This window comes from Chionomys nivalis, chromosome 1 (assembly GCF_950005125.1).
Source record: "Chionomys nivalis chromosome 1, mChiNiv1.1, whole genome shotgun sequence".
In the NCBI taxonomy this organism is placed as follows: domain Eukaryota; kingdom Metazoa; phylum Chordata; class Mammalia; order Rodentia; family Cricetidae; genus Chionomys; species Chionomys nivalis.
In genome coordinates this window covers 16,405,618-16,676,463 of record NC_080086.1, presented here as the reverse complement: position 1 = coordinate 16,676,463, position 270,846 = coordinate 16,405,618, and the positions used below count along the sequence as shown (strand labels likewise).

The following is a 270,846-nucleotide window of genomic DNA, read 5'->3' as shown; positions in this document are numbered from 1 at the left end:
AAAGGTCTTCCCGGGGCGCATTCCAATGGGATTCTTTCCCCGGGCGGCGGAGGGCGTGAGGCGACGTCGGCCGACACTGGGGCCGGCGTGGTCGGGACTACTTTCTGCGTCCCGGCCCGTCGCCGCCCGCGCCGCTCTTTGTGCGCCCGGCCGCGGAGCCAGGTGGAGCTGCGGAGCCCGGGCTGCGCGGTGCATAGGGACATAAAAAGTGCAAGTGCGGCTTGCACACGCTGGACTTGCACTCGCTGGGAGCGGTGAACCGAGTGGACGATGTGCAGAAGCCAACGCGAAGATTTCTAGTAGGCTGAATTGAGAATCGTCATATGAAGTGAAATAAGCCAGGTCAGATTTAAGAAAAAACAAGTATGTTTTCTCTCAGTGTGCAGTCTTCTTTACATACACACACACACACATATATATATAGTCACATATATGCGAGAAAGATCAAACTTGAAAAGACAAAGATTGTGAGTCTTCGGTTTTATACACTTAGACGAGTATCTCTCATATATGGATCTAGATTGTGTGTGTGTAACAAGATAGACGATGATAGATGGATGGATGGATAGATAGATAGGTTTACATATACATGATAAGAAACGTATGACTATCTGGGGAAAAGAAGGGAGCTAGTAAGGGGAGAGAAAGGGGTGCGCATAGGGGTTAATACATTAAAAGAAAATTACATGCTTGAATCGTATCCCTCGTTATGTATAATGAATATAAACCAAGAAAAAAATAAAGGAAAACATATTTCTTTTCCTTTCCATACCTTTTTCGTGCCTTTCCAGAAATACAGACTTTTTTGCAAACTAAGCTGACAAGGACTTAAAGAGAGGCATCGATACCTAACAGCAAAGAGGCAATAAGACTGGACTGGTCTGGAGCTTTACAAGTTACATTGAATGAGTGTTTCTCTGCTTCAGAAAGAACAAAACCCCCAAAACAACTTCTACCACTACGTGTGCAGTGGGTGTCCCTAATGGCCCAGGTGCCCCCTGCAACCACCTGGCCAGCTTCAACCTCAGCTGGGTGCTCCCAGAGTTAACCATAAAAGAATCAGCAGGTGTGTCCAACCATCACACGCCCTTATCTGCAGGCAAACCAAAAAAGGGCTCACCCAGGGCTTGCAAGCACCGTTATCAGATGGGACCTTGTTTTCCTTTGCACACAGGAGAAAAATGAGACTTTGAGAAATTCGGGGACTTATCTGAGGCCACTCAAGTCCCCGGAGCAGGACCTGAACCCACCCAGGTTGGAGGGTTGTACGCGAGTTCTGGCAAACATTCGCAGGGATGCTGGTGAGGTGGCCCAGTAGGGCAGGCACCTGGGCCAAGCCTGACAGCCTGAGCTCAATCCATAGGACCCATGTGTGATGGAAGGAGAGATCTAATTCCTTCAAACTGTCCTCTGAGCTCCACATATATGCCTTGGCCCTTACACTTTCCAGTATACACACACACACACACACACACACACTTTTATAAACAACAACAACAAAAGTTTACATATAGTTAAGTTTAAAATGGTTAAACTGGAGAAGGAAAAAGAGTATGGCTTAGTGGTAGACTTAGGCAGGTAGTGGTGGCACACACCTTTAATCCCAGCACTCGAGAGGCAGAGACAGGTGAATGTGTGTGAGTTCAAGGCCAGCCTGGTCTATAGAGAAAGTTCCAGGCTCCAAAGCTACAGAGAAACCCTGTCTCAAAAAAAAAAAAAATAAAATAAAAATAAAATAAAATAATTTTTTTTAAAAAGACCCTAGGCTTCGGTCTTATGTACTGGGGGAAGAAAGTAAAAACTTCAGTTACACTTATGTAAAATATAACTACGTATAGTCTATACATTTGTGCATATGTGTACATGCTCATACCACATATTTGAGAAAAGACCAGAAATGATAACACAAAGTAAATATTAGGCTAGAGATGCATGCATGTTTCTTCCCTTTCCTTTAATAGATTGTATTTTTACTACCAATTTTCTTAAGATACCCAAGTAAACTTCTGTAATGTAAGCTGTACCAAGGATGCTATTCTTATTATAGAACTAATCTGGCACTCAGTCATTTTCATGCACATTAGACACGGTCCCTGGCTTAAGTCTTGGTGATTTAACAATGAGAATAACCAACAGTCCCCACACTCAAGCTAGCAACCTGATTTGTAGACACAAATGAGTTAAAGTGGTATACTTGTTGAATGTGGAAACTTCTAAGTCTGCCTAGGTAGTTCAAAGAAGGAGAAAAAACCAGAACCCTGGCCTGAAATGTCACTCGAGTCTGCTCAGCTGACCAGGCTGGCCAAGGCATCCCACGCAGAAAGAGAACAGGTGCAAAGGCACAGACTAACCGGAGCACTTGCCATGCTGGGGATTTGAAAGTAGCTCCACCTTGCTAACGTATTGGGGCTTTTAAGGTATGTCAAGAAATGAGGCATAACCAGTACATAGGAATTGGGTTTATTAATAGAGAATGCTATATATTTATTTAGCAATGTGTTCATTCATTCATTCATTCATTCATTTGAGGGTTTGGGGGGATTTTTGTGGTTTTTGGTTTTTGAGGTTTTTTTTTTTTTTTTTTTTGGTTATGTTTGGTTTGGTATTTGGTTTCTGGAGACAGGGTTTCTCTGTGTAGTCCTGACTGTCCTAGAATTCACTCTTTAGACCAGCCTGGCCTCAAGCTCAGAGATTGACCTGCCTCTTCCTCCCAAGTGCTGGGACTACAAGAGCTAGTTCCAGGACAGGCACCAAAACTACAGAGAAACCTTGTCTCAAAAAAAAAAAAAAATTATTTGAGGTTTTTGAGACAGGGTTTTGTGTAACCAAGGATGGCCTCAAATTCCTCATATAGCTAATTATGACCTTGAACACCTGATGCTCCTGCCTCCGTCTTCGAACTGTTAGATTGACAGGGCTATGTCACTTTGTCTGGTTAGTGCAAACCTTTGTAAGCCAAGTTTGGCTTGCAACCTGTTGATAATGAGGATGTGTTGTGCGATAACTGTGGTACCTTTTACTAATGCTGAAATTTTCTCTTTATAGGCAGAAAAATGAACATTGGCAAAGAGCTTGCAGTAATTTTTTTGGGAGAGATTAGCAACAAATATCCCAAAGGCAAGAGAATTCAGTTTATAAAAGAGAACTAACTGGATCGTTCCTCATGTTGTATAGGGAACACCAATTTCTAGAGCCCCTACATTCTATACTAACACAAAGAAATCAGAAAAGGCAGGTTGTAAGTAAGGAAATTGAAATAAAGTGGCTTAAAGCCCTAAATAATCTGTTCAAAAGTCAGAATTATATTCTATTCTCATGGTATTATTAGATTTTCCAGAACCTCTTAATATAGTTACTTATACTCAATTTGAAGAAAGAGTTGTTTTACATATTGAAACTTCTAAATTTATTCATGATGATTCAGAATTGACTTTGTTTATTCATTTATAAGAAATAATCATAAATAGAAATGATCCCTTATATATAACACTTATCAGATCCCATTCAGGTCTACCAGGCCCTCCAGCACAAAGCAATGATTAAATAGATCAACTACTGGTAAGAAATGTACTAGAAGCCTCAGAGTTTCATAAGAAACACCATGTTAATTGCAAGGGTTTGAAAAAAGATTTTTCTATCACTTGGGCAACAAGGCAAGGAAATTAGAAGGAAATATCATACTTGTTCTTTGTGTAATCAAACTTCACTACCCGCAGGAAATAACCCAAAGAAATGAAATTTGGCAAATGGATGCATTTCATTTTGCAGAGTTTGGGAAATTAAAATATGTATACCATACTATAGATACATTTTCAGGATTTCAATGGGCAACTACTTTGAGTTCTGAAAAGACTGATATTGTAATTACATATCTATTAGAAGTTATGGCCATCATGTGGATACCTATACAAATTAAGACACACAGTGCTCCAGCATAAGTATCTAGTAAAATGAAAAATTTTTTTGCACATTACAACATAAAGCATATTACAAGTGTACAACAAAATCCTACAGAGCAAGAAGTTATAGGAAGATCTAACCAAACTCCAAAAGATATGATTAATAAACAGAAAGGGATAATAAAGAAAGATTGTACAACACTTTATTAGCTTTAAGTTTTCTAAATACTAATGAGAAAGAAATGACAGCTGTGGAGAGGCATTGGCTAGTAAAAAAAAAAAACTGCTGAAATAAATCAGCCTAAGTACTTTAAACGTGTTGACATCAGAATGCAAAACAGGACATGTGCTATGTTAGGGAAGAGGTTTTGCTTTTGTTTCCACAGGAGAAGAAAAGTTATGGATACCGTCAAGATTGATAAAGATTAGGTTCAAAGAAGAGAGACTTCTTGATTAGAGGAAGTGATAGTTTACCAAACAGCGTTACCGACATTTCAACCTACACTAACTTATAATATTAAAATATGTTTTTCATTTGATCAAATATAACTTACCATAATGGAAACTCTCCAAAATTAGGGTTAGGGAAGGGCTTTGTTTTTATCTTTCCAGGAGAATAAAGGCGTCCAGCTAAGGAATCTGAAGAGCACTGGATACATGAGACATCTGAAGGAAAATGAAGAATCGTCAAAAAAAAAAAAAAGTTCCAAGAAAAAAGTAAATTGGCCTATTGATATATCACATTTCCAACAGAATAAAATTTCATAAATCTTCCAATGCTTGTTTCTGCTGTTCTCTACAGTCATATAATATAAATGGTCTTTCTGTAGTCTCTTGTCCAATTAAAAATTAAACCTAGCTCTGGAGTTGGAGCATGCTTCTTTCCTTCTCTAAACCCAAGCATGCTTGTTAAAGCAAAATCCAAATCTCTGTCTCATGTCAGAAGAGCTACCTGATATGGGACAGAAGAAAAACCAAAATTAAGAGACTATTCTATTGCCACTAATCTCATAATTCTTTGGTTATATTTTGACTCTTTAAAACATTTCTTAAGGTATAAATATCTCAAAATGCATAAAAAACAATATGTATATTTTAAACTTTTTGTCATAATATTAGTGGTCATATAGAGTACTAGTTAATTCTAGAAAAAGGTTTCACCTATCTTCTTGTACATGATTTCAGTTTGAATCTCTATCAGGAAACTAAGAATTAAGTTTGTGTACTCTGGATATACATAGCAAATGATGGTCCTTTAATCTCTTCGATCTGCAAGATTAAAATGTTTAAGTTTCCTGCAGTGAACCACAACTATGCATAACAGTGACCTTAGAAGCCTCCAAAAGGAGAATGGAGCCCCACACCAATTCCACCAAGATTGTAATAATGCCAGTAAGCTGACAAACACCACCCAAAGATGGACTTAGAACTACGAAATGGCAAGCTGAGATGGTCCAGCCTCACAAACTACTCTAGCCAAGACTTGAGACCAAAGGGAAAAAACTGTACTTTCACATTTACACAGAGACTGAGCAGCAAATGATACAGCTAGCTCTCCTAGGAGTTGACAAACATCCCATTTTTTTCAGGGTCCTGTAAAGATGTTGTCACCCCCAGACAGCGAGAAGGGATTTTAAGAACATGACAGTCACATTCCCAAAAGGCGAGGTGGGTGGTTTTGGTCACCCAGTAGATTATGGGTGTTTGTCATCATTTAGAGGGGTTTGTTACAAATTGTTATTGGTAGTGGTCAGGAAAAAAAAAAACTGAATAAAGGATATTGGATTCAGGGATCTTGTTATGAAAACATAAAAGGGATATAGAAATGATAGGATAAAAATGCGGATTATTGAATCTACTTTTAAACCAAAAAACCAGCTACTAGTCTTAAATGTTTTACATTGGTATGGATTTTTGTATACTGATACAAATCTGAAGTTATTTTTGTTAGATAGTATATGTGTTTGCACACTTATTAAGATGTTTTTTATATTGATACAAAGTTAAGGTCATTTTTGTTAGAACCTACTCTTACTGTACATGCATTTCTAATTTTCTTCAAAGTACTATACCTGTACAGCTCATTTAACAATATATTGTAAATTCCTAGTCCTTGAAAGTTATTATTACAAACTATTTAGGATAACATAGAAATGCAGGTTAGTAGTCACCTATTACTATCAAACTTGTAGTTGTGTTAGGTATGTTTTCAAGGTCAAACAGAGATACATTTTAGATAGGTGGTCTTCAAACACTTAAGAGATCTACAGAATATAGCATTTAAGATGTTTTAATTAAAATAAGGTACTTTTTTTTATGACAATGAGATGTGTCTGCTCCTGGAAGCACCAATCTACTTCAGAGAAGATGATGGAAACTTGATATGACGTTTACTTTTCTTTGTGGCAAAAGTTAGCCACTGAGCAAGAAATTGCCCTTACCTTGACTGCTGACAGTATGTTGTCCAATTTGGACAGACAGGACACAAAAGAAAGTGACTGCCAAACTTTGCCAAGACAAGGTAGGAAAGTCCTTCAGAATTCCTGCTTTACAAAAAAAGCCTATCAGATATTCTAGACCTGTAAGCTGAGGATGGATGCCCCAATTTTACAGAGGAACCTTGCATGACTGTCCAGGTAGCTAGCTGTTTCTGTCATTTCTTAGTTTTGGAATTTATTTGCTCTGTTTACTCAAGTAATGTTATATCCTTCTCAAGTCTCTGATGGAATTGAAGAATAGATATAGTTTTCCTTGTTACCAGATTCCAAAGAGAAACTCAGAAAACAGGTGTAGAGGTGTAAAGTGTATAAGGTTGAGAGACATAAAAAGATAGTTTGGGATTGGTATTATAACTTACAAAAGAAAATGAATTAGGTACAACACTTTGAACTCACTAATATAGGACAGATAATGGGGTATTTTCTCTGAATTTGTTAAGTGAAAATAGACTGGACATTGTTAATATAATTCTTATTATATTAATATAATAATATTATATTATGACTGTATATATTTGTAGATAGTAATTGTACTAATTGTATACAGTTTTACTAAGTAGTTAAAACCTTTGATTTTTATTTAGACAAAAGGGAGGAAACGTTGTGATATTTTGTTTGTGTTTTGACAAATAAAGCTTGCTTGGAGTGAGAGGGTGAAGCTAGTCAGTAACTGGCCATAGAGGTTTGGAATACTGTAGACAGAGAGGAGACAGGAAGTAGTAAGGTAGACCTACAGAAGATCTCAGTCTTTGGGGTGGAGGAATGGAAGAGGCAGGAGATGACTAGCATCTGCTCCCTGCCTCTCTGATCTTTCAAGTTCTTACCCTGATATTTGGCTCCTGATTCTTTATTATTAAACACTAATTAGATTCATGCTTCAGGAATGCTGAGGAGTTTTGCAGATGGCAGAGAACCCTATGGAATTGTCAGTCAACAACAACACTGAGGAGTGAAGAGATGGTGATTTGGTGAAACAAGATGTCAAAACAGTAGGGCTTGTGAAGACAGAGGTGCTGAGAGGGACTTCAGACTCAACTAAAACAGATTTTTTATAATAAAAAAAGGAACAAAAACTCTTTCAGGCAGGTGTGTAACACAATCCAGAGATCTTAGCACTTGGAAGGTGAAGCATGATTAATAAAAACTCAGAGACTGAAATTGGGGTTCAGCCTGAAGACCCAAAAAGCAAAGCAGCCAGCCACTGGCTCTTACCTTGACCTCAGTCCGAAATGGCAATCCTGTCTCCAGGAATCTCAGAATGAGACTGTGTCTGAGAGCTGTCTCCTCCCATTTTATAATCCTCTCTAGGACTGGGATTAAAGACATGCACCATTACCACCCAGTTTCTATGGCAAACTACTGTGCCTACTGGGATTAAAGGTGTGTGTCACCACTGCCTGGTCTGTAAGACTGACCAGTGGGGCTGTTTTACTCTCAGATCTTCCAGCGAGCTGGCAAGCTTTATTTATTGAAATACAAATGAAATGCCACAAGAAGGTACTGGCAGGAAACTCAGGAGTTCAAGGCCACCCTCACCTACACAATACCCTGCCTCAAAACAAACAAAGGAAAAGGATTTCAAAAGCCAAGCTTGGCAGAGCAGCCTGTCAGTCATCTCACCAACTGTGTGGGAGGCTGAGGTGGGAAGATCATGAGTTAAGTCCAGCTTGGCGTTAGGAACTATGCCCAAGCAAACAAAACGCCATTTGAGACGGAGCAGTGATAAGTTACACAGTACAACAGGTCTCTTTTTTAAGATTCGGTATGACTTTTCTTTATGTATCTATGTCTGTGTGTGGGCACATGTGGGCAGGTGTCAAAGACAATATCACATCTCCTGGAGCTTAGCTGTACAGGTAACTGAACTGCCCAATGTGAGTTCTGAGAACCAAGTTCTTAACTGATGAACCAGGTCTTTCATGTTGAAAGTGTTTATAAATGTCCAATTGGAAATATATACTGGATGAACTTAATATAGAAGTTCAGGCTCAGGAAAGAATGAGAAGCAAGCAAGGGTAATGCTTGTGGAATTAGTCTGTCACACACCCCAGGGCATAGCTTATGGAAGACTGAAATGCTATACCACAACTTTCTCGACAATGACAATAAGACGTCTTTGTTTTGTTTTGTTTTTCAAGACGGTTTATCTGTGTAGCTTTGGAGTCTGTCTTGGAACTCACTCTATAAACCAAGGGTCCTCGAACTCACAGAGATCCACCTGTTTCTGCCTCCCGAATGCTGGGATTAAAGGCATGTGCCATCACCACCACCTGTTTACTTAACTTCATTTCATGTGCACTGGTGTGAAGGTATCACCTCAGATCCCCAGGAACTGGAGTTACAGACAGATGTAAGCTGCCATGTGGGTGCTCGGAATTGAACCCAGATCTTCTGGAAGAACAGCCAGTGCTCTTAACCACTGAGCCATCTCTCCAGCCCCGACAGTAAGATGACTTTAAGGAAAATCTTCTACTTTGGGTAAAGCTTCATAAGGACAGAGCTTAAGACTCATGTTACAAAGAGCAAAGGCTGTATCACAATAAGCCCTTGCCCAGCATGTACAGCATGGTGTTGTATGAATGGCGGGCTGCTTCCCACCACCTGGCTAGCTTTACCCAAAATAATTACACGGAAACTGTATTCTTTAAAACACTGCCTGACCCATTAGTTATAACCTCTTATTGGCTAGCTCTTACATATTGATCTAACCCATTTCTAATATTCTGTGTAGCACCACGAGCTGGCTTACCAGGAAAGATCTTAACCTGCATCTGTCTGGAGTGGGACTGACTGACTCGGCTTCTTTCTCCCAGCATTCTGTTCTGTTTACTCTGCCTACCTAATTTTCTGTCCTATCAAAGGCCAAGCAGTTTCTTTATTAATTAACCAATGAAAGCAACAGATAGACAAATGACCTTAACCAATAGACAGATGACCCTTTTCCATCAGCATGGCTCTAAGTTCTGGCCCTAGGACCACAAAAATAAATACATCTAGCTGGAACCTGTTGGGAGCTAGTGGGGACTGTGGACCCCAGACCCTGAATTCCCTGTGAGCTGCTTGTTTTTCCGATACCTGCAGCTGCTCTGAGCAAGATGACTTGTTTTCCTCTGCTCTGAGAAGTCTGTAGCTGCTCTGAGCACGAGACCTTGATGACCGAGACCTTGACAACCGGCTGGTGGGTCTGCAGCTGAAAGATCCCTATATAGGCTTCCCCTGAGCACAATAAACTTAGCGTTCTTGTATCAAGGATGGCCCGTGTCTCTCTCTCTCTCTCTCTCTCTCTCTCTCTCTCTCTCTCTCTGTCTGTCTGTATGTGTGTGATTTTAAGTCTCTGGCCTAGTTCCCGGCTTGTGCAACGGGTACTATAGTGACAGAGGAGCTACAGGAGGTCGGAAGCTACAGGCATAGCACTGTGTAGCACGTAGTACAGATGCTGGGTTCTAACAGGAACCATGAACTTAAAGCAGCCAGTGTAAGTAGAAAAAGTGAGCTGTGGTTGGATAGTGTGGTACAGAAAAGAGGCTAGGGAAGGAGAACAGAAGGAATTGAGGGGAAGCTGACTGAAGGTTGTATCATGAAAGTCAGGAAGGTTGTGAAGGGCAGACAGTGGAGGAAGGAGAGATGCTGAAAAGAGACATTGGGGCTTATAACTACCAAAGGGTCAGCAACAGGACTAGCCACTATTGATCATGCTGAATGGGCAGCGTATTGAAACTACCAATGGCTTTACTGCTATACCCATAGACCAGCGCATCTCTCAACCGTCTTTAGGGAAGGTTCTCCTTGCAAAACAGGTCAGTCAACACAGAGACCCACAGCTTGTCAATGTGAAGTGTTCAACCCAGAGTGGGACAAACTTATCCATCCCCACCCACGGAGATCTTCAAAGAAGAGGGGGCAGCAAGATTGTAAGAGCCAAAGGTGGTCAGCAGCATCAGGGAAACCTCCAGGTAAAGCAGGGCAGTTTCACATTTCAACTTGGTGATTGTGACTGAGTATACAAGACTCATATCAGGCAGAGACAACCCCTCAATAGAGGGGAGGAAGGAGGCATGAAATCCCATGCCTCACCAAGGAGCTATTGTCATTTGATAACTGACAGGAGAGTCAGTTTTCATTAATGCATTTAATTAATGTCAACCACACCCGTGGGCGGGCCCTACTCCTCCCAAAATTAACTGGGTAGTACAGGCTGAACTTGATGCATAAAAGAAAAAAAAAAAAAAAGAAAAGAAATCTCGAAGTTGAGTGGGAACAGATGGGAAGGTGGAGAGAGTGATGATGGACAGGGTTGGGGGAAGATGAACATGGTCAAAATGCATGGATTATATGAAATTCTCAAAGAATTAATAAAAATATTGCTTAAATTTTATTTATTTATTTATTTAGACAGAGGTAACGCTCGAACCTTTGGAGCCAGAGTTGCCCTTGAACTGCTTTCTCTTTCTACTTCCCGAGGACCGGCATCACAGGAGGGCACCACCGCTCTTGACCCGAGCCTATTCACAATGCCAACATTTTAGGAAAGCAACCTAGGGCTCAAATGTACACCTTTCAAACTACAGTTCTACCTCTGGGAATTTATCCACAGAAGCAAAAGAAACTATAGACATATTTATCCAGAAATAAAACCTTATAATAGATAATAGAAATAGCAGCTGGGGAAACGGCTCATCAGTTATCTTAGAGTTTCTACAACTAACATCATAACCACAAAGCAAGTTGGCGAGGAAAGGGTTTGTTGGACTTAGGCTTCCACATTGTAGTCCATCACTGGAAAAAGCCAGGACAGGAACTCAAACAGGGCAGGAACCTGGAGGCAGGAGCTGATGCAGAGGCCATGGAAGGGTGATGCTTAATGGGTTGCTGCTTCCCATGGCTTGCTCAGCCTGCTTGCTTATAGAATCTAGAATCAGCAGCTCAAGGGGTCACCCCACACATGATGGGTTGGGTCCTCTCCATCATCACTAGTTAAGAAAATGCTCTACAGACTGTACCACAGCCCAACATTATAGAAGCATTTTCTCATTTGATAGATTTCTCATCCTATTCTCAGATGACTGTAGCTTGTGTCAAATTGGCATAAATATAGCCAGCACGGCAAGTATAAGAGTGCTTGCTGCTCTTTCAGAGGACCAGAATTCAGATCCGAGCAGCCATATCAAGAAGCTCACAACTGCCTATAACTCTGGCTTCAGGGATCCCTATGGCCTCTTCTGGACTCCACAGTCACCAACGTTTACATGTGTCTGCCGACACAGACACACATACAATTACAAATAAAATAAATGTTAAAAAAGTATCAGTTCTTAAGATTTGGCCTAATCAAATGCCCTTCAATAGGGAACAGATGAGTTATCAGTAGTTGCCTCTGTGAGATATTATACATCTGCTAAAAAGAATTTAGTTGAGTTACATGTACTTATTAGGAAGTGTAGCTATACTGCGTTGTTAATTTTATGGGATCATCTGTACATCATGATGCAAGTTTTTATTTGGAAGAAAAGGAATAAAGGGAGTAAGAAAAAGAAAAACAGAAAGAGAAACACTGCGCAGCTATTACATGTCTGTTTGGATTTGAACAGATGAGGTAAAAGTGGGCAATAAACATAAAGATGTCCACATGAACAAAGAACATTACATGTAGCGAGGTAGGAGGACACTTCATTCTACTGTAGTTTTGATTTTTTTTGTAGTTTTGATTTTTATTTTGTTTTAAACATTCTAAAGTTCTCAACCTGTGAGTCAAGACCCGTTTGATATCCTGCGTATCAAATATTTACATTCCAGTTCATAAGAGTAGCAAAATTACAATTATAAAGTAGTAGCAAAATGATCTCATGATTGAGGGTGACCACAACATGAGGAACTGGATTGACGCATTAGGGAAGTAGAGGATCACAAACAACAGGATTTTTAGATTATAATAGTTTTTGGTTTTGGGTTTTGGGGTTTTTTTTTTTAGTTTTTGTTTTTGTTTTTCAAGACAGGATGTCTCTGTTTAATACTCCTAGTTGTACTCACTTTGTACACCAACTGGCCTCAGACTTACAGAGATCTGATGTGAGAGGCCCCTCTGTGTGCTATGATTACCATTAATAGATAAAGAAACCTCTTTGGACCTATAGCAAGGCAGAATTTAGGTAGGCAGGGAAAGCTAGGCTGAATGCTGGGAGAAAGAAGGGCAGAGTCAGAGAGAAGCAATGGAGCCACCGACGACAGATGCTGGGAACTTTACTCCGTAAGCCACAGCCACATGACAATATACAGATTAAGAAAAATGGGATAAATTAAAATGTAAAAATTAGCCAATAAGAAGCTAGAGCTAATGGGCCAAGCAGTGATTTAAATAATAGTTTCTGTGAGATTATTTAGGGTCTAAGCTAGCTGGACATCCAAGAACCAAGAAGTGGCTCTCCTCCTCCAACAGAGATCCACCTGTCTCATTCTGAGTGCAGGAATTAAAGGTGTGCACTGCCATGACAGGTTTAGGTTTGGTTTGGTTGTTTTTTTCGTTTGTTTTTTGGTTTGGTTTGGTTTTTGTTTTCGAGACAGGGTTTCTCTGTAGCTTTGGAGCCTGTCCTGGAACTAGCTCTTGTAGACCAGGCTGGCCTCGAATTTAGAGATCCACCTGCTCTGCTTCCTGAGTGCTAGGATTAATATGGTATTAGTAGCTTTGTTTTTAAAATGGTTAATAAACCTAAGATGATCCAAACTGTCCTTGGAGGTGTTAGCCAAGGCAGTTTCAGCAACTTTGTCAAAGTTAAAGCAAGGGGGTAGTGAACTGAGACGAGGGGAAGGGGTGGGTGCAGATGGCCTCTTGATTCTAAAACTTTGCTAAAGAAAAAAACACAACTGGCTGTCTGGAAGGGTATTAGAGGCTAAAGGAATGGGGAACTGATTTTTTGGGGGTTGATGTTTTTACTTCATTTTTTTCAATTCAAGAAAGAATTAATCATGTTTGCAACCTTGAAGTGAGAGACCAACAGAGGAAAGGAACCAGAGGCTCACATTCAGAGTTGTGAAGCCTAGAGGATGGATTCACTGTGGATGGGAGGGGCAGAGGAGGGGGAAAGAGAGGAGAGAGAGAGAGAGAGAGAGAGAGAGAGAGAGAGAGAGAGAGAGAGAGGCAAGGAGTGAGGAAAGGACGGAAGGAGGGGGAAAGACAGAGAGAGGGAGGCACGGAGGGAGAAGAAAGGGAAGGGGGGGACAGCAAAAGAGAAGGACAAAAACAGAAACAGAAGTTCATGGTAGTTTGTCCAATTTTAACATACCCCACCTCCCACCAAAATGTGGTAGAGCAACAGTCTAGAAGACACCACCCATTTTTCCATTGTGGATTCCTGGCTTGCTGATTAGGAAGAAGCTAGGGGACCCTCTTCCTGAGAAACTGTGCCTGCATGCTTTGGTCTGTTTGGAGGCCCCGAAAGGGCTAATATAAAGGACTTGCTCTGTTCTCATCTACCTCAGAACACTCAAGGTAGAGAGAGAGTAGCTATGTGGGAAGATCCCTTGAAACATTGGAAGGCAAACAAATAAGCCTCTGTTTCTCGGAGAAAAGGTAACCATTGATGCAAATAACAAAGATGTGAAAAATCGAGGAGGAAAACCTGCAAATTGACATGTTTGAAGAATGAGGGCTCTGAAAAGGTCCCACGTACGTTGAGGAATCATGGCAGGTTTGTGCATGGGCCAGCAAGATGGCTCAACTGGTCAAAAAGGTGCTTGTTACAAGGTCGGATGACACAAGTTCAATGCCCAGGAACTCGCATGGTAGAAAGACAACATCTACTCCTACGAGTTGTCCTCTGACCTCCACACGTGGACTGCGGCTGTACACACACAAACACTACACTATAGTATCAAAGTGGTTTTGTTTATTTGTTTGCTTGCTTGCTTGTTTTGCTGGTGGTGGGTTTTTTGGTTGTTGGTTTGTTTTGGTTTTAGTTTTTGATTTTTCAAGACAGGATTTTTCTGTGTAGCCTTGGCTGTCCTGGAACTCACTCTAGACCAGGCTGGCCTTGAACTCACAGAGATTCACCTGCTTCTGCCTTCCAGGGTACTGGGATTAAAGGTATGCACCACCACTGCCCAGCCTTGTTTTGTTTTGGGTTTTTTGTTTTATTTTGTTTTTGGCTTTTTTCTTTTTGTTTTTTGTTTTAGCAAGCTATGTGTACCTGTGTGCCTGTCCAGGGCAGATCATACCATCTAAAAAGATCTGAAAAGATGTAAACTTTCACTTCCAGTTTATCTTAAGGCTTATCACAAGTAGGAAATGAAGGCTAAGGCAGAGTTCTAAACACCCTTGGTGTTGGATCAAGCACAAAGATAATTTGCAAAGACCTAGAAGTTAGGTTTTGGTTTTGGTTGTTTTCTTTTTTTAACTATAGGAGCTTAAGGAAATTTCTGTTAAAACATTAGTTGGCCACTAATATAAAGTAGCACACTCCAGAGACCACACGGTACAAAGAAAGCAATCATTAGAGACGTAGTCTAGAAAGCTCACCCCACCAGCATCTACAAGCAAAGCCAGCAAACCCCAAGGAAAGGACACCTCACTTCTCCGAGTTATGAGATTGTGTTCAAAATGTCCCAATTTCAGTGACAGAAAAAAAAAGAGAGAGACACGCACACAAAGACCAGTGAAGCATCATTGTATTCGCAGAAGAAGGAGGAGAAAGAAGAAAAGAAGCATAGGAGTTAGGCAGACTCTGGCTAGCAAGGTGGTGGAGTACCTGTCATCCAGGCCCAGTAACCTGAGGCCAATCCCCCGAACCCACATAAATATCGAGAGAAACAACAAACAATTCTCAAGGATTCTCTGACCTCCAAGCCTCCATCACTCTCTCTCTCTCTCTCTCTCTCTCTCTCTCTCTCTCTCACACACACACACACACACACACACACACACACACACAAATTACATAGACTGACTGCACGTGTACTTTAGTATATCTTAAGTATACTTAAAAACAAACAAACAAAAACCATACCCAAACAAGGTGGGCAAATGCTATTGATCCCAACTTACTTTTAGGAGGTGGGGGGTGAGGAGCAGAAGGACCAGGAGAGACGTTCAAGGATAGGTTTGGTTTCAGAGCAAGTTTGAGATCAGCCTGAGCTACATGAGATTTGTCTCACAGAGACAGACAGAGAAAAAGGAAGGATGGAAAGAAGGAAGGGAGAGAAGGAAGGGAGGGAGGGAGGAGAAAAGAAATGAAAGGAAGTCAGGTAGAGAGATATAGACAGATACACTGATATAGATGTATGCATGTCCTGCCATCCTATAGAAAGGAAGTCAGGTAGAGATACAGACAGGTACACTGATGTAGATGATGCATGTCCTACCATCCTATAGAAAGATGCACCTATTGAAAAGCAGTCTCCAAGGCAAGATTTGATGAACAAGAGTTTTATCAAAGTGCAATTATCTCCCATGATTCTCATGTCTTGGTGACCACACCTCTGTGAACTCTGTCTCACACTGGATAAGGTTGTCCTACTGGAGTAATGACAGAGTGTGGCCTTAAGGCTAGACAATATAAAAGAACATTAGCAGGTCCAGAGTCATTGAGAAAGGCACCTGACATCAACCACTGGCCTCCACATGTTCTACCCACAAGCACACACACCCACATGAACATGCACTCACAAATACACCACACACAGACACTACACACAAAGAACAGTGGCTTCTGCCTTCTGCTCTTGGAACACACACTACCATGTCATAATACAACAATGAAATCCAAGGTTAGTTGAACTGTAATATGCTGGGTCTCCGCTCATCTCTTTGTTGGTGTCAGTGCAATCTCACCTCGGCTAGGTGCTGCCCCACCTGAATCCTAGAAGGAGCAGTTGCTGGACGAGCCCTCCCCCAGCCCCCACTGTGGATGAAGAAAGCTGAGCAGGCACCTGTGGGCACGGGGTGAGTAGGTGCATGGGCTGGCCTTCTGGTTCCTTCTCTTTCCTGGGGTGACTGCCAGTGAAAGCAAACAAACAAAAACCAGAAAATCAAGGACCGGTATGACTGCCAGGAGTTTTAGAAAGCTCACCATCCATTTTCTGCCCTCATTCCAACAGATGCTAGGGAGGAAACAGGGAAGAAAAAAAAAAAAAAACGGAATGGCGTTAGCACCTGTCTGTAAACCCAGCACTTAGAAGGCAAAAGCAAGATGAGTTTGCTGGCAGGTGAGCCTATCTAGAGCCTTCTGAGCTGTGCTGGACTAAAATGAGATGAACAGAGAGAGACAGAGAGACTCAGAGACAGGAGGCGATTCGAAGTTTCTCAAAAGTGGATGCCATAGAACTTTTGATACGGGTGATATGGGTGTGGTCAGACCTTTTATGACTGTGACAAAATACTCCAGGGAGATCACAGGACTAAAGGTTTGTTTTGGCTGATAGTTTCAGGGTCTGTGGTGAAACAGAGGATCATGGGAGAAGGACAAAAACCCAACAGAGATGCTCATCTTATGGTTGCCAGGCAGCAAAGAGCCAGAATCAAAACAAACCCTTCCAGGGCACACCTACTTCCTCCAACCACCCCACATTTTCTAATGACACCACTCCTGGGTAACACCATCAGTCTGTGAAAGTCAAGTGTTTGTCCACTGACTCAGGTAGCGACCTCACAACCCAGTGACTTCCTAACTGGATCCATCAGGCGGGACCAACTCTTCATCACATACAGAGGAAAGGTCCTTTTGGAAATAATTCCAAAAGGTATTGGGGTGATGGGAAATTCAGTTCTCAATCTCAAAATAGCTGAATACAAAAAATTATTTGTATATAGTTTATCTAAAAAAAAAACTTACGGCATGTTTTAAAATAAAAGTACTTAGGCTATTTGAAAGATAAACATGTAAGCATAAAGTTTTATTATTGAAATCCATAGAGCTCTTTCCCCCCATCCAGATAGCTGTAGTTCATTCACAAGACTGAGTGGAAGCTCAGCACTCAGTGCCTAATCTCTTTCTTCCATCTTTGGCACCAACGAACTGGATTTCCCCACATGAGTCATCTGATAACAAATTTCCCAGCTCAAATAGGTTTAAAGTTGTATTGTTAGTAAAGCAGCAGCAGGAACCCCGCCTCGGGGTTCAAGGTTCCATCCTTGACAATGTGTTTTAGCGTGTGTGCCTGTTCTCAATGCAAGCATTCTTCCCTGACCCGAATGGGTTTTGAGACATCATGGTAGGCAATGTTCACGTCATTCTACTTTTCTGCTTCTCATGAAATCTCACCACTTAGTGTGCTTTTAGCCTGAATATGAACTGTGAGGTGCCAGATTCTTTCAATTTTTCATACAAAATGAAAGCACATATCCAGAGCCTGGAGAGATGGCTCAGCAGCTAAGAGTACTGGCTGCTCTACCAGAGGACCCTGGTTTTAACCCCTGGCACCCACATGGCAGCTCACAACTGTCTATAACTCCAGTTTCAGGAATTCTGACATCCTCACACAGACATACATGTACGCAAATACCTATGCACATAAAAATAAATAAATTTTAAAAACTTTTTAAAGAAAGCACATGGCCATAAAACATGGCCTTAAAACCCACTCCCAGCTCCATTCCTAAACCCCTGTTGCAAGGAGGAGGGCGCTTGGCCACTTGTTCATTGCCCAGCTGCCCAGACCCCCAAAATAATCACACAGGAACTGTATTAATTAAACGACTGCTTGGCCCTTGAGCTCTAGCTTCTTATTGGCTAACTCTTACATCTTAATTTAACCCATAATCTGTATAACACCACGAGGTTTTGGCCTACCAGCAGAGTTTCAGCACGTCTATCTCCGGTGACCGGTCCATGACATTCCTCTGACTCTGCCCTTCTTTCTCCCAGCATTCAGTCCAGTCTTCCCCACCTACCTAAGTGTTACCCTATCAACAGGCCAAGGCAGTTTCTTTATTCATTAATGGTAATCATATCACACAGAGGGGACTCCCGCATCAAACCCCGAAGCCCTGATTATCCTTGCCATTTCTGACAGAGAGAATGAAGAGGAAGAATAATCAGTAAAGAAGAAATTACTTTTCTAATTTCAGAATCAAATCTATAAATCTGGTTTTGCCTTCAAAATACAGTGAAAACAATCAATCTTATTAAAATTCACTTTATGTGAGGCTGGAGAGATGGCTCAGAAGTTAAGAGCATAGGCTGTTTTTCCAGAGGTCCTGAGTTCAATTCCCAGCAACCACATGGTGGCTCACAACCCTGTAATGAGATATGGTGCCCTCTTCGGGCAAGCAGGCATATATGCAGGCAAAACGCTATACATAATAAGCAGATCTTTTTTAAAAATTCACTTTATGTGAAAACACTCTGACAGGTCTCTAGACAAGCTGACTCTCAGTGGTCAGCGAGTATTAGCAAAGGATGGATCTGTAATCCCAGCTAGTTGGGAAACTGAGGCAGGATTGCAAAGTTGAGGCCTTCCTGGGCTACAGAGTGAGTTCAATGCCAACCCAAGCAATTTGATGAGACTGTCTTAAAATAAAAATTGAGAAGACTGGTGAGATACAGGAAATTTGTCTAACATTGGCCTTGGGATCAATCCTTAGTCACATAAAAAGGAGAAGGGAGGGTTATTCACACATATATGCATACGTACACAGATATAATCATATATACACACTTATATTTTAAATTATTCTATGAAATATGCACTAATGCAAACATCTCCATTTTATATATGTGGGCACTGCAGGACCAAAGGCTCACACAGTCAAGCCATTTGGCTTCAGAATAGAGGCTCTTGATAATCTACAGTACTTCTCTTAAGCCTCATCCAAAGGGGAAAAAATGGCAGATTTGAGCTTAAAAGGTAGAGGCTACACTCTACCTTTTACTCTAATTCCACAATCACTGTAAAGTGCTGTCCTCATCAGAAAAGCTCAAATATAGGAGCCCTCATCATCATCAGAACAGCAAGACAACCTCAGTGATCAGGCCTGTTGGTTGTTGACTTTTCCTCAGAGAGGGAAGAGATGCAAAGGGTCATTAGATTGTCACCTGAGATTCTAGCCAACCCCACTCCCACATTGTACCTAGTTGTTTGTGATTCTGCCCTAATTATATATGGCTTCCGTTGATTTAAGAAATAAAGTATAGGGCTGGAGAGATGGCTCAGTGGTTAAGAGCATTGTCTGCTCTTCCAAAGGTCCTGAGTTCAATTCCCAGCAACCACATGGTGGCTCACAACCATCTGTAATAAGGTCTGGTGCCCTCTTCTGGCCCACAGGCATACACACAGATAGAATATTGTATACATAACAAATAAATAAATAAATATTTTTTTTAAAAAAAAGAAAAGAAATAAAGTATAGAGTGCTAGAGTATACAGTCAGTTGAGGGTTAACAGAACTCCTTATATAAAGCTATGAGTGAGTCCTCATGTTGGGTGGGACTTCCCGCCAGTATAGCTATCTGGAGCCACTTCCACTCCTATAAGGAACTTTTCACCATATTCTGTAAGTAAGCCCAATAAACACATTGGCTCTCCAAGCTGGACATTGGTGAGATCTGACTTATAAAGGGTGTTCTATGTGGATGGGTAGGCGCTTGTTTACACCTCCCAGGGTAAACCATTCTCACAACAGTAGTCCAGTACATAACACAACACACTCTCCCCTATACTAGAAAAATGCCCAAGATGCTCTGGCTCGGATATCTAACTTTCCCTGAGGAAGCCAAAGTAGACGTCATACTTTGGTGACAGAAACTGAGCTCATATTTGAAGTGTCAGGATTTGCCCAAGAAGAAACTCAAGACAAGGGGCAGCATGGACAAGAAGAGCAGGGAGAATCTAGGTGTGGTGGAGCACACCTGAAATCTCAGCCCTGGGGGATGGAGACAGGAGGATCAGGAGTTCAAAGTCACCCTCAGTCACATGTGCTCTAGGACTATCTCAAAAACACAGAATGAAAAGAAGATGGCTAAGGAGGTGTCTCAGTGAGTCAAAGCACTTGCCACTGAAGCCTGGCCACCTGAATTAGATCTCAGAACACAGGGTGAAGAGAGGACTGACTCCTGAAAGCTGTCCTCTGACCTACACACACACACACACTCACACACACACTCACATATACACACTTACACACATATACACACTCACACACAGTCACATATACACACTTACACACACATGCATGCGCACACACATTCATACACACATACTCACATACATGCACACTTACACACACTCACACATACACACTTACACACACTCACACACACATGCACACACTCATACACTCATGCACACACATACTCACACACATGCATTTATACACATATACACACTCACACACTCACACTTACACACACTCACACACATACACACTTACACAACATGCACACACAATCACACACATGCTCACACACTCACACACATGCACACTTACACACATATACACACTCACACACTCACACTTACACACACTCACACACAAAAACTTTTTAGATTTATAAAAAGTATGAGAGCTAGAAGAAAGGACAACATTCACCGTGGTAAGCTATGTGTTGGCCTGTAATCTAAATTGTAAAGAGAGGAAGAACCAATCACAACAGAGAAAGCAGAACCCTGATCAAGAAATGTGAACTTTGTCAATGTGTTTTCTTTGAGACAGGATCCCGTGTTGCCCAGGCTCTCCTTGAACTTCATATGTAGCTGAGGATGACACTGAATGACTGGTCCTCCTGCCTCTGCCTTTCAGTGCTGAGATGGCAGGTCTGAGTTTAGGTGGTGCTGGGAATCAAGCCCCGGGCTTCATACATGCCAGACACCCTTCCAGCTGAACTCTGTCTACTGTCTGAGCTTTGTCCTCCAGCAAAAGGATTATCAGGGTATGAGTAGACCACAACTTAACTTTATACCAAGCCTTAAAAGCGTACTTTGGGGTCTAGAACAAATCCCTTTTCTGTCCCTATGTCTCCTCTTTCTATTATTTGTGTACTGTTGACTGAAGTTTCTGTCCCACCCAGTCTTGCATCATTCAGCCCCAAAGAAACACACAGAGGTCTATATTAATTATAAACTAGTTGGCCTAGTAGCTCAGGCTTCTTATTACCTCTTTCTTATATCTTATATTAGCCCATTATTCTTGTCTGTGTTATCCACATGACTTGGTACCTTTCATCAGTGAGGCATTCTCGTCTTGCTTCCTCTGTGTCTGAGTGATGACTGCAGACTGACTCTTTCTCTTCCCAGAATTCTCTTGTTCTCATTGCCCTGCCTCTACTTCTTCCTGCCTGGCTACTGGCCAATCAGCATTTTATTAAACAAATACAAGAAACAAATCTTCACAGGGTAAAACCATTGTCCCACAGCAGTTTACTATTTTATCTACCTATTTACTCATTTATTGTTTGATGGGGGGGTCTTGCCCTATAACCAAGTCTAGACCCTAAACTCTTGGAGTCAAGCAATCTTACTATCTTAACCTCTTAGTACTGTAACTAGAGGCATATGTCACTTTCCCTGCTTTAATTATTTATATTTGTGTGTGTCTGTGTCTCTCTGTGTGTATTGTGTGTCTGTGTATGTGCCTGTCTGTGTCTCTGTGTGTCTCTCTCTCTGTGTGAAATATATTAATGTAGGGGGAAATGCATGTACCAGAAATAAACGTGAAAGTCAGAGGCCAGCATCAGGAAGTGAGTTCTTTCCTTCCGCTATGTGGGTGTTCAGGTAATTCAACTTTCATGACTGAGTCTTTTGGCAGATTCCCACTTTACCCAATTTAAATGTTTACAGTGTGTAGGGAAAGGGGAAGAGTCTAAACTGTCTCTTCCCTAGCAACTCCCAACCCCATTCGAGCTGACAGTCAGAGTTTATTAATGATGACACAATGCTATTGAGCAGCAGGAAGTAGTGCGGTGATAATCAAGTTTACCCTGTCCAGATTGATGTGGTTGAATGTGACAGAGGTGGGGGTGTGACAGTGGTCCTATTAGTAACCATCATGGAGTGCTTTATAGTCTACCACACTTTACAGACAGTGGGCTGTTTGATCATCAAAACAAACCAAGGAGGTAGGTATTATCCATTCCACAAACCAACCGGGCATTATCCCATTTCACAGATGTAGGAGACAAAGCACACAGAGCCGTGTGAGTGGCTGGGAAGAATGCATATGGGACTCCACGCTCCTCCCTCCCAGCCCTCCTGTCTATGCCATCCTCCTCTTTAATAGCATCATTTGATCTTAATTTCTCCACACGCATTGGCTAGCAGAAGCGTGGAGTCTTGAGTCTGCCTTCCCTTGCGAAGCATAGGCGTCGGCCTCTGGCTGCCATGCTTGGCGACACCGTCCTCTGACATGTTTTCGAAATACACTCTGATCCTTTAGTGGCTCCGTGGACCAACTGTGACTCTTGTCATGATGTGTACGACCTTCTGCCTCACAGCTTCTCTCTTGGTGTGACCAGCCATCCTGGTTTGTCCCCAACTGAAGACCTGAGGACTGTTACTGCTACCGCAGGAGAGTTCTGGGCAAGGCAGGGTGCTTGATTGTCTCCCAGTTCTCTCTTTAGCAGCAGTCCCTTTGGCTCTGACTTCTGGGCAGCTCTAGACCCCAGCAACTGCTGCTCTGCTTGGGCCTCCCTGTCCTTGCTGACACTGTTCCTTCAGCTGGAAGTCTACACCTCTACCTCCCCAAAGCCACCTTCTATGTTTTCCTCAAAACTCTGGTCTGAAGGGCAGATACTAATTTCTCTAGATCTTCGTTGACTTAAAGATGATCTCCTTTCTGTTTCCATCTCACTACATGTATAGAGACCACTTTCCTAACATTGAACTTTGGAGCTTTTTTTTTCTTTCAAGCGTGTTAGAGGGCTGAATGTGCCCTCTGAGACTCGTGCATTAACATACAGCTGAGAAATGTTTTTTGTTTTTCTTGTTAAAGATAGTTAGGTTTTCTCTATCAAGGTAGTTAGCCAGCAAGGACTCATATTTCCTGGACCTTCTCCTTCCCCTTTATATCAACTAGCCAATTCTAGAGAGATTGTGGCGTGGAGCTCTCGTCAATAGGATGAGACAAAGTCACGACCTATGTCCAGATAAAAGACAGAGCCATCTTGGCCAAGTGTACTGGCTAGCTCAGTTTGGGTCTTGGCAAATGCTTTTTTACAAAAAGAATTGTCTTGCCAAGTTCCTTTTGCTTTGTTCGTGTGTTGATTTGTGGAACACCGACATTATTTTTTGCTTGTTTGTAACCCTACTACTAAAGAGGACATGTAATCCTAGCACTTGGGAATTAAAGGCAGAAGAATTGATAGTTTGAAGTTATTTTTGGAGACATAGTGAGTTCAAGGCCAGCCTAACAAGCAAAGTTTTGGTATTAGGAGATGCAGTTTTAGGAAGAGGGCAATCCTTATTGCTAGGATGGGCACCTTATAAGAAGAGTCATGAGAGGTGATTTGTTTCCTCTCTACTAAGTAAGGATGCAATGAAAAGATCACTATCTACCAAGCAGAAAGCAGGCTTCAACCAGACAGAAGAGCTGCTAACTACCTGACTCTGACTTCCCAGCCTCCAGAGTCATGAGAAATGAATGTCAGTTGTTTAGGCCACCCAGAAGAACAACTCTTTAAGCTGTGGCTCACAATCCCAAATATGCTTGTGTAATTGAATATGGACGTTGTAAAAAAAAAAATCTGGCAACAGCAAACATGCAACAAGCAGAAGTTAATTAAAACCCAAGCACAATAAACCCAAGGTGTCTCTGGCAGTGTGCAGCCATGCTGCCATGCATGGCATCCTGAAGCCTGAGGCTCAAGCACACAACACGGCACCCCGTGCACTGTGCACACAGTCACGCTACACAACACGGAGCCACTGCTGCCTGAGACACCTCGGCTGAGGTTGAAACTACTGTATGTTGTGAATTGCAGTATGTTCACTGTGCATCTAGGTGTCTGTTCTGAGTAGAAACATAATGATTCACTTATAGAAAACAAAGACTTTTAACATTTTCCTACAATTATTGTTCAGTTGACAAGTATCAAATTTGCCTATCTTTGGATTTTGTTGTTTGACTATTTGATATTTAATACTGAATAAATGGTTTATATATGTCAAATAATTGTCTTAAGATAATTATTATTTATTATCAATGAACATTTGATTTGTATATCGAGTTTACATATCAAATATACCCATGGCCACAGTAAAATGGAGCAGGCAAACAGGAGTCATGAATTCTTCCTAAGAATTCTCACTGCAGAGAAGAGTTTGCATAAAGGACCTATGGTAGAAGACTCAAGAAATGACCAAGAAGGCTTAGTCTTCCGTGTCTAGGGGTACAGACTTACATGTTTAGGCAGTGCAGAGACAGTCCCAGAAAACAGGAAATAATCCCTGCCCTTTGTCTATAAACTCAAGACAAGGGGGAAAAGTGAAGGTAGAAAATAAATCGCCAGGACCTTTGAGATGGCCCATGGGGTGAAAATACTTGCTTTTCAAGCCTGAGTGTCCAAGATCAATCCCAACAGCCACCCTCTGACTTCCGCATGTGCACTGTGGCATGCATGCCTTGGCCTGAGAGCACATGCATGTTTACACATACATACAATAATAAAAGTTATAAATAAAATAGACCAGTGTCGTGGAACATGCCTACAGTCCCAACACTTTTGAGGCTGAAGCAAAGGATTGGTGGCTACCCTGAGCTATATAGTTAGGCTCAGTCTCAAAAAGCAAACAAAGCAAAAGCAATAAATAATAAAGTTGTATAGACAAATGTACGTCTTTTATTTGGGGGCGGTCCTGGAGATTGAATTGACAGATGCTGAGTAAGCTCCCTGTGGTGGCTTGAATGAGCATGGCCCGCATAGGCTAGCTGTGAATACTTGGTCACCAAGGAGTGTTGCTATTTGAAAGGATTATGAGGTGTGGCCTTGTTGGAGAAAGTGTGTTGTTGGGAATGGGCTTCGAAATTTCAAAAAGTCCATTCCAAGTACAGAGCCTTTCTCTACCTGTTGCCTGTGGATCTGGATGTAGAACTCTCAGCTACGTCTCCTGCCCCATGTCTGCCTGAGTGCCACCATGCTCTCCATCATGATGAAGATGGACTACATTTCTGTAACAATAAGCAAACCCCCAATCAAATGTCTTTTTTTTTTTTTTATAAGGGCTGCTTTGGTCATGGTACCTCTGCACAGAAATAGAAATCCTAACTAAGACACACACCAAACTGAGCTACATCCCCACCCCTGTGGAGGGGTTCTATGATGTATATACATATATATGTATTTGAAAAGTTTCTGCACCCCAACAAGCCTCTCCACCAATGCAACAAGCCAGATCAGACCAAATCAGACAGACTTAGAAAGATCCCAGATTTAGTGGATATAATGCTCCTGGATGATTTTCCAGCCCCCACAGAGGAGATGGGGAAGAGAGACCAAAATAACCGTGTGTCTGTTTTCGGGGGGGGGGAGCAGTTTAAATACCCTGTGGGAGTGGTCTTGAGCATCTCTGGGGGAGCAGTCATGTTGAGTGGGTTTTCTGAGATGAGGCAGAGTTTGGGGAGAGAAAGATCGGGGAGGGAGATTGAGGGGGGACTTCCACAAGAACAGTATCTATAGCTGGAGAGCCAGTTTTCATGATATGGCGTCTTCTTCAGTTCTTTGTACCTTATTTTTTTTTAGATTTAGTTTTACTATTATTACCATGTGTTTATATATGTATGTAGGCATGCCATGACATTCATGCATGAAGCATTTATCTAATTATTCTTTTTCATCAGTAAAAACTCAGGAGTCAGACATTGGGGTAAGAACCTGAATGATCAGAGAAGCAGTGGAGAAGCGACCAGTGACCTCTCTCTCTCCAATCCCCGCCCTACTGCTTTCTGTGTCTGTCTTTCTGTCCTCAGTCCTCCATGGCCTCTAAGGTGAATTTTGGTCTGCTAGTAGCCAGCCATGCCCTCTGATTCAAAGCAAATTTTATTGGCTGTTTCTGGAGCACATACATATGCAATCAAAATATCCCACAACACACGTGGAGGTCAAAGGACAACTTACATGGAGTTGGTTCTCACCCACCTCTACATGGATTCCAGGGAGGTCTCTGTTAGAGTTTCTATTTCTGTGAGCAAACACCATAACCAACGGCAACCTGGGAGGGAAAAGGTTTGTTTCATCTTATACTTCCAGGTAACAGTCCATCATTGAAAGAAGTAGGGGCAGGAACTCAGTGCAGGAATGTGGAGGCCAGAAGTAAGTCAGAAACCATGGAAGACTGCTGCTTACTGGCTTGCTTCTTACGGTGTGCTCCGCCTGATTTCTCATACATCTCAGGACCACCTGCAGAGGGGTGGCACCAACCCATAATGGGCTGGGCCTTCCCATATTAATCATCAACCAAGAAAATGTCATAGTCGGGTGGTGGTGGCGCACACCTTTAATCCCAGCACTCAAGAGGCAGAGGCAGGTGGATCTCTGTGAGTTAGAGGCCAGCCTGGTCTACCAGAGCTAGTTCCAGGACAGTCTACAAAGCTACAGAAAAACACTGTCTTGAAAAAGCAAAAGGGGAAAAAAAAGAATGTCATAAAGGTCAGTCTGGTGGGGGCTTTTTCTCAATTGAGTTTCCTTCTTTCCAAATGACTTTAGCTCATATCAAGTTGACATAAAACTAGCCAGCACAAGAAATCAAACTTGGGACATCAGGACAGTGTAGCCATGTACTGAGCCATCCCATCAGCCCCTCCACCTTATATTTTGAGATAGGGTCCTGATACAGTTACTTAGGATAGCGGTGATGGATGCTCAGCAGCTGCCGGAAGATCTGACATCTCTATTCCAGGTGAGAGCATGCACCTTTGGTCCCAAGGACATTATTATAGAATATCACACAAAAGTGGATTCTTGCCAGAGCTGGTTACATAATGAGTTACCTAACCGGCTTGGTTATTGTTTCTTCGTGGTTCCCGGGACATCAGGTAGCAACCATCTTAACTAAGCCATCCCTGATGTCCCCACAATGGTTGTCTACAACTTTACCTGGATCTTCTGGTTCCTCCCTGAACCTGGAACTTGCAGCCAACCTCAGGTATCCACCTGTCTCTGTTCCCAGTGCTGGGATTCTGTGATGTCAAACTTAAGTCCTCATGATTGTGTGATAAACACCTTACTAACTGTGCCACCTCCCCAGGCCCAGGTCCTGTGTGTGTGTGTGTGTGTGTGTGTGTGGTGTATTTGTGTGGGTGTGTGCATATGTTTGCGTGGGTGTGTGTTTACTCAGTTAACCAGGTTGTTTTTGGAATCTTGAATTCACCCTGTATCCCTGACAGACCTTGAGCTTGTGATCCTCCTGCCTAAGCCTCCTGAGTAGCTGGGATGATCCTCGCATACTATCAGGCCAGGCTAACTAAACAAAACATTTTCAGAAAACTGATGTGGTAGCTGGTCCAACAAGAAAAACACCAAATATGCAAAGACCTCTGTTCAGTGAGAGACAAAGCCAAGGGAGAAGAGCTTCACAAAGACGGAGACCCCAAATATGCCCATTTAAATATAGATCTGCATGTCTTCACTGAAGTCTCTGGGCCCCTCTGTGAGGCTTATGCACTTATGGCCCATGCCGTGGAGGAAGTCAAGTAATTTCTAGTACCAGATATAATGGATGATATCTTCCAGGAGCAGTTTCTAGAACTGTCCTACTTGAATGGAGTTCCTGAACCCTCTCGAGGTCGTGGGGTACCAGTGAGAGGACAAGGAGCTGCCCCGCCTCCTCCACCTCTTCCCAGAGGTCATGGTGTTGAACCACCTCGAGGGGCATTGGTTCGTGGGACCCCAGTGAAAGGCTCCATTACCAGAGGTACCACTGTGACTCAAGGAGTGCCACCCCCACCCACTATGAGAGGTGCCCAACAACAAGAGCTCAGACAGCAGGCATCCAGAGAATACCTTTACCTCCAACACCTGCACCAGAAACCTACGAAGACTGTGGAGATGATGATACAGACACAGAACAGAGTGATGAAGGATACGAAGGCTATTACAGCCAGAGCCAGGGGGAGTCAGAATAGTATGACTATGGACATGGGGAGCTTTAAGATTCTTATGAAGCTTATGGACAAGATGACTGGAATGGGACCAGGCCATCACTGAAGGACCCCCTGGTAAGCCAGTGCAGGGATCATACAGAGAGCACCCATATGGATGTTGTTAAAAACAAACAGGAGGGGAAAACATCAGTTATGAGCAAAGTTGTTACTGATTTCTTGTATCCCAGGATTCCTGTTGCTTTACCCACAACAGACAAGTAACTAAGTGTTTTTCTTCGTGGTCCCATTCTTTTTCCCACCTTCCTCCATTCTTAACTCTGCATTCTGGCTTCTGTATGTAGTATTTTAAAATGAGTTAAAATAGATTTATGATATCAAATTTAAAAAAAAAAGAAAGAAAAACAGCAAATAGTCTAAAGGCTTCCTACTCTAGGAATACCAGACATCTAGACACCCTCCTCCACTTGTCTGTCTGAACACACAGGTGTACCTGGCTGCAGTGGACACCGAAGAGCACAGTGAAAAACACTTCCTGAAATAAAATGCTCAAAATAGTCCCACGGCTGCAGAGTAACGCAGGCAGGTAGGTGCTGTATAAACAATTCCCTGGCAGGGTGAGTCTCAGACTTGATCTGGCTGCAGAACCACCTGCAGGGCTTAGCACAGAGATTGCTCAGTCCAAACCAGAGCTCGGGGTGTGGCCTGGAGATTTGCAGGTCTTACAGTCTCCCAGGTCTGTTGTCGTCTGGAGACAGAACTTGGAGCATCAACACTCTGGCACCCACGTCTCGATTTTCCCCACCTCCTAACTTTGCCTGTTTCTTTTTGAGACATTCGAGATCAAGGTCCCTACAATTTGAGACTTCCTCTTGATTTGCTCATAACATCCATTAATTTAATTTTATTTTATTTTTTGTGGTGGGGCAGGGTAGGCAGGTTCTCATGTAGCCCAGGCTAGGAAGTGAGAAGGAACTGTTGATCCTCATGCCTCAAATTCCCAAGGTCAGAAATTACAGACCTCTGTTAGCACACCTGTCTTCCTCCTTTGGAAAGACTCAGAATTGTGCTATGGTGTGTAAGAGAGAGATTGCAATATGGTGTGTAAGAGAGAGATTGTGCTATAGTGTGTAAGAGAGAGGTTACGCTATGGTGTGTAAGAGAGAGATTGTGCTATGGTGTGTAAGAGAGAGATTGTGCTATGGTGTGTAAGAGAGAGGTTGTGCTATGGTGTGTAAGAGAGAGGTTGTGCTATGGTGTGTAAGAGAGAGGTTGTGCTATGGTGTGTAAGAGAGAGGTTGTGCTATGGTGTGTAAGAGAGAGGTTGTGCTATGGTGTGTAAGAGAGAGGTTGTGCTATGGTGTGTAAGAGAGAGGTTGTGCTATGGTGTGTAAGAGAGAGGTTGTGCTATGGTGTGTAAGAGAGAGGTTGTGCTATGGTGTGTAAGAGAGAGGCAGGGGAAGGTAAAAAACAAAACAAAGCCCTCAACCTTCACTGTTCCTTCCTTTTCCCCTCCCTTCCTCCCTTCTTTCCCTCCCTTTCTTTTTTCTTTCCTTTTGAAAGTCTTTAACGCTGTCCCCATTGACTATTTTCTTTTCTGCAGCCTCCTGTTGTCCTTTACCACGCCATTACATTCTACTGTTCATACAGATGGTTTGTAACTGATCCGGTCTTGGTTGGTCCAGCTTCCTCCTGACCAATAAACTCATCCTCAGTAAGTGTAAGAAAAGATGAGGGCTTAGAACATGTCGTCTCTATTCAGTGGATTTGTTTTGCTTTGTATTGGCATTGCTTTTTCTTCTCTGACTCACCCAGCCTAAACTTGTTTGTTTGTGACAAGGTCTCCCTATATAGTCCTGGTTGGCCTAGAATTCACTCCATAGAACAGGCTGGCCTCAAATTCACAGAGATCTGCCTACCGCTGCCTCCCAAATTCTGGAATTAAAGGTGCGTGTCACCGTACCAAGCCTCTGCTTCCTCGTTGCTATGCTACAGGTATGTGCCACCTCAACTAATAAGTTCATCCCTCTCTGTCCCCTCCCCCCATTCCAGGAATTGAATCACGGCCTTGCCTATGCTAGATAAGCACTTTGTCTCTGAGTTATACTTCAGCCCTCTTAGGAAGTACTTTTTTCTCCTTTAGACAAAGTAAGTAGAAGAGGAACCCTTTTCTACAGCTTCTATAAGAATATGGTGCTTGGTGCCACGGCCGCCGTTTTATCTCAAAGAATAGTTATCTGTATGGACACAAGGCAATGCATTTAGGATGTCAAAGCAAAAAGCTGGAAACCACCTAGGTATATCTTTTGGCCTCTTACCAGAACTCCCTATCTTTAGATTTCTTGCTGTGTGAAATAACAAACCTTATTTATTTTCTTTGAGCTATTGTCTCGAAAATCTTTTTTCCCTATTTTAAGACAAGGTTGTAGGAATCAGTCCTCAAACTTTAGTGTTCATGTCAGCTCCACTTTGGAACAGGCATGGCGAGGTGCATCTGGAGGCCCAGTACTCTGGAGGCCCTTAGGCAGGAGTGGGGGTAGGATCTCACTTGAGTCCAGGAGTTTGAGACCAGCCTGGGCAGCAAACATGACCCCTCTGTGTTTGTTCCTATTGTTCTACCTGAAACGAAGAAACTTGAAAGAGAGAGGAGTTCTTTTGGGTCCCAATTTGAGGGGAGAGCGTCCATCGTGGAGGGGAAAGAACAGGAGCAGGAACGGAAGGCAGCTGGCTACGCTGAGTAGTAGACGAGAGCAGACAAGACGTGGAGTGGGGCTGTCCATCCTCAGGGCTCCGCCCCACCCATGCCACCATGGAAGAAGCATCTTCCATCAAGGCTCCACCTCCCAAAGGTTCCACAATTGTCCAAAACGGTGCCACCAGTTCAAACACACAAGCTTATGGGGGACACTTCATATTCACACAGCCACTCTGTCTCAGAAAAACGAAAGCAAAGCAAACCAAACAAGTGAACCTTTTGTCCTGGAGCCTGAGAGTCTACATGTCTTTCAGTGTCCGAAGCAATGCCCACATTGCTGAGCTAAAGACCACACCGTCAATGGTACGAGTCTATTCTGTGACGCATGCGTCCTGTCTGATAGCATCCCTCTAGCTTACACGGCCTTACTAAATATGAAATAAATAAATTATTAAATACATTCTTGTTTTTCCAGATTCATTTTTACTTTAAAAAAGGGGGGGGAGGGGGCAATGTGTGGGAGGAGGGGAGGGAAATGGGAAACGGGGAGCAGTTGGAAATTTTAATTAAAAAAGAATAAAAAAAAAAGATATAAAAAAAAAGGGGGGGGGCTAGAGCTGGTGGCATGATTCACTGGGTAAAGGTGCTTGCCAACAAGCCTGGGGATCTGATATTCAAATCCCTGGGGCTCACATGGCAGAAGGAGAAAATTGTCTCCTGCAATTGTCCTCTAACGGCCACGTGTTTGTTATTATACACACTCTAGCATACATACAAAGAAGTAAATGTAAAAAAAAAAGATTTTTTTTAAAGAATAAAGCTCAAAGTTTGATGTTAATAAAGAGAAAAGGTGAGATTCTTCGTTTTTTAATTTTGTGAGAATTTATTCTATGTGTATGAATGTTTGCCTACACATAAGTCTGTGTACAACACCATGCACTGCCTAAGAAGGAAGAGTATCTTCGTTCCCCTGAAACTGGAGTTACAGATGGTGAGCTGCCATGTGGGTGCTGGGAATTGAACCTGGGTCCTCTGAAAGGGCAGTTTATGTTCTTAACCTTAGAGCCATCTCTCCAGCCCCACCCTCTCCATTCTCTTAAGTCTCTGTAGAGATGGCTCAGTGGGTAAAGGTGCTTCCAGCCAAGCCTGCAGCCCGAGTTCTAACTCCAGAAAACCCACAAGGTGGAAAAGGAAAACCAGCCCTGCAAGTTGTCCTCTGATATCCACACATGTTCCCTCAAATGAGTAGAAAACATTAGAAAGAAAGAAAAAGGGTCCCAGAGAGATGGCTTAGCACTGAGTGTTTGTTGCTGGACTGTGATGACACACGCCTCTAATCCCAGCACTCAGGGGGCAGAGGCATGTGAATCACTGAATTTGAGACTAGCCAGGGCCACACAGAGAAACCCTGCCTCGAAAAACAAAGGCAAAATAAAATAAACTAGTGCTTGCTGCTGTTGCAGAGGGATCAACGTTCTGTTCCCACTAGCCAGGCCAGGTGGCTCACAACTGCCTGTAAGTCCAACTCCAGTGGATCAGACACCCCAGGCACCTGCACATCCCACACACAGCTGAAAACAAATACTCATAATTAAAAACAAAGTTGGATTAGAGTAATAGCTCAGCAGTTAAGAGCATTGTTCTGCTCTTTCAGAGAACCTGAGTGCAATTCCCAGCACCTACATGGTGACTCATTACAGACAGAATCCCAGCTCCTGGGGATCTGATGCCCTCTTCTGGCTTCTTTAGGCACCACACACACACACACACAGACACACAGTACACAGACATATGTGCAGGCAAACGCCCATGTATATAAAACAAAATAAAAGATAAAATAAACGAAACACTTCAAAAGAAACAGAAAAAGATGAAGGATGGTGGTGGCCCACAGTTTTAATCCTAGCACCCAGGAGGCAGAGGCAGGTGGATTTCTATGAGGTCAATGCCTGCCTGGTCTACAGAGTGAGTTCTAGGACAGCCATGGCAACACAGAGAAACCCCATCTTGAGGAAACACACACACACACACACACAGAAAAAAGAAAAGAGAGAGAACTTTTATCATTACGGCCTGATCGTAAGCTATACAGAGCTGGTGGTGCCTGTGAAAAACCTTATTTTTTTTCTTCTTGCTTAAGCAGACTTCTGAAAAGTATTTCTATTCCAAGTTTCATACAGAGAAACCTAATTTATCCTAGCTACCCCCACCCCTCCCCAAGAAATTAAAAATAGCATACATGGATGTACTCCGTGCCAGTTTCCCTTAGGACGTCTGCAGATGTTAACACACACTTCAAAGTCCAAAAAGGAACCTGATTTTCATGGAGGAGTGGGTGGAGAATAGAAGTCCCTTGATCCCAGTAACAATGCGGTTGGATATCACTGTGGTTTCCTCTACTGAGAATTTCTTTGCTAATGAAGAGTGTGAGTCTTTTATTTTAGTGAAAACTGGAAATTTCCAGTAAACTAAGAGGCCTTAATTCCTCTGCTATCAAAATGTATGCTTCCCCAAATTCAGGGCCTTTTAGCCAGATATGGTTGACACAAGAGAAAGACGACCAGTCTAGAGATGGCACAGTGATTAAGACAGATCCTAGTCTTTCGGAGGACTTGACTCAGGTCCCAAGATGCACAGCAGGGGTTCACAACTGCCTGTAACTCCAGCTCCAGGCAATATGACTACCTCTTCTGTTATCCCTGGGCACCCGCATCCTTATAACACACACACACACACACTACATACACATAAAAAATAGTACATCTTTTTTAAAAAAGTATGTAAGTAAGTAAATAAAATATTCATGGAAAGGGGAAATCCCATCCATTGAGAGCTGGGGTAAGGATTTCAGGCGGGACGTTCATTTATTACTTTGCTAAAAATGCTAATTGAAGCAAGTGTGCAAGCCGTAATCACAGTTACTCAGGAGGCTGAAGTAGAAAGACTGTGCTGCCACACTTGGTTCAATTTGCACTTGGGACATGGAGAGAGGAGAATCAGGAGCTCAAACTCATCCTTGGCTATATGGCAGCTTCTAAGCAAGCCTGGGCTACATGCAAGCCTGCTTCAAACAAAACAAAAACTTTTTTTTTTTTTAAGAGAGCTCAGGATATGGTTCAGTGCTTGCCTAGAATGTGTGAAGTCCTAGGTTCAATTGCTAATCTTGCCATTTAAACAATGCTAATGGAGCCAGGTGTGGAGAAACGCACCCGTAATCACAGTGTTGGGGAAGCAAACACAGGAAGAAGCCATGGTCATGGCCAGTGTCTACACAGGTAGATCCTGCCTAAAACAGTAACAAAAGAAATAGACCAACACCAAATCCAACACTGCTCTACGAATCCCAAAAGCATCAGGTGTGTGGGCTGATGAGATGGCTTCACCACTAAAGGTACTGTCCTTGTCACCAAGACTGACAACCTATATTTGATCTTGGGACCTACACAATGGGAGGAGAGACCCAACTCTGGTTTCCATCTCCATAAGGGTAAAAAGTAATAAAAAAAATATCATGAGTGAGTAAATAGGGGTGGTGGGAGTTTCACTGCTACTCATCGACCTGAAGGACTGAAGGGTTACTAAAACTTTACATCCCCAAGCAGAAGGGGTATAGGGTCAACCACTGGAGGAAGACTGCCAAGCCACAGAAGCCAAACCCACTAGAAGCCAGGAGCTCACATTCTCTCTCCTTTGCTCTCTTGCTGGCAAGTCCTGTGAGCTGAGCTGAACAAGAAGCCAGAGGGGAAAGGAAGTCATCTGTGCAGCCCGTAAAGGGCAGCTCACGGGGCACGGAATCCAGAGGAAAAGAAACTACACCCGAGGGGCAACGTGACAACCGTCTGGCACACTCGTGACCTGGCACACTCGTGACCTGGCACTCCTCCAGGTTACCTCGCTCTAGAAACACTTCCACCCGTGAACCCTAGGACAGGCACGGACTATCCTGCAGATAGCAGAGTTTTGTTTTAATCTGTCTCTGTCTTCTGGGGGTGGGAATCACGGATGTGAACCATCATGAGGTACTGAAGACCAAAACTAAGGATTTGTGTGTGTTACCTCCCCAATCCCTTGTTTTTGATTGATTGGTTGGTTGGTTAATTGATTGATTAAGACAAAGTCTTACTATGTAGCCCTGGCTGACCTAGAACTCATTACGTACACCAATCTGGCTTCAAACTCACAGAGAATGCCTTCCTCTGCCTCCCAAATACTGGGATTAGAGGTGCACCCCCACCACACCCAGCCTTTTAGCCTTACTTTTAACAATATTTCAAATGTATTCTTTTGCAATTTCATGATATATACAACGTATCTTGACCATATCTACCCCAAATCTCCCTTTCTGGTCTCCTCAGGCACACCCCAACATATCCACCTCCCATTCTACTGTTCTCTCCTTTTTTCTCAGTAACCACTGAGTTCAGTCCGAGTTGCCCACTGGAATGCTGACTTACCTTGTTGCGTTGGCCTTAGTGGGTGACCACAGCTGTTGTGAGCTCAGGGGTGTCGCAGTTGTGTCCGGAAGGCAACACCTCACAGCACTCCTCCCTGTCCTCTAGCTCTTACACGATGTTCCTCAAGTCATGGTGCAATTGGTGCACCTGCCACTTGAGGCTCAGCACTCCAGCTGAAGCTTCTCCCACAGAGGCTATGTGCTCCTAAGCCATGGGCTTTGAGTCGGGGCTATGATACCAGGTATTCCTCCTGTGAAATGGGCCTCAAACCCAATCAGAAGGCAGTTGTTAGCCCCACCAACAGCTACATCTGGATGATAAGTTAGTATGGTAGCATGCATGATCCAATGAGTAGGACCACTGAGGCTTTCTCTTCCCCCAGGACCTACATGGAACCCTTGGTCCTATGAAAGCTAGCCAGCCAGGAATAAGTTTCCCAGTCAGCTCCAACTTGATGCATCTATGTTCTATAAAGGAAGTGTGTGGTGCCATCAGCAATATGGTCCTACCATCTAGTTACGGTGGGCAACCAAAAATCATGACAACATGCTGTTTCCCTAAGCAATAACTCCTAGGAAGAGAGCCCATACCTGGAATCTATTTATTAAACCATGTCTTTTGGGGTAGCATTGTCTACCCATGTCAGGTACCTGTGTTCAAAGTCCTTTTTTTTAATTCTATTTTTTCTTAGCTTATAATGTAGTGTGCTTACGTAAGGCTTGTTCATGCATCCTTAGTTTTGGTTACCCCATCTCCCATCTTGCTTTCCCATCTTAGTTGCATTTCTGTTGCTGTGACAAGAGATCCTGACCAAGGCTACTTCTGAAAGAAAGCATCTAACGGTGCTCCAGAGGATCTCGTGTCCGTAGCTCTGCAGCCACTGTGCTCATGAGCACACACCTCCCCACACACAATTTTAAAAATTGATATCCTTAACTTTAAAACTGATGGCGATCAGAAGATGGTGTGAAGGCACTGTAGGCATAACATGGCATTCCGTTTAATAGGAAGGGTCTTAAAACATAGATAATAAATGTTAAAAATATATAAACAAATAAATTTGAATAAAGAATAAGAATGGTGAGGTGCGTGCCATTTATGTCCTCGAACTCAGAGACCCACCTGCCTCTGCTGGGATTAAAGTGTGGCCAGCACTGCCCAGCTTCTTTCTTTCTTTTTTGTGATACTGGGGATTGAACCTAGGACTTGTGTGTGCTTGACAATTACTCTACCACTGAACTGCGTCCTCGATCCTTTAATGTCGTCGCTGTTGTTTTGTTTTTCCAAGACAGGTTTCCCTGGATAGTCCTGACTGTCCTGAAACTCGCTCTGTAGACCAGGGTGGTCTCGAACTCAGAGATCCGCTGCCTCTGCCTCCCAAGTGCTAAGGATTAGAGCTGTGTGCCACCACCACCCAGGTAATATGTTCTATTTTGAGAAAGAGTCTCATTAAATATCCTAAGATGGTTTCAAACTTTCTCAGTATGTCACACAGGTCCCATTGTTCAATCACCCAAACTGCTGGGATTACAAACCAGTGCCCACCAGGTCTGGTTTACATTTCCTCCCTTTGGGAGTGTTTACATGGAGCTGAGAAGATGGTCCAGTCAGCAAAGTGCCTGCATCTGAGTATAAGGACCTAAGTTCAGGTCCTCAGCACCTATAAGGGCCAGGCTTAGGCTTTAATCAGTATCTTTAGTTCCAAGCATGTCTAACTCAGAGCTGGAGGGTTGCGCTGATAACAGATATATCCTTGAAGCTCACTGGCTGCCCAGCCTGGCCCAATCCATCAGGTACAGAATCAGTGAGAGACCCTGTTTCCTCGATGCATTTCCTGTGGCTATGATACAACACCCTGGCAAACGCAACTTAAGGGGGAAAAGGCTTATTTGGCTCACAATCCCACGTTACAGTTCATCATTTCAGTTAAGGAGGCAGGAACTTGAAACAGCTAGTCACATCTCACCGAGAGCAGAGGGAGAATAGATGCACTCAGCCTACTTTCTCCACTTTTACACAGTCCTGGATCGAAGCCTAGGGAATGGGGCCACTCCGATTCGTGTGGGCATTCCCAGCTCCCACACGGCTGGCCTCAAACTCACAGAGATCTGCCTGCTTTACCTTCTTGAGTACTAGGATTAAAAACGTGTGTACTACCACACCTGGGGAAAAAAGAAACAAACAAACACAAAAAATGGTTTATATGGTGTCAAAAGTACTAGTTACTCCTGGCTACCAGGCAAGTGTCTGCCCTTGTCCCTTGGAGGTAAGTGAAGCACTTCCTCTTTTAATTCTCCACAGGGAGACTGAAAACAATGGACAATGGCTAGACCAAGTGTGGCCAATGAACTCCAACCCACAACCTCTGCAGAGAGTAATTAACTTCTACCCAGAAACCTATTCTCTTTCCAACACAGGACCAGCCAGAGAAAATCAAATACAACTCCCAAGCCAATTGCTTAAGATACTGCATTTCTTGGTAGCCTGCCTCCACCGCCCCTGCTCCAATGACCTCAGATCTTCGTGGATCCAAAGCAGTCTCTTTTCACTCTAAATTTCCTTCTCACCCCCTCTGCCTTCCTTGAGTCTCTGCCAGGCGCAAGAGAGGGTGGCGGACACCTTCTGCAGCCAGCTCTGCATATAAATGTCTGCCATGCTCATCTACGTTGTCGTCATTTGCTTCAATGCCACTGGATGAATAATAAAAGATGTCATAAAGCCATGCTATGAAAAGAGCAACAGTTATTAAACATTTGTAAAGTGCTTTACAGTCACTTTGGTGTGGCTCATAAACACCTCCAAAGTACTGATACCCCCATTTCAGAGCTGAGAAAATTGAGAAGCAACTAGGAGATTAGGTGGCTTGCCCAGAGCTAGGCGTGGAACATAAATTTTAAGGTCTGTTGTTTATGCACTGAGTCCAGGCTGCCCTTTGGAATCATTACCATTTTAAAGTATTTGGCTCTGGGTTAAGTGAATATTAAGCAGTAGATCGCATTTCAGCCTGGCAGGCGTGAAAGTATTGTTTTTAATTTGTTTTTCTAACTCTTAGTAGGGGACATATGGGCTGCATTAACTCCACTGGGTAGCACAATTTCAAAGATAGTTTCTCTTCCAAAAAAATTTTCACCGTCATTTAGCATTTGAAAGTTCAACACATGCCATCAGCCCTCTTGTTTTTCTCAAAGTTTTGCCTCTTGCAGGAAAGTGGGTTGGAGGTCACAAATCCAGCCAGGAATATGCTTTGTGGCTGGGGATGATTTCCAATCATGAGGGGAGAGGGAAGGAGACAGCATGGACAAAGGTCCTCTTAGATGGGGCTCGCTCTTCCTTCCTTCTTTCCTTCCTTCCTTCCTTCCTTCCTTCCTTCCTTCCTTCCTTCCTTCCTTCCTTCTTTCTTCATTTCTTTTTTCAATCACCCCCTCATCCCCCTCCTCCACATCAACTAAAGCCTTCAGGTTGGAAACTGAGATTTACAGCACCTAATCAGGGTATGAGGATGCTTGTCTAGATGGCAAGGGAGGATGGAAAAGAACGTGTTTTGGTGGCTCCTTGCTGTCTGCACAAATGCATCTGTCCCTGTCCCCTCCACTCTTGGGTATTTAAGGAGGATACTTGGCAACAACATTTGATCTAGTAGCCACTGTCCCTGGTCATCCCGGCACAGAAGCCCCAGCAGGTTAGAGGACATCAGCCCAAGTTAATAAAGTAAGAATTATGTGTATAGTTTCATTAACTGCTAAATAATAGGACCAGTGGTAACTCAGCTGGTAGAGTTCTTGTCTAGCACACACAAACCCATCCCTGCATGCAAGGCTTTGGTGGACACGTTTCTAATCCCAGCACTCAGGAGGTGGATGCAGGATGATTAGGAGTTCAAGTTCATCCTTGACTATATAGGAAGTTTAGGCCAACCTGGGACATATGAGCCCCTGTCTCAAAACAAACAAATAATAATCTACCTCTGCCTGCTGCGGTTCATCCTCCTGGTCCCTGGACCATTGTGGACCTGTGCATCTTGACTTACCCACTTATAAACCCAAGCACTGCTCCAGGTTATAGTCCCCCCCCCCCCATTGTCACTTCTCATGTCTTCATTTTGTTCTTCTTTTCATCCCTGAGCGTATTCTATACAAAGCCTGTGGATGAACGTGCTCAGAAAGGTGATGTGGGAGCTGGTAAAGTTTGCTTTGATGCTGCAAATAAAATGGCTTCTGTATTGCTTTGCTTTTTGAGACAGAGTCTGTTACTTGCCTGAGCCCCCACCAAGTAGAACAGGGGTGGGGCTGGCCTGTAAGCCACAGGGATTTACCTACTTTTTGCCTCCCCAGCACTGGACTTAAAATTGTGAGGCTTTTTAAGAATCACATTTTGGGGGATTGAATTTAGAAGGCCACCACATCACTTACTGAACCATGTCTCCTTTTGTTGATGAGGTATTTATTTTGGCTCACAGTTAAAGAGGATACAGTCATCATGGCAGGAAAGGATGGCAGTGGGAGTATAAGGCTGCTGACAGCTGGGTAGATCCAAGAGCAGAGAAAGAAATGACTGCACTCCCTCACTCTTAAAAGTCTTGTCTGACCACACCTGTGTTTCCTTTTGTGCCATGGAAAGAAAAGCCAGAGGACTGGAGAGATGGCTCAGAGGTTAAGAGCACTGGCTGCTACCCCAAAGGTCCTGAGTTCAATTCCCAGCAAGCACGTGGTGGCTCACAGCCATCTATAATGAGATCTGGTGCCCTCTTCTGGCATGCAAGCATACATGCAGGTAGAACATTGTATATATAATAAATAAATCTTAAAAAGACAGACAGGAAGAGAAAAGTCAAAAGAAAAAGAAAAGCCAGTAGCCTTTAGAGCACTGGCAGTCTAGAAGGTGTCAAAACTAAACACTAGGTTCCTCCCTTTTTCCCGCTCTCCCTCTGTCCCTCCCTTTCTTTGTAATGCTGGAATAGAACTTAGAACCTCACACATGCTAGACAAACACTGAACTACATTCTAGTGCTCTCCCCCGACTTTGTGGTGCTGGTGGTGCAAACCCATAGCCTTGCCTAAAGCCAGGCAAAGGCTCTACCCCTGAGCTATAACTCCCAGACCTTCTAATCACTGTGTATTGATCATTAATTCAATGCAAAGGCCATCAGGGTTCAAAAGCAGATAAAGCAAGGGTGGAAGGAGGGTGGAGGCCCAGGTCGGACAAGTCCTGCAGCTCTCTGAACTGTGTTTTTCTCATCCCTTACAACATATAATTAGGATTAAATGGGGGTGGGGGATAGGTAGGCACTCTAGCCACAGATGGCAAATGATAAACGACTCTAGCAGATGAAAAGGAGTGTAAGATGAGTGTGAACCTTTCAGACAGTCTTCATATTGCCAGCTAGAAAAACTAGCCACATGAAAAGGCAAAACCAATCCAGGCTAGGTCGCGCCTGCCAGCAGTCGAAGGAACTACCCAGGAGGCTAAGGAAGGAGATCACTTGAGCCCACCAGTTCAAGGCCAGCCTGAGCAACGCAACGTGACAAAAAAAAAAAAAAAAGTCAGGTGGGCACCAAGATGCTGAGGTAATTCTTTATTGGTTGTTATAAAGACATCATGTACATAGTCATCAGAAGTATAGAAATTTAGTTTAAAAATCATATATACCTTCATTCGATGGTATTTCCTTTTATTTTGAGGTAAATGGATTTTTCCTACAAAGAACAGAGGAAAAAACAAATGGCAAATGTTTACCAAAGAAATTATTCAGGACATGGTGGCACTTTCCTATAATCCCAGCACTCGAGAATTCTTGTCGAGGCAGGAGGATCACTGTGAGTTTGAAGCCAGCCTGGGTTATGTGAGACCCTGCTGGCAAAAAGAAGGGGGAAAAAAAGGAGGAGGAAGAAACCCAGGAGAGATAGTACCCCCATTGGAAGAGTGTGGAGGTGGGGGCACTATTTGACCTTGGTTTTGAAGGATGAGAGGAATGCCCAGGTAAAGAAGGGAAGTTTACTTACAAGCACAGTGGGTAGCTTGACTCACCTGTGTATCTGGCCTGTTAAAGAAATGATGGGGAGAGGTGGATACTTACATCTCAGATTTTGTGGGAAGAAGGCAGATATTAACAGCTGTTTCCTAGGACTAGCATGTAGCAAGTGTAAGAGTGCTTGCCTAGTTCTGTCTCGTTTTATGCCAGCTTGACACAAGCTAGAGTCATCAGAGAGGAGGGAGCCTCAAGTGAGAAAACGCCTCCATAAAGGTGGGCTGTGTGCAAGGGCATTTTTTAATATTTCTTTATTTATTATGTATACAATGTATACAATATTCTGTCTGCATGTATGCCTGCAGGCCAGAAGAAGGCACCAGACCTCATTACAGATGGTTGTAAGCCACCATGTGGTTGCGGGGAATTGAACTCAGGACCTTTGGAAGAGCAGGCAATGCTCTTAACCACTGAGCCATCTCTCCAGCCCCCAGGGCATTTTCTTAATCAGTGATTAATGGGAGGAGGCCTAGCCCACTCTGGGTGGTGCCATTCTTGGACTGGTGGTCCTGGGCTCTATAAGAAAGCAGGCTAAGCAAGCCATGAGGAGCAAGCCAGCAAGCAGTACTCCTCCATGGCCTCTGCATCAATTCCTGCCCTCAACGCTTGATGAATTGTTGAATAGGGAACTGTGAATGAAACAAACAATTTCCTCCCCAACTTGCTTTTGGTCAGTGTTTCATCACCTCAATGGTAGCCCTAACCAAGACACCTAACATGTATCAGGATATGGATTTGATCCCCAGAACTAGGGGGTTAGATGGTGTGGAACATGTGGAGCCTTGCTATGCCACAGCTGGTAATCTCTGCTACTGTAGTGGGGCAGATAGTCTCACGTATGGTATTACATGCCTATGTTTGCGGGCTGAACAGTGACTACTGGAGTTGTATGGAGGGAATGAGTTGGTGATGGAGGAGAAGACTAAGGAGAAATGGCTAAGGACATTGTCTTTTGTGCTGCTGCACCAGAACACCTGAGACTTTAGGACGAACAGAAGTTTATCTCTTGCAACTTTGGAGGCTGGGAATTCTAAAGTCCCTAAGGCACTTTCCTATAATCCCAGCACTCAAGAAGCAGAGGCAGGAGGATCACTATAAGTAATGAAGGTCTTCCTCATTCTTTGGTGGAATGGAAAGTGAAAGGGAAGGAAGTTAGAAGGCGGGGGGGGGGGGAGAGACAGAGAAAGAGAGAGAGAGAGAGAGAGAGAGAGAGAGAGAGAGAGAGAGAGAGAGCAAGAGCAGAGGAACAGAAGATCCCACTTCTACAATAGGTCATTGATCTATTCATGAAAACAAAGTCTATCCACCTTTTTAAAAAGAATTTTGAAAAAAATTTATTTATTAATTATGTATATACAGTGTTCTGTCTGCATGTATCCCTGCAGGCCCAGAAGAGGGCACCAGATCGCATTACAGATGGTTGTGAGCCACCATATGGTTGCTGGGAATTGAACTCAGGACCTCTGGAAGAACTGTTAATGCTCTTAACCTCTGAGCCATCTCTCCAACTCATCTAGCCATGTTTTTTTTTAAAAAAATAATAATTCAAGGCATCAAACGCTGGGCATTGCACGTGCTAGGCGTGTGCCCTACAGCGCCAGCCTGCTTTATTCATCTGTCAGTACTCCACCTCCTAACCCTGCTGCATCAGAGAGGACATCATTGAAACATGACCTTTAAGAAACAGAGCAAACCAGAAGGAGGAGGTAGTGGCAATCGGGTGACTTTGAGAAACACTTCTAAAAGGAAATGGAATCAGGGCATGGCAGCTTGCTCCAGTAATCCCAGCACTTAAGAGGCGGAGATAGGAGGATTGAGATTAGGCAGTACATAGCAAATGTGGATGTAGTGGCCAAGGCAGTAGACAAAAGAAAACAGTCCTTTGCAGCTGCCCAGTCCAGGACAGACTGAGTAGCAGATGGCACTACTCACTAAAATGAGGGAACATCAGGACAGCAAGGTTCTCTAGTCCAGCGATCTCCTGATAAAAACATGACTCTTCGGTGCTGGAGATGCAGCTCAGTTGGTACAAGGCTTGCCTCGCATGCACAAAGCTCTCTGATCCATCCAACACCCCATAAACCTGACGCGGGGCCTATCATCCCAGTACTGGGAGGTTGGAGGACCAGGGATTTACAGTCATCACTAGCTACACAGAAAGTTCCAGGCCAGCCTGTGGTAACTCTCAGTGGCTGACCTATTCAAGCCCATATTCTTGTCTCCAAACGTCATTCTTTTAACAGCGTTTAACAGTTGTTCTCTAAGACTGGGGTGCAGCTCAGTGCAGAGTGCTTGCCTAGCATGTGCTGGGCCAGGGTTCAGTCCCCAACCCTGGAGAAGGAAAACAAAGAAGCAAGTTATTATCTCGAATGGAGCTGTTTACTGCAAACTTGCTCTGGTCACAGTGTGTACGAACACGAGGAGAGCGAACTCTGAAAATGCACACCCAGGGTAAGTGGCCTCAGGCGAGATATTGACACCCATCTGTGCCCCAGTTTCCTCATCTGCAAAACGAGGGGAGAAAACTCAAGAAATTATACTTTAGGAGTAAAACTGGCGTTTGATGCTGGGTCCTGTGAAGGCCATGGCGGAATGCTTCAAGGAGCAGTACGAGACTGCCCTGGACACCACATGGCTCGAACTGCCCATCTGTGTGACCATCTGGAGTGAGACAGGTGGGAAATCCTGGATGTTCGGCTCTACACAACACCTGCCCACACACACTCGTGTGTGTGTGTGGAGTGCTGGGCTCTGGCTCTTTCCACTCCAGTGTGCAGACGCTGTGGCAGCTGGTGAAGCTCAAGGGCATGACTACCAAGAAAGCCCTGGAGCGCTGAAGGCGTTTTTTGGGCAGCCAGAAAAACAAAAAGCAACCTTAGGAAGTAGGAAGTCTCAGGAGAGGCCTTGGTTGCCTCTGCCTGGAGCCAGTGATGTTTCAGTCCAGATGTGGGCCTACAAGACCGACCCAAGGAGCATGTTCTCTTCGAGACCAGCAAGCCAGGTACCTCTTGAGTTTACATGTAAGCCTATGCCCTGACAGAGGTGCCGGCCTTCTCTGGAGTAGAAAACCAAGACAGTCCACCTGTGTGTGCTATGAGCACTCCGCAAGCTGCAACTACAGACCCTTTGTTTCACAAGGTAGCCTTGTTTTTCAACTGATGTTTAGAAAATTAAAGTGTTCTGCATCGTGAAAAGAAACTCACGGGTTGTTGCAAGTGATGAGCCAGGTATGGTGGAACAGATCTGAAATCCCAGTGCTGAGCAGGTGGAGGTGAAAGAGTCAGGAGTTCAAGGCCAGCCTCAGCTACATAATACTTCAAAGCTAGCTTACTCTCCCTGAGACTTAGCCTCAAAAATGAAACAAACAAGAACATCTTAAATCCAATTGCTCCTTATAAGACATATTCCATGGCCACTGACAGAGAGAGTCTGGCCCCGCAGTGTCTGTTACCTGGACTATGTTTGGGTACAGCCTCCATAGAGAGGAAATATTAAGGAAACTTGTGCTGTGAAGGCCTATATCTCCAGCTTTTAAGGAGACTGAGGCAAGAGGATCACAAGTACAGTCTGCCTGGCTGTAGAGTTGCAATTAAAGTTAGCTGGGGCAACTTAGCAAGACCTTGTCTCAAAATAAAAAGAAAGGGCAGGCCAGGCGGCGGTGGTGCATGCCTTTAATCCCAGCACTTGGGAGGCAGAGGCAGGCAAATCTCTGTGAGTTCGAGGCCAGCCTGGTCTACAAGAGCTAGTTCCAGGACAGGTTCCAAAGCTACAGAGAAACCCTGTCTCAAAAAATCCAAAAAAAAAAAGAAAGGGCAGGGTAGCTCAGTGGCGGAAAAAGAAGGAAAGGAAGGAAGGAAGAAAGGAAGGAAGGAAGGAAGGAAGGAAGGAAGGAAGGAAGGAAGGAAGGAAGGAAGGAAGGAAGGACTGGGATATAGTTCAGTCAGTGGAATGCGTGTTCAGCATGAACAAAGCCCCAAAGTTTCCACCCTAGCTCTGCATAAAACCAAATCCCTTTTCTGAATATTTTCCCCAAAGATTCAACAGAGGCTAATGGTTCCCAAATCTCTTATCTGGAATTACTAAGTACAGCTCCCAACCCTGGGAGCTTTTCTGACTCAATAGAGACAGTTAGGTAGACATGAGAAAACACTTGGAACCTTAGCCGTGTCTCACAGTTCTGGAAAGGAGAGTAAGCACACACATGGGAGAGGGAAAGGTCTCAGGAATACACACAGTGCCAAGTGTTGAGAGTAAGCTACCTGGACACCAAGCATATAGACTCAATGGTAGGATCTGGTCTGCTCCAGTGGGAAAGATACAAACACGGCATGGAGAGCTCTCTCTTTACCATACACAGGAGCTTACATTGGTGGGAGAAGCGTGGTGTAGTGAGATGGGAAAAGAGCACCTTTTCAAAGTCTGCCTTCTGCAGAGAGAGTGAGGCAGGGCACCCTCTGTAGAAAAGGGAACTGTATAAAAATACATCTTGTAGACATGAAATAACTGTCTGGGTTTGAATATTGTTGTCCTTAAAGCATTGTGCCCGTGTCTATTACTTTTAACTTTGTAACCGCAAGGAGCTGCCAGCTGACATTAAGTGCTCCAAGAGCAGGATGTGTCTGGCTCGATAGTTAGTTAAGCCTGCAAAAATGCTGAGCTCTACGTCTAGAATAAGGTTGTGTGTGTGTGTGTGTGGGGGGGGGTTGTTTGGGGAAGCATAAAAGGGAACAATGGAGGCTTTCATAATGATTACAATGTCTTCCTTAAAATATGATATATTTCAAAAATAGGAGACAGTAATGAAGCTGTTCATGTAACCCTGGTAAGAAAAACTCTGTAGAAGCATAAATAAAGATGGTTCAAGGTATTGGGGCCACTTGAGTGCAATCCACTTAGTGGTCAGAAGTTTTCCTTGTACCGACACACCTTCTCCATCTCAGGACCTGAACCCCAGCGGAGGGTGGACCCTGGGAAAGGATATCCTTGGCTACATAGCTAGTTTGAAGCCAGCCTGGGCTCGATGAGACCCTATTTCAAAGAAAAAGAGAGAAAAAAAGCAAGCCTTTCCATCCCAGGAAAGGCTGCAGCTAGGTGGAACAGGGAGATAGGAGGAAGCTTCCACAAACACAGAGAAAGTCTTTCTCTGTACTCTCAAACTCCATTAACAAAGAGAAGAGCCATTTTCAAACCCCAAGGCACCTGGTTACCAATCTGATTCTGCTCTACAAGTGGATATTCAAAAAAGCATGCTTGTTAAATTATCTCCAGGCTTTATTTATTCAACCTACTTAGAGCTTATGTAAACTCCTTGGAGATTTGCGTCAAGCTGTTAAGTTGGAGACTACATGAAAAACAGGACTTTCAATGGGCCAGCTTTTCTCTTAAATGAGTTTTGCCTAGACCATGGTGGTGGTGGTGGGTGGTTATTGGGAGGATGGAGGGGAAGAAGATGGCGAGAGAGGGGGTGAGAAAGCCTGTGTCATTTTATCCTTTCGACTTTATGGCTACTCTTGTAAACCAGCTACTGCCCTCTAGTGGTTGCTATAAAGTTTGCGTATGAAGTCCAAAGTTTAGTGTCTGCATGCATGCCTCGGTGTGTGTGTGTGTGTGTGTTGTGTGCATGATTTTCTGTATATGCATGTGCATGTAGGTACATGCAGAGATCAGAAGGGGATGGGTGTTCAATCACCTGGACCTGGAGTTCCAAATGGTTGTGAGCTGCCATGTAAGTACTGGCAACTGAACCCCAGGCCTCTGAAAGAGCAGCAAGTGCTCTTAACTGTTGAGTCATCTCTCCAGCCTCCTGAAGCCCATTTTTATCTTTAAAAACCATGTTTAGGGACTGGGAAATATAGCTCAGTCAGGAAAGTGGTTCCGTGCAAGTCTGAGGACCTAAGTTCAGGTCCCAGCAGCCACTTAAAAAGCAAGGTGCGATGGTGAGTATCTGTAGTCCTAGCACTGGGGAGCTGAGACAGGAGGATTTCCGGAGCTCACCGGCCAGTTAAAAAATGGTAAACTCCATATTCAAAAAATAATAAAGTAGAGAATGCTGGAGGAAAATAACATGTGGTAGTTCATCTTGGTTGTCAACTTGACACACCTAGAAAGACCAAAGCTCAGCTGAACATCCTCCATCATTCTGGTCTCTGGACATGTGTAATTGACGTAGGAGGGCCCAGGCCACGGCGGGCAGTTCATCCCTAGACAGAGGGCCTGGGCTGGATAAGAAAGGCCAGTAAGTAGGGCTCCTTCACGGCTTCTGCTTCAGTTCCTGCTTCAGCTGCTGTCTGTTTTCCCTCACTGATGATTTCCATTCAGAAGTGTAAGCCAAATAAACTCTTTGCTAAGTTGCTTTGCTCATGGTGTTTACCACAGGAACGGGGATCAAACTAGATGACCGCCCAGCTCTGGCCTCTGAGTCCTACATACATGTACATGTGCATATACAAACATGTCCAGACCTGTCTAGATCCAGATGTGCCGACCATTCTTTTGTCGATAAGCAGATTGCCGCTCAGATGTGAAACATCCAACTGACCCAGACGGTCTTCTACACTTAGTTACCCTACACCCATTTGTCTGGAAAACTCTTCTCCTTATAAGCATTTCCCAGAAATTTCAGAACTTAACCAACAAAAAGTATAGTATATTAATCAAAATGCTATATAGAGCTTTTAATATTATCCCCAGTAAACCTGCAATTGACTGCTGCTCCAGTTTAGATAGTCATAAATAATATCAGTAATTTTTAAACTTGGTACAATCTTAGAAAACGTTAACACTTTAGAAGTTAGGCCGAATCCCAAATGAGTTGGCTTGGCTATGCATTAGAACAAATTTACTAGCTAAGCGTGGGGTACATTCTTGTAATCCCAGAACTTGGAACATGGAGGCAGGAGGATCAGGAATTCAAGATCATCCTTGGGTCCGTAGAGAGTTTGAGACTAGACTAGGCTCCATGAAACATTGTCTTAAACAAATAAATAACAAAAACAACATCACTGTCTCCATGGTGGATTAATATTCTGCTAAAATTCTCCCAAAGGAACTCCTTTGGTCATTGACGGGAAAAGAGAGGTTGTCATTTTTTAACATGGAACACATATTTTCATCATTCCATCATTCTGCTGGTGGAAAGAAATTGAAAGTTATCCAGCTGGCCATGTCGCTTAAAACAATACTGAGTAACAAGAGATTTATTCAAATATTTAATTGGAGGGAAATACATCTGGAATGAGTTTTATTGGAATTCATATAAAAAAAAAAGAAAAGAGAATCCATTAAAACTAGTATCAAACAGTCGCCATTATCTGGGATGAGAAATAGTAAGGAATTGCAACTCAGATGGCCTAGACTTATGCTCAGATACAGGTCTCTAGTTTATACTCAAGCACACTTACTATTGCAGCTAGGAATTCTTTTCAGCTGCTATTTTACAGATAAAGCCACTCAGATAACCTAGCTTTTTTTTTTTTTTTTTTTTTTTTTTTAAATCCTTTCTCTTCTTCTGAAAAACAAAACCCCAAAAAGGCAAACAAACAAAAAGAAAGTGCTTGGACTGGGATTTAGCTCAGAAGGAGCACGAGAAGGGCCTAGCGTGCAGAAGGCCCTGAATTTGACCTCTAGTGCTGCAAAAGAATTTTAATTTTTTAAATTAAAAATCCAGACATAGTAGTGAAAACCTGTGATCCCTGAACTGGGGGTGAGGGCAGGGTCAGGAAGAGCAGGAGTTCAAGACCAGTCTGAGCTACCTGAGCCTGTCTCAAATAGGAAAAGAAAACGAAGAAAAATAGTAGAGGCATCCTTCTAGATACAGTTCCTACTGAGCTGAACTGGGCAGAAGGAACACAGGTGCATTTGGCAACGAGTTATTACACAAACTAAGAGATGCCCAATTTATCTTTAAATGTCAACATAGATCCCATTGATCAAGTAGTCAAGTCTTGAATACCTTTTCCTACGGAGGGATTCAGCCAGCATCCTACCCAAGAGGACGAGGCCTATTAGCAGGAACAGAACACCAAAGAGGAGCGTCCCAATGAGAAGCCACTTCTCAAAGGAAAGGCCATGCTGGCTTTTTGAAACCTTGCTCAGTGATGAACTGCCTACACTGACCTTTCCAATCTCCCTGGAAGCAGTCTCGCTCGTAATGGAAGACCCTGGGGTTGACCGAGGAAGGACCGCAGAGCTTTTCCCATGCACCATGTCTGAGGTTAGCTCAGAGCCTCCTCGAAAGGGCGCTGTTTCTATGATGCCTTTTGAGTCGGTACGGGCCTGAAAGACGGCACTCAGGGATGCCTGGTACGTGACTGCTTGTGTAACACTTGTAGACATGGGGGCTGCAGGGCGCTTCCTGGTCATGGCGGTTAGAGGTGCAGCTGTGGTAGCCGCGGACTGCTGTGAAGTCACGGGTGTCACTGACGCGCTGGCCACGAGAAGCGCAGGCTCCCGAATGGCAGAGACGTTTTGGAGAGAAGCAACAGTCACGGTGGTAAAAGGGGGGCTTGCATTTGTAGGGAGCAGGTGAGCCATGTTCCGTTCTGAGGAAAGCTGTAAACTCGGAGAATGGCTTTTTTCTTTATAAACAGGGAGATGGGTACTCGCTTCGTCGATCTTGCTGAGGTTCTGTGAGTGAGCCGAGGAGGTGGACCTCTGAGAAGATACCTCTCTCCAAAACAGGCTGGTGGGCGCCGGGTAACCCGTGGGAGGATGGACCCGAGGAGAGACTGCTGGTGAGGTATGGCCAAATAAGGGAGATTTTTCTTGTGTTAACTTTTGGAGTGGGGAAGTAACTCTGGTCAATGGAAAATCTGAAGGTATAAAGAAAACGAAAAAGAGAGTTAAAATGTCCATGGAGAGAGAGAGAGAGAGAGAGAGAGAGAGAGAGAGAGAGAGGTTTGGGCCACAGTGATGGCTCAGTGGTTAAGAGCCCTAGTTGCTCTTCCAGAGGTCCTGAGTTCAAGTCTCAGCAACCACACATAATGGTTCACAGGCATCTTTAATAAGAACTGGTTGGTACCTTCTTCCGGCATGCAGACATACACGCAGGCAGAATACTGTATATATAATAAATAAATAAATCTTTAAAAATACAAATGTTTCCCATGTCCCCCCAAATGGTTGATACTTGATGCCTGTGCGCGTTTATTGTTTTTGTTGTTGTTGTTTTGCCAACTTACAGAAACCAGAGTCATGTGGGAAGAGGGAACCTCGAGTGAGAAAATGTCGCTGTCAGATTGGCCTGGAGGCTAGGCTGCCAAGGCATTGTTAATGACTGATGTGGGCAGGCCTGGCCCACTGTGCCATCCCTGGGCTGGTGGTCCTAGCTTGTGTGTGGAAGCAGGCTGAGCCAAGTGTGGACAGCAAGCCAGTAAGCAGCTGCTTTCCTCCATGATCTGTGCATCAGCTCCTGCTTCGGCTTCCCTCAATGCTAACAGTGATGAGGATGCAGAAGCTGAATCAACCCTTTCCTTCCCAAACTCACAGCACTAGAAAGCAAATTAATACTGACAACTTCTCTCTCCCCCCCCCCCCCCACTTGTGCATGCAAGCTGAAAATGAACACAGGGCATCCTGTACCCATCAATCATGCACTGCATCACTGAGCTACACTCCAGCCTCGGGTCCTGGATATTTCATCAAAGCATGTATAAAATAGAAAAACACCAATTATAAAATATCACAAGTGTCTCTCGACATCATGGTGTGGTTTATTTCTAGCTTAGTGGGACAGAAGAGAAGAGAAAAGCGGGGTGCATCAGGCTGACTGAGGAATAAGTAGGAGCAGCAATGAGGCCGGGAGAAGAACCATGTAGAGAACAGGAGGTTTGGGAAGCTAAAGATGCCTGAGGGCAGAGGCAGAGGACGGAGTAGCCAGGGTGGCCTGGGCAGGATCGGGGTTGGCAGGAAAAATGCCGGTGGAAGACAAGCATTCCTGCAGACATGCCAACTGCTCATGACAGCTAATCATGGGGACAGACGTTTCAGCCTGGACATGGGACAAGAGTAATAAAAGCTTGGAAAAACGAGGCATTGGGGAAGCAGAAGCCTAGTGACAGGCCTTTAACAGTGATGAGGGTTTGACTGAAAGGGGGAAGCTTGGAGGGTCTAGACTCCCTGAAGAACACTGAACCAAAGAAATAGCGCAAGGAGGATACCATTTTCCAAATAAAGTCAGGGGTGCCTGGCTCTCTAGAGTTATCAGAAGAGGGATCCTATCCAGGAGACTTGATTCGGTCTCTCGAAGTTTGGGATTGTAGAGGGAATGCCTTAGGTTGTGAGTATGATGTTTGAAATCTGCCCCCTACTGGATGGGCAGAGTAGGGCTGTTCCTACCAACTCCTAAGGTGGGTATTTGACTGCCAGAGACCGCTCAGGGTTTTGCTCTGAGCCACACAGCTTTTTATCACATTCAAACTGTTTCCAGTTTGTTGCTTGTTAAGGCAATCAAGGGCAGCGAGGGATAATTCGAATCGCTTAGTATTGACTCTGCTACTTAGCTGTTCGGATAGTATTAGAACTGCAATCGGGCCTGGGAAGGTAGCTTGGTTGATAAGGCTCAACGAACTGGGCACAAGGAAACACACCTCTAATCCCAGCACCCTGAAGGTGAAGGAAAGAGGATCAGATGTTCTAGGCCATTCTCAGCTGCTCCACAGAGAGGTCAGCTCCACCAGGGGGTGCATGAGACCTTGTCTCAGACGCTAAAGAGAGCCAGGGCAGAGGAAACACAGGAGGCTGCAGTCTCCTTTCTCTCTTTCGCCTTCACGGCTCCCCCATGTTGGTCTCCAGAGTAGACCTGCCATCTCCCCTACCAGACCCAGAAACAACTGAAGAGGGCTGACAGCCTGGGGGTGCTCACGAACCCTCACACTTTTTCATGGTTATTATTTATTTAATTTTTAAAAAATTATATTTCAAATATTTTATTTATGGGGTGGGGAAAGTGGCACAGGTGTGTGTGGAGGTAAGAGGACAACTTGTAGAAGCCTGTTCTCTCCTTCTATCATGTGGGTTCCTGTAACAGGAAGACTTCCTGTTTGTAGGAGGAGGGCCTGCTTGTTCATCCCGGCCGCCCAGAACCAAAATAATCACATAGAAATTGTATTAATTAAAACACTGCTTGGCCCATTAGCTTTATCTTCATATTGGCTAACTCTTATATTAATTTAACCCATTTCTATTATTCTGTATATCACCACATGACAGTGGCTTATCGGCAAAGATTTTAATGGGCGTCTGTCTCAGGCAGAAGATCCATGGCTTCTGACTCTGCCCATGTTCCTCCCAGCATTCATTTCCATCTTCCCCACCTACCTAAGTTCTGCCCTATCAATAGGCCAAGACAGTTTCTTTATTCATTAACCAATGAAAGCATCACATAGACAGAAGGACCTCCTACATCAGGTCCCGGGGAACAAATTCAGGTCATCATGTCTGGCATCAAATGCCTTTACCCACTGAGTCATCTTTCTTTCTTTCTTTCTTTCTTTCTTTCTTTCTTTCTTTCTTTCTTTCTTTCTTTCTTTCTTCTTTTCTTCCTTTCCATCCCCCCTTTCTCTTTTCTTTTCTTTTCTTTTTTTTTTTTTTTTTTTTGAGACCGTCTCATGTAGCTCAGGTATCCTTGAATCTGATACATAGTCAAGGCTCATCTTGAACTCCTGATCTCCCTGCCTCCACCCTGCTGGAATTACAGGCATGTATCACCCCACTAAACTACATGAGTCTTTAAAGCCGCCACTTGATTCATGTAGCCAATCCTGCCTGCCTCCTACCTTTCTGGGATTTGCAAACTAGGAATGAAGTTTACATTTTTAAATGGCTGGAAATAACCAATAGAATTTTTGATATGTGAAAAACCACACTCTATTTGAATTTTAGTGCTCTCCAATCAAGTTTGAGTGCTGTCCAGAATGTCCATTTATTTATATAGTCCCTGTGGCAGTGTTTATACCATAAGGTCAATGGTATACATTGATACCATTGTATCAGTACCATTGTACAACTGGTTGCATATGGCCAGAGGTCCTCAAACACAGGCCTCCAAAACCTAAATACTGTTTGACTCTAGACAGAAAAGTTGGCCAACACATGTTCTAGGCTACAGTACTCTACTCTAAAATAGAAGTAGGAGCTGGGTGTGGTGGTGATGCCATAACACTTCACCTCCAACTCACCCCCCACCAATCTGGGTGCATGAGTTTCCTATTTCCAACATCACAGGCAGGCAGATCTCTCTCTCTCTCTCTCTCTCTCTCTCTCTCTCTCTCTCTCCCCCCCCCACCTCTAAATTTCATCCTTTTTTGATATATATATTACTACAGATGACGTCATCACATTCATAGCCTCACCATCTGTATCATTAGGTATTTAATAAAATGATGTCTGGGAGTATAGCTTAGAGCATGCATGAGGTCCCAAGGTGACTCCTCAAGTCCACATATAAAACAAACAAAACACAGCTCAGCATGTTTCATTTGAAAGTTAAAGAAAGTCAGCTAGATGGCTCGGCTGGGCTGCCAAACCTAAAAAGCCCGAGTTCAGCCAGTCCCCTGGACCTACGTGGCAGGAGAGAACCACGTCTCACCAGCTATCCTCTGACCTCCACACTACCAAGATGGTGAGCACAGCTACACACACACACACACACACACACACATGACTAAATAAATGTTATATTAAAAACTTTAAATAATCTTTTAAGGTAAAAGGAGAGCAAGGGAGAGAGATAAAAACAAGCAAACAAACCAAGACTACTCAGCTAACTGACCTGCAGCCTGTGTGGTATGAGAAGTTAGATATGTCCATTGGCAAGAATGACCAAAGCAGCTGTGTGCTCTCTCAAGCATGTGCGCTCAGCTACAATGGAAAGCCAGCGCTAGTCCCACTTGATAAGATTCATGTGTTGGCAAGGAGCCTGGAACCACACAGAATCCTTCACACCTGCTCCTCTCACCTCACCCCTGCTGTTTGCACTGGGCGGTGGTTCTTTTTGTGGACACGAGTCACAGGAGCTGGGAAACAGCCCTGGGCCCTTCCGCTCCTCTTAGAGTTTCATTTTTCAAGGGATTTCACTGAGGTAAAAAATGAGGGACTTTCTTGGAAACCAGCTAAGCAAACAGATTTCCAATTTATTGGCTTTCTGAACCCACCCATTCTTACAAAGCTTGTTAGAAAAGATATATTGCTAAACTATTAAAGGCAGGTTGATGCTAAGCTGCAGTATTTTTGGAGACCGAGCAGAGTCCACTGCCATCGTTCAAAGTGTCAGTCTGTAAACATTAGCCAGTTGGTTACAGGAAATAAAAGTTACTTCAGAAACAAACCACCAAACAGATATTTACATTTCAGTTCAGTTCAAACAGGATAATTTATGATCAATGGAATAACTCAGCCCATAAACACGGGTGTATTTATAAATAGAATTAAAAACATAACTTGTATACATCCTGTAGGAATAAACAGTCCTCTGCATGTGTCCGGGATCTGGTGTCACTGCCAGGAACCGTCAGTCCACCTGCTCTGTGCTCATGATGCCCCCTGGTGGCTACCACCAGAACAGCTTGATTCCAGTTCCTCCCCGGTGTACTTACCCTTAAAAGGCTACATAGGCTCACTTCCCTGTCCTCTTGTCTCCATTGGCCAGCATCTTTATCTTGTACTTCTTTTACACATTAGAAAAGCAACAACTCTACAGAAGTATTATGAAAACTGGAAGACTTAAACTTCAATTGTAATCTATGACACCACAGCAGATCATTGAAACAAGCTATGCCTTTTACTACTGTTTAAGGAAATGTTTGGCACATTGGATTTCCCTGGTTCTGGAGCAAAATTCAGGCACCCCCTCCCACTCAGAAAACACAGCAGGTGTTAACACCCAGGTGCCCCAAGTAGTTCATTCCACAAAGCACCCTAACTAGAGGCAAGAGAAAACCCTTCATTCTGCTCTACCTCCTGACTCTAAAACTGCTCCTTCAAAATCCCCTAGTTCACAAATGGCAGCCCCAACCATCTTGATGTTCAATTCAAAACTAGGACTTAGCCTTCTTACCTTCCTTTCCCTGAGCACCAGCAAGTCCTACCAACCTTACCTCTCTCCATCTCCTTTACCGTCTCTCTGGACCATCTTCTGCCTACACCTCACCTTCCACCTCTCTCCATCTTTTCTTACCACCCCCCCCCGAATCATCTTCTGCCTACATTTTACCAGTCTTTCCAGTCCCCCCATCCTATGGCCTCAAGGAAGTTCCCCCAAAGAGTAGCCAGTGAGCTTTGTGAAGAGTCCTTAAAGACACCACAGTCCCAGCACTCTGGAGACAGAGGAAGGCAGACCTCTGTGAGTTCAAAACAAGGCTAGTCTACAAAGCAAGTGTCAGGCCAACCAACACTAAATTGAGAGGAGGCCCTGCCTTACAAAAAAACAAAAAACAAAAACAAAAGCAGGGACTGGAGAGATGGCTCGGCGGTTAGGAGCACTGGCTGTTCTTCCAGAGTTCAATTCCCTGGGTTCAATTCCCAACACCCACATGGCAGCTTACAACTGCATGTAACTCCAGTTCCAGGGGCTCTGATACCCTCACACAGACATACATGCAGGCAAAATACCAATGCACATAAAGTAAAAATAAATAAATCATTAAAAATACAAAATCAAAAGCAAAACAAATTATTTGGGCAAACAAGATGTCTCAGAGGGTGGAGGCACTTACTGCATAAGCCTGGTAACTTGAGACCTGAGGAAGATATGCAGAACACACACATAGGTGGAAAGAGAAAACTAAGTCTACAAGGCCTCGCTCTGACCTCCATGCATCGCATGACATGCACGCATGCACGTGCATACACACACGCGCACACACACACAATAATAGTAACTTTTTAAAATGACACCATAGAACATGCCTACTTAAAAACTTCCCATGGATCCCCGGTGTACACCTAGCATGAAACCTCCCTCCTCTGAATGACAAAGGCAGTGTGATCTGTCTCCTTGCCTCGCCCCTCCACACATTCTACACAGCTTACTCTGCCTCCAGGAATTCGGAATGAACGATTGGTCTTCATTCCAAATCCATTCTGCCTAAGGATCATTATCATTCCGGAAGATCTTTCCCATCTTCCCATATCTGGCCGCTGGCTTTTCAGATCTCAATCTAGGGGTTACCTCCTCACGGATCACCTAACTTAGGGGTTCCCTTGATGACCGTTCTGTTGGGTAATCTCAGCTCTGCACAGCACTGTGACTCCTCTACATTCTTCTCAAGCATGCATTATGGCTATTGTCTCTACCCCAAAAGTCACTTTCAGAAATAAGAACTGTGGGTTTCATGTTCAGCGCTTCACCCCTGGAGAATGAAAAGTGTGCCGATGCATAGGAAATGCTAAACAACATTTGCTATTTATTTAATAAATGAAAAAAGAGGAACTAGAGAGATGGCTCTGTGGTTAAGAGCACTGGCTGTTTTTCCAGAGGTCCTGAGTTCAATTCCCAGCAGCCACATGGTGGCTCACAACCATCTATAATGAGATCTGGTGCCCTCTTCTATAAATCTTTAAAAAAATGAAAAATAGAATATTAACAATCAACAGTTCTCTCATAGGTTATCCTGGGCTATATAGGTGACTTTGTCTTTTTTAAAAAGAAAAGGTTTTATCACAGACCTGTATATGTTTAATAATATGAAGGTAAAACAAACAAAATACTGCCAGATGCTATTATAGGAAAATGTATTTTTGTTTAATTAATTTCAAGTCATCAAATATTTTTGAACTCTTTTGGTCCTTAGACTCTTTCAGGAAATCTATCACAGAAACCGAAGCTTTAAATAATTCAGTCACGAAAGAAAGAAAACAGTGCCTTCGTTACCTCTGACGAGCCTGTAGCTCCTAAGTCCCTTTGCAGGCTTCAGCGGACAGGCTTCCTCACTGGGACAGAAGAACAGGTAGCAGTTGGGCTGTCCGGCTGTCTTCCGGGTGTCGAAGATCATGAGGTTACACATTTTGTCTCCTGCAATGAAAGACTTGCAAGAATGATTTCAAAATAGAATGTTCTAGAGTAGGACAAGCTGAACGTTCTGGAGTAGGACAAGCTGAACGTTCTAGAGTAGGACAAGCTGAACGTTCTAGAGTAGGACAAGCTGAACGTTCTGGAGTAGGACAAGCTGAACGTTCTAGAGTAGGACAAGCTGAACGTTCTAGAGTAGGACAAGCTGAACGTTCTGGAGTAGGACAAGCTGAACGTTCTAGAGTAGGACAAGCTGTAGGAGCTTTACTCGCTCCAGAGCGCTCTGCTCAATTTTCTGACCCCTCAGACCATTTCCTTCTTCTTAGATTAGTGACATAAAGCAACTTCAAAAGACACTGATTTGGTTTATAAACCCGAGTTAATCTTGGAAAAACCATTTTTTTCCATTTAAAAGTTTACTAGTATCTATTTTCTGTGCATGTGTGTCTTGCCCGCACATATGTCTGTGTGCTGTGGGCATGCAGTGCTTACAGAAGCCAGAAGAGAGCATCAGATCTTCCAGAACCGGAGTCAAAGACGCCTGTGAGCACTAACCATCTGGATGCTGGGATTCAAACCTGGATGATTTAGAAGAACAGCCAGTGCTCGGAAGCACTGAGCCATCTCTTTAACTTCCCACACCATTTTCTTTTAGCAGCACATTTTGTTCTCTAGAGACAAATCTTCCATTTGTTAAAACAGCTTTTAGGGGCTTGAGTGATGGTTTGAATCCCAGCACCTACATGACACAACCATCTGCAGCTCCAGTTCTAGGGGCGCTGAGGTTCTCTTCCGGCCTCTCAGATACCAAGCACACACATGATAAACATATATAGGCAAAACACACATACACATAAAATAAAAATAAATATGAAAAACAACCCCTTCTCCAGTAAAACCCCATGGTTTAGCTAGATGTACGGGCCTATAGTGTCAGCACTCAGAGGTAGAGGCTGGAGAAGCAGGAGTTCAAGGCCATCCTCCTGTAGCTACAGAGTGAGTTTGAGGCCAGTCTACAAAAGATCCTATCTCAAAATACCAAACCCTGTAGATAGGGAAAAAGAGTTAGCCCTCGCCAGGATTCTACTGCTTCTTCTTCCGTCACTCACTCGACCTGACGCAGCCCTGCTTTTCCTTCTCCAACAATGTGATGCCTGCCGTAGCATTTGTGAATGCATCTTTTTGGATGCTGGGATTCAAACCTGGACTGTTTGGAAGTGATAGGAACAGTCAGCTTGATAGGTCTGAGATGCACCTAGCACTTGGTGAAACATACTCCTGGGTGTGTTCTGAGCCTGTTTTCAGAAAGGATTAACTTAGCCAGGAAGACCAGCCTTGACTGGGGGTGCATTGTCCCTTTGACTGGGAACCTGGATAAGAAAGAATAAAAGGCGGGGGGTGGGGGAATGCTAACTGGGCAGGCAGCAAGGGCTGTAATCTGAGCACTTCGGAAGCCAAGGCAGGAGGGGCAGGAGTTCATGGCTACACAATGAGTTTGAGGCTAACCTGAGCTACATAATACCCCACCCCAAACAAAAGTTGGGCATAGCTGTACATCCTGTAATCAGGAGGCAGAGGCAGGAGGATCATCCCAAAGTCAAGGGTAGTCTAGTTTATACAGTGAAACACTGTTTAAAACAAAAACAACAAAACAATTTATGTGAAAAATAAATATTGTCTGTGAGGATTGAATGCTGGATGTGTGGGTGTTTCCTGACAGTACGGAAAACTAGACATTTGTCATCAATTTCAAGAACTGAGGGTTTCATACCTTATTTTACAGTGAAAGTGTTCATACAGATTTGCCACCCATGGATCTTAGTTCACAGATTTTGTTGTTGTTGTTGTTTTACATTTATTTACTTATTTATTTGTTGTTTTCATTCATCTACTTATTTTACAACATGGCTGTAGCCTCCTCCCACTCCCCTCCCACTCCCTCTACCCCATCCCCTCTCTGTTCCCACCCACCAATCCCATCCTCTTCCATCTCCTTCTAGGAAAGGGCAGGTCTCCTGCATCAATAAAACACAGCATATCAAGTTGCAGTAAGACTAAGCACCTCCCTATCTATTAAGGCTGGATGAGGCAACTCAATATGGGGAGTAGGTAGGGTCTCAAAAGCCAGTAAAAGATTCAGAGGCAGCCCCTGTTCCCACTGTTAGGGGTCCCATAAGAGGACCAAGCTACACAGCTGTAACATATATGCAGGCTCCCTGGTTCTAGGCTCAGTCTCCAATGCACTCTTATGAGCCCAAGCTAGCTGACTGTGTGAGCCTTCCCATGGTGTCCTTTCCCCCCGCTTTTATTCAGCAATTAAAGTAAAAACTACAGTTTTAAAGTAAATTATCAAAATAATTTGATGATAGTCATAGACTGTAGGAAAATGAACGTCATCGTGAAGTACAGAACATTCTGCCTGTGATTTGGAGTTTTTCTGGACCTACCACTTTATCCAGGAGCCCATAACTATGACAAAGTAGCTGATGTAAGCAAACAGAGGGAGAAAAGGTCTGTTTGAGCCCTCAGTGCCAGAGGCATCCGTCTAGGCACATCCAGGGTGGTATGGAAGTCGCGATTCTCTGAGGGCTGGGATTTCAGGTACGCATCACCATGCCCACCTATGTCAGATCAATGCTTATCTCAGCATTTGTAAGATCAGTGCTTTAACCCCTGTGCTACTGAAGCTGGTACATCAGCATTTATATGTTTTTAAAAGGTAGGAATTTAAGCTAAATCACTACAATTTCTATAAACCACAGCACCAGAAAGCATACTTCTCAATCTGAGGTCGTCAAAGGGCTGCTTCCTTTCCACGCCATCTCTTGCAAACCCCTGCTAATAACTGGATATCCTACAGTTCAGTTCGACCCATTTTTATCTAACGAGCTGGGGTTAGCACCAGACTCCATAGGCTTAAGGGTTCCTTCCTGCAAGTCCGCTGTCCTCTCAGAATCAGCGGCAAGTGCCAGGGCTCAGGTTACCGAACCCTGTGACTTGACTACAAATTCGGAGGTTGTCCACTGTATAGGCATAATCACTTAAAGTCACTGACCCTTTGGTTCAGAGTACCCCTCCCTGAAGACCAGGGCACATGTCTGAATGTCCCAAGCTTCCGACCAGAGTTTGTTCTTTCTGATGACCAGTGACATCTAGAACAGTCTATGGGCCTCAGCAGGAATGGGTTATAGTTGAAAGGCACTTACAATCATGACATTGTACATCTCAAAGGTTTAGGAGCTCTGTGCCTTATGTCATCCCAGCTACTCAGAAGGCTGAGGCAGGAGACTCACAAGTGCAAGGTCTGACTGGACTACAGAATGGGTTTAAGGGCAGCCTGAGAATTTACAAAACAAAGAGAGGGGGCTGGAGAGATGACTCCATGGTTCAGATCACTTGCTCTTTTTACAGAGGATCCAGAGTTGGTGCCCAGCACCCAAACAGAGCTCACCTGTAGCAGTTTCAGAGGGTCTGACACCCTCTTCTGGCCTCCCCTGGCACTGCACACACATAGTGCAAATACATGCACACATTCAGGCAAGCAGTGATATGCATAAGATAAAAACAAACCTTTCTTTTTTAAGTAGAAAGAGGACTGAGGAAAAGAGCTGAGTGGGAGAGCACTTACCTAGCTTACATGTTCACGAGGCTGTGGGTTTTGTTACAGTACGACCTTAGTTACAGTACCACCAAAAAATAAGGACCTGAGACAAAGACTCCATATACATTCCTTATGCCACAGCATCACAGAAAAAGAACTTCAAGGGCAGACACCTGTTTTAGCATCTTGCCCAGCTCTGTTTCATGCTCCTTGATGGGTGAGGTCTTCCCATCCTATAAGCCGACTCTAGCACTTAGCAAGGTGTGGCATACTCAACAAAATTAACATTGTTTCATGTAGAAAATGCAGCCAGAGTCATGAGCAAAACAGAATCACTACCAGCTCTAAACACACACTTCTCTTTTCAGCTTGCCAGTTTGAAGCCTGAAATATTTGGTTTGAACCTACAAGCCTACGTTTTCTTCTGAATTAATGTATCAGATTGACTCCCTTCCAGACCAGCAAGATGGCTCCTCTGGCAAAGAGGTTGCTGCATAAGTTTGGTGACCTGAGTTTTATCCCTGAACCCATCTAAGGGTTATATGGACACACTTATCAGCAACCACAGTACAGCTCTGGGGAGGGACGGTGGAATGTACTAAGGGACAATTCCCCAGTGAATCTGTCTTTCTGCTCCATTGAGAATTTCTGGTGCAAACTAACCAGCCACATCCTCCAACTATCTTGTCCCAAAACACACAAGCCACAGCTCACAAAACACACAAGCCATAGCTCACAAAACACACAGGCCACAGCTCACAAAACACACAAGCCACAGCTCACAAAGCACACAGGCCACAGCTCACAAAACACACAAGCTACAGCAGGCTGTGTTACTTACCCGCTATGTTTTGTGTTGAACAGCAGGTGCTGATGCAGTCTTCCTGGGTTACTGTATGGATGGGCTCATTGCCTCTGATTCCTTTTAAAAGAGAAGACTGGATATCAATGACAACATCCTCTAGACTCTCGGTGAGGCACTTCTGACCAGCAGACAGCCTTGGTGTCAGGAAGCAAATGACCACCAAAGTATAAGCCAAGCTCTGCTCTTCCTGGAAGAGCATTCTGAATGCTTGTTGATCTTGGTCTCGCTTCAGAGGTCAAGGATGACTCTTCTGGTCTCAGTTTACTTCAGGAAAATTGTACAGGTTACTCTTTCTGTAGAAAAATAGCAAAAATAGAAACAGATCAGTGACCCTTGCGGAGGGGCTGAAGCAGACGGATGACCATGAGTTCAAGGCCCGCTGGGGCTATGTAGTGTGAGTTATAGGGCAGCTTGGGCTACAGTGTGAGAAGGCTCAGTGGGTAATAGCATTTGCCAAGTCCTATTATGAGGACAGGGGTTTGGATCTTAGCATCCATGTTCAGTGGCTCCCAAGCTGCCTGTAACTCCAACTCTAAGGATCCAACACCCTCTTTTGACCTCTGCATAGGCACTGGCACAGAGACAGACAAACCGACAAACATATACACATAACAAACAAAACATATCTTTAAATAATAATAATAATATAAAACAAAAAAGAATAAAAAGCAAATAATAATAAGTAAAAGCTTAAAGTACCTATGAAGAAGTTTAAATGGAAATCTGCCTGTGCATTTGAGAATCCTTCATCTTCTGGTCCCTTGCCAACATGAGGAGAAAGGCCACAAAACTGCCAGTGCTGAAGCAAGGCTGAGAGCTCAGCACACCACTTTTCTCAGTGACAGCACTTAGCCCTTTAAAGACATCTACTGGAGGCAGACATTGACTGCGCTAAGATACTCAAACACACATTCCCCTCTTGAGTCCTTGTACCAGCCTGGCAGAAAGTTGCTTCTCTAAATACCAAATGAGAGGAAGAAAGTCTCATGATTGAATTCTAGGAACTGGTCAGTTATAATGGAGGGAGAACAGTCTGGCTCCAATAAGAGAAAGGCTATGGAGCACTTGAATGGGGTTTGTGGGCCCAGGTGCTTGTGTGCCCACTTGGGAAAGTAGCTGAGACCATGCCCGCAGCTCAGCGTCCACCCCTGGGCAGGTGGCAGGATCAGGACTTCTAGGATTGCATAGGCAGGAGAGCGTGGCGGATTCCTGCTGCCATACACAGAGATATTTCCCAGCTGTGCAATGCTCTGCATGGCATATTTAGCTATTACTCAGATAAAAAGGGTTTCTGTGCTGCAAGCTCATTCTCAGAGTTAAAGTGCTGAGCACGGCTCCTACCTGGTGGTCCCAGACCTGGCCATAATGGTACTTCCACCATTTTGAAAGTGGAGAGAGGCAGAGCCAGCATCCAGAGCTGCTGCAACCAAGCTGTTTACCATTTTAAAAGCTCTTCAAGACAGAAAAGAATTTCAGATACACAATAGGACAGATTCAGACATAAAAGACCTCTAAATGAGTCACAACGTTGGATAAATGTACATAGGCTTGGGAGAGAAAAGAAAAGGAATATAGACAGTTAAAAAAAGAAGTATTTTTTTAAAAAAAAGGAAAAGTCTTTAAAGAGACAAAGTACAGACACTCATAGATTAAAAAGAGTAAACAAAGAATAAGCCATGAAAAGATAAAAAATTCAGAGAGTCTGGACTATGTATATTATTATGTTTTCTTTGAATTTTTTGACTGTGAAGGAGCTAAGTACAGAGAGATATTTCATTATATTGGATGCTAAGCTAAACCAGCATGTATATTACAAAGGTATCTTGACTTCAGAATTTGGGTCTAAGGATACATTGCTTTGGCAAAGAGGTTCTTCTTTTGTTTCCACAGAGGATGGGAACCTGTGGATTGCTTCCAGACTAATATGGTTTGATGCACCAAGACCCTCCAAAAATACTTCACCCAATAAACAGCAGAAAGAAGTTTGGAAGAGAACTATGCCCATATTCCCAAATATTGTCTATAAGTGTTTTACATTTAAAGGAAATATGCTATAGAGATTTGCATTGGTAAGGATCTTGGTTTATTGATACAAAGTTAAGGTCAATTTTTTATACTGTATATATGTATTTCTGACCTTGATTAAGGTATTGTGCTTGTGTATCTCATTTAGAAATTTAATGTATAATTAAGAAATATAGGTTAATAGATAATAATCTATAATAGTCAATCTTGTTAGTTAGATTTTCTAGATGTACAGAGATGTATTTAAGATGGATAGGCATTCTTCAAACCTTTCAAAGGCTACAGAATTTGGCATTTAAAATGTTTAAGAACATTTGACAGTGAGACACATCTGCTCCTGGCAGCACCAAGCTACTTTAAGAGGAAGATGGGCATAAAAGAGGCTTCTCATGGAGTCTGTTAGCCATTTGGGCAAGAAACTGCTCTTGCCTGGACTGCTTCATGAACTGGACATGAAGAAATGACTACTGAACTTGCCTAAAGGTGAGATGATCCTTTGGGGTTCCTGCTTCATGAAAGGGTCGGCTTGACATTCTGCAGGACACAGAAGAAAGTGACTGACAAACTGCCAATATAGGTGGAACTGTCTTTGAAATTTCCTGCTTCATGGAAAAGTCTGCTGAATACTATGGGCCTGAAGATTGGATGCCCCAATGGTACAGAAGAACTTTGGGTGACTGTCCAGGCAGTGAGATGTCTCTGTCAATTCTAGAGTTTTGCACTTCCTGTTTACTTAGGTAATATTATATCCTTCTGGAGTCTTTGATGGAGTTGAAGAATTTATAGTTATAATTTTCCTTAGTTATGATAAAAGATAAAGTAAATATAAAATTGTAACTGTAATTCTTGCTTGATAAATGTTTTGTTATATTTAATTTTACTATGTTAAAGTTAAAACCTTTTTATTTAAACAGAAAAGGGGAGGTGATGTGGAATTTCCCTTCATATGTTGTGATTACCATTGGTCAATAAAGGAACTGCTTTGGGTCTATAACAGAGCTATAGGGGAACAGAGCTAGGTGGGGGAAAACTAAAATGAATGCTGGGAAAAAGAAGGGCAGAGTCAGAGAGAAGCCATATAGATCAGACACCAGAACTTTAGCTGGTAAGCCACAGTCAAGTGGCAATACACAGATTAATAGAGATGGGTTAATTTAGAATATGAGTTAGCCAGAAATATGCTTAGGCTATTGGCCAAACAGTATTTCAAATAATATGGTTTCTGTGTGATTATTTCAGGACTGAGCAGTTGGGAAACAAACAAGCAGCCTTATTGCAACAATAAATGGAGAAATAAACCTTTAACCTTTCACAACAATGAGCTCAAAATGGATCCCAGCCATAAGTGTAAATCACAAATCCATATGATTTCAGGCAATAGAGAGAAGAAATGTCTTCATGTTCTTTGATTAATTAAATGATGTGGTTTTAGATACAACGGCAAAAGTAAGATCCATAAAAAAAAAGATTGGGATTTTTTACATTTATTTTATGTGTATGAGTATTTAGTCTGCATGTATGTAAGTGAACCACATGCATACCTGGAGCTCATGATGTCAGAGAAAAACACTGACACTCTCTGAAACTGGAGTTATAGATGGTTGTAAACCACCATGAGGGTGATAGATCTGAACCCAGGTCCTCTGTAGGAACAGTGAATACTCTTAAGCACTGAGTCATGTCTCCTGTTCCGATGTGATTTTTAATTAAAACCAAAATCTGCTCTTCCACAAAAGCCACTGTTCTTCCCTTGTGTGTGTGTGGGAGGGGGGCCGTGCATGTGCCTGTAGGGGTTCAGGATCTTCCTCAATGACTCTCCCATCTTCATTGAGGCATGGGCTTTTAATCAAACTCTGAGCTTGATGACAAAGCTAGTCTCTCTAGGCAGCTTGCTCCAGGATCCTGTCTCTGCCTTTCAAAGGCTGCCCAGCCCACCCAGCATCTGTGAGGGTTGGGAATCCAAACGCCAGCCCTCATGTTTGCCCGGCAGCTGCTTTACCCACAGAGCTTTCCACCACCCTAGCTGCAAAGAAGATATTTGTAAAATACCTATCCACTAAAGGCCTGGCTTCCAAATATACCAAGGACTCTCAACAATAAAGGAAACACTAAAAAGCAAGCCAGGCATGGCGGTGTATACCCTTAACCTCAGCACACGGGTGGCAGAGGTAAGCAGATGTCTGGTAATGTGAGGCCAGCTAATCTATACATTGAGCTCCAGGCCAGCCAGGACTGCATAGTGGGACCCTGTCCAAAGGAAAAGGAAAACAAAAACAAGATCCTAGAAAAAAACAGACATAAAACCAAAACCAAAATCAAACCTCAAAAATGGGAAAAAATATCTGAGTAGATGTCACACACACATACACACACACACACACACACAATGACAAATAAGCATCCTAAAATGCTCAACATTGTATTGTCAAGGAACTGTAATTTCAATCAACTCTGAGATACCACTGCACACCTATTAGAATGGGGAAAAAAAAAACAAGAAACAGACAGCACTAAAAGCTAAGATAAGATTGGACCAATAGGAACTCCATTCCTCGCTGGTAAGAATACGAATGGTAGAGCCACTCTGAAAGAAATGTGGTGGTGTCTTTCAAAACTTAAAGGTCATCTCACCATAGAGTTCAGCAACTGTCCTACATGTATTTATCCAAATGCATTGAAAACTGTGTCTAGGGACTGGAGGGGTGGCTTAGCTACTAAGAACAGATACTGCCTTTCTGGAGGTGCCAAACCCCAGCTCCAAGAGGATCTGATACCCTCTTCTGACCTCTTCAGGCCCAAAAGCTCATGCACAAACCAGTATGCACACATGTACACACACACCCATCCATCCACACACATATACACATAATTACAATTAAAAGTTTTGAAAAGTTTGCTTCTAAACAAAAAAAATATTCATGGGAATGTTATAGCAGCATTTTTCATAATTTCTCAGAGCTAGGAACAACTAAGATGCTATTCCACAGGCAAATGGATAAATAAGACACAATCATGTATTTAAATGTTATTCAGCAATAAAAGGAAATGAATTCTCAAGCAACAGAAAGATAGGAAAAATCTTCAATTGTATACTGCTAAGTGAAAGAAGCCACTCTGAACAGACTTGACTCTGACTTTGTCTCAGAATATATCCTGATAGTCTAGAAAAACCAAATCAAAAATACCAGAACTGGGGCTGGAGAGATGGCTTTGAGGTTAAGTACATGGGCTTTTCTTCTAGAGGACCCAGGTTCTAGTACCAGCCTATGCAGGGTGGTTTTCAACTATCTGTAACTCAAGGCCCAGGGGCTTTGGTGCCCTCTTCTGGCTTCCTTGGGGAGTGCACACAGGTGAGGAACAGACATACATGCAGGCAAAACACCCATACACATAAAAGGAAAAAGAGAATTTTATTCTTTCTTTCATATATATATATATATATATATATATATATATATATATATATGAGACATATATATATTTAAGACATGGTCTCTCTACAGAGCCCTGGCTATCCTAGAACTCAAAATGTAGACCAGACTGATCTCAAACTCACAGAGATCTGCCCGTCTCTGCCTTCCAAGTCCTGGAATTAAAGGTTTGCCCCACCATACCTGGTAAAAAAGAAGAACTTAAAGCCCTAAAAGTAAATCAGAGCTTACTAAAAGGGGAAAAGGTTGGAGTACAGAGGCTTCTTACAGCTGTGAATTGATTTTGCATGATACTGTAATGGACACATCATTGTATAACTACTAAGACCCATAGAACTGTAAAACACTTCACGTGAACCCTATGTGAATAATAAACTTCAGTTGGTTAACCAACAAAGCCGGTCTATGATAATAGAACACAAGTATGCTATTTCCCTTGTTATTACATCCAGCTTCTGTGTACAGTAAAATGGAAACATGTATCATTTTCACACGCCAGTCTCTTTGTACTTTATACAGATCATGCCCTCAAATCCTCACAAGAAACCCAGTGTAGGCCAGCATGATGATTCACACCTGAAATCCCAGCACTTGGCTACGAAAGCTGCTTTTCAGTGAGAGGCTAGGAAATAACGCATTTCCCCAAAGTTCACAGACTTCCTGAATTCTCGCCATGGAAAGGGGGGGAGGAAGGGAGGAGTGGAAGAGTCTGAGATAGTCTGTCCTCGTGTGCTTGCATAGATACCTGAACTGTGCAAGGAGACCGAGCAGGGGCTGTGCTCTCGGGGTGCAGAAGGTAACATCCCTTAGAGATGGCTCAGTGGGTAAGGGCACTTGCTGCCAAGTCTAATGACACAAGCTCGATCCCTGGGACTCTCACGGTAGGAGAGAACTAATTTCCACAGGTTGTCTTCTGATGTACACTATGCACCAGGGTATAAACATGTTCATGTGCGCAATAGTGTAATTTTTTTTAAAATCTTAAAAACAAAGATACTGGCATTGTGGCACGTACCTTTAACCATGGCACTGGGTGTTGCAGAATGTTTGTCTCTGCCTAAGTGCCTTTGGATTGGTTTAATAAAGAGCTACATGGCCAATTGCTGGACAGGAAAGGCTAGGCAGGAGAGAATAGGCAGAGAGAAGTTGAGAGGAGGAATCTAGCACCAGCGGACTCAAGCAAGTCAGATTTGCTGTACTAAGACGAGGTAACTGAGCCACGTGGCAGAACGTAGATTTAAATATAAATATATATATGTATGTATATATGTATTTATATATGGGTTAATTAAGTTATAAGAGCTAGTTGGAAAAAAGCCTAAGCTAAGGCCAAGCTTTCATAGTTAATAATAAGTCTCTGGGTCATTATTTGTGGGCTGGCGGTCCAAAGACAGTCCGGCAAAAAAGCTTGCTATAACTCAGGAGGCAGAGGAAGAGATCTTGTGAGTCTGAGGCCAACCTGGTCCACATAATGAGTTCCAGACCAGTCAGGGCTACACAGTGAAAATATAATTAATTAAAGTTAAAAAATATTTTCATTAAAGATACCCAGCAACTGGTTACTTAGGTCTTCGGCTTTCTTTTTCTTTTCTTTTTCTTTTTTTTTTTTGGTCCCCAATTAAGGCTTACATATCAGCACAGTCCTAGGGCAGGAACCCAGAGTCCTGAGCTACACAGCAGCCCGTAAGTTATCTAGTCAGTTATTTGGGGTTTAATCCTGCTCAAAAGGAGGACAGACACAGATGGAAGAGAGAAACTCCAGTCTCCTAGAGTCACTTAAACTTAACTTGTACGGAGTTATTTCAATTGTTGGGAATCATTTACAGCATGCTATCAAGAAGTCAATAATTCTCTCTCTCTCTCTCTCTCTCTCTCTCTCTCTCTCTCTCTCTCTCTCTCACACACACACACACACACACACACACACACACACACACCTTTACAGAGTATCACACAGCAGGATGAAAAAGGAAAACACAAACCATACGAGAAAACATGGGAACTTTTCCCTTTGAACAAACCTCATGCTACTTCCTGAGCGCTTTGGCGTCCCTCTGCAGACAACTTGGAGCTTGTGCCATTTATAGCAGGTGCTTTCAAGCTCGCCTGGCCATCTGCTTTGGGATATTGCAGCGACACACTCTCCAGATCACCCCCTTTTTACCCTAACCTGGTCCCTGGGATCGCCTTGGTGTGTGGGTGCCTGAGCAGGACCTGGAAAAGGAACGGAGTTGCCCTCGGCAGGAGTCGACTCTGTCCGAGGCCAGCCATGGGAGGGAAGAGACGCCTTTACCTTGTGGTCCCCGTGGCACTTAAGGACGGCTAGGTCGCCTTTTCAAAGGACCGCCTAGGCGCGCAAGGGTCTGGAGAGGATCGCGGAGGATGCTCCGCAGCTCCCGCACGGGCCCCGCAGATTTTTGTCGTGATCAAGTTCCTGCTTCCGTCGCAGCAACTGAAAGTTTGCACGGGGGAAGGGCGCGTTCCTGCCCTGCAACCCGGAGCTGCTTCCCAGGAACATCCAGCCTGACCGCCCCAGTCAGGACGCGCGAGAGCCCACGCTCCAGGTCCCCACTGCACCCAGCACAGAGTGAGCCACTACAATGAGAAGTACGGACCCTCCGGGTCACCAAGGGTCTGCAGCTGTGCTGCTGCGCCCTGAAGAACAAACTCACGGGTGTTAATTGGGTCATACACCCAGGTGTACTCCACCCCACGTTAGAGTCGCAATCTTTTTGTCCCTCGCTTCTCAAGCAACCACTGTAAGCGGCAGTCACCTTTAGTTTTCAAATGGTGTCTTGAAGGCCTGACTGGCTTGGAATTCTTTGAGTTGGCAAATTCATGGTTGGCAAGCATGACCTTGAACTCCTGATCCTCAAGTGCAGGTGTAACAGGGGTGCCACCACCATAGCTGGTTCAAGAATACCTTCTTGGTTAAAGTTCACAGTGCATCCTATATTGGGCATAATTATGAAAATCCTATTTCCATAATTGGAGAGCAGAAAGGGGCCTCAGTCACAGCTGGCAGCTCCCTAGCTAACTCTGTAAGGCAACCCTAAGGGAAAGCATTTGGCTTTGGGGGAATTTACTGGTTTGTTGTGTGTTGTGGCAGTGTGTTGTTTGTTTGTTTTGCTTCTTTGAGACAGGTTCCCCCCAGTCTGGCTTCCAACTCCATATGTAACTGAGGCTGAACCTTTACGTCCTGATCTTCCTCCTCTACCTCCCAAGTGCAGTGATCACAGGAGCGCAAGTCCAGCTGTGATTTGCCGATGGGCGTGGGTAATAATGATGAAGGCGATGATGTCCTTTGCCGTTGTTAAAATGGCATCCCTCAACAGTTAGCACAGGACTTTGCATGTTAGAGTTGTTAAATGTATTTAATTAAAATGTCCTTGCTGCCGAATGAATGGTAAATGGACATAGCGGGTTAAAGTAGCTCTCACCCACTGCTCCCCTTCCCACTGCTGGGCATATAACCCCAGACAAATGAAACCTCACTAAAACACTGGTGCAATTGAGTCTAACTTCCAGCAATATCTTTCCTTCGGCTGGTGTGAAAGTTTTCATACTGCAGTAATAGATAATTATTCTAGCCTGTACGGCCAACATAGAAGCCCAGCTTTAACCAATCGCTGCAGGAGGTATATGTTACCAGAGAAAGCTTGTGAACAATGGCCCATTGTGTGAAGCCAGCTCCTGGTAGGTAGAGGGTGACCTACTTTCCGGCTCTCGTAATGTTGCCACTGCTTGGTACCAAAGAGTTGCCAAGGAAAACTAGACTCCGGAGTGGATTAATTATTGCACCGGAATAAGTTTCCTGCTGCGACAAGATTCTGTGTATGCATATCCATCGCTGTAGATGATATGGTTGGGGGATGAGGGGAACTGAGCTGTTCTCCACCATTAGAAATTTCAGGTTGCAGGGGGTCTCCACACCTGCCTGTAACCCCCAAATTCACCCTCGGTTGCATGGCCGGGAATTCAAGGGGTCCTGTTTCAAATGACAAAGAAATGTCAGCTTTAATGTTCTGCTGCAGTGCACTTGTTGGACGTCTCAGTTACAGCAGTGAACAAGGTCACTGACGGAAATAATGACTAAACCAAACTTCCCGGAGCTGGGCCTTGAGGCACAGGCTTGTAATCACAACTAAAGGTTAAGATAGCAGAATCACAAACTGAATGCCCGTCTGGGCTGCAGAGCGATTTTAAAGCAAGCAGGCAACTTAGTGAGGCCCTGTTTCAAAATAAAAAACAAATTATTAAGAGCTTGAAAAATGGTTGAGTGGCTAAGAGCTCTTCCAGAGGTTCCAGATTTGGTTTCCAACACCCACATCAGCCAGCTAACAACTGCCTATTAATTTTTTTTTAAAGATTTATATTTTCAGGGCATGCACCTCTGATCCTATCATCCAGAGAGCAGAGGCAGGTGGATCTCTGGGAGTTTAAGGACAGCCTCCTCTACAGAGTGAGCTCCAGGACAGCCAGAGATAATGAGGAAGTCTCAGAAAAAAAAAAGATTTAGTTTTATGTATATGAATGTTTGCCTGAATATGTGTATATTGTATACATATATGTATGAGCATGCCCAGTACCCTGGAAAGACAGAGAAAGGCATTGAATCCCCTGGAACTAGAATTACAGTGGTTATGAGCCACCTTGTAGGTGCTGGAAAACAGACCTGGGTCCTCTACAAGAATAGCAAGTGCTCTTAACCACTGAATAATCTCTCCATCAAATAGAGCATTAAGGACTATATATCTCAGTGGTAGAGCACTTTCTTGGCATGTACAAGGTCCTACTTTGAATTCGTAGAATAGTAAAACCTATAAAATAAACATTTCACAATTCTGTTGATATGAAACAGATTTTTTTTAAAAAAACAAAACAAAACAAACAAACAAAAAAAACCCAAACCCATCGCTATTTCATTGCACGGTGAGGTTTTGTCATGCTTTTGAAATGGGGTCTTATTATGAAGCCCAGTCTAGCCTTGAACTCAAGACCTTCCCTCCTTAGCTTCCTGAGTGCTGGGATAATGTTACTGGGGTGATGTAGCACGCAACCATACAGTTCATGAATCGAGCAAGGGGCTGGAGACTGAGACACACAAAGACTCACAGACAGAGACACAGGTCATCCTTGATGCCAAAATCCTTGAAACAGGAATGCCCCAAGAATGTTCCCCTTATTGTGCACCAGAGCCACTTATATAGGGATCCTTAACTGATAGCCATGCCCCAGCCAGATGCACCAGAAACCACTCCCCTGCCATCAGGAACTCTTGAGGGTCTCGTGCTCAGAGCAGCTACAGGCTGTCTCAGAGCAGAGGAAAACAAGTTGTTTACAAGAAATTCAGGATCTGGGGGTTCACTGCTCCCAACAGTGTGATGAGAAAATGAAGGTAGGACAGACACAGAGACATTTGTACAGAAAAGCTGGGATCCAGTGGGATGAGCTTGCTCTGATGGAGGACACCAACCACAACCGTAACAGCAACCCAGGAAGCAAATGCTCCTGTTGAGGAGGCTGGTTTGTGCCTCACAGCTGAATAAGGGGGCAGAATTAGTAAATCTTGATAGAAAGGCTCTGCAGGGAGCAGCCCCAGGTTGCAGCCATCCTGGAGGAGGAAGCTATAGTTGATAGATAGTTCCTACATACACTGCATCCGAACTATAACTCTGAGCCCCATCTGGGAAGGCTTTGCTACTCCATGGGTCTTGCACCGGGAAAAATTTTTGATCCTCTTCCCTGAGAGTGAGAACTCCCATCTACGTGGAGGCACTTTTCTTTTTTAAGTGTTTTATTAGGAAAATATCTGTTATGTTCTTCAGGAGGAAATCAAAGAATAAGACACGGGGTCTCACTTCAAAATGCTTCTAGTTTGATAAGTGGGACAGGTAAGTTGATAGCTACGGAAGAACAATGTAATGATAGAAGTGGCTAACTAAGGAATCACAGAGGATGGTCTTCCAAGAAGAGGTATATGTGTTAGATCTAAAAATGAGAAGCTCAGCTAGCTAGATAAGGAGGAAGAGGAGCAACAAGGATGAGTTATCCAGAGAGAGGAAGCAAACCGCTCAGGAATCAGCCCATCTGGCAGGAAAGTTGCCTGTACATAAAAAAAAAAAAAAAAAAAGCATTAGTCAGAATATACTAGTATTCTGGAAAATTCTTTCTGCTTGCTACATGGAGAATGGGTTGAAGGAAGTGAGGTCAGAGGACTTCTGACTTCCAAGAAACGAAAGAAATGATGAGGCCTTGAACTGGACACGGAGATACGGAGAAATTAAAGAGACAATCTCTCCGGGACTTAGCGGCTGCTTGGATACACTGGTGAGGCCAAGTAAGCCTTCGGATGGGAGACAGCTGGATGGATGTGCTGGGTGACATGAGGAGGTAGAGCCAGGCTGGAGGATGCACAAAGAAGACAAGAAAACCTCTGTCTTGAGTATATCACACCTCTGCTGTACGATCAAGAATAAACACTTCACTGGAAAATCAAGAGAGCTGTTTCTCAGACAGGCATGATGGCACAGCTCATAGTCTCAGGACTTGACAGGCTGGGGTAAGAGAATCGCTGTGACTTTAAAGTGAGGTTGGGCTACAAAGCAAGACCCTGTCTCAAACAATAACAATACGAACTACAGAAAAGAGAAAGCTTTTCTATAAAGATATAAGACTCATATATATGTAAGGGATATAAACGTTCAAAGGCTGTTCATACATGGAACACAGATGTAATCACATTTCAGTGAGCCTAAGAGGCATCGATCACAAAGCGAGAAAACTTATAACACAATCGCACATTCTTCTTTCTTGTCACTGGACTTCAGGTTTCTTGAGGGTAAGGGCTACGTCTTCTGAATCTTTTCTTCTTACCTCTAACATGTGCCTAACACTTGACAGGTTCCCAGTAAATGCTGAGCAAACGAGGACATACTAAATTCCGCGTTACCTTAAACCCACACATTTACAGTGTGTGCGTCAAAGACTGGAGAGACAGGTGGCTCAGCAGCTACGGTTGTGCACTGCTCTTGTAGAGGCCTGAATTCAGCTCTCAGAACTCACATCAGGGAGCTCACAACTGGCTGTAATTCCAGTCCCCAGAGATGGATGCTCTCTTCTGGTCTCCACTGGTGCTCCAACCCACTTGTCCCATCTCCTGCTCCAAATAAAATAAAATCTAGAAGGAGGAGGAGGAAGAGGAGGATGTGGAAGACACTGAAACATCTCCCTTACCTTTCTAGACCTGGGCAAGATAGCACATACCTGTAATCCCAACATTCAGGAGACTGAGGCAGGAGGATCATCTGACCTGGACTCATGTAGCAAATACTAGACCTGCTAAGGAGGACAGGAGGAAGGGAGGGAGAGAGGGAGGGAGATTGGGAGGGAGGGAGGAAGGGAGGAAGGGAGAGAGAAAGAGAGAGAGAGAGAGAGAGAGAGAGAGAGAGAGAGAGAGAGAGAGAGAGATCCTGTTTCAAAAAACACACAGCACACCAAACCCCAAACAAGGCAAAACAACCTCTCATAGTTTAGGAGCCTATGAGTATCTCTAGGTAGATTTTATGTCTATCTTCATCTTCCTACAAAATCCTGAGCTTGCAAATCTATTTGCGCTCAGCTCATCACATTGTAAAGGGAACTGAAGCAAGAGCCAGTTCTGAAGCCATAGTCCCAAATCATCCGACTTCTTACCTTTGGAAATTACGTACTTGTTGACCTTAGAGTTGGGAAAGTTAAATGACACGAAATAGGGAGCACAAGAAAGTTAAAAATCAGTCCGTCAATTTGTCTCCTTGGGATTCTATTTATACACAAAATCTTAGGACATCTTCTGTTTTTTCTTTTTTCAATTTTTAGATAGGGTCTCATGTAGACCAGACTGGCCTTGAGCTTCATAAGTACCCAAGTGCAACTTTGATCCCCTGATTCTCTCGCTTCCAACACTCCAATTTCTGAGTGCTGGATAATAGGACCTTGACCCAAAGTACTGCCATCTTCAGGATTCCAGCAGCTCACCAAAGATAGTCACAGCTGGACTTGCTGACTATGACCTTTCCTGTTGGAAGCAAAGAGGGGCTGAGGAGGATGGGGAACCATCACTTGAGTTTGGATCCACTCATCCCAACCACTTATACACAATTCTGCCTTAATTGCAGGTGGCCTTGGGGGTAGAGGTCTAGAGTGTAAAGGTGGGGACTCTACACCCTAAGGGGTGGGGGAGCGATCCTGTATATCAGGTGCTGAACTTCCAGTATATCAGCTGCTTTTACGTCTAATAAACTCATTGGTTCCTCAGAATGAACGTTGTTGGTAGTCAGAACTGTAGAAGGGTGTAGACGTATTTATATTTTCCATAGGGAAGGCATTTTAGCAACATGGGGACACACCACAGAGACTAGGGGCTTGTAATTTCTTGAAGCAGTTGAGAGAAAGAACCCCTGAAGGCGTCGGGTTACTGCCTGCATACCCGATTTGCTCACATAAGCATTTTCCTTTTTGTACCATCTGTACATCTTCCTGGTCATAGGTAGTTCCATAATGACCTGTCAATAGCGGTCAATCTTCAGGAAGTGCCTAGATTCACTTCCTGTTCAAGAGTCGTAAAGCAGCATACCCTAACAGTTTTTCTCTCAATTTTAGCTCCCCCCCCCAGTATCTTTGCATTTTCCGTTTTCCGTATGGTTGCCCACTGCTAAACTCCCTGCTTCCAAAGTTTTAAAAAAGAGCTTTGCTTCTGTACAAGTGTGGTTTGAAATTGGAGGTCTATAGACCGCCTTTATTCTCCATTGGTAAAACGGCTTAAAAATACTTGTTTTGCCGGGCGTGGTGGTTCACGTCTATAATCCCTGGTTGAGTCAGGGGGATCGCCCAGAGTTCCAGGCCACCAGAGGGCTACAGTGTGAAGCCCCTATCTCAAAAAAAAAAAAAACCCAGTTCATTTTGCAAAGTTGTTCGAAGATCATCAGGATTACAATGCTTAACCTGTGGTTCTCAAAGGTAACACGTCATCGGCAGGAAAAGGCTTCACACCTCGGGACACCTTTGGCTTTGAGGAGGCCTGGCCCTTTAAGGCAGAGCCGCCCCAACCTCCAGCCCGCGTCTCCGCGCCCCGCCCCTCGGATTTGGGGGCGGGAACCTCCGAACCCGGAACTGACGGCTACGCGTAGCCGGCGCGGCCAATCGGCGTCCCGGAAGGAGCGCGTTTCGGCGTCTGAGCCCGTGAATGACAGCAGCGCCGCCCGCCGGTCGCGGCCGCGGCCCCGCCGGTGTCCCGAGCCTCCAGTCAAAGCGCCCCTCAGCTAGGCGAGCGGCGTGCGTCCTCGCGTGTCCGTGGCCCGGCGGGCTCTCCCCGGCCCCTGCCCCGCTGTCCCTCCGCTGCCGGCGCCATGGGCAGCGAGCAGAGCGCGGAGGCCGAGAGCCGCCCCGGCGATCTGAACGCCTCAGGTCGGTGCCTCACCTCCCGTCCGGGCGCTGCTGGCGGAGCCGGCGGGCCCACCGTGTGCCCGAACACAGAGAAGGCGTGGCCTCCCGCCCCAGCCCGGTCCCCTGAACCGGCACGCTCGCCTTCGCGCTAGTCTTTAAAAGACGACCTCGTGGATGGTCGGTTCCAGGTCTCGGCGCTGACGCCGAGATTTGGCTCCATGCGGATGGATAATTCCCAGGTCCTTTAAGATCAGGCTTTCTGAAAAAAACGAGGTGTCGAGCGAGGTTCCTTCTCAGAAGGGACCAGTGAGCGCTGGGCGGTCACTTTCAATGTTTGGGTGCAAATATTACCAGATCTGCTTTTTCCATTCAGGTGTCGGGTCTGTCTTTTTAAAATTAAGTTGACCAGATGGCAGGCAGGGTCTGGTGTATCTCCAGTTGTCATCATTTTTTAGATTTCTCTAAGAGTTTGAGGTAGGAATTGGAAAGGAATTTTGCAAAACCTATAGTGAGCGCTCAATAAAACAGCTTGTGATCGAAAACCATTTGGTCTTTTTTTTTTTTCCTACCCACTTAGGTAACCTCTGAGATTGCATGAGGTAAGCTCAGGGGTTGCTAAGCCTTTTAAATTAAGACCCCGGACCTAAAAAGAGTTTTCAGAATGGCTCGCTGCTTGGTACCATTTGCCACTCAGAAATGTGGAAGCTAACAGGTGTGTGGGGCGGGGGGGGGGGGGGGGGGGCGGTGATTCATGCCGAAGGGCAATTCCTTGAGGCCTGCTGTCTGGGAACTTGAGTCTACTGGCTTTGCTGTGTTTTGTTTCCTTGGAAGACCCGGAGTGTCGTATCTGTTTATAACAAAACCGCATTAATGGCCATCTCTTGCTTTCTTGCCTCTATGCCCAGCCAGAAGCATAGTTTAGAGAAAGGAGCATGGTGCCCTGTTGCTCACCGGGGAACCAACAGCATAGGCTTACTTCTGAGGGAATTTGCATACTCTCCTGTGCCTAGTGCCTTGCACATGTTTGTGTGCAGTATTTATAGTGTCCCCATTTTTACACACATCTTTACCCATTTTATATATGAAATAACAGAGATGGATTAGAATGTTTTGACATCCCTTTTGGAGTCTGGGGAAAGGAGAATCATGGAATTTGTATCAGGAAAGATGTTTTGGTACTACTTCTGTAAAATGTTAGATAAATTACCAAGCTGGGATAAACTGTTCCTGAAAAGCAATAAAAGTAGCAGAGATTTCCCCCCACCCACTCCTGGAATGCAGCCCCCAGGACGACCGCCAAGCATCAGGAGAGGCTAGCTTCCAGAAAGCAGAGTAGTTCTGTGGTATCTATCCTCAGATCAGACTGATGAGCCCGAGTATACAAGCCAGTGAATACTAGAACCTTCAAGTTCTACGGATTCATTCTTATTCCAACCAGGAAAATATTTGGATGAGATGTCTTGTTCAGGGAATCCTTGGAGGATTGAACCCCTTCCCTCCCAAGGAACCTGGAATCGACATGCCTCTGAAGCGCCCTCTAATGTTCTGAAGGTTGCCACAGCCTGAAACAGCCCTGTTGATTGCTTCTGTTCTTTTTGCACTAATACTGCACTAAGACTCACTGGAGCTTTAGGAATAGACTTTGTACTAAGGACCCAGAGACCTTCAGTGCCTTTCCTAATTCTATTTCTAGGGTTGTTGATCTTGGGCAAGTCCCAGACAGTTTTGTTCTTTCATTTGTAAACTATGGACATATATCAGGAGATCAGGACAATCAAGAAAGGAGACATTCAAAAAAAAAAAATCTGTGTGTTGAATAACAAAATCCTTGGCTATGCAAGAATTTCATACATGTTATATGTTTCTATATGTTTGAAAGTTTTGGTTTTTTAATTGATATACATGTATATATATATATATGTGTATATATCCATACACATGCATATGTATTTCTTAGGCTAGGGCCTTAGCTCAGTGGTAGGGCACTTGCCTAGTATTTGAGAGGCTTTGGTTACAATCCCTAACACCACAAAAAAAGAAATTAGAAGTTCCCTATAATCTACCTATACCAGCTCCCGCTACAAAGTAATAGCATTTTGCTATGTAAAATATTCATTTTTTTCTTCTTTTGAGACAGTGCTTTATGTAGTCTAGGCTGATCTATGCTCCCAATGCTGTAAGTTATTTTATTATTATATATTTAGGTGTTTTGCCTGCATGCTTGTCTGTGCACCACATATATGTAGTGTCTGAGGAGCCATAAGAGGGTACTGGATCCACCAGACCTAGAGTTACAAATGGTTGTGAACCAACATGTGGGTGCTGGGACTTGAACCAGGGTCTTCTGGAAGAGCAGACAGTGTTCTTAACCAGTGAGTCATATCTCCAGACCCTGTTGTTGAATTTTTATCTTCCTATCTCTGCCTTGAGTGTGGAGAAGTGAGCCACCATGTCCAGTTTATGTCCAGCTGAATTACCTCTCCTCGTAGTCTTTTGTCATTTAGTTTTATTATTTATTTATTTATTTACAGACAGGGTCTTACTACGTAGCTCTGACTGTCCTGGGATTCACTATGTAGACAGACATCTGCCTGCTTCTTCCTCCCAAGTGCTAGGATTAAAGGTGTGCACTACCATACCAGCATTTCCTTTTGTTGTTGTTCTTGTTTTGTTATTAAACTTCAATCCGCTTCAACATTTCAAAGACAAAAAGCAGCCAGTACTACTCTCAGAAGAAATAGTTTATCATTTTAAATAAGGATGGCTTTGACAAGAAGCACGTATGTTAAGATCAGAAAATCTGTATGTCGTGTGAACTACTCTTTCTGGTGGCTGTGTTGGTGGTCGGCAGTGGTGGCTCTCCATCATGCAATTCCTGATCTGTGTCACTTGTTTTGCAGTGACCCCATCTCCGGCTAAACATCGGGCCAAGATGGATGATATCGTGGTTGTAGCTCAGGGTTCTCAGGCCTCCAGGAATGTCAGCAATGATCCTGATGTCATCAAGCTGCAAGAGATCCCAACCTTCCAGCCCCTTTTAAAAGGTGAGAGGTTATACTTTGTGTTATCTGGACTTGCCGGGGAGGTTTATATACGGCCCCATGACTCTTTCCCCACATATCTGTATGCCTTGGCATCTTCTCTGAAAAGTCTTCCTTGACTGCTCTGTCTGAAAGTGGAGTCTCTTTCCCTGACTTTTTTCTGTAGCACCTAATCACCCCTGACCTACTATAAAATAGAAAACATTTTTACGTGTCTGTTTGTTGTGTATGTGTGTGTATGTCACAGCTTGCATATAGAGGTCAAAGGACAACTTTTGGGAGTGTGTTCTTTCTTGCCATCATGTGGGTATTGGGGTTCAGGTCAGGTTATCAGGCTTGGCACCTTTACCTACTGAGCTATCTTGCCAGCCCACTAGGTTTACTGTCTATTTTTCTGTTAGTATGTGAGCTCCACGATGACAGGAACTTCCTGTTGCTTCCACTATTGAAGTCCAGCCCCCAAGATAGAACTGATATAAAACAAGGATCAAGTAAATTAATGAATGAACTGGTGTTACTAGAGGTGGTCCTTCAGTTGACTGCTTTAATTCCATGAAAAGGTTTTAGTTGTTTGTGATCTAGACTGTGGTATGGATTGACTAGTTTAGACTCCTAGAAAGGTTCTGTCACCACTGATGCACTGGTGATTAATTCTGGCAACTGCTTTACACGAGAGAAAAGTATGCTTACGAGAGGAGAGGTTTCCTACCCGATCGCATACTTCAAGGTGCTTGTATGAAGACCATAACTTTGTTGTTTTTGTATCTCCATTAAGTGGAGTTTATTTTCTTTATCTTTTATGTGTGAGAGTGTTGTGTGTGTACATGTTTGGAAGCCGTAGGTCAACTTCCAGTGTTGTTCTCAGGAGCCATCCACCTTGTTTTCTGAAACAGGGTCTCCCTATTCCTGGGAATGATTTTCTGTTAACTGAATGGTGCTTCTGCTATATGAGTTCCTCAGATTCCCTGCCTCTACTCCCACAAAAACACCCAAAACAAAACCTAAGCAATAATGAGCATAATAAGGTTGTGGTTTACGTTACCTGCATCTTTCTTCATTTTTTATAACAGTACCACAGACTGAGAAATTTATAAAGAAAAGAGGTTAATTTACCTTACACTTCACGATGAAGACCATAGCTCTGGTATCCTCTTGGCATCTGCTGAGAGTCTCCCTGCTGGGTCATGTCGTGAAGGGGTATATCACTTCACATGGCTGAGCAAGCTGCTTAACTTGATATCTCTTTCTCATCAAATAAAGCCATTCATGCAATCTTAAGGCTCCACCTTCATGACCACATCCCATCCTGATTACCTTCCAAAGGTCCCGCCTGCAAACCCCATTAGCCTGTGATTTGTGGGGAGTAAGTTTCAATATGAACTTTAGAGGTGACAAACACCCAGACAAGAGCAAGCTGACTCTAACAAAGCATCTTACATAGTTATCTGTATTAAATGTACCCTGGCCCCCCCATCTGTACACACACCATTCTTTCATTCTTGTGTCGCTGAGTTTGTTTTAATGATGTGTACAAGATTAGACATCTAGCAGATAGAGGCTGCACTTGAAGTGTCTTCTCCACTGTCGAGTCCTACCCGAGTTACACCGTTCCATGCTGTGTTCTTCCCAGCGATTATCTGCTGCACACTGGAGAGCATTCACACTTTCACTCTCCCCTGTTCTGGCCACCAGGCTAGACTTTGATAACCCCTCTACTCTTATGAAAGAGTGGATTACATTCTGCTGCTTCCCCATCTGCTCATGCATTTCCCTTATTCTGAGAAGTAGCGTGATTCTCCAAAGAAATCAGCCTTCCAAATGAAATTCCACCTTCTTGTAAATTTGCCCAACCTTGAGAAACAACAGATACTGATATCCCGCACTCTGCCCTCCCTGGATCTGCTGGAGTACTGTCCACCGTCAGTTTCCACATGCCTTCTTCCTGTCAACTCCTTCTTCTCAGTCCCCAAAGTCTTCTAGTCCTTCACTGGTCTTCTGTGACTTATTCTTGACTTCTCGCCCTAGGGAAATACTAAAAGCAAACCAGAATTTGAGATATACGTACTAATTTTCTGGGACTAGGTATTTAATCATTTGACATGATTCACGTGGGAATAAACGACCAGTATGGAAAGCACCTAGGAGACAACTTGGGATGAAGGGAAGCTGCCGGGAGTGACGGTCATCCACCGGGAGCATGAGTGGTAATTGTGATACAAGTGAGTGCCCACCTGGACTTGGTTACCTTAGTAACCAGGCTGTACTACATCGAGAGCTGGTACAGCAGAGAGGAAAGCTGGGGAGGGCTAGGTGACTCTGAGTACTTACCTGGGTTTGGCTAAGGAAGATAGAGAGCTCACGTGATTGGAAATGGCGGTGTGAAGCTGTGCTCAGACCACAGGCACAACCACAAGGCAGTGAGTGTTTGCAGACGCTGTGTGTCGTCTGTGAGCAAGAAACCCCTTGGACAGCGATCGGGAAAGACGGGCAACAGGAAAACTGAGTAGACAATGATGTGTCCAGTTCCCCTCAGTACTTCCCTACGAGAGATTTAAACATCGGGATTCACATTAAATTCCCGGCCTAATATCACTGGCTGTATCAGTATCCCATCTTCAGAAGGTATCGGGACATGCCAGCCATGGAGAAGGACCTGTTCCCATTGTAGCACAATCTGTTCTATAAATCACAGCTATCCTAGGGAGGTGTGTGTGTGCTTGTTTGGATTTTAGGTGCCAAATTTCTTGCAGAGCCTCCTGCTTTGACATTGTTCTGCCTGGTAATTTAAATCTCTGGCCCCTGCTGTTGTAGGAATTGCTGGCAACTCAGTACTGTTGCCTTTATACTGCCCCCTCTCTTCCCCCCTTGCTTGCTTTCAGGGTGAGACAGTTTCTTAAAGTAGTTAAAAAAAAAAAGGCCACCCAGTGAAAGCTATACCCGCCAGGTTTAATTTCAGAAAGCTTTTATTCAAGTTAATGACAGTTTATTCTTTCAAAACAATATATTCAACTCTTACAGAGTTCACTATTGTTCCATAATGTCATATGAGGTAAGCTGTTGCTGGTGGGTGATCTGCAGAGGCAGAGACTGGGCGAGTTTGGGGCTATTTGTATGACTGAGGTAATGTTTGCATTTTAATAAGCAAGCATAGTCTTTGGTTTTAACTCTTTTGTGTAAATATACCAGGGTATCATTTATAGTTTATAATACAAATATCTTCCTAGCATTTTTTAAAGTCAAAGAATTTCTATTTTTTCATAACAACATCTGAGTTAGCAATTTATTTTCATATGTGAAACACTTACTAGAAAAGGGAAGAAAACGTGAAAGTAGCAATGTGGCCGTGACAGAACACAGTAGCAAACTGTTGATTTCATGTACGTTACTAAGATTCCACTGAATTAAATAAGCCCTACACATTCTTACTTAAAATTCAACCACTTATTTTTTTAAATGAAGCTGACTCTATTTTATATCATTCTATAGGAATGAAACATTCGCAAGAGAAATGCAATATTGTTTTTATGTCAAAGTTACAAAAATATACTATTCATTTTTGGTGGATGAATAGATGCATACACACACACAACATTGTTTGTGGCTGACCTGCCATTTTTGTTCATGACCTTATGTATAACATAAGGGGTTGTCCTAGAGCCTAAGAAAGGACTGTCCTTGTTACCAGCCAGGAAGGTCTCGGTTATACAACACAGATGCTACGTGACACTAAGCAGCTTTGTTGGTGTTTTGAGAGTGGGTGTTAAGAACAGAAGGCATGTGAAGTGGATTCTGATTATTAAAGAGCTTGGAGCTGGGTGAGGGGGTGCATGCCTGTAGTCCTAACACCAGGAAGCAGAGGCAGAGAGATAGCTGTGGCAAGCCTGGGCAGATAATACAAAGAAAAGGAAAACAAAAACAAACAAAGCCAGCTTTTTGGTCTTTCTCCTGGTGGAGCTAAATGACATAGAGCAGCAGTAAAGGGTCTCAGACCCTTGGAACTCTCGGAACACTGAGAACTCTGCTTAGCTGGGGGGAAGGATGAGGAAGAGGAAGAGGAAGTGGAATTTCTTAGCATCAGTTCCTCTACCATGTACTACCACTCCTGTCACTCAAAGATAGACAGCTATCTCCACCAGCTGCCAGACATCCCTGAACCGGAAAATGGTGTTGGGTTAAGCTTTCCAACATGAATTATTCGCCAAAAAGACCCAGCCTAAGTGAGTGAGAGGAAACACAAGGAGAAGCGTTGCTTTCATCAAGGGAAGGTGAAGCTGTCTTCAGAGCAGTGGCAGTGTTGCTCTTCCAGCAAGCCCGAGGGCGTGCGTTCTTGCTTGTTTCTTCCATCACATCTCAGAGATGCCTGTCTTCTAGTGCAACACTCCACACACATTTCCTTTGCTTCTGTCTTTCCACTGCCATCTGACTTGGTGTACCTCTTTTCTCTTGTTCAGATATATACAGAAAGGATCTTTAAAATTTCCTTTGTTTAGGTTCCATTGTCCCTCCTAGCTACCATGCTTTGATCTTTTGTTTAAATCTCTGCTGCTGAACCTACTTACCGTCCCCTTCTTCTTCTGCTTTTGCATTTTGAAATGTAGACACCAGCTTTAGCTTTTTGCTCTAGCTCTCTAGCTATGAACCAGTCTTTTAGCCCTGTACTATTCCTTTGTTTACTTTTTTGTTTTTTGTTTTTGTTTTTGAGATAGAGTTTCTCTGTGTAGCCCTGGCTGTCCTGGAACTCACTCTGTAGACCAGGCTGGCCTCAAACTCACAGAGATCTGCCTGCCTCTGCCTCTCAAATATTGGGATTAAAGGTGTGTGCCACCACTACCCAGCCTCCCTTTTCTTTTTTCTTTTTTTCCCCAGAGATAAGGTTCCACTGGCTAGCACTGGCTGTCTTGGAACTTACTCTGTAGACCAGGCTCACCTCCTTTTTTTTTAATTTAAATTTTTTTTTTATTTTACTTTATGTGTATGGATGTTTTGCTTGTGAATTGGTTAGATTTGTTTGTTTGTTTGGTTAACTTGACACCAGCTCATGTCTGGAAAGAGGGAATCAAATTGGCTTTTAGGCAAGTTTCTGGGGCATTTTCTTGATCATCGGTGATGTGAGAGGGTGATGCCATCCCTGGGCAGGTAGTCCTGGGCCATTGTATGAGAAGTCGAGTTGGCTGGTTGTGGTGGCACATGCAAGTAGGATTTGCTAAAAGAGGCACAGGCAAAAGGATCATGCGGTCTCTTATACATTAAAAAAAAAAAAAGCCAGGTAGTGATGGCACACGCCTTTAATCCCAGCACTCGGGAGACAGAGACAGGCGGATCTCTGTGAGTTCAAGGTCTATAGAGCGAATTCCAGGACAGGCTCCAAAGCTACAGAGAAACCCTATCTCAAAAAATGAACAAACAAACAAAAACAAAAAAAAACGAAAGCAGAGTGGGGGCTGGGGAGTGCTGGCTGTTCTTCCAGAGGACATGGATTCCCAGCACCAACGCAGCAGCTCACGAATGCCTGTATCTCTAGTCCCAGGGGATTCAACACCCTCCTCTGGTCTATGTGGACACACAGGGAAAACATACATAAAAATAAAATTTAAAAATCTTAAAAATGAAGAAAGAAAGCAAACTGAGCAAGCCATAGGAACAAGCCAGTAAATAACAATTTTCCCTGGTTTCCTTCAGTTCCTGCCCTGATTTCCCTCAGTGATGGACTGTGAGCTGTTAGCTGAAATATATACTTTCCTCCCAAGTTTGGTCATGGTGTTTATCATAGCAATAAAAAGCAAACATGTAGGTCTGTACACCAAGGGACTCATCTCTCCAGGACTATGTACTGATCCTTTAAATTCAGTATGTCCATCTCTGCCTGTGTGGCTGGGAATTGTTCACTTTACTCAATAAACATAGAAAGCCCCCATCATCCTCTGGTGCTAAGGGTAGAACTCGAGGCTTTGCACATTCTAGGTAAGCAAGCTCTCTATCACTGAGCTACACTTCCAGCCAGACTAACTAACACCATTTTTTTCCTTAAATTTGTGTATTTAGGCAGGTGTTTGTACATTTATGCGTTTGTGTATGTAGAGGTTAGAGGGCAACTGTGGTGTCATTCCTATGGTGCCGCTCACTTTTTTTAAAAAAGTCATTTCTATTTGTGTGTGTGTTGTATATTGCCATATGTATTAGTGCTCGCAGAGGTCATAAGCAGACGTTGGTACCCAGGATCTCGAGTTACAGAGGTTTGTGAGCTACCATTATAGGTGCTGGGAACTGAACTTGGGTCCTCTGTAGGAGCAGCAGGCACTCTTAACTGCCGAGCCATCTCTCTAGTGCCTGTCCTCCTCCTTTTGAGACAAAGTCTCTGACTAGTCTGGAATTCCCCGTGTATCAGCTGGCTGGTGAGTTTTTTCCAGGAACTAACTGCCTCTCTCTACTGTATCAGTGCTTGCCATCACTCTTGCTTGGTTTCCTTTTTGTTTGTTTTTGTTTTTAGTATGTGTTCTGGATGTGCAATTCAGGTCCTCGTGCTTACAAAACAAGACCTTTACTGACTGACCCATCTCTCCAGTCCCATGAGACTATTTTTTATTTGGTGTTTTTTGTTTGTTTGTTTGTTTGTTTGTTTGTTTTGAGACAGGGTCTCACTATGTAGCTCTGGCTGTCCTGGAATTCTTTGTAGACCAGGCTGTACTTGAACTCACAAAGATCCACCTGCCTTGGCCTCCTGAGTGCTGGAATTAAAGGCTCATGCCACTGTATCTGGCCTGAGACTTTTTTTTTTAATCAGGTGATAATGTACACTTGAATATCTTCTTGAAGAGAAAGGGTTCTTTAAGTGTTGGGTGTCAAGTTCTTTAAGTGCCAATTAGGTCAAAGCATGCTTAATAGTGTTCACATTGTATATGTATTTTCTGATTTATTAAATGTTATCATTTATTAAAAGAGAAGTATAAAGTACCCAGATACGATTGCCAATTTGCCTTTTTTTTCCCCATATTTTGCTTTGTGTAGTTTGGGAGTCTGTCATTAGGTTTAGAAGTGGTTACATACTGATCTTTTTCATCATTATGAAATTTCTCTCTGTGCTGTTGCCCTATCGTGTAGTCTGTTTTACCCAGGTCTCTTTCCTTAATTCTTATACGTGTGTAGTCTCTTTCCATTCTTTTACTGTTAATCTGTTTATACCTTCATGTTGAAAGTGTATGTTTTATAGACAGACAACTTAGTAGTAGGTTGCTGCTTTTGTGTTAGGTCTGCTTTTAAATCATGTAGAACATGATCTGACTATGGAAATTTAAATTTACCATTTAGTTTATTTTTTATTTGTGCCTTGTGCTTTTGTTCTTTCATATGTTTTCTCTGCCCTTTTTAGATCAATTGAATATTTTAGCATTCTGTTTAGTTTTCCCCTATTTTTGTTTGTTTGTTTTTAACAGCATCTTGTTCTGTAGTTCAAGCTGGTTTTACTTGAGACAGTTCTCTTGCCTCAGGCATGGCTTACCATGCCAAGCTGATTTTATTTTCTTGTTAGTCTAAAAATTCTAGTGTATCTTGCAGTGTAGATCAGCTGAAAAATGTCATTTTTTAAATCCAGGCTTTTATAAAATCCTTGAAAAATGAGTAAAAAAAAGTATTCACTGTTTTTGAACAGCTCCAGCAAGACTGTGACTCTCATCTTCCAACCCATTCTCTTTTACTGCTTATAAAATCCATCGATTTTCTTTCTTTCTTTCTTTCTTTTTATTGTTGTAGTGGGAGGCTCCTTGTTGGTTCCCAGACACCCAGCTACTTTAGACCCAAAATAATCACACAGAAACTGTATTAATTAAAACACTGCTTGTCCCATCAGTTCTAACTTCTATTTGGCTAACTCTTACATGTTAATTTAACCCATTTCTACTAATCTGTGTATCATCATGTGATAGTGGCTTACCGGCAAAGTTTTGGCATGTGTGACTCTGGTGGCTGCTCCATGGCATCTCTCTGACTCCGCCCTTCTTTCTCCCAGCATTCAGTCCGGCCCTCTCCTTCTAGCTCTCTGCTCTGCCCTGCTCTGCTATAAGCTCAAAGCAGTTATTTATGCATTAATGGTAATCACAGCACACAGAGGGGACTCCCACATCACCGTTTAAACAGAAAAGGGGAAATGGTGTGGGAGGTCCTTCTGCTTCTGTGTTGCTTTTATTGGTTAATGAATAAAGAACTGCTTTGACCCTATGGAAGGGCAGAACAGAACTAGGTGGGGAAAGCTAGGCTATATGCTGGATAAAAGAAAGGTGGAGTTGGAGAGAAGCCATGGAGCCACCAGAGACAGATGCTGGGAATTTTAGCTGGTAAGCCACAGCTAAATCAGAGTGATTCGTGAATCAGAGCAAATTAAAGATGCCCATGTTTAATGGAGTGCTCCTGGGTGACCCCAGGAAAACATGGAGGGGGAAGAGAGAGAGAAGGGGAGACCATGCAAAACCCGGAGACTATGTGTTCATTCTCTAGGGGCAGTTTAAATAGCCTGTGGGAATGGTCTTGCTCTTCCCTGGGGAGGGGTCACCATTTGGTGGGCTTTCTCAGATGGAGTTTGGACTGAGGCAACTCCCAGGGGAGAGAGCTTATGCCAGGAGCTGAAGTGAAGCCCCCAGACAAACAATCCAGAGTTTTTATATAAAGGGATGTTAGGGAGCTGAGGTGATGCTTCCGACCAAACATTCCTGTCTCCACCTCCCAAGTGCCTAGTATTAGCATGGGGGCATGTGCCACCACGCCCAGCTTGGGGTTTTTCTTTGGAAGTAATTATACTGTCATGGTTGCCCAATGCCTTCCTTATGCCATCATCCCTTCTACAGTGACCAGCTTACAGTATATTATAAGGAAGAGCTTTCTTTTTCCATTTGTTTATTTTTTCATTATTTAAATAAGTGTAGAACAGTGGGCTCCTGTTTTTGTTTTTGCTAGTAAAGCCATTATTTTCATTTTCAGGTGTTCCAAGTGTGTTCAGCTGCACACTTTTAGTCTAATTTTTCATGTCCCTTTCATGAAATCCTGCTTTTCCTTGAATGCATTCTTAGTTTCTGGAGCAGTATCATGCTGTCCTGCCTGACCCTAATCCTAGAGTCAGGCACTTCTCAAAGTACGTCCTGGATCTTCTAGTAGACGGTAACATCAAGGAACCGTCCTCACATCTCCCCAGTAGATTTAACTAGGAAATACGTGTATGTGTATCTACCGGAATATACATGCTTACACCAGTATGTGCTTGTTTTGTTTTTACCTATATTTTAAAAATAATGAGTTCATACTGATATTGTCATATATTGCCTGATAGTTTTTTAATTAAATTGTGTGTGTATGTGTGTGCCACTCTGTGTGTATAGGTCAGAGGATAACTTTGTGGAGTATGTTCTCTCCTTCTTTCTCTACATAGGTTCTGGGGGATAAACTCAGGTCACGAAATTGCAGAGCAAGCACCTTTATCTTCTGAGCCATCTCACTGGCCTGGCTCATGCGTGTTTGTTTTCTTTAATTAAATATCACTGGCTATTATTTATTTTAATATTTTGCTCCCACGTTTTCCTTTCTGTGAGACTCAGTAGGTCTGTTAGAATAATGAATAAAGAACTGCTTTGAGCCTTGATATTGCCTTCCAGGCTTTTATTGACCCTTTCCCTTCTTGCCTTCCCCTTTTTCCTTCCGCTGTTTTTCTTTTAAATGGAGTCTTTGAGTCTTGCTATATAGCCCATCCCAGGTTGGCCTACAATGTATTATGTAGGGCAAGCGGCTTTCAGGTGCTGGGGTTACAGGCTGCTGCTAACATATAGCCTTCCTATTTGCTTTCTTTCTGTAGTGCTTGGGCTCAGACCCTAGGGCTTTAACAAACAGGCACACTGCCACAGGTCTCCATCTCCACCTCTGGTACATTTTCATTGCTATGTTTCAAAGTGTAATAGTCTATTTCTCTTTTGTTAATACTGTTCTAAATCCAATCCATCCAAAGTATTTTTTAAAAAATATTTTTACTGATTCTTTGTAGATTTCACATCATGTGTTTTGATCCTACTTCTTTCCCAGTCCCCCCACATCCACCCTCTGCCCTTGTAACCTCCTCCAAAACAAAACAACCAAAGAAAGAGAGACAGAGAGAGTCTTGAACTTGTTGAGGCAGCTATAGTGTGTCCCCCTTGAGTCACAGTTTGTCCTTTAGTCCATTCATCTTTACTTACAAGTGTTCATTGCCAGAGCCACTGGTCTGGCTCCAGGCTTCCAGCTTCTGCTGTGCTCTCCCTGGGCTCCTCTCGGATATCCTGTTGTCCTGTGTGGTGGAGATCCTGTTGTTCTGGGTCTGTGGGTTTGCCCTCACCTACTCCAATAGTCCACAGATGAGGCAGATACTGGGGTGCGACAACCCATAGCCCTGGTTCTGGACCTGGATGGTGGCTCACCCACAGTATTTTTAAATCAAATTCTGTGTTGTTTAGCTTTGGATAACCACCCTGAAACTCTTTCATTTGTCTGCTTATTGTACTATCTTTCTCTGTTTTGAAAATCTGAGTGCATTTATATGCACTTTTTCTCGTTTTTTTCTGTATTGTGGGTTTTTTTTTTTTTTTTTTTTTAATTGGTCAGACAGTCTCTTGGTTACAAGTCCTCTTTCATAGCTTCTTTGCATGACTGGAAGTTTCTTTTTTTTAAAAAAAGTTATAATTTATTTATTTATTCTTCTCTCACATTCCAACCACAGTTTCCCCTTCCTCTCTCCTCCTAGCACCCCTACCCCTAGATCCACTCTTCCATTTCCATTCAGAAAAGAGCAGGCCTCTCAGGGATATCAACCAAACATGGCATAACAAGTTACAATAAGACTAGGCATAAACCCTCATATCAAGGCTGGATGAGGCCACTCAGTAGGAGGGGAAAAAAAGAGATGGTCCCAAAAGTGACAAAAGAGTCATAGATAGTCCTTGCTCCCACTGTTAGGAGTCCCTCAAGAACAAGCCATGCAGCCATAACATATTTAGGTCAGACCCATACAGGCTTCTTGCTTGTCACTTCAGATTCTGTGCACCTTTATGAACCCTGATTAGATGATTTTGTGGGTTGTGTTCTTTGTGATATCTTTGACCCCTATAGCTTCTGCAGTCCTTCTTTCTCCTCTGAGGGGTTCTCCAAGTTCCATGTAATGTTTGGCTGTGGGTCTCTGCATCTGTTCCTATCAGTTGCTGGATGAAGTCTCTCTGATGACGATTATGTTAGGCTCTGGTCTACAAGTATAGCAGAATATCATTAGGAATAATTTAATTGACACCACCCCCTGAGTTGTGTTTGGTTCTATCCTAGGTCTCTATGGCCTGTCTAGTTTCTGGTTCCTGACTCTCCAGGCGGTGTCAGGCATGGGCTCCCTTTCGTGGCACAGTGTGGGTCCTAAGTTGGACAGTTATTGGTTGGCCACTCCCACAAGTTCTGTGCCACCTTTACCCCAGCACATCTTGTAGGCAGGACAAATTGTAGGTCGAAGGTTTTGTGGCTGCGTTGGTGTCCCAGCCCTTCCACTGGAGGCCTTGCCTGGTTACAGAAGATGGCCAGTTCAGGCTCAGTATCCCCCATTACTAGGAATCTTTGCTAGAGTTACACTTGTAGATTCCAGGGCTCAAAATTCCCCCAGTTTCACTTGTCTCGTGCAGTGCTCTCTACCTCCACTCCCACCACTTGATCCCTCCTGTTCCCATCCCCACCCACCTCCAGTCCACCAGAGAAATCTATTCTATTTCTTCTTCCCAGGGATATCCATGCATCTCTCCTTGAGACCTCCTTGCTACTTAGCCTGTATGGGTCTGTGGCTTATAGTATGATTATCTTTTACTTTACAACTAATTATAAGTATGTAAATACCATGTTTGTCTTTCTAGGTCTGGGTTACCTCACTCAAAATGATTTTTTTTTTTGCCTGCATTATGATGTCATTTTTTAAACAGCTGAGTAAATGTAAATGTACATTGTGTAAATGTATCATATTTTCTTTATCAGTTCTTCAGTTTAGAAACACTTAGGTTGTTTCCAGTTTCTGGCTATTATGAGTCAAGCTGCTGTGAACATAGTTGAGTGTCCTTGTGGTAGGATGGAGCGTTCTTGGGTATATACCGAGTAGTGGTATGGCTGGGTCTTGAGGTAGATCAATTCCCAGTTTTCTGAGAAACTACCATATTGATTTCCAAAGTGACTGTACCAGTTTGAAGTGTACCAGTATTCCACCCACCAGTGGAGTGTTCCCGTGCTCCACATCAGGGTCAGCAGGAGTTTGTCATTGTGTTTGTGATATTAGCCATTCTGACAGGTGTAAGATGGAAGCTCAGAGTCATTTGCATTTCCCTGATGGCTAAAAATGTTGAACATTTCTTAGTGTTTCTTGGCCATTACATTCCTCTGTTAGAATTCTCTGATTAGATTTGTACCCCATTTTAAAATTGGATTATTTGGTTTATTGATGTCTAGTTTCTTGAGTTCTTTATATATTTTAGAGATCAGCTCTCTGTCAGATGTGGAGTTGGTGAAAATATTTTTTCCATTCTGTAGGCAGCTGTTTTGTCCTATTGATGGTGTCCTTTGCTGTACAGAAGCTTTTTAGTTTTATGAGGTCCTTTTATTAATCGTCGAATTTAGTCCCTGAGCTATTGGTGTTCTGTTCAGGAAGTTGTCTCCTGTGCCAGTGTGTCCAAGGCTATTCTCCATTTTCTCTTCTGTCAGGTTCATTGCCTCTGGCTTTATGTTGAGGTCTTTGATCCACTAGGATATGAGTTTTGTACAGGGTGATAGATATGGATCTGTTTGCATTCTTCTACATTCTGACATCCAGTTAGACCAGCATCATTTTTGAAGATACTTTATTTTTTCCATTGTATATTTCTGGCTTCTTTATAAAAAATCAGGTGTCCATAGGTATATAGATTTACATTTGGGTTTTTGATTTGATTCCGTTGATCAACCTGTCTGTTTTTATGCCAATACCGTGTGGTTTTTATTACTATAGCTCTGTAGTACATTTTGAAATTAGGGATGGTGATACCTCGGGAAGTTCTTTTATTGTACAGGATTGTTTTAACTATCCTGGGTTTTTTGTTTGTTTGTTTGTTTTTCCCATATGAACTTGTGTATTGTTCTTTCAAGGTCTGTAAAGAATTGTTTTGAAATTTTTATGGGAATTTCATTGAATCTGTAGATTGCTTTTGGTAAGATGGTCATTTTTACTATGTTAAGCCTATTGATCCATGAGCATGGGAAGATCTTTCAATTTATTTCTTCAAAGATTTGAAGTTATTGTCATACAAGTCTTTCATGTGCTTGGTTAGAGTTACTCCAACATGCTTTATATTATTTGTGGTATTGTGAAGGATGTTGATTCTCTGATTTCTTTCTTAGCCCTTTTATTGTTTATATATAAGAAGGATACTGACTTTTTTTGTTTTGTTTTGTTTTGTTTTGTTTTTTTTTTTTTTTTTTTTTTTTTGGTTTTTCGAGACAGGGTTTCTCTGTAGCTTTGGAACCTGTCCTGGAACTCCCTTTGTAGACCAGGCTGGCCTCGAACTCACAGAGATCCACCTGCCTCTGCCTCCCGAGTGCTGGGATTAAAGGCGTGCGCCACCAACGCCCGGCTAGGATACTGACTTTTTAAAGTTAATCTTGTATTCTGCCACTTCACTGAAGGTGTTTATCAACTGTAGGAGTTCCCTGGTAAAACTTTTGGGGTCACTTATGTATACTATTTATCATCTGGAAGTAGCAATACTTTGGCTTCTTCCTTTCTAATTTGTATCCCCTTGGACACCTTTAGTTTTCTTACTGCTGTAACTAGAACTTCAAGTACTGTATTGAATAAATATGGAAAGAGTGGACAGCCTTGTCCTGTTCCTGATTTTAGTGGAATTTGAGTTTCTCTCCATTTAATTTGATGTTGGCTATAGGCTTGTTGTAAATTTCTTTTGTTATGTTTAACTGTCTCTTGTATCCCTGATTTCCCCAAGACTTTTATTATGAAGGGGTGTTGGATTTTGTCAATTGGAAGTTTCTTATAGGCTAAACATTACATATTTTATGGTTTTAGTCTCTGTGTTCCTTTGAAGGAAGCTAGACTTTGCTCTGTCATATATGTTGCAGGTTAATTTTTAAACTTACTTTTTTTTTTTCCTTTTGAGACAGTCTCTCTACATAACCCTGGCTGTCCTGGAACTCACCGTATAGAACAGTCTGGCCTTGCCTCTGACTCCCACGTCCTGGGATTAAAGGCATGGACCATGCCAAGATCTGTTGTGGGTTCCTTATAACCAATGTGACTGTTTCTAGACTTTTCTGTTCCCCAGTTCTGTTCTCCAGAGCAGTCTTTTTAATTGTGGTTTTTGTTTTTGAGATAAGGGTCTGCAAGCCTTCAGCTTGCCAGGTAGTGCGTAGACAAGGGTGACCTTGAACTCCTGACCCTCCTGTTTCTACCTTCCAGGTGCTGGGATTACAGGTATGGACCACCCCAGCTAGTGCGGTCTCAGGGTTTTGTGTCCTTGCTACCCTGCAGATACAGTCTGAGCACTCTCCCTGAGAAAACTCCACCTGTGGCCCCAGGTTCTCTGAACTTCTCTGCCGTGTGACTCATGGGAATATGAACTGTCCTTGGTTTGTATGAGATCCAGAAATTGTTTGGTTTTCCACTTTCCTGTGGTTGTTTCTTCAACTTCATGGAATTCTATTTACTCTGCACATTTATGTATTTGTGTTAGTTGGAGATTCCTGGGCATCCTGCTGCAGAGTTACTAAGGTCTTGCCTCTCCCACATTCTCTTGTGTCAGTTTGAGACTCTAGTTTTTCCAAGACTGTTCCCTTTCTCCAGCTCTGTACGGAAACTGGGCTTTTCTCAGAGATCCCTTTTTGCTGTGACCTGGATGTCTTTATCAGTTTCAGACTGGAGCTTACTATGGAATCCCTATGATGGTATAAGGAGCTGGGCCCTTGGGCCACTATGTGATGTAATTATAAGAGTGGCACCCTAGAGGTGACAGCCACACCCTTACAAGAGAAGATGGCAAGAAGAACATACTTGTCTTTGCCAGGTAACGAGATAATAATCAAACTGCCATCTTCAAACTAGAACCAAGTCTCTGAGCTCTCAGGCCGTGGATGTCAGGCTTCAGAACTAGGAGAAAGAAAGATGTGTTGTTTAAGCCACCCATCCATGTTGTTCTGGTTATGCTGCATGGCTGAGTCACCTCCCAGGTCTACATCCTGGAAACTGCCTTTAGGCCGTGAGCTAGGGAAACAGTGGGCTTTGTTTTCCTTCTATCAGGGACCAAAGGCTGGCCCTGCCCCTTGTATTGCGTCTGAAGAGAAGCTCCTGCATTTCATCTGCTTTCTATTTATTTATGACTGGAAGGCATAATAGTAGTTAATTCATTGTAGAAATTAGCAATTTCTACAAAAGTAGAAATAAACTTTTTAATCCAAGTTTTTTTCTATTTTTTTTAACCTCTTCTTTTATTTTCAAGTTCATGCCTGTAGCCTTTAAATCATTTCTGCACCACACTTCCAAGTGTCTGAGAGTGTTCAGACAGCACACATGCAAGTGATACAACATGGTCGCTAGCCTTTAGGAGTTGGGTAGTTCTGTGAACAATTTAGGCAGCTAAATAGCTCATAGTCATAGAATATGAGTGATACTGCCAATATACTCAAAAGAATAGGCATGCATGGGGGAGGATTATTAATTTAGCCTGTGAATTTGGAGTGTGCTTCGCAAAAGGAGTGGACTCCAAGGACTCGCAATGAGTGAGAAGTTACCATATAAAGACAGAATCAGGGAAGACATTCTTAGTCTTAAAATTTTTGATATAAGTAAAAAGAAGCTATATAAAGTCAAAATAACTCTTTGATAAAATTATATATGGGATATACTGTAATTTAGATAGTCATAGGTAAGGAGGTAAAATTCTGATTTCAGCTTAGGCCTTTTTCTTTCCCCAGGTTTCAGGTAAGTTCTTCCCGTATTGCCTAGACAATGATAGAAAAACATTTTAGCATTGAGCCATCCATCCATGTCAACAGTAAACTTTGATTTTAGCCTCAGTTACTCTTATGGTTAGCTCAGCTTGGTTATGGTGGGTTGCTCCTGTAAATCCTAAGCCTTGGAGGCAGAGGCATAAGTTAGAGGCCAGCCTGGGCCGCATAGCAAGTTCCAGGTCTACTTGGATGTCATAGTGAAACCCTTTCTTAAACGAGAGAAGCACAGTAGACCAATTGCAAGGCATATATGCTCATTATCCATTCTTTTTATTTACATTTGTAGTTTGGGTTATATTTTGAATTTAAACAAAGCTAAGTACCTGGAGATAAGTTATAGTAAACAATATAATTTCCTGTCTGAGCTGGTTAAAGAACTGTGACAATAAGATGCTGTTTATTTATTTTCTTTGAAGCTCCAGTTTGTCTGATTCTCACAGCCTGAATACGTAAGAGTGGACAGTTCTGTCAGTCATTTTAAGTTTCTCTACTTTTCAAAAACCCTCATGTAAGCTATTTTTATACATACTAACATTTAGGAGTGAAATGTTGACCTAGGGAAAGTGAGACTTTGTAAGTATTTCCCTAATTGAAAAAAAGAAATTCTGTTCCTTCTACTTCCCAAATTTTAACTGATGGTTGGAAAGCTTGTTTTGATAGCAGTCTTAACAGTATTCAGAGTTGATTAATGATAAGGTTCTTAACTCCTGAACAGAAGGGAAGTCACATCCTAGATTTAGAATGGTGCTAAATATTTATTTAATATTTATTTATTCATCTTTCTGTTCATCAGATGTTTTTAGGCTAGAGATACAAAGCCAGAAACCATTCCTGTGCTCCATGAAGAGTCGCTGGTCTGTTTGGGGGAATTGTCATGGTAGCAATGGTAAAGGCTCAGTGTCAGCCTGTGGTTGGTGAGAATCAGAGCGATGTGGAAGGACTTCTAATAGTGATCTTGCTAGTGTGGATTAAGCATGCCGTACTCTAAATGCTTCCAATATCAGCATTTCAGGTTTTGGAGTTTTCGTATTTGGGAGAATTTTCATAGGCTTAAAATACTTTGAAATCTGAAACTTCTGAGCACTGACATCATGTTCAAAAAGTTTCATATTTTGGGGCATTTCTAGTTTTTTAATTAAGAATGCTCAACCTATAATTCCCTGCTTCTGCCCCCAAAGCAGGGTTTCATAGTGTAGCCCTGACTGTTCTGGAACTTGTCCTGCAGACCAGGCTGGCCTCAAGCTCAGAGATTGTCTCCTCAGCCTCCTGTGTGCTGGTATTAAAGGTGTGTGTGTGACTACTGCCTGGTGCAACTTGTAATTATGTCCACACTATTACTATTCATAAGAAGCTACCGGGTATGGTGGCAAGCCTTTAATTCCAGTACTCAGGAGTCAGAGACAGGTGGACTCTGAGTTTGAGGTCCCTTGGTCTATAGACAGGACAACCAGGGCTACACAGAGAAAACCTGTTTCAAATCCCTGTCCTCCCACCACCAGAAAAAAAAGCTACCAGGTAAACTTTTTTTTTAATCAGGCCCTGGCTTCAGATTCATTTCCAGTAATCGAGATATAAGCCATCTGTTTATTACACTAGTATTACACTAGTGTCCCCGAATGGGCGTGTGGGTGACACATTGGAAAACTAATGTTTGAAGATGATGAACTTGAACTCTACTGATTGTCACAAGACTGTTAGATTTTTCAGTTTTTCAGCTAATGATTTCAGTGGGTTTTCTTCCGAGAATTGAAGCTAGGGTCTCAGCCATCCTAGCAGGTGCTGTACCATACATAGGGCTTTGTTCCTCTGCCCCTAGACTTTTTTTTTTTTTTTTTTTTTTTAAGATGTGATTTTGGAAACTTGTTACTGGACTTTGGGTTCTGAAGTCTTCAGGTTTGAAGGTCGGTACCCTAACCCTCTGAGCCATCCAACCAATCCAGCAGTTCTGTTTTTGACAGCACTTTTGCCACTAGATGTCACTAGACTAAAGCAGTTGGCCACAGAAGTGTCTGCTCCCTGTGCTCAGTATTTCCAAAGACTCTTGTTAAGAACACAGCCTCCAAAGCATCTGGATTTCTTTTAGAACCAGGTCATAGCTCCTTTCAAGTGCAAGTTAGTTGGAAAAATACACATGTTCTGTGACATACTAGCAGCCTATAATTGCTTCTTTAGTGTTTATCAAGACAGACAAGGAAAAAAATTGATTACAGGAAATTCTGTAGTGACCTGCATTTTGTGTAGAAAACTCCTTTCAGTCTCTCACTGTGCTCAAAGAAATAATTGAGTTTACTGGAGACAGTTTAAATATCTATCTGCAGTGAGTGGATCAACAAAATATCACATGTCCACATATGTCCAAGAACTAGAATAGGATATTGTTCAACACTAAAAAGAGGCTAATGGATGAACTTCAAAAACCTGATGCATGGATTCAGGAGAGCCATCCTAAATCAGAGAAGACCCCTCAGCAGGGTGGAAGGAAAAATAGATGGGAAGAATGTATCCAAGTAGAAATCAAGAGATAAGGCTTTAGTGAAATAAGTTTTCAGGTTATCCTCGGCTCTCCCTTGCGGGTTAGGCAGTTTTGGACCTGAGTTTCTGGATATTGGGTGTAGGTGGAGTCTTGTCATTTATTTTGTTTACTGTTAGTTGTTTTGACAGTTTCATACATGTATATAATGTATTCTGTTTACTCACTTTCTATACCCTCTCTTATCTTCTCTCATTCCCATGAACTCTCAAATACCCTGTCTCTTTTCAGAGTTAACTTTTGGTTTGGTTTTGTAAGGAATTTGCTTTAACTGGGGCCATCCGTGTGACCATCAGATTGAAACTATCCTTGGAGTCTGGTAGGGTCACAAGCAGTGAGTTCCTTTCTCCAAATCTATTAGGATCAACTATTTCTTGAGTCTAACATCTAAGGTTATTTTGGTTTGGTTTGGTTTGGGTTGGGTTTTCAAGACAGGGTTTCTCTATAGCTTTGAAACCCGTCCTGGAACTAGATCTTGTAGACCAGGCTGACCTCGAACTCACAGAGATCCACCTGCCTCTGCCTCCCAAGTGCTGGGATTAAAGGTGTGTGCCACCACTGCCTGGCTTGTTTCTGTTTTCTTAAGAAAGGGTCTTATGTAACCCGGGCTAGCCTTGAACTCACTGTGGAGCCAAGAACGACCTTGAAGCCCTGGCCCTCCTACATTTACCTCCAAAGTGCTGGGATTTCAGGCGTGCACCTTCACGTCCAGTTTTATGTGCTGCTAAGGGTCAGTCTCAGGACTTCATGCATGCTTGGCAAATGCTCTACCAATTGAGCCTCATCCCTGCTCCTGTGCTGAGGTTTTTACCATTAAGCAAGTGCTGCTCTCGGTCTTTGTGTACGTGTGCTTATATGAGTGTTTTCAGTTGCTTAGGGTTAGTTCCTAGCAGTGGATTTGCTAGGTCGTATATGGTAAACTTTTGTTTAATTTTACCAAATTGCGGACTGTCTCCAGATTGACTGTACTATTTTGCATTCTTTGAGCAGTGTTTAAGTACTCCATTTCCTCTGTCTTTCTGAATACAGCCATTGGAGTAGATAATGTAATGGTATGCCACTGTTGTTTTCATTTATATTTCTTTAATGATAAGATTCTTTTCATTTTCATTAACTATTAATGATTCTTTATAAATTAATAGTTATTTAAATCTTATGCCCATTTAAAAATTGTTTTAGCTAATACAAGAATTTCTTTATACGTTCTGCCAACATCACATTTATCAGGTTATACATACTTTCATTCTAAGTTGTGACTTCTCTTTGCATTTTCAAAAAATTTAAAGATTATTATTATTTTGTATGTATATGTTTTGCTTGCATGTATGTTTCTGTACTACATGTATGTGTGGTGCTTATGAAGTCTAGAAGGGTGTCAGGTCCACTGGAACTGGAGTTACACATGGTTGTGAGCCATCGTGTTCATGATGGGAATCAAACCTTGGTCTTGATTACTGAGTCATCTCTCACCCCCTTATTTTGCTAGATATATAATGCTCAGTTGACAGAATCTTCCCCAGACCTTTGTCCATGTCACTCCAGGCTCCTGTCGCTTTAGATAATTGTCTTTCTCTGATGCTCAGGATGTTTATGACTTTGGTCCTCAGCAGTTTGTGCTGTGGATAGTTGTTGGCTCTGTCTTTGTCCCATGGGGGACTCCTTTGAACATCTTGATTTTGTGTATTAACGTTTTCATCAGCTTTCGTAAGCTTCTCTTCTGGAATTCTCATTGTGTGTGTTGGCATGTATCACATTGCATGGACCTCTGAGGTGCTCCTAATTTTTCTGAACTCTGCTTTCTTCCTGGGCTTTAGGATAAAGGGTGTCTGTTTCCAGGCTCTGACTCTTCTCCTGCCATCCCATGCTCGTGCTCTGAGTGGTTCAGCTCAATTATTGTGTTTTTCACCACCACAGTTTCCATTTGATGTGTGTGTGTGTGTGTGTGAGTGCACGCGCGTGCTCACATGCACTTTTTATTGAGAATCTCCTTTTGTGGATTCATTATGTTCATATGTTTATTCAACTATTTCCTTATGATTTCCTTTGGTTATCTACCATAATAGCGGCTTTAGAAATTTTGTCTGGCATATCTCACAGCTAGGACCAGCAGCTATTTCCATTACTGTCTCCTCCACTGAGTGTGACTCACGTGTTCTTTCCTTTGAAGTACTCCTTTAAGGTTTGGTAAGAGCTGGACATTTGGGGGCCTGGAGAGATGGCTCAATGGTTAAAAGCCATCTTAACTTGCTGCTTTTCCATAGGACTTGGCACCCATTTTGGACAGCTCACAACCACCTGTTACTCCAGCTCTAGGGGTCTCATGCCTCTGGGCTTTGTGACACCTATACTCACATGTGTATACCCACCACAATATACACATAATTGAAAATGTATTTAATAATAAAAAAGAGAACTGGGCATTTAAGATTTGGATCTTTCCTACCAAGACTTTCCTACGCAAGTGAAGAAAATTATTCCCTCTCCTCCAGTGGCCATTAACTGCTGCTAATAGCTCCTTAACAAGGGGTGGGGCCTATGAGCTGGAATGCTGAGGGGCTCTCCTTTGTGTAAGTCTTCTGCAGATGACCACAGCTGCTGTGAGTTTGTGCATATAGCAGCACTATGATGTCTGGTGTCTCACAACACTCCTCCTGGCCCTTACATTCTTTCTGCCCCCTCTTCCAGGGTGTTCCTTGAGCCTTGGTGGAAGTGATAGAGATGTCCAGCTTAGAGTCGAGCATTTAACAGTTACCTGTTCCCAGTACTTTAACCAGTTATGGATCTTTGTATTAACTGCAATCCATTGCAGAAAGAAATTTCCCTCACTATTATTTCAAATAGTGTTTGTGCCTGTGGGGTGTGTGTGTGTGTGTGTGTGTGTGTGTGTGCATGCCTATGTACTCACATGTTCCTGTCTGTGCAGGTGGAGGCCATAAGAAGATGTAATCCTCGTTGATCTCATCCTTCTCTTTTGAGACAGTCTTTCGTTGACCTGGAGCTCATCAATTAGACTGGCCATTGGGCCTGAGATGGCCTATCTTAGCCTTCCTAGTGCTGGATCATAAGTGCCTGCCCACACTTGGATTTTTTTTTAAACGGGGGTGCTAGTAAACACTTTACTCTCTTTTAAGTGCTGGGATTAAAGGCATGTACCAAGTGTGGCCAAGTCTGTTTTTTGAACATATTGAAAATATGTCCTGGCTGGGCACTTGGGAGGCTGAAGCAAGAGGATCACAGGTTCAAGGCCTGACTACAATAAAGAGGAAGACCTTGTCTTACTCTGCCTCCAAATCTGTGTCTTCAAATGCTTTCTTTAGTACTGTTTAATTTCACTTTGATTGGATAAATTTTGCTTTTTGTTTCCTTTATCCCTTTCTCCTTCTTTTCTGTGTGCTTTAGGGTTATGTTTTTTTATGGTCTGGCTTTTAATCTTCATTGGAGGCTTTAAAAATGTATATTCAGATTTAAAAACAGATATGTAAATGGATGTTTCTTGTCCTGACCAATTGTTCCCAAATACTGAGCAGCCACTTCCCAAATTACCACACACAGGCTTATATTCATTATAAATGCTCAGCCAATAATGCAGGCTTGTTACTTACTAGCTCCTACAACTTAAATGAACCCATTTCGATTAATCTTTGTATTGCCACATGGCTCGTGACTTTACCTGTCCTCTGTTTTGCTTCCTGGCTGACTGACTGACTGGTGTCTCTCCTGATTGCTTTTCCCATCATTCTCAGTTTGGCTTTCCTTCCTAACTTCCTGCCCAGCTACCTGCCTGCCAACGTTTTATTAACCAATAAGAATAATACATATTCATACTGTAGAAAAGGGTTGGCCCATAGCACATGGTTGTTCTAGAATCTCAATACTTGTCTTTGTCTTTTATTATTTGAGATAGAATCTTAGTTAGGTCATGCTGCCTCACTTCAGCACCCATCTTCAATTAACCACCACCTTGTATGTTTTACTGTAGCACACTCTAGTTCCTTCTTTATCTGCTGTGCTCTGTTGTCATATAGTTTTTTTCCATGTACGCTATAAACACACATGTGACTGCTACTTTTGCTTTAGATAGGTATTGGCAAACATCGTCTTCAGAGGTCTGATGGTCTTTAGTCTTTGTAGGCTACCTGATTTTTGTTCTAAGACAGCAACTGTAGATGACGGATGAAAGAGGGAGTGTACCTGTGTTCCTATGTAACTTGACTTATAAAAACCCCAAATGCACGAGGCTCAGTCCTTGGATCATGCTTTATTGACTCCCACTTCAGAATTCAGTGATTCAGAGTGATTAAAAATAAGAAAATGGTGTTGAATATTTACTTTCATTTCAGCCATTTCTGGAGACTCCCGTTTCCTTGGGTAGATCCAGGTTTCTGTCTGTCATCATGGTCCTGCTGAAAGAACTTCCTTTAGTGTTTCCTGTAGGGTAGGTCTGCTGGTAATAAGACTGGCCTTTGTCTTTTGTCTTCTTATAGTCCATTTTCTCTTTAGTTTTTGTTTATAACTTTACTCTTTAAAAAAAAATACTAGTTTTTATTTTATGTGCATGTATGTCTTTGCATCACAATCACACAGTGCCCAAAAAGTCTACAAGAGGGCATCATATTCCCTGGAGCTGGCGTTACAAATGATTGTGAGTTGCCATGTGGGGTTGCATGGTGACTTGAAAGAAAATGACCCCCAAAGGGAGTGGTACTGTTAGGAGCTGTGGCCTTGTTGGTTAAAGTGTGTTACTGTGGGAGTGGGCTTTAAGGTCTCTTTTGCTCAAGCTTCCCTCAGTGTGACAGTTGACTTCCTGCTGCCTGCAAGATGTAGCACTCTCAGCTCCAGCACCACTTCTGCCTGCACACCACCATGCTCCCTATCATGATGATAATGGACTGAACCTCTGAAACTGTAAGCAAGCCACCCCAATTAAATGTTTTACTTCATAAGAGTTGTTGTGGTCATGGCGTCTCTTCACAGAAATAAAAACACTAAGATGGGTGGGAACAGAATCTGGGCCCTCTCAACAGCCAGTGTTCTAACCACAGAGCCCACTCCTCAGTTTTCAAAAATAATTCTTGTTTTTATTTTTGTGGTATCTGTTTTCTGTGTCTTAACTTCAATAACTTTCTGGCGGACAATGAGAGCTGACAAGAGGCCAAGGACAATGGCACGGGGTGTTGATCCTACTTCAGGTTCTGGCTTTGTGGGAGCCTAGACAGTTTGGATGTTCAACTTCCTAGATCTGGATGGAGGGGGAGGACCTTGGACTTTCCACAGGGCAGGGAACCCTGACTGCTCCTGGGACTGGAGAGGGAGGAGAAGAGGAGTGGGGGGAGGGGGAGAGGGGCGGGAGGAGGGGAAGGGAAATGGGAGGCGGGGAGGAGGCGGAAAATTTTTTTTTTCAATAAAAAAAAAATTAAGATATAATTTAAATGCAGCAAAATGCACCTATTTCAATACTTTGATGATGATGAGCCACAGTTTGTGCATTTCTAGTTGGAGAAAATTTGGAATGTTTAAAATATTTGATGATTATAAACTAAGCCACTATTTATTAATATCAGTTATATTGAAGCTGCAATGTATGCCAGGATTGCTTTTAAAAATACTTACTGAAATCAAGTGTGGAGGTACACACCTTTAGTCCTAGCAATAAGGAGGCAGAGGCAGGTGGATCTCTGAGTTTGAAGCCACTCTGGTTTATAGAGTGAGTTCCAGTACAGATTGGACTACACAGAAAAACTATTTTTAAGAAACAAATTTAGCCGGGCGGTGGTGGTGCACGCCTTTAATCCCAGCACTTGGGAGGCAGAGGCAGGCGGATCTCTGTGAGTTCGAGACCAGCCTGGTCTACAAGAGCTAGTTCCAGGACAGGCTCCAAAACCACAGAGAAACCCTGTCTCAAAAAAAAAAAAAAAGAAAAGAAAAAAAAAGAAACAAATTTAATGAACCAATGTACAGTTAAACAAAGACTATCTAAACATTCAATTTCATAATATTCTCTTCAACACCAGCATTATTAAGAGTTTTTTCTTTCAAAATGGAAATTTTTCTATTCTCATCATAAGATACTATGTACTTATTTAGAAATTATAAAACATTTTTTTCCCTAAGCTGATCTGGTTCCTTGTGTAACATGATTTTGTGTTACCCAGCCCTCTGGTTTGAGATCTACATGCACTCCATGTTGGTCCTTCTAGAGTTTAGACTATGCAACTGAGCACAGCATTCCAAGTGCAGGCTAGGTCCTCTGTCTTCTTCTGCATGCTGTATTCCTTTTAGTATACAGCTCAAGTTTAGTATTTAGCTCAAGTTTCATAAGGTTTCTTGGCAGCACATTCACTTGAGTCATCTAAAACCCTACAACTTTTTTTACATGTCCTGATGTTAAGCCAAACCTCCCCATCATCTGTTTTTGCAGCTCGTTTTTAGATCATTAGTGTAAAGTAAATAGTCATTCAACTCTGTTGGGCAGTATGTTTTTATATTGTCTAAACTTGTTTCTTTTTTTATGATTTCTACAACTAACATTCTAAATGGGTTTATTTTAATGATCTTAAAATGCTTAACAGGGCAGAACCCAGGTGAGAGAGCCATTGGAGCTCGCACAATACCTTTGTCTGCAGAGTGAGAACTTTCTGTCTGGTAAGAATTTTTTAAAGAACTTACCTAAGTTTGACTTAGAATTTTGGGAAGATACTGCTACATTATGTACAACCAGTAGGAGGTGATGTTGGTTATTTATTGAGGCTCTCTTTTATCTTAGTTTTCAGACAGAATCTGAAAGGCTGGCTTCAGACTCACTGTATAGCTGAGGGTGACCTCTAGCATTCCACCGTCCTGCCTTTACCTCTCAGTGTGGGACTACAGGCCTGAGCCACTATGCCCTGTTCACGAGGTGCTGGGGACCGAACTCAGGGCCTTGAGTACAAGGCAAGCAGTCTACCAATTGAGGTTTATCTTTTAGACCCTCTTCTTTTTTCTTTTCTTTTGAGAACAGTCTTATGTAGTCTAGTCTTAAACTGACTAGGTAGCTGAGATTCACCTTGAACTCCTGGGATTACAGGCATGTGCCACTGTGCCTTGTAAAACTGAAGATGAAGATTATTTGTTTCCTACAGCGTTTGGATTGAACTCAGGACCTTGTGCATGCTAAGCAAGTGCTCTATCTATGAACTCCATCCCCGGCTCATGTGAGACTCCATTTAGTATTTTATTATCAACACTGTGCTTATTCTGCTTATCATCAATGCAGGATTTATTATGATAGCCTATTCCTTACCATTCTGTATATTTATTACTAGGACAATGCTTACTTAAAACACAGGTGTTTTTCCCCTGAGACTTTAAGCCATTGTACGTGCCCTACTTCTTAAACACAGTGACAGTAACCAGAGAGATGAAAATCACACTGTTGAAAAGAGTAAAAAGTTGCTTTTAAGACCTGCTCCAAACATCAAATAGGAAAAATAATTTGAGCAATTGGTATCAACAAAAAGGAACGGTTGATGATGGATCATCTAACAACAAAAGAAATGTATCTGTAAACGAAGTAAATCTAATAATGGCATCTACTGTTGTTTTTGGTTTGTAGTCATAGATCAGTGGTAGATAAGTCTATCAATAACACCACCTGGTCAGACAGCAGCCCACAATTATACAGTAAGGGGAGACAGAACGAAGGATCAATGATTAATGAAAGGAAACCAGATGTACAGGGAAGACACACATAAGAACAGGTAAGAGCCATTTGAGACTGCTCTGAGCACCAGGGAGGGCCAATATTAACACCATGGCCAGATAGGTGTCAGCGCCCTGCAGTGCTCCCCGACAGTGTCTAGAAGACGCCGAAACACAGGCAGCTCCACACAGGAAGGGCGTCATATGGAAATGGGAAAAAATGTTCTTAGATTGGAGCACAACTTTCTTTGATTAGCAGTGATTGAAGTCAGTCCTCTTGCAATGTGCAGTAAGTTTTGGCAAGGAGCTATACTTCTGAGGCTTATTTATTTTAGCCTTGATTTATTCCTATTTTGACTTTGGTGACACTTAATTGAGCCTCAGTCATTTCAGCTTAGGGATAAAACACAGGTTGATGAGGCAAATGCTGTGAGTTCAGTTAGAAAGCGTGCAGAAAGAGAACATCTCTGGCCAAAGTACTTTCCTAGGCTCAGGCATATGTACACACACACACACACACACACACATACACACACGTGGTATGTGAATGCACTTATGTGTATGTGGGTATGCTCACCCATGCAACTTTGTATGGAAAACAGAGTCTAACTTTGGGATGCCTTTCCTCAATCACTTCTCCTTATTTTTAATTTGTATTTATTTATGTATGGAGTATGTGTGTGTGCAGGTAAGTATAGAGGCCAGGGGAGGACATCTGGTATCCTGGTCTATTACTGTCTTCATTATTCCCCAAGACAAGGGTCTCTCATTGATCCTGGAGTTCAGCTGGCAGCCAGCAAGTCCTAGTGATTCTCCATCCAACAATGTTGGGTCCTGGGCACAGGCACATTCATGTCCAGCTCCTTTTTGATTGATTGTTTTTTAACAAGAGTTCTAAACTCAAGATCCTTATGCTTGTACAGCAACGCTTCTTATCCACTAGCCCATATCCTAGACCTCTACCTTATTTATTTTATTGGAGGTAAGGTCTCTTACTGAACCTGAAGCTTGCCCTTTTAGCCAGCTCCTGGGATCCTCCTGTCTCCACCCACTGTGCTGGGTTACAGGCTTGTGCTGCTGTACCCAAGCGGCTTTTGTTTTTTAATGTGGGTCCTGGTCTTCACATGTATGCAGAAAGTACTTTACCCCTGATCCAGTTACCCAGCCCTCACAAATAAATATATTTTATTATGCATTTATAGAGTTTTTCCCTTTTGTGCAGGTGAACTCAGCACAGGACTTTCCACATGCTAACCATATACATTCACCACTGGGCTTCACCACAATTTTTAGTTAGTTGATTTTGTTGTTGTTTTGCTAGTTGTTTGGTTGGCTGGTGTTTTTGAAACAGGGTGTGGTGGTTTGAAAGAAAATAGCTCCCAAAAGGAATGGTCCTATTAGGAGGTATTGCCTTGTTGGAGGAAGTGTGTCACTGTGGAGGTGGGCTTTGAGGTCTCATATATGCTCAAGCCTTACCCTCCTCCTCCTCCTCCTCCTCCTCCTCCTCCTCCTCCTCCTCCTCCTCCTCCTCCGAATCCCCCTTCTCCTCCTCCTCCTCTTCTTCCTCTTCTTTTTCCCTGTTTTTCAAGACAAAATTGTTACTGTATCACTTTGGCTGTCATGGAACTCACTCTGTAGACCAGGCTGGCCTCGAACTCACAGAGATCCACCTACCTCTGTCTTCTGAGTGCTGGGATTAAAGGTGTGCTCAACTACCAACTGGCTGAAACTAGGTCTTTCTATATACCTCTGGCTGAACTTGAACTCATAGGTAGCCCACTTGCCTTGAACTTGCAGTGATTTTGCCTGCACTTCCCAGATACTGAGCTTAAAGGCATGTAACACCATACCTAGTCTGCAATTTTGCATGTCTTTCCTGGAATCTTCATTAGGCTTAACTCTAACAGTATGACTCCTTAGAGTGTTGAGTTGCTGCTGTGCTTGTGCACAAGCTCCTTAGCTGGATATGAAAATCTCAAATGATCATCTCCGTTCTCCCCATTGCTTGCTTCTGTCTTGAGCTCCAGAGCAAAGTAGCAGCTACCTCTTATCTTTGTCTTGCAAGCCTTTTACTCCTGCACCCTGATAGAAGCTGTCTTCTTACCATTCCTTTAAGATGGAGATCTGTACACACATGGGGGCTACTGTGTGTCCTACCTGATGTGTCTGTAGCAAAATAGCTCATCTCTGTTCTCTTAGAACTTTCTTTCTTTCTTTCTTTCTTTCTTTCTTTCTTTCTTTCTTTCTTTCTTTTTATTTTTTTTTTCTCTCTTTGAAACAGGTTCTCACTATGTGGCTCTGGCTGTCCTGGAACTTACTATGTAGAACAGACTGGCCTTGAACTCACAGAGAACTGTCTGCCTCTGTCTCCCAGGTGCTATGATCAAAGGTGTGTACCACTACTTCCAGTGCTAGAACTTACATTTTAATGGTTCAGCCCAGAATGGAAGTTTTTCTTAACCTGCCTCCCTCTTCACCCTTTTTAATTTTTTTTTTTTGCCTTCTCCAGATCGATAATGACATATTTAAGTAAATCACAAAAGGGAAAGGGGAAGATATTTGAGATGGCTGCTTTGGCTGTGCAAAGAGCATGTTAAAACTCTGATTTTAAAGTATGTGTCCTAAGTGTAAAGGGAAGAAAAATGTAACAAAGGCAACTAGAAAATTGTGATATGAGTGAATAGAGTCAGGATCTATCAGAGCTGGGGTCGGCAGACACTGCTGGGGTGATGGGCATGGAGGGTGATTAGGAAGGAGAATATATGGTCAGAGCGAAAGCTGTGATGAGGGGCCTAGTCAGCCTCATGGGCTTGCTGAGGTCATTCCAAGGTGACAGAGCAGAGCTGTGTAACACCTCCTTTTCTTCCATATTTTCTGTCATAAAGCAATGTAATTAATTGAAAACAGTAGGACACAAGTCACTAAAACCCCAGACAGAACCTGGGAAGTATAGGGAGCTGATGGAGGGTTTTTGCCTCCTCACTTCTTCTGCACTCTCCCTCTCTGGTTGCTCTCCTCTCCTCATCCCTGCTGTCCAGTGTATTGAAAGAATTTGTGAATGGAATTATTAAACTATGGTTTTTAGTGACTTGTGGAAAACTGGAGAGATGCCAAAAGCTTAGACAAAGGAAAGAGGAAGTTAGAGCAGGGAGATGACTCCAGAGGGACCCTGGGCAACCTCTATACATCAGATCCTCCTCTCTTTACCTTTGGAGCCTGCTCCCTTGTCAAGACAGTGTCTTCAGTCTCTTTTGTCTTTTACAAACTAACAAATTTCAAAGTAAGCCCATGTCTTAGTTAGGGTTTTATTGCTGTGAAGAGATACCATGAACACAGCAACTTTTATAAAGGAAAACATTTAATTGGCCCTGGATTACACTTTCAGAGATTTAGCCCATTGCCTTTCTGCCAGGAAACATGGCAGCACACAGGCAGACATGGTGCTGGAGAAGGAGCTGAGAGTTTTACATGCTGATCCACAGACAGTGGCTCTGATCTCTGGTCTCATGATAAAACAGTAAGCACTTTTAACACCTAGTCATCTTTCCAGCACCCCCCCCCAAAAAAAATCCTACAGCTTTGAATGTCAGTGTCAAGTTTCCTGTTGAACTGACTTCAGCTTCTGAGTCCTCAAAGTCGGCCCCCATAGTGACACACTTCCTCCAACAAGGTTGTACCTCCTAATCCGTATGGGCCAAGCATTCAAATACACGAATCTATGGGACCATCCCTGTAAGGGATTAGGTAAAATGCTGCCGATCCCTGGCAGCTGCAGTGGCAGAAACACTGCAGGACCCCGAGAGGCAACTGGTCCTGGGCAGGGAGCCACGAGGCAGGAGGGCGAGAGACAGAGACATGGATAGGCACGCCATGCAGAGTGAGGTTGAATATTTATTTAGTGGATTGTGGAAGGGAAGGGGAGAAGGGAGAAGAGGAGGGAGAGAGAGAAGGGGGAAGGGGAGAAGTGGGGAGAATGGAGCAAGGCAGAAGTTGCCTCTTGGGGGAGAGACAGAAAGGGAAAGGACTCAGGCTGCAAGCAGGAAGGAAGATCTGTCTGCCTCAGTGGAGGGAGAGTGGGTGGGGCTTGTCTCTTAAAGGGACAGGTCAGATCATTACAATATCTATTCAAACTACCACAGTATAAGAAAATCAAAAGATATAAGAGGGTTTCCACCTTGACATTATTCAATGTCATGTCAGTTAATTTAGCTGTTACCTAAAGAAGCTGGATGTATTATGCCCTTACTGGAGCTTTGTTGGTTAACTTTCAGTAAAGAGGTAGAGACACATGAATCACATTTGTAGATGATAATGAATAGATTATCTAACATGGATGGTTGTCAGAACTGAGGGTCAAAATGGTCTCATTAGACTCAAAAGACAGCTGACATCACAATAACATTTAAAATCAGTATGTCGGGGCTGGAGAGATGGCTCAGTGGTTAAGAGCATTGCCTGCTCTTCCAAAGGTCCTGAGTTCAATTCCCAGCGGCCACATGGTGGCTCACAACCATCTACAATGAGATCTGGTGCCCTCTTCTGGCCTGCAGGCATACACGCAGACAGGATATTGTATACGTAATAAATAAATAAATAAATATTTAAAAAAAAAAGTAAAATCAGTATGTCAACTTATACATTTAAATTAAAAATAACCAGTCATACAAGGATGTGGTACAAATGACAATGACAATTCAGTGTAAACTTTTATTGGTCTCAAGTTTAGAAAGTGGTCATAGGCAGAGTACTTGACCCCAATGACTGCTGGAGGCTCTTCAGGCTAAAGAAAGGAATTTGGAAGTAATACCATGAGATAAACAGCTACTCTTATGGTTTTGTTTGTTACAACAGGAAACATGACACTGACACATTCAATCATGTGGGATTTGTGGGGAGGGGTGTTGCTCAGAGGTTAAAAGTGCTTACTGCTCAATCATGAGGACCAGAGATCAGATCCTAGCACCCCTACAGCTGGGCAACTTACAACTGCCTGTAACTCCAGCTCCTAGGGATCTGATGGATCTTCTAAGCCTCCATGGGCATTTGCACACAGTTGCACACACTCTCACATTATTTTGGGGTGATTGGTGTGGCAGTGGTCTGATATGGCCAATGCTGTCGTAGCCACTGTAGTTTTCTAGGGATAAACTGATCAGAGTCCTGGCTGAGTTAGGGATAGCAGAAGGAGTAACTCTGAAATATCTCGAAGAAGAGATGAAAGACCGGGTAGATGGAGGATGAGAACTGAAAGCAAGAGAAAACATACCTGATTGGGGAAGCAGAATAATGGCAGGAATTAGAGGAGAGATTAGTTTGTTAAATTGGCTCATCTGAACCACAGCTAGTAGAGTAATCCCAGTGACGTAGTGTAGGCTGAACAGCAAGGCCTAGCATCTTGAAGTGCTTCTCTGGTCATGAATGAGGTCTCAATGAGGTGAGGGTGTTTTGGGAAAGGAAGGGCAGCAGAAAACTTGATGGTTTTCTGAGTTGATTTTGCCCTGGTGGCAGTCTCCCAGTGATGACAAACACTCGACAAAATGTGCTTAGCACACCTGTACTGTTACATGAAAGGCTCTTGGGAAGGGGGTTGGATCATGAGATCACTGTACTATTACTTTAGTGTTTGTGCCAGGGGACACCCATCCGTGTAGTTCTGCACCTTTAAACCCAGGGTGACTACTAATAGGAATTTACAGCACCCTTGTTGGAAATTGCTACCCTCGTTTAGAAGCCATTAACAATTGTGTTGATAAAATAATGTTTTAAACGGAGCATATGGAACCCATGCTTAGCAGCTGTACCCTTCTAGAATACTAGCCTATACTCATCAGAGCCTGTGGGTGGGATGAAGTCACCTGAGCAATTTTCTGTAATTATAACCTTCAGAGCTGCTTCCTTTGTCTTTTTCAGGTTAACTTAAAACAAACTCAGCAGCCACAGCAGTGCAGCAACCTATGATTTTCTTTTTCTCTATAAATGTGTTTGTCTGTGTGTGTGTGTTGCCAGGGATGGAGCCCAAGACCTCCTGCATGCTAGTCAAGTGCTGTACTGCTAAGCTATAACACATCCTGGGAGTTTGTCAGTAGTCACAGTTACAGGGGAAGAGAGATTGTCTATTCTTGTTCCTTCTTTAGTTTACTCCAATTTGTATTTCTGAGAATGTTGGGATCCACAAACAGTGAGCTCTCAGCAGAAAGATTACTGGGCTCAGAATGGCGGCTCCAATCATTCTAAATTAACTCCTCTAGCATGCCCCCGAGAACCCCCCAAAAATGCTAGTGTCATGTCCTGTCAGAGCTCTGTGGGCTGGGTTCCTTGTGTACACCCCGACATGTGACAGAATTGGCCAGCACTGGAGTCAGTTTCTGCTCTAATATGGAAGGACCTGTACTGCAGGGGTGCAGGGGAGTTGAGTCTGAGGGGACTTCGCAAGGCAGGATCCGAACCTGACATAGTTAGCTAGTTCCATCACTTCTGGCTACATTTAAACACCAGAACCTTATTTTCTAGTAAGCACTTTGAATTTTAGATTGCTTCATGTGTAGAATAAAATTGTTAGCTTTCAAAAGCACTTAAATGGTGCCTTGCCAAAGTGTATAGTTGAAAGGAGTGTAATGCATCCTTCATTGCTATTTTCATCTCTTCTGTTTTCCATTCCACAAGTAACAAGAGTGATCTAGAATAGATCTAGTCTGGGCTTGCATTTTGTGTAGGATCTATTAGCTCTTTCTTACAGTACTCAAACAGAAATATCTTTTCAGGAGTTAAAATTGGTCAGGTCATCTAGTGATGTTATCCTTTTTTAGTAACTCAAGGGCAGTGTTCTGTCTTGCTGTGACTGCCTGGAAAGTTATTTTGTGCACACGTATAGGGCCTTAGGTCATAGAAATGTTTCAGAAGATCTGCGGATACATCAAGAACATGGGAAGAGCAAACAGAAGGAAGTTAATCATCTTTGTTGCTTCAGAACTGAGCAAACGTTTGGGGAGAGCGAGGTTCATGCTGGACATCACTGAATAAGAATGAGTTGATGTCACAGTTGGCCAGAAGCAGCTTTTTTTTTTTTTTTTTTTTTTTTTTTTTATACAAATAGAACAACATGGTGGGGAGGGAGAGTGAAAGCAAAGGGGAAAATAAGCTCGAGAAGGAACATGAAGAATGGTTTACTTGTGAGTACAGTTACTGTGGTATAAAAGCCATGCTTTTCTACAGGAGGAGTCTGCCCTTGGGCAGAAGCTGAGGAAGGAGGGATGTGTACTGGTCCTCTCCTGGTTCAGGGCTGCTGTGTGCTGATCCCGGAAGAGGGCTATGAAATTGTCTTGACTCATTGTCTAGGATGAATGGCCTCTGTTGCTCTTTTGGTTCAAAATAGTCCTGCAATAATGACAAATGAAGAAGCCTCTGAACCATGGTAATGTGGAACTCAGAGCAGTCTTTTGAGCAGTGTTTTCAAACCCTGGAGGAAGTGCCGCTACCTCTACTCCCTCCCAGTTCTAGGTTATTAGAAATTTGGACAGCCAGATTCAGGTGCCTCATTGTCCATATTTCTAAAACTCAGCAGTGTCAGTGTTGACCAAATATAGGGTAAAGTTACCTGTATGATCTGACTCAATACATGGCCATGGCCCATTTTTAGAGTGGAGGAGTGGGTTGCAGTTGAACATACCACTGGCATCTTGGGTGGACTAGTTTTCATTGTGTGTGCACTGTACTGTGTTTTGGAACTAGTGAGTTTCTCTGCTCACTAAATACCAGTAGTGTCCTCAGTCTGTGACAGGAGAGGCTCTCATTTTTTGGGATTTTCTTGAGAGGCAGGGGAAACTGAAGACAGGATATCATACCAAACAGTACAGTTTGCTTTTTTGTTTGTTTATATAAAGATCTTGGGAAGTTTTAGGAAATTGCACACTTGAAATGTAACATAGCCTTCATTTGGAATGGATTTTATTTCTGGAAAAAAAAACTGGATAAAATAGTTTGAAAAAATGGATGGCAGGAAAGACATTGTCAGGAAAGAGAGAAAAAGGTACATAGCTTCTTAAGTAGCCTGTTGTCTCCCAGCCTGCACCAGCTGTCTAGTCCTGTGGGTGCTTCCTCTATGGTGGAGACAAAGGGTTGGAGGAGACAAGAGATCCAGGACTTGGGGAAGAGGCAGGCATGATGAAGCAATTGGGATTGGAATGACAGAGACAGAAAAATAGTGAAAGATGGGGGCAAAGAAACTGGAGATTTCCTGTGATGTTGTCAAGCTTATAACAGTGGTATTTCTGGAACAATTTGAAATGCCACAGATCTAGAGTTTCTAAGAGAAAACCCTCTGAGGGTTTTCTAATGATACCTGCACGTCAGAATGAATACAGTATTCCATGTCCCTTTGCAGGCTTCAGCTTGTGAGCATAACCATCAAAAGACATGTGTCTTCCTGGATGTTAAACCACCATTTAGTACACTGTGTCTTTGCTTTCATTGTGGTTTCTAGGTCTCAGCAGCCGTTTACCCTGAGATTTTACCAAGTCTGACCCAGAGAGTCATAGTTTCCCACCGATCTAGACTTTCTGAAAGTCATGTAATGCATTATTGGAAAAGCTATGTACAAACACTAGCCAAACATTAGCTTCAAATTTGCCAGATGAAATGCTATTAAATAAGATGCACAAATAAAGGAAAAAATTGTGAAATATGAGCAAGTCTCCCTAATCTTTGTTATCAGCTACAACTTATAACCTTGGTTTTGCACCAGGGCCTAATTGAACTAAGAACATTTTTTGGACCGCTTCCCAGCATTCATTTGGTTCTGCAGACAAACCTTCACTTGCATGCTTAGTGCTGGGTTTTAAGACTTTGGCTGGTTGTCACTGTAGCAGTCTTTCTTCAAGTGAAAGTCTTGTTTGTGTCACAGGCTATTACTCTGAGCACCCAGTGTGTCACCAACTCATTAACTGTTCAAGATTGCTAACTCTTACCACAAATAGAAATTACCTGGTCGACCACATGGCTAAAGAGAGTTCATAGTTATCCCCAAATGTTGCCTAGAGCTGAGGGCAAGTGTATCAAACCCTCCTTGGGAAGTGGCACCATGGCATACATATAAACTCTTATATCCCAGAGTTTAAAAATTCCTGCTGCAGACAGGGAGCCTTGCCCTCAACAGAGATTGCCTTGATAGGGATCACTAATACTTATCATAGTATTATTTAAAACTTCTCTTTCATTTGTAGTATCTTGACATATAGAAGAGGTACAGATGCTCTCTGTTAATTCATTTTATCAGATTTTAATAATTTTGCCATATTTATTTTAGATCCTTTGTCCTTTCAAGGGAAAAAATAAACAAATTTAAATGTCCCATCTCACGAGTAATGGCTAATTTTGATTGTCAGCTTGATTAGATTAAGAGACCCTTAGAGGCCAGGTGGCTTATGTCTGTAATCTTAATCTTCAGGAGGTAGAGACAGGATCAGGAGTTCAAGACTAGCTTCAGCAAAAGCAAGTTTAAGGCCAACTTGTGGTACATGAGATACTGTCTCAAAAACAAACTGCAACAGTAGAGAATTAATTAATTTGCTCTATGGCTTTATTTTGTCCCAACATTTTCACTTTGCTTCACTTAATTTACCCTTCAAAGTGGTTATGCTGATTCATACCCTTGCTTCCTGTGTTGAGTTCCTGTTGTCCCATGCCCTCATTAAAAGCCGATATTGTCCAGCTGTTCCATGCTTACCAATTAATTTAAAGGTAGCAGTGTGCTTAGCAACCACCACAAACACAGTCTGATATAAACCTGACTTTGTAATTCCATCCATCTCCTGTGAAAGGATTTATTTTACTTCCTGTGTCACAAATCCAAGGTAACTATTACGTAGCTTTTCGTGCTCATGTTTCTATAACAAAAGATTATGATTACTTTAAAGAAATGGAGAAAGAATTACAAAAAATAAAATTAAAAAATTCTACCATATAGGAATAATCATTAACGTTTTGTTATGTTTCCTACTTGTCATATTGACAGACACTAGGACATGCATTTGCTTATAGTTCGAATTATACTGAATGTGTATTTTACGTCACAGTTTTGATTAAAATTGCATTCTGGCTTTCTCCATAGCATTTATATATTATATGAAAACACCAGCTTAATAGCAAACTTTGGGCAAATATATTAGTTTAAATATTCTCTTGTTTGAGGACATTCAAGTAACACTGGAGCCTAAAAAAAAAAAAATCTGGCTGTGTAAATCCTATATGTTTGTTTCTCTGGGATAGCTCAGTAGGAGAGGCCAGGGAATGTTGGCAGATTTGGATTCAATAGGTTGTGAGCACAGCATCCAAGAAGGAAAACACGCTGAAAGTGGAAAAAACATGCTTCAGAATCAGGGCATCCATTCACCTCTCCTGTTTGAGTTGAGTGGTAAATCTGTATCTGACTTCAGTCTGGAGATCCTTTTGTTACTAGGGGCAGTACTAGAGCGAAACTCCACCCTTCTATTAGCTTTAGTTGTAGCAAACAAGGCTCATAGGATCTCAGCCTGAAGGGACTTTGTTTCTGACCTGAGTGATATGCTAATTACTCCTTCCTTCCTTCCTTCCTTCCTTCCTTCCTTCCTTCCTTCCTTCCTTCCTTCCTTCCTTCCTTCCTTCCTTCCTTCCTTCCCTCCCTCCCTCCCTCCCTCCCTCCCTCCCTCCCTCCCTCCCTCCCTCCCTTTCTAAAAAAGATTTGCTTTTATTAATGTGTGTTTGTGTGTATGTATGTATGTTTTTCTGTGAGCGAGTGTAGAGGAAGCCAGAAGATCTCTTACAGCTGCAGCTACAGGAGATTGTGAGGCACCCAGTGTAAGTGCTGGGAACTGCATTCAGGTCCCCTAGAAGAGCAGGAAGCACTCTTAGTCCCTGAGCCTCTGAGAGAAGGCTTTTTCCTCAATGCTCTAACAAAAGCAAGTTAAATAAATGTTAGTTTACCTAACACTGGCTCACAGTTTGAAGATACAATTCATTAAAGCAGGGAAGACAAGGCAGAAGCTGGGCCCATTGTATCCAGCCAGGAAGTGCTTTTTCCAGCTTGCGTCTTCCTTTTTATTCAGTCCTGAAATGTTGGTGTCTGAATTTAGGGTAGGTTTTTCCACCTCATTCATTACTCAATTTAGAAACTCCCTTATAGCCTTGCCCAGAGGTTTGTCTCCTATTTGGTTCTAAGACCTGTCAAGTTAACAGTATTAGCCATCACAGATGTCTGTTTTGGAATTCCTTATTGAAGTGGGCTGTTGGCCTTGTGTGGCCAGAGAGCTCATTGAAATACAGGGCAGTTGTTTCCTTATTGGACAACTTTGAATCTTTTCCTTCAGATGAACCTAAAACTGATTTTATATAGCCTTCACTGAGTCTTATTTTATAATGAAAGACTACCTGGGACTGAAGGTGTGGTTTAGATGTAGAGTACACATTTATGCACAAGACTTTGGGGTCAATGCAGATTCTCCTCGAGGCTCCCTAAAATAATTTTGGAAATATTTTTACTTTATGTATTTTTTGTATTGGTTTCTACTGTTATTAGCATAAAACATACATGTGTTTGCATGGCTTGCTTTTAAATTCATAAAAATTTTAGATTTATTTTTTATTATTTTCTGTAATAGTACATGCCTGCATGTGTACATGCATGAGTGTATGCCCACTTACATATGTTTCTGTGGTCAGAAGAGAGCACATCCCCTGGGACTAGAGCTATAGATACTTGTGAGCTGCCTTGTGTGTGCTGGGAATAGAACCCAAGTCCCCTGGAAGAGCAACCAGTGCTCTTAACTGCTGAACCAACTCCCCAGCCTGCTTCCATGAAATTCTTTATTTTCTTCCAATGTATTTTGTTTTATCTTGTCTCTAGAGGAAATTTAATACACAAATATTGGTAGGATAGGAAAACTTCCCATGTATTTTCATACTCAGTGAGTAAACAGGTCCCAAAGTGTGTTTTAGAAGTCATCTGTAAGAAGTGGTTTGAGTGCACACACTTCTCCTTTTCCATTGACAATAGAAACTACTCTTTCCTGTCTTCCCTTTCATTTCTTGGTTGAAGATGTTACATACATGATCTCATCTAATGGCTTCGTAAGTATCTGGGTCAGCATTTCCTCATTTGCTAACGAGAGTTGCCGAGACTGAAAGAGTAGTCAGAGCTGAAATTTAAACACGTTTAGTTCTAATGCCTGTTGATGTAATCAGTTTGCAAACCTGTTTCCCTAACCTTAATTGCTTTAACTTCAGCGTGAATTTTATACACGTGCCTGTTCAAAATACCTGTTTTAGATTGCTTAGTCACTTTGTCACACTGGCAGCATGACTGTGATTTCTGGAGATAACTGGCTTCTGCTTGCTTCCCCTTGTCACTCTCACCTGCTCTGGAGACATCAAAATATAACCTCTATAGTGGCCCACCTCTCCCTGTCTCTTTGTAATGCCTTTCTACTTCTGGAGAAACTGAAGCACAAAAGGAAAGAAGGGTTAGTTACAGAGCATCACGTGATGTTTCTTCTTAATGTTATTGACCCACATTTTCTACAAAGAAGCATGTTTTCACAGCTGTGTGCCGTAGGGACAGTGGGGGGCATGTCTGAATCTTTTTAGCTCAAGTGTTTTTTACAGATAGAGTACTGATGCATGTGTTCAGGGACTTAGAATGTGGAATCCAGTTCTTCCAGCGCGACGGTGGGAATCTTTGTGTTTATGGTTTCATAGAGATTTAGATATGTTATCACAGTGAACTTGGGGTCAGGGTCAGAGAACTAGCTAAAGGACCTGCTAGATGTGATGTTTATTGCTGTAGATCACTCAGGCGCTGACTGGATGATGACGGGATGTATTTGTGTGTTTCCATGGAGTTGCTAGGGGAAGGAGCAAAGTTTAATATGTGGTCCTGTTGATCTTCAGAATCATTTTATCTTGTGGTTCCATATAACCGCTTTTCTGCATCTTCAAAGGCTGCAGTCAAACAATTTATAGATAAGGTCTCACTTAGAAACTACACATATCTTCAAGTAAGGGTGACATAAGCTTACTTCAGAGACAGGAATGAATTCATTTTTTTACTATATAATAGGAGTAAAATGTGTGTCATACACTCTGGGTGTGGTGGGGCACACCTATAATCCCAGCACTTAGAAAGCTGAAGCGGGAGGATTGCAGCAGACTCATAGGATTGCCTGGGTCACATAGTGAGCTCCAGGCCAGCCTGGGCTGGGCTACAGAGTGAGACCCTGTCTAAATCTTACTCTCTCTCTCTCTCTCTCTCTCTCTCTCTCTCTCTCTCTCTCTCTCTCACACACACACACACACACACACACACATGCAGCTGCTCAAACAATAAGTAAACTTAAACCCAGAGCTTTGCTTGTGCAAATGGAGTGGGATGGTAGGTATTTAAGCTTCTTAGATGTTGGTAGTTTGAGCCCTGGTAGTCTGTCTGTGGTGCTCTAGTGAAATACCTAAGAATGCATACTTTATAAGGAACAGACATTTAGTTTTTACAATTTTAAAAGCTGGGCTACCCAAGATCCGGTGCTCACAGCTGTTTAGTGAGGGCTCAGGGCTCAGGGCTGAGGCTTTGCTCTGACCCTATACCACAGAAGCTGAAAGACGGTAAGAGACTTCCTCTGTTGAGCCCTTTAAGAAAGGAACCTCATAAAGGCTCTACTTCCGTATACTGTTACAAGTTTGGAGGGGACGTATTCAAACTTATACTAAGCACCTAGTGTGTAGATAACCCTGCCTTTAGAAATCTGTGGGGCTGGAGAGATGAATTAGCAGTTAAGAGCACTCACTGGCTGTTCTTCCAGAAGACCCAGGCTCAGTTCTCAACCCCAACATGGCAGCTCAAAGCCATCTGTAAATCCAGTTCCAGGGGATGTGATACCCTCACACCAATGCACATAAAAAAGTAAAATAAATTATATTTAAAAATGAAAATTTGATGAGACTAGAGAGATCTCAGTGGTTGAGAACACTTGCTGCTCTTTCATAAAACTGGGATTTGGTTCCCAGACTTAGAAACACCTGTAACTCTACTTCTGGGGGTTCTAATACCCTTTGGCTTTTTTTTTTTTTTTTTTTTTTTTTTGATTTTTTGATATAGGGTTTCTCCATAGCTTTTTGGTTCCTGTCCTGGAACTAGCTCTTGTAGACCAAGCTGGCCTCGAATTCACAGAGATCCGCCTGCCTCTGCCTCCCGAGTGCTGGGATTAAAGGCGTGCGCCACCACCGCCCGGCTTACTCTTTGGCTTTTGAAGGCACCAGATACATACATGGTGCAATGCATTTATTCAGGCAAACATTATTATGCATAAAAACAGCAAAAATAACCAGGCATGGTGGTGTATCCCTTTAATCCCAGCACTGGGGAGGCAGGGGCTGGTGGATCTCTGTGAATTAGAGATCTATATAGCAAGTTTCAGGTCCACTATGAATATACAGTGAAATACTGTGTCATATACATATATATGTATATATGTGTGTACATATATGATAGTCATGAATATATACCATATATATGTATATATGACTAGTGTGTGTGTGTGTGTGTGTGCGTATATATATATATATATACGCACACACAGAGAAAAAGAAAATGAATTTTTGCGGGCCAATGGATAAAGGCACTTGCTGCAAGGCTAAAGGCTTGAGTTAAGTCCCTGGAACCCACATGGTGAAAGGAGAGAACAAATTCCCCAAGTTGTTCCCTGACTTTAAACATGAGCCTGGGTTATTTGTGCTCCTCCCCACAGAAAATAAATAAAATGTAAAAAAAAAAATTAAAGAAAGTGAAAATTATAGAAGTTGAAAATTGGAAGAAAGCTTGGTTCAAGAGCTCTGTTTCCAGGCAAGGAAATGCAATTTTCATTTTGTTTCCTGTTGATCACCTTTCCTATCTTGGCCTTCTTATTACAGGAGTATTGTAGAACGTGTTTACTTAGTGAAATCTAAAATTGTTTAGACTTTCCTTTGGGCTGCCTGCTCACAAAAAAACGACACAGACTGATATTAATTCTGAAAGCTCAGCCTCAGCTTAGGCCTATTTCGTATTAGTTCTTACAGCTTAACCCATTTCTGTTCATTTACTTTCTGCCTTGTGGTATTATTACCTCATCTCTGCACTGCCCATCCTGCTTGCTCTTGGTCTCTCCTGGCATATCCCCCTTCTTCTTCCCAATGTCCTCTGTGTCTGGAAATCCTACCTAGTTACTGGCTGTTCAGCTTTTAATTAAACCAATCAGAGCGACACATCTTCACAATGTATAAAAAGATTTTTGCACAACAATCAACCTGACTTAGCGTTAGCTACACATAACCTAACATGTATCTTGTCACCCTTTCTGAGGCTGGCTTCGATGGCTTCAGCCCATTCCCAGTGTTACGCAGTGTCGTGACTGCCACGCTCCACTTTTCCATAATCTCATACTGAACCCTGAAGCCATTACCTCCAAAGTCCATCTACTGTGAACCGTTATGCTCTTTCCTTTCTCTAGGAGTTTCACTGTTCTGTGAACTTCATGAAAATGGGATTATTCTTTTCTAGTTTAATTCAACTGATGAAATGTTTTGAAGGTTCACTAAGTTTGAGTAATGTTCTGAGACAGACCTCAGGAGTCAGGTCTCTCCTTCCACCCTGTCCCTCATCAGCCTTATGCTCATTAGAAAAGGCCTTTGCTTTCTCCTGAGTTAACTCCTAAGTACTTTAGGCTTTCGATGTGATTGTCATTGACCCTGCTTTCTTGAGTTCTGTGCTTTGTGGGTTTTGCATTATTAGTACAGAATGCAACTGTTTTTCACGTTGAATTTGTATCATCTTACTTTACTGCATTTTGTTTATTAATTCCTACAATATTTAGGGATTTCTCCATATAAAATCATCATCCCCATGATCAGACACCACTTTATTCCAGTTTGAACACCTGCTTTTTCTTTCCTTGCCTAATGGTTCTGGTTGGAACTCTAGTATCATGCTGGGTAGAAGGGCCAAAAAAAATGGGGTTACTACTTTGTTTCTGATCTCGTGTCTGGTCTCTTTCCTCGGGATCATCATTTTTTTGTCCTTCGGAGTTCTTACTCTTGGAGGCATCATACTATCATACTACTACTTTGCCTTTTTTTTTGCTCTTGTGCCCCTTTGTTGCCATTTTGCACCTGGCTATCCAGTTGTCCTTACTTCTGCCCTGTTTTGTGTGATTTTTTTTTTTCTAACAGGATCTCATGCAGACTTGGCTGATCTTGAAGTTGCTATGTAGCCAAGGCTGGCCTTGATCTGATCGTCTTTCCCCATCTCCCAAGTACAGGGCTTCCGTCATATTTTGTTGGATTAGTTACATCTGGCATCTTTTATAGATTATATGTTTTCTGTATTATTGACTGGCCCTTTTAAGATTTATTTTGAGAAATTCCTCTTTAAGTTGGATTTTTAAAATTATTTTTATTTTAGCTCCTGTTCTAATTTACCTTCTTTACTTTTTTTTTTTTGGTTTATTGTTTGTTCATTTGCATTTTGGTTTTTTAACACAAGGTTTCTCTCTGTAGCCCTGATTGTCCTGGAATTTACTCTGTAGACCAGCCTGACCTCGAACTCAGAGATCTGCCTGCCTCTGCCTGCCAAGTGCTGGGATTAAAGGTATGCGCCACCATTGCTGCCCGACAATTTTTTTTTTTTTTTTTTTTGCCTTCTTGTATTTAGTGTCTGCTTCTTCTAGTGGTCACCTTGGAAAGTGGAATTGTATTTTTGGTATTTCCTACAAGGCTAGTACACAGTGATATGTGCTTAGCAAATGCGTGCGTGCACGCGCACGTGCGCGCGCGCACACACACACACACACACACACACACATTCAGTATGTAGCTCAGCCCTCCAGACAGATTTTTGTAACCCTGCTTTTTTGACTCCTGCAGTAGTTGGGAGCTGGAGACTTTGGAGGAGAGAGTAAAAATGTATAAATGGCATATGTAATGTGTCAGATGTAGCACCATGTACATGTCACAGGCCATACAGGGCTCAAGTGTGGAGAAGTGTGATGACTCCACCACCATTACATAGCACTCAGTGCAATCTCTGGATTATCCCGAGTCTACCTGACCGCAGAGCTCACACCTTTACCATATCCCTCAGTGTCTCTGTTTCCTACCAGATGAATTCAAATAGAGAACAAGCCTGTGAGCCTGGAGATTGTTCAAGAAACGAGAGGACTTGAATATTTGGCTTAGTTATTTGGATGAAAAGGGAGATGGTGAAATGCTAAGTTCTTAAATGGAGGGGACATTTCTTGATGACACCAAGGTATATGATTTGTGCCTACTGGTCACCTGTGGAACAGCTGTATGTACTTTGTTTCTCTGGTCCCTATGCCATGTCCAGATAAGCACTGAGACTTGGCTGAAGGAAGACTTCCCATGCCCTGCCCTGCCACAGATTCTCTTAAGGACTGAGTGCCACTTCAAAGTTCTTGATTTTTTTTTTTTGATTGGATTTCTTTTCTTCTTTTCTTTTTTTTTTTTCTTCTGGTTTTCCAAGACAATGTTCCCCTATATAACAGTCCTGTGTGTCCTAGAACTCTATAGACCAGGCTGTCCTCAAACTCACAGAGATCCACTTGCCTCTGCCTACCTAGTACTGAGATTAAAGGCGTGCACTACTTTTGTCTGGCCCTTACAGGAATTCATACAGCCCAGGCTGCAACTTGCTATGTAGAAAGGATGACTTTGAACTCCTGGTCTTCTTGCTTCTACCTACAAAATGATGCTGGGATTCTAGTCCTGCCCACCATGTCTTGATGTGGGGAAGTCCTTCTGTATATATATTGCTTTTATTGGCTAACGAATAAAACTGTTTCAGCCAGTGGCTTAGCAGAGTAAAGCCAGGTGGGAAATCCATACAGAGATGTAGAGAGAGAGAGAGAGTAGGCGGAGTCAAAGAGACATCATGTAGCTGCCGAAGAACATCGCAGCCTGAACACCAGAGCCTGACCAGTAGGCTACAGCCTTGTGGTGATACACAGATTAATAGAAATTGGTTAATTTAAGATATAAGAATTAGGCAGGAATATGCCTAAGCTATTGGCCAAGCAATGTTGTAATTAATATAGTTTCTGTGTGATTATTTGGGTCTGGGCTACCAGGAACCAACGAGCAGTCTCTTTTTACAATGCCTAGTCTATGCATAAACCTGGGCTTTGCGGATACTCATCAAGCACTGGACCAGCTGAGCCACCTCTCAGCCCCACCACCAGCCCTACCATTCTAATTCTTAGAAAGGGAAGGGTAGGACTGATGAGGTGGGAAAATAGGGTAAGGCACTTAGTCTACTTACAAACACACACACACACACACACACACACACACACACACACACACACCTGACAATAAAGGCAAGAAAACAGCTCTGGTTAGAAAAGGCAAGAGCAGGGGCTGGGGAGTTGACTCCTGGATAAAGTGCATGCTGTGTGACCATGAGGGCCTGAGTTGGGCTCCTAGAACTTAAAGAAAACGACAGGCATGGCATTAGCAAGATGATCCAGCAGGTAAAGGTGCTTGCTGAGAGCTGTACGCGGCTTGTGTTTGGTTCCTAGGACCCATTTAGTGCTGGGTGAGACAGACTCTAGAGCTATTGACAGTTGATGGCTACTAGAGGAGGGAGTCAGTTTTCATTCAGGGTGTGGTTCCTGGTTGGTTGACCAGGTTCCAGTGGATGATCCCACACTCAGAGGTACATAAGCAGAACTAACTGGACTCAATGGTTACTTATAAAAAGGACAAGAAGTTAGGAGGGACATGAGAAGAAGGTCTGAAAGCAATGAATATTATCAAAATTCATTTTATGCATGAATGAAATTCTCGAAAGATTAATAAAAACATTAAAAGCTAAAGAAGTTTTAAAGGTTTATATCAAACAAGTTGTCCTCTGATCTTCATAGTAGTACTGAGCTATGCACGCACATGTAGTAGGATGTGCACACACACAGTAGGATGTACACACACAGCGCCAGATGTGGTGCTCACCTGTAATCCTAGTGCTGGGATGTGGAAACAGGTACTGTGGGATTTCAAATGGCAATTTGGTGAGGACACTAGCATTTAGCTCACACAGAGGGGGTTCTTTTCATTTTTTTATAGCATGTTACTTAATTATACCTTTCCAGTAACTTTTGCCAAAGTATTAGAGTCTACTTTCTAGATTCTGTCATTTAAAAAATATGTGACCAACATTATACTGTTAATTTCTAATTTTACAACTAAGCTCTCAGGGTTGAGACATTCAGTTTGGCAATGGCCTAATTTAATAAGCACATGGCTCTGTACTATATTTTATGTTTTAACTGTTACGATGTTTAACTTAAAATAACTCAGAAAAATGGAAACTGAATTTCTAGCCCCCATGATTTTTCCCCTTAACACTTTACATTAAGAGATGGGTATAGTTGGCAATTTGTTGGCTCTATTTAATGTCTCTCTGGATCCCTACCTCACCCAGTCCTTGGAGCCCACTCCTCACTTCTGTATAAAGAGAGTGGCTTCAGCATGTTCTTAAGAACTATGACCAGTGTTTGCCGTTCGCAAGCACCACATAATAAATGGAGTCCATTAGCCCAGGTCTGAGCTCAGTAAACATGGACAGATGTCTTTTATGTAGTGAGGAATCATGATGTCTGCTTTTTTATTATTATTATTTTGCTTTCTGGCTTTTTGGTTTTTCCGAGACAGGGTTTCTCTATATAGCCATGGCTGTCCTGAACTCACTCTGTAGACCAGGCTGTCCTCAAATTCAGAGATCCACCTGCCTCTGCTTCAGAGTTCCGAGATCAAAGGTGTGTACTACCACTGCCTGGCTAATGTCTGCCTTTTTTTCCTTTAATAACTCAGAAAAGGTCTGGGTATTATAAAATGTGACTTGTGGAACATAGATGTGTTTGGGTATTCTTTTACTTCCTGGTTTCCTATAGTTTGAAATTATATTGCAATAAAACATAAAAACGAAAAATTCCACTTGCAAATTAATTATTAAAACATAAATTCTACCCTGGAATATAATTCATTTTTTATTTTGTTTAACATGGTCTCGTGTATCACAGGTTGACCTTGGATTCATTATAGATCCTCATGCTTGCACCTCCAAGGGCTGAGTCCCATGAGGATGTGAGCACTGTGTAGCATGCCTGAGGATTCTTGACACAGCACAGCTGCATGGCCCACTGCACATCATCCCGTGAGGGAAAAACTTTGGGTCGAATTCCCATGTATGAGAACAGCAAGGGCCCGATGGTGGAAGGGCAGGCTGAGTTTTGGCTTGGGAGGCCCAGCACATGCCCAGGGTCATGTATGTTTGATATTCCTTGTGCTCTAGTGTTAAGAGCAGCACAATATGGCAGAATGAATGATTCTCAGAATGTGCCAGCTGGAGGACGGGTGTCACAAGGGAGTCTCTGAGGTCAAACTGTTTTTGTGATAATACTCGAACATAATTTGCACACCAGTGCCAGTCTTAGACGTGTATAGTGGATGATAGTGGAGTTCCTCAGACTCTGTGAGGAGAGACACTGACTTACAAGCAGGGGAGCTAAGAGGATCCAGCACTTTCTGTTAAGCAAACCACTAAAAAGACCTGTGAAAATAGAAACCAGTATCACCCTTCTGACTTTTATGCTTTGGAAAATAAAAATATTTTCCTCAAAATCGGTTATATGTTAACCTGTGACGTGTTAACTATTATTTCAAATATTTGTGAGAAGCATGCATTTATTTAACACTAAAGAATTTCATCAGTCTTAACTTTTAATAGGTTAACAACAGTAAATACAATGTCAGTAATTCTTGAGAATATGTAGGAGGGGCTTGCTTCATATCACACTTGCATTGCCTTAGTAACCAAATGTCCATGGGCTTAAGTTCTAGTCAGGACTTCTGATCATAGGCAAGTGTAGTAGCCTCTGTAATTGAATTGATTTCTTCTGAAGCAGATTTTACCTGACATGTGCCCCTATAGGAAAGCATGGTGGTTCAGTGTGAAAGTTTTGAGAACATAGTCCCCTGTGCTTACTGGTGTACTACAGCTAAGCCAACCAATGTTAGGAAAAGACACAGCCTTTCAGGCCCATTAGCTGGCAGTCTGGCTTTTGTTTTAATTTTGGTATCATATTCTAGTAATTTCCTTATACATTTTCCCAGGTAGCCATATTAGTAACCAATAGTAATTAAAATTAAGTAAATGCATCTTTCATCCTTTTCAGTCAAGAAGAGGCATGTCTTCCTAATACCTTGAAGTAGTGCGCTAAGGCCAGGAGCTCTGTCTGAGGGAAGCCACTGTTCATTTAGTGATGATCAGAAAGTTGCTCAGCCTCTCTGTGTCCTGGCTCCGTCATGTGGAAAACAGGGCTAAGAAAGTAATGCAGAGGAAGCACACAGTAAAAGTGGCTGGGGAGTGGTTGCTGCCTTGCCAGGGGTAGTTGCAGTGACTTTCATTTGAATAGAGCAAAAGATGCAAAGTTAAGTGTCTCTTTCTCTGCCTCCATGAACTTCAGCTAGGTAATCCCAAGTTTATCAGCAGTAATTCTCATTCCATTTTCACCTCTCTCCTTTGAAGGGCTCTTGAGTGGACAGACGTCCCCAACAAATGCCAAACTGGAGAAACTGGACTCTCAGCAGGTGTTGCAGCTCTGCCTACGGTACCAAGATCACCTGCACCAGTGTGCAGAAGCAGTTGCTTTTGATCAGAATGCTCTAGTCAAGCGAATCAAAGAGGTAACGTCCCTGTGGGGGATGCTATCCCAGACTCATGACCATAGTAAGTCATCTGGTAAAGAATAGTGCCGGGGTTTGACTCCGGGTTCACTGCTGTTTATTAAACAAGGTTAGGCTTGTTTAATTCCTCTGAGCACGGGAAATGGACCTAACAGTGGTAGCATGGCTGAGTGTGATGGGCTGCTCAGTGGCTGGTAGCTGTGTTAGCATGTACAAAGTCTTGCCATCGTAAATTAGCTCTAGTTATATCTGTGCTTAGCTTTTTCTTGTGTATAATTTTTATATTTTTCAAAGTAGATAATTATTTACTTTTAATGTAGGAGACTTGGTGTATTCTTTACTCTTTTCACAGTGTCCAGTGGTCTTTGTTGGCTATAAGTAAGTGATTATGTCTTTTTAACCCTAAATGCTTTTGTGACTACAGACACAGTATCATTCATGTGAAATTGCCTACAAGCAAAGAGCATGGCACAGGCCTGGGCTGCAGATTTGTTGGGAGACTGCTTGCTGGGTTCCATCCCCAGACCATGTAAACTGAATATGGTTGATACATAGATGTGATCCCAATATGCAGGAGGTTACGACAGGATCAGAAGTTCAAGGTCATTTCCAGCTACCCAGCATGTTGGAAGCTAGCCTTGATACATGAGGCCCTATCAATAAATAAAGAAATTTTAAAACACAGTACAAATATGTTTACCAATAACCATAGTAGGTTCATGGTTTGAGCACTGAAATAATGTATTGACCACACACATTTTTGAGAGAACTGAGTAATAAGCAAATATACATTCTAAATTTTTCAGTCAAGGAAGAACTAATATTCCTGCTATGAGGTAGTATCATATGAAGGAAATTTTGCGAGCTTTATCTAGGAGAAATTACTCAAAAGGATGGTACCTCTGGGTTTGTTCAGTTGGCCATGGGCCATCAACTCTGATAAGAGAAGTTGAACATGAAGAAACAAACAGGTGAAGGGTTGCCGGTCACTATACATTGCTTTCCAATTAGTAATAAAGATAAACAACCAAGTCTGTTCTTAGAGATTCTGAAGTAGTTATTTGCTATAGTAGCACTTTTCAACATTTGGCATTATTTTTCATAAAAGATATGAAAATACGTATTTTTATTTCATGAGTAAAAAACTTGGTTAACTTACATCACAGTGGCAAAATACCTGAGACAAATTGATTCTAGTTTCAGTACATGGCTACTTGGCTCCACTGTTTCTGGGTCATGGTGAGGCACAGTAGCCTGAAGGAAGCATGTGGTGGAGCAGAGGTGTTCAGCTTGTGACAGCTGAGAGACAGGGGCCAAGGATAAAGCATCCTTCAAAGGCATGCCTCCAGTGGCATACATCCTACAGCCAGGCCCCCATCTTCCTGTACATGACATCAAGCTATCAATCTGTCAAGGGGTTAATCCACTGATTATGTTAGAGCCTTCACGATCCAGTTACCTTCCAGTGATTGGATCCATATGCTGGAGACAAGTCTCCAAAACAGGAACATTTTGAGGAGGATTTCATGTCCAAATCACAGCAAGTGCTATTATCTGGCTCTATTCAATATGACCTTCCTTGCTGCTTGGCATTGATGTAGCCCTAAATGTATTTATTGAGACATGGTCTCATGTAGTACAGGTTGATACATAAGTGAGGATAACTTTAAACTTCTGGTCCTTCTGCTTCTACTTTCTAAGTGCTGGAATTAGGTGTGCACCACCACTCCCAGTTTATGCAGTGCTGGAACCTATGGGATTGGAACCTATGGCCTTGGGCAGCCTAGGCAAGTACTCTACCAGTTTAACTATATTCCCAGCCCTGGCCTTTCAAGTATTATTTGCTTTTCTATAGTATGATCCATAGAGCTCTTATCCCCAAACGTGGGTATGCATAAGCATCACTTCAGTTTGTTCATTTGAATGATGCATTCTCCCTCCCCTAGGGTGTGGCCCATGAATCATTGTTTTAATAAGCTTGCCAAATGATACCTAATGCTGTCCTTCATTAGCTAGGATGTGGGAACCACTGTTATAAAGGGCTATTTCCAAAACAAGTCCTAAAAACTCATCCCATGTAGGTTAAGCTTCTTGCATATTCATCACCACACCTTGGAAACTCATATCACAGACACTTAAAGTTCTTAGGAGTCTCACAGTAAATATAACCCATACATTCCAAACTAATTTCACCTCAAAACATTTGTCTTAAATAACATCTGTTTACATCCCATAAAAGTAAAGATTCTTATTAGCACGTATTCACTTTATAAAATAACCAGTTTCATTATATTTTCATAAATGTGTACCCTATAATTTGATCATGTTCACCTCTCAATTACCCTTGTTTATTTGTCCTTCTTCATGCCTCTGTTGAGCCTTTTCAAGTAGCTTCCTTCTATTTTCTTGTCTTAATGTATTTTCAATAGTATTTTTATTTATTTTCTAATTTTGGAGATGTATACAATGTATTTTGGATCATACCCATCCCATTTCCCCTTCTCTCAATGCCCTCAGCATACTTCTAACTTCATGTCTTCCTTTTCTTTCTATGGCCCACTGAGTCGCAGTTAGTGCTGCCCATGTGTGCATGGGTGTGGGCATCTGCTGGAGCATGAGCAGCCCCTTCCAGAGCTACACTCCTGAAGAACAGTGATTTGTCCTCTTCCAGGAGGCATCAGCTACAGTATTTCCTCAGCCAGAGATGGGCTTTATGGGACCTTCTCCCATCCATGCCGAAATGTTGACTGCCTTGTTCTTATTTAGATAATCACAGCTGGTGTGAGTTCATGAATGCAAGGGCCCTGTTTTACAGCAGTCCTACCCAACCTCTGGCTCTTAGAATCTTTCTGCCACCTCTTTTGTATTGTTCCATGAGCCTTGTGGGAGTAGGAATGATACCTATGTCCATTTAGAACCAAGAACTCCACAGTCACTTACTGTCTGCTGGGGCTGATCTAGAAGTTTCTTTCTTTCTAGCTGGCTTTCAAAGTACCAGAAGGGCTGTATAGGCTGTTGGGGGATGGGAGTGGGGGTTAGTCATCAAATCTTACCTAGCTGTGAGCTCTGTGAGCTACAGTACCAACCAGCCAGCAATGCTATGCCTATTAGTACAATAGTGGCCTGTATGTGATGGGAGTAGCCAACTATTTTCTGATTGGAAAGTGCTGATGCCCAATCCCTTTCTAAGTTAATTAGATCAAACTCTTTTAAGGGCATTGGCCATAGGGAGAGGAAGCTAGGGGCTAATATTTATGAAACCACTCTACATGATTTTCATATGGAGCCAGGGTTGAGAACCAGTGCTTTGGAGCACTCACATAAACACATTAAACTGAGTTTAAAATTCTCTTTGAGGAACTTTGAAATTCAGTTTGAGTAGCCAGGATATATTGAGCATCTCCAATGCAAAATCCATAATCTGAAATGCTCTAAAATTTGAAAGGTTTCCATAAATGTAAAATCCTACATCTGAATTAATGTGATGATTACATTCAATGCACAGGCAGAGGGCTGGGGATGTAGCTCAATGGATGAGTGCTTGTCTAGTATGGTCAAGGCTCTGAGCTCTATCCCCAGTATTATAAACAAGCAAACAAACACTGCATAGACATGCTAAAATACTATATATAATTATCTTGAAGCTGTGTGTGTAAGATACATATGAAGTATAAATAAATTTCATTTTTAGGATTAGGTCCCATCCACAGGATATCTCATTATGTTTATGTAGCTATCCTCAAATCAACACTAAAACCTCCTGAAACACTTCTGGCTCCAAGCATCTCCGAGATGGAATAGTCAATCTCTCATCACTCAGGATTATTACGAAATAAGGAGCAGTTCTTACAGTGCTGAGCAGTACCTCAGCAGCTCTTAGGGCAGTGGGAGGGACAGTTTCAGGATTTCATTGGTGATGTCATATGTCCTCTGTGTCTCAGCAAGTGAGTGTTAGCAAACCCCTGAAACATGCGTCTCTCTCTGCTCCCTGCAAACCCAAGGGTTGGGATTAGTCACTTCCAGATGAATAAGACAGAACACGTAATTTTGAGCAAGCACAGACTCTCTGCTCTTACCCCAGATGCTTCCTAAAGATTTGGTTGGAAGTGTGAAGAAGTGACATAATGCTGTGTGTGTTGAAAAGTAAAGACTTAGTGAACACCAAGAATATGCAGCAGATAAGCAAACACCTACAAAGCTACAGCCCCTGTGATCTCTTTGTTCATATCAAAAGGAAACCAACCTTAACCATTTTTGATTCACATAAAAGAATATCAAATTTAGATAAGCCTTTAATATGAAAATTGGGTGGTTCTCTTGAATGATAAATTTATGTTTACAAATACATATATCTAAGAAGGGAGAACAAGAATGGAGAGGCTGCCTCCCTAGCCTGTTGGGGGATATTTGATTACACTGTGAATTCTGAGTTTGCATTTGTATTAATTAAATAAAATTAACCTTGGGTCAGGAGGATGTGTTAGCAGCTAGTTGACAGGAAGTAATCATAGAGTATCAGAGGGCATCTGGAAGAGATAGAGACATGCACAGGAAGTAGTGGCGTGTGGTTTGGAGTTGCATCACATTTTCTGGTTTGGTGAAGCAGAATCGCAGGTTTTCCATGGGTGCCAGCAAAGAGAGAGGGTTAGCTAGTTGCTACTCAACCTCTTTGAGCTCACATATTTTTACCCCAGCCTTTGAATCTTGAGTCTTATTCATAATTAAAATGATAGAGATTTAGTTAAATCTACTTTTAGTGGCAGTGACAGGGCCTGTGCCTGTGGGAGCAGAATTCTCGCCAGACTAGAGGAGAAGGCCAGTAACTGTGGAGTTGTAATTGCTGGATGAGATAGCAGTAGATTAAGGTGCAGCCACGGTGCCAAAATTAAAACACTTGGTGCCCCGTGTGGGGCACCATTTATAACTGACATTTTCTTTGGGCCACCAACCAGCTTCCAAAAGAGACACAGACTTACTATTAATTATGAATGCTCGACCTTAACTTAGGCTTTCTCTTCATCTACATTTTGCCTTGGGGATTTTTACCTCCCTTTCTTTCTGTAAGTCCTACTTTTCTGCTTCCTCCATGAAGTGACTGGTTGGCCCCTGTCATCTCCTTGTAATCTCTTTTTCTTTCTCCTTGAGCCTAAATTCCTCCCACTTACTCTCTCTGCCTGGAAGTTCTACGTATACCTTCTCCCTTGCTATTGGCCATTCAGCTTTTTATTAGACCAGTCAGGTGCCTTAGGCAGGTAAGGCAAAACAACAACACATCTTTACATAGTTAAACAAATGGAACACATCTTTGCATAGTTAAACAAATGTTCTGCAACATAAACAAATGCAATACATCTTTACATAGTTAAACAAATGCAACACATCTTTGCATAGTTAAACAAAAGTTCCACAACAGCCTTATGGTAGATCTTGACCACCTGCTGGCTGTATGGTGACTCCCTATCCATCACTCAACCAATATTGCTGAGCAACTATGACATACCCACTTAGAGGAAGGTCCCTTGGGGATTAAAGGGAAATGTGACCTAGTCCCTATTCTCTGAAAGATTAGTCTGGTTGAGGATATGAAAATACACAGGACAAAAATATGAAAGTTACATCACTATCAATGAAACACTGTCAGTGGAGTGCTGTCAATGGGGAACATTCAGTTGCAACGTATAATGGAATGTCTTTGTGAGAGATCAAGATATCCTGGAGCAATTGAGGCTTAGTGAAATATTAGAGAAAATGGGTCTTAGGATAGATGTCTGTATAGACAGGTGGGAGACAGCTTGACAGTCTTAGAGGAAAATTAACTTTGGGACTTCAGGGACAGTGAAGAAATAGATTTGGGCTTTGGTGAAACTGTCATATTTCTGCAATAAGGACCACAACATATTGGCATTTGGAGGACATCAGAGATCCCCTGGTTGAGTCTCTCATTATTTAGATACATCAATTGAAGTCAGTTAAAGCAGCCTACCCATAGTCATAGTGACCAAATTAAAATACAAGTGAAAAAACATTGAAGGGAATTTTTAAGTTTTTTAACTGTGCGTGTGTGTGTGTGTGTGTGTGTGTGTGAGAGAGAGAGAGAGAGAGAGAGAGAGAGAGAGAGAGAGAGGGAGGGAGAGAGAGAGAGAGAGAGAAAGAGAGAATATATGGAGCGGGAAACTTCACATGAGATGCATTTAAGAGAACTACAGCAGTCACTTCTCTTTTGGGGTTTGCCGTGTTGGAACTCTGGTGTTTGTGTTTGCGAGTCATTTCACATAATAGTTCTGTGAACACTAGAGCCACACAGCAAGGTTCTGATCATCACACTGTCTCTAACCAGTTGTGTAGCCTCAGACTGGTTTAGACTGGTTTACTCAATCCTTAAAGGCCTCAGTCTCCTGGGCTGTTCAGAGATATAAGAACAGTACCTGCCTCAGACAGGTTGGAGGAGGTTAGCTGAGTTACCCGAGGTACCATGCTTAGAATTGGACCTGCAGTACAGTCAGTACTACAGTGTTAGCCATTGTCTTCAGTACGTGTGGTGACAGAGAAAGCCTGACCTTGTATGAATTGGTTCATGTGAAGTTTCTTGATTCTAGTAGCAGACTAAGTACTGGCCCATTTAGAACCCTGCCCTCAACCGCCCATGTGATAGAAACAAAGCAGATATTTTCTGAGAACTGTGGGTTTTTTTCCCCACAAACCCTGAGTGATTTATTTAAGCCAGAAATGTGTGACTTTTGTAATCTTGGTAGTTAATTTATCTGTTTAGTCTGATTCTAGTAATGCTTAGGAATAGAAAACTAATTCACTCCCTAGGAAGCTTGGGTCTTCTGGAGATGTAGAAATAGATGCTGGTAAAATAGTGGTCTTTGGCTTCTAAGCGATGGACACATCACTTCTGATCACCTTTGGAGGTTTGCTTGGTATCTTGTCATTTCGTTAAAGATTGAAGGTGACAGACACTTTACATTTTAAGCTACATCTATCTTTGAAATTCAGGTTTACTGAAAGGCAAAAGAGAAGGAGATTGCTTACCAACTAGTGTGTTTTTCTTTGGGCTTGGGATTGAACAAGACTATTCCTTCCAGCCAAAGCTGCCACATCTTTGGGCATTCTGGTGGGCCTGCTTGCAAAAGACCATCACAGCTGTGCCTGTTGACTGTATTTTTCTGCCCTCATAAAAGGAGGGAGTGGAGAGAGTCATGGGCCCTCACCTGAGTATCCTGCCACTTCTCTCAACCCTGCGCTCACAATTCTGCATTAACTGTACGTGGCCTTGAGGGTGGGGCTAAAGGATATAGGTGGGGAATGACAAGGACAGCGGGATCCACCTATGCAACCTTGGGGAAGCCATGCCTTAAGGCCACTTACGGTTCTGCCTATAACCCTTCACCTGTGCTCACCTGGTGAGCTCATTGGTTCCCTAGGGTGAACTTAGTGGAATCATATCCAGATTTGTCCTTAGGATGTTAGGAGGAGGGGTAGATGCTTTTTTACGTCGTTTCTGTCTCTCCCAGGGGAGGAATGTTTAACAACAATGAGGAACTAGGGAGGAGGCAAGTGGCAGAAGATGCCACTGAGATAATGGAGCTTCTCCTGTCACACTGATTTGGGTTGTGATTTGGTCACATTTCTACTTTAGCTGCTGTCCCTGGACAATTTTCATAGCTTTTTACCCAGGATAAAGCTACTAGGCATATTTTGTTGCAGTTAAGATGCTATTATGTTCTTGTTTAAAGACTTAAGAATAAACCCCGGTCTGATTCTGATAGTGCCTGTGTTTTTAGTTCTTAGGTGTGTTGGCATTAATATGTCCCATTAACATAAAATGCTAAGAAGCATTGGAAGGGGTTTTGGTGAAGAAAGAGTTGCAATCCCTGCTCAAGCCACATGATTATATAGATTGGAAACAGACTCTGAAGTTTCTAACTCACTGCACAGATCAAGAAACCTCAGTCCTTAAAGTTAGGACTTGCCCAAGACTTTTCTATTAATTAATGAGTAAAGTGATATTAAAAGCTTAACTGTGTGTTTATGTGTGTACATGTATGCATGCAAGTGTGCAGAAGCCGGAAGCCAACCTCAGGTGTTTAACTTGTTTTTTGAGACAGGATCTGGACCTCCCTGGTTAGGCTAGGGTGTTTGGCCAGCAAACCCCAGGGATCACTAGTGCTGCAGGACAAGCATACATCACCACTCCCAGCTTTTTTAGAATGTGGGTTGGGGGTCAGACTTGGGCCTCTTGTCTGTATGACAAGCTCATTACTGACTGATGGATCTTCTGATTGCTGTTATTCTTTCCCACCCTTTCTCCTATGAGGTGAGCATCCCCAATCCACTATCTCAATCCAAGATGCTCCAAAATATGGAACTTCTTGAGCATTGACCTGAGAAGCAAACAGTATTAGGTTTGGGAACATTTACAATTTCAGATTGCTAGTTTGGGGGTGAGCAAATATTCCAAATAAAAAAACCAAAAACTTCCAAAATCTGAAGTACTTTGAGTACAAATACCATAAGAGAAACACATACTTATATTCTCCTTGTTTGGAACCTGTCATTTCACTTTTAGTTGCTCTTTTCTTTCTCAACACCATGAACAATTGAAGTGTGAAGAAATCTGTACTAATCAGAGCTACTGTTTCTGAGTCTACACATAGGATATAGGGTGTGGGAGCAGGGTAAGGGGAGCCTGCAGGGGTGTCCTCCTGTAATATAGACCTGGATGTAGCTACTTGCAGTGTGAGCTCTGTACTATGTGCTGCTCTGTGTGTCCTTGCTGGTAAAGACTGATCACAAGTAAGAGTGGTTCCCATGGTGCAGAGAGCCCTCGTCTACGCTGGCATTAGTGTTCACTCGCTGTGCCTTCTTCATTTTACAGTCTGAGTAGTATGAACTACTGGCTGGCCGGGCAGCTCTGCCTGCCACTGCAAACTGAACCTTCTGCAGATAACATTCTGATTCCTGTCCCTGCTTTGAACATGTTCTGGCATCTGTTTCTGCTTTCTTGACCTGAACTTATAAAATAGGCTGAAAGGGCTAGATGGCTGACTTCCTTTTGTCTAAATACTGAGACAAAGAATTTCCAGAAAAGTCCACAATTTTTTTCTGTCTCACATATTATTCTGATATAAATTCCAGGTTGAGACTATGCAGTGTAGTTATTACTCCCCCCCCCCCCCCCCCGTCTCCTCTGAACAGCCTTTCTTTGCAGTAGGAATTACAGCTGGTTCCTTGGGCAGCAGGAAATGTGGATGGGAGATTGGGCGCATTCCAGTTCTGGCGGTAAGGCATGCTGCACAGTGCTTCCTCAGGCCTGGCTCCATGCTCCTTTCTACCATCCCTGCCCTGCCAAGACACAGAAATCCTGGAAGAGGGCCAAGTCGAATTTATTACTTGCCTGTTGGAAATGTAGGCTTGTGTTTTTTGGCTAGGCATGAGCACAACCTGGTTATTTGACTGCTCCTGCTCTGAGATTTAACTCCCTTTACATTCCGGACACTGACTTTTGAGCTTGTGTGAGCAGCCCTACTTACTGTCAGCTCTCCTGGTGCTAGCCACATATACCAGGCTCCAGAGTCTCTGTCTCCTTCTTTCACAGACTGGCAGTATTAGAGGCTTTGGTGGTAGCCTTCCCCTGTAAGGAACCCCAGAGAATGCCTATAGTCTGTAAGTTAGTGCATAGGTAGTATTAAGGACACATAGTTTATAGAAACAGAACTGGAGCTTTAAAAAGATCTTCCCAAACTGGGTGGTGGTGGCACATGCCTTTAATTCCATCACTTGGGAGACAGGGGCAGGTGGATCTCTGTGAGTTCGAGGTCAGCCTGGTCTACAGAAGGAGTTCTAGGACAGCCAGGGCTATTACACAGAGAAACCCTGTCTTGAAAAACAAAACAAAAGAAAATCTTCCATGTCCTACATTTAAAATAATAAGGAATGTTAGTCAATTTGAACATTAGTGCTACGATAGTTTAGATCTAATATGTCAACCAAGGCCCAAATGGGTTCCCAGGGACACTGTTGGGAGGTGGCAGAGACACCCAGAAAAAAATTCCCAGATTGTTCATGGATGCCAAACCCTCCAAAGAAACCCTACCCTGTGTAGTGTTAATCTCTTCCTTTATGGCCAGAGTGAGGAGTTGTCCTCTCCTGCAAGCTCCAATATGCCAGCCTTGCTGCAGGAAACACAGCATTTCCAGAAAATTCTATACTTCCTGTCTGTCTTTCAAGTTACTGTGGCACAAATTTAAAGACTAGTATAAACATCTAATCTGGTTATATCAGGGTTTGTTTTTTATAGTAATGGAAAGCTGACTCACTGCTGCAGGGCCTAAAATAATGCCTGGCTTGTAGTAAACAATGAGTGCTTGTTAAATGAACAGCTTCCTAGAGTCTTCGGTTACTTCATCCTATCAATTGATAGGCTTTTTCATTCTGTCATGGAAAAATAACAGTTGTGAGAGTTGGGTTAGGGCTGGTGGACCAGGCTGCAGCTGTACTCTTGGCCTGTGTAACCTTCAGATGGTACAGAAGTGTTATAGCTTGTGCTACTGTTCTGAGTAAAGCCGTCTTGTTAGCAGATGGCTCTCTGTTGAGTTCAGGTTATTGGGTTCCTTACATTTGTGACGTTGTGATCTCCACAGCATCTAACTGGGAAAGATTGGGAGTCTTATGGGCTGAGCCTACCAGTTTCACAGAACTCTGGCTCGAACTCAATTATGTGGCCAGATCCACAGGAGTTTGGGAATGGGTGTGTGCTCATGGTTAGACTCAGCTTCCATCCATAGGCAGAGTATCTGTGTCATCTTTGGGCTTCTACTCCTACAGCATATGTGTGGCAAAGCTTGAGCCTCAGAGTGTCAGGTCTCATGGTAAATGCCACAGGGTTTAAGTCCTACTGGGAGTGAGACAGTTGTTTGGGGAACCATTATGTTCTTAAAGATCACTGAACAAAACCAAGACATAGAACTGTACATTCAACATGACTTCAACTGTGTTCAGTACTCTTAAAGATCAGAAAGGGCACATGACAGCTAATTGATTACATTGCATGTTAGCGGTGGGATTCTTAATGATTCTTCCTCCCCTATCTGTATTTTCTGTTTTACAAAGTTGTCATCTTAAACATGTGTCACTCACCTCTCCTATCTCAGAACACTTTTTTTTCTTTCAAGTGTATCGGCCATCTGAGTTCTGACTGCCTATGTACAGATTTCTTTTCTTCCTTACCAATGTGCTGTTTTAGTTTTTGCTAAATTGATATGAACTAGAGTCACTTGAGAAGAGGGAGCCTTAACTGGAGATTTACCTCCACCAAACTGGCTAGCCTTTGGGGGGCATTTCCTTGATTAATGATCCATGTGGAAGGACGTAGCTCTGTGAGTGACACCACCCCTGGCAGTGATCCTGGGATATATGAGAAAGGCTGCGCAAGCCATGGAGAGCAAGGGCCTAATTAATATTCCTCCGTGGTTTCTGCTTCAGCTGCCTCCAGGTCCTTGCTTGAATTTCTGCCATAGCATCACTCAGTGGTGGGCTGTGACATGGAAAGTAAGTTAAATAAACCCTTGCCTTTCTGAGTTGGTTTCTGTCGGTGTTTTAATCACCGCAGCAGAAAGCAAACTAGGACACGAAGAGTGTGCTCGGAACTCTGTACACGTCCCGTTCTCCACGCCCCGGGTGAATGAACTGGAAGCTCTTCACCGGGGCTCTGTTGTAGATATCAAGGAATTAGGACTAAACACACAGGAAAAACCCTTCCTAGATCTTCTACTCCTGAAGGCGCAACATACTCCAGTGGAGAAACAGACGATAAGGAAAGTAGAAAAGGGGGAGGGGAGCAAAATAGATGGCATGTAAAGAGATGAAGGTTACCAATTACTAAATAGTAAAGAGATGAAGGTTACCAATTACTAAATAGTAAAGAGATGAAGGTTACCAATTACTAAATAGTAAAGAGATGAAGGTTACCAATTACTAAATAGTAAAGAGATGAAGGTTACCAGTTACTAAATAGTAAAGAGATGAAGGTTACCAGTTACTAAATAGTAAAGAGATGAAGGTTACCAATTACTAAATAGTAAAGAGATGAAGGTTACCAGTTACTAAATAGTAAAGAGATGAAGGTTACCAGTTACTAAATAGTAAAGAGATGAAGGTTACCAGTTACTAAATAGTAAAGAGATGAAGGTTACCAGTTACTAAATAGTAAAGAGATGAAGGTTACCAATTACTAAATAGTAAAGAGATGAAGGTTACCAGTTACTAAATAGTAAAGAGATGAAGGTTACCAGTTACTAAATAGTAAAGAGATGAAGGTTACCAGTTACTAAATAGTAAAGAGATGAAGGTTACCAGTTACTAAATAGTAAAGAGATGAAGGTTACCAATTACTAAATAGTAAAGAGATGAAGGTTACCAATTACTAAATAGTAAAGAGATGAAGGTTACCAATTACTAAATAGTAAAGAGATGAAGGTTACCAATTACTAAATAGTAAAGAGATGAAGGTTACCAATTACTAAATAGTAAAGAGATGAAGGTTACCAATTACTAAATAGTAAAGAGATGAAGGTTACCAATTACTAAATAGTAAAGAGATGAAGGTTACCAATTACTAAATAGTAAAGAGATGAAGGTTACCAATTACTAAATAGTAAAGAGATGAAGGTTACCAGTTACTAAATAGTAAAGAGATGAAGGTTACCAGTTACTAAATAGTAAAGAGATGAAGGTTACCAATTACTAAATAGTAAAGAGATGAAGGTTACCAATTACTAAATAGTAAAGAGATGAAGGTTACCAATTACTAAATAGTAAAGAGATGAAGGTTACCAGTTACTAAATAGTAAAGAGATGAAGGTTACCAGTTACTAAATAGTAAAGAGATGAAGGTTACCAGTTACTAAATAGTAAAGAGATGAAGGTTACCAGTTACTAAATAGTAAAGACATGAAGGTTACCAGTTACTAAATAGTAAAGACATGAAGGTTACCAGTTACTAAATAAGGTAAAGGGGAGCCGTGCCCTGTCAGTGGGCTACAAGTTATAGACACAGGGGCCTGGGCAGGCCTTCCTGGAAGGAAACCTCTTTTAGACCTCCTAGCTAATACAGAGAGCATCAGAAGACCTGGAACTATCGAAAGTCACCAGATTTGTTGACCAATGTCAATCAATGTCTAGGGGTCTTCTCCTTGCTGGTCTTTTCACTGCGGCACCGACCTGTACATTTTGAAGTCTCCTTTATTGCTGAAGGACCCTCGCAGACCTATCCCTGCCCCCAAGAAGGCATCGCCTACTTCTTCCCGACCTCGAAGATTCCTAAAGAATTTCTTCAGGGCTTGGCTCCAAAGCTTGGGGCAGCAGTTGATTTGCTTCTGCCCGTGCTAGCAGACTGCACGCTGATACCGTAAGGCTTGGTTGACGTTTTGGTGGGGCTCTACAGTTCCCACTTTGCACACAAGCTTTTTGCTTGTCTAAGGGCGGACTAAATCACTGCTGGGAATTGCCCATTTGGTATGCTGACAGCCAGACTGTAGATCAGAGCAAAGGACCCTAAAAGAGCTCTGAAAACAAAAATATCATTTCTGGAATAAAGCTTATTTACCTCAAATGCAGTGGAGCACATGGAGATGGAGTGCAGAATGGTATTCCATAGAAATTAGAGTGTGGCTTCCAAGAGGGCTTCTTCCCATAGTGCAGAATACCACAGCCGTGCACTTCTTTCCCTTTTATTTCGCTAAGACTTGGATTCTCTGTAGTCAGATACTTGCCTGCCTTCCATCTCATGTGTAATGGTCATAATCGAGGTCTCCAAAGTCTTCCAAATTCAGTTCTGTGGCTTCTGCTACATCCATTCTGCTTGAATAACCCATGTCCCACCTCTCTGCGGCACCTGCCCTCCATCAGGACACCAGCCTGACCATAGGAAGCCATCCTAGTTTCCCTTGTTAGAAGGAGCCCTTATCTCTTCCTTAGTGTGGGGAAAATGTTCCTGGGTCAATTTTCTCAGTAACGTAGCATAGTTACCTACATTGAGTAGGGAATGATATGGGCCTCTGGACTCATCAGGCTCCCAGGTCATGAGCAGCCATCTGGTTTACTATAAGATGCTCTTTGCTGCTGGGAAGCATATGAAATCCTTAGTCTGTGACCACCATCCCATGTTGAACACTCAAGTTCATTCTTCAGGTTGATGGTGGAGGAGTTTAGTGAGGTTCTTATCTCTAGCACAACTGCAGTCTACTGTAGTCACAGGGCAGTGCTCAGACTGTGAGAGCCTTAGAAAGGAACCACAGAGCACGTAGCTAATCCAGTTTTTCACCGGATAGACGTCAGCACAGGTGTCAACATACCAGAGTGTTGCTTAACTCATACAGACTTCTACTTTCCTTTCATCTGAGACATTGGAGCAAGGAGTTCTAAAATGACAGCTCTGCATGTGTGGGGCTGTCTGACGGCCTTCACCAATTCCCTCTCTGGCCTTTGACTCCCGGGATTTAGCAACAGCCCTCCACCCCCAGGGTCTCAGACCTCGGCCTCAAGCTGAGAATCGTAGTATGGTGTGAGACTGAGACTTGCTCTGAGCCCACAGCTTCTGCTGGTCGCTGTCTGTCTGACCTGTCTTGTCCCCACTTTTTCCTTTATTGCTGCTGTTTATACCTTTTAAAGCCCAGGCTGGGGGCACGATCTGCCTGATTTTTAACATGTTTTGTTTGGGGGAACTGACTGATTAAGGTTTTGAGATTTCTTTCTTAGCTAGACATAATGCAGAAGAGAAGCCAGCATAAGGAGAAGCATAAAATAATGATCAGAACAGAATGATGACGCCATTTGGATTCCCCAGCTGCTGGTATCTCTTCATTCTCTGAAAGACATGAGTAAAATGTATTCATTACTGAAACACTTGGGTAGAGTGTTTGAACAAAGGAAATGGGGTCATTTCAAAATGTCCAGTATGCGGTAATCAATGCCACCCTGCCTGTGGTGTAATTAATGGAAACATTGGCAACAGTCTGCCCATTGTTTGTCCTTGCGCAACAGGAAGTGGCAGGGCAATGGGGAGCCCAAGGAGAAGGTTTACGTAATGCAGAAGGAAGTGGCCAGAGCTCTGCTCAGCCAGCAGCTTTCTAACTTCAGACTTTGGCTCACCTGAGTGCCTTCCTTTTCTTAACAAATGCGGAGATGTTCAATTGTTGAGAGTGTTGTTTGGATTTTGACCTTATTTAACAATAGATTTTGTTTCCCTTATGGCTAAAAATGGTGTCCTGAGAAACTTAGTTTTAGATCCTGTACAATTATATTTCAGTGGCAAGGCAGAATGAATTATGGAAAAGAAAATGTAGCCAGCAGGCTGCCTATGTGCACTTAACTCAGACTATGCCGTGGTGGCTTTTGAAGTCAGGAGATCTGGAGTTGGGTGTTGGTTGTCCATACCAACTGTGGACATAAGACAAGGGGCTGCTGCCCTAGAGCAGGCTTCTTCTTTAAGAGGAAGGGCAGGGTTGTGACATCTTGCAGGACTCTCAGCTCTCCTATGCTTTGCCATGAGGCCCCTGAGGTCTAGGAGGTGGAATGGCTGTCAGTGTGCAGTGTGTAAAGAGAGGCTAGTCACGTGTGCAGTGTGTAAAGAGAGGCTAGTCACGTGTGCAGTGTGTAAAGAGAGGCTAGTCACGTGTGCAGTGTATAAAGAGAGGCTAGTCACGTGTGCAGTGTGTAAAGAGAGGCTAGTCACGTGTGCAGTGTGTGAAGAGAGGCTAGTCACGTGTGCAGTGTATAAAGAGAGGCTAGTCACGTGTGCAGTGTGTAAAGAGAGGCTAGTCACGTGTGCAGTGTATAAAGAGAGGCTAGCCACGTCTGCACTGTCCACTCAGATTTACTTTGTCAATATCCACCTCAGATCTGGTAATGTATTGCTTGTGTTTGTTAAAAAGTTAATGCTGGTATTTATATTAGAAGCCCAGTGTTTTCTTGTTCTACTGGAAAAATCCACCCATTATGGGTTTTAAAGAGGCATCACAAACCTCACTCAGTGTGGTATTGATTTAATCAAAATCAGCTTACATTTGAATTAATGGTTTCTGTAGAAAAGAGGAGCAAAAGTTAAGTGGAAGTATCTTATTTGTGAAGTCTCTGCTGATGGAGCTGGGTGACCTTGGGTACATTTTTGTCTTCCCAGAATCCCCAGTTTACCATCTTTAGCAGAAAAATTATAGTTCCCTTGAGGATTGTCATGGGACATGAAAGTAAGGCATCTAGAGTGTTTAGCAGACACTAAGGGGCCAGTAGCTATGACTTGCGGAGGACCTTATCACGGTTGTTAGAAAAATGTGTGAACCAGTGAGACTGTATACTGGACTCCACCTTCCAAGTCAGTTTGAGGATTACCAAAAGACACAGTTCCAACTGTGTGTTTTGTTTTCTCTATATCAAGTCAACTGCGGTTTACTGGGATGGGGTTTTGTTGTCTTATTTCCAGAGTAAAAGGATACACATGAGCACAAATGGCTGGAGTTTATTCTGAAAGCTGTTGTTTTAGCCTATTCAGAACTGTTTTCTTCAGAACTCTCCTACTGGGGAAACAGGATCACTTCAGAATACCAGTATGTGGTAACTGGTGCCATTCAGCCTGTGGTATAATTAATGAAAACATCTATCCATTGTCAATTGTGCAAGAGAGAGTCATCCAGAAAAGACTCCTGCGGAGAATGTTGAGTCTTCTGTGGGAACGGAAGAGGCCAGAGAACACTTAGGTGGCCCTGAAAGGTTCTGGGTTGAGCCTGACCTACTCCAGCCTTTTGATTGTCCGTATCCCCACTAGACGTCATGAAGTGGAAGTGTGACAGGAGTGAAGAATGGTGACAGGCCAGAGTGCGCTAGCTCTGACTGACAGCAGGCTTGCCTGTTCCCTGAAGTGCAGACAGGCAATGGATGAACGCTGGCTAAGGAACCTAATCACCCAGGGTGTAGAATGGAGACATTGACGGTGTCTCCAGTCAGGAGCGTAAGAGAAATAGCCTGCCTGCCAGAATCCTCTCACTGTATTGTATAGTCAGGATGTTATGCTGTACTTGTTTGATATTTGGTTTTTATTAAAAAAATAAAACAAGAATGTGGCCAGTATGAGTCACTTTCAGAACAAGAAGGAAGGGATGCTGAGGGGTGGGTGCTTCAGGTTCTTCATTGTGGCTTGGTGCTGTCACAGTAAAGCATGGGGCTGGACATGCAACTTTTACCTTGGATGGTTGCTCTTGTGGCCTGAGTGTCCACCTTGGGTTTGTAATCTTTTTCTTGTCTGCAGCGGTTTGTTTGAGGGCCACTGGACAGTGTTAGTTTAGGATTGTCAAACAGGTTTCGTCATTGTGGACTCTGATCCTTTGCAAGTGGCCACGTAGAGTCTAGTGTTAGCACAGGCTCCCAGTCTGAGTCAGACTCCAGAACAGCCTCGAGGGATGCCTAGTACTATTACAGGGTGGAAGGAAGTTCAGGTGTTGGGTTCATTTCTTTCTTTTCTTTCTTTTTTCTTTTCGTTTTTGCTTTTCTTGAGATAGGGTATCTCTGTAGCTTTGGGGACTGTCCCGGAACTAACTCTTGTAGACCAGGCTGGCCTCAAACTCACATACATCCGCCTGCCTCAGCCTCCCAAGTGCTGGGATTAAAGGTGTGCACCACCACCACCCGGCGGGTTTGTTTATTTCTTAAGACTCACATCTGAGTCTATTACTTGTTTACAGGGCACACTTCCGTGGTCTTTAGTGTGAGTGGAAGATTACATAACGAACATAGCCAATTCCAGAACACTTGCCCTACCCCAGAAAGGGGCACACACTGTCACTGCTGCTCGCGCTGCCCTGCCACCTGGCAACTCGCCTACTGCCCTTCTCTATGGATGCCCATTTGGGGCCTTACATGTGAAAGGAATACCATATAGGGCCATGTGTGTCATGTTCTTTCACTTAATGTGACACTTCTGAAGTTTAGCCAAGTCACAGTTTTACACTTCATTTGACTCCATGTCCAAATGGTACTCTGCTCTATGGATATAATCTCTTTTTTTGACTCTCCCTTCCTACACTGATGAACACAGGTTATTTCTGTGTCTGCCTTCTGTGATGAACGCAGCTGTGAGCACTGATGTATAAACTTACGCATTTATACTTATTTTGGTCTCCTCATCTCTTTTCCTGGGAATTAAACTGTTGGCTACGGATAGCTCTCTACTTAACATTTTAACCCATAATTCTTGTCTGTATTAGCCACATGGCTTGGTACCTTTTATCAGTGAGGCATTCTCATCTTGTGTCCTCTGTGTTGGGGTGATGACTGCAGTCTGAGCCTTTCCTCTTCCCAGAATTCCTATTCTCATTGTCCCGCCTATACTTCCTGCCTGGCTACTGGCCAAACAGCATTTTATTAAACCAATACAAGTGACAAATCTTTACAGGGTACAAGACCATTGTCCCACAGCAACTTAGAATTTTTTGTTACCTTTAACTATAAAAATTTCAGGAGAAGACGGCCGCAGTAGAACACTGTTCTCAGGCCACAATCACTCATATTGGCTCCAGAACAAACTCTGAGGTAAAAGCTGTTTTGTGTTGACAGTGCCCAGGGCCAAATAGACAAATCTGGTCACAGTCAGGTCCCAATAGACTGTTAATGACCTCAGAATTTGTTAAGGGAGTGATTGTCATTTTCCTACTTAGCTCTTCAGGAAGCGAGCAGAGTCATATATTCCTGAATGTTCTTGCATTAGCCATCTGGAGAGGGATAAAGCTGGGATAGAGGTGAGACTGGAAAGATGACAGGAAGCTGTGGGTCTTGTCCACCATGGCCTGTTGCTCCCTAAAGCCATATTCCTAATGTGTTCTCCTTGGGAAATAGGATTTATGTGCAGAGAAGGTGAGCTATCTATTGAGATCAAGTCACAACTGACCTTGAAGCTTAAGTTAACAGAGACATCACATTAAAAGCTGAACATTACTTCTTAAAGCATTACTTTTAAAGGATGAAAAAAAAAAAAACCAATTTTGTATATTTTCTTAGTTGAGTCCATAAGGGTTTTTTTGTTTTAAAATAAGGTTTTGCTATGTTGCCAGGCTAGCCTCAGTCTCCTGAGCTTGGCCAATCTTCCTATCTTTTCAGTGCTGAGACTACAGATGTATAATACAATATCCAGCTCACATTTCCTTTTTACTTACATATTGGAGAAAAAGGAAGTCTGTTTGCTTGCTTTTATTTTGGGGTATCACTATATCACTGGCTGGTTTTGGACTCAGACATCTGCCTGCCTCTGCCTCTCTAGTGCTGGGATTAAGGTGTGTGCCCCTGTGGCTGGCATGTTTTCAGAATGTCTTATAAAGGGCTAGGGATATGGTTCAGGTTTGCATAGCATGAATAAGGCTCTGGGTTCAATTCCTGGTACTGATAAAATATTTCTAAAAACATATGTACTTATGCATACTTACATGGTTTTATTGTTATCATATTGGGTCTGACTAAGCAGTTGTAAGAGTTGCTTATACTTATAGCTGAAGACAGCAACTAAAAAGACTTGAGGCCAAGGCCAGCGCATATGCCCAGTAATGGTCATGGGTCCCATCCCTGGTACTACAAACTGATAACAAATAAAGGACAGGAAGGACTTTTTGGTAACTAGATCTTGGGGACCTTGGTAGTGTGTGATAGTTTAGTTCTGTTGGGAAACTTGGAGGGGAACAAGTTGTAAGATTTTATAGGTCAGAAGTTCATACCAAAGACTAAGTCTGGGGAGACCCACAATGGGAAACCGTATTGTGATCCAAGGCCTGAGGATGGCTCTGGCCTTTGGAGATGAGACACACACACTTCCATCTTTGCAACAGGGTCTCCATACTTCAGTTGCACATCACTTTCCCTGTAATGATGCTTTTCGGTCTTGAAGAGATTTCTGGACTGTATTTGCAGATGGAAGTTTCTGTTCTGCTTGGTCCTGCAGCTGTTCAGTCCCAAAGAAACACACAGAGGTTTATATTAATTATAAAATGTCCTATTGGCTCAGGCTTATTATTAACTAGCTCTTACAACTTAAATTAACCCATAATTCTTGTCTATGTTTAGCTACATGGCTTGATACCTTTTCTTAGTGCAGCATTTTCATCTTGCTTCCTTTGTGTTTGGCTGGTAACTGACTCTCTCTGCCTTTCCTCTTCCCAGAATTCTCCTAGTCTGGTCACCCCACCTATACTTCCTGCCTAGCTACTGGCCAATCAGCATTTTATTAAACCAATATGAGTGGCAAATCTTTAGAGTGTACAAGAGCATTATCGCACAGCATGGATTCCTGTTTCAATTCACATGATTGTTACAAAGCCTGTTTTCTGCCTCTTATAGACATTGCCTACATTCTGTCCTGTAATCCTCATATCCACTCTTAGGGAAGGCACTTTTACTATCTCCAGTTGAGGAATTAAGAAGCTGAGGTTCAGAGCTGTTAAGTAACTGAAGCCTCCAAAGGTAATCGGCCATATGTGAACCCAGTCTTTAGACACAGTTCTGTTACTTTCAGACACAGTCTTTAGACACAGGTGCTGTATGTCTGCATGTCACATTGGAATGGCTCCTTGGCCTCCTGATCATTGTATTGTTCCTGTGGTTACCTCTCTCATCATTCCATGCTCCGAAGCCCTAGCCTGGAACTTGGAAAAACTTTCTTGTGTCTGCATAGGCCATCTGCAGGCTCTGGAAGGCTGACTTACTCAGAGGTCGAGCTCTGTCCAGGTGTGGGAGGTGAACTGGAATTTCAGCCCAGTGAGGAACAGGACCACTGGAGCAGGCCCCTTCTGAGCTGGATGTGTGAGCCCAATGGACACAGGAACCATCAGTGGCCACTGTACATGTGACAGGAGGAACTACTGAGAGACAAAGGACAGTCATGAGCCTGGAAGCCCCAGGTCTGCAGAGTGATTTGAAAATTGAGCAGAGGACCTGACTGCTAATCCCAAACATTCAGATAAGCCAGGTATGGTAGTGCATAGTTCCAGCACTTCTAGGTAGATGGGAGGAAGAGGCAGGGGAGACCTAGAGGCTCATAGGTCACCTAGCCTGGTGTACCCAGAAGGAAAACAAAGACTCTCTCAAACCAAGTGGAAGGTGAGGATTGATGCCTGAGGTTGTCCACTAACCACACATACCCCGTGGCACAAGCCACTCAAACACACACACACACACATCATAAACACATAAAAGCAACAAGATGTAAACCAAGCATAGCTTTTTGCTGTCTTCATTGTGGCAGGGCTCCCAGGGCTCACTTAATACAGCTGCATGATAGCATCTGGCTGGGCCTTTTTCCTAAACATGCCCACCCTGTGCCCGCTGGCTCTTCTTAGCCTCATTCCCCTAGCTCCCCTGAAGGGATGGGAGCTATTCCAGGCAGTCCCTAGGTCTTTCCTCCAGGCCAATGACCCATTCCAGTGTCTTCACTGGCTCCCTGCTGCTTTGCCTTCCCCACCTCAGATTCACTTGATGTTTAACAAAGCAGAGGCACACTCCTTAGTGACTTATTTTATGATCATATAAAAACACAGCTCTCACCTCAGAGAATAAGGTAGTTTATTCTGAAGCCAAAAATTTGTGACTGTGGCCTGGGTACACAGATTCAGCTTACCCTGAATGTTGTATTTTAGTTTGGTAACAGCTTCGTGAAGTTTTTAGTGGTATAAAAACTATATAAAGTTAAATAGTGGTATAGTACAAAGAAAATCATCTAGATTCTTCATATGTGAGAAACCATGCAACATCTGAGCCAGGCTTATTTTGCTTACAACGACAGTCTCCGGTTCTATCAATTCTCCTAGCAGATGACATAATTCTATTCTCCTATCATTCATTCTTCTAGCTGAACAAACTCTGGGTGGATGGGAAGAACCACTCATCTCTTCATGGATGTCTAGGCTGACTATTCTTTTTAATGTGTGTTCTTAGTGCTGTAAACATGTGGATTTTATTTCTGGCCTGTGTTCTGTCCATTGGTCAATGTGTCTGTTTTGACTTCTGTAGTTTCACAGTACATTTTGGAGTCAGGTATTATTTGTCTTTCCCTCCAGGGCTGCTTTGCTCAGGCTCCACTGTGGTCACCTAAGTTTCAGGGCACCTGTTGTATGAGGCAGCTTGTTCATTTCCCAGCTGCCCACACTCCCAAAATAACCACACAAAAACTGTATTAATTAAATCACTGCTTGGCCCATTAGCTATAGCTTCTTATTGGCTAATTGTTACATCTTAATTTAACCAATCTCCATTAATCTGTGTATCACCATATGACTGTGGCTTACCGGAAAAAGTTCCATCCAGCGTCTGTCTCTGGTGGTGGCTACATGGTGCCTCACTTGTAATGGATTATTAGAAATTGCTGCAGACCCCTGAGTAGCTTGCTTGCAGGATCCTCAGCGGCAGCAGGCAGTGGGCAGGGGGTCCCAAGAGCAGCCAATCCCAGGCAGGGATGGTGCATGAGACCATGTGGCAGGTCTCTGAAGGTGGCTGGTCCCCGGCAGCATCCCCTGTGGCGAGCTATGTGGCAGCAGCAGGTGAGAGACAGACAGATAGGCACACCATGCAGAGTGAGGTTGGATATTTATTTAGTGGTTATGGAAGGGAAGGGAGAAGGGGAGAACAGAGAAGCAGAGAGAGAGAGAGAGAGAGAGAGAGAGAGAGAGAGAGAGAGAGAGAGGAGAGACCAAAACTGCCTCTCCGAGAGGGAGCCAGAAAAGATAGAGAACTCAGGCTGGAAGCTGAAGATCAGCCTGTCTCAGTAGACGGGGAGGGAGTGGGCATGGCTTGTCTCTTAACGAGACAGAACGATCATTACATCACTGACTTCGCCTTCTTTCTCCCAGCATTTAGTTTAGTTTTCCCTGCCTAGCTAAGTTCTGCCTTGCTATGAGCCAAAGCAGTTTCTTTATTCATTAACCAATAAAAGCAACACATAGACAGACTTCCCACACCATTTCTCCTTTTCTGTCTAAATGAAAAGGAAGGTTTTAATTTTAACATACTAAAATTACATATACAAAACAAGTATCAAGCAAGAATTACAGTTACAGTATTTATATCTACTTTATCTTTTATCATAACTAAGGAAAACTATATTATTACTATCTATTATTCAACTCCATCGAAGACTCCAGAAGGATGTAATATTACCTAAGTAAACAGGAAATGCATTGTAAGCAACTTCCAAAACTCTAGAATTGACAGAGACATCTTAGTACCTGGACAGTCACCCAAAGTTCTTCTGTACTACTGGGGCATACATCTTCAGCCTACAAGCCCATAGTATCTTTCAGACTTTTCGATGAAGCAGGAAATTTCAAAGACAGTTCCACCTGTATTGGCAGTTTGTTAGCCACTTTCTTCTGTGTCCTGCAGAATGTCTGGCAGACTCTTTCATGAAGCAGGAACCCTGAAGGACCATCTCACCTTTAGGCAAGTTCAGCAGTCATCTCTCCATGGGTCCCTCATGTCCAGTTCATACAGCATAACATCAAGTAGTCCAGGCAAGAGCAGTTTCTTGCCCAAATGGCTAGCAAACTCCATAAGGAGCCTCTTCGATGCCCATCTTCCTCTTGAAGTAATTGGTGCTGCCAGGAGCAGATGCATCTCATTTTTATGAAAAGTCCTAAGTTATTAACACATTTTAAATGCCATATTCTGTAGTCTTTGAGAGGTTTGAAGAATAACTATCCATATGAAATAGACCTTTATACATCTAGAAAATCTAACAAGACTACAAGCTTGATTATTATAGATGACTATTAACCTATATTTCTTAATTATACATTACATTTTTAAATGAGGTGCACAAACACAAAACCTTAATCAAGAGCTAAAATATACATATAACAAAATGGACCTTAACTTTATATCAAGAAAGCAAGATCCATACCAATGTAAATCTCTATAGTGTGTGTCCCCTTTGAATATAAACAAACATTTATAAACAATCATTTAAGGAAATTTGGGCATAGTTCTCTCCAAATGCTTTCTGCTTTTTGTTGGGTGAAGTAATTTTTCAGGGGTGTTCATTGGCCTTTCAGGGGATCTTGGTCCATCAAACCATATTAGTCTGGAAAGATTACACAGGTTCTCATCCTCTGTGGAAACAAAAGCAGAACCTCTTTTCTAAAACAACATATCCTTAGACACAAATTTTGAAGACAAGAGACCTTTAAATTATATATGTTGGTTAGTTAGCTCCTTCACAGTAAAAAAATTCAAAGAAAACACAACAATGTACATAATCCGGACTCTGTGTGTATTCCATCTTTACATGGCTTATTTTTCTTTACTCCTATTACTTCTTCTACAAGTTTACTCTGTCTCTTGAAAGACTTTGCTTTATTTTTTTTAAAACAATTTACTTCCTTTTATAGTATTTTTCCTCTCTCTCCCAGGTCTACATATATATTTATCCAACACTGTAACCCATTGAGAGGTCCTTTTTTTATCTGAATCTGTCTTTATTGTGTATCTGTAATTATTTTCTGACCAGAAGTGCCCTTTTTTCAATGCTAAATGGGCGTGGCTAGGCCAACACATCCCTGCCTGCTTGCTGCACCCAGTCCAACATGGCAGATGCAGGTACACTGCATCCGAGAATCATTTTAGGCACACAGTGTGTCTATATTGCCATTAAGCAAGTTGTAGCACTCGACTCACAGACTGCATTTAAATGCTCGGCCTCCTGAAAGAGCCAGAGTTTGTGCTGGCAGCACAGACCAGGAAGCCGCTTTTTTTTTTTCTGCTACCACTGAATCAAGAAGACCTCTCTTAAAGGAGCTGTGACATGCTGCTAGCCAGAAAAAAAAAACTGTGGCTAAACTTTGTTTTTCTGTGTCTAGAATTCCTTTCCAAGCTTTTTCAGGTTTTATGTGAATGTAGTCAGCCCCACCTTGGTATGCCAATTTGTTATATGAGGCAGCTTGTTTGTTTCCCAGCTACCAAGACTCTCAAAATAACCACACAGAAACTGTATTAATTAAATCACTGCTTGGCCCATTAGCTGTAGCTTCTTATTGGTTAACTGTTACATCTTAATTTAACCCATCTCCATTAATCTGTGAATCACCATATGACTGTGGCTTACCGGATGTAGGTGGGTCTTCTATCTATCTGTTGCTTTCATTGGTTAATTAATAAAGAAAACTGCTTGGCCTGATAGGTCAGAACATAGGTAGGTGGGAAAGACAGAACAGAATGCTGGGAGGAAGAAGGCAGTGAGGCAGACGCCATGGAGCCAGCTGCCAGGTCAGACATGCTGAATCTTTCCTGGTAAGCCTCCACCTCGTGGTGCTATACAGATATTAGAAATGGGTTAGATTGATATGTGATAGTTAGCCAATAAGGGACTGGAGATAATGGACCAGGCAGTGTTTAAATGAATACAGTTTCCGTGTTATTATTTCTGGGGCTAAGCTAGCCGTGCGGGAGCCAGGCAGGACGAAAAGCAGGCCTGCTTGCCTCTTCACTACACTTACCAGATAAAGTTCTATCCAGCGTCTGTCTCTGGCGGTGGCCTTCTTTCTCCCAGCATTCAGTTTAGTTTTCCCCATCTAGCTAAGCTCTGCCTTGCTATAGGCAAAAGCAGTTTCTTTATTCATTAACCAATAAAAGCAACACATAGACAAAAGGACCTCCTACACCAGGCACCTTTCATGTGTCTGTGCAGAATGTCCCTGGTGTCCTGATAGAACTTGATGGGTTTTCTTAATACAAATTGGCAATACCAATTGTTTTTCTAGATACAAATCTCTCAAATATATATGTTGTGAATATTTTCTTTGTGTGTACATTGCTATTTTCATTTCTTGTTTTATATTTATTTATTTATGTGTGGGGTATGTACAAACCATGTTGTGCAGAGTAGTCTTTTGAAACATTCTGCTGTCAGAGACAGCATGTGGTGATGGAGGACAAAGTTTGAAAAGGGGGTTGAATGGTGAGATCCTGAGGGCAACGTTATCTCTTTGTGGTGTTAGTGGCACAGACCCCCACATCGCAGAGGCTTATGCAACAATAATTGTTTCTCCCTGGCCTAGCACAGTGGCTCTTAACCACAGAAGCCCCATGGCTTGGGCTTCTTGTAGCGTCCCTCGACTCACATGTTCTCCCTCAGCTGCAGCAGAGAGGATGGAGGAACTAAGCAGACAGGGAGCAGCTTGCTACTACTTGAGGCTGCTGTGCCTGACACATCCACCAGAACAGACCAGGACACAGGCATGTGACCATAGGAGGAAGGGTTTTAAAACACAAGTTATGGAGAATAAACAACTGTTCACTGTTTATTGGAAAATCAAATTGTTTATTTAAAAAGTTAAGGCTTCTTCTAGAAGTTCCCATAACCTAGTAACTTGCCACTTTTCTCTTTCTGGGCCTGCCTGTGTTTCCTGGAACAGTAAAGTCATGTTAATGTGCACAGCAATGGTGTGGAAGGAAGGAGTTTGGGATTTGAGTGTCTCTGTCCTTGGGAGCCAGCATGGCACATGGCATGTAGCAAGAGTCACTGATGTGCAATGGCATGTGCATTGGTCACCCCCAGAAATGTCACCTCCCCTGCAGTATCTACATGCCCAGCTGGATATGGGGCCATGCAGGCAAGTGTGTGCATCCTCACAAATGCTTCACAAGTTGGCTGGAAAACCACTGAGCTTTATGCGTGTCAGGGTCAATGAATTGATTGCCAAGCACTTTAGCCATGACCCATAGGAGCCTGGGGGGTCAATTCAGGTCACCTCCTATATCTGATTTCATCTGTCTGTCTCTGTGGTTGTATCAAGGATGGAGGGCAGAGGATCTCCCAGCAAGGTATTCTGTGATAACTGGAGAAAGTTCTACAGTATGAGCAGTTGCATGAGCTGTGCTGGTTACCCCTTTCCACTACCACTGCCCCTCCCAAGAGGGCAGGCCCAGTGGCCAGCCCTTAGGAACACTGAGCAACTGGCACAGTGCTTCCTAAAAGCTAGGGAGTTCATGTGCCCGTCCTCTTAAGGTACATAACTTTGACACTGAGTTCCCATTCAGGTGGATTTGTTTTGTTCTGCCCTTCCCACCAGCTCTCTTTGTCTCCTGAACGTTGGAAAATCACTGAAGAGGTCCTAATAATGCCCCACCCCATTTCACTGTAGAAAATTAGAAGGATTGGCTTTCTTCAGGCCTGGCTTTGTTCTCCCATTTTTGTGAAAACCTTTCTCAGAGGCTCGACGTGGTCAGACATTCTGTGCTTCATGCTGGAGGCAGAAGGGAGTAAATAGGAAGAGAGAGGCAGGAGGAGTGAGCTTAGTGTTCAGAAGTTTGGAGTGAGATGAGCATCTTGTAAGGGTTTGGTCAAGAAAGGGGTCATGTGTTGATGTGGGGTCCTTGTAGAGGGGTGCAGGCGTATAAAGCACAAGAGATGCCCTCCCTTACCTCCAGCTGATATCTGTGCAGCTGAGGAAGGGGCATTCCAGGGAGTGTTCAGGCTCTGGCGTGGTGCTCTGGTCCTCCACGTGGTCTAGAGGTATATTTAGGCTGTGACTTTCCCTAAAGTTTTCCCCTGACTGATCACAGCTTCACTAAAACGTTCTGGGAGGAAGAGAGATGAAGACCAGGTTTTGAAAAATTCTGTGTTGGATATCTGTGTGCGCTATTTTCTTTCCCACAACTTTTTAAAGACAGGTGTGGCCTTTAGTGACAGATAGATGGTCTAAGAACTGTGTTAGGGAATTTCCTCATGGCATGTGAAGTGCGAGAATGCACCTCAACACGCTCGGGCTGTGGGCAGTGCCTGTGAGTCCTCGGCTGCAGCCTGCACAGCATGTTCTGGGGCTGGATGTCAGCTGGAGGCACGGTGGCAAGGGTCTGCTCACTTCCACAGAGCCAAACATCAACAATGCAGCAATAGAGCTAGAGAGCGGGGTGCCCAGGACGGGCACTCGGGGTGTCAGTGAGCGTTGAGGAAACTACTCTACCTGACTACACTGGACACAGGCCACACTGCCTTATAGGAAACGTCTCCTCACCAGGCAGAGCTGGTGCACGCCTTTAATCCCAGTGCTCAGGAGGCAGAGACCGGTGGAGACCAGTCTGGTCTAGAGAGCAAGTTCCAGGACAGGCTCCAAAGCTACAGAGAAACCCTATCTCGAAACCACCCCTCCCCCCGCCAAAAAATGTTTCCTCAATACATTAGTTTTAGCTTACTAGAAGGCTTTTACTTTATAAACTCTTAAGGTTTTTTTGTTGTTTCCTTTGCTTTTTGTTTAGAGATAGGGTCTTACTATGTGGCCCTCTTTGTTCTGGAACTCTCTAGTAAAGGTATGTGCTTGGCTAAACTTTTTCTGTAATACACTTAACTTAAAATGCACATTGTACTGCTATGCAAAAGTTCTCTTCATAGCCATATTCTGCAAGCTTTTTCCTACTAGTTTAAAATGTTACCTTTGAAACTTTATTAAAAGTTGCTTTTATTATGTATATGACTGAGTGTATCTGTGTGCACCACACATGTGCAGGAGCCCTTAGTGGTCAGAAAACTCCCTGGGATGGGAGTATGAGGTGGGTGTGAGCTGCCATGTGGGTGCTTGGATCCGAGCCTTAGCGCTCGGCACCTGTGAATCACCTCTCTGGCCCCATTCAGCTTTGTTCTTGCAGGGTAGAGTGAGGCTCATTGGTGTCACTCTTCCGGTCCTCAGCTTGTCCCATTTGATGGTCCTGGTGGGCAGTGACAGGCACGGGGCTGTCCTTTCCTGTGAGGATGAAGCCTTTTTCTCCCAGAGACCTGTCTGAGTCTGTTTTGCAGTTAACTCTTCTTCCTTCCCCCTCCATCTAGCATAGGTTCTCAACCTGTGGGTCACCATCTTGGGGGCTGTGGGTCACCATCTTGGGTGCCGTGGGTCACCACTCTGGGGGCCGTGGGTCACCACCCTGGGGGCTGTGGGTCACCACCTTGGGGGCTGTGGGTCACCACCTTGGGGGCCAGCCCTTTCACAGGAGTCACCCAAGACAATCAGAAAACAGATGTTTACATCACACTCCAGAACAGCAGCAAAATTACAGTTACAAAGTAGCAATGAAAACAGTTTTATTATGGTTGGGGTCAAGCATGAGGAACTGTATTAAAGAGTCACAGCACTAAGAGGGTTGAGAGCCACTGGGAAGGCTGAGTGTCCGGGCAGAACTTTAGAGGAAGCTGACTAGTGTCGGAGACAGTGACCATCTTGAGGACTATTGAGACCCGTCCTGGGATATTTGGGAGTGTGTCTTACTCATTTCATTGTAGAAGGAGCTGCAGGCAGGCCTGCTTTTTGTCCTTCCCGGCTCCCGCAAGGCTACCTTAGCCCCGGAAATAATAACACGGAAACTGTATTCATTTAAACACTGCCTGACCTGTTAGTTCTAGCCTCTTATCTGCTAATTCTCACATCTTGATTAACCCATTTCTAATAATCTGTGTAGCACCATGGGAAAGATTCTAGCCTACATCCGTCTCAGGTTGAAGAATCATGACATCTCTCTCATTGCCTTCTTCCCAGCATTCTGTTCTGTCTACTCCGCCCACCTAATTTTCTGCCCTATTAAAAGACCAAGGCAGTTTCTTTATTAACCAATGAAAGTAACACATAGACAGATGTCCCTCCTACATCATTCCATGTTGAGATTTCTCTCTATGAAAGAATCCTGGGCCAGTGAGATGGCTAAGTGGGTAAAGGTGCTTACAGCCAAGCCTGATAACCTGAGTTTGATTCCTGGGACCCTCATGGTGGAAGAGGAGAACCTGTACTCCCCAAGTTGTGCTCTGACCCCAACAAGCACAGCACGGCACAAGTGCTCTATAGGAACACCCCAGTACACTCAATAGAAAACAAAACGAGCATCCTGAGTATAGACACCAAGTGGAGGAGCTGACTGGCTTGGTCACGTGAACTGCTGAAAGCTATACCTTCTGTCCCCTTCTCTGCAAGAAGAAAACTACACAGCAATATTGCTTTTTTTCTTGATCACTAATTATGTTTTATTTACTCTGGGTGTACACAGTCTCATGCATGTGTAAACGGGCCAGAGTGTGCCTGTGGAGGTCAGAGGACACCTCGGGGTCAGTTCTCACCTTCCACTATCTGGGTCACCCACTGAGCACAGAGCAATGCTTCAGCCAGTGCAAGGTTGTCCCTAATACTATAGCAGATAGAAAACCCCTCATTGCCTGCCAGACTCAGGTACAAACAAAATGGCTGCCAGGCACATCCATGTCCAGCACTCAGGTACACACAGCATGGCTGCCAGGCACATCTATGACCAGCACACAGAGTGGCATAGGAGTATTGAAAACGCAGCTCTGACTGTTGTGCCAGAGCAGTGGTTCTCAGCCTTCCTAATGCTGTGACCCTTTAATACAGTTCCTCATGTCGTGGGGACCGCCAATCGTAAAATTATTTTTGTTTCTATTTCATAACTGTGGTGATATTGCTACTTAAATAGCTGATATGCGACCCCTGCAAGAGTCGCGCCCACAGGTTGAGAACCGTTAATCTAGACACTTGCTAAACAGGGTATAATGTGTGTGTTTGCTTCTGTTTGCCTCCTACAGATGGATCTGTCCGTGGAAACCCTCTTTTGCTTCATGCAGGAGCGCCAGAAAAGATACGCCAAGTATGCGGAGCAGATCCAGAAGGTTAACGAGATGTCGGCCATACTGCGCCGCATCCAGATGGGCATCGACCAGACGGTGCCACTGATGGAGAGGCTGAACAGCATGCTGCCCGAGACCGAGCGCCTGGAGCCCTTCAGCATGCGGCCTGAGCGGGAGCGGCACTAGCAGGCACCTGCCCCCCTGGCCGCAGCTCCTCCAGCCTCGCTGGGCCCTAGTGTTTGCTTAGATGTGGTTGACCGACACCCGACTTTCCCAGGTGGTTGTTCTTGATTCCCGAAGTTGGGACAGCTGAATTCCTATGAGTTCTTTAAAGAACATTGCCTCCAGAGTTATTTTTATTTTGCTCAGATTTTTTAATTAAAAGTGTATATAGACTAGCTCCTGCAATGAAACTGGAGAAAACATTAAGAAACTGTGTTCTCCTTGGCACCCGGGAGACTCTCGCTTCTCTGGGTTGTGGTCGTAAATATAAGATCTAAGTCCAGTTTCTGTCCCCACGACAGCTGCCATCACATCAGGGAGCTGTCTGGCAACGTCCTCCTCCCCTCCCGAACACTGCCTGTTTTCAGGTACCCTGCCCCTCCTGTGGGCCGCTGGAAACTGAAGGCGCCCCTTACTCACTCGTGAACTGCTTTCCCATACGGAGTTCAGCCTTCTGTGACCGTGGGCAGACCTCGGCCTCCATAACAAGGTCTGCACCAACATCTGATCGTATCCAGAGACCCGCTGAGCTCCGCTGATGCTCCGGGGACATGAAAAGGGCTACCTCGCCTCTGCCTTCCACTGCTTCTTCTGCTGTGGATCATGAAGCTGAGAAAAGAACTTCTGCCCATCTCAGGAGTTCAAGGAAGAAAGGCCAAGGGAAGGAGGGGTGGAATGAATGCGGGACAGGCCTGAAGAGAAGAGCTGGGGTCTGAAGAGATGGCGCTGGAGCCTACAGCCGCTACCTTGCTCCCTGTATTCCTCCAGAACCCAGAGTATCAGGAGCCAGAAGAGCCTTCAGTGTTTTTTATAAGATTAAAATCAATCTGCTTAATTTATTGTGTAACAGCTAAACTTGATCTGATTCTAATCTTTTATTTTTAATTTTATTATTATTGTGATTGTGTATATGACGTGTTGTGTATGGATTGTCACAGTGCGTGCTTGGAGGTCAGAAGACAAATTTGTGGAGCTGGCGCTCTCCTTCCACCTTTATGTGGGTTCTGGGGATCGAACTCAGGTCTCTAGGCTTGCATGACAAGCATCTTTACTCAATGAGCCATCTTACCAGGCCCACAAAATCCTGGTTCTTGATCAGATACTAATTTATAATGTTTTTTAAAATCCCAACTAAAATGTAGGCAGTTGAGTGGCAGAGGAAGCATGACTGTGTACTTGTAGCTGGCCTAGAATTCACTCCTAGGCCAGGCTGAGCTTGTGACCGCTTCCTGCCTCTGTGTCCATAGTGCCAAGTTTACAGACTTCACCATTCCCAGTATGTCTAGTATGTTCCAGATGACTAAATACATAAAGAGTGTCCATTTGTTTGGAGCTGGAAGAACCCAAACAGGACCTACCACTTCCAGGGTAGCCCCTGGGTCGTCGTCTGCCTCCCTTCTTGGGGCTGATGTCTTCATCCCTTGTGTGGGAGGAGGTGAGATGGGCTGAGAGAGCTTTGGGGAGCTGCAGCAGCGAGCTGGGGATGGGGCCATGGTTTTCCCCGTGTTGAGCCCCCAGTGAAGGTGGTCTGTACATATTTCTTCTCATGACTGGAGCTTTAGCCATTTCTAAAGCAATTCCCAGGAGTTACAATGTAAAACAGATGTTCTGTAGCATAAATCCTATGAAATACCCTAAGACGGTTCTAGAGTGTGCCCTGGGTGAAGGAATGGCAGCCCGCATCGAATAATCCTGCCAGTGTTTCCAGTGCTTTGCCTTCTGTCTCATGGGCATGTTCAGATGTCAGATAACTGAGACTGGAGTTCCAAACTGAGTCTGCTCTTTTTCCATTGATTTTTTTTCTCCCATAGCGTTTCATTCTATTTTTGATTTTTCATACTGCTTTAATATTATTTCCACAAAGCATTTTAATATGGGATGTAGCTAGATGAGGCCCCAGTTGTCCTCAGAAATACTTTTTCCTTTTCTCGAAGTCTCAGATGGGCAGAAAGTTGCACAGTACCGCAGGAGGTGCACATAGACTGGGGGCTTCTTCTCAGCCACCACCACCATTGTCTTTCCCTGAGTTTCTGGAATATTTACCAGAACCCAGCTCTATGCAGAGATTCTCCTAAGCCTTCAAAGAAAGAAGGGCTAATCGTTCAGAGCTGTGTGTACAGTGCAGGCTTCCATTGCTGCCATCAACTTGACTTTGCGTAGTGAATGCCTGAAGTGCGGCTCAGACTCAGCCCGAGGGCTGCGCGCTCCAGCCATCTCCTCATTTCACAGCAGAAGGGTTGGGGATGAAAGAAGCTGCAGCAGCCAGCTTGCTTTCTTCTAGGGCGAGGCTAGAGCTTGTGATGGGGATCCTCCTAGTTTAACGTGTTGCTGTGGGGTGCGGAAGGTGGTGTGAGCTTGGCTAAGCTGAACCATTTTCTAGAAATCCCTTCTGGTCTCCTTTAGGGTGAGGCTGGCCACCAGCAAAGTTCCGCTGAGATTTGGAAGAGGGTGGACCCCCTTCCATCTTCTACATGGCTACTGGGATCTGCTCCAGCCCGGGGAGTGTTGGCTGCTTCAGAGCATCCTTGCACCTGGATGAAAGCTCCCGTGTGAGAAGCTGCCGAGGGCTTCTGGGGTCCTTTTCCAAGGGAATCTGGGAAGGTGAGTGATGTATCAAAACATCCTCCTGCTGTGTCTCTTGGATGACTGCTAGCCTATCTGGCCAGTACAGGTTTTTGTGGAAATGAAGAAATAGCCTGGAGTTGTCAGAGAGCCCTGGATGGAAGTCTAATTTTTTTGGTAAACCATTTTATTTCCCTGAGCCTCAGTACTATAGTTTGGAGTTAATGTCCCTCAAAGGTCCATGAATGCGAAAAGCCCAGTCAGTCCCCAAAAAATGGTGCTGTTGGGAAGAGGGGGACCTAGGAGATGGGACCTGGTGGAAGGAAGTCCAGTCATTGGCAAACATGCCCTTGAGAGAACAATCTCTCATTTCACATCTACTATGAAGTCTATGATACTTAACTCTGGTTGTTTGTTTTGGTTCTTGAGATAGAGTTTCACGTAAGCCACGCTGCTGGCCTTAAACTCACTATGTAGCTGAGGATCTCAACTTTCTGATGGTCCAGTCTCTTTACCCAAGTGCTAGGGTAACAGACACCCAGCACCTGGAGAGCATCTTTACCTGTTTAGACTGTGAGCTCCCAGCGTGGGGTGTCCCTCCCTCTTTCCCTCCCTCCTTGCTTCTTAAACCAGGGCTCCACCCTGCCTCTAAGATCCTGCTTTGCTTCCCTGTGATGCACTTACCTGTATTTAGGGACAAACAGAACACTGACTGCAGATTCTTTATTACAGTGAAAGGCATCTGAAGCTGGCCTTCACCTCTTGTTCTATGTGCTGATGTTTTAATACTTGTGGAGTGGCATTAAAGCCAGTACTAATGAGGCCTGTGGCGCACACGTCTAGGCTCAGTGCTTGGAAGGCTGAAGCAGGAGGATCACTGTGAACTCAAGGACAGCCTAGATACACACACACACACGTTATACTCGTAGGGCATTGTAGATTTCACTTTTCGCTGGCTACTTTTAAGTCGACACAAGCCAGAATATTTGCGAAGAGGGTACTTCAATTGAGAAAATGTTCCCAATAGATTAGCCCATGGGCAAATCTGAAGTAATTGTGCTCACTGTGGGCAGTGCCACCCCTAGGCTGGTAATCCTGGGTTCTATAAGAAAGCGGGCTGTGGAGAGCAAGCCAGTAAGCAGCATTCTCCATGGCCCCTGCATCAGCTCCTGCCTCCGTGTTCCTGTCCTGCCTGAGTTCCTACCTGACTTCCTTCCATGATGGGCGGTAATATGCAACTGTAAGCCCAATACGCCCTCTCCTCCCCAAGCTGCTTTTGGGCATAGTGTTTCATCACAGCAGCGCAACCCTATGGCATGCCTTTGTTTCCCTCAAGGTTGTATCATTAGTGATCATATATATGTGCACCGGTGCATGTCCGATTTCTTACCTTTTCAAGTTAACGCCTCAGAATATAAAATATGCCGTGAACCTAGATACCTACAGAGTAAATACTTGATGAAATCAGTTTCAGGAACACCATAGGCTAGAACAGAAGAATGGTTCCATTTTGTTTGGGTTTTGTGGTTTCTTTGGTTCAAGTGCTAGGGAATCAAACCCAGGGCCTTGCACATGCTAGTTAGGCACTCTGCAGCTGGGCTCCATTCCCAGCAACAAAGTCTCTGTGTGGTCCTGGCTGGCCTGGACTCTCCATGGTGTATGTGTGTGTGTGTGTGTGTGTAAGTTCACAGAACGGTGGCACTGGTTCTTCTCTTGTATCTTGACATGGGTTCTGGGTCAGGTTTGCATGGCAAACACCTTTACCCAATGAGTCATTTCACTGGCTAACGATTTTCTTTATACCCATTCTGTCTGCCTTGTATTGAACAGTATTTCTCCGCCTGCCTCTGCCTCCCAAGTGCTGGGATTAAAGGCGTGTGACACCATTGCCCAGCTAGTGTGTACTTTTAAACTGGTTAGGCTAAGCTTCTTATATGATTAAATATCTAAGTAGAAGTCATTGAGACATATATAGAATGGAGAACAAATTTTTGTTGTTGAGACAGTATATCATGAAGTACAGACCGGCCTCCTATCCCACTGTGTGGCCAAGGATAACCATAAACTCTGAAGTTTCTGCTGGGATCCACTGTTTACCATGTCTGGTTTATGTGGTGCTAGGGATCAAAGTCAGCGCCTTATGACTGTGAGGTGAGCACTCTCCCACATGAGCCTCATTCTAGCCTCCCAGGACAGCGTGTTAAGAGCTACCCTTCCTCAGTGTGTCTGTCCTTGAAGGACTACAGAATCCTGTTTGTGCTAAAGTCTATGCAGGCACCTGTCTTTTCCTTTTTATGCTGTACTTGTATACCCTGAAATCAGGCAGGTAGGAAGGTTTTACAGTGTGCACTTGGCATAGGGAACGCAGGCCAGCACCCACTGTTCCATGTGATGTATCACCCGCCACTTCCATTTTAAAAGGCTAACCTCTCATCTGTGGTGCTGTGACTCCCTTCTTTTGTAACAAATAGGATGGCTCCCATCAAGGTAAGACCTGCAAGGAGAGGTTGCTTCTCACACTTATGTATAAACAGGTACCAGTTTCAATTTTATTTCATCATATTAACATACATGACATCAAAACGAGAAATGCACAACCGAACCATTCAGCAGCTTGCCTTACTCCACACAACACTATATTCATATTACACATTTATACAGTCTTTCCACTCTGACTTTACACACGGTCTCAACGGTTTCCAGCATTTCTCAGAGTCTAGTTTTGCTCATTAAAGTCACTGCTCTGCATCTGCAGAAGACTCCAGGCTTCCCTGTGCTCACGAGAGCCAACACCACACCACCCACAGTGCGCCGCAGAGGCAGCCCTTTCAGTGTGGCAGTTGTGACCCCAAGATCGGATGACGTTAGTGATGAAGACTGACAGCTGTAGAGAATGACTGTCACTACACAGAAGGGACCACGGCCCAGAAAGCCCTACATGACATGGCAGAGGCAGCGCACCACCCAGATACGGAAGCCAAACCCTCCGGAATGATGGAGCTGTTGCTTTCAGGTTTAAATTATGTCTTACCAGCGTGAGCAGATTTTAAGAGGGTGGGCTCTTATGCATTTAGTGTGTGTATCAAAATTTACTGTGAAGCATTGAGAACAACTTCTGATTACATAAGAGATTTTGATGTATATCAAAACCACAGATTGCTGAACAGAACCCTCCACAGAGTGGCAACCTGTTCCCCGTGCAGTGTTCTGCCTTCGTCTGTGTCCAGACACAGCTTATCTGTACAGGATGTCCATGAGGACTATAATCCTTCTGATCAAGCCCATCAGCTTCGAACCATGTCATTCTATGCTGGTTTTAGCAATCACTATAGGAAACATTAAGTCACATCCTAGTCAAAGGACTGTCCATTTCACAAACAGAGAAAAACCTGAGACATGAGTCAGCCCCTGCTACACTTACAGTAAAGAACAATGACCGTACCTGCCCCACCCATACCCTGCTGACGTGAATTAAGGCCTTGAGGAGGACTGTACTCTGGAAGATAAAACTCAAGCCAGGGAGTTGAAAGGCAGATAGGCACTATCATGTGCACACTTGTTCCTACTACCTTCTGTTCTCCGCTGCCAGGATTACGTCCACACAGTGATTGTACGCCAGAGACTGAGAAACAACCGTGGTCCTCCATCTGACATGGCCCTTCCTCAGCCTGCTGGGACAGCTTTTGAATACAGCTCTCCTGCATTCACAACTAAACAAAATCCAACAACCCCTTTGTGACTTTTCTAGTATGTTTTATTCTGAATAGGTCTTGCTTGCCAAAGCCCATAGTACCCTTATTGCATACCACAGGAAAAAAAGACACCAAGGAAATTTGTTTCCTGCTTCAAGTTTTACCTTCTCGAATCTTCCTGTATGCCATGAGACAGAACTGAAAAGCATCTGTTCTGGCTGAGGACCCGAGGGCGCTGTCACTCTGCTAACCAGCTCAGTGATTCACATTTATCTCTAACCCAAGTCTGTGGTTGATTTAAGGATTAACAACCCCACTTTAGATAATTCTTTGATTATTATAATCAAATGTTTGCTGTCCCATCCCTGGCTTAAGTCTCTAAGCTACCTGACTGCGCAATCTCTAGCTATGCCGAACTCTAGTTGGTTCCCCTCTTCTAAAGCTGAGAAGAAGGGTACAATGGCAGCTGCCCATCCAGGCACACTGGGATTTTGTGCACAGATAGTATGAATTTGTCTGGAAAGTGATAAGTTATTTATTCACAATGCCTAGAAAATGGGCTCCTAGACATGGTAGTGGTGATGGCCCCAAATGTCCTGTCTGAGGTACTGGATTGGTTGAGTAGATCTGGGCAAGGCTCCTAATAGTTCATCCAGCAGAATGATGCCCGTGTCCTTCAGCTGCCAATTAAGCTTAAATTTACGACTCAGCTTTGGACAGGATCATTGCTCTTGGACTTACCACTAGGGTCTGTCCCTAAGAGGGTCTTTCCCCCGACCCACAGCTGGCTCAGTCTCAGCGCTAAGGTGCACAGGGAAGGGCCTGGACAGAGGTGAGTTCTGGAGATCTCTGTTGCACATGAAAATGGGAGGGACTTTGCACTCCAACATCAAAAACAAAAACCCTCGCTTTTGTAGGAACAAGATGTGCAATTCACTGAACAAAATCTCTTCTCCTGGCTGGGGGAATTCTAACATCTACCGTTCCACTCTTCTGAGAGAATTAGCTGCTCTCAGTGCAGGTGCTGAGAGAGTAACTGTGTTGATTCATCTTTTGCTTTTACACCGTAGCTCTATATTCCAAAAATATATATGTATATACATATACATATTTCAGATTTACAGGGAATATTTTTTTGTGAACAAGAAACAAAACAAAACGTCATCAGAAGTTCAAGGGTCTTTCTTCTCAGGAAACCTCAATGATTTCCATGCTGCCTGAAAAGCTAGACTGACTGCCCACTTTGCCCAGCTCTTCCCTCGACCTGTTCTCTGACATGATGCTCTCTCCGAATTCCATCTGGCAGCTTCTGCGTTTAAACTGCTTTTCAAAGGGGCTCTCTTCGTGCCAGCTGCGTCTCGAGTCAGCTCTGTCGCTGGGCTTCTGCCGCCTACGAACAGAATAGACTTGGTCAGTGCAAGTGGGCAGCTGGCTACAGCTATAGGCAGAGTAACCGGTGTTGCCTCCGTAGATGGCGGAAGCAGAGTAGAAGTGTGAGGGCTCTGTGGCAAAATACCAGCTGCTGGGCAGGGAAGGGGCAGAGGACTGGGGCGCCAGAATATCTGAGTGCCAGCCCTTGAGACCGTGCCCTGCAGCAGACTTGGTGAGGTGTTGCTGGCTGGTGGAAAGGCCGAAAAGAAAGTTGGTGTGGTAATTGTCCTCGACACTTCCACTCCGGTGCAGCGGTGAGAAGAAGGACCTCTGGGTGGTCCCACTACTGCTGGTTCTCACTGAGTGCAATCGCTTGCTCTGGCTCTCTGAAGGCCTGGTGGGTTGGGGCTGCTTGGGAACGTGGGCCTCCTCCTTATCTGGGCTGGTTTCTGGAGTCTGCTCTGATACCTCCTGAACGGGGGAGAACTGGCAAAGCTTGCTGGTCCCATCCAGTGTGGCAGAAGGTCTGTAGTACTCCACAGCATCCTCTGACGAAAAGCCATGGGAAGATGCTGCCACACTGGCCGAATACGAAACACACTTGATATCAAGAGAGAAGGAGCGCTTGAGCTTATTGCTGTCTTCCAGCTTCTCTGACGACAGCTGGAGCCCGTTGAACGCCTGTACCAGGGGGCTGTCCTCTAAGAGTGACGGCTGTAAGCTGGGCACACTGGCAGGATGCACAAGCCTTTGCCCTGATGCCTCTGAGGTAGAGCTGACATGGGGTGGACTGAGAGACAGCGCACTCTTCCATCCACCCTCCGAGGCTGCAGACTCGCTGGATTTGTCCAGGTGCAGCAGCTTGAGTTTGCTCTTTGGCCCTGACATTCCAGTCTGCTTCTTAATAGTCTTCTCGTAGTCCATGAGTTGGCCCAGAAAATTAAAGTTTGGCGATATGGTAGGTCTTTTTTCTTTCACAAATCTACAGAGAGGACAAAGCAAAATCCCTGAATATTACAACTGCACTTTGTCTTGAGGGCACTAAGAGAAAGTGAGGCATGGCGTTACTACACCTTCCCGGTGCTTTGGAATCGGGTTCATTTACAAGTTCAGGACCAAGGTGAGATACCTTACTCAGGGAACCATGTGGACGGTAGGATGTGTGCCAGTGGGGAGCCTCCAGGTTCCTTATTTCTAAGGAGCCAAGGCTTCCAGTGCAGTGGATAAGAGGACTGTTTGCTCAACTCCGCCCCGTTACACACACATCTCCCAGAGATGGCAGCAGATGGCAAAGCGTCACAGCACTCAATTCTACAGTTCTTTTTATATTCAGAATGACAGAACAATAGGCTACAAACTGACCTCTGGGTGCTAAACACTACCACTGTGCTGCGGTATTCCGTCCTTAACCTGTTTATCTAGATACCCATAAAGTCCCAAAGTGAACACAGCTGGATGTGATGGGGCGGGACTCAAAGCCTGGACTGTATAATGCCTGGGCCCATTTTTGTGACCACCATGTTAAAAATTCATCAAGACATAACAACTCAAATAATAAACTGTAATATGATATGAGGGTGTGGGCCTTCCCACCTGGCTTCAGCCAACGCAGAAAGATGACAGGGACAGAGACCTTACTGGAGAGAGCTTGTGCCGAAAGAGGACCCATCCCTTCCAGTGATCAGCAAGACAGGCTGTCTAAGCAGCTCACTTTGTTCTAGAATTTATAGTTTGAGAAACTCAAATATTAAAATAAGTCAGCAGGGCACATCTATATTCTTGTTTTTCATATGAAAACCAATTACTTCTTGCCAACAGGGCAGGGGACTCAGACTCACCTGTCCTCACATCCTGCCACTTCCTGCTTCCCACTGAGATAACAGAAGCAGCCTAATCAGACACTACCTGTAAAACCTGGCCAGTTAGACAAGACAGGAAGTTTTATTCAGATTTTATGAATGAGTGCATCAGACTTTTTCATCTAGGAAGTATGGTCAAGCAGAGCACTGGTGGGCACTGTGCAAGAGATACTTTCCCCACTTACCAATCAGAAAAGGCCATGCTTCTCTAGCAAGGGAAGGGAATACACTTTACTGACCTATTGTTACTAAAAGGCAGCTGAGGGTGAACATATGGCTAGAGAGAATGACAGCTAAACCACACTCTTTCTCCATCTCTGCCAGGCCATGGCCACCAAGGACCTGTGACGAGTGTGACCAGAATCATCTTGGTCTGCCTTCATCTACTCAGTCGCCTTCACAGGTCTTCCTGTTTCAGGGAAAACGAAAAGCATGTTCCATAAGCCATGTTCCTGCCCTTACCTGTAAGCCTCATCTAGAGACATGTCCATCCTCTTCATGATGTAGGCAATAGCAATGGTGGCAGAGCGAGAGATTCCAGCTAAGCAATGTATCAGCACACAGCCATTGGAAGCTTTTGCTTTCTCTGTGGGAGCAAATTTAAGAAAGGTCACTAGGAATTCCTTCAGTAAGGAAATCTTATACTAAGCATTACCCTGAATGTTACCGTCAGTGATTTCACCTGAAACTTCAAAGCAGGGCTCACATGCGGAACCTCCTAGTTATCCTTTAGTGCTGTTTATTAGAAGAAAGGCAGTTCTCTTGCCATTAAGATCCCAAAAGATTACTAAAAAGCAACGAGTTACTACATCAGATTGCTTGGCTCTTATTTCAGAGCATTTACCATGCAGAATGCATGTGTGTGTACAGAGAATGTATGTATGTATGTGTGGAAGAATACAGAGTGGAAGACAGGTCAACCTCAGCTGCCATTCCTCAGGTGTAAAAAGGAGTCCAGGTGTATGGTTTTCAGACACTATTTCACGGGTCTGGAACTCACCAAGTAGGCTAGGGTAGCTGGCTGGCTAGCCAGCAAGCCTCGGGGCGTTCTTCTGTCTCTGCTCCCCAGTACTGCATGACAGGCAAGCACCACGGTGCCCATCATCTTTCTGTGGGCTCTGGGCATCAAACTCAGGTCCTCACGCTTGCACAGCAAGCACTTTAACAGGTGGAGCTATCTCCCCAGCTATTTATTAACTCAAAACTCATGTGTATGCTGGACCAGAGCTCGCTAATAGGAAGCAGGAGTTACTAACATATTGCATCATCTTAATCCCCCAGAACGCGTTAAGAGACTTGTGGATACCATTAGAAGCAAAGCCAGGGTATACACCCGGTGCTGCCCTCTTTGCTGATGAGGAGCTTTAAAAGCTTACATGTAGGAGCAGATGACATTATCCCAAATGGCCTGGAAGCAACTGCCATGACTGATTCTGTTCTGAACAACTACACATGTGCTCAGCCATGGAGCCGAATCCTTCCCTTTCCATTTATCAAAGTTGAGGTTAATTTTTGAGATGGATTTTTCTCTGTATACTTGCTCTGTAAACCAGACTGGCTTTGAACCCAAAGATCTGCCTGCCTCTGCATCCCAAGTGCTGGAATTAAATGTGTGAGCCACCACCACTGGCAGTGAGGTTGAAATTCTTAAAATTGTAAGAACACAAGGAACCTGCACTAGCTAATGAATATAAAGCTGGTTCGGCTTTGCAGCCTGTGATACAGACGTCTAGTAGATGCGATTTATTACTCATTATATGCTCGTTCATATATATAATTCACATATATATAATGAATATGTATATGTATATTCATTATACTTTAAGAGTAAGCAACAAGCAGTGTCCCTGCTAGAAAAGGAAGCCATACAGGAACAAATGAGCACAACCCACACCGACACGCAGAACCAGGCCGACATAAATAACACCCGCCTGCATGTAAATCCTGTTGCATTGCAAACACATTTATCTTCTACTCCTTGCTCTTTCTTTCCCTTGGGATGGAAACTCAAAGCTACGGTTTACACCTAATGGCAATTCTGATTTTCTGCCACAGCCGTTGTACTTTTCCTGTAATTTGGTCCTTCCCCTTTTTTCTATCTCAAGGTATAAAATGTGTCTGTCTACACTGATCCCATTCCCTAGCTGGAAGCTGCTCCACACCCAGGCTTGAAAGCACTACGGGAGAAATGCAGTGCAGACCACTGCCTACCATGTTTAAAGAAAGCTACAAATTCCACTCCCAGCACACACTAAAATCATCGGTTTCAGCTCTCTTAAATTTGAGCGTATTTTCTATTATGCTAATAATGATCTGGGCTGGAGAGTGGCTCGGCGGTGAAGAGTACTTGTTGCTCTTGCTGAGGACTGGGGTTTGGCTCCCAGCACCACACTGCAGTTGTGTGACTCCAGAGCCAGAGTATTTGATGTCCTCTTCTGACTACCTCAGGCACCAAGCACATACACATATGCAACAAAAACATGCAAAAGGATAAATATAGATCTAAAATAAAAATTTTAAATAATGACTATCTATAAAAATTAGACTATAAGAACCTATCATGGTCCTGTTCTCACACTCCTCAATGGTTCAAAACTAGCAATATTACACAAGCAGTTAATACTGACACATATTTTTTAAAAGATTATTTTTTTTTTAAAAAATGGGGGAAATGGCAGGAAGGCTCAGCAAGTAAAAGTGCTGGGTGCATAAGCCTAACAGCCTGAGTTCAATCCCTGAAATCTACGGTGGGGGGAAAGAACCCACGCCCCAAAGCTGTCCTCTGCGGTGGCACATGTGTGCCCACACTCATGCATCACATTCGCAAATAACAAAAAAAATAAATTAATTAAAATTTTTGAAGGAGGCTGCAAAGAGGTAAAACTGACAGCCATACAGGCAACAGCCTGAGTACCAGTGAAGTCACAGAAACAGAAGAGATGCTGCCTCCAAGCAGAAGGTGAGAACTGACCCTAGACTGTCCTCTGACCTCCATACACGCTAATGTGACAGGTCTGCTGGGTCACGCACACGCCAGACTCAATACATACAAGTAAGTAAACAAATGTTTTTGGAAACCTGACAGTAACACACATTGCAATGTGGATGATGGGTTTCCCTCTCCCCTTCAACTTTTTCTATTATGCTCATGCTGGGTTTACAACCATAATAATTTTTTCTTTTTTGTTTCTCAAGACAAGGTTTCCCTGTGTAGCTTTGGAGCCTGTCCTAGAACTCGCTCTGGCCTTGAACTCACAGAGATCCACCTGTCTCTGCCTTCCAAGTGCTGGGATTAAAGGCACGAACCACTACTGCCTGGCTCATCTGATAATTTTTAAAAATTAAACATAAAAGTGCTTATTCTAGAATGGATTCATTTCACAGTCTTGACAGACTGAGTGTGGCCCAAGGCTCCAAGTGGAAGTCTCACACACAAAGACCTGGCCAAGAGGGGAAGGAACCGTGCACAGGAAAGCCCTATCAGTCCTGAGCAGGGTGCTCAGGAAGCAGCCTACCCAGGCTGACACTCACAAGCCCTCCAAGAAATAGCTGGAGCTGGCTGCAAAGGTGGGGACATTTGTTGGGGGGGGGCAGTCTTGGGAACATTAGGCTAAGAGACATATTTTTGTGTAGGAAATTAAGGAGCCTCTACAAGTTCTGAAGTGAGGAACAAGAAGACAGAGATGGTGAAGCTGGAAATAACAGCAAGTTAGTACTACAGAAACCCAAGAACAATGTTTAGGCTTAAACAGAAAAGTACAGAAACCTTTGTCTCCAACAACAAATAATCAAGACGGAGGGAGAGGACTGGAAAGTTAACTAAGGGGGCACTGAGGAGTCCCAGCTCACAGAAGGAAGTGATGGCTGGGGAGGTGACAGCACAGACCTACAGATGGGGAAAAGAACCGCTCCTGGCCATCTCTAAAATGTTCGTTAGTCAGAGAGGGCAAACTGTGCCCGCACCCCCAGCGACCTGGGATGAGTGCCTGGGCCCGAAGTCTGAGGCCAGCCTCCACACAGCGGGAGCCTGTGTCGGAAGAAGCAAGGGTAGAAAAGGAAAAGTACATTTCTTCAGAGCTGACTCTGAGCCGAGTCTGCTGTAAAGGTTTGGTGCATACAGATCATTGCTTTGGTCCTCACACTATCCCTATGAAGAAGGTCCATGACCTTCAGCCTCTACTTCAGGAACCAGGCATGCGAGAGTTTTAAGTTAGGTACACACAATCACTTAACTGATAACTGGGGAGGAAGGGCTCATAGTTTGGCTCCAAAGTACATCCTTTGAATCAACTCTATGTTGCCTCAGTGCAGAATCAAGGACTTGCTGGGGGTGGGGTTGAGCAGGACTTGAAACATGTCTCTGAATCAACACGACATGCAATGGGAACATTAATCACAGCTGGTTTCTTCTTAAGGACAACAAATTGAATAGTATGCTGAATATACTTCTTAGAGGTGCAATGAAAGAGTATTATCCTGGTGAATTTTCTTTATGATCATTTTAGTGTGAACTGTATGGTACAGACTAGCTTCTGTCCGTGCGCGTGGGAGTATGTGTTGGAATTTCACTGCACCAAAAACTACTTGAAACTATCCATGCATGACCTGAGGCTCAGGAAACATTGTAACAAATAAAAGGACTTCATACCTAACAGGGTATTTTCACAGGACCTGACTTTACCCAGGGAAAACACAACACTAAGTAAGAGGGAAAGTCAGCCAGATTTATCAAACGTTTTCAAAGGATTTGCAAAGTGGAAGGGTGAGTTAGCTCTGAAAGCTTAACTGATTTTTAAGAATCTGCAAAGCATAATCACAGATCCTGCAAGGCTTAACCTTGGTGCTGTTAAAAGTCAGCTAGTAGGTCACAAGGCCAACGGCATGGCACACGTCACCTTGACCACTAAATGTGGAAGTGACATCATGTACTGTTTTCAGACAGGGGAGGGGTAGCTATCCCTAACTGTGACACTAAGGCTCGAAGGGCGTGTCCCCTGGTCTTCAGCTACATACCTATGAAATCCACAGACTTGTCCAACCAGGGCAGAATTTTTTCACAAAAGCTGTCATTCACAGGCACTCGCAGGAAGTGAGATTCAGGAATGAAGTCGGGCTTTGGACACGTATTGCTGGCATTTAACACGTAGCCAATCCCATTCTGTTGCATCAGTTCCTGTGGAAGGAAAGAGCAATTAAAGAAAGGGACTAATTGTACTAAGAATCATTTTGGAAGATTAATGTTTAATACTATGACAAATATTACCAGTTTCTTTGCAAGAATTACTCACATAGTAAAACCCCAAAATCCAATAAAGTGACATTTACATATGCTATGAAATAATCCCCTTGTACACTGTAAAGATTTGTCATTCAAATTGGTTTAATAAAACACTGATTGGCCAGTAGCCAGGCAGGAAGTTTAAGTGGGGTGACCAAACTAAGGATGCTGGGAAGGAGAAGGGCAGAGTCAGGGGTCACCAGCCAGATGCATAGGGAGCAGGAAATGAACGTGCCATGCTAAAAAAAAAGGTACCACCAGATGGCAGAGCATAAATAAGGAATATGGGTTAATTTAATATGGATTAGTAAGCCGGGTGGTGGTGGTGCATGCCTTTAATTCCAGCACTTGGGAGGCAGAGGCAGGCAGATCTCTGTGAGTTCAAGGCCAGCCTGGTCTACAAGAGCTAGTTCCAGGACAGGCTCCAAAGCCACAGAGAAACCCTGTCCAAAAAACCAAAAAAGGGGGGAGGGGCTAGGTAATAATAAGCCTGAGCTATTGGCCAAGCATTTAATTTATAAGTCATATTAAGCCTGTGAGTGGTTACTTGGGAATTGATGGATGGGAAAGAAATGTCTGTTTACATACACATTTAAAGTTGAAAGTGAAAATAATAAAAGCCATTTAAAATAGTACACCTAAAGAGCAACTACACGAGATCAATACAGTCAACCTCAGTTGTCTCCATTGCTAGAGAGAGGAAGAGGACAGAGAACACAGGAAACAACATATACAGCCCTTTTCCCACATGGACCAGGCTGGGTGTTCTCCAAGACCCAGGCCTGGGCATTCTTGTTGCTTAGTTTAAACAATCTTTTTGAAGGCTACATCTATTTATGTGAGTTCACATCTACTAGATATTGGGATGTCCCACAGGCCTTTCCCATTCAAATCCCAGAAACTAAACACAGTATCCTTCTCCCTTTTTTGTCCTGAACTCCTGTTTCCTCTCTCATCCCAACACTGATGAAAATGACACACTAAGAACATCCACCCAGCCAGTTGGCAAGAAAATACCACACGGCTCCTTTTCCTTCCTCATAATCCCAATTCCAAAGGCCTACTGTAGTGATGAGGTGAGCAGGCCTGCTTTTCATCCCACCTGGCTTCCACAGGGTTAGCTTTACACCCGAAATAACAACACACAAATTGTATTTATTTAAACACTGCTTGGCCCATTAGTTTCAGCCTCTTATTGGCTAATTCTCACATCTTGACTAACCCATTTCTAATAATCTGTGTAGCACCACGAGGTGGTAGCTTACCGGGGAAGATTCAGCATGTCTGACCTGGCGGCTGGCTCCATGGCGTCGGTCCAACTATGCTTTCTTTCTCCCAGCATTCTGTTCTGTCTACTCCACCTATCTAAATCCTGCCCTATCAAAAAGCCAAGGCAGTTTCTTTATTAACCAATGAAAGTAACAAATAGACAGATGACCTTACTCCATCATTTCCCCTTTTTCTGTTTAAACAAAAAAAGAAGGCTTTCATTTTAACAGAGTAAAATTACATATAGCAAAACAGTTATAAAGCAAGAATTACAGTTACAATATTTATATCTATTTTACCTTTTATCATAACTAAGGAAATCTATAACTATAACCATTCTTCAACTCCATCAGAGACTCAGAAGGATATAATATTACCTAAGTACACCAGAAGTAAGCAATTTCCAAAACTCTAGAAATGACAGAGACATCTCGCTGCCTGGACAGTCACCCAAAATTCCTCTGTACCGTTGGGGCATCTATCTTCAGCCTTCAGGCCCATAGTATCCAAAAGACTTTTCCATGAAGCAGGAAATTTCAAAGACAGTCAGTCACTATCTGCTGTGTCCTGCAGAATGTCTCACAGACTCTTTCATGAATCAGGAACCCCAAAGGACCATCTCACCTTTAGGCAAGTTCAGCAGTCCTCTCTCTGCAGCCTACCAAATCCCTTTGATATGACTCCTCTATTCATCCTCTCTTCCCATCCACCATTCAGCGAGATTTCAAGATGACTCTGTAGAAAGCCACCAGGGCGCTCCTGATGTCTGGGGTGCATTTTCCCTTCAAACCATATTCAACAACTAGTGTAATATTTTTTTTGCTTTCTGAGACAGTGTCTTGCTGTACATCCCAGCCTGGCCTCAAACTCCAGACCCAAAATGATTCTCCTGCCTCCGCCTCTAATGTATCTGGGACTACAGGTGCATGCAATCACACTCTGCTAATCTTTGTTTACAACTAAGAGTAGGCTAAGTGCTCCTGATGCACACAGTCCGAGAGCCGGGCATGAGATGCACCCTCCTTCCGTGTTTAGGAGGCTCCACTCCCGTCCTCCTGGTGGCTTTCTTCCCACTTTCCCCACTCAGCCTGACTTTATGAATTCCTTCCCATGGACACACAATTAAGTATTCCAGGTTCTGACCTTCTAAAGTGCTAGGTTCACACCATTGTAACAACCCAGCATTGTATGTTATATTAACAGTTAATTCTTGTCTCCCCTATCAAACAGTAAGACAATGAGTAAGGTCCTTGAACTGGTTTTGTTTTCCTTGTGTAATTGCACTGATAACGGATTTGTTATTTGATAAACATATCTACTACAGATCCAATGACTAGGCAGCTGAAGCCCCACCTGATGAGTCTCCCCGTGCGGCCTCTCAGGACATCTTCTAAGCCTGGAATATTAGGCTAAGCAACTCTGGTTATTCTTTTTCTTGGAATACCACCGTTTTTACACTTTTCCAACTACTTTAAAGACTAATGGTAGCTTCCTGAAACACGTGGGATCTCTCTACTCATTTTACACACTTGGCATAGCAAGTGCATTTTATTTTGTACAAAGGATACAGATTGTCTGTGCAACCCTTTCTCATTTCTGAGATAACACCAAGAAACACCTTTTGACTTATGTGGCCCTCTAGGATTGACAAACCCCTTCTTTACACCAGGGCACAAGGCCCCCTGATGGGCTCATCTGCTCCGGTGAAGCTATGATCAGACCATGAAGATCTTAGTGGTGTTCATGACAACCTCTCCTCTTCAGAGTTTGTGGCAGAGCACACCCGTTTGCCTCCAGGTGACCCACAGAGACACTGGGTAACTAAGTACCATCTGACTCACCACAGGCCTGTAGGTCCCTGGTAAGGACTGAGGATTTTCTTAGTAATGTTTTTGAGGAAGCAGGCAATACTTTTTTCTCTTCTTTACCAATAGTATTACTAAGTTACATTGTGTTAAAAAGCTGAATGAGGGGACTGGAGAGGTGGCTCAGCAATTAAAAGTGCTTGTTTTTGCTGAACTGAGGTTCTGTTCCCAGCATCCACATGATGGTTCACAATCATTATAACTCCATTTCCAAGGGCCCTGACCCTTCTTCTGAACTTCATGGGCACCGAGCATGCACGTGGTACTTATCTGTACATGCAGACAAAACTCTCATATATGTAAAAATAAATGAATCTATTTTTTTTTCTTGGTTTTTCAAGACAGGGTTTCTCTGTATAACATTCTTGGCTGTCCTGGAACTCACTTTGTAGACCAGGCTGGCCTCAAACTTGCTGAGACCCACCTGCCTCTGCCTCCCAAGTGCTGGGATTAAAGGTGTACACCACCTGGCCTAAATTTTTTTAAAAGAAGCTAAGGAAAACAGTAGCAGAGTGCTCTACCTACCAACTCAATAATGAAGACACAGACTTTTAGAAAGGGTGCAGCGTGCTTACTTTAACAGTCCCAATGCAACAGGCAGTGTTAGGGACAAAACACGCTGCAAGTCACTGATGGCCACAGAATATGGCAAGGGGCCTGACATGCAGCCTGACAGCCACACTTTACAGAAATGACAATTTAACCTATATTCAAAAATACTGATGACCTTTATTAGAGGACTATTAATAGAACACTGTGATATGTAGTACATATTAAAAAGATAGCATCTTAAATATTAAGAAGCTAATACCTACTATATGCCAGGCACTGTACTGAACATTTATGAGTTTACTGGATCCTCACACTTTCTGTGTGGTATGTGCTAGTACTGTCCCCATTACAGATGAGAAAACTGAAGCTAGAGGTTCTAGAACACACCCCAGGTCTCACCTCCACACGCTGGTCTTGCCTGCTATACACAGATTCAAATCCAAACACACTCACTCCAGAAACTACCCTTTTAGTCCCATAATATGCAAAACTTAAGTTCCTTTTAGAGCAAATTAGCCTGAACAATAAAGCAACAACCCCTGAAACCCACAAACTAAGTGATGTGGCACCTTCCTTTACTCTTAGTGCTGGGGAGACAGAGGCAGCCAAATCCCTGGGGCTCACTGGCCTACCACCCTAGCCTACAGGCTAGGACAATGAGCGACTTGTCTTGGAAAGCAAGGTAGACAGCTCCCCCAAGAACAACCCCAGAGTTGACCTTTTGGCCTCCACTCTCAGCGTGCAACCCACCCCTCCCACAAAACGATCACCAGCTGCTGTTGAACATTCCTTAGGGAATAAGACAGAACTTGCTAAACGTAAGGCCAATTTTTAAAACAAAAATACTAACATGCTACATAAGATAAAAATGCAATTTGACTACTGAATTAAATTCCCTGGGTACCTTTGTCTATAGATTCGTAGCTACCACATCAGTGGGAATGTCAGTTAAAGAAGAAAATCATTGAGCCGGGCGGTGGTGGCGCACGCCTTTAATCCCAGCACTCGGGAGGCAGAGGCAGGCGGATCTCTGGGAGTTCGAAGCCAGCCTGGTCTACAAGAGCTAGTTCTGGGACAGGCACCAAAAGCTACAGAGAAACCCTGTCTCGAAAAAAAAAATCATTAATGATGAAATGTGACTTCTAGTCTAAAATTACATATTAAGTTATTATATATAACATGAAAGTAAGAACAGGGCGATCTGGGGAAAGGAAGAGAACTTATTATGCAGGACAGTGGACAAAAATGTTTCGACCACAGTACACGATATATTTGAATGAAAATGTCTTCATGAAACCTACCACTACATAGGTAAAAAGAACTCCAAGTCAGCCTGGGCTAAAAACAATTAGTAAAGTGAATACATATGAATTCACTAATTTCTAGTGTAAGTTCTCTCCTTAGAGGAGTAGGGTTTAGGAAAACCACATGAAACACAACCATCTGGTTTTACTATGTAAAAGAGCAAGGTCTCACAATGGGCTGGAGATGTAGCTCGGTGGTAGCACAGCTGCCTAGCATACATGAGGCTCTGGATTTATTCCTATTACCAAACTAAAAAACAATAAATACATAGTAAATAAAAGAAAGAAGTAAGGAAACAAAGAACTTAGGAAACAATGTCAGTACAGACGCTGTCTCCATTACGACTGCCTCCAAACATTTACAGCTGCCTCATTCCCGCCTAGTTTACTTAGGTCATTCAGAGACAAGCCTCTTCCCTCACCCTCATTCCATCAGCACTGCACTGGTCTAATTGATGCACATAATCACAACAACAAGCATACTGGCCCAAACAGGCCCGAGGCAGGCGGCTGGCTTCTGGTGAGCACACTATTCAGACACTAGTGTCAGGTGGTGCGGGAGAGCCATGGCCAGACTGAGGGCACACGCATTTGACACAGGATCTGACGCTAGTCAGATACATTTTAGGAGTTCAATATAACTCGATTAGTTGTTCGCTTTACTGATATTTCTTTTATATTTTGATGAATGTGCATATAAGTGGCTGATAGGGTATATTAAACTTTCTTATTTTTGTGTGTGGGTTTATAGATGCAACATGCATGCAGTGCCCACAGAGACCAGAAAAGGGCGTCAGCTCCCCTGGAACTGGAGTTAGAGGCATCTGTGAGTTGCCCACATAGGTGCTAGGAACCAAATCTAGGTTCTCAGAAAGGACATTTACTGTAAGTTTTAGTGATATAACTTAAAAGTACATTTATGAAGAATAAGTATTTTGTGAAATGATTGTTCTTCCTCATAAATGGGTGCTAATGCCTTTGTCATAAATTAGATACATTTATATAATTTTCATTTTATTTTGTCACATTATATAAAATATATACGACTGAATAATTACTCTGTTCTGTAATTAAATAGCACAATCTTTAAGCTTCTAGACTAGTCATCTTACACTGTTAAATATTTAGCTTGGACTTTGAACTAGTGCTAACAGTGCCCTTCCAATGATAAGATAAAGCTCTGGTCTTCAATATCCCTGACGTCATGGTGCTTGCGTTCTTTGGACTCCCCTTCACTGCTTACCCCCAGGGCCTCCAGCCTGCCGGGTAATAGCTACAAAGTTTACGAAACTCCCACTGCCTGCAGCCCACTCCGGAACTCTCTTCTGTTTGCTCACATGCTCTTCACTCTGATGATCCTATGCAGGTCCCTGTTCTGTTCTTCATCCCCATGGAAGCTGCCTCCCTTGTCCACCTTGCACTCCACAGGCAACTGCTTCTACCCCAGTTCCTTCGCCCTATCTCTTCTCATGCTGGCCAGCTCTCATCCTCCACTGAATCTGCATGTGTGCTCATGTCGCCGAACGCGGCTATGGAAAAACCTCGGCAACATCATCTGCTTTCACTTTTGATTCCGACTCCTCAGCAATCAAGGTTTCCCTTCATGTGCTGTCCCCTCTCGTGCCATTCCATCATGTCCCTTCCCCTCAAAACTTCCATTTCTGCCCACCCTTACTTACTTACTCTTAGTTGACGGGAGATCTCGTTTTCCTGCTACATGGATTTCATCCACCACAGGTACCTCTACTAGCCACACACTGTCCAGTTTATCTTCCCAGCAGCTGTCAGTCCCTCTACTTGTTAAGTAAATTCAATTTTTTCTTATTCAAGGATGTGACTCTAGTAATTGCTGGCTTTTCTCCTACATCGGTTTTCTACTGCCTGGGATGATCTCCTCTACTAACAATCAAAGCATTTCTCCCATCTTTAAAATAGCTCTTTGCCTTAAGCTCTTCTTTTTAGCAAAATTCCTTGGAAGAGTTGCTTATGCCGGCATCTCCATTCCTTTCTGTCTATTATGTCTTGCACCCATTTATACCACCGGCTTTCCCACCCCTCAACAAGATGCAGATCATAAGTTGCCCTTGGTCTCCATGTTGCCCTATCCAATAGCCAATCCTTAGTTTTCATCTTTCTTGACCTACAGCACCATCTGGCACACTGAATTAGACCCTCTTCCTGGGTAGGATCACTCACTTGCTTCCTGGACTAGTCTCCATTTCTTCCCTTCTTCAGTATTGGTTGAATACTTTCAGTGCTAATTGTCCTATGGCTTAATCTACTTCTCCATTTAGATTTTCTTAATCTTATTTTTATGACACTAAAAACTGCCCACATGCTAATGCCTCTGAAATGTATACCTCCTCTTTCAAAGACCTCATTCTGAATTCAAACCCCACCCGGCTACTCAGCATGTCCACCTGGAAGTTTAGCAGGCATTACAAACTTGGTGTGTCCTTCCTGCACTTGCCAGCTGCATCCCATGTCTCCTTGACATCAGACACACAATACTCACTCACTCACTCACTCACTCACTCACTCACTCACTCACTCACTCACTCACTTCTGCCATCTGGTCTACCAGAAAACTCTCAGCTTTGCCTTCAAATCCAGCCAGAATCCAACCACTTGTCATTCCTGTTACCAACTTGATTGCAACTATTATCAGACTACCAGGCCTGCTTTATGACCATTTTGCTTCTGTCCTGTAAGTCACACAACCTATCTTCCAACACTGGTTCTCCCAGAGGAAATCTTTACAAGGTCTCAATGCACAGTCCTGCCCTGCACCCTCCCAGTCTTCCTCTCTGGTCAAGCCTCCCATGCTCATGCTGTTCCAGCTACACTAGTCTGCTTGCTAGCCTCTTATCCAATTCACTCTGCTCTCTTCCTAGTGACTTCTTCTGCCTGCGTCCCTCTTCTCTAGATAGCCAGATGATTTGCTCTTTGACCTCTTTCAGGTATTTGTTTAAAGTTATCTCAGTGAGATAAATTTAAGCTTCCAAGCCCTTTTCATTAAAAACCATACTGCACAGATAATCCCAACCTCTTACCCTAGTTCGTTCAGGGTACTTATCTCCATAAGTACTTATCACCATAACACACAGGTAATAAATAATGGATTGCACTATATAATTTATCTATTAGCTCCACTTACTGTCTATTCTCTTTACAGATGTATCCCTAGTACTGAGAATACTATCTGTCAAACAATAGAGACTCACAATTTGATCAATGAACCATTGATCTTTAAAATATCTTTAAAATGACTAAAATTATGATCTAGTAACTACTTTATTAGTATCTTTTGATGAAGAATCTCCATAGATGTTTCTAAAACATGTTCATTTGGGAAGGCATAATAAAATGTGATTAAACTATGATCCAATCATTTTATAACTTATGAGAAACTGTTTTACCTGGGATTCCCATACTTATTTAGAAAAAATGGGGGGCTTCTGAGTAAATTAACAACATGGGGAAAAAACATTTTAGCAGCTGTGCTGAAGTAGTTTTTAAGGACAAGTTAAATTGCCTGCATCAGGTTGCAACTGTTTACATATAAAGTGATAAGTATTTGAAGAATAACCATATAGGACTCATCAAGCATCAAGGTGCTCTTTAAGCATGTTATGGGGCATGAAGAGCAGGCCGTCTACTGAGAGATGGACAGTGTACAAGGCAGACAGTTGACAGAGTTGCACAGATACCAACACCAAGGAGTCTGGTGCACATAGCAGAGCACAAGAATAGCACTGGAGTGAACCCAAAAGGAAGGATTCTGAAAGGACCCTCAATGAGAACGCCAGCCTTCATTTGAAGCTTAGACAGGGACAGCATTTCTACAGTACCCAAGGAAACTGTTTCATACCTACAAAGATAATAAAATTACTGGATGTCCAATCTCTTTATTAAAAAAATACACAACTTTTACGTATATCCTCTTGTGAAAACACTATGTAAGCATATGCAATACTACATTGTTTCAGGAGTAAAGAGAGATGCGAAGTTTGTATGGGTTCAGTACACATGTAAGTTTTTGCATATTTTTAATCTGGAATTGGTTAAATCCATAGACGTGGAACCCAAAGATACAGAGGGGTAATTGTACAGTTACTGTGAGTGGAATGCAGAAAAGAAACAAAGACAAAAGTGCAGCAGTGTCCAGAAGCACTGGCTTACAGTCCATTCTGAAGCTGAGAAGATAAGCAGAGAAGAGATCAGAAGAGCTGCAAAATTATAGTCAGGTCATAGGATGTCTTAAAGTCAAACTAAGAAGTCTTAATGCTACTATGCATCAACTCATGCCTGCAATTTTAGCCCTCAGAGCCTAAGCAGGAGGATTACATCAAGTTTGAGGCTATCCTGAGTTAGATAGTTCCGGGACTTACTGGCATAGAGAGTAGGATGTGATCTCAAGAACAAAGCAAAACTTAAAATGAAAAGACATCTAGGTATGTCATGCTCCTGGACAGCCAGAGCTACAAGGCAGAAACTTGTCTCAGCTACCCCATAATCTACCCCACTTACTGTTAAGTAAAAAGAATCTTACCAAATGCCATAATAAGAAGGCTGATGAACACAAGACTTATTAGAAACAATTCATAAATAGTGTGGCATGGAATAATCAATGAGTCCCACACACCCAGAGCACAGCCCAGCACATTTTCAGTCCCACAATGTCCTGGGTTGATTCCTGTCCTCCCTCAGCTTTAATTTCGTCCTGTTAATTAAGGCTGGTGGTGAGAATTTCATAATGAAGGCAACAGTATGTGACATATAAAGTCTCAGTAAAGATTACATCGCTTTATCCTATTTTTAAAACAGCTTGTTACTGGGCATAGTGGCACATGCCTGTAATCCCAGCACTCAACAGGCTAAAGCAAGAAAGATCACAAGTTCAAGGCCAGTCTGGGCTCCATAATGAGACCCCCTCCTTTCTTATAGGTAGAATTAAGTTATGTGATATATGAAATTTTATATATATTACCCCAAAAAGCATGTAATGTAAATTTTCCATGAATTCAAAATTTTCCCTTTTTTTCTTTTTCTTTTTTTTGGTTTTTCAAGACAGGGTTTCTTAATGTAGTCCTGGCTGTCCTGGAACTTAAAGAGATCCACCTGCCTCTGCCTTCCGAGTGCTGGGATTAAAGGTGTGTGCCACCACCACCTGGCTAATTCAAATTTTACTTCCTCTTAATTGGCATTAAACTGAATAAAGCAGGTCAGCTCTAGGAAAGGGTTCTCCTACAGAGTAAAACCATGAACTTAAACAATGGTTAACACATAATTAAATATGTCCAAAAATAATATTTATGGCCAGGTGTGGTGTTACAGATCTCTCTAAGTTCATGAACCACCTGGTCTACATAGTAAGTACCAGGTCAGTCAGGATTCCATAGTAGGACTCTATCTCAAAACAAAATAAAGATAGTCATATTTATGAGTCAAAAGAGAATGTTTAATTTTGTTATTGTAATTTCCATTAACTTACTTCTTTGAGACAAGATCTTGCTATACACAGCAGGTAGCCCGCGCTGACCTGGGATGCTCTGTTTCCCCCAGGCTGGCCTTGACTGGCAGCTCTCCTGCCTCTAAAGCGCAGGGGTTGCCTGCCTGCACTATCAACACTTGGCACGTCACACTTTTTATTTCATTTAAAAGTTTACCTCCTAGAGTAGGAAATACACTCTCTCTACAGTTAGGACTAAGTCTATAATCTGTTCATAAGATCATGGAGTCTTATGGATACTGAAGAAAAGATGGCCTTACTAAGACTGTCTCCCTCCACACACACACAAGCTCTTTATGTTCAGGTAGTCTCAGTGAGTCATACAGGCATTGCACCTCTGGTTAATGTTACTTTAATTTTTCTGAAGTCAATTTGCATTCAACATTGACCTCAAGTTCTACCTCCTCCTCCTCCAGCCTTTCTCAGACCACTCACTGCATGTGCCCCACCATTTCATCCGAGCATTACATGGGGACTAGAGATGGGAATAATCAGTTTTCAGGGGAAGAAACCAAGGGTCAGCAACTCAAAGTGACAGAGTGGCTAGGTGGAGAATTGATATGAAAACTGTTTCTACTCAAAGCTGTCTCTCAGCCATCATGTGGTGCTGCTGCAGTATTGCGAGTCAGGCTGTGTACCGGGCCGTGTGAATTATTGTTCTCCTCTAAACAGCCAGAATGAACACTGCATGGTGTTCTGCACAAGCACCTAATGAGAACTGGTCATCTTCTCATCTTCACACCATTCTCTGAGAATCCCCCAAATCAGCACTTGACAATGCTATGTACAGGCTATCAACCAACACCTACACAAATAAATACATCAGCACAAGTCCTACCAGGAGCATAAGAAAACAGTGTGGGAAAAATCAATTTGCATGTTAAAAGGCCACAGTTAAAAAAAAAAAAAAAAAAGGCACCACATAAAGCAGCAAGCCAGGTAACAGCAAGTCTTTAACCCCAGCACCTGGATCTCTGAGTTCAAGGCCAGCCTGGTCTATAGAGTTCCAGCACAGTTGGAGTTGTTACATGAAGAGATATTGTCTCAGAAAACAAACAAACAACAGAACACACACACACACACACACACACACACACACACGCTGATGGCAGATACTTTACTGACAGTGGGTCGCTCCAGACACAACAGTTTCAAGCTACTCATAGTAGGTAATGTTATCAGCACATCTAGAGTATTTAAGTATAAAAATTCCTCTAACTTTTACTTTTATGGGATAAAGGAGGAAACTAATCAAAAAACTTGAGGGCTGGACAGCCAGCTCAGTGGCAGAACACTTGCCCAGCACACACAAGGTTCCAGAGTTATAAGAGAAAAGAAAAAAAAAAAATCATTCAAATAGCTGAGAGTCTCAAACTTCTCTCAGTCCAGATAAGAAAAAGGCATCAGCAATGACTTTAATACAGTACAATCATTTCAACTGTAAAGACCAGAGAACAAGAGAACAGATTATAAGAAACAAACAGTACAGTGTAAGGGGAAGGAAAAGGATCTTTTGCAGCCAGTGACTTCTCATGGTTTTCAACAGACGGCACACCTCTAGAATGTGAGAAGTAACTAGTTCATGCGAGCAGTTGGACCTTAATGTCCACTAAGGTACCTGAGGCTTCATATAGCTCTTACCATCTAAAGTGTGGCCACGCCAAACTGAGCTGTAAAGTATAAAACACATGGCAGACCTTGAAAACTTATTACAATGAAAAGAACATAAAACACATTTTTATACTGACTATTAAAATATTGACTTAAGTGAATGACTTAATTAAAATTAACTCTAAATTGTAGTTAACATTTTAAATAAAGCTACTAGAATATTTTAAATTATGCATTTGACTTGTATTATATTTTTACTGAAAATCACTGATGAAGAATTGGTTGTTTAAAAAAAAAAAAAACAGAAGGGGGCAGAACTCAAGTATGATCCAAAAGACTGATGGAATTTGCCAGTCCTTTTGTACAGCCTGATAGAGAGAATTCCATTTTCCAGAAAACAACTAAGATCTCTGCCACTGAAGCCGATGACAAGATCTTGGGTGAATGACTTAACAATTTGGGGCTAGCCTACATCCCAATCCTATGTGGTTTTTTTTTTTTCCCCCGAGACAGGGTTTCTCTGTGGTTTTGGAGCCTGTCCTGGAACTAGCTCTTGTAGACCAGACTGGTCTCGAACTCACAGAGATCCGCCTGCCTCTGCCTCCCAAGTGCTGGGATTAAAGGCGTGCGCCACCACCGCCCAGCTCCTATGTGGATTAAACACAACAATGTAAACAGTCTGAACTTGACAAGACCTTACTATATAGCTCAGGCTGGTGCATGCTGGGATTACAGATGTAAACCATTATTCCTAGGCACCAAGGACTTTAAATGGAGTAGTGTGTAATTGAAATTTGGGGTCAACTTATCTTCAACAACTTAGCACTGCATTATGCTCCTTCCATTATATTAACCATGAGCCTTCTAAGAAAATAGCTGTGCTTTTAACATATTTTGGTGGCATTTTGTGTGTGCATATGTTCACATGAATGCATGCGCGCACACGCGTGTACTGTGCATATGCTTGTATGTGTATAAGCATGCTCACATGCGCATGTGGAAGCCAGAGGTCACCCTTAGGTGTTACTCCTCAATAGCAATCCACTTTATTGTTTAAGGTAGGGTCCCTTAGCAGGACCTAGGGCTTGCTGAGAAGACTAAGCTGGCTGCACAGTGGACCCCAGGGATCTAACTGTCTGCACCTCCTCCATGCTGGAATTATAAACACAGACCAGTGCTCCGTTTTTAACATAGGTGGTGGGGATGAAATTCAAATCCTCATAAAGGTGCTGCACGCACTTTACTGATCAAGCTATCTCCCTAACCCCAGCACACATGCTCAAGCCCCGGCCAGTGAGGCAGACCACTTCCTGTTGCTTGTGTAAGATGTAGAGCTCTCGCTGCCTCTCCAGACCAGGTTTGCCTGCACACCATCATGACAAAGGACTAAACCTAGGCACTGTAAGCCACCCAATTAAAAGTTTTCCTTTATAAGAGTTGCCATGGCCATGGTATCTCTTCTCAGCAATAAAAACCCTAATTAAGACAATGATGCTTATGAAAGAGTAAATCTGTGCCATGTATCTGTAATCCCAGTCTTCTGAAGGTAGTAGCAAGAGGATCAGAAATTCAAAGCCAGCCTCGGCCAAAAAAGCTCAAGACTAACCAGGGCTTATGGACCCTGTCTAAGAAAAATGAAACTTAAACAACTGAAAACAAAACGGGTCATGTTGTGAGTTCATTTAACACTTCTGGATAACAATTTTCTCACCTAGCACAATAAAAGTTGCTAACTAAATCTCTAAAATCTTCAGCTCAAAGGTTCTTGTCAACAATGAACCTCATAGTCAAATTCCTGTCCAGTGTTTCAAAGTTGCTCAGCTTTCCAATGCGTCTTTAGCTCTCTTTCACACCTTAGTGACAGTCTTCCGTAGTGACTTCTGCTGAAACTATTGTCCCATAACCTTCAGTAAGTCCATTCTCCACCCACAAAGACTCTACATTCTCTGTTTACTGCACATCTAGAAGTCCATGCAGCAAGTGACACCAGAAAGCTGTGCATTTTCCGATTCTCAATCCAGGTTCTAGGCTGACTGCCTTCACCCCGTGAGTCCTCACCCAGTTGTTAGGGTGAAAACGGAACAGAGAAAACTCAATGTGTCATTGTCAAAAATAAATAATACAATGATTTGTAACTATTTGTACTAACTGGTTAAGGTTTACCAAGAATAAATAGAAACCTTAACTAGTGCTTTAATTTTTTTTTAACCTGGATTAAATAAGCCAAACATCTCTAGCTTTGCTACAGGAACACATGTAACTTTAGAAAGTTAATTTTGCTTTCTGTAACATGGTTTACTAATCTGTAAAACAGGATTAATAGTAAGCCACATGCTCAAAGGCACTGTGACCCCACCAGGGGGGTTCTGTTTATACATAAACTGTCAAATCTCAAGTAGGCAGATTTCAGTAAAAAGCAAAAGTATTAATAACACACTGTGGAGGCAAATCCTACAGAAGCAGGGGCTTTGCTGTAAAAACAGTGAAAATGCCTCACCGATGCCCAAAGACAATATTTTTCCACCTAAAACATTTGTTTTCTATCCGCTAAGAAGACCACTATGTACTTTCCAGCCAGTCTGACTGTTCCCATCACTCCAGAAGACGCTAAGGGTAACCGCTGCCTTCATCACCAAGAGCTGCATTCGGATTGCCACGTGCTTCTTCAATTAGTAACACCGTAAATTAAGACATTTTTTAGAGAAAATTCACTTTTCCAAACAGGAAGAGAACTTTTATTTTTTAGCATTCCTGCTTGAGAGCATGTAAGCTGCAGAATCAGATCATAGTTCTACTGTTGTTGTGTTTGTGCATTAGCACGGAAGCCTCCATCTAATCTGCGTTTCTATAACAGGTTATGCCTATTCAGTGCTATCCACAGCTTTTCAGCAAGAATCCATAATCCTCTCTCTGCAAATTGTTCCAGCCAGCTTCAAACACAGCGGAACTGACAGAGCACACTTCTGAGTCTCTGTCCTTGACATTCTTAATCATCTCTCCCCATTCTGCTGCCAGCTGTCACCATAAGGACGTTCCTCAATCCAGGCCTGACCTGAATGCATTGTAAGTGTAGGACACCCAATTACAGTAATACAAAAACTAACAGCCCAAGAAAACAAAGCTAATGGTGTGGAAAAAAAAAAAAAGAAAGAAAGAAAGAAATCTTATGTCAAGTGTCTTGGACCTATGGGGAAAACAAACAGCAACAGTTTGGGTGTCCTATGGCAATAAGTAATATCAAAGCAATACTGGAAAGATAATATGACCCTTGTGGGAGGGAGCTCGTCGCCGGCACACTAACGGTGCTCCTCCTCTCTGGGATCACAGAATGCTCCACTGCTGCTTCTCCAGCTGCTACCAACAGACACATACAGAAAGGCGTTTGGAAGCACCCACCTTGTTGAGGACATCTCGTTGGCAGCCAAGATAGAGATTGGGAAGAATTCGAGTTGGCCCAATGTTGGCAACAGGTAAGCAAGGCTGAGATATGCAGGTAGGGACTAGAGTGGATTTTCCTTCACAGAGGCCAGGGAAACAACGAGAGAACTCAGCAAACCCACCTAAGAATAAACATTGTATGATTATGCCATGTACAATGTAAAATAAACCAGCCTTCTGGAACTACTTGACTAAAACCATTTAACACAGACCCAAGCAGGTAACACTGCCTATGCACATCCTTCCCACAGCTGCTGATGCTAACTAAAACTGGTACAGAATCCAGCGCTGACTCCAGCTTATAAGGCTGTAGTATGGACGGGCAAGTTCCAAGGGCCCTGAAGATAATCACTGCCTTCCTTAGACAGTTTCTTAATCCTCACAGACTCTATGACATGTGATCCCCTTTCTCTCTCCATAAAAATGTTATCTATGGGACATTAAGGATTTTAAGTCAATAGCAAAGAAGTCAAAAATAATTATTCACAATAGCAAACAAATGGGTATTTTAAAAAGTGATAAATTGAGTGTTACTCGTTTAGAGTAAAAATAATGCTGTAAATTCTTCCAGGATTTAACTTTACGTCTTCCAAACACACAGATCCTGGGTAGTAGTGGTGGTGGGGTAAGACAAGGTCATGAGCCAGGCAGTGGTGGCACCCGCCTCTAATCCAGCACTTGGGGAAGGGAGAGGCAGGCAGATCTCTGTTGAGTTTGAGACCAGAATGGTCTATAGAGTGAGTTCCAGATCATCCCAGGCTACACAGAGAAACCCCATCTCAAAAAACAAACACAACACACAAGGTTGTGAGTAAGCCTGTTTGCTTCAGTCAGATTCAGGATGTGGCTGCGGAAGCCTTGAGCTCCTCTCCTCCAACCTGGGTCACCCTGCCTGGACAGTTTTCTTAAGATGGCAAAAACATGCCTTATCCTTAAAACTTATCTTTATAACAAGTCATTACAGTTCTGTAGGCAGTCAAGGCTCAATCATTACTACTGTTCATTTTCCTAAGCACTATGAACAAATGTTGACAGAGCCTAGATCATCTATAGTATATGAATTCTTGTGGCAAGAGTCCTGGGTTCAGATTTAGAACTTGGGGTTGTCCCCCATCCCCCCGGCCAGGTTTTTTTTTTCTTTTAAAACACATATTTATTTAGTGAGTGTGAGTGTGTGTCAGTGTGTGTGTGTGTGTGTATGTGTGTGAGTGTGAATCAGTATGTGTATGTCCGTGTATGTGTGAGTGTATGTGTGTCAGTGTGTGTATGTCCGTATGTGTGTGAGTGTGTGTGTGAGTGTGTGTGTGTGTGTGAGTGTATGTGTGTGAGTGTGTGTGTATGTCCGTGTGTATGTGTGTGAGTGTGTGTATGTCCGTGTGTGTGTGAGTGTATGTGTGTGAGTGTGTCCGTGTGTGTGAGTGTGTGTATGTGAGTGTGTTTATGTGTCCGTGTGTGTGTGTGTCAGTGTGTGTGTTTAGGGGGAAAGTACGGAGGCCAGAGGACAACTTGCTGGAGTCAGTTATCTTTTTCTACACGTGAGCTCCGGGAATGGGACTCAGGTTATCAGGTTTGACAGCAAAGCCTTACCCCACTAAGCCACCTCATTAGTGCCAGTCCTGTGGTCCCAGGTGTCTATTTCTAATGAACTGCCCTATGGCCTTCATGAAGTGTTAGAGTCTGGCCACAATCCAAAAGAGAAAAATCCGTGGACTCCTCTGAAGGGGGCAAATGTGAGCAAGGTCTTCACAGGGGTTTCCAATTTAAGTAAACACTCCTATCCAAAGTAAAACACAGGAACCAAATTGTTTCTGATAAATTCCTTACTAACCAAACCCTTACTTCTTAATATCTCAACTCAGAAACCTTGAAGATTAGAATTATGGGAAATACTTACTTGCTCAACTCAAGCATAATCCAGCTGGACCCTGTTTCTTATGTGCAATTCAGGGTCCAGGAGCAGTGAATAAGTCAACATTCCTATCTCCAGTCTAAGTAACTGTAATTTTAAAGCTATTCTTACACATGAGAAATTGAAAGGTCTTAAACTAAACTGGTGGATCAGATCAGATTGGCTGCAGAAATTCAAATTACTCTGTACAGTGAACAAGGCCCCCAAATCTGCCTTGCACCATACACACACACATACAAGCCCAGTGACGACACAGCAGGGAAAGCAAGAATATAAGCCCCTAGACTCAGGTTCACTCCGGGACCAACACATTCTAGATGTCTGATGTGGTTAAGGTTACTGAATCCAACTCTGAGTTTTCTCATCTAAGTATTAACTTAGTTCACTTGCAGTATTCCATGTGGCACACAGCAAGCACTCAAGCAGGTATCCGTGGTTATTACTCCAGGACAGCAACCATCCTCGACCCTGGCACCTCCTTAGGATCTGCCTAAGACACACAGTGAGAAGGCAGAGCCTCTAAGCCTTAGAATCTAAGGTTACATTTCCCAAGGGTATGTCAGAGCACTGGCGTCCTGAAAGAAGCTGACACACAGGACTTGTCCAGAAAGTAAAACACTGCGTATATCTCCCTGAGAGTCACAGCTCCCATATCACAGTAAGGACTCCAAACATATTACCTCCAAGACAAATAAGCGTTTTCAAACTGATGTAAGCATGGAAATCCCTCTAAAATCTTTAGCCGATGGTGGCGTTCTATACAAGTAAACGCCAGGCTGGAACGGCTGACTACAATCAACTAAGTGTAGCCGCGAATGGTCTCCGAGGCAGGCAGACGGGCCGTGCTGTGCACTGTTTAGGTGGATTTTTGGTTATAGAGTACAGCTGCTGTAAGGTGGGGCCCTGCGGTGGGTCTACGGCAGCACAGTAAAGGCTGGCACTTTTCTTTCTTCAGTTTATGCCAAATGACAGGCAGGCACTATTTTGATTATAATTAATTGTATGATAAAATTTTAATATCTATATGTTGTTGTTTAACCTAAGAATTGTTTTGGAGTAATCTCTGGCTCCAACTCAGTTCATAGGAAGCCTGTCATTTGCTGTAGGAAATCCTACAGCCAGTAGCCTCTAAGTTACCCGGCCACTGGGGAGTAGCCTCTTACACTATTTATGCTGATGTAAAGCTGGCCTCTTTTATGGCTGCAGAATTCGGTTGCTGTTCTCTGGTCCAGAAGAAGATTCTGATTTGTGAGTCTACCCCTAAACAAATAACCATCTATTATTCTCAATTCTGAGCTAGTGTGGGATTTCTTTTAAGCGTCCTACTTCAGTCATTTAAGACAACAAAACCACATTCCAGTAAAATATTTTTAGAGAATGAGAATCCAAAAAACACCTCTTGACTTACACTTTAAATTTGTAAATAATCAGACTGAAAAATAACAACAGAATATACGGAACAAAAGCTATGACAAGCAGTATGAGATTACAGGTGTGGCCTACCTGCCTAGCTCTACAGGTACTGTCTTAATCTTTATAATATGCTATGAAATAAATGTCATCACTATTCCTATTTGCATACAAGAGCACAGAGGCTCAGAATTACATTCTGTAGTAATTAGCTGAGCTATGGGATGAGTCTACTTCTTAAATCCTCTAACTTGTGTGCAGGGACAGCCTTACTGCTGCTACCTATGGTGTTCCAAGCTTACAACTCTCATTTGCTAGTTCTCAGAACGAGTCCAACAGTGGGTACAGCCCTTCCCCAAACTGATGAAAAGTCTTATTTTCCCCAAAGAGAGGGTGTAAGGGTGTGTGTGTGTGTGTGTGTGTCGTAGAAGTTTCACTAAGAGAAGAAAGAGAAGTATATCTAATATGACCAGAGATAAGAGACTTATTAAACACAGCTGTGGGGGAGATGTAAACGGTGTCTATTATTAGGCTTTCTTACAGAGCAATGGGTGAGGGGTTATGGACCCTAAGGCGGCCACACTGGAAGGTTTGTATGATGGAATACTCCCCTCATATCCCTTCCCCTAGTTCTCCAACTATATACTCTAGCCCTTCCCACGACCCAGAAGCCACAAGCAATTAAAACAGAATTGTATGCAACTGCTTGTGAGGGGTAGAGGGATACTCAAATGAAGGTCCCATTACCCTGCCTCCCCTACTTCTACAAGGGAATGTCAACCATCAAGAAGCCCAGCTAAGATGATCTTTGGCAAAGTGACCCAATAAACTTCTGAAGATAGTGGCAACATGGCTTAGGGGATAGTCATGTACAACAACTCACATGGAATCCATAATGAAGTTCACAAATATCTAGCTAAAACGTCAAGACACCATGGTTTGTTCATGATCAGATTCACAAGCTGACAGTTAAGCAAAAGCTTTGTCTTAGCTTCCACAGGCTGTATGTCAGAGGGACACACTTCTGCATCCTCCAAAAACAACTTTCAATCATATTAAGTCAGTCAGCCTAGCTGTCCAGGGTCCAGCTGTACCATTAATTAGTACAGGGATCCTAAGTCACTTTAACGTCAATGCACCTCAAAAGTATGGTTGGTTCTAGAAAATTCCATGGCAAGGAATTAAAATTAAATGACAGAAACCACTATTCAACCTCAAAACAAAAATGCCAAACCAACAATACATGGTAAAATGCTCTATAAAACCAGAGAAGCCCGGCGAGGTGGTGCACACCTTCAATACATGCCAGCACAGGGGCAGAAGCAGGCGGCTGAGTTCAGGCCAGCTAGGTCTACATAGCAAGTTCCATCCAACCAAGGCTACATAGTAGACTTTGTTGCTAAATAAACATACTTTTGCTGGGTATTTTCAACTAATATTTCAACTAGTACAAACACTAATAGCCAAACTTTGAAATATTTAATAGTTTTCAAGGAAATTGGAACATCATTTAATGCTCAGTCTGGCTTGAAATGTTCCAGAAACTCCTCCATCCGTCAAAGAGTACATTTCACTGCTCTTTATCTGTGACGGCATCCACTCTGCTGACTGACACCTGCCTTCACCCAGTGTTTTCCACCCACCGACCTCTCAGTCACTGATGTATTCTAGCGACTCCAGTTTCATTTCATTGATTGACAACAGATGAGACTACAGCGCTACCCTGAACCTTCAGATGCTGTCTGTAGCCTCATCAGCAACTAAGTTTCAAAATATCTGAACTGTCCCTTTTCCTTTCAAAGAATCTCTTGCAAACAATATCTACATCAAGAAAAAAGCATACACAGCTTATTGATGAACATTTTGTTCCAAAGGGCTGCCAGATACAAACTAAAAGCAGCAAACTATCTGACCTTGCCACAAGGCTCGCTGTCCTAAGCAATCAATGTTTGTGTATTATAAAACCCATATCAGCATTTTGTTAAACTTTTCCCTGTGAAAAACCATATTTAAAACTCTCGGTATTTTAAGAGTCATCATGGACGGTCTCACTGATACTACTCTGCTCCGTACATTCTATGCTGTTTGTCACCTGGGAATGCAGAAAACCTGAGTTGGCAGTAACGCCCATGTATTTCCCTAACACACAGCAGAGCTTCAGAAGAGCTGTGCACTAGTCAGAGGCTTCTGGTTTGGAGAGAAATGGAGAGGGAGAGAATAACAGACACACTACAAGGGTGCTCTTAGTTAATCTTCCACCAGTCAACCTAAAGAATGCATGTATAGAAATAAGAATGTATTATTTTGGACAGAGTAAAAATCTGGTATAGTTTCAAAGGCATGTATCACTTATACGCCACTGTGTTCTCATTCAGCCAAGAGAAAGTTCTTCCCTGAGGGACCTCCTTTATAACACCAATCAAAGGTATTATTTTTTTGCTAAAAAAAAACAAAAAACAAAAAAAAAAAAACAAAAAAAAAATCACTGTGAGGCACCATTACATTATGGTGGGAGGAAATATGCCATGCAAAATAAAATAAAATGCAAAAGAATTCCACTAAGCAATTCCAATTACTTCTCTTTCTTGGCTCATTTGTAATCAGCTATAAAAGTTATGGTCTAAAAGCAAAAAAAATACATAATTAAAAAAAGTAACACTTCACTATAACTCAGTAACATTTCATTTTTAATTAATTATTTTTTTTTTTTTTTTTTTTTTTTTTTTTTTTTTTTTTTTTTTTGGATTTTTCGAGACAGGGTTTCTCTGTGGTTTTGGAGCCTGTCCTGGAACTAGCTCTTGTAGACCAGGCTGGTCTCGAACTCACAGAGATCCGCCTGCCTCTGCCTCCCGAGTGCTGGGATTAAAGGCGTGCGCCACCACCGCCCGGCTTAATTAATTAGTTTTTATTTTATTTTTGAGACAGGATCATACTGGGTAATAATATAGTTCTAAAATTCACCATAGGGACCATTCTGACCTAAAATTTGTATTTGCATCCCAAGTCCTGGGATTATAACTATGAATATATAACCATATCTAGCTTCGCAATTTTTCTAAGTCTCGAATTCTAAAAATCAAGTCATACCCCTTTAACCAAACTAAATATGATGTCAACTACTTTAAGGCTAATTCTCTATAGGGAGAAAGATCACTTTCATCCAAACAGACAAGAAGTCACCGGAGCTTTAACTGATAGAGTTGCCTAACATGGGAGGCAGAATTAAAAAGAACCACCCACTCCACATTCTGAATGAAGTCTACGTGCAGAAATGGCATTTATAAGAAAATTTACTTTCTAGAAAACATTTTTTCCAAATATAATATGCAAATTTAAGTTTAATTTTAAATAATTTTCATATACTTCATATTTCCGTGATATGAGCAGAATCCCTGTTTGAGGGGCTGGAGAGATGGCTCAGCTGTTAAGAGCACTGACTGCTCTTCTCAAGGACCCGGGTTCAATTCCCAGCGCCCACATGGCAGCTCACAACTGTCTGAAAATCCAGTTCCAGGGGATCTGACACCTTCACACCAATGCACATAAAATAAAGTTAAATAAACCATTAAAAAAAAAAAGAATCCCTATTTGATTATTTTAGGATATAGGAGGAAACTGAAGCACTCATCACCTCTAGAGATGTTACTAGTCTAGGTTTGCTCTTGTTGGGCTTAGCATATATTCATCTTATAAAATAATGGGATGCATATGCTATCTATACACGTGCATATAATATACTCTGGTCATATTGAGAGTGTGATTTCAGTTCCCAGAAAATGCAGAGTGGCGGCTAGTTTACTGAACTTTTGGTCTGTCAGTCAATGCACAGCTAAACCTAGAAACTTCTCTTAAATACACACCTCCAGGGTTTCTAACAAATGCCTCAAATAAGCAAAGTTCTTTGAAAAGAGTATGGCACGGGCTGGAGAAGTCACTCGGCAGTTAAGAGCACTAGCTACTCTTCCAGAGGAGCCAGGTTCAAATCCCAGCACCCACCTGGCTGTTCACAACCATTTTTAACTCTAGCTTCAAAGGAATGTGACACCCTCTTCTGGCCTCTGAGGATACCAGGAATATAGATATATGTGAAGGCAAAACACCCATACACATAAAATAAATCTTTAAAGTTTTTAATAATGCAACAAAAATAATCAAAAATAAGACAACCCAAATCCACCGTCTCATTGTAAAAATCAACAAGTTCTGTAAATAGGAGAACCAAGTTCACAGGGGCAAACTCCGTCTGACCCTCCAGTACAATTGGGATGAGAAGGCAACAGCGGAGTCCACAGTATCAAAGACTTCCTGGGAAGGAAGGATTTCAGGGGACTCTGCTTCCAACAGCACGGAAGGGGAATCATTATGTTCATTTGTTACCTGGAATGCAGAGTTCTTAGCTTGAACTTTTAGGCTTAATGCTCTAACCTCCAAGCTTACATTTCAACCTCCTTTGGTCACTTCAATGAAAGGATCTATGGATACCTAAATATAAGTTCAAAGCCAGATCTCCCTCCTGACTTCAGTATCCAGCTAGTACTTGCTCCACTCCCCAGTCACCTGAGGACACCAACGGTGATTCTACAGAATGTCTCTCTCTTCCGCTCTACCACACTATGAAGTTTAAAACCGCATACACCTCATACTTGAATAAACTCAGAACTCCCTCAAATTCATCTCTCCTTTTTTGTAATCTATTTCTACTCCGTTGCCAGATAAAAATTACAAAATAATGTTTTGATGTTATTCCCTAACTATTGATAAAATCTAAAATATGTGGCAAACAACCTAATCCCAATCTAATATTTAGGTTATTGCCCCTATCACCATCTTACATATGCCTAACATAGAAAACTGCTTTTATATTTGGATGGGCTCTGTCAAGTCAATGCTTCATTTCATACATTTTTAGAAACTATAAAACTCATACTGGTTATCGGGCAGAGTTATGACTAAAACTGAATTTGTGTGTGTGTGTGTGTGTGCTGTGATCTATAATCCATTGTGAATAACATTCTTAAAATCACTTCACCATTTAACAAAGTGCCTATCATATAATTAGAAATCAGCAAATGTTTATTGAATCCTTTTTTGTTACAATGAATAACTGTTGATGGACACAAGTTTTGTATATTTTTAGTATTCAAAAAGGATTTCCTGATTCCATTCAAAGACAAAAGTTAAGCTGGCATGGGTGGGGGCACAAAACCTGTTTCCTATTTGTAGATGACAATGTCCCAGAGACTCTCAGATGAGAAAAAAAGCACAGAACAAGAAAATAATTTTCCAGTACTAAAGGGAAAAAGGAACATCTAGTGACTGCCATTTTGGTCAGCCAAAAGCAACACTGTAGCCTCATGTCTTTACCCAGTGAAGTTTTACAAAGACATAGCAAGCCAATTTTCTCAGACATCCTAAGTGGCCCAGGAGAGTCTCTATCTTTATGGCTCAGGGAATCAAGGGCACAACACCTTACAAAACCTTTAGGACAGTGGTTACAATCACACCCCAACGAGGATGAGGGGGCTGCTGGAAGTGCCATAGTAATCTGAATGTGGTTATCAATCAAGGTAACTTATGAGTCAAGATAAAAGGCGAGCATCAGTCTCCTCTCCAGAGAATGATACCCTCAAATCCAACTATTAGCACCGGTCATCAGTGCTCATCGCACCGGCAGTTCTCTTAGCGCCTGTGTGCTGCTCAGAACTCCCTACTCTACTCTGGACCTCTTGACCGTCAAGACCATCTGTGCACTCTGCTCTTATCACCAGTTTTTAGCTCGGTCTGGTGGAGTAGGCCTGATAGCCTAGTTATTTGGAATCTGAGTCTGGAAGATTGCTGATTCAAGGCCAGCCTGGACAATTTAGTGAGACCCTGTCTCAAAAGTAAAAAGATAATAGCTGGGGGTACAGCTCAGTGACAGGGCATTTGCCTACTATGCATTAGGCCCTAGGTTCAGTCTCCAGTAGTGCAAACAACAAAACCCTGTCCTCTTTGACCAACTTCACAATTTCATAGGAGACTTTAAAAAATAGCAAAGGAAGAAAATGATCCCTATTCAATAACCCAAGCAACAATAAAAACCACGCATGTTTACGTTAAAAAAAAAAATCATTCAAGATCCTGGTGTGTGAGCCGGGCGGTGGTGGCGCATGCCTTTAATCCCAGCACTCGGGAGGCAGAGGCAGGCGGATCTCTGTGAGTTCGAGACCAGCCTGGTCTACAAGAGCTAGTTCCAGGACAGGCTCCAAAACCACAGAGAAACCTTGTCTCGAAAAACCAAAAAAAAAAAAAAAAAAAAAGATCCTGGTGTGTGGTGCACACCTTTGATCTCAATACTTGGGCGGCTCAGGCAGGTGGATCTCTCATGAATTTGAAGCCAGACTGGTTTACAAAGGGTTTCAGGACAGCCAGTGTTATATAGAGGGTATAGGTCTCAAAAAAAAAAAAAAAAAAAAAAAAAAAGGAAGGAAGGAAGGAAGGAAGGAAAGAAAAAAAACGAGCATACAAAAAAAATCTTTCAGTGAGCACGTGCTGTGATCTAGACAGAGTACTAAGCAAAGGAGCCAGTGGACCAAGACAGAGGCCATTTCTGGAGTTCACAACTTAGTGAGACAAATTCTAACCAAATATTAAGATGAACACTTAATTAGTTGTTTGGTAGCCAAAAAACTGTGGTAAGCAACTGTACCTGTAACCAGGAGAAGGTTTAAAATTACATTGACTATAGGAGATACCTAGATTAAGTGGTCTTTTCTGAGACAGAAAAAGAAAAGAAAAAGATTTCTGTGGAGGTCCAGAGACCATAAGGGATGAAGACTGATGGTCTAAAAAGGGAGGGGGGAAGAGGAAGAAAGGGTCAGGGGGAGGGAGGAAGGGATGATACAGAAGAGGGGAGCAGAGCATAGAGGAGAGAAGAGAGGGAGAAGGGGGAAGGAAACAGGAGAGAAAAGAAAGTGAAGAGAGAATGTGGCTTAGGTAAGTAAGAGAGGCGACGGAAGTCAGCCACTGTTAGAGTTAGTTAAGGATTCTATAGTCTATCCTAATATTACTGGCACTATTAAACTGAAAGTGAAACAATCTAGCAATAAAGTATATTTAACTTTGGCTCCAACTGTGAATAATGGGCTGGAATATGGCAAAATAGGATATAAAGTCAGTTAGAGGCTCCTAGAGTATCCTGGAAGATAGATGGTGTTGGCTTGACTAAGGACATAGAGGATGAAGACTTCTTACAGACAGAAGAGAGGCCTGGTGATTGAGAGACGACAGGCGTGACCGTTCCCAATGGCCACCGCATCAAAACAAACTCTTATGTTGAAAGAGCTTGTATAACTAATCTCAACTCATCTCAATTCCCATTCCCCTTTGCAGAAAAAATTCACGCCAGTCTCCTCATTAATCCTCTAAATCTATCTTCATTCCTGAAAGTTGTTTTGTTTCTAAACCTCGAGTTAGCCTAAAGTGTCCTTGACCTCACAATTCTCCTGTGTCAGCCTTCTACAGGCTTGTGCCACCACACCCACGTTTTGTGGTGTTGAGGATTAAATCCAGAGCTTCAGGAACACTAAGCAAGCACTGTGCTAGCCTGAGCTGTATCTCCAGCTCCTGGCTTTAAAATAATGTGTTATTTGCAGAAGGGGAGTGTGTCATGGCACACATATGGAGGCCAAAGAACAACTCCTTGGGGTTAGCTCTCCCTTCTACTTTTATGTGGGTTCTGGAAATTGAATTCAGGTCACTAGGTTTGTGTAGCAGGAGTTTTTACCAATGAGCTAGCACACTGCACTTCCCCCCACTGAATCGGAAGGAACTTCCGCACTCAAATATTACTCAGTTTTCAAGGTTCAACAAAATTTCATTGCTGTAACTAAATCTTCCCCTAGTTTCATTTTTTTAAAAATTTATTTTTATTTTATTGGTGTTTTGCCTGTGTGTAAGTTTGTGTGAGGGTACTGAATCCCTTGGAACTGGAGTTGCAGACAGTTGTGAGCTGCCATGTGCTGGAAATTGAACCCAGGTCCTATGGAAGAGCAGCCAGTGCTCTTAACCACTGAGCCATCTCTCCAGCCCTATCTTCCCCTATTTCTACAGACTTCACTGAACTGTCTCTTATCACCATGTCACACAGCACATAACCACGTGCTTCCCTTTGTTTCATTCTATTTAAATGTTTCCCCAAATTAGCCAGGAAACTCTCAAGGACAGGGACAAGCCTTTGCTCTCCCAGTGGCCCCTTCCCTAGAGCCAGGTCCACAGCACAACCACAAATGTGCCCATCAAATTCTGATGGCTCATAGTAAAAAAGCTAAATATGCCTAGACCTGGCACCTCTCCAGGGTACATAACTGGCAAAAGTGGGGCGAAAGTAGATGATGTCACTGTTGTCTTCCAGGGTACTTTTGTTTGGCTTGTGAAAATGTCAGCATGAGGAAACAAGTAACAACTTTAGTTGGCTATGTAGCCCGTTCTGTGCATGCTCTCGGGCATTACATCTTAGTCATCGGTAGCTAGGAAGTGACAAACACACCAGCAGATAACAAATGCAGGAAAGACAATCTAATTTAAATAATTTTATGCAAACTAAGATTCAGAAAACACCAGGCAAATCCATGGCAACTAGTAGGCAATAGTGATTCTTTTTTTGTCTAATTTGCTTAAGTATAACTGGCAAGTAAAACTTATATTTTTATAAGTAATCATTTGATACAAATTTTGAAATGTTACCATAGTTTATATACTATCTTTTTTGTGGCTATAATATTAACACATCCTATTCTCTTAGTAGATTTCAAGTATATTATTCACTATACTCACCAAGTTGCAACCTCTAGGAACCTACTCAATAGCTCAGATCATTTGATCAGCATCAGTCCTATGGCTCCTTCCACCCACCCATTCAACTGCTTCCTTTTTGCTTTGTTTATGTTTGTTTTTTTAAGCAGGGTCTGATATAAGCCCAGGATTGATCACCTAAACTCCTTACGCTTCTGCTTCCATTTCCCAAGAGGTGAGGTGACAAGCACAGGCCACCATGCCTGGCTTCAACCATCTCTGTCCCAGACTCAGTATGTGAGTGTGTCTGGTGCAGCGCTGCTCCTCTGCATCTGGCTGATCACTCGACATAATTCTTTACTGGTTCATGGTACAGAAAATAGCATGATTTTTCTTTCTCCAGTCCTGAGATTGATCCCAGAGCAACAACTATGTTGGGCAAATATTCTACCACTGAGCTGTAACCCCCAGCCCTTTGCTTTGTAAGGCTAAATAATTCCATTGTGTATGTAAATGTTTTTTCTATTTTCTGTGACTCTCAGTCACTCATTTTTTTTTTTTTTGGTTTTTTGTTTTGTTTCTGACAACCAATTCTGAATAACTGCAGTACTTTTATTAAAATATATTTATTTTAATCTTTTACCAGATGCTACAAGTTTTGGTGTGGAATGACTGAAAATGTTATTCCATTTTTCAAAGTGAAGAAATGTCATACTAGATAATAGAATTAATAATAGTAGCACAAATAGCAACTCTATAACAAGAAAAAAGTTATTTCTATTATGCTTTCCTTGGGAAGTGCAGTAATTAATTCTGTAAAACAGAAACTTAACATTTATTAACAAAGCTATTAAATCACTCTAGACCCATTTAAAATACATAAAGACTCAATATACAGCCAGGCAGTAGTGGCGCACGCCTTTAATCCCAGCACTCAGGAGGCAGAGGCAGGAGGATCTCTGTGAGTTCAAGGCCAGCCTGGTCTACAAGAGCTAGTTTCAGGACAGGCTCCAAAGCTACAGAGAAACCTTGTCTTGAAAAAACAAAACAAACAAACAAACAAAAAACTCATTATACATTTGTTCACTTCAATAATGACATTTTTAATAATTACTCAAATCTACTATTTAACATAGGCTGAAGTTATGCTTTTGATGAGCCTCTCACTAGCTAAGATAATTTAATGTTTTGAAATTTTATGTATAGTGATTTTATACATCATTTCATTCTGTAAAGTGTGAAGATTATGACTCTAAAATGCGTAGGAGGCTGAAAGACCCTACTATAAAAGGTCTTTAAGAAAAAGCATCCTGAGCTGCAGAGATGGCTCAGTGGTTAAAAGCACTGGCTGCTCTTCCAAAGGACTTGGGCTCAATTCCCAGCACCCACATGGCAAAATCATGGCTAACTGTAACTCCAGCTCTATGGGATCTGACACACTGTCATACAAATGTACAAGCAGGCAAAACACCAATGCATGTGAAATAAATTTAAAGAGAGAGAGAGAGAGGGAGAGGGAGAGGGAGAGGGAGAGGGAGGGAGGGAGGGAGGGAGGGAGGGAGGGAGGGAGGGAGGGAGGGAGGGAGAAAAGGAAGGACGGAGGGAGGGAGGGTGAGCGAGCATCCTAGCTCTAGGTGGTTCATGTCTTTAACCCCAGCACTTGGGAGGAAGAGGCAGGACCATCTCTATGAGTCCGAGGCCAGCCTGGTCTAGATATTCCAGGACTACCAGCACTACATAGAAAGGCCTGTCTCAAAAAGACAGACAGACAGACAGACAGACAGAGAAAGCACTCTTGATTCCCAATCTAGACTTAAGAAAACTCTAAAATATTCTGGAAATACTTGTAGGTATGAGCCTTAGGCAGTGGTGAGAAATTGAAGACTCAGGTCACTGAGCCTCTCCCTGCATGTGAGAGAGCAGAAGTCTGTGACTCATCTGTGACTTTTATCTGCTGTACAGTTATCCTGTCACTCATCACAGGACAGAAATGAGTTAGGGATACAGCTGAGTGGTTCAGAATTTGCCCTATGCTTGATTTCTATGAGGAGAAGGGGAAGGGGAGGGGGAGATGAAGGGGAGGGGAAGAGAGAGGAGAGGCTGCGAGTGCATGGGCCTATCCTCTCTCCACCCTTCCTTCTGGAAACAAGGGGATGATGAGAGTCAACCGGGGACCTTACATGTGAAGCACAAACGCTACTACTGCACTACAGCAAAGCTGCCCTTCTGCATCTACTCAGTGAGGAAAGGGAGCCGGGCACGACTACACCACCCATAATTCCAGCACTCAAGAGCCTGGGCAAGAAGACTGAGAGTGCCACACGCAGGCTGGGGCAGCACATGTGGGTAGGATATGAAGTGGAGGCAGGAGGATCCCGAGATGCGGATGTGGGTATATCTCAAGACTAACAACAACAACAACAAAAAAAAAAGCTGGGAAAAAAGAAACAGAATAGTATTGTTTATCTGTAGATTATCTTTTAACCTACTTGCTATCAAATTAATCCATTTCTGCATATACGTTAGTACAAAATGAAAGCCCGAGTTAAAGGAGCTTTTCTCCTATATTTATTCAGTTCTGTGAAATAAATCTAGCACTTAGATAAGGACAAGGACAAAAAGACTAAGATGATAAAGTGATCAACAGTGGGTAAGTAAAAGCCAAGAAAAAAGTTTGTTTTTTAAAGTTTTCTTAAGGTTAACAAAACCAAAAATAGCTGATCCATAAGTTAATGTTAGCGACTGATTATTATTGTCTTCTAGTTTGAAATGGTGACAGACTTCAAAAGGAACAGAAACAGATTTCACATGCACGATCTGATTCTCACAAAAATATTCTCAAAGTGGAGCATCTATTTTTTGATAGCTAGAAAAGAAAAAAAGCAAAAAAAACCTGTAAGTCCAGTTAAATGACTTTTTCTACAGACATCATCAGCCATGAATGGCAGAGCGAAAACATAGCCCCTGTTTTTCTCAGCTTCATGGACTGTGTCGAAAAAGATGTCAGGAACTTGGGAGGCAGTGCTAGCCTTGGCACCACGCCCGTCAGACGACCCTGAACCGCTTTTACTCGTCCAGTCTTGCTGTCGGCCTTTCAGCCCTTCCTTCTGTCAGCACCTAAGGCTTAGAGTAAAGGTGTCCTCAAACACTGAAATGGCTTGTTTGTACTCTCTTCGCCCCGCCTCTCTGTTCCTCACAAGCCTGAGTTTTATTTCTACAGATCAAACAGCAGAAATAAGCACTGGATCCAGTACAGAGCAGAGCAGCTGCATCCTGCTTGCTCTACCTTCAGCGACTTCTAAACCCACCTGACCCGGCACTCTCTTCCCATTCACCTAGCACTCCACACATCTAGGCAAAGTTTCTTACATGAAATGGGAATGAGGTGTTCTGACTCGGTCTGTCATAGGGTTGGTCCAGCTACCTAGACTGAACCCTCATTCTCCCTTGTAACCCAGTGAGAACCTCTCCCAAAGTCACATATGACTGATAACCTTTTCACAAAACAAAGGGATGCTCTTCAGCAAAGGGAATAAATAAAGGCCATATTATATTCCTCTCTCTGCCCAGACATATCACTCCTGTCTCCACCTCCCTAGTGTTGGAATCACCTTTTTGTGAGTTTTGTTTCTCTTTTAGGCAGATTTAATTTTGTGTAGCCCAGGGTGGCCTTGAACTCACAGAGATTCCTCTACCTCTGTCTCCGGAGTGCAGGGATTAAAGGTATGTGCCACCACTGTCTGGCTTCTGATGGAGGTGGGTCATCTTTCTATCTGTTGTTTCATTGGTTAAGTAATAAAGAAACTGCCTTGGCCCCTTTAATAGGACAGAAAATTAGGTAGGCGGAGTAAACAGACAGAATGCTGGGAGAAAGAAGCCGAGTGAAGGAGTCGCCATGATTCTCTCACTCCAGACAGACGCAGGTTAAGATCTTTCCTGGTAAGCCAGCTCGTGGTACTACACAGAATATTAGAAATGGGTTAGATCAATATGTAAGAGCTAGCCAATAAGAGGCTGTAGCTAATGGGCCAGGCAGTGATTAAAAGAATACAGTTTCCGTGTAATTATTTTGGGGCATAAGCTAGCCATGCGGGCGGCCGGGTACTGGGGACGCAGCCCTGTCGCTCTTATTACAACAGAGTGGCACCCAACGTGCTAATGAACTCCACGTAAAACCTGAGAGGGCTTGAAAAGGAGAGAGAGAGAATTTAACACAGCTTTTTGCTGTTTGTGGGTTGCGTGCGGCAAAGAAATTGTCCTGACTCAGCAACAGGAAAAAACTGGCTGTTTTAAAATGCCGGCTTTCTGGGCTGTGCCGCCATTGCGATCTCTGTCTGGCTCCTGCAGGAGACAGAGCTTTTGAATGGAGCATTTGGACTAAAGTGCTACGATTTGTTTGATGGCAACTAGACTCACTGTGTGCCTAAAAGGAAGTCATTTTGTGCTGCGGCTCAGAGGCACAAGCAGCTCCACCATGCTACTGGTGCAATGTGCAAGGATCAGAGGCACGAGCGGCTCCGCCATGTTGGACTGGGCGGGGCAAGCAGGCAGTACCTGTTTTTGACCTAGGAATGTCACAGCTTAGATTCTTAAGTGCTTAGCGATTTAAAAGCACAAAACAAAGTGCTCCTGGATAGTAAAAAAATTACAGATTCACAATAGAACTGATTCAGACACTGTTGGATGAATGTACGTAGGCTTGAGAGAGAAAAATATATATATATAAAGAATAAAGTTAATGTCTTAAAAAAAGGGTAAAGTCTTTAAAGAGACAGAGTACAGATAGTTATAGATTAAAAGAAATAAAGAAAAATAAGCCACGTAAAAATGGAAAATTCACAGAGAGTCTGGATTCTTTGTATTATTGTGTTTTCTTTAAAATTTTTGACTGTAAAGGAGCTAACTGCAGAGAGACATTTCATTATATGGGCTGCCAAGCTAAACCAGAATGGATATAAGGGTATTATGATTTCAGAATATGGGTCTAAGGATATGATGCTTTGGAGAGGGTCTTCTTTTGTTTTCACAGAGGATGAGACTCTGTGGATTGTGTCTATCCCGATATGGTATGATAGACCACGCCCTCCTGAAAGGTTGCTGTGAACATCTTCAGAAAATTACTTCACTCAACTGCCGACTGAGATGACCCTGACACACAGGTTACACCATGAAAGATCTGAATACAGCGCCCCCATTCAGCAGGAAGCAGTTTGGAAAGGAAAAACTGCGCCCATGTTCCCAAATATGGTTTATAAATGTTCTTTTACATTTAAAGGGGGATATGATATAGATATAAATAATTTGCATTGGTATGGATTATAAAGTCAATTTTGTTATGTGTATATGTATTTCTGATATTAAGGTATTGTGATTATGTAGTTCATTTAAAAATGTAATGTAAAATAGGAAATATAGGTTGTTAATGGATAATCATCAATAATAGTCAAGCTTGTAGTCATGTTAGTTAGATTTTCTAGATATATAGAGATATATTTCAGTTAGATAGACATTCTTCATATCTTTCAAAGACTGCAGAATATGGCATTTAAAATATTTTAATAACTTAGGGCATTTCATGACAATGAGACATGTCTGCTCCTGGCAGCACCAATCTACTTCAAGAGGAAGATGGGCACCGAAGAGGCTCCTTAAGGAGTTTGATAGCCATTTGGGCAAGAAACTGCTCTTGCCTGGACTGTTGCATAAACTGGACACAGAGAACCCGCAGAAAGAGGACTGCTGAACTTGCCTAAAGGTGAGATGGATTTTCGGGGTTCCTGATTCATGAAAGAGTCTGCGAGACATTCTGCAGGACACAGCAGATAGTGACTGAACTGTCTTTGAAATTTCCTGCTTGATGAAAATGTCTGCTGGATACTATGGGCCTGAAGGCTGAAGATGGATGCCCCAACAGTACAAAAGAACTTTGGGTGACTGTCCAGGCAGTGAGATGTCTCTGTCATTTCTAGAGTTTTGGATCTCTTGTTTACTTAGGTAATATTATATCCTTCTGGAGTCTTTGATGGAGTTGAAGAATGGATAGATAGTTATAGTTTTCCTTAGTTATGATAAGAGATAAAATAGATATAAATATTGTAACTGTAATTCTTGCTTGATAACTGTTTTGCTATATGTAATCTTACTATGTTAAAATGAAAGCCTTTTTTTGTTTAAACAGAAAAAGGGGAAATGATGGAGGTGGGTCATCTTTCTATCTGTTGTTTCATTGGTTAAGTAATAAAGAAACTGCCTTGGCCCCTTTAATAGGACAGAAAATTAGGTAGGCGGAGTAAACAGACAGAATGCTGGGAGAAAGAAGCCGAGTGAAGGAGTCGCCATGATTCTCTCACTCCAGACAGACGCAGGTTAAGATCTTTCCTGGTAAGCCAGCTCGTGGTACTACACAGAATATTAGAAATGGGTTAGATCAATATGTAAGAGCTAGCCAATAAGAGGCTGTAGCTAATGGGCCAGGCAGTGATTAAAAGAATACAGTTTCCGTGTAATTATTTTGGGGCATAAGCTAGCCATGCGGGCGGCCGGGTACTGGGGACGCAGCCCTGTCGCTCTTATTACAACAGGCTTCTATGGCTATCTAGTGGTTTAGCTTTGCACTCTGATCTTCTACAAGCCCCATGGAGAGCCAGTCTGCAACAAGTAAGCCAAGGATGAACAGTTTGTTCTAATTCCACGAGATGCACCTGCCACACTGCTCTTTCTTGGGGAGAGCAGTCCTTCCCATGTGCCTTACAAAATGACCCAGTTACTTAGCATTTATATATTGAAATCTTTTTCTAAGCATAAAATAGAAAAACAAAAATCACACACACACAAATACATAAGTAAATAAGTGTTTAAAATCTACATAATAATTTGAAGAAACAATCTGCACAATTCGTTCCTGATTTTATTATTCATATGCCCAAGAAGTCTCTGGAGTCTCTTTCAAGTGTTTGACACTGTAAGGCTGTGGCTCTGGCCACGGGGAGAGAATTCACAGAAGCCGAGATGTAGATCACTCAATGTTCTTACACAGCAGGGACACATAAAATCATCAGACAAAAGCAAGTGGCTCTGAGCTGGCCATATGTGACATTTCCAGCTAATAAAATGCCAAGAGGAATTTTAGCCTGACCAGATTACTCTGAGCCAGGGATGATGGCTCACACCTGTAATTCCAGTACTAGGAAGCTGAGGCAGAGAACTGCTTCAATCTTGAGGGCAACCTGGGCTACAAAGTGAGACCCTGCATCAAAATCAAACAAAAAACAAAGTAAAACACCACAGACTAATTTAATGTGGAGAAATAACAGTATCTAAGATCAATGGAACCATTCATCAAAAGCTGTAGTTCACTTTACACACCAGCTGTGGTACTGCGTCACACAACAACAAAGGCCAGGTCCTTTCGGCTGCACCCACTCACCTGCAAGCAGATGGACAGAGCTGAAGCTCTTCTCCAGTTTACCCAGGAGGACAGTGAGAAAGCAGTCTGACGACAGAGAGGCAACATCTTGGGAACTCTGGTCATAAACTACCACCTTCTGGTTGTAATCGACGTCAACCTAAAATGCAAATGGGAAGCTCATTAAGAAGGAAGGTGTGAGCCTCAGTCCCAGCACTTGGAAGGTGAAAGGAAGAATCAGGAGTCAAGGTCATGCTCACCTAACACAAATTCAAAGCCATTTTGGACTTCTTGTGACTGTCTCAAGGAGGGATTAGCGGGTGGGGTATGGTTTGAAAAAAATAATCTACTGGCTTTGTAAAAGCTCACATTTTACTGATTTTGAAACAATTAATGACTTGTTTTCAATTAATAACTTGAATAAAAGTTAGATTCAATTAATTTACTGGATATAATTAGCACAGAAGTGGTTAAGTGCTTATAAAAATGATTTTTTTGTCCAAAGGCAAAATTGATGCCACTTTTATGATGCGCTGAAAATTTGGTAAAAGGGTAAAGTTACAAATGATATAATTTGCAAAATAAAAATAACAATCCTTCACCTAAAGAAACATGTTAAACCAGGCAGTGGTGGTGCATGCCTTTAATCCTAGCACTCGGGAGGCAGAGGCAGGCGAATCTCTGTGAGTTTGAGGCCACCTTGGTCTAAAGAGTGAGTTCCAAAGCTCCAAAGCTACTGAGAAACCCTGTCTTGCTGTCTCTCTCTCTCTTTTTAACCCTGTCTCTTTAAAAAAAAAAAAATGAAGGAAAGAAGGGAGGGAGGGAGGGAGGGAGGGAGGGAGGGAGGGAGGGAGGGAGGGAGGGAGGGAGGAAGGAAGGAAGGAAGGAAGGAAGGAAGGAAGGAAGGAAGGAAGGAAGGAAGGAAGGAAGGAAGGAAGGAAGGAAGGAAGATTTGGACTGGGATTCACAGGCCTACCAGTCTAGCCTAAACTGCTGAATTCCAAGCTAGGAGGAAACTTCATCTCAGAAGGAGGTGGATTACATTTCCCAGGATAATAAATACCCAAGGTTTTCTTCTGACCTCCATGATGTGCATGCACATCACACACATGCACACACATGGTTCCTAGGTAACAAGAAAAAAAACCTATGTGCTACAAGATGCTGTTCATTAAAAGATGCACTTGTCAGGAGTTCAAGGCTATCCTTAGCCATATAGCAACTTTTTTTTTTTAAGATTTATTTATTTATTGTATATACAGTGTTCTGTCTGTCTCCTTGCTAGCCATATGAGGGCACCAGTCTCATTACAGATGGTTGTGAGCCACCATGTGGTTGCTGGGAATTGAACTCAGGACCTCTGGAAGAGCAGTCGGTGCTCTTTACCTCTGAGCCATCTCTCCAGCCCGCCATATAGCAACTTTGAGAACAACCTGAGCCATATAAAACTTTGTCTTAGAAAAACAAAAGGGGAGGGGGAGGAACAGCCCATGTATGCATAATACTTTATTATTCCAAGAATAATTATTTCCCAAACATAATGCCTCAACCAGTTTTACCACATATGAATGTTACTTCCACTTCTAATTATTAGTTCTTATTTCAGAGCACATGAAAAGAGTGACTTTCAGTGGATTTGGAGAAAGACAAAATGTTGTTTAAATTGATAAAACAATTTCATTGAGACATTAATACACAAATAAATACAGTATATGTCCAAATTACAATAAATTAACTATCATGTATAGTTTAAAATATTATTTTTTCTTCCCCTGTCATTTTTGAGACAGGATTTCACTATGTAGCCCAACCTTGCCTTGAACTTGTGGCAATCCTCCCCGTCAACCTCCCATGTTAGGATTACATATAGGCATAAGTCACAATGTCTGACTTAGTTTAAAATATTCTTAATGTGACAGTGTGATTGTTAATTTATTTTTAAGTATTGCAAGATTGCTAACATCTAAAAAGAAACCAAAATTTCCTCAAATTACTTTTTTTTTTCCAACTCCCATTTATTTGTTGGCTCTGGGGGCAATGTCATCTTTTCAATATGAAAAAAAAAGCAGGCAAGTTCAACACAAAAAAGAAGGGTAGGACCAAACCAGGAAGAAAACGGCAGAAGCAGAGACAGGTCCCAGACACCCCGGTGGCAGCACACCCTTCCAGGTTTGGAGGTCAAATGGACAGGGCGGTTTCTGGACAGCCAGAGACCAAGGCTCTGTTCCACTCCCACCTTAGAGAAAGAAGGAATACAGGGAAGACACCTCCAATGGCAGATTTGGCTCAGGACAGCTGGAGGTTATAAATGGAGATAATACTGTTAATCCCTCCCCTGAGGCAGAGAGATGAGGCGGAGAAAAGCCTGTCAATTGAAGAAGCCTCAGTGGATTCCCCTGTGGAAATGGCCTTGACTGGAAAACCCCGCCCCTCTTCCCAGTGACCTCTACCTGGCACCCTTCTTCCCTTCCTGATCTCCTTAGCTTTAGGATGGTGGCCACTATCTGGGTCTTTAGTAAGGGACTTGTTCTAGGCAGACTCTGGAGCAGAACTCAGGCTCCTGGGGAACATAATGGAAACAATGACAGTCATGAGAAATGGGTGCCAGAGGAAGCAGGGCAACACTCAGAATGGCAGAGTGTAAAAATGAAGCTTCAATTTCATTTCCTCAGTATGTCTATTTAATTTAAAAAGTCATAAAAGAATTTACCTTCTGTTTTGCAGAATGCTGGATAAGTTCTGTAATTAATACTTTGTCCTGTTGCAACCTTCGCTTCATCAGCTTGGAACAGTTGATATTAATGGCTTCCAAAATGTGGGATGTATTGTACTCCACAAATGGCCGGCTATCAATTAGCAGCACTTTTTCCGTTCCACTTTCCAGCAGAGCCACCAACCTCTCAGTAACAATTTGAGTTCCAATCATCTCATGGGCCATGACAACAATAAGTCCTCTTTTCCCACCTCGTTCTTTAATTTGCCCCAATGATGTAATGGTGGTTGCTCAAAGGCTCAGCCACTCCATTGTTAAGAATGTATGAGGTCAGGCTAGTGGTGACTGGCAACACAGAGTTAAACCCATGTCAGAAAGAGCCCTCCAGCTGAATGTCTCTCTCCTGTTGATGCGCTCTTGCACAGGACTCCTTCCACAAAGCAGCCCCTCACGTTTGATTCATAGAGATGACGGGAATAACCATCCACAACAAAAGATGCTTCAGGGCAGCCAGGGCATTACATCATCCTTTACCTTTGCTCCCTCACTCCACAGCTTCACACTGGACTGACAACCTATACGAAGAGAGAAAGAAAGACAGAAAACAAAACACGGGGTCAGAAAAATAAGAATGAGTATCAGATTAGAGAGTTGTGACTCATAATATTTACTTCATTAATCTAATTCCATACTTAATGCAAGCTGCATTTGAACAAACAAAAAGATCAAGTAGACATAGTTTCAAGAGGGAAAAGAGAGTATACTATTAATTCAGTTATAACCTCAAAATATAAAAACTTCAAGAAAACAATACATAGATTCATAATTATAATCACCTGAGATCCCAAACTAAATGATTTGTATGAAACTAAAGGGCTAAAAAAGGCAGGTCAAAGTATTACTATTCCAAATGGTTTTCTTGCATTTTATTTACATATGTCTAAAAACAAAAACAAAAAACCTACACAGAGCAACAGCAAAGATTTAGGTTAGCAATTCCATATTATTAGGAGAAAAAAAAATTTTCTCCTGGCTTAAGAATTCCTGTGCTGAGTGGACAGGTGCAAACAGTAGCCCCTCGAGAAGGGTCAGAAAGCAAGGCTCCACAAATTTCAGCTATGATGGAGGAAGGTCATTGGTTAAATAATAAAGAAACTGCTTGGCCCTCATGGGATAGAACATAGGTGGGTGGAGTAAACAGAACAGAATGCTGGGAGGAAGAGGAAGTGAGCTCAGATGCCATGCAGCTGCTCCCCAGGGCAGAAGCGATGAAGCTCCGACCTAGGATGGACGTAGGCTAGAATCTTCCCGGTAAGCGCACCTTGGGGTGCTACACACATTATTAGAAATGGGCTAGTCCAGGTGCGAGAGTTAGCCGAGAAGAGGCTAGATATAATGGGCCAAGCAGTGTTTAAAAGAATACAGTTTGTGTGTTGTTATTTCAGGGCATAAGCTAGCCAGGCAACCAGGAGCTGGGGTGGCAGGAACACAGCCCGCAGTCCCCACTACACAGCTACCCTTTAAGAAGAAAGGGATTAAAAAAAATGGCGGATGTGTTTGTCAACAGGACTGCAGAAGGCCTGTGATGTACACAGCTCTATGGCAGTTGGTTTCACAGCCATGGCCCTGGCCTATCTCCTTCCCAAGCCCATCTCTCCATCTCAAATTTGTTGACCTGTCATAGACTTCCCCTTCAGTTTTCATACCTCATTCTCAGGAGAATCATTGACTTCTAGACTTAGAAAATTTCTCTCTCTCTCTCTCTCTCTCTCTCTCTCTCTCTCTCTCTCTCTCACACACACACACACACACACACACACACACACACACACGTGTGGTGGTTGGAAAGAAAATGACCCCCACAGGGAGTGGCACTACTAGGAGGTGTGTCACTGTGGGGGCAGGCTTTGAGGTCGCAAGTCACACCCAGTGTGTCACAGCTGCTTTTGCTGCCTGCAGATCAAGATGTAGAATTCTTCTCCAGTACCATGTCTGCCTTCATGATGCCATGTCCCTCCAGGATGACAATGGACTGAACCTCTGAAACTGTAAGCAAGCTCGAATTAAATGTTTTCCTTTCTAAGAGTTGCTGTGGTCGTGGTGTCCCTTCAGAGCAACAGAAACCTTAACTAAGTCCCTTAACTTAGAACTTGAAGATAGCAGGCAGAGCCCTTAAAATGCTTCCCCTACCTCATCAAGCTCTTATAAGGAACCATTTCCTAAGTAACACTAAGTGAGGTTTAGTGTCCATAATATGGGTCAGGTCCTAGCTTTTCATATTCTGAGATTTGTATCTATCCTGGTCCATTTTCCTTACATGAGATATTCTCTGTCTAAAATGAGACATTTGCTGTTAGCAGTCAGCTTTTAGAGATGAGCATTTGGTGGGAATGGCTTATATTAATTTCTTCCACTCTTCTTGTAGATAAGATGCTCAATTTAACTTTAATTATAAGTAAAACCTTTCTTGTTCCAAGGACAATTTAAGATTATAAATAAATATTTGATTACCTGATTTCAGAACAAGATAGTAGAGATTTCAAACATCTTAAGGTCATATTCTCTCATCTTAAACTTAAATATCAAGCTTGGGGCATGGAGAAAAAGAGACCAGGCTATAAAGAGAAGTGGCCTGGAATTCACTGGTTTTGTAGCTTCTACAAAATGCAGATGCAGCAGTAACTCTTCTTTCTTAACAACTGCCTAATTTATCTAAAATTCATAAATGAAAGTGGCCACCATCAGAGAGAGGGAGGAGGAAAACTACTCCGGAAGGAAGCACTGGTGAAGCTGGGCATGCAGCACCTGTCTTTAATGCTAGGACTCAAGGGGCTGAAAAAGAAGGAATTTTGAATTCCAGGCCAGTCTGGGCTATGTAGTTAGAGTCTCTGTCTCAGACGCGGGAGGCAGCACTGATGAACAAAGCTCACTCGTGTCTGGAATCAAGAAGGCTCAGTAGTTGAGAACTCTAGCAGCTCTCACAGAGCCCATCTCTAACTCCACTCCCAGGCCATCCAAGGCCTTCTTCTGGCACCTTCTCAAGCACCAGGCGCACACATGGTGCACACACACATGTAGGCAAAACATTGATACACATAAGTATTTTCTTTTAAAAGAGACATCACTGAGTGATGAAAACAGAAGTAATTCCGCTCTCCTATAGTCCTTTCTCAGAGCCTGACAAAAAGGTCCCTGAGAAATCTTATTTTACAAATCCTACATTTAGTATATCGTATGTCCATGTCTTGTCTACTAACCTGCAACTTTCACTTCAATCAATTTTATTATATTTATTTTCAATATACTTTTATGTCAGTGAGGAATGAGAGTCACCTCTAAGTTCAAGTAAAGAAGCTAGAGCAAGAAATTTGTCTTGGCAATCAACAAACTTTGCAAAGTACCCAACATGTCCACAGGACTGAATACAGTCCTGACTGCTCAGTGACACAGATCAACCAAAGTCCTACACTGAGGAGTAGAACCAGAGCTTCTACTACTGGGTTACCCAGTTTTCTCTCTGGACTGGGGAAGAATGATGTGACTTGTGTACAAGGTGCCCAGAGAGCACAGAAAGCAGAAATCTGAGAACAAGAGCAAGCTGATTCCACCCACAGCACTGGGTCTCTGAGTGTGGTTGGCTCCTCTCAGTGATAAAAATCAGGATGAGACACAGCAGGGATCTGGGTTAGGAGATCAAGACAAAAGGAGAAGATAGCAAACACGCACAAGCTGAATCAGAAAATGCTCGTCTTTGCTCCCCTTCAGCAGACAGTTCTTCAGGCATGAAATGGCCCTAGCTGGCTGCTGCAGATACAGAAAGACTCTTGTCCTGACCAAGAAAGGATCTTTCTCTGCTCAGTCACTCTAACACGGGATATAACTTAAGCACAGGGACGAGAGTGAAGTACATTTGTACACATTTAGTACTGGGTCGAAGTCAGCTGGAGTCCTCTTGTCCCTTTACACCCAGATCTGATTTTCTGTAGTCCTAACTTGAATATGTGGCAGAAGCCTGACAAAGGGCTGGAGAGAGTGAGGTACTGATGACCTTAACCTCTTTTCTTTATCAATAGAAAAGTTTAACGAAATACTCACAGTCTGCTTCTACCCCACAGGCTGGGTATATCTGTGGATAGAGTGCACCTGCTTATCCAGCATGAGCTCGTACCCCAAGAGCCAGATGTGGAGCTACACACCAGTAATTCTAGCACTTCAGAAGTAGAGGCAAGAGAATCGGGAGTTCAAGGTCATGCTTAATGATATAGAAAACTTGAGGCCAACTTGTCTCAAAAATAATGATAAATGAAATACTTTAAAACTTCTCTTCAACTATTGTTCATTCTCAAGAATGCCAATACCTTGAGATCAGAGGTATATTTGTGGTGGCTTTGTTTTCAGACTTTTTTTTTTTTTTTGCTTAAAGTGGGATTGAAAAATGGCAAGCAAATAGTTCATTGTTTGCAAAACAATCCAACTAACTTCACTTCCATATTTCCTCCTTCTCTGTCTCATGTCTGTGGGTGACATGTCTGATGTGTCTGTGACTATGCCACAATCAGCATGCAGAGGTCAGAGGGCAACCCTTGGAGTTGGCTCTCTCCTCCCATTGCATGAGGGTCTGGAGACTGAAGCTCAGGTTGTTAGGCTTCTTGTACGGCAAATGCTTCTATTGGATAAGCCATCTTGACAACCCCCCTCAAAATTTCTACTCAAAGTTCAAGGAATATTCTTAAACTGAATCACATGAGCATAAATTCTTTTTCGTTTAATTTTTTTAAAACTCTCCACCCTTGTGACCCTGCTCCAAAAAAGAAGGAAAAAAAAGTCCAATTTGTCCTACAATATACTCACTCATGATCAAACTCCCAGTGGTCAGATCCTTCCCCACCTGCACCCCCACCAGAAGCCGTCAATTTTGGAGCTATACTCCAGCATCCTGATCACTAATTTTAAGAACTCTCTTTGATGGTTTTCAATCTAGGCTGTTACTTTTTGGAGGTGAGGGAGGATAGGGGTTGTCACAGAAGCCTTCTATGTCTCTCTTTCTCAACTGTGAGTTTGTAGTCAATACTACAAAAGTAGTTTCTTTGCCCTTTACAGTCAGCAGGAACATGAATCATGCACTTAGACATGGTTTTCGGCAATAGCATGGACTATGGACATCCACATGGTCTCCAGGGCCAGCATGTGCTACGAACCTCAACATGGTCTCTGGTGAGCACAGCACAGGCCATGGACACCATCATAACCCTTGGCGGCAGCACAGGCCAAAGGCATCAACATGGCCTCCTAGGCAACACAGGCCATAGATACCAATATGGTCCCCGGAGATAACCCAGCCCATAGACATCAACATGGCTTCAGGTGGCAACACAGAAAACAGACATCCGCCAGGCTCTCAGTGGTAACACAGGCCACAGACATCAACATGAACCCCAGCTGCAGCAGAACCAGGGACCCAGTCACGGCCCTATTGGCAGCACGGCCCTTCAAACACCAACATGGTTTCAGGCAGTAGCACAGACCACAGACATCCACATAACCTTCAAGTAAACTGACCACAGACATCAAAGAAGCCTCCAGCTGAGTCTAAATTCTTATAACCTACTACTTAGCCAAATTTTAAAGCTTTTACTTCCTTCTATTTTTAATAGCTATTTAAACAGTTGAAAAATCTAAAATTGCACGCATAACATGTCTACAAGTTGGATCTTGATGACGGTGTTACAAATTGTCACAATACTGAAACTTCTAACACTATCCTGAAGTTTTTAAAATGTGTTACGTAGTAGATGCTTCTCAACTGTTCTTTTTTTTTAACATGTAACTGGAGACCACTGTTCTTCCTAAGATTTTTTTAAAAATAAACACAGAAAACAAAAATGTTTTTTTCTCCTTTGTTCAGATAGTTCACCAACTATAGTTTTTATATCTTGCTTTTTCTTTCATTCACAAGACTAATAAAAAAATAAAACGTTTCATCTCATTAGAAACTGAACCAATCAATATACCCATGAGTCTTCCATATATACCATTTCAGAAATCTAAACGAAATATGTAGATAACAAACTTAAAAGACAATGCCTTCTTTCCCCTAGAACTATATCTGTTCAATTAGCTCTGTATCTAGGTACCTAACAAAGACAACTATGTTTTTGTTCCTGGAGATGTGATGTCAAGACAATGCCCTCTTTCCCTAGAACTATATCTGTTCAATTAGCTCTGTATCTAGGTACCTAACAACTAAAGACAACTATGTTTTGGTACTGGAGAAGTGATGTCATGGTTAAGAGCATTTGCTGCTCTTGTAGGGGACCTGAGTTCAGCTCCCAGCATCCACAAAGTGGTTCAAAGTTGCAGGGAAGTCAACAACTACTTCTGACCTTTGTGGATACCAGGCAAGCACATTGTATACACACATGCATTCAGCCAAAACACTCATACAAAAAAGGAGAAGCAAAGAGAAAAAAAAAGAGGAGGAAGGAGGAAAGCAGGCAGGCAAATTGACCTTTTTGTAGGCTGAGGAAATAGCTCAGTGGGTAAAGCGCTTCCTGTACAAGAATGAGGACCTGAGTTCAGAACCACAGCACCTACATAACACCAAACAGGTACTGTAATCCCACTGCTCCTTCAATAGGATGGAGGCAGACACAGGAGAATCCTCAGAAAATAACAGACCAGAAACCTAATGTATGCAATAGTGAACAAGAGATCCTGCCTCTTACAGTCTGAAAGGCAAGAATCCACACCTGAGGCCACCCTCCGACATCTGACGTGTCGTGGTGGCATGTGCACTGTACTCAGATACACCAACACACACATCATACACGTACACAAAGATTAAAAGATTAAGAAATACCATTCCTAGTATAATTTACATTTCATCAAATAATTTATGCTTTATATGCTGTGACATCTAGCATCAAACACTGTATAACTTACCCCTTAAATTTATAACTTTAGTTGTTTTATGTAATATATTTAATGTTTAGATTCATCAAAATTTACTCTATATCTAACTCTGAAATACATCAGTCAAACATACTACTGACTTTGTTGTGAGTGAGCACTGTAAGTGGAGTTTTATTAAAGGAACAATATAAAAATTAATTTTTAAAAAGCACCAACTATTTGCCTTTAACGTAATTAAGAAGAAGACATTTGGGTTGACTTTCCTCAGTACATGCAGCCAGCAGTGTATCCAACTCGACTCCCCCACCCCCACCCCGGTTCTAGGGATTTAACCCAGGGTCCTCATGTGCCCTAGGTAAGCATCTTCACCTCAGCTCTATTATCCTATTCTGGTTTGTTTTGTTTTGTTTGGGGTTTTTTGTTGTTGTTGTTGTTGTTGTTTTGGGGGGGTTGTTTGTTTTTTAAACTTTCTATTTTGAGAGGATCTTGTAAAGTTTTCCACACTAGTCTTGAACTTACTCTGTAGCCTAGGCAGTCTTGACCTTGCAATTCTCCTGCCTCAACCTCCACAGAGGTTGTAGCTCTGTAGCCCCAGATCTTGCTGGGACCTCCCCACCCCCAGATTATTATTAAATGAGTCTACTAAACATTTTCTTAGATGAAGCATTTTTCTCTTAAACTTTCCAATAACATGACCATGATTCCAAGGTCAGTCAAATGAGGACATAAGCAACTGCAAAAATAGAAAGTTCCAGGTGCTAGAGAGATGCTCAATGGTTAAGAGCACTGAATGCTCTTTCGAAGGACCCGGATTCAATTTCCAGAACTTACATGGCAGCTCACAACTATCTGTAACTATCTGTAACTCCAGTTCTTCTGACACTCTTACACACATATGCAGGCAAAACACAACTGCACATAAAATAAATTACAAGAAATTCCCTTTTTCCTTCTACTCGTGATGACAATAAGGTCTGCTACTGGACACTGCTGCCCTGAACTCACCCACATGGCCTAAGACAAGCAGGGTAAGAAAGGAGGCCCCACAAACACTTCAAAATGGCATCTGGAAAGTGAGAAGGCAGAGCGGTTGGGTTCTTGCTCTACATTCAAATGCACATTTTAAGTATTTCCTTTACAAAGGGAAATGCTCAAGGAAGGGAGAGCATCCCTATGCCTAACAGTGCTTCTAAGACCTATTCTTGAAGAAAAAGATTCAGTCTTGTTTGTGGGACTAGAGTTCAACTTCAAATTCTCAGCAAGTCATGGGAGAAGGTTAGAATCAGGTGAGAAGTCTATTAAACTAGGCTTAATTTCCTCTCCCCCACCTACAAAAATCGACGAAACAGACTACAAAATAAAAGAGACTTTGAGGGGAGTTCTAAATGGATGCTCATAACAGGAATCGGCAGAGTCTACAGGGAGGACTGGACTTGCTGCCGGGAAGCCGGCAAGAACACCTTAGGCTTTGACTGTTGTAGGTGGAGTTCAGAGAACTGACAGATGGCTGAGTGTGTGGTTTAATAGCAGAGCGAGGCCCTGAACCAACCCCCAACACTGTCAGTATAAAAATTCTAAAAACAAAACCAAAAACCTGACGGAAATTTAGAGATCTCATGTTAGTAAATATGTTCAATTAAAACCCACCCTAACCAAAACAGCCTTGAACTTAACATGTTTTGCCCACATTTTCTTATCCCAAACCAGAAGACAAACACTGACACGCGATAGTATCAGAAGAGACTGCTTGAAGCAGCTCTACCTAGACAACCAGCGATGACATGGAGACAAAAGCACGGTAAAGCCCAGCCTCCCACTGACAGGCAGCACTGCTAAAAGTGGTCACCACGTTCAGGCTGTTTTCACGTTTCCTGAGAACCACAGAGGAGGTGGAACAGCAGCTCACTTTCAAAGATTAACTCTCCTTTGAGACATGGCCAGATCTGAGGAGCCTTAAAGAGTTTCTGCTAGCCAGGAGCAGCATACTCTTGGGACTGGCTCAGCAGGAGCTTATGTCTTTCTCCTCAGCATTGTTTCCTGTTTGCTTAGCTGACCTGGGTCAACAGGTAGTTTTCCGTTCCCTGACCCACCTGAGCCCGATCCTTCCCACACTACCTTCCCCTTTCCTCCATTACCCACGCTCCTGCACCCACCACTCCCTCACGGATCCACAGCTCACGCTTCCTCCTAGCACCCTGAAAACGTAAGGTCCTGCCCACTAGAAGAGGAGCCTGGATATGGGGTGGTCATCTGAGAAAGGGAATGCAAGGATCCCTAGGAGGGAGCCACCAGGCAAGAGGAAAAGGTTTACTCTGAGAGCACAGAAAATGTTCTGGAAGGCTTTTCATGATAAAGATAAGCTGGTGGTGAGGAGAGATTTACAAGTTAGAGTCAAGGGAGACTAATGTGTACATCCTGGTACTCCCGAGCATCTCCCAGACAGGTTGTAAATAAGTCAATTAGTGATTACTGGACACCTAAAATGTGCCAGATACTGCATTGAAAATGCAGCAATAAATGATAACTGTTCGTTACAAATTATAAATGTAAATGTATTACCTAGTTATATATTATGCAAGTAAAAAATTCTTGCCATCTTAGAATTTAGTACTGGGGTGCTGAATTAGTCATTTTTCCATTACTCTAAGAAAATCTGGCTGGGTGGCACACACCTTTAATCCCAGCACTTGGGAGGCAGAGACAGGCAGATCTCTGTGAGTTCATGGCCAGCCTGGTCTACAATGAGTTCCAGCACAGTCAGAGCTGTTATATAAAGAACCTGTCTTGAAAAACCAAAACCAAACGACTGAAAAAACCTACTGAAACAATTAACTCATTAGAAGAAAATATTGTGTATTTATATGCATGTCTATGCTTATGTGCCAGGGGTCAACTTTAGGTGCCATTCATCAGATGCTATTCACTTTGTTTTTGAGACAGGAGCTCTCACTGCAACCAGGGGTCAACTTTAGGTGCCATTCATCAGATGCTATTCACTTTGTTTTTTTGAAACAGGGGCTCTCACTGCAACCTAAGGCTTGTAAATTAGGATAGACTGGCCAACCAGAAACCCCAGGGATCTTCTTGTCTTTGCCTTCCCAGAGCTGGGATTATAAGTACCATCTTTCCCAATATTTATTATTATTGTTTAAAACAATTTTTAAGTTTAAATATATTTTGATCATATTCTTCCCCTCCTCCAACTCCTTTCAGATACTTCCCCCCCACACCTACCCAACTTTAAGTTCTTTCTCAAAACAAAACCTAATATAACAAAATCCCCCCCCAATCACCAGACACACAAAACCCCTACCAAACTGTAGGTAAATAAAAGTCCCCCCCCCACACACACACACACCAAAAAAAAAAAAAAAAAAAAAAAAAAAAAAAAAAAACCACTGTGGAATTCCTTATATGATTCCTTATTAACCCCTGAACATGAGGTCTGTCCTGGAGTGGTTGATACACCCAGTGTCACTCTATTAAAGAAAACTGATTTTCCCTCTCCCAGCAGGGATAAGTGACTATTTAGTTGTTAAATTTTACCCTAGTGGCTAGATTTTCATTCACTCATTCATTTAAAAAAAAAATAAATAAGATAAAACAAAAACTATCACATTGAAGTTGGAGAGGCAGGTGGGTTTCTGTAAGGTCAAAGCTAACCTGGTCTACAAGGCTAGTTCCAGGACAACCAAGGTACACAGAGAAACTCTGCCTCAAAAAACAAAAAGCAAATACAAGATTCAGAAACCCACTCACATTCACACACTCAGGAATCCCGTAAACACTGAAGTGGAAGCTGTAACACATGCACAGAGGACCCGCTGAAGACCTGTGCAGGCCTGAGTCCATGGGAGCTGTGCTTGCACTGATTTAAAGACTTTGTTTCCTTGGTGTCCTCCATCCCTCTGGCTCTTGGGCTCTTTTTGCCTCCTCTGCTGCAGGGGCTGGGGAGTAGGAGGTGGGAGGGATTTGACGGAGACATCCCATTTAGAGCTGAGTGTTGCAAGGTCTCTCAGTCTGCATAATGTCTGGCAACAACATATCCAGCATTTTATGTGGGTGCTGAGTGTTGATTTCAGGTCCTCTGCTTGCATGGCAAGTGGTTTACTGACTGTACCATTTCTCCAGTTCCTAAAAAAGCTATCTGGCTCAGAGTTTTGGAAACTCCAGTCCAAAACTGAGCAGATCCATTGCTCTGGGTACTTCTTGTGGGCATGTCAAACAGCAATGCGCAAGAATGTGAGGTTAGGCAAACTTCTCACATAGCAAACCTGAATGCAAAAAGAAGCTGGGGCCCCACAATCCCTTTTGAAGGCATGCCTCTTGTAACCTAAAATTTTTCCACCAAGATCTTACATCCGAATGGTTCTACTACCTCCCAAAAATATTAACTTGGGGACTAAGTCATTAACAGATGAGCCTTTGGGAGGAAATTCAAAATGCAAATTCTAGGAGGTACATATAATAGGCAAAATAAAATATATGGTAGTAGGAAGTCTATGGAGAAAAACTAAAGCAGAGGTAAGAGGGGAGAGATGCTCAGGCTGACCAGAGCCTTCCTCTGAAGGGATCACCAAAATAAAATCATGAAGGAGGTGAGAAAGCAAGTTAAGAGGATTTGCAGCTCTGCGCCAAAAGCTTAATTGAAAATAATGAAGACAATGACCAAAATAATCCTGAATTAGGCAAATTCTAATAAAAGATATAGCAGATACTCAGTCTTTCTTCAAAACTATGGCTGTATTTACTGGAAATGACACATTTCCAGAGAACTAAGATTTCAACTTTAATGTGAAATATATACAAGAATGTATGTAGGTGAATCCACACACATACTAAAACTGAAAGCATTTTCTTCCTTTAGTACCACAAAGGAAGGCGCTGTGGTTCCTAAATTAATGTATGTCTTAGCCAAGAAATAAAGAAATTGTACAAGAAAGATTACAAGTTTGCACAGTACACAGCTTCTAAGAACACAAATGTTTATATATAGTCAGAGTCTTGAGGGTTTTTTGTTTTTGTTTTTTCTTGTTGCTTTTGACAAGGAATGGAGTAAAATTTAACAGACACTGAGCAGGATAGACATATGAAAAGTCTATATAAGAAAAACTTTTAAAAATCTCTTCAGTAAAATAGAAATGTTTTCAAGATGTCCTTGTTGTCAAAGGATGGATCAAGTAACTCAAGAACTTGTATTCAAGGGGTTGGTAACAGTAACTTCAGAATCTCTATCTGTATGTAGCACCTTTGGCCAATTCACCATAACAAAATCCACTGTGAGAAAGACAGGCATGCTTCGCTGATGGAAAAGCTAAATTGCCACCATGTACTAAGACAGGGCAAACGTGAACACCCTAGAAGTAGTCTAAGAGAAGAGAGACTCTCAGAGTGCCGGCAGCCCTAGGAGCAAGCCGTGAGATGTAGTGTGGTGGCACACGCCTGAGTCCAGCACTTAGACGGTACAGACAGGAGAATTAGGTACTCAAAAGTCATCCCTGGCTATGAAGGGAGTTTGAGGCCATTCTAGATACACATGAACTTGCCTTAAAAAAAAAAAAAAAAAAAGGAAAGCATTAGCAAATGACATTACACACACACACCTACCTTGCTATATTTCTTAGCAAGACTGACTTAAAAAAAAAAGTCAGTGGTGAGTGGACAAACTGGAAGATGAACTAATACAATATATGAAAGTTGATGTCAGCCCTCAAGGGGTAAAAGCCTAGCTGTAGCTTCAGAAAAGAACTTTTTTGTAGGTAGAGTATTTGCCCAACATGCTCAAGGATCTCAAGAAACAATACACAAACACATACACACACATGCACATACTCACAAATTCTTTTAAATGTCTAAACAAATGTGAAAACTAAACTTTAATGTGTATGTTTGTATGTGTGCAAGTGTTTGTGTGTGAGCACACATGTGTGTGTTTGCTAGGGCCTGAACCTTATGAATGTAAACACTGTCTACAGCACTGAGTTTTATCTCAGCTGCCCGGAAAAGTAAAGGTTAAAGTAAATACTTGTGACTAGAAACTTGAATTATAAAGCACATCAATCAGTTGGGGTATACTTTTAATAAAGCACTAATACTCTTAAAATGTATTTCGAGTGTTAAAAGTTTCCAAAGCAAAGCTGCTTAAACAAATCACAAATGTAATAGAGTATGACTTTTCATTCCTCACCAAAAAGGTGCAAATTCTCCTGGCAAAGTAAAGCTAGGCTTAGGTCACCATTGTCAGCTCCTAAGCAGACAAGCACAACAAGGCTCGAACACATTCCAGGCATGGCCTTCAAGCACAGACCACACCTGCTTCCAAGGCCCTGGGGCTAAAAATAATTCTGGAGCCTCAAAAATGGGAGACCAGCCAGGCCCAGGGGTAACTGCTGGCCCCTTGCTCAGCTCCACTCAGGGAAAGCAGGAGCTATAAAACAGTTAAAACACACACACACACACACACACACACACACACACACTTCCTTCTCTAAGTTTCTGTGCCAAGCACCCACAACTCAGGCCAGCTCAGTTTCTTTGCAGCTTCCAAACAAAACTAATCCTTGAAAAAATAAATAAAAATGAGATTTCATGATGTATTGTTTTTTAAAGAAAAAAAAATTGGACAGGACTCAGAAGACCTTGTTCCTCATTTCAACTTTACCAAAATGCTCAGTGGCCACCCAGAACATGCCACTGCACTCTCCTAAGCCATGTTAGTACACTCTGTAGAGTAACATCTGACATGACTTCACTAACAGAAAGACACCACTGTGAACATCTTATGATCTAGAAAGAGCCAGAACAGGAAGGTGCCAGGGATGCTCTGATCACCCAAGTCATGTAAAAATGTCACAATTTATATCCTCACATTAAAAGGATAACTCTGGGGCAATGGGTCCACAACCAGCAGAGAAATTGTTCCAAATCATCCCTTTTATGGATGGGGACTCCCAAGGCTTGATCTGGAATAACTATTTCCACTTTTCTGCCATGTAGCCCAGAAAGATGGTTAACATTGTTTACCCCCTGCAGGAGCCTAGGCTATACTAATTCTAACATCACTGCATCTGTCCACACACCGTACACATGCATGCACTCACGCATACAGTAGGTACTGAGAATTTAATGGCACAAGAAAGCTATACCACCAGGGAGCGAACCATGGAGTGACAGGGTCAGGGCCTGGGTAGAGAATGGCAGAACAGTGGAAGCAGAGACCAAACACTTGCAAAGCCAGGGATGCTGCCTGACCTCTTGGCTACTGTCCACTCCGTCCTCTTCACTGTGCAGCTCTTCCCTGTGATGGTTTCAGCCTCTCATCTAACTCATTTCCCTGCCTCTCCTTTGTTCTACAAAGCTGTTGTCTCCTCTTATCTCCCTTGCTATCTCTTCACGATTAAAACTGAGCCTCTAGCATTCAGGTTAAGCTCTTACCATTAATTCATTTTCTGTGGTGGTATTTCGGGGTTTTTTTGCGGGGTGCCAACGCCTTTGATATGTTGCTATTATATCAAGTAAGCACAACTGTTCAGACTATTTTGACATAGTCACCAATGGGTCTGGTGTTCTAAAACACTTAAAATCTTTATTACTATAAAACATTTTTTAAAATAGAGTGTTATTTTAAAGGGGAGGTTAAAAAAATTTCAGCATGACTCATACATAGCTGGCTCCACAAATTAACTCCCTGTCTTCCGCTTTATCAGCCATGAAATACTGTGACGATCTAGATACCAAGGCCAGGCCTCAACCTAAACCTCAGAGGAAGAAAGATTCTTGAGGCTTCCACAGCTGGATATGTAGAAAATAACAATACACAGATTATTTTACAATCTATTAAAATATGAACATACACGGACAAAACCAGCTTCATCGAGGGTGTGATGGCACCTGTGGCCCTGCCAGCCGCCTGATCCTCCAACCTCTCGTAAGCCACTAGTTTCAGCTGAGCACACCCTGACCCAGAAGGAACATCAGAGAAACAAGAAGGCCAGAACACAAGGTGCTCATTACAAGCCATGTAGCTTGACTCCTATACAAGTCTAGCAATACAATTTAAAAAAAAAATAAAACATATTTTATATATACCAGATTATATACCACAGAAAATACCTGCAGAGTCAGGGGGGAAAGAGACTGTCCAGAAAACACCTATCCACAATGCAAGCCTGAGAGGACGTCATTCCCGCCTTCTATTCTTCAGGTGATTGACTTCACACAGCAAGATGGCCCCGCCCTCTATAACCCAGAGGTGACGTTAGGTTCAGACATGCCATATACAGCAAATACTGCTCAAGTTTCAATTTCCAGATGAAAAACATCAATGTCAGCACTGGCTTATCTTACAGTAATAAAAGGCATTGTGGGAAAAGCAAAAGAGACAGCTAATCTCTTGTAAGTATAAAATAATTAGTTATAGCTGAAATGACATTTTGAACAAATATATATATATATATATATATATATACATATATATATAAAAAGAAAGCCTTCCTAGAAAAATTTTACTTTCAAGATGACTTTTGGGAGGAAAATTGGGACATGAACCCAGAGAGAAATGAGGAAGAAAGTTCCAAATGGAATAAATGTATGAACACAAAAGGAGACACAAGCAGATTTTCCTGGCTGGAGCACTATGGTGATATTTTGTTTGTGCTTTAACAAACAAAGCTTGCCTGAAGATCAGGGTGCTGAGCTAGCCACACTAGTTAGCCATAGAGGTCAGTAATGGTGGCACACACCTTTACTCCCAAACTCAGGAAGACAGATCTCTGTGAGTTCAAGGCTACCCTGGGCTATACAAAATTGAATCGGTCTAAAAGAGAAACAGAGACAAGCCAAGCGATGGTGGTTCACACTTTTAACTCCAGCACTAGGGCGGTGATATGGCTGAGCAGAGGGAGAAATCTAAGGTGAGAGGAGACAGCTTAGGATTCAGGCTGAGGACCTGTAGAGACATTCAGTCTGAGGACTTCGTAGAGATAAGAACTAGTGGCTGGCTACTCTGCTTCTCTGATCTTTCAGTTTTCACCCCCTAATATCTGACTCTAGGCTTTTACTGTTAAAACCAATTAGAATCAAGCTATAAGCCAGGTGGTGGTGGCACATGCCTTTAATCCCAGCACTCAGGGAGGCAGAGGCAGGTGGACCTCTCTGTGCGTTCAAGGTCAGCCTGGTCTATAGAGTGAGTTCCTTGACAGTCAGGACTGTTCAGGGAAACCTTGTCTCCAAAAACCAAACCAAACAATCAAACAAACAAACAGCTATAAAGCATAGACTGTCTCAGTGCATAACAAAATAAGTTAAGGTGGAAGGGGCTAGCTGGTTAAGCATCCTGGAAGGCTTGGAGGCATATGCCATAAAAGCCACTATAGGCTGTATGAAATATAAAGTGAAAGCATACCTGGAAGAGTTTCACTTGGTAACAGTGGACAGAACAGAAATCTGAAGCAAGGAGACACAGATACAGCCCCCATGATTTAGATGTGTAAGAAGAGACTCAGCCTGACAAGAAAGGAAAGCACTGAGAGAATGCTGACAATCTAAATCTAAGGCAATGTGTCTGGTACTAAAGCACACCTTCATTAAGTTACAGATCTGTGAGATCTTGGTACCCTAATCTGACCCTGCTTCAGATGAGCTATTATAAAACTAAATGAGCATTATTTCCAGATCCAATTTCTGTTTACAAATAAAATGAACTGGGCATTTAAAAGAGGTTAAAATAAGTCAGGCATGGTGGTATTACACATCTATAAATCCCAGCAATCAGAAGACTGAAGCAGAAGGATCTTGAGTTCAAGGCTACCCTAAGCTATATGAAAGACACTGGTTTAAAAAAAAAAATGAAACTAAATTCTGGCATAACAATTCTCTTCTGTAAATCAAATAAATACACACCATACACCCACCCTCCCTCCATCTTTCCCCCCCTCCCTCCCCCCCCCCTTACACACACACTCACACACACAGAATTTCATCTTCAGGCCCTGAATTTTTTGTTTACTCTTAATTTATGTGATGCTAAGAATGTTCAAAGAAGAAAGATACAAAAACTAAAGTACTGTGTTCTATTTTCTCAATAAACTAAGTAATGTTATTCTTCATCAATCATTATCCAAAATCAGTTTTATTGCATTGCCATGGGATTCATTCAATGGTAAAGGGGTAGTCTAAAAAATTGCCTAATTTGCCAGGCGGTGGTGGCGCACGCCTTTAATCCCAGCACTCGGGAGGCGGAGGCAGGCGGATCTCTGGGAGTTCGAGGCCAGCCTGGTCTACAAGAGCTAGTTCCAGAACAGGCACCAAAGCTACAGAGAAACCCTGTCTCGAAAAACCAAAAAAAAAAAAAAAAAAAAAAAAAAAAAAAAAAAAAAAAAAAAAAACCACAAAACAAAAATTGCCTAATTACAAATTTCTATGTCAACAGTGCTACAAGCTTCATGAGTACTCATATGCCATGATTTAAAAATGAAGTCTCGAGAAGCGATGAAGCAAGCCACCAGGTCAGACATGCTGAATCTTTCCTGGTAAGACTGATGCTACACAGATTATTAGGGATGGGTTGATCGGGATATGAGAATTAGCCAGTAAGGGCTAGAGCTAATGGGCCAAGGAGTGTTTAAAAGAATACAGTTTGTGTGTCGTTATTTTGGGGCATAAGCTAGCCAGGCGACCATGAGCTGGGGTGGCAGGAACACAGCCCACAGCTCCTTCAACAGAATGGCGCCCAGACATGGGGCACTGAATCTACAGAAAGCATGAGAAAGCTTGGGAAAGAATAGAGTAAAGCGTGTTTTCTTGGTAGCAGCAATTTCTTGTGTCTGCTCTGCTTGCTAGATGCAAGCAAGCACTCTCATCTAAGAGAAGCTTCCTGACTCAGCTTTAGCTGCAAAACTCTGCAGCTCTTAAGAGGTTCTGTCAAGAAACACTTAAATATTGTTGATAAAAAGTTGACCAAATGCTTGTTTGTTTTCGGCCGTAGCAGGAAAAAAGTTGTGCTGTTTTAAAATGCCGGCTTTCTGGGCCGTCCTGCCAGGGCAAACTCTGATTCTTTGAGGCAGGAGGGCCAGCTACAGAGAGAGGATTTGAGTGTTGTCTGTTGCAGCTTGTTTACTGGCAAGGACCTTGAAACGCCACAGAGTTGTGGTGATAAGCATGGCTACTGCTGGTACCTCGGCCATGAGGCTGGAAAGCTAAGGAATGGGTTGGATCTAGCCGGCAAAGCCACGGCTTTAATCCTAGCCATATTGCTCAGTAATTTAAAGGCCCGTGTGGTCAGAAAAAAAGAGAGATACAGTAAAGAGAGATTCAAAGACAAAGAAAACCTTTAAATGATTTACAGTGTACTTAAAAATACATGCAGGCTAAATGTTAAAGTTCTTAAAAAAAATAATGAAGAAAGAGAGTAGTTGGGTGTGGTAGTACACACCTTTAATCCCAACACTTGGAGACAGAGGGAGATTGACCTCTGTGACTTCAATGCGTGGTAGCACACGCCTTTAATCCCGATGCCAGGGAGGCAGAGACCGAGGGATCTCTGAGAGTTCAAGGACAGCCTGGTCTAAAGAGTTATTCTAGGATGAAGATATACAGAAAATATAAAAGTAAAAGTAAACAAAATAGCGGTTAAAATAAAGCCGCACGAAGATGGAAAATACAATGAGAATCTTGATACTATATGCTATTATGCTCTGTTTGAATTGTTTGAATGCTGAGGAAGGAGCAACAGCTGCTAAAAGATATTTGTTTATAAATGTTGCTGAACTAATCCAAGATAGATATTTTCAAAATACCTTGACTTCAGAATTTGGATCTAAGGATATGATACTTTGGAAAAGAGTTTCTACTTTTGTTTTCACAGAGGATGAGACACTGTGGATTGCTTCTTCGAACCCAATATGGTATGATAGACCACGCCCTCCTGAAGGGTTGCTGTAAACACCCTCAAAAAATTGCTTTGCTCAACTGCCAACTGAGATGAAACTAGCAGACAGGTTATCCCATAAAAGACCTGAATAACAGCGTCCCCATTTAGCAGGAAGCAGTTTGGAGAGAAATAACTACGTCCATATTCCCAAATATTGTTTATAAATGTTCTTTTACATTTAAAGGGGGCTATTATATAGGTATGAATAATTTGCATTGATATGGATTTTGCTTTAGTGATTTAGATTTAAGGTCAATTTTGTTATATGTATATGTATTTCTGATATTGATTAAGGTATTGTGATTGTGTAGTTCATGTAAAAATGTAATGTATATAGGTTGTTAATGGATAATCATTAATAATAGTCAAGTTTGTAGTCATGGTAGTTAGATTTTCTAGATGTGCATGCATATATTTCAGATAGGCATTCATCATATCTTTCAAAGGCTAGAGAATATGGTATTTTAAATGTTTTAATAACTTAGGGTTTTTCATGACAATGAGACACTCTGCTCCTGGCAGCACCAATCTACTTCAAGAGGAAAATGGGCATCGAAGAGGCTCCTTATGGAGTTTGATAGCCATTTGGGCAAGAAACTGCTCTTGCCTGGACTGTTGCATAAACTGGACACAAAGAACCTGCAGAGAGAGGACTGCTGAACTTGCCTAAAGGTGAGATGATCTTTCGGGGTTCCTGATTTATGAAAGAGTCTGCGAGACACTCTGCAGGACACAGCAGATAGTGACTGAACTGCCTTTGAAATTTCCTGCTTCATGGAAATGTCTCTGGATACTATGGGCCTGAAGGCTGAAGATTGATGTCCCAAATTTGCAGAGGAACTTTGGGTGACTGTACAGGCAGCGAGATGTCTCTGTCATTTTTAGAGTTTTGAAAATTGCTTACTTTTTGTCTGCTTAGGTAATATTGTATTCTTCTGGAGTCTTTGATGGAGTTGAAGAATAGATAGATAGTTAAAATTATAGTTTTCCTTAGTTATGATAAAGATGAAATAGATGTAAATATTGTAATTTTTACTTCATAACTGTTTTGTTATATGTAATTTTGCTATGTTAAAGTTAAAGCCTTCCTTTTTTTTTTTTGTTTAAACAGAAAAGGGGAAATGATGGAGGAAGGTCATTGGCTAATAAAGAAACTGCCTTGGCCCATTTGATTGGCCAACCTTTAGGTGGGTGGAGTAAACAGAATAGAATGCTGGGAGGAAGAGGAAGTGAGCTCAGATGCAGGGCAGCTCCTCTCAGAGGCAGAAGCGATGAAGCAAGCCGCCAGGTCAGACATGCTGAATCTTTCCTGGTAAGACTGATGCTACACAGATTATTAGAGATGGGTTGATCGGGATATGAGAATTAGCCAGTAAGGGCTAGAGCTAATGGGCCAAGCAGTGTTTAAAAGAAAAAAAAAATAAATAAAAATGAAGTCTCCCTCTCCCTGCCCTCCTTGTCCCCCAAAAACTTGGTCTGAAGCTGATGGATGCGATCACTGAAAAGTGACTGGCACATCCCCTGTTTGTCAGATAGAAGCAGCAGAGCCATTAGAAGTTCAAGTCCATTCTTGGCTACATAGTGACTTGGACAGCAACCTCATCTAACTGAGACTGTCTCAACAGCAACAACAAATGATGGCTCAAGCACTCAGAGGTCAAAGATAGGAGGATAGCCACAAGTTCAGAGCTAACCTGGTCTACATAGAGTGTTGAAAGCCACCTAAGGAGACACACTAAGACCCTTTCTGGGGTGAGGGGAGGATAACTGGACATGAACACTTTCATAATAAGATGACATTATTGGGAAGTGGTGGAGAAAATGTGCCACTGAGAAGCCCTGGAAAGATACACACTTGTTCGTGTCCTTTTCCTGTCTCTGTGCTTTCTGGCTGTCATGACATGAGCACCCTCTTTCACCATACCTGTCAACCACGTTTTCTTCCTCGTGTCAAGGCAAAGGCCAACCAAGCATGACTGAAACCCTAACCAAAATAAATCCTCCTTTCAGAGTGTTTCTCTAGCAGAGGTGTATTACATGCAAAGCAAGTAGACAGGTATGGGGCAATGTTTCTTTTTCCATATGTAAAATTAGGAGGAAAGGCATAAGGGAAATTTGGTATAAAGCAGATTATAGGTTTCATGAAACTGTTAGGGTTTAACACTAAAATACCTGATTTCAACATCTCATCTGATATGTAGTGAATGGCATAATAAGACCTCAAGAATAATTTTCAGTTTTACTGTTTAACCCTACTGTGTCAACTCCCAATTAGGTTCAAAAGAAACATCATTTGCTAGTAACACATTTAAGTATCACATAGCACTAAGTTACAGCGAAAGTATTTTAAGCACAATACAATGAATGTTGAGCAGCGCTGGGGTTAGAACTTTGCTAATCTGCAAAACCCTAAGGAAAACAGCACATGGTTAGGAGTGCAAATGTTTTCATTAATTGGATACCATGTACGTTCAACTTATAACATATTTCCTACTTCCATCCAGTCACAAGAATTACTTGGGAACTTGGTAAAACTACCCATCCAGTCCTACATCTGGAGATTAATTCTTGAGTCTACAATGCAAATGTGAATTCATCTTATTAAAAATGTCACTAGAGGTCCATAGGATCAGGCAAAAATACTGTAAAGTATATCTTTGGCCTTTCAATGTTCACATTGATTCAGTTGGTAAAATGTACAGATTTTGTCTTTCTTGCCTTAAGGACATAAATGTACAAAATTAGATTTGAAATTAAAATGCTGACAGGATAAGCCAGTCATAGTGGTGTATGCCTGTTAGTAACCCCAGCCTTCAAGAGGTTTGGGCAGGAGTATAAGAAATCCAAGGTCATTCTCAGCTACAATGTAAATTTAAGGCTATTCCTGGGCTATCCTGGGGGGCAGGGCATAACAGGCTTTTTTTGGATAGCCAGCCCCCAAAGGAGACTTATTATTAATTATGAAAGCTCAGCCTTATCTTAGGCTTGTTCCTGTTTAACTCTTTTAACTTAAATTAACCCATTTTTATTAATCTATGTGCTGCCCTGAAGCTCGTTGATCTCATCTACAAACTGTCTATCCTGCTTTCCTGCTTCCTCTGTGTCTGGCTGGTCCCTGGCTGCCCGGGGCCTGGCTCCCCTTTTCTCTCTGCCCACCAGCCCCGCCTATCCCTCTACTGCCTAGCTATTGGCCATTCAGCTTTTTATTAGACCAATCAGGTGCCTTAGGCAGGAGAGGTGAAACAGCAACACATCTTTACATAAACGAATATTCTATTCCACAATGGGGTGGGGAGAGCAGGTGGCACATGGCATACATACTGAAGAATCACAGAAGCAAAAGCATTCCTGCTTCTCTGGTGTCACTGTGAGGTGACACCATGACCAAGGCAGTTTACACAGGAAGTTTAATCTTAGAGGGCTAGTCCATTCCTGTGTGGCAGGGAGCATGGCAACAGGCAAGGACAGCATGGCGCTGGAGCAGCAGCAGAGAGTGAACGTAGACCTGACATGGGCTTTTGAAACCTCAAAGCCCAACCCTAATGACAAATCTCCTCCAATAAGGCTACACCTCCTAATCTGTCCTAAACAGACCATCAAATATATGAGTCTATGGGTGGGGGTGGGGAATTCTTATTTAAACCACATATATCAGGTCACTGTGAGAATACAAAAAAATTAAAGTGTGTTTTTAAAAAAAGTATTTTATAAGTTGTAATATTTTCTAAAAGAGGGAATAATTATAGCAACAACGAAAGAGTATTTTAACTAGTCAGTTGTTGTGGATTTTTTACTCTTTTGGCTTTTTGGATGGCCTGCCACTCAGCTCCCAAATAAATCACACACAGAGAGGCTTAATCTTAGTTATGAATGCATGGCCTTAGGCTTGGCTTGTTTCTTGCCAGCTTTTCTTAACTTAAATTTTCCCAACTACCTTTTGCCTCTGGGCTTTTATCTCTATTTTTGTATGCCTTTCTTTCCCTTCTTACTCCATGCTTGCTGTGTAACTGGCCCAATGTCCTCCTCTCCTGATCTCTTGCTCCTCTTTTTTCTCGGTTCTCCTTTCTATTTATGCTCTCTGCCTGCCAGCTCCGTCTGTCCTTACTCCTGCCGTGATATTGGCCGTTCATCTTTTTATTAGACCATCAGGTGTTTTAGACAGGCACAGTAACACAGCTTCACAGAGTTAAACAAATGCAGCATAGACAAAAGTCGCACACCTGAAAATAATATTCCCCAACAGTCAATAGTTCTAAATGCTGGCTGAATATTAAAATTACCTGGGCACTCTAAAATATCCTGAGCCTTAGACCTGTAAGTCACAATCTCTGAAAAATGAGAAGCACTATCTATTGTGTTTTGGAAAACAGGACTTAAGAAGGACCAGTAAGAAATTCCACAACCTGTGTCATACTGTGATTCACCTGGTCTTGGTCTATTATAATGTGTTCTAAAGTTCTGAAAAGATGTTTATGCAAGACACCAAGTTTGCCAACATCACACCTCTGTAATTTCAAGAAAAGAGGGACGCACAGTATTCTACTGAGCAAAGGTGGTAAGGATACGCTGGGGCTGCTTAAACAGATATAGTTCCCAGTCTTTCTTCACTGTATACTAGATACAGATGTAACAACGAAATGTTTTCAAAAGTTGGAAGGAGGCACCACAGAGCTCAGTGTAAGAATTCAAATTAGAGATTTACTCCCCTCAGAAATATCCCAGTACTGTGAGCCCATTACCTTCACGGGGCCATGGAGGCCCTCGGAATTCCTCCCTCTGATCTGATCCAGTTACCATGAGATGATGAAGAAAACCAGTATTTGAGCCGCCAGCCAGCCAGTCTACATTACATTAAGGGGCATCCCTACCCTTCTTGTCAGTTTTCACTCATAGCATACCTTGTAACATACAACAGAATTCACTCTAGGAAATGCTAGTCCACTATTTCCCTCACACGGTGGATCTAACACAAGGTTCACTCACGAATCCAGTAATTTTTGAGCATTTATCCTGTGTAAAGTTTTTTCCTCAAGCACTGTTGGAGGACACGACTTCTTAATCCACAGGAGGAATGAAATATATATGTAGAACTATTATGACACCATTAAAAGTGGAAATGAAGCTGAGCAATGGTGGCATGCATCGGGGAAGCAGGAGCAGGCTGATCTCTGAGTTCAGTGCTGTCCTGGTCTACAGAGCGAGTTCCAGGACAGCCAGAGCTACACAGAGAAACTATCTTGGGGGGTGAAGGGAGTAGAAATGAAGAAAAAAAAAAAAAAAAAAAGACCAGAGACAATGCTCAGAAGCAGAGTCCATGAGATTCTCCTCCTTCAACTCCTTAAAGTACCACACAAACTGGCCAAAAGAAGCATGGGGGACTGAGAACATCACTGATCAGAAAGAAGTTATTAACTTTGGAGATAATTATCTTTGGCTTATCCCTGAAGGCCTCCTGCTTTCTACAAGAAACCAGTTAGCACAATCCACCTTCAGGAGGCAGTCAGATTTTTCAGTCTTATTGGTAAGCGACTTAAAGAGGGGAAAAAAGGATAGTTGTTTTCCTCAGACAAGATACACAGTTGTCATACCCTAACACAACTACAAACACAAGAGGGGGAAAAGCTAACTTTAATTGTTAGCTTACAAGATTAAAATAATGTTATTTCTAGGCAGCAATGTCTGCCTCGAGGCATAACCATAAAGGAGGGAAAATAACAAAACTTATGAAAATGAGTTTACTTTATTGAAAGGCTTAATAAGGTAGGCTAATGGTCTAAGCTGTTGAGAGTTGGTCATCCTGTAATAGTAGATAGGAAAGTAGCTGACTGTCAAGACCTCAGGCTTTTTAGTCTACAGACTACTTCTCGGTGCCAAAAATGTTTGGGTATGTGCCTTCCTAACAAGTATCTCTATAACTCAGAATCTCAACTTGGTGAATGACACTTTCACAGGGGTCACACATCAGATATTTACATTACGATTCATAACAGCAGCAAAACTACAGTTATGAAATACCAATGAAAATAATGCTATGGTTGGGTCATGACAACATGAGAGCTGTATTAAATGGGTCACAGCACTAGGAAGGTGAAGAAGCACTGCTCTAATTAAAGGTACACACCACAAACCCTAGCATGAAATAATGATGGAGAAAGTTCTACAGAGTTCCTTAGTCAGATATGAAGCCTAGAACAGAATGTCAGTAACAGAGTGTTGGAGATCTAAAAACGTACAAGAATCTAGTACTACATGGCAATGGTGGCTGCTGGAAGAGAGGGAATCTGCGATATGGCCCCTCAGAAGCTACTCACACTCTAGCAGATAGTCCTACACCCAAACCCATACTGCCAGCATTAAATAGACTCTGTAGCTTAAAAGAGAGAGAAAAAAAAACACATGAAATTAGGAGGAAATAGTGGTTGGTGGTGAGGATACAGGAGGGATTGGAGGGGAGTGATTTGGGGACAGACTTGATCAAAATACATTACATGCTGCTATACCACTCTTGGGGCACAGCCTACCACAGAGACATTTGTGTGTCTCTATTCATAGAGACATGAGCTATGTTCATTGCTCTTCTATTTGTAACAGCAGGAACACATTTTCAATCAGTAAGAGCAAACAGTAAGTCCTTTCCCCCACACACATATGTTGTTAGTGACTACAGTCAGAATGTCTTGTTTTTTAAGAGAGTGTCTCATGTAGTTCAGGCTGATCTAGAACTTACCATGTACAGAGGATGACCATGTATTTGCCACAAAAAAATTTGAGTCTGTCATTCACAGGGGCTGCAGGGAAGTTGAGAGAATGGGATTTTCCACAATATATGACTTTTGTTGTTATTAAAAACTAAGAAGCTGTAAATATCAACTTTATGAATATTCATATTAACAAGATTCTTAAATCATTTATGGGCAAAAATGTAAATTGTTGCTTTAATCACACACTTAAAGGTTCTTCATCAGTGGAGTTTCTGGGCAGCATTTAGAAACTAGGTGGTGATGGAGTTAGATACCTCCTCACACCATTTAAAGCAGCCGTTAAGTAAATACACAGCTTATTCTGAAAAATGCAACTCAAATTGCAAAATTTTTTGGTTCTTAAATATTTAAGTTAATGGCACACATCCTAAAGTTTTCCCAATACCAATAAATCACAAACAAAATATATCAGGGAACCAGATGTAGTACTTGCCTGGAATTACAGCTACTCAGGATGCTGAGGCAGAAGAATCCCAAAGTCTGGTAACACACTCCTGTAACATAGTAGTTCAAAGCTGGCCAGACTTACACACAGAGATCGTGTCTCCACAAAAGAAAAAGAAGAAAAAGAGGAGGAAGAGGAAGGGGGAAGAGGAAGAGTATGGATGAGGTAAAACATACTGGTAGAACACAGGCCTATGTTGGAAGGTTCTGGGAACAATCCTCAACACCACAAAAAGAAAGGCACAAGCATAAGTAAAATGTACATCTATAGACTTGGTTTAAGTATATGATTAGTTGTTTGGGGCTTATTTTAACAAACACTCAGAAACAGCAGTGTTTCACAACATACTAGAATTGAGAATAAGATTTTCAACTCATTGTGTATCTGAGTTAATACAACTTTTGACAAAACTCCATGTAAAGAACCAGATTTTAGTCTATGAAATAGAAGCACTTCATGATACCTGAGGTGCAGTCTTTAATACAATGCAGAGGGACCACCTGTCAGTGGCTGCTCTTTTACCCTGTCCAAGCAAACATGCAGCGTGAATGCTATCATCAAATAACAAATGTGCAACAGAAGGCCAGAGAGGACCAGGTTTCCCACAACAGTGCCTAAAATAGCTGAAGACATTTCTTTAGAAGTCTGAACTGAAGGTATGTATAAACTATACCCACACATCTTTCCTAAAATAAAGACATAGAGGCTGAGTTATAGCTTAGTGGTACAGCACTTGCAATAGCATGCAACACATCACAAAATTAATTTAAGTTTAATTACTTTTTAATTTTCAAGGAAAATTTAGAAAAGTAATGAACAACTATCAAAAGCTAAAACAACTTTAAAGAACTTCAGTCTTGGCCGCTGCCGCCATCGTGCCAGCCCCACGGGTCTTGGTGAGGTGGGTGACTCTCCAGGATGGGAGACAAGCCAATTTGGAAGCAGATTGGATCCAGCTTTATTCAGCATTACTACCAATTATTTGATAACGACAGAACCCAACTAGGCGCAATTTACACTGATGCATCATGACTTACGTGGGAAGGACAGCAGTTGCAGGGGAAAGCTGCCATTGTGGAGAAGTTGTCTAGCCTTCCATTCCAGAAAATCCAGCATAGCATCACGGCGCAGGATCATCAGCCTACACCAGATAGCTGTATCATCAGCATGCTTGTAGGCCAACTTTGCCCAGTTAATATCTGCAGACACAGACGACTATAGCTGTCAGGAGCCGTGTCCCCCCAAAATTTACAGGAAGCACCGCCTTGAGGAGTTTTTGCAGAGAGCTCTACTTCCCAATTGTATTGAGAATAGTCTTATTGACCAAGCCTATCTCACACCCAAATTAACTGTTAATTGAGAGCTATCTGTTAGCAGAACCTGCCTCACATTCCAAACTATCTAGAGTACTAGGTGGGGTCACCTTGTGACTTCCCGACCAAGGAATCATGACCTGACCCATCGTAACCTCTTGGTTTACGTAACGGGCGTGGACCACGTGGCAAGACCCCGTGCCCCAGCCCCCAAGCTCCCCATTCAGGGGCTATATAAGCTGTAACCATGACCCTAATAAACGGAGGCTTTGACAAATACGCTTAGCCTCCTTCCTCTCATCAGCCTATGCCTTTCAGGTGGTGCCTCTCCGTGACCCTGGAATAACTGGCCAGCCAGGCGGGTTACAAACCCTAGACAGAGTAACCCGTCGAGGCGGTCTACATATAGCCTAACTCTTCAACCTCTTCACACTCGTGACACTGCTGAGTCCCCAGCTGTTACTGAATACATGGGATATGACAGAATTTGAGTACTGGTAACCTGTTTTGATGTTTACCTCTGACTCTCGCTACACCCATTCCTGTACTGTTGCCTGCATACCCTGCAGTCTTCCACTAGCCCTTTCCTTCAATACGCAGTCCATTCTCTGACCACAACCCAGGACTACAGCAGAGTAAGTAAGAGATATGAATATCCACTCTTAGCTCATAATTTTCTCTTTGTAATGTCTGTTTTCAGTTATCCCTTAGGGTTCTTGGGAAAATTAAAATCGACAGCCTCCCTCTCAGTTGAACAGAACAAGAAACACTAAAGGATGTGATCCTCTCCACCCTCCTGTCACTCAAGAGAAATCACTAATTTAAATATGGATAAAAAAATAAGTATGGGGCTGGAGAGACAGTTCAGTGGTTAAGAGCACTGACTGCTCTTCCAGAGGACCCAGGTTCCATTCCCAGCTTCCATGTGGCAGCTAACAATTGTCTCTAACTCCAAGATCTGACGCCCTCACACAGACATACATACAGGCAGAAACAACAACGCACATAAAATGAGTATGGACATGTGTAAGGGCACATATGAGCACAATGCGCCTTAAAGTTTTGCGTACTGAAATGAGAACACAGAGCACTTCCACTGCACACCTAAGTACAATGCTGTCTTCAGGGAAAGTGAGCTTTGAGTGTTTCTCAAAGAATTCTATTCTGATTTAAAGAGTAACTTGCAGACAACTGGAGTAATTCATTTTTTCCAAAATGAATGAAGTGAAGCCTCTCCAAAACCGACAATACTGATAGCCAATAATAAAGTTCAGAATTCTGGTAAATAAATTCACTACCAAAATCCCAACTCCTTCAGATTTCATATAGAGGAGTAGTGCTTGTTTAATACTGTATAATCGAATGTGAATTCTGAGTGACCAGTCAGTAAAACTCAGCAATCATTACCCTCCAAATGACCATGCAAATGAGACAGCGATCAAAAATTCACAAGAATCACAAGCTCAACTAATAGATATTTAATATTACAGAATAAAAAAAATCCATGTCATCTCAGATTCAACAGTTCAGCTAATCTTTAACATCCATATTTATTAAAAAGACAATTAAACAGTCCATCTTTTTCAACTGTGTATTTGAGTGTAGCCTGATTGTCTTTATACTCTTAACTGAAACAGCAGGTCAGATACTGAATTTAGAAGTTATAGTTATGCAAACTGAGCCATTCTATATTCTATTCTGTCAGTCAGTACATTAAATAGCAAAATGAAAAATAATACTACATTTTCCACTAGATTTGGAAACAAAATTTAGTTTTTCACATCATTTTAATGTTAACCGTTAGTATTAATAAATATTTTAATTTCCTATCATAGTTCACAAAAGATACTAGTAGTACTCAATTTTTAAGAGTATAAAAGTGTCTTAAGACTAATATGTCTGAAAAACACTGGTTTATAGCACCATACTGTCCCTCCCCAAAAAGAAAATAACAGAGTACTGAGTTGAGCATGGAGGCACATGCACCTATAATCCCAGCACACAAGGGAAACAAGCAGCAGTCAATCACAGGCTCACGGCCAGCCTGCACTACAAAGCAGACCCATCTTTGTGCTGAGCAGTGGTGGCACTCAGGAAGCAGAGGCAGGAGGATCTCTGTGAGTCTGAGGCCTGCCTAGTCTACAAAGCGAGTTCCAGGACAACCAAGCAGAGAAATGCTGTTTTGAAAAAAAAACCCCAAAAAGATCTGTAATAAGCTTTCTTTTGGGCAACCAACCAACTACTAAACCATGACACAGAGACTTAATATCAGTTATAAATGCTTATATTAATACCTTATCTCATGCTTGTCCCACTATAACTTAAATCAACCTGCTTCTCCATCTACATTTTGCCTCAGGGCTTTTGATCTCTCTTTCACTCTGTCTGGCTAGTGGCTGCCTGGCTCTGAGCATTTCCCTCTCGTTCTCCCCTCCAGCCTAGATTTCTCCTCCTATTTAATCCCTCTACCCACCAGCACCGCCTATCCCTCTACTGCCTAGCTATTGGCCATTCAGCCTTTTATTAGACCAATCAGGTGCCTTAGGCAGGCAAAGTAACACAGCAACACATCTTTACATAATTAAACATGCAGTATAAACAAAAGCAACACACCTTTACATAATTAAACAAATGCAGCATAAACAAATGTAACACACCTTTACATAGTTAAACTAATATTCCGTAACAAAGATCAGATTTTTAAAAACATGGTCTGTACTCACTTATAAGGGGATATTAACTGTAAAGTATTGGATAACCATGCTACAATCCACAGACCCAGAGAGGCTAGGTAACAAGGCAGGCCCAATGGGTGACACATGGATCTCCCTGGGAAGGGGAAATAGAGGAGATTCCCTAGTTGGACTAGGGAGGGTAGGCTTGGAATGAGGAGCCTGGAGTGGGGGCAGTGCTGAGCGAGGTGATTGGAAAGAGGGCTCTGCAGAGTTGGGTAGAAGCCTGAGGCAAGGGAAACCTCCCAAGTCTACAAGGATGGCCTCAGCTGAGACTGCTGGCAGCAGTGGAAGCATAGCCTGAACTGGCCATCCCCTGTGATAGGATTGTGACTATCACAATTGTCACTGAAGAGCCTTCACCCAGTCACTGATGGAGGCAGATTCAGAGACCCATGGCCCAATACTGGGCCCTACTAGGGGAATACTGCTGATGAGAGGGAGGAGGGATTGTAGGTGCCAGAGGACATCGGGGATATTGCAGAAAAACCCACAGAAACCACTACCGCAGCTCATAGGAACTCACAGAGTCTGAACCAACAACAGGGAGCCTGCATGGGACCAACCTAAGTCTCTTGCATATATGTGACAGTTGGGTAGCTTGGTCTATATGTGGGATTCCCAGCAACGGGAGCAGGGCTGTCTGTCCCCTGTGCTTTGACTGGCTCTTGGGAACCTATTACTCATGCTGGATTGCCTTGTCCAGCCTGAACACAGAGGAAGGTGCTTGGTCGTATGGCAGCTTGACAGGCCATGCTGTGCTGAAGCCCACTGGAGACCCACCCCTTTCTGAGCAAATACAGAGGAAGGGTGGGTTGAGGGGGGCAGGGCAGAAGGGAGGAAGGGGGTGGAAGGAAAGGAGGGAGGGAAGGAAAAGTTGGGATGTAAAACAAAACAAACAAATAAATAAAATAAATTATAATATTCCAGAAAAAAGGCGTCTTTGTATTTATACATATACAAAATATCAGAATATTAACTCCAATTCTAGCAATACTTCTTACTTTATGATTTAACTAGAGTACTCGGGATCTGTCTCCAAGGCCTTAGTTTCTTCATCTACAAAATAGAAAATTCCTAATAAAAATCACAATATGTCAAATCACATACTATAAACTATAAGATATTCCTGCAAGATGCCAAAGTTGAATTTTAAGCTCGCTTATCTTTCTATAAAAATTTCCCCATTTTCCAATTATTTCAAATGCTAAAACATCTTTTTTTGTTTGTTTTGAGCCAAATTTGAAGCAAGTTCTTTTAAATACTGGCCAAGATGATGGATAATGGTCAGTCCATACCTGGGATTCTCAAGTATGGCCCAAAACATTTAATTTTATTATATTTTATTCTCCACAGTGATAATTGGTAATATATACTTCAACACATTATTATGTGTATTTCCAATACATGCAAATAGACGGAAAAGAATAAACTCCAAAGGACACATTACCAAGCTTCAACAATATTAAATTGTTTCATTTATCCATACTTGCAGTTGTGCCTATCCTGAAATTTTCAAAACAAGAATCATGCATAGACTTCTAGATTTATCTTTAACTGACCATAGTTTAACATAATGATACCATACAGAATTCTAGGGCCAAGTTTCCTAAATGTCTCAAAAAGTCTTTATTTTGGTTGATTTGTGTATCAATGCAGCAGTCTTACCAGCTGTTTTTTAAATGAATCAACATTTTTAACTAGAGCTAGCTAAGACGGAAAAGGTACCATACCGTGTCCATGTTTCATAGATCATATACAGTTCACAAAGCTAAGAACTATCTTCCTGCGTGTGCTCTTCCACCAACCAAGTCACAAAAACAAGAATCGCAAGATCAAACACACTATAAACTAGGTCACCATGTGACATACACACGAACATTCTGAGGAGAGACTAGAAGAGTCAGCTGCTTGGTGAGACAGAGGTGACAAGAATTGAAAGGTGACAACAGTCAACCACCCGCCATTTCAGAAAGGAGGAGGTCAGGTCAGCAACAAGGCAAAAATTCAATGGAGTCAGCAAGTGTTTATAAAGATTACAGTGCCAGGTACTGTACTATCCTAGGCTGTGAGTTCTCTATTAATTACCTTGCTTTTTCAAAACATATATGGTGAACCTTTTTCCTATAAACTGTACCAATCAACTACCACTATCATACAGAGATACTAGGCAAATATTTTCTTCTTTTTTTTTTTCTTTTGGTTTTTCGAGACAGGGTTTCTCTGTAGCTTTGGTGCCCGTCCCGGAACTAGCTCTTGTAGACCAGGCTGGCCTCGAACTCCCAGAGATCCGCCTGCCTTTGCCTCCCGAGTGCTGGGATTAAAGGCGTGCGCCACCACCGCCCGGCCTAGGCAAATATTTTCAAGGCAGCAAGTCAGGTTGTTTTAACTGGTGCGTGCGCGAGCAGAGTTCAGGCTTGCATGTCATGGTGTGCATGGAGATCAGGGGACAACTTTGTGGAGTGGGCTCCCTCCTTCCACCTTTTCGTGGGCTCTGGGGCTCTAACTAACTCAGGTTCCCAGGTTTACACGTATTTGGAACCACCATGCCTTTACCCAATAGGCTATCTCAGGTTAACTTTGTTCACACAAACTACAGATCCCCAGCATTTATATCCACAAATCTTTTCTAACTGAAGTAGTTCAAGAGAAAAATCAAAGAAACACTTGCCTAGTGTGGCGGCTTATACCTACAAGCCCAGCAGTAGAGAGGCAGGGGCCAGAGGACGGCTGCAAGTTTGAGAACAGCCTGGACTACATAGCAAGTTCCAGGTCAGACCAGCCAAAATGACACAATGAGAACCTGTCTAAAATAAAAATTTTTCCCTTCTTGCCATAAAAGTTTCTTTCAAATACTTATCTATAATGTGCCCGAACATGACATTGAGAAACACTGGTTAAGTACACAGAGAGTAACTTTTGAAACATATTCTTCTTCAGAGAGATACACAGTAGAAACTTTATGGAGAGCTAGAGACATGGTTCCATAGTTAAGGGTATGTTCTGCTCTTGCAGGGAACTGGAGATAAGTTCCCAGCACCCATGCCTCATGGCTCACAGCCCCCCCTAATGTAACTCCAACTCCGAACTCCAGCTCCTGGGAACCTAAGGCCCTCTTCTGGCCTTTTCAGTCACCTGTACACATAGCGTACATTCACACAAATGCACACACATACACAAACTTTCTTTTAAAAAGAGGGGGATACGTTATAATATTCTTTATTTCAATTCTTTATCTCAATTTCAATTCTTACCCAAATTTTAAAATTGTAAAAAAGTGGGACAAGAGATGCAATATGTTTCTTATCGAATGCTTAGGCAAAATGCAGTGATGTGGTGGGCTTGTGCCTATGATCCCAGTATTCCAGAGGCTGAGGGATTTTGCCGTGAGTTCAAAGCCAGCTTCAAGACCAGCCTGGGTTACATACTGAGCTTCAAGCTAGCCTGGGCTATAGCATTTTAACATTATCTTTTTTAAAAGAGGGGGAAAGGAAACCTATGGGGACAACACCTGTAATCCCAGTACTTCAAAGGTACAGGATCACAAGTTCAAGGCCATCCTCAGCTTCATACTGAGTTTTAGACCACCCTAAGCTATAACGAAAACCTCTCAAAAAATCATTATAATATCATAATCAAAATAAATTACTCAAAATAACTGTGGATGAGATAAATATACACCTCAATTGGTGAAGTGTTTGCCTCACTTGTTTGAAGCCTAGCACCACCCAGGGAGGGATGGATGGTGAAGGCTTGTAATCCCAGCTCTTGGGAGGTGGGGGCGGAAAGATCAGAAGTTCAAGGTTATTGACACAGGGAACCAGTATGAATAAATAAACTAACTGATTAAAAGGGTAACAGAAGAGTAACTAGGGACTTCCTTAATCTTTGTTTTATTGCCAGGCACCTGGCAGGACTTACTGCTGTCCTACTGTCTTCCTCCATCAGACATAAGTTTCACAAGGGCAAAGCCTTATTTTCAGTTCACAGAATTCAGTCATAAATTTGCTGAATAAGCAGATGATGAACAGTTAGTCCTCAATCCCTCTAGTTCCCTTCCTCAGCACACAGTACACACACGGCCACCTATTAACATCAGTGTCAAAATCTATTATCTCTGAACCTTCCAATCTCTTTTCTCCTTACACAGTGAAGCTGGTCTTTACCAACTAAGAACATTTTCTCTCTGCATGCATGAACACGTGTGTGTGCGCGCACATGCACAGTGCAACTTAGCATTCTTATAACCTTTCTCTCCTTAAGGGAATAGACCTGGGTATCCATGTAAATAGGGTGTCTTATCCAGGGACACAGCAGTGCACACCTTTAAATCCAGCACTCTGGAGGCAGAGGCTGACAGATGTCTCTGAGTGTGGGTCAGCCAGATCTAAACAGTGAATTCCAGGCCAGCCATAGCTACAAAGCTGCTTCAAAATTGAATGACAAAACAAAATAAATAGCATGCTTTTAATAAATTTGCATGTAAGTTTATTTGGAAATTCACTTAATAACGTCAACATTTTATGATTTATCTCTCCCAGTTCAAAATGGGATATAAAACTGTAGTGGGTCCTTCTACTTTAAATGTTTCTCTGGGAATTAAGTTTTATGTTTTCATAGAGCTGTGTAATCATCATAATCCAATCCCTCACGCCTAGACTGTATTTTTTAATGTAACAAAAAAAAAAAACCTGACTTTGTGATGATATGAGACCACGTAATTAACTAATACACATCAGGAAGGAGGTGACATTTTATTATTCTCTTCTTGTTGTTGAAGTACCAAGGGGTAGTTTTCCACTTATGCCTCTTTCCTCTCATGCCAAGATGTATCCCATTTCCTCCTATGCTGGTCATACCCTGGCAAGCTTTTATTTTTGTGTGTGCCTGCCCTCAGTAATCTGCCGCAGATTCTTCTTTTGAATTCCTCGTTTTCTCCGGTCATACATTTGATTAAATTTTTACCCTCCTGCCGGGTGGTGGTGGCTCACGCCTTTAATCCCAGCACTTGGGAGGCAGAGGCAGGCGGATCTCTGTGAGTTCGAGACCAGCCTGGTCTACAAGAGCTAGTTCCAGGACAGGCTTCAAAACCACAGAGAAACCCTGTCTCGAAAAAGAAAAAAAAAATTTTCTACCCTCCTATCTCCATCAGTCTGTGTAAGAGAATGACCCTCTTCTTAAAGTGTAACCCTGCTTCTTTACCTTCTGCCAGCCTTCACGACTCTCCCTCCCTTCACAAGGCCAACCATCTATCTGTGTGAATGAAAGAAATGTATAAAAATAACAGATTACACAAGTCATCAGGGGGAAATGACGTCTGGCTTTGAAATACATGTCGCTTTGGGCAAGATTTACTTTATGATTTTGCTTAAGCCAACACTAGAAAAATTTTTCTTTTATGATGGCAGATATCAGTCTCACTTCTACATCTGATGTAGCTACCGCTGTAGAGCCAGCAAAGCACCAAGTGTGTTTCCTATGACGCCCTTTTACCATGTTCAATCTGTTCAAATATGTCATAAAACTCGTTTTCTATAACCCTTGGTTATCTTTTGGGGGGATTTTAATCCAGGTGAGATTTCCCTGTATTAATCTACTTCAAGTCATGGTATCTTCTGTTTGAGAACTCAAAGCATTTAAACAGCACTGAAGTCGATTCAGGTAAGACACAACAGAAAACTGTCTGTTGGAAATTCCAGGAACACATGAGACTCCAGGATAAAATACACTGCTAAATTATAACAAGTTATATTTGGCGGGGCTTTATGATTGGTTGAAAATAGAAAAGGCTTAACAATGAATATTTACATAAACTGGCTTTTCAATACATAAAATTCATATAATGAAAATCCTATGAAATTCAATTTCCTAATTCAGGCAGGTATAGAAAAAAAACGTATTTTAAAACCCTAACATCATTCCTGCCCTTCTCTTAACTCTAGCCAAAGCCCACCTACTTTTTTTTTTTTTCATAAGGTGGGGGGAACATGAGTTTACATCTCGGGCCTCACCTGACTCCAGTCCGTACCTGCTCTGAACCTGCTGGCCTCAGCCTCCTCTTTTCCATTCCAGAAATAAATTTTTAATGTGGAATAAGGGGGTGGGAAGAGGTTACCAGGCTCTTCCTTTTTGCCCCTTCTCAATCACTATAACTAAATAAATCTTTGACCAAGCAGACCAGGGGGTTCTCTGGTTAATTTCATATTAACATTTAAATTTTATAGGTACTCAATTACATTCATCAACCTTAACCAAAGGACAAGAGCTTCCAAACTGAACACAGTAGGGGAGCGGGGAGACTGTGCACCTCTGTTCCTGGCCCTGTCCATTATAATTTACCATCTGAAACACTGAAGTAAAAGTCAACACATTTTAAAGTCACGTATTTCATTTGAGTTGCTGACATACCTGAGATTAAAACAAGACAAAACAGAAAAACTGTAAATATCGTTGCCAACACTTTATACTTATTAAACATCAACTTATTCACTAATTACTAAAACTCTAAAGTTATTTCTAATTTTCTCTCCTTGTGGAACTCTGATAAACACAAATTACTGCACCTAAAAACTAATTCAAGTTGCAGTTAATCAGCCTGAATTGGTGCAAGATGGTAAATGTTAACAAAAAATAGCAACTTCCCGCATCGTCTTCAAACACAGTAAATTATTCTTAAAACACAGACAAAATCCTTTTGCAGTGCCTAATCATAGTTTGACTAAAACACACAAAGCCACAAATACTTCAGTTTTCAATTTACTTCTCCACATTGCTGGCCTTCACCAAATACAGAATTCTACAAATCTTAATTACAGCCTCCCAAACTGTGCTCAGCAATATATGTGATTGTCAAGTAATTTAAAAAGCAATTAGCTTAACTGTTAGGCTTTTAAAAATTCTTCTCTTGATATTTTACCTTTAAAAGTCTCTTCGCAGGGGAGATGAAAAGGTGTAGGTCTTTTGAGGAAGCAGTTGTCAACTGCCTGAGCCACAAGAGGCTTTTTCCCGACAGTCTAACCATTTCCCAAATGGTTAGAAAGTCTTTTATGGATGGCAAATCACACTTACAAACGCACACATGCATAATACACGCTCACACACACGCGCAAGCGCGCGCGCACACACACACACACACACAGAGACAAGAAACATACCTGATCATTTTCAAAACAGGTTTGATAGGTTTGATTCCGTTCTAAGAGCACAGTATTTACTTACAATCTTTTAAAGCAAAGTGGCAGCCAGAGCACTGGGTAAATAAAAACTTCCGAGGTTTTAAAACTCTCATCTCAACTCACTCCCTCTTGGTTCCAGGGGAAGGCACCGCCAACCCCACAGCAAATGCGATTATGCAACAGGTTTTTCCTCTCTAATCACGGGCTGATTAGAGGTGTGCGTTCTCCCAACAATCTGAGACACCCAGGACTTCAAAACACCAAGGAGCTTTGCAACAGACGCTTAAGAAAGTTCTTTCGAATTCGACAGTAGCCATTCATTTTAAGATCTCCTTGTACTTTCCCCGAGTTTATTATCAGCTTTCTGTAGGAAACGAAGCCAGCACCCGCTCTTTAAGTTTGCATACACGTCCCCCAGAGTGATTTTTCTTGCGTGAAACGACACGATCCACAGACCGTCCGTTGTCTCCCCGTTTTTGTTTTCTTTTTTTTTATTATTACTGTTATTATTGTCTCACATTTTACAGCTACTGTAAATAAAGAAGTCACCGCCGCACCACCGTTTCCCCCCAGCGCGACGACGGGAGTCCCAGAATGAAACTTGAGATTTGGGGGGTGGGTTTTGTTTTGGGGGGGTGAGTTTGAGGAAGCGCCACCGTCACTCCCCAGGTGGCCTGGCCGCCTCCACCCAAGGTGAATCGAGGATCATGGAAACAGTCAGGCCGGGGCCCCACTTGGCAGGCGTGTTGTGTAACAGTCTGGAAGTGAGCAGCTTCGCCCGCCCAGGTGCCCGTGCCCAGCGCCCGGCAGCTCGACCCGACCCGGCTCGCCCAGGCTGGGGTGCGGGGGACCCCGAGCGCCCGTGCGTCCCGGCGCGCGGCTCGGCCCGACCCCCAGCGCGGCCTACACACCCCTCGTCGCCGCCGCCGCCAAGGCTCGGGGCTCCGGGCCGCGGGGAGCAGCCGGCACGAGGTGCGGACGCGTCTCCCCGCCAGCCCGCGGCCCGCCGCGCACACTTACTTGAGGGGCCGCCGGGCTCCAGGCTCGCTCGGAGGGCAGCGAGCGTTGTCACCGCTTCGCCCGCCCGGCCGTCGCTCGCTCCTCGCTCACTCGCTCGCGCGTCCTCCTCGCCGCCGCGGCTTCCACTCTGAGGGGTGGGCGGAGAGCTTAGCGAGAGCCCGGGCGTTTGCAACTTTTCTTCACTTTCTCTTCCACCGCCCCCCGAAAAGGAGAGAAGGGAAAGGGAAAAAAAAAAAAATGACAGGGATGAAGGAGTTGAGGAGGTAAAGTTGGGGGTTCGCGCGGGAAAAAGCGGAGAGGGGGAGAATAAATGGTGGAAAATGGGATGGAAGCCCCCCCAAACGGTGATACCCGCAGAAGGGGACGGGGGGGCAGGGTGGGGGTTGGGGAGAGAGAAAGAGTCGCTGGTCAGGAAACTTCAAGCGCGGATGAGGTCATTGGTTTAAAAATAAAGAGATGGCGTCACTTGAAACCAATCCCAGTGAATGAACTCAGCGGAGCCCGGGGGGAAAGGAGGAGACAGGCGAGGGCAGGGCGGGGGGCGGGGGCGCCGGGCGGGGCCGCGCGTCGCCCGCCCCTCAGCGCTCGTCCCCGCGACGCGGCCGCTCGGGAGGCTCCGGGCGGAGGGCGCAGGTCACGTTCCCGACCGACCGACCGACCGTCCGCTCCGAGGCAGGTCGCTCGCCCGCGGTCTCGGCTTCTTGCTGCGCGCGCGTGCGCACTTCTCGTCGCTTCGGGTTCGCGGCCCTCGAGCGCGGGTCCGCAGTCCGCCCTCCCGCCCGCCCGCGCGGGGATAGCTCCCTAAACGCCCCACGCTCGTGCAACGAAATCACTGTGATCCGAGACTGGGGCCGTCGCTTGGTAAGAAGGTTCTGGAATCCAAAATCCAGGGCTCTTCTCTTGAGAGGGAAGTCGCAGGTACTCTAAGGAAAACTGCACGCACACGTGTTGGCAGACGTTCGCCTACGCCTTCGTCCTTGAAAGGGAAGGCCCTACACGACTGCCTCTTTTTACGGTAAATTGCAGCCAACAGTTTTTCAAAATCTTTTCTGCGGGCCCTCGAGATGGCTCAACGCGTGGACAGAAGCGCCTTTGAAAGGTGACCTCAGAACACTTAGGCCACCCCAGTCCACCCTACCCCCAAATTAATAAAATGTAATAAAAACTCGAAAAGTGACTTCTCATTCCTAGCGCCCACGTGGCAGCACACAACCATATGTGACTCCAGTTCCAGGGGATGCGATGCCCTCTACTGGCCTCCATGGACACCGAGCGGGCACTTGGTGCACGGACACGCGTGCAGGCAAAACCCCCATACACATAAACTGTTTCCTACATCGGTAGTACACCATCGTTTTTATTTAAGTCACAGCAGAGTTCACTTTCTCTCAGAGATGCGAGACCTAGCTGGCTTCACTCCCAAGTCTCTCGTGGTTTCCCCCCTCTTCAAAGTAGCTTTGTTTTGAAACACTACATACTTCGGAAAACTGGAGACCTGAGGTGGCGACAACCCGGGACTCTCAGCCGCTGACTCAGACAATCGAAGCTTTATTCCGTGTTCTTTTAGCATTTGCGCACGAAGCTGCTGCTTCTAAGGAAGCCTCACGTGGCTATCACATAACGAAGATGAGATTCATGATGAAAAAGCACACTTCGAGTGGACGGCCCCGTGGGCCAGAGTCCTAAGTAGGAAGAATTTACCCCTCCAAACATGCCTTTTGCAATGTGCTGAAGCAGGGACTCTAGCCCTTCTCAAGGCAGTATGTTGAGGTACATCGATGTGGGCACTGCCTAGGGGGGCTTTTTTAGTTGGCAAAAGAACTAAGGAGCAGTCTAAAGTGGATTAGAAAGATTATACCGTTCTGTTAGAACTCTGCTTTTAAACCCTGCAACAAAGGTGCATCCGTTATGACTGGCAATTATTAATCACTTAAGGTAACCATTATGGAGTGTGCCTCTGGGTACTTGGAGTTCATCTTCCAAGGGAAGAAAGGGAGCCCATTTGGAGGCGAGGGCAGCAGAAGACTTGAAGCTGTCCACACAGTTTAGAAGAGGGGGTGGGTGCCTTTGACCTCTGGCAGGATCGAGGAGAGGGGGCGTGCCCGGCAGCTCTGTCATCTCGTGGCAGGACGTGGTACTGCAGCTTCACTGAGCCGACACGTTGACCACCTGAAAGCCAGTGTTTAGAGTCTGGAGTAGGTGAAGTTCTGCATCCTCAGCCCCGGTAGCAAGAGGTGTTGGAGTTTTTAGGAAGGAAGGAACGGAGGTGCGGAACGTGGCTCTCCCCTGGTTAAAGAGTCATAAGAACTGGATGGTACATGCCGAAGCTCCTTTAACTCTGCGGTGACTGTCACATCGCCAAAGTTACTGCCTCTTGCTTCACTCATGCAATTAAATTATAGTGCTTTCCCTGTGTGTGGTGCTGTGAGAGCCAGAGTTATGCTGGGGGCATCGTCTCTGGATATGACGTAACCAGGAGATAAGACGTGGATTAAAGCTAAGTAAAGGCTGAATTAATGATTAAGTGGAATATGATAGCGGTCAAAACAAAGAGTTCGAAGGTCAGAAAGTGGAGGCAACCTAGACTACATAATGATGTCATTTCTGAAAAATAAAAATAAAGCCTGGCGTGGGGGTTCAGGACTTTAATCTCACACTCGACTAGAAGAGACCAGCAGATCTGAGTTCAAGTCCAACCTGGTCTACATATGGAGTTCCAGGCCAGCTATGCCAACATTTTAGTACCCTGTCTTAAATAATAATAATCATAATCATAATAATAATAAGTGAAAAAAAGAGCCTAGAGGAAAAAAAGAGTTGAGATATGTAAGGGTTTCTAGGAGGGTGGGGCAGAGACAGGGTTCCTAGAATTCACTCTGTCGACCAGGCTGGCCCTGCCTCTGCCTCCGGAGTGTTAGGATTAGAAGGGTACACCATCATGTCCAGCTGTGACTTTTAGGAGGAGGCATCTCAGGAACAGTTCACACCTCCTTAGAGAATAATTAAGGGTAGTTTGTGATTAAAAAAAAAAAAGACAGTGAAAAGACTATCTATTTATTTATTGCTTTCTAAGACAGGTTCTCCCTCTGTAGCCTGGGCTGATATGGAACTCACTGTATAGCCCAGTTTGGTCTCAGACTAAAGCCATCCTCCTGCCTCAGCTGCCTAAACACTGGATTATAGGTATGAGCCACCATGCCTTCCATGAAAGGACGATTTTCCAGGGAAAATGGAACTGGAAATGAAATGAATAATGCGTGTTCAGGTGACAAAGGAGTAGACCCTCCCCATAGTAAGAGACCTCAGTTTTAGCAATTAGATGTGAGGTCAAGTTAAAGATATTCAGAGGTACGTAACAGAAGCACTTGAATATTAAGATAAACATTAGGCCAGCAGGGTAAAGAAAAACCATTGAGCAAATTTACTTTACTGAAGAGTACATTTCTCCATCTCTCTTCCCTCACTGAACACACACGTGCGTTCACATACACAGAGAGAGAGAGAGAGAGAGAGAGAGAGAGAGAGAGAGAGAGAGAGAGAGAGAGAGAAAGCCTGAAAACATTTTTAGTGCCTTACAGTTGCACCAAAGAACATTAATTAACCTCTTGGTTGTTGTATTGAAATCAGAGACTCAAGTACCAGAGACTAACCTCAAACTGAAAATGACCTTGAACTCCCAAGCCTCCACATGGATGGAACTGTAGGCATGGGCTACAATGTCCAGCAAAGAATATGAACTTTTAAAGCATAAGTTAACACAATATAAAAAATGTCTATAAGATGTAAACTCGAATTATAAGATTTTCATGAAAAATATTTAACCTGATTGGGAGAACCAGTACAGTAGTATTTTTAAAAGTATAGTGAAGATATCAGTTCTTCTCCAAAGCAACCTACGAAATTAAACCAATTCCTAATAAAATCCCAGAAAGAGTTAACAAGCTTAAGCTAAAACAAAGCCCAGCACATAGAGGACTCAGTTAGTGCTGGATTCCCCAAAGGCCGACAAAGAACTCCAACTCTTAGGGTACCAGCAAAAGAGGGGCTCCAAAATCTTCCAATCTGATAACATAAATATTTCACCCCTGTATATGCCTGTTTAGTGCTGTTCTTAGCATAAAATAGGAGCACCAGAATATTTAGTTGGGATTAAATATGGAAAGCTATGACATATACCTGTTTAAAAACAAAGTCAAAACAGGTGGATTTTCAGAGTTTTAACCAGCTTGAGCTTCATAAGGAGCCCCATCTTTGTGTGTGTGGGGGGTCCTTCTCCTAATGTTCTAGCCTGGCCAGTGTGTGGTACACAGGTGATTCTGGCACCCAGCAAGCTGTGGCTGCACTAGCATGGCGGCTCAGTAGGTAACAAAACCTGCTGACCTGAGTTCCAACCTGGGACCCACAAGGAAAGAGAGAGCTTCTGATTTCCATCTGTCTCTGGTCTCCATACCCGGCATGTTTGTGCACACTCATCACACACAATAAAACACTTCTTTAAAGACACTGGCCTAAAGGTTGAGAGTCAGAAGCCAGCCTGTGCTTAAAAGGGAGAGCCTGTGTCAGGCAACAAACAAAGCCTAGTGCAACTGTCCCTTCGTGAAGATGGCCTCTGTAAAGACCACCGAGCAGTGTGGTTAACAAGGAGCTGGCAGGGGGTGGTTTCACAGAAAGTCTTACGGTGACGAGATTTCAGTGAGTGAGAAATAGAAAAGAATGAAAAGAATGAGGTACCATCCTTTCAAAAGCTTGAGAAAAAAACAGGCTATGCTCCACTAAAATATAGGTGTGGAACATTTCAGCGCTGCAAAGTCATAACGATCAGACAGCCTACTGAACGTCCTTGCTCCTGTGGGGTTGTGTACGTGTGTTTGTTTGCTTTTACATTTATTTATATAACAGGAGTGTGCCATGGTAAAGGTTAGAGAACAACTTTCCAAAATCACTTGTCGTCCACAGTGTGGGACGTATTGGTCAAACTCGGGTCATCAAGCTTGGTGCAAACACCTTTACCTGCTGAGCCACCTCACCAGTCATGGTTTTGGGGTTGTTTTTTGTTTTGTGTTGTCTTTGAGCCAGACTGTCACTCTATAGCCCAAACTGGCCTGGAATTCATTGATGCTGCTATCTCTGTCTTCAGTGTGTTGGGATTACAAACGTCACCAGGGCTGGCCTCCAAAACTTTATTTTCAGTATTATGTACAATCCAGATTTGGGGTTCTTGTCAAAGGCATTTCTGGCAAGTGGAATAAAACAATAAAAATAAATTTTTTAACATCATATGTATTTACATAAAGTGCAGAAAAATCTTTTTTTCCCCCTCTGTGTTTATGATCTCACCTCCCAAGTACTGGATCTACAGGTGTGTGCCACCACACCTGGCTTACACTGGCTTGTCAACCCTTATAACAGCCATAAGAGTTGAGTGTTATTTTATTTCCTTTTTTTTTTTTTTTTTTTTTTTTCAGTTTTTCGAGACAGGGTTTCTCTGTAGCTTTGGAGCCTGTCCTGGAACTAGCTCTTGTAGACCAGGCTGGCCTCGAACTCGCAGAGATCCACCTGCCTATGCTGGGATTAAAAGGTGTGTGCCACCACCGCCTGGCTCCTGTGTATTTTTATTTTGTTTATTTATGGGAAGAGTTCTGGCTTTGTAGCCCAGGTTAGCCTCAGACTCATGTAACCTCGGCTGGCCTCAAACTTGTATTCATCCTGTTTGCGCTTCCCCAAACACTGGGATCACAGGCCCGTGTCACTACTCCTGGTTGCTGATTTTACAGTGGAAGACCCTGAGACTGGGCAAACTAAGGAGCTCATACGAGGACACGTAAGTGATAAATAAGGTGGTGTTAAAACTCAAGTTTCCCCATGAGACCATTTGTTGCTGAGAAGATAAAATCCAGACTGTGAGTTCCACATAACACAGCAGCAGCACTGCTTCTCTCAGAATACACTTCCGTGAAGCTTGAAACTCAAATGGAAGCAGCAGAGGCTGGGGGAGGGGAACCAGCCAGCTACAAATTCCATGGTGACTTGGGTGAAGTGGAGAAGGTAGTTAGCACCGGGCTCTCTGAGCTACTGTGAGCTTTAAATCCTGTACCGAGTACAGCCCCAAATGTGGTAACCACCACATTCTGGTTCCTTCCGCCTTAGGAAAGCCGCCTAAGGAACCAACCTAGATGGTGACCCTCAGACTGAACTGGGGTAAAGAGAATGAGGAAGCTCATTTCAGGAAGAGAAAACAAGTGCCGTCAGAGCCACGGAGGGGACATGTGTTGAAACCAAACACTCAACAGTATACAGTCTGAAAAACGGTTGTGAGCTAGATTACATTAGGACCCAGCCAAAGAATATGAAGCTGGAAGTGATAGGAAGTTTTTATTGTAAAACTATATAGATAAAGTGATTTTCATTATAAAACTATACACAGTATACACAGCCCGGCGGTGGTGGCGCACGCCTTTAATCCCAGCACTCGGGAGGCAGAAGCAGGTGGATCTCTGTGAGTTCGAGGCCAGCCTGGTCTACAAGAGCTAGTTCCAGGACAGGCACCAAAAACTACAGAGAAACCCTGTCTCGAAAATAAATAAAAATAAAAAAATAAATGAAATAAAACTATACACATACATTGTAGAAAGAAAATTATATGTGTAAAGAAGAAAGTAAAAATCTTTTTCGCCTCAGTCTAGCCATAGCCTGGGTTCGAGTCCTGAGATGGGAAAGGGGCGTGGCATGAAGAAACAAAGTGTCCAATCACCAGATGAGTTTCACACAAGTGCCCGCCCCCGGGAGCTCCAGCCATCTTTCTTTATACATCAAAAACAAGCACGTTTTTCCATACATACAAGCAAGTTTTTCCATCCTCCAAACTTTAACCTCCTTAAAAAACAAATATGTCAACTATGTTTTTCCCTACTTTTACAACAAAACTTATTATCATTTTGCTAGCTTGGCCAAGTATCAAGCCAGGTCCATCCTGTCTTTACAAAACTAAAAGATGATTGATTGACACAGACACACATTTTCAAGAACAACAATACCATTCAAAACATATTGACAGAAATGGGGGTTATCTGCCTCCAATCCTGTCAGCACTTAATCAGAACAGCTCCCGGGGTCTGCAGAGACAGCTGGCATCCCCAGACAAGAAACCTGAGACACATCGGCTCCCAAAGAATGTTAGGGGAAAATATCTGAGAAAAAAAAATTGGGTTTCCAGGAATGATCAAGTCTCTCCCATGCATAATTGACAAAATGACACTAAAACCACCCCCAAAATCACCAGCATGACACTAAAACCACCCCCAAAATCACCAGCATGCAGGCCACACGGTCCAAACAGTATTCTGTGCTGTCCCGAAGTCCACTGGTTTTGGCCGAGTGAGACTGTCCCCGTGGACGTTTGCCTCATCTGGAGACTCATTGGACAAGCACTCATATATTAGTCTGGCTCCCAGCACTTTCTCAGCTGCTCTGTGGTCTTTATCTATAGGCTCAGCACTCAGGAGACCGAGGCAAGAGAGTTGTAATAAGGTTGAGGCCAACCTGAGCTACAAATCAAGATTCTCTTTCAAGATGGGGAAAGGGGTCACCTCATTCAATGGTTACTTGAGAAAAAAAGAGAAAACATCTTCATTGTTACATCTTTTAGTGGTGTGTTTTCTATCCCCTCATCCAACTTTATTGATGCAAAATTGACAAATATATGCATTCAAGTGTCATGGATTAATAAATGTCGGCATTAGAAATGATTACTATAACCACCTATCAGCATACATTATTAGCATTCCTTTCATGATATTTTGCTTGTTTCATTTAATTATTTAACATGGTCATTTGTTCTTATAATATTCATAATAAAGTTTGTAAACATGTGGAAAATACTAAGTAATTTGTCTTTTAAGGATTTTTTAATGTGTGAGAGTGTCTGCCAGCGTGTATAAGTGTGCACCATCTACATGGCTGGTGTACCCATAGATCAGAAAAGGGCATCAGATCCCCTGGAACTAGAATTAGGGATGATTGTGGGCCTCCTTGTGGGTGCTGGGAACTGATCCTGGGTCCTCTACAAGTGTAACCAGTGCTCTTAACTGCTGAGCCATCTCTTCAGCCCCAAAGAACTTATTGTTTATGCAAAACTTTGTCTCGCAAATGGAGCTGCTTCTTTGAGATGGTCCTATTACTAATATTAACTTCCTGAGATCGAAGCAAAGCAACTTTGAGCTAAACATTTACGGACTACCGTCATTTTTATTTTTAATCATGTATCTTGTCCTGCAACTTCAACATATATTGTAACATTTTTCTCCTTTTCCTCTTAATATACTGTTTTTTAAATTTCTGTAGAAAATAGTTCTATTGTCACACTATCCAAAGATGATTTCTAGGGACATTTGAGTGTCTCCATCTTAAAAGTGTGAATGTCGAGATGGCTGGGTAAAAGCAGAATCTGAGTCACTTTAGTCTGACCAAAGCATATTAGAGAACCTAAAGGGAATTATGAAGAAAGAGACACCATGTTGGACTATAGCAACAACTCAGGCATAAGTCAAAAAGAAATAAGACTGATACCGTGGCAATGGACGTGGAGAAAAAAGGGACAAACCCAGGACACAGTACAGAGAGAGAGCTGAAAGGACTTGATGATACATACTCTGGAAAGTCATGAAGATGAGTAACGAAAAATCTCAGCTTTAACAATTTGCATAGGCCTCCAAACCTCATCTAATAAATAGAGTAATAAATGTGAGAGGATTAAATGTATAACGTGCAAAATCACAAGAATGCATTCTTACTAAATATTAGCTGTTAAATTGGGCAGTGATGGCACAGGCCTGTAATCCCAGCACGCAGGAGAGAGAAACAGGTAGATCTCTGAGTTCAAGGCCAGCCTGGACTACAGAATGATTTCCAGGACAGCCAGAGATACACAGAGAAACCCTGTCTAAAAATAAGTAAATAAAATTAGCTGTTACTGTTATTACAGATGTTGACAACAGATGACGAATTAAGAATAAGATTTAGCAGTGGTTGAGAGTACTTACTGCTCATTCAGAGGACAGTGCCATGTTTGCCTTTCACTCTAGCTCCAGGCTTATCTTTTATTCAGTTCTTTGAAGGCCGTGGTTCTCAACCTCTGGATCTCAGCCCCTCTGGAGACTGAATTATCTATCCACAGGCTCGCCTACGACCATCAGAAGACACAGATATTAGCGTTATGATTTATAACAGTAGCAAAATTATAGTTATGAGTAGCAATGAAAGTATATTTGTGGTTGGGGTCATCACAACATGAGGGACTGTATTAAAGGGTTACAACATTAGGAAGGTTGAGAATCACTGTGCTCTTGCTATTTTATTGGTCTACCTGGAAAATCCAAATTATTCTACTAATTAGTTCGTTCTCTCTCTCCCTCTCTTTCTCTCTCTCTCTCTCTCTTTCTCTCTCTCTCTCTGTGTATCCCTGTGAGTGTATGCATGTTCATATACTTTTTCAGTCAAGAAGTCAACAATGGTGGCTTCCTCAATTACTCTCCACCCTATGTGAGGAGACAGGGTCTCTCACTGGACCTGAAACTTACCAGTTCAATTAAGCTGGCTGGCCAACAAGCTCCCGGGATGTGCCTGTCACCACCTCCCCAGTGCTGGACTTATAGATGCATATGACCAGCAAGTTTGGTTTGGTTTGTTGTGCTCATGTGTACAACAAGTATGTACCTGTGCACCTCCCTCCAATGACATGCTTAGTGAGTTGAGGTCAAAGGTTAACTTCCAGGATTGGTCTCTCTTATCACCATAGGTTCCAAAGATTTTACTCAGACCATCAAGCTTGTGAATTGCACCACTGATCGTCTCATGGGCTTGTACCCGTGCTAGGATCCAAACTCTGCTCCTCATTCTTGCAAGGCAAAGCAAGCACTTTCCCAATCTCCCCAGCAATTAGAAACTAGAATTCCCTTCGTAACTGTCAATCTCTTTTCCTTGTCACCTAACATAGTCCAGTGCCTGAAGATTAGAGTATCACATCTTGCTAAGCTAGGCCCGTGCTCTACTTCCTATACCCTCCACAAAGAAAATGCCAGGAAAGTTTGCCCCTGCTTTGTCCCTCTACCTTTGAAAGTCCTGATTAATCAAATGATGAACACTCAATTCCAATTTGAAAATTTTTATACTCTTTCATAAGTTTTTTTTTTCTGAGGTAACCTGATTCTGCTTCATGTTGTGGAATAACCTTCTTGTACACTCTAAAGGTGTGTCTTTGCTAAGGCACCTTCTGATTGGTTTAACAAAAGGCTGACTGTCCAGTAGCTAGGCAGGAAGAAGTTAGGTGGGAGAGCCAACCTGAGAGGATGCTGGGAAGAAGAGCGGAGTCTGGAGTCTCACAAGCCAAAGGCAGCGTGTGCCATGCTGAAAAAAGGTGCCACCACGTGATAGAGCACATATTAAAAAGCACAGATTAATTTAAGTCATAAGAGCTACTTAGCAACAAGCCTAAGCTATTGGACAAGCATTTATAATTAATAATAATTAATTATATTATCTGTGTGGTTATTTGGGAGCCAGCAGGTGGGACAGAGCTGACTGGTGGACCCGGTGAAAAAGTCCACCCAGAGTTCCATACCAAAATATTTGCAACCAAACACAATGAACTTTAACTAACTTCAGATCTCTAAAGAAACAGTGATCCCAGTAGACCTTGTTCAGGAAGGAGAAGACAGCCATTCATTTTCGTAAATGATGATGTTGCTTCTGCACTAAACTACCCTACAAAAATGCGCCATGGTCTTTACCATTACAACACGTTTCTTTCAACAGCCCCTCAGAGTAATGTTTTCAGCACAGCTTTAGTGACTGATTAATGAGTCTGTCCTCAGACAGGTGAAAAATATCAGGTTGCAAGGCAGTTCATGTAAATACATCAGAGGTGGGTCCCCCCTCAAAACAAAGGGCAGGGGGAGGTAAAAGGCCTTGAACACTATTTTAGGAACGCGAAGGATTCACACCCTTGTAGTTAACAGAGAACATTGATGCCTTTGGGTTTCACTACACAAGTCAGTATTTCTATCTTTTGAGTTCCTTTGCTCCAGTTACACGGATGCACTCAAGACCATTTTAGACAAACCGCCAGTGGAAATGTGTTAAAACTGATCCAGTTCTCTGGTGGCTGGGTGGCTGGCTCAGCACGAGATCAAAGGGCAGGAGATAGTCAACAAGCACCAAGCAGCTATATGGCCCAGCACTGTTAATGTCACTCAACACCCACAGCAATTCAAATGCGTCATTTGTGTTAGGCTCACTTTAAACTGGAAGAATTGAACTCTCCAGAATAGGCTCTGAACAGGAGCGATAGCTCCCAACCCAAATGAAACCCACATGCAGCTTATCCACCCCCTTCAGTTACTCTTTCTTGCTTCCATCTACAAACTAAGGGACTTGAGTTAGACAGTCTCTGAGCGCCTCAAGTTCTGACTATGTGTGGCCTTCATGGTTGGGAAGGGACCTCTTTTTCTCCTACCTAGGAAAGCATAGCAGTTACCTGTACATTTTGATTCTCCATCTCTATAAAAGGGCACTACTACTATTGTTCCCACTACAGTGATAATGGGTGCTTCATGCCTGTGACCCCTGCTGTAGTAAGGAGGGCAAGCTGCTTCCTGCCGCCTGGCTAGCTTATGCCCAAAATAATCACACGGAAATTGTATTAATTAAATTACTGCCTGGCCATTAGCTCTAGCCTCTTATTGGCTAACGCTCACATCTTGATTAACCCATTTCCATTAATGTGTATTGCCACTTGACTGTGGCTTATCAGCATGAGTCTAAGCAGGGTTCGTCTTGGGCAGGAGAATCATGGTGTATGTAGACTCTCTGTGTGATTTTCTCTGGGACTAAACAGCTGGGGGACCGGGCAGGACAGAGACCCCAACAAGCAGGCCCACATGTTACAGAATAGCACTCAATGCATTTGAATGTTACAGAATGGCGCCCACATGGATAACTGCATCCACATAAAGCCTGACAGAGCTTGGGAAGTAATTCTGGGCAGAAAAGAATAAAGCATGGCTTCTTGGTAGCAGCAATTTCTAGGATCTGCTCTGCTTGCTAAGAGGTGAGCACTCTCATTTAAGAGAGGCTTCCTGACTCAGCTTTAGATGTAAAACCTTACAGCTCCTTTAAAAGGTCCTGCCATGAAACACTTAAACGGTGTTGATGAAAAGATGAATGCATGCTTTTTGGTCCTCAGCCATAGCAGGAAAAAAAGCTGTACTGTTTTAAAATGCCGGCTTTCTGGGCTGTCCTGCTAGGGCAAACTCTGACTCTTTCAGGCAGGTGATCCAACTACAGAGCATATGAGTGTGGTTTCTGAGTGCACTGCTGCAACTTGCTTGCTGGCAGGGACCTTAAAACGCCATAGAGTTGTGGTGATAAACATGGCTACAGCTGGTACCTCTGCCATGAGGCTGGAATTTCATAAACCTAAGTAATGGACTGGATCCAGCATTCAAAGCCACAGCTTCAATCCTACCCATACTGCTTAGCAAAGGCTCACATGGTCAGAAAAAGGGAGAGATATACAATGAAGAAAGATTCAAAGACCTCTAAATGGTTTACACTGTGTTAAAAATATATGCAGGCTAAAGGTTAAAGTTCTTAAAGTAAAAAAAGAAAAAGAAAAAGAGTAGTTAGGTTTGGTAGTATACACCTTTAATCCCAACACTTGAGAGATGGAGGTAGACTGACCTCTGGACTTCAAGGTGTGGTAGCACACACCTTTAATCCCATGCCTAGGAGGCAGAGACAGACAGACCTCTGTGAATTCAAGGTGTGGTGGCAGACACCTTTAATCCCAGCACTTGGGAGGCAGAGGCAAGTGGATCTTTGTGAGCTCAAGGACAGCCTGGTCTACAGAGGGAGTTCTAGGACAAATATATACAGAGAACCTGTCTCAAAAAGCCAAAAGTTAAAAGTAAAAATAAAAGAAATAGAAGTTAAAATAAAGCCATGTAAAGATGGAAAATACACAGAGAATCTTGATACTGTATGTTATTATGCTCTCTTTGAATTGTTTGAATGCTGAGGAAGGAGCAACAGCTGCTAAAAGATATTTGCTTATAAATGTTGCTGAAGATAGGTATTTTGAAAATACCTTGACTTCAAAATTGAAGTTAAAAGATATGTTACTTTGGAGAAGAGATTTTGCTTTTGTTTCCACAGGAAATGAGAGGCTGTGGATTCATTCTGAGTTAAGAAAAATCAGGTTTGATCAAGGAAGACCACCCGAGAAATCTCCAGTAGGAACAGATGGCCTGGATGTCTGAGTTCTACATCCAGAACAGATTCAAGATGCTGCCTGAGATGATCAAGACTCACAGGATATTCCAGTCAGGACTTGATCATAACTCTAAATTTTCTTTAGGTCCCCATAAGATTATCAGTGCCCCCAACCAGCAGGAAGTAGCCTGGAAAACTATGCCCACATTCCCAAAAAATGGACTATGGATATTTTCCTTTAAAAAAAAAAAGAGGGGGAAGTGGTGTGGGAGAATTGTCTATATTCTGTCAATCATGTTTTAAATAAACACTGATTGGCCAGGCAGGAAGTATAGGCGGGTCAACCAGACAGGGAGTAGAGGCAGGGTGATGAGAATAGGAGAATTCTAGGAAGGAGGAAGCTCATTCCTCTCACTCCTGCCCAGACCACCGAAGAAGCAAGATGTGACCTACCCTGCTGAGAAAGGTACCAAACCATGTGGCTAACATAGATAAGGATAATGGGTCAATATAAGCTACAAGAGCTAATAAGAAGCCTGAGCTAATGGGCCAATCAGTTTATAACCTAATGTAGACTCTCTGTGTATTTTCTTTGGGGCTAAATAGCTGCAGGAACTGGGCAGGAAAGAAACCCCAACAAGTCGGACCCAACATGTTACACCCTGCACTCAGGAGGCTGAAGCACAAAGCATCCCTCTTCAGTTGAGGTCAGGTCAGGCTATATAGTGAGTTTTAAGTCAGCCTGGGCTATAGAGTGAGACCCTGCCTCAAGATACACATATACAGTAACATACATACAAATTTAAAGAAAAACTTCTGGTTCTTGCTTTTTGTGTACCTTTTTTAAATGAATGTTCATTTCAAAAACCAAATCAAGCAACATTTATTGCTATTTTATTGTGTTCTCTAGTTAAACTATATTATGAGGCTTTGTCAGGCAGCAAAGAAGTATAGGACATAGTCTGTGTCCTTAGGGAAATTACAGCTAGCTGAGAAGCACAGCTACCTTGAAAAACATGTGTATAACACACTACTGAACTGGATGGTTCAGATAACAGGTACTCCATGAGTGCAGAGAAAGGGGAGATGAAGGGAGGCTAAGGAAAACCATGAGAACGGGGACAAAGAGTGCTGTTCACCTTACACTGTGGGCTGGGCTCTCTTGGCCTTCTCTGTGTTGTGAAATCCTGGCCTGAACCTCTCACACAGTTCAAACATTCTGGGCTCTCCCAGCTGCGGTGCTGTCCTTCTATCACGTCATCTAAACGCCACTTCATCTTTATTGGCACTTATGGGAGGGTAAAACCCCACTGGTATGCAAACACCGTCATGGTCACTTGCTTCGAGCCTGGGAAGTTTCATGCAGAACCAGTTTCTCAATCAGGCAAATGTTGTGTCAAGGTGCAAGGAGCTTGAGAAACTGTTCAAGGCAAAGTCTGTTGTGGCAAGAGCCAGATTTCAATGGAGCACTTCCCTGTCTGTAGGAGCAAGGGTCAGTCTCTGGCTCCCCACCTGCAGGGTGCCTAGGCTCAAGCAAGTCAACCCATTGACTCAGAGCTCCTGGCCCTTGACTTATGTAGAAGGAACTACTTAACTAAAATAATCTTATCTATGCGCTCTCATATTCCAATCCATTGATAAGATGTTGGATATGAAAAAAAATATTCCAAAATTCTGGACCCCTCCTTTAGAAAACTAAGCACCAAATCCTATCCTAAATATAATACGGGAATCCCAAAAGATGATACGACATAAATTAGTCACCATATGTTCAGTGTGCATTCTGAAACAATCCTAGATTAAAAAATATTGCCCAAATTATTTGACCACAAACCAACACACGGGAAGCAGTAACTAGGTGGATCCACCAGTTTACCATCAAGTGCTAAATTAAGAGTAACTAAAGCCCAATGTGGTGGCTAATGTTGCATTCCCAGCATTTAGGAGGCTGAGGCAGGAGGATAGCAAGTTTGAGACAAGCCTGAACTATATAGCAAGACTGGCCAAAATAAATATGAAAAAAGAAACGAAGGAAAGGAGGAAGGAGAGAGAGAGAGAGAGAGAGAGAGAGGAGGGGAGATGAGGGAGGAAGGAAAGAGGGAGGGAGAGAAGGAGGGAAGAAGGGAGGGAAAGAAAAAAGAAGAGAGGAGAAAAAGAAAAAGTGGTTGAGTCAAGTGAAACCTCGGCGTGCCTACAAGTACTGAGGAAGTTTCATGGAGACAAGAATTAGGATTCGCATTGTAGAACTGGAAGAATCTGGATAGTCAGAGAAGAGAGATTATGACATTCTAAAAATGAGGAAAGCCACAACTGGAGGCAAGAACAATGGAATGTCCATGCCTGAAAAATGAAGGACATCAGCCTGTCTCAGGGGAGTGTGGTGTGAAGCTGTACTTAGCAAGAGCTCGTGGGAATGGCCCTGTAAGTGAGACTAATCAGGGACTAGGGAGGTAGTGTTTGCTTAGCACGCACGAAGCCCTAGATCATCCCAAAGTACCACATGCACTAAGCATGCTGTGGCCATCTCTGTAATCCCAGCAACCAGGCAGGAGGATCAGAAGTTCAAAGTCAAGCTTGGCTACAGAGGGAGTTTGAGGCCAGGATGGGCTACATAAGACCATTCGTTAAAAAACACAGTAAACTTCTAAGTGCTGATTATATTCCACGCATTAGACTGGGTCTCTTGCCACAAAGTAACAACAGTCTAACCTGTTAAGGTTTACAGTGTACCAGATATTATGTGAAACACTTCACAGATATTAAATTGCCCATGCTCAATACAGACCTTTCATGCCTGCACTATTAGAACCTATTTTACAAAGGAAAAGAGAAGTCCAGAGAGGTTAAGGGATTTGCTATGGGTCACATAATTAGTAACTGGAAAAAAAAAATCTGGGAGTAAGCCAAGTGAGTCACTTCGAACACGGGTTTCTGAGCACAATGCTAGACTGCCTCCACACGTATTATCTCATTAAATCCTCATTAAGTTCTCTGTGACATCGGCGTCGTTATCCTCGTTTGACAAATGAGGATCCAAGACACCAGGAGTCAACCAATTGCTCATGGTCATTCCATTGGATATAGGGCTACCATTTGAAAGCAGCTCTGTTCCAACCTCATTAAACTTTCCATTACAATACAGCCACCCAGCAGAGGTATTGTCTGGATAGGCTCAAACTATGGAAAAGTTTGACAGCTCAGGAAGAGCAAGAAGTCTTGACAGGAACAGAGAAGAACGTCAGAGTTTGAGCAGATATGATGAGGATATCTGCTAGATCTCGCCTCGCTGGTCATAGGAAATGGACTCGGGAAAGGACAAACAAGACACCAGATAACCTCATAGGTGGTAAATACGTAGAAATGGGCAAAGAAGAGGGAGAGACAGAAACAAGATCAAAATAGGTCACAGGAAATCAAATGAGGGAAGGGATAGATTGAACACTAGTTTACGTGAGAGGGGGTACGTGTGTGGAAATGGGCAAGAAGGAGGAACAGAAACAAGACCAAACTGTGAAGGAAAATCTGATTGTCTTTGGGGCTGACTAGCTGAGAGTTAGAGAGAGACCAAAGACGACTTTAGGTCTAAATGACTACGTGGGCTACTGACAAAGACAGCAACCTCATTTGTGACAAGAAATTGTTCTTAAACATGTTACAATCTGGGGCTGGAGAGATGATGGCTCAGTGGTTAAGAGCGCTGGCTACTCTTGCAGAGGATCCGGGGTTAATTCCCAGCCCCCACATGGCAGCTCACAACTGTCTAACTACGTTCCAGAGGATCTGACAGCCTCCTACGAATGCAGACAAAACACCAATGCACATAAAATAAAATTAAATAAAAGCCATGTTACAATCTGTTTTGTAAGACAATGACCTAAAGGACTAATCAGTAGGTAGTTCAGGGATGCAGGTTTAGGCTTTGGAGAGCAGGTAGACAGCAAAAGCTAGAGAGCAGTTGTCGATCACAGTTGACCAGAAAATGCTCTCCAAGGGCCAGTGAAAAAGCAGCCGAGTAAAGGTTGGTATGAGGGCCTGAGGCTGCAGTTCGTTTGGTTAGAACGCTTGCCTAGCATCCACCAAGCCCCGGGTTCGATCCCTGGCATACACTGGTCATTTCAGCTAATGCCTATAATCCAGGATCTGGGGAGGTGGAAACTGTAGCATCAAGAATCACTGGTAGGGCTGGAGAGATGGCCTAGTAGTTAAAACCTGGCCCTTCTTCCAGAGGATCCGAGTTTGATTGCCACCAGCACAAACATGGCAGCTGACAATCATCTATCACTCCAGTTCCAGGGGACCCAATGTCCTTGGCTTGCCTCCAAGGGCACTGAGCACACATGGTGCACAGACACACGTGAAGGTAAAACATCCATGCCCATAAAATAAAAAGATTTTTTTAAGCCTTTACAATAAAAAGAATTCAAGGTCAATCTTTTCTACATAGCAAGTTTGAGGCCAGCCTGAGTGACGTGAGATCCTGTCAGAAAGGTAATAAAAGCAAAATAAAACAAACAACAAACAAAAATAAAAACTGGAATGAGCCAGAAACCAACACAGAACAAAAACAGAACAAAATCAGAGATGAAAAAGAGCAGTCAGAGCCAGAGATGAAAATGAAAGCAATGGTAGAGTCGACTACTGCATAACTTCCTGTCGCTTCTGGTAATCTAGGGTATTTCCTAGAGGAGCCAAGCCTAGCTTCTTGGACGGGCCCTACAGAATGATGAGGAACTCACTCCCATAAGGGCGTGAGCAGTGCGCATCATCACGAGGACGGACCATCCCAAGGGCTCTACACTGAACTGCACCCCTAAGAAGGCCTAAAATGGTCTGTGAGAAATATCTCCCCAAATCTAAGTACCTATATATTCTCTGAAAGCCTCTATGGACGCTTCAATTTTTCTTCGTTTGTCCTTTCCGTTAAAGGCCTTTCCTTCGCCCAGGTATGGTTTTGCACATCTATAATTCCAGTCTTTGGGAGGTAAAGGCAGGAGGATCAGGAGTTCCAGGCCAGCCTTGGCTATATGTCACATATGGGGCCAACCTATGCTACATGAGATAAATTTTAAAATGTTTTTCCTTCATAAAGAAAGGTGATGACCATAATAACAGTTGAGCGGGTGTAAGTACCTGTGACTCTGACGACCTCGAGTCCTGTGGGTTTTTAATCTGGAAAGCAAAGAGGGCCCTCAGTGGTGAATAAGTCACTACAAAGACTATCCTTGTGAAACTGTATGTGGTGGTACTCACCTGAGATCCCAGAACGTGAGACTGAGGCAGGAGGATCACAAGTATAAGACTCCTTCTCAAAAATAAATAAATAAATAAATAAATAAATAAATAAATAAATAAATAAATAAATAGAATAAAATAAACAACCTCCTAAACTCCTGGTGTTTCTGCTCCCTGTCCACTTTTTCCCAGAGCATTAAGAATATGACACACTGGCCAGTGCCCCACCCTCTGTGACCTCTTTTGCCTGGCAAGATTAAGAAAGTGAGACTCAGCAGTTCCGCCAACACCTAGAAGGGACTTGCCGAAGTGATTTCAGCTCCTGCTTCTTGTCTTCCGGGCACGTGCTGTGAGGGTCTAGGGCCCGCCCTCTGACTGACGTCACCGAGGTCACCTCCAAGCCTATATCCAGTTCTTCTCCCACTGTCCATATAACTCGCTCCTAAATCAGGGGTCCTCCACCAACCTTAGTGTGCTCCTCCCATCTTAGAAGTAGCAAGGTGGGTTCCTCCTCATCCTAAAGAAAGGAAATGGGGTCCAGGGTTGTTAACGGGCTTGCCCCAGCTCACAGGGAACAACCCTATGCTTTCTGACCCACCCTCCAAATCTTTGTCCACTAGACAAAGGTCCTGAATAAACAGTTTGGAATTCTATTTTTACTGAATTTTTCCCCAAAGATTGGTTCTCTTTTACAGTCTTTTTCTTACAAGATGTTTATAATGTCTGGAAATGCCAGTTTATAGCTTAAAAGGGAAAGGGGAGGGCCCTGGTTGGTGATGAGGCCCACAAAGCCATGCCAGCCAGGCTTTTACATTGTGGCCAAAAACCATATCCATGCCTGCCCTCATCCTTCGAGTGGCTTCACTGAGGGCCCTTTCTAGGCCTTTCGTCATTGGTCATTGTCTCTCATTGACCTTGATGCCTTCCACTGAAATCCTTGGTTACCAAACGTCAGCAGGCTGGCAGGCAGCTTGGGATGGGCCCTGCAGAGCTGTCGCAAGACAGCAGAATGGCAGGCCAGCTCATCAGAAATGTATTTATCAGGCAAACTTTAGAGGAAACCGGTTGCTCCAGTTCCTCACTCAAGAAAAATAGTCCTGTGTGAAGTTCCACATGGTATGGAATGGATGTGGAAAAGGCTGTCCCATCACCACAGGGATCCGAGGTCAGGGCACCACACAAACAGCCCCCCCTTCCCCAAGAGTATAAAGTCACACAGACAAACCTACTCTCATTAAACCTACATATTTTCCTACGGGCTTTTTTTCTTTTTCAGGCTCTCATGCAGCCCAGGTTAAATAGGTCAGGCTGTACTCCAGCTTCGAACAGTTCTCCTGCCTCCTGCAGGCCTAGAACTTCTAGGTCAAAGAATCACACTTCTAAAAAGAATTCAGCAGTGGTGGTGCACACTTTAATCCCAGCACTCGGGAGGGAGAGGCAGGCGGATCTCTGTGAGTTCGAAGCCAGCCTTGCCTACAAAGCAACTTCCAGGACAGCCAGGACTGTTACACAGAGAAACTCTGTCTCAGAAAAAAAAAAAAAAAAAAAAAAGAATTTGGAAATCACCTACCATAGCCCGAACATAGCAGAACTGGAAAGTAAGTTTCTTGTTATTAGAATAGAGTACACTCATTTTTCTACAAGCTAAAATTGCACCATTGGCTCTGGTGGAGCTGTGGTTAACCTAAAACCCATAATATTTTTCATATAAACCACTGCTTGGATCAAAATTTTTTTCCTTCCCAATAAATTTCTTAAATTTTTGTTCAACTTACAGTTTGCCTTTCGAATTCCATTTTGTTAGTTTTAACTCCATATTTCTGCCCAGAGTTTTAATTTGGAACATCTTCATTTTACTAACATTTTTTGAGAAGAGAGAAAATCTTTTGTAGTGTATACTTTACAGAATGCCTGAGAACTCATGTTTAGTAGCTAAACTATCCTTTTCAAAGTTTTTATTTTTATTTTATGTGTATCGGTGTCTGGCCTGCATGGATGTCTGTATGGTGTTTGTACATTGCCTATGGAGGCCAGAAGAAGAGATCCGATCTCCCAGAACTGGAGTTACAGATTATGAGCCTCTATGTGAGTGCTGGGGGTTTAACTGGGCTCCACTGTAAGAGTAGGCAGTGTTCCTAACCTCTGGGTCATCGCCCCACCCCCGCCCCACCCTGCCTTTTCGGTTTTTATTTCTTTTACATCTAGACTATTCTAAATAAGGCTTTACTTAAGAAAGCAATTTAACGTAGGCTTCCATTCACCTAACTTTTTAAGGGTGACTGATTTTCTTTTTATATGACAAAGCTCTAAAAAAAAAAAAACAGGTCTTTCTTGCATAATACAGAAGAATATTTCTGCAGGACTAGGAATGACTGAAATAGTGTAATAAAAAGCTACCTTGTAGAAGTCCAGAATTTGTAGTGGGGGTGGGGTGGGGTGATGGGCGAGCCTGCGTGCACACATGTACATGTGGAAGTCAGAAGTCAACATCAACCTTCCTTCATCACTTTCCTCTTTATTTTTCGGTCTCTCATTAAACAAGGAGCCATCAGTTTTACTAGAATGATGGTCAACAAGCCCCAGGGACCCTTCTGTTTGTACCCTGCCGGCACTAAACTTACAGGTGCCTGGTTCTATACCAAGCTTTCCTGCATAGGTACTGGGAGTCAAACTCAGGACATCTGGCTTACACACCAAACACTTTACCAACTGA

At 42.9% G+C, this 270,846-nt stretch overlaps 3 protein-coding genes and 1 pseudogene across 3 annotated transcripts; 2 read left to right on the top strand and 2 right to left on the bottom strand.

Annotated features, from left to right (window-relative positions):
• The first annotated feature begins 27,166 nt into the window (after positions 1 to 27,166).
• On the top strand, positions 27,167 to 28,579 carry LOC130882694 (KH domain-containing, RNA-binding, signal transduction-associated protein 1-like; annotated as a pseudogene).
• A 20,487-nt stretch (positions 28,580 to 49,066) lies between these two features.
• On the bottom strand, positions 49,067 to 70,073 carry Mansc1 (MANSC domain containing 1). The gene is made up of 4 exons (XM_057776465.1): positions 69,808 to 70,073; positions 62,035 to 62,351; positions 57,455 to 57,595; positions 49,067 to 50,396 (listed from the first exon to the last, which is right to left on the bottom strand). Exons 2-4 carry the CDS (start codon positions 62,255 to 62,257, stop codon positions 49,489 to 49,491), a joined length of 1,272 nt encoding a protein of 423 aa, XP_057632448.1. The 5' UTR covers positions 62,258 to 62,351; positions 69,808 to 70,073; the 3' UTR covers positions 49,067 to 49,488.
• A 6,639-nt stretch (positions 70,074 to 76,712) lies between these two features.
• On the top strand, positions 76,713 to 159,697 carry Borcs5 (BLOC-1 related complex subunit 5). Its single transcript, XM_057792376.1, has 4 exons — positions 76,713 to 76,961; positions 79,841 to 79,984; positions 127,807 to 127,964; positions 158,563 to 159,697. Exons 1-4 carry the CDS (start codon positions 76,904 to 76,906, stop codon positions 158,788 to 158,790), a joined length of 588 nt encoding a protein of 195 aa, XP_057648359.1. The 5' UTR covers positions 76,713 to 76,903; the 3' UTR covers positions 158,791 to 159,697.
• A 3,946-nt stretch (positions 159,698 to 163,643) lies between these two features.
• On the bottom strand, positions 163,644 to 250,144 carry Dusp16 (dual specificity phosphatase 16). The gene is made up of 7 exons (XM_057771207.1): positions 249,636 to 250,144; positions 211,346 to 211,923; positions 208,657 to 208,795; positions 189,098 to 189,261; positions 173,324 to 173,483; positions 168,773 to 168,896; positions 163,644 to 167,433 (listed from the first exon to the last, which is right to left on the bottom strand). Exons 2-7 carry the CDS (start codon positions 211,571 to 211,573, stop codon positions 166,269 to 166,271), a joined length of 1,980 nt encoding a protein of 659 aa, XP_057627190.1. The 5' UTR covers positions 211,574 to 211,923; positions 249,636 to 250,144; the 3' UTR covers positions 163,644 to 166,268.
• Positions 250,145 to 270,846: the final 20,702 nt, after the last annotated feature.

Bases quoted from the DNA above. Each gene is read 5' to 3' on its own strand.
- Mansc1 (XM_057776465.1), bottom strand. From the start codon at position 62,257: ATGCTCTTCCAGGAAGAGCAGAGCTTGGCTTATACTTTGGTGGTCATT. The intron at 57,596-62,034 runs GTAAGTAACACA...CTTTCATTGCAG, and splicing joins TTCAACACAAAACATAGCGG to GAGACAAAATGTGTAACCTC. The intron at 50,397-57,454 runs GTAACGAAGGCA...TTATACCTTCAG, and splicing joins GAGCTACAGGCTCGTCAGAG to ATTTTCCATTGACCAGAGTT.
- Borcs5 (XM_057792376.1), top strand. From the start codon at position 76,904: ATGGGCAGCGAGCAGAGCGCGGAGGCCGAGAGCCGCCCCGGCGATCTG. The intron at 76,962-79,840 runs GTCGGTGCCTCA...CTTGTTTTGCAG, and splicing joins CGGCGATCTGAACGCCTCAG to TGACCCCATCTCCGGCTAAA. The intron at 79,985-127,806 runs GTGAGAGGTTAT...TCTCCTTTGAAG, and splicing joins CTTCCAGCCCCTTTTAAAAG to GGCTCTTGAGTGGACAGACG.
- Dusp16 (XM_057771207.1), bottom strand. From the start codon at position 211,573: ATGGCCCATGAGATGATTGGAACTCAAATTGTTACTGAGAGGTTGGTG. The intron at 208,796-211,345 runs GTAAATTCTTTT...TTTGCATTTTAG, and splicing joins AGCATTCTGCAAAACAGAAG to GTTGACGTCGATTACAACCA. The intron at 189,262-208,656 runs GTGAGTGGGTGC...GTTTATTCTTAG, and splicing joins CTCTGTCCATCTGCTTGCAG to GTGGGTTTGCTGAGTTCTCT.